General features: G+C 40.5%; 3 protein-coding genes, 1 long non-coding RNA gene and 1 other non-coding gene across 27 annotated transcripts; 2 read left to right on the forward strand and 3 right to left on the reverse strand.

Moving 5' to 3' along the window:
* Window positions 1–16,885: 16,885 nt before the first annotated feature.
* CACNB2 (calcium voltage-gated channel auxiliary subunit beta 2) lies at window positions 16,886–155,773 on the forward strand. Of its 8 annotated transcripts, none has more exons than XM_035129854.3 (14): window positions 16,886–17,200; window positions 25,016–25,108; window positions 105,694–105,813; window positions 130,225–130,347; window positions 133,873–134,009; window positions 135,208–135,284; window positions 139,766–139,899; window positions 143,165–143,245; window positions 143,480–143,538; window positions 145,268–145,377; window positions 150,765–150,916; window positions 151,422–151,517; window positions 152,109–152,294; window positions 153,715–155,773. In XM_035129854.3, exons 1-14 carry the CDS (start codon window positions 17,093–17,095, stop codon window positions 154,192–154,194), a joined length of 1,956 nt encoding a protein of 651 aa, XP_034985745.1. In that variant the 5' UTR covers window positions 16,886–17,092; the 3' UTR covers window positions 154,195–155,773. The 8 variants fall into 8 exon arrangements, with proteins under 8 accessions (XP_034985745.1, XP_088510227.1, XP_034985749.1 ...); XM_088654101.1 differs by lacking the exon at window positions 139,766–139,899 and adding an exon at window positions 140,046–140,065; XM_035129858.3 differs by lacking the exon at window positions 139,766–139,899 and adding an exon at window positions 140,493–140,554 and having other exon boundaries at window positions 153,715–155,519.
* LOC148684264 (uncharacterized) lies at window positions 147,214–150,491 on the reverse strand. The gene is made up of 2 exons (XR_015946388.1): window positions 149,280–150,491; window positions 147,214–147,585 (listed from the first exon to the last, which is right to left on the reverse strand). It is a non-coding gene; the product is annotated as an uncharacterized LOC148684264 (long non-coding RNA).
* A 7,542-nt stretch (window positions 155,774–163,315) lies between the features above and the next one.
* Window positions 163,316–192,853, reverse strand: NSUN6 (NOP2/Sun RNA methyltransferase 6). Of its 16 annotated transcripts, none has more exons than XR_015946387.1 (13): window positions 188,267–188,372; window positions 187,087–187,196; window positions 185,398–185,553; window positions 184,482–184,561; window positions 181,989–182,101; window positions 181,120–181,273; window positions 179,850–179,931; window positions 176,602–176,721; window positions 170,805–170,949; window positions 170,031–170,179; window positions 168,219–168,281; window positions 166,225–166,350; window positions 163,316–163,980 (listed from the first exon to the last, which is right to left on the reverse strand). XR_015946387.1 is itself a non-coding variant. In XM_088654111.1 (13 exons), exons 3-13 carry the CDS (start codon window positions 187,159–187,161, stop codon window positions 163,774–163,776), a joined length of 1,404 nt encoding a protein of 467 aa, XP_088510237.1. In that variant the 5' UTR covers window positions 187,162–187,196; window positions 189,203–189,349; window positions 192,336–192,853; the 3' UTR covers window positions 163,316–163,773. The 16 variants fall into 16 exon arrangements, 15 of the variants coding, with proteins under 15 accessions (XP_088510237.1, XP_060136778.1, XP_088510236.1 ...); XM_088654111.1 differs by lacking the exons at window positions 168,219–168,281; window positions 188,267–188,372 and adding exons at window positions 189,203–189,349; window positions 192,336–192,853 and having other exon boundaries at window positions 181,989–182,098; XM_060280795.2 differs by lacking the exons at window positions 168,219–168,281; window positions 188,267–188,372 and adding exons at window positions 189,203–189,349; window positions 192,336–192,853.
* LOC118092401 (U6 spliceosomal RNA) lies at window positions 165,878–165,984 on the reverse strand. Its single transcript, XR_004693516.1, has one exon. It is a non-coding gene; the product is annotated as a U6 spliceosomal RNA (small nuclear RNA).
* A 438-nt stretch (window positions 192,854–193,291) lies between the features above and the next one.
* Window positions 193,292–204,215, forward strand: ARL5B (ARF like GTPase 5B). The gene is made up of 6 exons (XM_035129868.3): window positions 193,292–193,868; window positions 196,355–196,415; window positions 198,037–198,184; window positions 199,473–199,556; window positions 200,344–200,495; window positions 200,983–204,215. Exons 1-6 carry the CDS (start codon window positions 193,823–193,825, stop codon window positions 201,029–201,031), a joined length of 540 nt encoding a protein of 179 aa, XP_034985759.1. The 5' UTR covers window positions 193,292–193,822; the 3' UTR covers window positions 201,032–204,215.
* The last annotated feature ends 222 nt before the right edge of the window (window positions 204,216–204,437 follow it).

The raw sequence follows: 204,437 nt of genomic DNA on the forward strand, positions 1-204,437 counted from the left end.
CTTTCATATCACATATTCCTAAATTCCACAGTTTATTTACACCTTAATTTCTGATCTAATATGTTACTTTAGCATATTTTTTTAAATACAGTTTAAAATCTTTCCATTCTTCTTCCATCGCTTCCTCTCCCTGGTTGCGGATTCTTCCGGTCATCTCAGCCAGTTCCATAAACTCCATCATCTTCATCTGCCAGTCATCAATCGTTGGTAATGTTTGTAGTTTCCAGTTCTTAGCAATCAAAAGTCTCGCTGCCGTCGTAGCATACATAAAAAACGATACATTCTTCTTTGGAATCTTCTTCCCTACAATGCCCACTAGAAATGCTTCTGGTTTCTTAACAAATGTGTTTTTCAACACTTTCTTGAGTTCATTATAAATCTTATACCAGAAGTCATTCACTAGTGGACATGTCCACCACATGTGGTAAAATGAGCCTACTTCTTTCTTACATCTCCAACATTTGTTATCATGGTTATGGTATATATTTGCTAGTTTTACTGGTGTATGAAGTACTTGAATTCCCAGTTTGAAAAAACTTAACTACCAAAAAACTTAAATGCTTAATTAAGAATGGTACATAAGAAAGGCACTGCTACAGGATACAGCAGGTGTACAAGAAGCTAAGCACAAGCTAAGACATTGATCTAACAAGTGGCATGTCTCCAGAACCTTCCTTTGAAGGATGGAGTGGACACAGCACTTAGTGTGGCAAATGACTGGAGTCCCAAGACTAGGCAAGCAAATGGGCATTTCTCTTTGTGAGCTGGGCTGGGCTTGCAAAGTCTGTTCATAGTGGCACCTCCAGCTTCTAGTCACTTTAATGCAAATCCTGGAAGAGAATTTGAAAAAAGACCTCTCTTTCTCTTGGAAGGGATAGGATTTACTTGGTTAGCTGTTTTCCACTGAGGAGTTTTCCAACAGACCATGGTGTTGAGTGATGAAGTAAAATAGATTCTCAGAGTATAAATGATATGTATGACTAATGACCTAGGGTTAAGAGAGCAAATTGAATACACTTTTCATATAACTTATCCTGATGTAAATGCCCTATCAACTATTTTATTATTCCTTCTCCATTTTATTTTATTTCAAGAATATAAGGAAACCAGTCAAACATATTTTCCCCATGCCAAGAGATGCATACGGCTACCCAGCTGGTCTGGGATAATAGAACTTAATGATTCCAAACTGGATGCCTAAAAAGACAATTTTGAATCCATCAGAACAATGAAAATATGAAGCTTTTTAGCATGCTACACACATATCCATGCTAAACCGATCTCATTTTCTCCTTCATGCGTTCTTAAACTGAAAGGGTTATTTCATAGTGCTGTGTGCATGTTAAACTGTATACTGAACACTCAAGAAGAACAGCAGATCAAACAAATGCAGACAGTTGTAATAAACCAGAACCATTTTATTGTGGTTTTAATAATGATGTTTCAGGCTGATTGCTCAAAAGCTGCCAAGAGCCCTCGAACGATAAAATTGGAAACACCTGATCTTTCTCTCTTGACAAACCTATCTGGCTATGTTCGCAACACCTGAGCTATTTCCAGCACTTGTTGTGGAACATTCAACCACTTTTCTATGCAAAACCCATTTATGATAATGCCTCAGGAGGACATTTTGTTGTGTTTAGTGTCTTAGGCCGTTGTGCTTAGGCCATTCAGATGACCCAAGACATGAAGCTTAAACTCTAGTAAACATATAGCCCAAAATGCTATTTTTAAAGAAAAATCTGCTAACGGAACACTTGTATGTCTTCTTCAAAATGGAATTAGTTAAGACACCTCTAAACTATATGGAAAGCTGAAAATAGAAAGCATATAGTTTATGACACATTGGCTATAGAAAAGTATGAAAGACAAAATATCTCCTTCTAAACAAGCAGACACTGAAAACTGAAATTTGACACAGGTATAATCTATAGCAGGGGTCCCCAGACTTACCCGCCTTTGGGCCGGTGGCCACTGCGCCAATCGCGTGGCACCTCCCCCGACCCGGAAGTGCACCGGAAATGACCTCTTCTGGGTCGGGAGAGGCCCATACGCATGTGCAGAAACGATTTTTGGCGATTTTTTTCAGATCTGGAAGTGCGCCGCCGCGCAGCGTGCCGCAAGAGCGGGCGGCAGCAGCGGGTGGCGGGGCGCCACGGGCCGGATTGGGAGGCCAATTGGGCCGCATCTGGCCCGCGGACCGTAGTCTGGGGACCCCTGATCTATAGCATCCTAATTACTATAAATGTCTAAAAAAATTGGTATTTTTATAACTGACAATCCAAATGTGAGACATCATTATTACTTCATAATATACAGTATTAGCATTCCAGTGAAGTTCAAATCAAGTTACATTTTGTGGTTATATATCCTACTTTACATCAGACAGCCCCCTTTTGAAGACATCCTGTATGAATGTCTGATTGGCCCAAGTCCAGACAAAGAATTCTAAGGAGGGGGATTGGGAGCCATCAACAGTTAGTTCCTGGATAGCACCTGAGTAGACATGCAGGTCACTTGGTCACAATTTCCCCCACTATAGAATGCTGCATTTTGAACAGACTTGTAAGCAATTATTTCTAAGTTGGCTCTATAATGAAAAGTTAGCATATGTAAATTTTATGCAAATCTATGCCCTCTTCTGACCTCTTTGTTTGGTAGTGCATTTCTTCTTTGGGGGCCACCCTACATGCAAGACAGAGTATGTGCTGCTAAGCAAATTTCATTTCCCCCTCATCCTGTTAAAACAGACTTAGAGACACCAGAAGATTAGCCACAGCAGCCTGAACACCCCAAGGATGATCAGGGGAAGAAGGCTGTTCTTGTAGTCAAGCCTAGCCGATTGATGAAATAGAGGGAAAGGTGCACCATATTTTTTAGAAACCACCAACTGACAGCATTGTATTACATGCTTTGGGACACAGCCTTGCTGTGGAGGGAGAAGTTACACTGAACTGTGAGCTAGTGTGTGTGTGTGTGTGTGTGTGTGTGTGTGTGTGTGTGTGTGGACTGTGGGGAGTGTGTGTGTGTTCAGACTAAGAGAACTAAGAAGCTTGTGAGCAGAGAGTTTCTACCATTCCACAACATTAACGAATTGTATTTTAGGAATAGTTGGGATCCCTTTTGAATGTAGTTTTTAATTTAATATCTCCTTAAGCTCCCCCTTACATCTTACAAACATATCCAGGGTCCTTGATCAGGCTGGGATTCAGGGAGGGAAGTTTTTTTAAAATAATAATAATAATAATAATAATAATAATAATAATAATAAATAATAGTAAGGTTTAGAATGCAAACTGCATTTATCAGTTACACTTTAATAGGGGCTAAACTATTCATATTGTCTGTAGGAATTGAAAGGAGTTGGAGAAAATTAGCCATATTGGCTTGAATCATTTTATAATTAGGGTTGCCAGACTCAATAGTGGACAGGACTTCTGTGCCTGTGTCATTTTCCCCTGCGTCATTTCAAACTGCATGGAGTTTGCATGGAGTTGCATGGAGTTTGCATGGAGTTGTCCACAGTAGGCAGGGGATGGGAATGTCTCAACACACACACAGGGAACTGTTGGATCAATCAATCAACCTCTGATGGATGATTTAGAAGGATTCGATCTGGCATCAATTTCACTGCATGTGTGTGCCAGTATCCATACTCAGCAGTTACATCACATGTTGGTAGCAAATATATACAGACACTCACCACTGAGGTGGTCAAGGCATGCTTAGAGTGCAGGACTCTCTCTCTACTTCTCTCACTGTAAGATGCAAGCAAGAGACTTACAACAAGTTACACAGAACTCTTGTTATCAGTATTTCCTGTCACACTGCGCAATATCCAAAGAACAGTTCCCACAGAAAATGTCCTTGCATAGAAAAAGCAACCTTCTGCTTCTTCTTGAAACTTCTTCTCTGTTTTTCTCTGTTTCTGGAACAAATGATTCTCTCACACACAGAGAGAAAATCCAACAGGAACTCCTATTTGTTAAGCTCTCATCTGTGCTTCCGTGGTGACCTGCACTTGCACAATGGCTGTTCGAATGTGGAACAAGTGGTCATGTGAACATACCCTATTTTCTAATCAAACTAAAGCTAGCAAGCAGCAGTATTTGTCAAGGAACTACAGGATTAATATGGATCAACATCATGTCAATGCGGCTTCAAAAATTAGCAGCAGGAGTGCACTGGATGTGGCATAAGTGCTACCATTGGAATTATACCATTGGAAAAAAACACAAGGCAAGAAGCCTTCCTGGATTGATGACCTAAGGAGGCAGTAATGGTAGACACAGATTCTGAAGGGAAATAGAGGAGAACAATTTGATAATCAAGAACTAGTTGCAAAGCTGAGAATCTCTGCTTTAGATCCATATTTTTAGTTTTATACAGAGATGAGAAAGTACCCTAACTCTGGATGGCTAACTCCCTCAAAAAAAATTCCCCTTACTTCCATAGTGTCCATATTGCTAACTGTTGTGATTTGATTGTCATGGCCTTATAAGCAGTTTGTGAACAATTCAATGCACAAATTCCAGTTATCCACATATGGGATTCTCAATCACCAGACAAAAGTTGTATACCAGTAGCCTGCCAGAAGTGAATAAGGTACATTTTTGTGGTATTAGGAAAAATGGTTCTATCACCCCTGATTTGAAAGAGAGGCAAACATCTTTGCATAGATTTTTTTTACCATGTCACCTTTGCATCACTTTGCCCCCTTATCTTATTCGAAGATGTTGGTTTTGCACTCTTTTTGCTGAGTAAGGTAAGTTTCTTTCTTTCTTTCTTTCTTTCTTTCTTTCTTTCTTTCTTTCTTTCTTTCTTTCTTCTTTCTTCTTTCTTCTTTCTTCTTTCTCTTTCTTTCTGCTAGTACTGTATAAGAAATCTGGGGAATTATAATGACAAGTCTTTGGGCTGTCTGCTGTTTTACATTTTCCTACAGTGAAAGTGAATAGCAATTACATTAGCCAATACTCTACAAAGCTTCCAAAACTAAGATTAATTACCAGATGTTCCAGGAAGCTTATCATCACCACCCCTTTCAGGCCCATTGTCCTTGCCTTGAATGTACATGCTTTAGTTGGCCCTTTGACACTTCACACAATATGTTAGACTGTTCCAGGGAGCAGCATGCTGCTCCTTAAATGAATTGGTTTGGTTTCAGTACAAGTCCTTTTCCTCTGTCAGTAATTCATTTGCAAGCTGTACAAGAAAAATGAGGACTCTATATGGCTTCTCTTGATTACACTACAGATTCCCTCACAATCTGAATTTCAGTTGGAAAGAATCACCACAGGAGTTTAATCTTCTTTTGCTCTCAATGGATAGGGATTAGTGTTGACAGAAGCTGTATGTGAGACTCCCTCACTGCATCAAGAGAATAGTTCCTTCTGGAGTCACTGTTGAAACAGGGACTCCAGCTGTCCCTGTTTCAATCTTGGAGAATTTGGAGCACAATTTTTATGGATGTGGCCACAGCAACACAATATAAAAAAAACCTCTTAAACTTCTATTAAATTGGACAGTTGGAACAGCAGAAATGCTCTTAACATGAACGTGTGATGTGATCACAGGATAACATTATTATGATCCTTGGTTCTGCAAATACAGTGGTACCTCTACTTACGAATTTAATGCGTTCTGAATGCACATTTGTAAGTCGAATCCCATAGGAATGCATTGGGAGGAAAAAATTGTAAGTCGAAGCAACCCTATCTAAAAATTCGTAAGTAGAAAAAATCCTATCTAAACCGCATCCAAGATGGCGGACGGAGCTCCATTTGTAAGTAGAAACATTCGTAAGTAGAGTTATTCATAAGTAGAGGTACCACTGTACAATTATTTGCCTATATTTTCATAGATGGTGTAGATTCAATGTTTATTGTCTCTGTGAACTAGCAACCATCTCTACAAATCAGTCTTGCAATCACTACCTGAAGGGACAGTAAGGCACTAACAGCCCTCAACAAGCCTTTGAGTGAACCTTCTTTTCATTCTTGCTTGCAGAGCAATTGTGTGAGGCTTAAAGCTTCCATTTAATTTCAGTCTCACAAATGGAAGCTATCAGAAGCCCATTGGGCTTACTTAGGATGCAATAGCATAGAGATGAGAAGTGCTGTATGAAGGGACTATAAAAGGTAAAGAACCTCTGGATGGTTAACTCCCATTGAATTTGACTATCACCACATCCCCTGCCATTGAATTGTAACATTAAAAAGTTTTGAAGCAAAATTGTACAAGGAAAAATGTTGTTTCAGCTGCTGAGATTGTGTGTAGGGTCATTACACTGGATCTACACATTTCAAATGTAGATTCTCACATGGTCAGCAATTTTGTGACACGTGAAACAGTCCTAAAAGTAGTTCTACACGTTTGTCACTGCTTACTGGTGTGTACTTCCATTCAAGGAATGAAGGGCATTTGCTTAACCTGGCACATCTCTGCACCAAGACAAAACTGCGGTGGGTCCTTATTCAAGATATGTTGTTTGCAGATGACACAGCCTTGACAGCATCACATACCAGGACAGAGTCATAAACAAAGATGTGCTGTTGCGAGCCCACATTCCCAGCATGTTCGCACTCCTCTGTCAGTGTCATCTACACTAGCTTGGTCATGTCCACAGAATAGAAGATGGCAGGATCCCCAAACAGAGTTGACTTCAGGTACCAGGCCCATTGACAGACCAACTCTGCATTACAGAGATGTCTGCAAAGGTGACATGAAGGCTGGCAACATCAACCCCACCCTGTAGGAATCCCTTGCAGTACCTGGAGACAGGCAGTAGGGTCATGCATCCATAGCAGTGACCAGAGAAGGAATGACCACGGGGAGGAGTGCAAAGAGAAGAAACTTCTGCAGCAACACAACTAGATGCCTTCATCTGCCCCAGCTGCAACAAAACATGTCTCTCCTGTGTCAGTCTCTACAGCCACAGCAGGCGCTGTAGCCTTCCAACAGCTTGACTTAACCTCCAAAGGCGCACTCCTCCGCTGTCTCCCAAGACAGAAGGGATACAGCATTTGGAAGAGGCATTTTGCTATTGGAAAGGTACTCTTTGATCCAACACACATAATGCATTTATCAAGGTATTTGTCAGACTGTGGGAGAAACTTTCTAATGTCAACACAGATCTTAGATTACTTTTATTAATCTGTGAACTGTATTGTGGTACTGAAACAAGGGTGGGTGTGGGACTAAGGGGGTACTTGTCAGATGTCCTCAAATCATCTAAAGGTGTGAAACAAGGCTACATATTGCCCCCTACACTTTTTCATTTTTACATAAATGAAAAATGAAAGGTGCCATATTTAACATAGGTCCACTCCCTTGTCCAAACAATCAGGAACAGACGGATAACCTGATGACATGGGGGTGCTATCACTCTCCTGCTTTGGTCTCAATAAACTACTGGAAGCCTTCAGTATGTATTGCTAGCAGCATGTGCTTTCCGTGACTTACTCCAAGATCAAAATTATGGTTCTTGGAAAGCATAGTCCCAGATTCAAATAGAAAATGGAGCAGCAGAATCTAGAGCAAATGTGTTCCTTGAAGTCCTTTTCGCTGAGACACTATGGTGGAAGGGCTGCAAACTTAAGGTGCAGAACTTAAGGCTGCAAACTTAAGGCTGCAAACTTAAGGCTGCAAACTTAAGGTGCAGAAAGCTTGGGAGACCCTAATGAAGTTCTATTGCATGGTAGGTGGAAAGCTGTTTGTACCTGCTTTTAATTTTTTTACTAGTAAATTGGTTCCCCAGATGCTTTATGGTGCAGAGGTTTTGGGTATCAATATGAAAGCCAGTAAAGGACTAGAAATGTTGCAGAATAAATTTCTCAGAGCAGCACTCTCCCTACCTATCAGGACATCAGTGTTAGATGGTTGTATATTTTTATTGTACTGGTATATTTAGTGTCTGTCAATGTTTTGGATGTTGTCATGGTCATTGGCTAGCGCATTAAAAGTTTGATTTGATTACAATACATAAAAAAAATACTGTTTATATATAATAGAAACCTTAATACTTACGCTATTTTATATAACAGTAAGAACTGATTATTGTCTTCTATAGGCAGTAACTGCCTATATTTATTATATATAATGATAATGATAATTTGTTATTTGTACCCTGCCTTGCCCCAGCCACTCTATAAAGAAAAGTTCTTTCTTTTTCTTTTTCTTTTTGTTGTTGTTGTTGTTTAGTCGTGTCCGACTCTTTGTGACCCCATGGACCATAGCACGCCAGGCACTCCTGTCTTCCACTGCCTCCCGCAGCTTGGTCAAACTCATGTTCGTAGCTTTGAGATCACTGTCCAACCATCTCATCCTCTGTCGTCCCCTTCTCCTAGTGCCCTCAATCTTTCCCAACATCAGGGTCTTTTCCAGGGAGTCTTCTCTTCTCATGAGGTGACCAAAGTATTGGAGGCTCAGATCCTGAGATCTGTCCTTCCAGTGAGCACTCAGGGCTGATTTCCTTAAGAATGGATAGGTTTGATCTTCTTGCAGTCCATGGGACTCTCAAGAGTCTCCTCCAGCACCATAATTCAAAAGCATCAATTCTTCGGCAATCAGCCTTCTTTATGGTCCAGCTCTCACTTCCATACATCACTACTGGGAAAACCATAGCTTTAACTATACGGACCTTTGTAGGCAAGGTGATGTCTCTGCTTTTTAAGATGCTGTCTAGGTTTGTCATTGCTTTTCTCCCAAAAAGCAGGCGTCTTTTAATTTCGTGACTGCTGTCACCATCTGCAGTGATTATGGAACCCAAGAAAGTAAAATCTCACACTGCCTCTATTTCTTCTATTTCTTCTATGATTCTATGATTCTATGATTCTTCCCCTTCTATTTGCCAGGAGGTGATGGGACCAGTGGCCATGATCTTAGTTTGTTTGATGCTGAACTTCAGACCATATTTTGCGCTTTCCTCTTTCACCCTCATTAAAAAGTCCTTTAATTCCTCCTCACTTTCTGCCATCAAGGTTCCTTTATTATATACAAGAACAAATATTTATTGTTCTTTTATTTTTGTTTATGTAAAAATTTTAAGAGAAAGCAATTCTTAAGGTAAATATGAGGGAAACTGTTAAAAACAGGTTTCTTAAAATTTGAGGGACTATATTTCAAACCGCTTGTTCTAGATTCAGTTTGTTCTTTCTCTGTAACTAACAGCTATTTATACACAGTTGGTATTTGATAATTATCTCAATGTTGTTCCCTATTTTAGGGAAGCTTTTAATGTTTGATGGATTTCTGTATTTTAATATTTTGTTGGAAGCCACCCAGAGTGGCTGGGGGAACCCGGCCAGATGGGTGGGGTATAAATAATAAATTTTATTATTATTATTATTATTATTATTATTATTATTATTATTATTATTATTTGTTTCCACAGATTAGATATTATGATCACTTTTCACTGTTTACCTTTTTACATTAACATTATTTCATATGGCATAAAGTAGATTTTGGAATGCTGTAAAATGCACAAAGGAAAGATCTTCCTTCCTTCCTACATGTTGTGAATAGGCAAGCAATGTCTTGCACCCTGTGGGGAATAAAAGCTCTATACGGAGAGTGTTACGGAGAGTGTTACTTTGTCCCTGTTGCCATGGTGCCTCTGCTCTCTATTAGCTTCAGATAAGCCCCAAGTTTTAACTTTGCATCTCACAATGAAGTTTTCTGGTTGTCATTATTTGAATCTCTCTCTTCCTGACCCTATTACACATTCAAGTCTCTGGGTAATAAATCATGAAACATAATTTTTTTTAAAAAGGTTCTTTTGATGCTACCTGCCCATTCAGGTTCACAATGTCTAAGCACCATAAACAAAAGCTGAGTTATACTTTTCTATCTATTCAGCTTATGAATAAAAATATTTTATGCTAGTGTAATTTAGCCAGGGTTTTCTAATTAGGTACATCGTCTCCAGGAACATAATACAGTACAATGTTATATGTTTTAAACTATTATGTGCAGTGCTTGCTTTCTTAAAAAAACGTTTAGGGGTACAGTCATACCTCGGTTTAAGTACGCTTCGGTTTGAGTACTTTCAGTTTAAGTACTCCGCGGACCTGTCCGGAACAGATTAATCCACTTTCCATTACTTTCAATGGGAAAGTTCGCTTCAGGTTAAGTATGCTTCAGGTTAAGTACGGACTTCCAGAACCAATTACACTCATACTTTGGGTTAAGTACGCTTCAGGTTGAGTACTCTGCGGACCCGTCTGGAACAGATTAATCCACTTTCCATTACTTTCAATGGGAAAGTTAGCTTCAGGTTAAGTACGCTTCAGGTTAAGTACTCCGTGGACCGTCTGGAATGGATTAATCCACTTACCATTAGTTTCAATGGGAAAGTTCGCTTCAAGTTAAGTACGCTTCAGGTTAAATACAGACTTCCGGAACCAATTGTGTACTTAAACCAAGGTACCACTGTACTCTCATTTTCCCACTCATATTGAAATACTGCCCCTCAATGAGGCCAAACTTAGATTCACAAAATGTTTAGTGGTATGTGTACCCCTGCGTCCCCCCCCCCCCCCGCAGAAAAAAAGCACTGATTTTGTGCACTATGACAAAGATATCAGATAATGAAAATGAATATATCCGTGTCAAAAGGATTATTTCATGTTTCAGAGATAAGCTACTCCTGAACAGAACTTTGCCTCTTCCACACTCAAACCTGAAACAGAAGTATTGTGCTATAGATACGGAAGCGGAAGTTCACAATTAAAGGTGAACCTATATAATTCACACTCTCCAAAACAATACAAGAACTAAAACACAACTATACTTTGAAATTCACACTCTTCTTAATTCTGCAATATGGTTCTCCAGTGAATTGATCTGCACAAATATAGTGGGGTAAATGTCCATAAAAATGCATATATTTGTGCAAATAACATAAAGGTGTATTATTTAAGGGGAAATTGGTTTTGGGAAATGAGTATATTAGACAAAATTGTATACAAATGTATACAGTAAGTGAAATTCTCACTAAGATGCTGATGGATTTCATGAGGGCCTTTTTCTATTTTAAAAAATACAAAATTATGTACAAATGCGGAGAACTGAACTTTAGATTAGAAAAATGAGTAATGGAGAGAAATTGAACTTCACAGTTACCTATAGGAAGTGTGTATACAATGCCTCTTCCCCCTGATATACCCCTTCCAGCTCCCCCTTCCAGAGAAGCGGGACAGTGGTCAGAAGAAGAAGAGGAGTTGGGATTTGATATCCCGCTTTATCACTACCCGAAGGAGTCTCAAAGAGGTTAACATTCTCCTTTCCCTTCCTCCCCCACAACAAACACTCTGTGAGCTGAATGGGACTGAGAGACTTCAGAGAAGTGTGACTAGCCCAAGGTCACCCAGCAGCTGCATGTGGAGGAGCGGAGACGCAAACCAGGTTCACCAGATTACGAGTCTACCACTCTTAACCACTACACCACACTGGCTCAGAAAGGAGCAGGTGGGTAAATTTTAGGAAGGGAAAAGATGAAGGTGAAGCTGATGATCAGGAATGGGAAGGGAAAGATAAGTTAAAATGTACAATTTCTTCACATATAATTCAAGTTAAGTTAACTGTGAATAATTCCTTTATCCTTTCTTCAGCCAAGCATATAATTGAGAGAAAACATGTCAGAAATGCCTTATGTATTTTCAGTCATCACCTGTTTTCTTTGTGTGTTTTAGAAGGCTTTCCCCTGCCCCCAGTCATATGTGCAATTTGTTTTGATGAAAACCTACCCTCCTCTCACTATAGTGCTAACAATTACATTTATCATGACAGACGTCTAACATTTCCTACCTGTCTGGCTCCCTCTTCATAGCAAAATGGTCATCTGACTTGTTCACCATGAGGAACGTGTGCAATTTTCCATGCCAGTATTCAGTTTGCAGAGACATGCTAATTGTAGGTTGTGCTTGTGACAAATGAGTCAGTTTGATAAACTTCAAAGGAGACCTGAGAAGGAAGAACAAGGCATTCAGATTATGAGAATACACAGCAGCACTAACAGGTTTATTTTGCATTTATAAAAGAGCACATCCAAAGCAACAACAAATGCCCCTCTTCCCTTCCTCTTGCTCCCAAACTGGGCACCGCTCAGCTATTATTATAAGCTTAAATCCCACCTATTTGCTTGAACTCATTTCCTGTGTCTTGTAAATGTAACTTGTATCTCTTCCATCCCAATAAAGCTCATTTAAGCATTATCCTCCTTAAGTATCCTCAGGACCACATTATATCATTAGGGAAGGCATTTCAAGTGTACACTTAAACATGTAAAGTATGTTTAGCAAAGAACCACATGCCCCATATTCAGTCTCTGCTATCTCTGGGTAGTGTGCAGAAAGACTCATGTTTGGGAATCTGGAGAGCTGCTTCCTAGCCAAGCTAGACAAAGATGCCATTCACACACGAACAGCTTTAAAAAGTAAGTACAGTAGTGTGACTCTGGGGTCCTAACCGGGATCCTGGCATGAGTCTGGGGAGCCTTAATCCTTTCCTTCCTGCTGCAGTTCCAAATCAGTTTGCAAGGCCCACTGCCTGTGCTTTGCATTGGGAAAAACATTTCCACTGGTGCAAATGAAAGGTGAGAGAGAGGAGACAATCATCCCTACCCCTCCCTATCAGTTCCTGTATCTGCAAGAATCAGGGTTTCCTCGGTCTGCTTGCTGTCCCTCACGAGGAAGCCTTTGGCTTATCGTTACAGCAACTTCCTCTTAGGCTTATAAACCATTGGGAGCCATGTGGAAACCACTCCAGCAGCCACCTCTCCAGTTGCATTGTTCTTGTACTGCTGGTCAGACTACTCATGAGTAATCAACTGGTTTAGCAGCTTCTGAAAGTCTAAGGTAAAGGTAAAGGTGCCCCTGACCCTTATGTCCAGTCACGGACGACTCTGGGGTTGCACGCTCATCTCGCTCTATAGGTCGAGGGAGCCGACGTTTGTCCGCAAACAGCTTCCAGGTCATGTGGCCAGCATGACTAAGCCACTTCTGGTGAACCAGAGCAGCACCCGGAAACGCTGTTTACCTTCCCACTGGAGCGGTACCTATTTATCTACTTGCACTTTGACGTGCTTTTGAACTGCTAGGTGGGCAGGAGCTAGGACCGAGCAACAGGAGCTCACCCCGCCGCAGGGATTCGAACCGCCAACCTTTCTGATTGGCAAGCCCTAGGCTCTGTGGTTTACACCACAGCGCCACCCGCATCCCTTAGTCTAGCTGCCACCAAATGAAGTAAATGACTACAGGGTTTTGTTTATTGTTTTGTTTGTTTGTTTTTGTTTCCCTTTTGAAATAAAGGTAATAAGGCCAGTTTAGGACCACACTGAATGGCTTTGTCCCATGATCTCACCAACCATCTTAAAGATATCTATTAGGGTGATTACTTTTTTACAACCTCATTTCCCTGTATCATAATTTGATGAGCTTTCATTAAAGATTAGATAAAATCTTACTTTCAAAGAGATTTGATTTAAAAAAAAACCTCACGCACAAAATGATTTTAAAAATTTTATTTATCAGTTTTTTGACCATTTTTGAAGTCACTTTAAGGCAGATATAAAACTGAACCCAAGCTTTAGAGTCACATATATACAACATTATATAGGGTCATCACAAGGAAGCTTTTTTTAGCTGCAGTAACAGTAGGGCGATCTTTTGCTACCTCTCCTGTAGGTTCTTTTCCCAGCATGCCCGGCAGGGTCTGCTGGCTGAGTTTTGAGGTCCCAAAAGGGGGCTTTTACCTTGCACAGGTGTGACATTTGTATACCCTATGTTGCTAAGAACACTCCCCATTGTGGAATGTTGTGTTGTGTCCAAATTTGATTATATATATATATATGTGTGTGTGTGTGTGTGTGTGTGTGTGTGTGTGGTGTGTGTGTATAATTGGTAATACAATTTTATGAAATGGTAAAATGGCATACAAAAAAATTAAAAACGGTTTGTGCGTAACCTTTTTTAATATTTCAATGGAATATACCTCATTTTAGTCATTAGTAGGCAAAAGTTCATCCATTTGTGCTACAGGAAATAATTTTTGAGCAAAAAATGAAAAATTCATCACCCTAATATCTATCCAAAAATCATAATATTTTTCCACAATGCCACATGTAAAGAAAGATCCAATCTCCTTGCACTCTCTACAACATTGAGGACTCATTGCACTAAACATACAGCTAAGAGCTTGCAGGGAAAGTGACTTTAAAAAAGGTACTGGCCCTTAGCTAGTAGCTACTGAATGAAAAGGTCATTTTCTGCATATAACCCTCCATGCATCAGCATCTATTGGCATATCCATATCCTGCTTTCCATAGCACCTGTCGTCTCTGCCATTAGCTGTGCCTGAAGAATTCTGGGGGAAACTAAAATAATTTTAATATTCTTACAAAAGCCCAGTGCCCGCCTCTCTCTCCACCAAGCAAAGGCCAGAGAGCATGGGGGCCATTCTCCCTTTGGAGAATAGAGTACACTGCAGAGTGACTGTCATGCTTTAAGAAATAGGATTTACAGTCTGCATGGAGAGAGTCCAAATCTTATGGCATGGCCCAAAGCATTGCAGGCAACCTTCTCTCTTCTCCACAAAGATGGATCTCAACCTCACTTCCTCCTTCTTCCCAAAAGCCCCTTGCCCCCCCCCAGCAGATACACTGGCAACCTTCCAAATCTCCAGTCTCTGGTCACACCTGGGATAAGAAGCTACTTTGTCTTGTTAATGACCCACAATGGCTCTTTTCAGGCCCCTAGTTTGGCCAGGCTACCCAGGAATTCCTTTGCAGCTTATATTCTCCCTTCATATCACAAATCTTACCATTTATTAATTTTAGTGTTTAGGGGACCCCACCCTCCCGTTCTGTAACAATATGATTAAAATAAGATTAAAAATAAGGTTTGTGTGCAGGTTTGCATGCACAGCTGCATAACTTGCCACTAGAGTTGGTGAAAGGAAAAAACAACGAGGCAAATTTTGAGGCTGTTGTTCAGACAAAAAAGTCCAAGGAATTTCAAAGAAACTAACAAGACTTTCATTAACACTGGTACATTTTGTCAGTGAGACTACATTGTTACTCTGAAGATTTGTGTCTGTTTAATTAAAAGCTGTGGTTACACTAACAGCAAAGAAACATAATTTTAACTTGCTAACCACATGATAGACTGTGAAATCCTTAGATATACTTTGAAAAAAGATTAGTTGCATTTTGTTAGATTCTTTGTTTGACTTTGGAGATAAACAGACATATGGGTTTGTGAATGACGAGTGATGATAAAATCCATCTTGGTAGAGCTACTTTGCATTCCTCCCTTCTGACTCTTTCCTTATACAGTTACTTCATACAAGAGTATGTTTAATGTACCAAGAGCCTATTACTGTGAGGTGTTTTTTGTTTTTTTAAAACTCTCTATAAATATATGAATATAAACTACCGTATTTTTCAGTGTATAAGACTAGGTTTTTTCCCTAATAAATTATGTCAAAAATTGGGGGTGTCTTATACACGGATAGTGCCTAGGCCATTTTCTTAAATCTGAGTCTTATACATAGGGGCGTCTTAAAGACAGAAAAATACGGTACTTGAGCAGACAGTGTGGCCGGATTTCACACCCACTGCTTCTGCATTTAAGCACTTCTATCTCATATGTCAGTGAAAGAACCTCTCTACTTTATAGCTGCTGTCACATTCATTCACTAAAAAGCATGCAAAAACAAATCCAAAAGCAGCCAACATGTTATGATAAAAATAGCCGACAGTGCCACAATTTAAATTGCAAAGGGGAAAATACTGCACAAGGGGAATAATAATAAACACAGGGGGAGGGAGATCCTTATGAACAAATGCATTGTTAAAATATACTAAAGGTTGAGTTATCTGTGTCAATAATTTTGAGAAGACTTTCTAAAGTGCAACAGTAAGTCCAGTCTATAGCATGGTAGAACATGCACCTTGTATGCAGGATGAAGTTCAATCTCTAGTAGTTCCACCATGTTAAAAGGATCTCTAACAATAGGGATGAAAAGGTCCTGGTCTTAGGCCCTGGAGAATTGTAGCCAATTGGAGTAAACAACAAGGTTAGGATGGGGAAGCCGTGGCCCTCCAGATGCTGTTGGACTATCAGTCCCAACTAGCATGGCCAGTGGCTAGAAGTGATGGGATAGTCCAACAACATCTGGAAGGACACCAAATATTGTAGTACAGGGATAGATGGACCAAAGGTCTAACTCAGGCGTCCCCAAACTGCGGCCCTCCAGATGTTTTGGACTACAATTCCCATCTGCCCTGACCACTGGTCCTGTTAGCTAGGGATCATAGGAGTTGTAGGCTAAAACATCTGGAGGGCCGCAGTTTGGGGATGCCTGGTCTAACTCAGCATATTTCCTTACCATTTGACAATCTATCCTCACCAACAAATGCTGAACTGCTGCTTTCCCTCCAAAATAGAAGTGGCAGCAAGAATCATGCTTTTAAAGAACTGCACATAATGTTTGGCATGATTCCCAGCATCCCCCCCCATAGCTTTTCCCGCGCTTTTCCCACCGCCCACCTTTCTCGAGGCGGGGGGAAGAACGAGAGGGTGGTCGTTGTCGAGATTTCATCTTCTCTCAGGCGCCTCCTCCTCCTCCCCGTCTCCTCCCCCTTTTGCTCGGCTGTAGTAGCGGTTGCTGCTGCGCTCTGGGCTCTCCAAGGCACCGAGGAGCCGCGCTGGTACTTGAGGGCTGGGCGAGGCGAGCAGCTGCGGCAGCAGGAGCCCAGAGTCTCTTCGTTTTGTTTCTCACCATCTCCCTCAAGTCAGCAACCGACCTAAGCAAGCAAGCCAGGCGGGCGAGGGAGCGAGCGAGCGAGCAGGCAAGCAAGGAAAGGCACTTGAACCGTTTCAAAATGGCCCATCCCTGAGGGAGAAGAAGAAGAAGCAAGAGCCATCCTCGTGCACCAACCTCTGCCGATTCAAAAAGAGAGAAAGAGAGAGAGAGAGAGAGGCGGCGACTACTTGGCGACGGCTTGGCTGAGGCGCTTTGTTGTTGGAAGTGTCGGCGAGTTGTTCCCCCCCCCCACTCACCCACCCACCTTCCCGACCCGCTTTCTCCAATGGTCCAAAGTGACATGTCCAAATCGCCTCCCACTCCAGCAACGGCGGCGCAGGAGATGCAAATGGAGTTGCTGGACAACCCACCGGCTCCAGTCCTGGCTGTGCAGGTAGGCTGCAGTTTTTTTTAGGGGTGGAGGGTGACAGAGAGGGAGGGGCTGCTCGCCTAAAAATTAGGGGGCGTCTTTCTTTCCGTGCGGCCCCCGCCCCCTCCATATGGCCAGGGGGAACCTTTGTGGTGACTCTCCGCTTCCAGATTGTTGCTCTTGGGAGCGAGAGTTTTCGAGGCTTCACTTGACAGTAAAATCCCCTGCTGACGGCCCCCCCCCCAAAAAAAGAATCCTGCTGGCTTCCATCTTTTTTACTTTACAAGGTAAAGCTGCGGTTCTAAGGGAAGAGCAAGGGAAAGGCGAGGAGACTCCGCTGTTGAGCAATCTCAGATTGGGCAGAGGGTGAAATTCTGCCCCGTGGCGTGTCGACTCGGATTTACTTGCCACCGAGTTCAGGAGGACTTGCTCCGGGGTCTGTGAGCACAGAATTGCAAGCTAACGTCCCAGCCCTGTGAGTGGGCTTACTCAGAAGTAGGCTTTATGTGTCCGGTGGGATTTTGTCACATGCCAACGTATTTAGGGTTTGCAACTAAGAAGTAAGCCCCTCTCTGTTTTTTGTAAGATTTATGTCGTAGTGTAACTTCAGAATTTCAATCTGGAACAGTTTCGCTCTTAATTCCTTATTAGCATGCGCCGGTGTGAATGAAAATCTTTACCTACAAGCATGCGCTCAGATGTGGGTGGGGTTGCTGGCTATTTGTGCCCTTAATTATGACTGCAACAGGCTGCTTTTGTCTCCACACGTGAGTCTTCACCACCTGATCACTGTACCATCACAAATAACAGACCCATAATTCGCTGGTCGCCTTCCCCCATCCCACTCACCACACAGTGTACTTTAGTGGCACCTGCTCATGCTTTACTGCCACTCATCAGTTAGCCTGCAGTGATCAAACGTAGAAAAAGCAAGTGTTGTGTGAACCAGGCCAGCGGTGGTTATGTTTTACCTTAAATGGTCTTTAATAGGTGCCTTTAGACCTAACGAAAATCTTGTCTTTGTTCAGAGTCAGAAGCAAGTTCAGAGTTAGAAGCAAGTATTTGTTGTAGGGAAATCAGAGCAATATGAATGGCTCAGCTTTGGAAAGTTGGTGGGATAGGGGAAACTCTGGTCAGGAAAATTCATGTTTTCCCCTTATGGGCACATGGAGAGCTGTGGCCAACGAGGAGTTTTTGAGGCAGGTTCTTGTTGCATCTGTTTTAATAAAACACATAATATGATTTGTTGTATAAATTACTCACAATAAAGATGTTAGAGGACCAGAGTGGAGGAAAAAAATGTGCATGAGTTTATGAGCAGGGCAAAGATTTTAACTCATACAGTACGGAACAAGTACTTCTGTATGTTGTTGGAGTTTTTTTGTTTTGTTTTTAAATACTATGTATCATGGCGTGTGTTAATGTAAGCAAGCCATGATGTTTAATAGCTCTACAGTACTTAAAGCCAGACAAATAGTTTTCATTCTCTGAAAAGTACATGTGTAGGACTGTATTGCCATGATTTCTTTCCTTAGCATCTCAGTTGTTTCAGCAACAATTTTCTACATGCTACTTTTGGTTTTTTAAACCCATATTTCTTTTTCTGGTTTTCAGTGTTACTGACAAGGGAACTATTTTATAGATCTATGTGTGAGCATGTATTTGAAATGTGTTCCTTACTGTAGTTCACACTTCAAATATTATTCCATTTTTTTAGTTAGTTACCTGCATAAATTGCTGCTGAATCTTTTAAACTCACCAGGGATATGGCAACATCTTATTGTGCATGGTGTTTTTAACCTAATTAATTATTTTAATGTTGGTGAATGAACAAAAACAATGATAAATGCATTATTTGACTGGAATATTCAGCCAAAAAGAAGTACTCTAGTGTCTAGAAGGACTCTATTCGTATTGCTAATAAGTATTAAAAGATCATTGGAGTATCCACCAAGCTTGTGTAACTCCATTCATTACTTTTGCTCAAAATCAGACAAACCTTTATAGATTTCATCAGCTAATATCCCCACTACCTGCACAAGTACATTACATGGTGATCATAATTATGCCCCAAATGTATCTTTTTCTCAGGATATATTTCCCATGCTCTGATTTGTTTGCTTTTTCCTCAGGGTTGCAATGACTGGTTCTTTGTAGTGTAAAGTGACCCTGACCTTTTGTGTTAGTATTAAAGATCTGACATCAGAAACATGGGCCACTACAATTGTTTTATTTCATGCTGCTGTTATGCTGGTGTCTGATAAATTCTGCATCATAGACCTTCTTTTGGGGGACATTAATGATGAATAAATGAAACATCTACAGTTGAAAAATATGCTTTCCTTTTCACTGCATTTTCCCTTTTATGGACTTCTTGCAGTCATAACTGTTGACTTTTTACATAGAATAGCATTACAGTTTTTAACAATGAAACAGGTGGGTTGGGAATTAACTGGTTTTGGTCATACGAAACAATAGTGTTTCTCTGTTGAGACAAAAACAAATTATCCTAATAACCTTTTTAAATAAAACAAGCCAATGCTGTTTGAATAAACATGCATTTCACTGGCAGTTAAAAAATTAATGGCAGAGTTTTTTTAAAAAAAAAATCTGAAATATTACTCTCTTAATTAAATTTTTAATTTTAATTGAGTGACACAGCACTGCCTGTGCCTTTTATTTATTTATTTATCAATTTAATTTATTTTTATTTTTGGAAAAAACAGCTTTTTGCAATCGTATGCACAAAGTAGTCTCTAAATACATATTGAAAACCGTAGAAAAATTAAAAGTGAAGAACAAATGAATAAGATTAAAATGCAGTTAGAGTTCATAAACCACCAACTGGGAATGCCTGGCCTGCATAACTTTGCAGACAAAGATTTTGGCTTGAAGAGTCACTTGAACCAGTGGCGATAATAGTGAGATGGGGGTCACGTATCTCCAGTGCAGTATCCTGCTGTCTCTAACCATAATAGCTGTGAGATAAAGTACAGCATGCATTACTCAAATTCAGGATGCAACAAACCTGACATTGAACATCTTGGTTGTTGTCATACATCACAGGCAGGTCCATCATTTGCGGAAGCACCCATAGGGTTAACTACCATTGCTATTGATGGAAAGCATTACATTAGATAGATAGATGATAGATAGATAGATAGATAGATAGATAGATAGATAGATAGATAGATAGCCAATTTGTTATCTCTTCTTGGAGCTGCTGCAGGATCTGGGTCCTTCTGCTCACTTTGCTTTTTTCTCAAGTCCTATTCCATTCTTCCTATGGAATTAGTATGACCTCTCTGGGAAGAAGTGGAATTGGTGATGCCATGCTCCTGCTACACCAGAGATGTAAAGCAGGATCCCTGCATACAGCAATGGACAGCTTGATGGGAGTGGACCACTCACCTCTATTCCATCCAGCAGAGTGGCCGCAGCATATCTGGATGGAGAAAGGAAGAGGCAAAGGAGTAGTAAGGTTGGTACGGTGCAAACATGCCAGGGGAGCCAATCTGATGCTCCTGCCATTGTGCTTGTACCATGCCAGCCTTGCCACCAATATGCCACTCTCCCTCTGTCCTGGTGTGCTGCAGCAGCTCAGCAGGATGGAGTTCAGGTGTACGGCACACCCACACTATGAGGTCTGCTGCTGCCTGTATATACGTTGTTATCCTCAGTATGTCAGAACAAAGATCTTGCAGAATCATTATTGACTTATCTCTGTCCTGCAGCACTTGCATCTTATACAGCTCAACTGGGAAAGCGTCTTTAACAGGAAAGGTTACCAGCCTGAAAGCAGTGTCTCTAGGCAGAGAACAAGTAACAGTTGGTCTGGGTGCTAGAGAGCTGGGCACTTGCTCAGTGTCAGCCACTCCAGAGGCAAAGTCCAGCAGTATCTCTTCAATTCAGGAATTTCACCACATTCCCTCCTCTGGAATGTCAGGAGTCTTAAGAACATAAGAGCAGCCCTGTTGGACTTTCTAGTCAAGCACTCTGTTCTTAGAGTAGCCAACCTGATGCTTATGGGAGCCCACAGGCAGGGCATGAGCTGTTTCCTGCTCGGTCACACTGCCTTTGATACTGGAGGTAACACAGCCATCATGACTTGTTGCCACTGATACTTTTATACTCTATTTAATTAACTGGATATAGCTTATTTGAGGAGAAGGGAATTGCTATCTATAAGCATGCTTTTGTAAACTGCAAGCCTTACTATTATAATGTGCTCCACATAGGATCATGCCTGAAAAGTGTTTGAAACCTTCAGATGTGGCAGAATATGAAGTTCCACCTTCCAGTCAGTATGTACTTAGTTAGCACCATGTGATACTGAATACAGTGGTACCTCGGGTTACAAACGCTTCGGGTTACAAATGCTTCAGGTTACAGACACCTCTAACCTCGAAATAGGACCTCGGGTTAAGAACTTTGCTTCAGGATGAGAACAGAAATCGCACGGCGGCAGCAGCAGGAGGCCATATTAGCTAAAGTGGTACCTCAGGTTAAGAACAATTTCAAGTTAAGAACAGACCTCCAGAACAAATTAAGTTCTTAACCAGAGGTACCACTGTACATACATTTTTATTTTGTGGTTTATGCTTTAACATTGTACACCAACCTAATACTTTATGACATGGAATCATATAAATATGTTTATAAATACATGAACTACACTTCCTACCACTTAATGTCCAGTTAAAGGCAACAAGTAAATCTTAAGTATTTTGAAATTCAAGTGTATACTGAACTGATGTTGCTTTTTGTTGGTTTATCTGGATTTTTTCAGTTATTGTTTGGCAGTTTTCCTTAAGGTTTTTGTTTTTGATTCTGTTTTTTGTTACTTAGTTGCTTTGCTTTGTTTGTTTTTAAAACTGTATATTTAATAGTTGCCTTGGATTGTCTTCTGAAAAATATAAGGCAGGATAGAATGTTTTGAAATGAAAGCATACGTTTTATATAAAAATAATTAACATTTTTTTAAAAAAAACCCAACCATGTTGCCTGTTTAATTAGAATTAATCAATTACGTAGGAACATAGGAAGTTATAGGTGTCAGACTATTAGTCCCATCTAGCTCAGTATTGTTGACACTGACAGGGTTTAGAGCAGCAGTCCTTCCCATTCCTATCCTGAGATGTGAGGTATTCAAGGGGCGTGTTGTATGCAAAGCATATGTTCTTAAACTGAGCTACATATGTTCCCCAAATCCATAAATGGTTTCGGCCCTAGTTTTCACTAAGCACAATATTTTAGTAAATATTATTTAACTAGCATCTAATGAACAGGACCCAACTGCATTTAGAATATTGTTGGCATTTGTCTGTCTCGAGAGGCAATGGAGTGTGCTTCCAGGGTTGAACACAAACTGCTGGAGAATCACAGTGCCTGCTGTGGCTAGGGAGATTGGTAACTCTTAATTCCTGCCTCCCACGTTGTTTTTGCAGTGTCAGCAGCACCAAATTGACCTTTCTGGGGTGTAAGCCTGGGGCAGTGTGTACGGAAATCCTGGACTTCCCAGATGACGATGTCTCTCAAGGCCTCATTGATGTGGTCCAAAGGAAAGCAGAGCACTAGCTTGGCTGCAGGAGTTGCAAGAAGGAAGATAGGGTGCATGTATTGCTATATTCTTAATTTGACCCCGTTTTGTCAAAATTGGGGGGGGGGACATCATTACACTCTGGACAGCCTTTGTAAATGGAGTTAGATCTTTCAGCTTGATTGCCATCATTTTCAAACCTTGGGAATAATAACAAAAAAACTCATCCATAACATTCTCCCAAGGGTTCTTTAGGATATACAAGCTTTCTGCGCATTGGGTTGCTTTGAATGAGTGGGCTGAATTATTAAATGCCCCTGCTAGGGAACAGACTCTTCTGCATATAAACAAGCATGACAGTAAAAAAAGGAAAAGCATGTTTGCCAGGGTGTATCCTGACATACAACCCCTATCTGCAGCTTGAAGCAGCATAGGCTAGGAAAACCTTTTCACTTGATTGTGCTTATTTTATAAATTGGCATTGAATGTCTGTTATTTTTAATTTGACTTAATTTACCTGGTTGGGAAAACATGTATTTTATGGCAGAAGTTTGCAAACTTTTCTCGTTGGTGACACACATTTTAGACATGCATCATTTTGTGACACAGTAATTCAGTTTTACTAGCAAACTGGAGGTTAAACTAACCCCTTTCCAGTTCCAGGAGGAGCGCAAGGGGGTGTTCACATGACACACCTACACACTGCGGCCGACACACTAAAGTGTCATGACGCACAGTTTGGAAAGCTCTGATGTATTGGTTTGTAATAGAATGGCTATAATATGGCTCCTATAACTCCATATTGCAGACTGCTAATGTTGTTCTGCCAGTTCAAGCTTATCCATGCCCTCCTTTTGGATTTACACCTTTTGATCGCCCTTGTTCTCATTATTCTGGCACCATTACCTCTGACAGTGTAATCTCTGATAATCAGTAACATATATTCATAACAATAAAGAATTCCCCCCCCCCCCGGCAGGGAGGGTAGAAATTCATGGCAGAGCTTAATTGTAATAAATTACTAGTGTCTCCTCTTTCATTAGCTGTTTTCCTTATTTAATTTTTTTATACAGCTCCTGGTACTTTAGCAGTTACTTTGTGTTTGTTCCTTAAACTTGCTACTCCTGATGGTCTCTGTGTTTCTAATTTGGAGCTGTTTTCTTTTCATTTCTTAAATAATCTTAGTCTTCTAATTTCCCCCTTATAAGTACATCTTAACATTGCTAAAATTAGATTTCTAAATATGACGGTCTCTGGTTTGAGTAACCTCTTGAACGTTTACATTTTGTCATAGCTTTTTAATTCCTACTTGTTGAGAAATATGCATACCTTCGGAGCCCTGTTTTTCCCCCTGAAGTCTTGTCAGTGCCTTATCTGAGTAGCTAACTTCCTTATGTTTTTATTTCCAGTCCCTCTTGTGTAGCTTTCATATTTTTATACAATCACATTCATTGCCCTGTAAAGATAAATTATGTACAGTATTGCTAGATTTTCACAACTAGGTCATGAAACAGTGAACCACTTGACTCCATTTATGACATTTAATTGAAGGGATACTGCTGTAAAAAGTTGTATTTGAATATTATTAACCAAGCTAAACTGTTTTGGACTAGTAACCTCCTAAAATCAAAGGAGGATATTATTGTATAACAACTTGCCTTATTACTCTTTTACCACTTGTGGAGAAGAACAATTCTTCTCCTTTAACTTTTTTAAAATCATTTTCAGTATGTTTGGTAAGTCAATTTTACTGAGTGTATTAATGTACAGTAGTATGTTAAAAAATTGAGCTAGAGGGAACCAGGAGATCATCATGGCTGAAGCACTGCCCTAAAGCACCATTTCCTGTGATGTTTACCTATTGATTTGATTTTTTTTCTTCAATATTGATATTATATATTATAACTGCTACAACACTACTGCCTGCATGCCGCAGGGAGTGTTCTCTCTAATGCCAGAAGCTGATATCTATTCCCATGTATAATCTTAAGAACTCAATAAACACCCAGTAGCAAACTATCGTGACACATTCTTCTCTGTGATTATTCATTTGTCTTTCTTATATTGTGTTTGAAGAACTGTGAGTGGAAAGAAAATAGCTGTTCAGCACAGTTGGGCAAACACTTGTGTAAGGGGTTCGTTCACTTTGTGCTATAATATGTAGATTCTGGTGCCTGGCTAATTTCTAAAGCTGACATTTGCTAATATAAAAAATAATTAATAATATGTTGAGTATTTGTGTCTACTTGATGTATAGAAATGTACGGTATGCATAAAGTAATAACCTTTTCTTTTAACAGTCTTACAGCAAAGGTGCAAGAAGAAAACACCGATTCAAAGGTTCAGATGGGAGTACATCTTCTGACACTACCTCTAATAGTTTTGTCCGACAGGTATGTTATTTCCTCCACTTTCCCCAATGGTGTATTATTGTGTTGTGTTGATCCATAATCAAAATCAAAGGTGATATGGTGGTAACTGTAGAATATATAATTTCATGTTGATGCATCCTGTGAAGCTTTAAAGTCCATATATATTCACAGTAGATCTTACTACAAGTTGTGGTTTTCTGTTCCTTAGGAGTGTTGGAGAGCAAGGCAAAGCACTGTAATTGAATATGTAGATTCCTGGCTTATATATGCATTTAATTCCTGTTGGATAGAATAGCATAGGCAGCGCCGCCCCGCCCCCGCCATTTACACAGGGGTTACATTCCGAGGTACCGCAGTGCTGGTGAAATCATGTATAATTGAAACCCATTGAAAAAGTCTGCAAACACCCCATTCTGCCCTTTTAGTGTCATTTCAGTGATTTCTTTATAACATTTCATGGCCACTTCCAGGGTCAGCACTATGCGCATATGCACAGTTGCACATATTGAATGCGTGGAAAAGGGGGGGGGGACGACTGCCTGTACTTAACTTAATTTTTCACATTCCCCAATAGTGTTTCTTCTCAATGTTAGTGTGGGATTTTTGTGGTTCTCCCATTTAATGAGTTAGAATGGAACTGAAAGAGCAACTCTTGCAGTCATCAAGGACTTTGTGGATTTCAGGCTCCAGTGGTTTCAGTAATACTGAAACAAAGCAGGTGTGGGTGTCATCAGTCCTTGGATGGGAGATGACTGTACCTTCTGAACATAAATGCAATATATAAAAAGTAATTTGACGATACTTCTGTATCCTTGAACATTTCAAATTAAATACTTTAAATTTGAGGGCCAAACTAGATAGTCTCAGTTATGTATATTTTTGGAATGGAAAATAACTTTCAGTATTGATTAAACAGCAGTAGCAGTTTGTTTTAACATTTTGATGTACGGGTATGAAGGAAGAATTCCTGTATTGAAGGCATAATTATTTTTTTGTACTCTGCTGGATTTAGAGAAGTCCATAACTTTAACTTTCAACTGTTTCGGTAATGAAATTAGATATGGAAACGTGGTTCTTAAGTTTGCAAAATTTCAAAATAGTTTACTTGCAAGTGATTTTTTTTGTCTGACTATAATTTCATGTTAAGCGTTTCAAGTAGATCACAGCTATCTAATTATTAAAAAGACTTATAAAAGTACAGATCAAGTAAACCAAATTGTGCGAGCAAAATCACTTTGATGAAAGGCACATAACTGTTATAAAGCAATTCTATATGCTATTGGTACTTTTATATAAAAAGTTATCCTTGTGAGCCTTGTATTCAGATCTTATTTTATATCCTGATGTTTATTAAAAATAAGCAACCTTATTTAAAAATCACTTTTGTAAATATTAAGCTGTGATAAAGACTACAGGCTACATGGGCTGCTTTAGACCAATATTTCCAGTGTAGCCCCACAGTGTTTAAATACTGGCAGGATGCCTATTACGCTGTGTTCAGTCACAAACAGGGTTATAAATAATGGCAAAGTGAATTTATTATCCATGTGATTTTCTGTAGAGGCCTTTTCTGTCTTTAGCACTGCTTTACACATGATTAATTGTGTACTTGGATATCATTCCCAAGGAGGAAATAGCTTGTATCTTTCATGTCCAATACCATGAGTGACAAAATGTGCCCATCTTTTTCTTTGTGACTCACTCTTCAGAGAGGCCTCATTAGCAGCAGGTTCCCCAAACATGCATTTGTTGACTGCATATACATAATAATGGAAAGCAATGATTATATAGTAGTAAATAGGAGAAAACTGGCAGGTGACACAACCTACAGAAAAATAGGTTCAGACCCCACAGCACATATTCAAAATTTGGTAAGGACTCTTCTTCTTTGGCGATCGCTCGTATCTGAGTAAGATTGTCTTCCATAAACACGGTTTTAACAATGGGTCCGTAAGTGACTGTGGATGCCAATTCTGGATCCATATGTCCTTCCATAGTGGGGAGATTGGTTTTCAGGCGGGAGTTGATCACGGTGTGGATTTGCCAAGCATGCCTTCCTCTTAGCACGTTTCTCCCTTGCGTCCTGAGATCGAGTGTCTTCAAAGCCCATGACACCTTTGGTAAAGGCTGTTCTCCAACTGGAGCGCTCGCAGGCCAGTGTTTCCCAGTTGTCAGTGTTTATACTACTGTACATTTTTTTAGATTTGCCTTGAGACAGTCTTTAAACACTTTTGTTGACCACCAGCATTACGCTTTCCATTTTTAAGTTCGGAATAGTTGCTTTGGAAGACGATCATCAGGCATCCGCACAACATGACCAGTCCAACGAAGTTGATGTTGAAGAATCATTGCTTCAACACTGGTAACCTTTCTTCTTCTAGTACACTGATATTAGTTCGCCTGTCTTCCCAAGTGATGTGTAAAAATTTTCGGAGATACCGTTGATGGAATCTTTTAAGGAGTTGGAGATGGCGTTTATAAGTGGTGCATGTTTCCCAAGCATATAGTAAGGTTGGTAGTACAATAGCTTTGTAAACAAGCATTTTGGTTTCCCTGCGAATGTCCTGGTCCTCAAACACTCTGCACTTCAACCGGGAGAAAGCCGCACTCACAGAGCTCAGGCGATGCTGGATTTCAGCATCAGTGTTGGCCCTTGTGGAAAGGTAACTGCCTAGGTAGGAGAAGTGATCAACATTTTCCAACGTTACACCACTGAGTTGGATTTGTGGCACTGCAGAGGGGTTGTTTTGTACTTGTTGGTGCAGCACCTTGGTTTTTTGGATGTTGAGTGATAGGCCAAGCTTTTCGCAAGCTTCTACAAAGATATTTGGGATGGTTTGGAGGTCATCCTCTGAGCGTGCACACACTACGTTGTCATCAGCATACTGAAGCTCTATGACGGAAGTTACGGTAACCTTACTCTTTGCTTTCAGCCTGCTCAGATTGAAGAGCTTTCCATCTGTTCAATATATGATTTCTACTCTGGTGGGGAGTTTCCTGTTGACAAAGTGTAGGATCATGCCAATGAAAATAATGAATAGAGTTGGGGCAATAACAGGAGGCTATTATACAGGAGGCTATGGAACTGGGTTACCTATCAGATAAGGCAGGACAATTTTTAATACAATCTCATCCCCGTGTACCAGTTTCTTACCTATTACTAAAGGTACACAAACCTGAGAGACCACCTCCTGGTCGTCCAAATTGTTCCAGCACAGGTTCAGTCCTGGAACCTCTATTGAAATTTGTTGACCATTTTTTACAGCCTCACATTAGTAAGTCAGATACATATATTAAGGATACGACATATTTCATTCAAATTATAGAACAATGTCCAGTTATGGAATCAAACATTCTAATCATTTTAGGTGCACAGTCTCTGTATACAGTACATCTATTCCCTTGGATGAGTTAAGGTTAGTTCTGGAGGATATTCTAAATGCTCGAAAGTCTTTGACCCCACCCCCACCTTCTTCCTGATTGAATTAATTGACTTGATTTTTGAAAAGAATTATTTCAGATTTGGCCATGATTTTTCTTGCCAAATTAGAGGTATTTCAATGGGCTCACCATTTCCACCTAGTGTGGAAACTTTATTAATGTATCAGTTTGAAAAACAATGGATCTTGGATCCCAACACTAACCCATATTTCCATGGCATTGAGTTATATAAATGTATAGATCAGGGATAGCCAACTCCCGAGAGACTGTGATCTACTTTCAGATTTAAAATCTGGCAGGGCTCTACCCCCCATTTTGGGGGGTTCCGCTCAAAATTGTTGAGCTTTTTTTAGAGGCTGGAAATGGAAATGCTCCATTTTGAAGGGGTTAACGGGATTTGGCCAAGCTCTTCAGAGGGAGGGGGAAAGCACGGAAGCAACAAATAAACTTAAATCGCTGACAAGATCACCTCCCTTTCAAAACTCAGGTTTCCCTACTGCTATGATAGAGGCCAACGCAGGGAGAGGGGCCGGGGCCGGAAGGGGACAAGCGATCGACCGGGATCTACCAAAGCCTCACAGGGATTGACCAGTAGATCGAGATCGACGTGTTGTACATCCTGGTATAGATGACATATTTATGAACTTTTCCAATGAACCACATTTGGATGCCCTGGACAATTGGCTTAATTCAGTTCATCCCACAATTAAGCTTAGTTTGCAGCATAACAAACAGGCCATCTCCTTTTTAGACATGACCGTATATAGGAGTTTCAATGGGCAATTGAGTGTTACATTTTTTACTAAATTTAAAGATTAAAATTCCCTTTTAAGATATGACTCCTTTCATCTGTGACGCTTAAGAGACAGTCTCCCTTTCAGTCGAATGATTAGACTCAGATAGAACTCAACCTGGGGAATTTTTAAGAGAATCCAGAATATTAGCTAAATTTCAAAATAGAGGATATCCGAACATATCATCAACAATGCAGTCAGGAGAGTGTTCAATATTAATAGGGAGCAACTTTTTCAAAAGCATTTGGAAATTTGATGCATTTGGAAATTGAACATACAGCCGCTTTGACGTATAGCAAGAGACTATGAGTTTGTGGGTAAGAAGGTGAAGGGGCTTGTGGCCCAGAGTTTTTTAAAATCATTGCTTCCTGAAGAGAGGAAAATACTGGTAGTAAGCCACTGGCTGTGCAGGTGTTTTCCTCAGGAAAGGTTTGCCTTCTTGGAGCATGGCCTCTGCTTCTTTGAGGAAGGACTTCCAGCAAGAGATGGGTTGCACCTCGCAGCAGTTGGCAAGAGTGTGTTTGCTAAGAGTCTTGCAAACCTGATCAGAAGAACTTTAAACTAAATCCTAAGGAGGAGGGAGACAGTATTACAGATGACAGGGGAACACCTGGTACTGGGAATAATCACTTCATTGATGCACAGGAAACTGAGTTGTTGCTCGAGAAACCTGCTAAAGGATAGGACGCTACAAGAAGGAAGCAGCTGGACTTGTGGTTTTAGTTTTCTCTGTTTTAATGCTCAGACTCTGTTGAACAAGCAAGACGAATTTGTGCTCTAAATTCAGAATGGCAAATATGACCTAATATGCATTACTGAAACCTGGTGGGATGAGACTCATGACTGGAATGTAGGAATTGAGGGGTATAACCTGTTCAAAAGGAATAGACCATACAGCGAGGAGGAGTAGCATTATGTGTAAAGAATGTGTACACTTGTGAAGAGATACATGCCCTGAAGCATGGAGGGCAGACAGAGAATGTATGTACAGGTAAAAATTGTAGGAGTGGGAAACTACTATTTATAGGAGTGGGTCTGCTATAGACATCTAAGTCAGACAGAAAACCTGAGTGATAATTCCTGAGTGATTACCAAACATTCAAAAAGGAGAGAGCTAGTAGTCATGGGAGACTTCAGTTTTTCTGATATCTGTAGGAACTCAAACTCTGTCAAGAATTAGAAAAAATCATTTCTTTTAAAAAAAATTGTTTCGACTACGTCAGACCAACATGGCTACCTACCTGTAACTCTGTCAAGAATGTAAGGTCCAAAAAATTCATCTGTTGCCTCATTAGAATCATAGAATCATAGAGTTGGAAGAGACCACAAGGGCCATCCAGTCCAACCCCCTGCCGAGCAGGAAACACCATCAAAGCATTATTGACATATGCCTGTCAAGCCTCTGCTTAAAGACCTCCAAAGAAGGAGCCTCCACCACACTCCTTGGTAGCAAATTCCACTGCCGAACAGCTCTTACTGTCAGGATGTTCTTCCTAATGTTTAGGTGGAATCTTCTTTCTTGTAGTTTGAATCCATTGCTCCATTGACAATTTCCATTGACAATTTCATTTCTCAGAAGAAGCAACAAGGCGATCATCTATATTGGACCTGGTCCTAACCAACAGAGGAACCGATCAATGAGACAGTCCCAGCATGTTTGCACTTCTATCTTAGCGATGTCTACACTGGCTTGGTCATGTCCACAGAATGGAAAATGTCAGGATCCCCAAGGACATGCTCTATCCATAGCAGTGACCAGAGAATGAATGGCTTCTGGGAGGAGCACAGAAAGAAGAAACACCATGGTGCATCTGCAGCAGCAAAACTGGATGCCTTCATCTACCCTAGCTGCAATAAAGCATGTCTCTCCTACATCATTCTCTACAGCCACAGCAGGTGCTGTATTCTTCTAAAAGTGTGATCTCACTCTCAAAGGTGCACTCCCCCATTGTCTCTTGAGACAGATTGATGCCAACAGGATTTGGAGCACAGGATATCTTTTATTTCACTCGTTGTCAACAAGGGTGTTGTGTTCACAGTGATCTAAGCATTATCTTTTCCTCTGTTTTCCCCCTCAGCTCACTGTATATGAAAAATAATAATTGAAACTCATATGACAAATTGAACTATTATTTACAAAATAAAAAAAATCCTTCCAGTAGCACCTTAGAGACCAACTAAGTTTGTCATTGGTATGAGCTTTCGTGTGCATGCACACTTCTTCAGATAGAAACAGAAGTCACCAGACCCTTATATATAGTGAGAGGATGGGAAGGGGTATTACTCAGGGGAAGGGGTATTACTCAGAAGGGTGGTGGGAATGGGTGATTGGCTGATAGGTGTGGTAAACCTGTTGATAACTTTTAACGACTGCAATTGGTCTTACAGGAAAAAGCAAAGGGTGAGATAGCTACTTTATCATGTATAATGAGATAAGAATCCAATGTCTCTATTCAGACCAGGTCTCTCCATGGTTTTAAGTTTGGTAATAAGTTGCAATTCAGCAACTTCTCTTTCCAGTCTATTTCTGAAATTCTTTTGTAATAAGACAGCTACTTTGAGATCTTGTATAGAATGTCCTGGGAGATTGAAATGTTCTCCTACTGGTTTCTCTGTCTTATGATTCCTGATGTCAGATTTCTTCACAAGATTTTCTTCAAGAAATAAATGATATCATCATCATACACAAATATTACATTTTTTTCTCCCTGCTGATTTAACTTTTCATCAGCTATAGTGTTTAAAATTTGTGTAGTTATAATGTTGGTTCTTTAAATATATATATCTACCCTGACCTAGAAATGTCATACAGAGTGCTAACCTAGGGGATTGGGTTGTAAGGCCAAATTTAAGGATATCATTAAATTAAGGTTTAGAATTTAATGACTAGCTTTCACTTCTATAACAGAACTTAGAAACACCAGTACCAGCAGATTTTCAACTTGCTTTGCAAAACATATGTTAAATTACCTATAAAATATGGTACTTTTTCCATTTAGAAATCATACACAACAGCCATCTTATTGTAAAAATTATATGAAAATGTTCATCCAGTTTATTCCCTTTCCACCTATTCTTCTCCAGTTCACTATCCCATTCCAAAAAGTTGTAATTTCCCTGCACAGCTATTCTGACAATTTTTAAATCCAAGGAGTGGGATAATTTCTTTTTATCTCCACTGACCATTTCCATTTTCATCTCAGCAGGAAAGCAATTAAGAAAGCAATTCTGAGGTCAGGCTGTTCTCTTGGCAGTAAAAAAAAATGCACAGAAAGTGCTAACATCTTCCAGACATTGCCAAACAATAAAGTTTTATTTTCTTCCATTTATATTCCATCTTTCTTCGATTAAGAAAGTGACCACATAGTTCCCAGGTGGTCACCTACCCAGGCACTGGTCAGGCCTCCACCTGCTTAGCTTCAGCAAGATAATAGGCTAATGTGTCTGAGACAAGCTCATGTACTCTGTGACAAATTATTGCCTCTCTTGCTGTTTAGTCAAGGGGAAATGAATCATATTGCAAAAAAAATGTCTGAAGATAGGAAAGCAACCCCTGAGGAGGAGAAATGTGGCCTACTTGTACATTGGCAACACCATCACTACTTTTACTATCATTTTCAGCACCCATCAGTATAACTAACTGTTGGTGGCGTTGAGGAAGGGGGTTTTATAGTGATGGAAGAATCAAGCCAGGCTAAACAAAGAAGTGATTTGGGGAGGAATTAGCAGCCGGCAGCTCACATTAGCTCAACCCATTAGAGGTTTCACTGCTGCAACTGCCACAAAACCCCCTAGTTATTTGCAATATACCAGGGGTGCCCAAACTTACGTCACCGAGGGCAAGTGCCACCAGCGCTGATTGTGCTGCGGGCCAGAGCGCGTGGGAGCGCACACCCATACGCATGCACACACGTCATTTCCAGCGCACCTCCGGGTCGCCAGAACACTGGAAATAGCTTCTGCGCATGCGCATGGGCCTCCTCTGGTCCGGAAGTGCTCAGGAAATGACGCTTGCGCATGCACACAAGCTATTTCTGATGCTCCAGCGACCCGGAAGTGGGCAGCTGCGCCGCGTCACACCGTTAACAGCGGGGGGCGCTGGGGGCCACATAAAAGAGCCTCGCGGGCCGCATCCGGCCCCCGGGCCTTAGTTTGGGGAAGCCTGCAATATACAGTATGGTCTTCTGCTTTTAATTCCAGTGATACATAGATTGTATCTCTAACCTCATGGGGCTTCATTCATTTCCTGAAATACCTTGAATGTCAACTGTCACAGAGAGATGATCCATTGAATTACCTTTTATATTTTAGAAGGTTCATCAACCATGTTGGGCACAGATATGTACAACTTGCCACTTGTGAATGCCGAAGCACACCCTTTGCATTGGTTGATTCCTGCTGGCTGAAACTACTCTAATTACAAGACTAACGATCAAGTATCCATGTCAGCCTTCACTGAGAACAACTAGAGGACTGTGGGGAAAGTTGTTGTAGAACTAGTTTATTTTTGCTGCATTGTTACTCTCTTGTCAGTTTTCAGTCACAGTTTGGGTTCCATAACAATGATAGACTAAGCAATAGAATTACACATACACGTACACTTACCCTTGATTGTTTTAAAGGTTTTGATCTTTTATTTTCTTATCCACCTAATATGATTATTTTAGGTCTTTCTCAGTTTTCCTTATATTTTAATGTTCTCCTTAGTGGAGTATTAGAACTAAATGTAAAAAGAGGAATACAACAAAAGGCTTTCATTTCACATAGGTGTTAGTACTAGGTTCAGGTGTCTGTTTTCCAGCTCGCTTTGATCCTATCACCTCGACACAAACTTAATACTTGGACACTCACACTTAAATGTTTGTGGGGAAAGTTGGCTGCACTGTTTTATGTGTTCAGAATGGCAGAAGACTTTGTTGAAGAAACCTCCAATGTTGAAGAAAAATGGAATTCAAATGAAACAGAAAATACAGATATGGAAATACATGCTGATATACAGAATACAGATGAAAAACAAAATGCAGATACAGTTCCAAATACTGAGGAACTGCAAAATAAAGATGAACAAGAAAAAGAAGAACCATCAAATACAAATGAAAGTGAGGACGCAAAGGAAACTCTAGTTCCTAAACCTGAAAAAGAGAAGAAGGTAACTGAAATGTAATGTTTATGCATTGCTTTATTATTTTAATAGATTTTTTTATGACTAGGTTGTAATACTTTGAACTTTTGGGAGGAGACCACATTTGAATTACATAGATTGGGGGAAAGGGATATGTTTTCCGGGCAAAAGCTTCATGAAAAGTAAAATATGTAGCAGAGAAAATAGTTTCAAATATATAAGAAGTAATTATGTAAGCTAGAGAGTTTCTTTTAAATATTGAAGCATATAAAACAGTTGGTTTTGCATATTTATAAGGTATACTGTTTAATCAGGAGTAGTTTGGTTGTCAAAGGGATTAATGGAGCCCATCACTGCAAGTTCAAAAAATTACCAGTCTCCCGGTTTAGCTCCTATTGATCTTATTTAAAAGACATAGTGCATACCTGGGAGGCGAATAAAGTTTCTTCCTTTATCATCTTGTCTATTGTTGTGCTTTTTAAGTATATCATTGCACTTTCTTAGTTTCCTTTAATGCAATTTAGTATTTCCAAGAAGGTGAAAATAATGATTTAGTCAGAGTGGCTAGTTTTGGAACATTGTGAATACAAGTTTATATTTAATTGTCATACCTATAATACCTATAATTGCCTATAAGGCAATGAGAGTCAAACATGCTTGATTTGTATTTATTTAATTTTATATAGTGCATTTATATTCCACCTTTTTCTCCAAGGAGCTCAAGGTGGTGTACATGAGTCTCCCCCCTGCATTTAATCCCCATAACAACACTGTGAGGTAGGACAAGCTGATAGGCAGAGACTGCTGGTCTCCCAAGTCTTGGCCTGACTCTTTAAATAAATTATTATATTTGGTTGCCACTAACATTGCCCCCTATTTTGAGAAAAGTAAGGCTCATTTTTGTGGTCATCAAGTCCAGAAGGTTTGTTAAACCGGAGCTGGACAGCAGATAGATTGAACTTGCTATCTACTAGTAGATCTCTGGATGATTTGCAGTGGATCAGCAAGGATTCGTAACTCCCAGTTGTTTGATAATAGCAACAGTAAAAAGCTTTTCTCTTAATTAGGCTGTTGAAATTTTTTAAAAGGTTTGTGGAAATCAGAAATAAACTTTGTATTGCAAATTAATTGCTGGGCTGGGCACATGCTCACAAGTATCCCCTGCTATCTGTGGCACTCTCCTTTGTATTTGGCTCTGGTTGGTGGACCTCGGGGTTCTAGTAAAAAAACGTAAATCAAACAAGCCTGGAGTCTGTCTATGCACGGTTTAAAATTACTGTGAATAAGTGTAAAAACAGTAGCATTATAGTTTCTTAAATATATACATTAGTCTCTCTAAAAGCATCTAAATTTTAGCAAAATCTACTTAGCATTAATGGGGGTATTCAACTAAGTTTTACTCAGCGTATTCCCACTGAAATGAATGGACCTAACTTGGCCATGTTAATTATAGTGGTACCTCTAGTTACAAACTTAATTCATTCTGGAGGTCCGTTCTTAACCTGAAACTGTTCTTAACTAGAGGCATGCTTTCGTTAATGGGTCCTCTTGCTGCTGCTGCGCCGCCAGCACATGATTTCCGTTCTCATCCTGGGGCAAAGTTCTCAACTCGAGGTAACTTCCAGGTTAGCAGAGTTTGTAACCTGAAGCGTTTGTAATCTGAGGCGTTTGTAACTCGAGGTACCACTGTAATTTCATTGGGTCTGCTCTGAGCACAGCTGTTGAATACCACCCAATGTTTTTTGATGCAACGGTATAATGCTTTTGGTACAGATGAATGTAATGGTAAGATTGTGATTTTTTAGGATTATGCAAAAAGAGGACAATATGCTGCTGTGGAGAGCTATAGCAAAAGCACAAAAATAAAATCCATAGGAATTAATAACGATGTACAAAATACAGCAAGACTTCTAAAAGCAACAGTTGAAGATGCAGGTTCAAATAAAATCAAACTTTATTTGCATAGCCGACGGGCCATAGCATGAAGATGCAGGTTTTGTTAGTAACGTCTTTTAACAGTATGATAGGAGCTTATAAAATAAAAATAACATTGATTCTTTGTTTTTTATTAAACACAATCTTTATCACACCTTAATTAACATAAAACTCAACAAATATTACACACATTACATACATTGCTTACTATACATACACTCTTACCTACATATTGGATATCACACCACACACATTTGACTTCCAACTCTTCTCTTATTGCTTTGTTACCAATCTTAACTCAATACGCAAGTCCCAATAATTATTTCACATTTCCTTTTTTTTTATCTAATCATGTTTTTCTATACTTTCCCTTTATTTGCAAGATTTAGTCTAAATCTGCTAGGAGACATGCATTGTCCATATAATTTTTAAGATATTCTTTGAAGATTAACCATTCTTTATCAACTTTTTGAGTGGTATTTCCTCTTATTCTCCCTGTCTATTTGCAATCATTTTGGCTAACCAGTCAGATTTGGTGGGGATTATATTACTTTTCTAATTTTTAGCTATCAGGATTCTTGCCGCTGTGATGGCATACGTAAAGAGTGGTCTACAGCATTGATTCTTTGTAAGCTTTTGCCTTTGTTGTTGTATGAGATCTAATGATATGGTAATAAATCTTCAAAAAGGTAAATTCGGGGAAATAGTAAGGTAGATGTTTTTTAAAAATTTTATTTCTTTAAAAGATATAGATTCTGATTGCAAACGCTTGTAATTTTCATTTAATGGATGATAAATTATTTATAATTTGAGGGAGGGTTATAAATGCTGGTGCTCATTATGCAACTGATTCTAAATGGGCTAGGCTCCCTTTCAAGAGACCTTGGTTTTGTGAGCCAGAATATTTCTTACAGATCTCTGTATTGCCCTTTAATTTATATTAGTACATTTTAAGTTGAGATGAAAATACTTTAGTGGTTCCTCTTGAGAAAAGCATATTCCATCATATTCTCGTTTTTTAGCAAAATCAATTTTAAAAACAGACAATAGTTGTAATGGCTTTTAAATACATTTCTATTGCAGTTTTGAATTAATGGTGTTCCTTTTTTCTTTTTCTGTTGAAAGACATTAAAGAATCATCCATAAAATGCTATCATTAACAGGGCAGAAAGTTCATTCCTTCGTTTTAAAATGCTTCTGCCTTTTTAGGAATATGAAGACATAAACATACAGCACATAATTAAATCTAAGCACTTGCATGATAAGATAGCACATTTGTATGGTAGTTCTTGAACTTTTAAGATAATGTTTGGGTTACGAACATTTCATCTGATATAGAAGAGACTCTGTTTGATGACAGAAAGTAGGAAAATGTTCCAATTTGAAGCTTGTGCTATCTTCTGTTGGGATTCTATCAGATTGCTCTGAAAGTCTGTTAAAATGTTCTGCCATGGACAAATCAGTAGGTTTGGATGGCACTATTTTTATATCGGAAATACTATTTCAATTTTTTATGATTACTATCAAGTCATTAGTTAGAAAAATAATTTTAAATAAAAACAGGTATTAAACTAACATTAATGATGTTAGGACCAAACTGCATGTTATTCAACATATCCATGACTGGATCCCTCAGGTCTTTTTCCCCCCAGCCTAGACAAATTAAGCTATAACTCCGTCTGTAGTGATGTTTCACTGATAGAGTTGGCAGCTTCTGCAACTTCTTTTCGTGGAAAGATAAAATGTGGCCCACCCAGTTCAGCATCCTTTTATCAGTGGGAAGTCCAAAAATAAAGCAAGGATGCCCCAATATGGACATCTAGTGCTCCAAGTCTCTACTCAACGCATATCATGCATGTTCTGTTTGAAGGGCTATTATTCTGCTATGAGGGCAGTAGAGTGGTGTCTCCCAGTGTGGTCTGCAACCAGCATGGCTCAGTGTCCTTCTAATCTGTAAATGGAAAGACTGGTTGCCAGAAATACTGGGGAATGGCATACCCACACTTCTCTCTCTTGTCAGAGCTTCTAGAAAAGTACCTGATGAACCTTCCCTCCTGCCATCAGATTTGTATGGGTTGTACCATCAGTTGTTAAAATAGTACAGTCATACCTCTGTTTAAGTACGCTTCAGTTTGAGTACTTTCAGTTTAAGTACTCCACGGACCTGTCTGGAATGGATTAATCCACTTTCCATTTCTTTCAATGGGAAAGTTTGCTTCAGGTTAAGTACGCTTCAGGTTGAGTATTCCGTGGACCCGCCTGGAACGGATTAATCCACTTTCCATTACTTTCAATGGGAAAGTTTGCTTCAGGTTAAGTACGGACTTCCAGAACCAATTGTGTACTTAAACCGAGGTACCACTGTATTTATATTTATATTTTGTATTGACTGCTATTTTTTAATGCCTTGTTGCTAATGGTTAAGAATAACACCTGATTATGAGAGACCAATCTATGAGCTGTGAGTCAGCAGGCAAGTTCAGATCTGAAAAATTCTAAATATGAAAGAGACTGCAGAGTATTTGCTATGGGGTGGCAACATAAAGAATATAAACTTTGAGGAGTTTTATGCTGTACTTGAAAATAAGAGTACTTTATTCAGCTTATTTGGGTAATTTTTAAGTGAACATGTCTTCCATTAGGCCAAAAATGTAAAGTGGCTGTGATCTGTTTGAGACTACTACTGCCTGAAACATTACTGAATAGATACCGCTTGCATAAGTAAGTACTGAAACATTTATATTCCACAGAGTGGTGTAGATTTCTATCTTCAACAATTTTCCTAGAACAGCAGTTGCTTACAGTTCTGTTATGCCACTACAAAATTGCCCTTGGGAAAGAAAGAGAGAAAAACAAAGGGACAAAAGATCAGTACAGTCTTTGTTTATCTTATTACAGATGATAAGTTAACATTTGGGACCTTTGAATAGAAAACTCCCATGCCACTTAGCAAACTGCCTGTTATATCCCTTGAGTTTAAAAGCCAGTTTTCTTGAGTGTGAGAATTCTAAGGAAAACGAATCATATGGGTGGATATAAATGACTGCCAAACATTATTGTTAATTATTACAATCAGGGTATGTGGGAACCTCCCTCAAATTGTGCCCACTTTGTTGTCAGGTGCAGAACCAAGTGTGACCGGAGGAACAGCTGGCGGCTAGCCTATAAAATAGGTAGTAAATCTGTGGCTGTACAGGGACTGATCTTAGGGGCAAGTTACATATTTTTGTTGGAAGATCAGCAATTTGAGGTTTACGCTCTTTAAAAACTCTCCAGTGATGTCATCTTAACCTGGTGGATTTCTCAGTAAAATCTAGAACTTCATCTTTTGTCACAGCTTTTGTTTGCCACAGTTCTTCAGAGTCCCATGCAGGCACAGGGATGTGCTGTTCAGTGGTGCCTCAACTTACGAAGACGATCCGTTCTGCGGCACTCTTCGGAAGTCGAGGTTTTCGGTTGTCGAAGCGCCCGTTGCGCGCATGCACGAAGCATGATTTTGCGCTTCTGCGCATACGCGGATCGCACGTGCCGCTTCTGCGCAGGTGCAGAATGCGCGCAGCGAAAAGACTTCCGGGGTTGTCGACTTTGTAAGTCGAAACCTTCGGAAGTCGAGGCATTCATATGTCGAGGTACCACTGTGTATCTTTCCCTCTCAAGGCAGATAGTAAGAATTTGTTCAGCTTTGCTGCAATCTCATTTTCCTTCTCTAGTACACCTTCGACTCCCTTGTTATCCAAAGATTCAACCACTTGTCTCTTGCTACTAACATATTTGAAGAATGTATTTTGTTGGGCTTTTGCTTTTCTCAGTGTGCTCCTCAAAATCATTTTTGTGTGTGTCCATTTGCATTTATTTTGTGTTGTTTATTTATTTGGTTTGTGTTCCTTTTTGCTCTACTGTAAGGACAATACTTCCATTTTCTAAAGGAAGACTTACTGTCTCTAACAGCTTCATTTACTCTGCTTATTAACAATGTTGGCATTTTCTTGGCCTTGGTGATCCTTTTCCTGACCTATGGTATACTGTACGTTCTAGCTGAGTTTCCAATATTGTGGTTCTGAACAATTCCTAAGTACTTTTGCAGAAATGTGACCCTTTTGCCTTTTCACTTCCTTGTCACTAATCTTCTCATGTTTATAAAGTTTCGTCTTTTGAAGTCAAATGTAGCTGTTGGCTTTTCTTGCTACTTAAATGTGTATTGAATTTGGCATGACATTAACATTCAGTAACAATACAAAATATAAACCTGTGGAACAAAGGAAGCAAAACATTGTATAATGAGAAGGATGGGAAGTATTTAAGTAAAGTTAAAGCAACAGGAAAAATGTATATTCACTATGATTTATTCACATTGTGATTGTTTATTTTTGCATTTGTGTTTGTAATTGCAATTTTAAATTATAAAGAATCATTTAAAAAAACATTCAGTAACAATAAAAAATTTGTCATTGGCATGAGCTTTCGTGTGCATGCACACTTCTTCAGATACATTCAGATACTTTTGTGCATGCACACGAAAGCTCATACCAATGACAAACTTTTTTTCTGCTGAAAAAGCCCCCCTCGGCTTATACTTGAGTGAGGCAGGTGGTGGCGGAGGGACAAGCGGGTGAAAAAGGAGCCCTTGGCACTTCCGGTTCGTCGCGGCGGTGAGAAGGACGCAGGGACTTTCGCGTGCCGAGGTCCCTGGCTTCTCGGAGGGGGGGGAAGTCCGCAGAGCGAGCGGACTCCCCGTAAAAACATCGGATCGAGATTTCCGATGACTCAGGAGCCCAGTGGCCGCTCCGTTTGGCGGATCCCCCGCTGCCCGAGAGCTCAATAGAGCGATCGTGAGCCGGCGGGGTTGAACCGCGGGAGCCATTTTGGGCCACATCTTGCCTCCGGGAAGCGAAGCTCCGAGTCCTGACCCGGCAAGCGGCGGATTCTTCCGATTTGAAACTAAAGATTCCTAAAGAAGTAAGTGGAACTTTGATTTGGACCTTAAATTTGCTGATTGGAAAATAGGAGAGACTTTAAAGAAACGGAAGCCGGTCTCTTCCTAATGGGAAACTGGGAGGCGTTTGGAAAAAAAAAAATCCTAAGCCGAATAACAAAAGAATTTGAAACTGTGGACCCGAGAGGGAAAAAAGACTTTTTGGAACCATCTCAGCCCCTGAGTCCGGCACCCCTTGAGGTACAGCGGTATTAAAGGGAAGAGCGTTTTGACAGCTGTCAAAAGCTGTCAAACTGTCAAAAGACCGGGTGGATTGATTGCACTGCTGTGAACAGGAAAAATTGTTTGGAATTGTCAAAGAATTATTTAAATTGGAAGTAAGAATGGATTTGGGACTGAGTTAAGAACTAAGAAAAAGAACAGCTAAAATGGAGTCGATCGTCTGAGAAAGGAATTTTCCAGTACCCATTGTTCCCTACACCCTGTTTATCTGCGGTTACGAGAGGTATGAAAACAAAACTTTCTCGAGCCTTCCAGGAGACTGTGCTGAACTACTTGCTGTCATGGGAAGATTTTTACAAGGAACGGCAACATCCCAACTCACCACCAGTTGAAATTGAAGTCCAAGTCCAGGACTTAGAGGTTAATTCAAATTTGGAGATTATTGACTCTGAGACTGTGGGTGATAAGAAACAATTTGAAGAGGACTTGGACTATGACAAATTTGTTTGGGATGAAGCAAAAGATGACCTCCAAAAGGGAGAAAAACAAGCAGAACAAGAAGATGAGAGACAAAGGGACTTAAAGTCTAATGGAATTGAAGATCCTGGAAGGGTTAAAATGTGGAGTGGGGTTTTTGTGGGATGGGAAGGACAGGGGCAGAGGGGGGCAAAGGTCTGGAGATGGATTTGGGAAAGAATGGGTGTGGGGTAAAAACTTTAGTTAAAAGGTATTGTTTTGGTCTCTGAAAGACGGTTTTCGAAATCTTGGCTTGACAATGGAAACGCTGAACCAATTGGGGGAAAAAGACTTGGGGAGAGGAAATGGAATGCAAAAAAGAAAGGGAAAAAAAGTTATGTTTCCTTAAGGGAGTATAAGAATGGTTGGGAAAGAACTTTTAAGTGATTGTAAATTATTGCAGGTTAAGTGAGGTGTTTAGGCAGAAAGCTGCCCACTCTCCTCTTCTTATTCTGAGGCACTCAGTGGCAGGGGGTGCCCAGATGGGTGAGGAGGAAATGGAACCTTGGAAGTGCTGTTACCCTGCAGGTACCTCTTGTGGCAGGAGGGGACCTGTGGGGGGACAGCATGAAAAAGGAGGAGGATTGAGTTAATATTATAAGATTAAGATTTGAAACTGAGTTGGAAAATTCGCCACAAGTAATCAGTTTTTGTTGGAAAACCATGAGGAAGACCACCGAGGGAGTCGCAATTAAGATGTTAAAATAATAAGAACTGGGAAGTTTGAATTCTTCCCAATTTTTTTTCTTCTGTTTTTTCTTTTGTTTTTTCTTTCTTTCTTTCTCTTTTAGGTTTGTTAATATGATTATGAAAGAGTTGGGGGATGCAGATCCCCATAACTCTTCCCTACCTGTTCTCTCAGTGGCAGGGGGGGGATATGGGGGGAGGAGGGAGGGGGGAAGCAGAACTCAATTCATAATTGGACCCCTTTGATTCTTAAAGCACACGGGTCCTACTGGTGGCAGAAGAGGACCGGTGTGTGGAGGGAAAACGAAGGGACAGTGTTATACTGTATGTTTTGTTTTGTAAAATCAATAAAAAATTTCTTTAAAAGAAAAAAGAAAAAGGAGCCCTTTCCACGCTGCACCTCTCCAAACCACGGCTCATATGCCTGCTCTTGCGAGTGGCAAAGGCGGTGGCGGAAGGATGAGCAGCGAGAAAGGGCTCCTTTCTCACCGCTTGTCCGCCGCAGCCTCTGCCGCTCGCAAGAACAGGCATAGGAGCTGATGGCAGCAAAAGCGGCGTCGGAGGAATGAGCAGCCCAAAAGCAGCCCTTTTGGGTTACTCCTTCCTCCACCGCCACATTTGCCGCTGTCGGCAGCAGGGGAGGAGGAACGAGTAGCCCGAAATGGCTACTTTTGGGCTGCTCGTTCCTCCGCCGCCTTTTCCACTGTTGGCGGCAGGGGAGGAGGAACGAGTTGGTCTCGTAAGGTGCTACTGGAAAGATTTTTTTAATTTTGTTTCGACTATGGCAGACCAACACGGCTACCTATGTGTAATAAAAAAAATTGTGTAAGTTTAAATTAAAAGCATGGGCTGGTTTGATATGGCACCCAAACTCATTTGATAGCAAGTGAATCTCTCTCAACAGGGTCTTCTATAGCTGAGATGCCACCACAGAAAGGCCTTTTCTCTGCTTGCCATCAGTCTAACCTGCAAAAGTGGGTACATCCAGACCAGAGAAAGGCATGTGGGAAACATCGTAATAGGTCTGAATTCGAACCTTGGGGATATTGGGTCCCAAGCAGTAACAGCTTAATAGGTTGTTTTTTATAGATATTTTTGCAACACTATTTCAGCGCCTAAGCACCTTGCCTCACTCATCTGGTCTTTTTCAATTTTGATAGATGTTGTCACATGACAGGAGTGCAGTGTAGTTTGTTATATCACAGAAAACAAATAAATGGGCACAAATCTGTCATCAGAAATGAAGCGTGCAGAAAACAGCAGGAGTGTAAAAATCAGGAGAGATTGATTGTGGCAGGAAATTCGCTTACATGTCCTATGAATGTGTTCTTTGACTAGCATGTTTTTTGCTATTAAGGGGAGTGTAGTCTCCACCCTGCCTTAACCAGCTTCCCTTTTCTCTCAGCAGCCACAGCTTCTGACACTTATTTGTGACAGAGAGTATATTTCTTCATTTATTATTGTTTAATATGTGATAGTACTTAATTGCGTTAAGAAATAAGCAATAATGCTGGAGCAAAGCTACAAAACTCTGAGAAGTTTTTATATACAAATAGTTTTAAAATGTGCAGAATCGCCCTTTTTAGTTTCCCTGCCTTTGATCCCATTTGATTACAGATGGTCGGGAAGACAGTTGCTATAGAAACCAGGCCATTTTACTCCAGACTCTTCCTGTTGCTATGGCGTGCTGAGGGCTGTTATGTGAAAAGTGCCACTTATGGTAGCTAGTGTAATAGAGAATATTGATTTCACAATAACTAACAATAGTACAGTGTAAAATGACATCCTAGTTAACCCAATGAACTAAAGATTGCTGGTCTGGGAAAAATTAGTAGAAGTTTGGTTTAGAGTAATTTCATTTGGAATTCTGCCTGTCTCTGACTAATGCTAATTTTTCTATTTACCATTAAATAGGTTTTAGCAGTCAATGCCCTCTGTCCTGCTTAACATTTGCGTGTGGTCATTTCTTTATCCCACCAAAATCATTTATCATTCTAAGGAAACAGGGAGTGTATGGAGGAAGATGCTGACCTAAAAAGGAAATTTCCCAGCCCTCACAGCTTTCAAGATAATAGACCCAGAAGAGCTTTCCAAGGGTTCATTTTAAGTCTGCAGCATGTAGTAATAATTACAGCTGAAGTCTGCTGCCATCTCATGGCAAGAGGTTGAATAAAGATAATTAACTAAATAAATTTCATTTTTGCATGCCAGTTTTGTAAAGGATCAGAAATACTTGTTCTTCAATTTCCTCCTTTTATTGCGAACTTTTCACACTTCTTTGTATTAGCTAACAGATTCACAGGATGTTATACTCATCCCACTTCTCTGAGGGGCAAAACTTACTAAGATTTGGTTTCCTTTGGAAAGAGGTCACAAATGAAGGAACAGCTTTTAAAGCACTCCACCAAACAGCCAAAGCCCACTGCTCCCACATCAGATTCATAAGAAAAGACAGGTGATGTCCTAAGGTGCTCACAGAGTCCAAACCTAGCTCTCCCTGTTTTTTTGTCTCCATACTGAAGTTTCTCTTCATAATAATAAAAACCTCCCAATACAGGGCTGCCTTCAGATGTCTTCTAAAAGTATTGCAATTATTTATCTCCTTGACCTCTGAAGGGAGAGCATTCCACAGGGTGGGCGCCACTACCAAAAAGGCCCTCTGTCTGGTTCCCTGTAACTTCACTTCTCGCAGTGAGGGTACCAGCAGAAGACCCTCGGAGGAGGAACTCAGTGTATGGGCTGAGCGATGGAGGTGGAGACACTCCTTCAGGTATAGTGGGCTGAATAATAATTGTCTCTTCACACACAGTCTCCTAGATAACATTATTTGAGATTAGGGGAAATAGTTATTATCCCTTCAGGTATTTTCTAGTTGTTCATGGTTCCTCCAGATGATCAGTTTATTGGGTTTATTGAAACTGAGCCTAGAAACAGACGTCTTGGCTACCACATCCAGGTGATTCTTTTCTTTTTGTGCTTTGATTTTTCTCATCCTACCACCTTCTGCCTTGTGTAATTCTTGCCTCCAGAAGATGAAGACTTCTGGAGAACTCAAAAGCTTGACATGCCTTTTGTGACTTTCGAGTTGGTTCTAAAAATGATATTACTGTGGATTTTAAAGTTAACTGTGGTTCTGGATATGAAATTATATTGGTGATATTTTATTAGGTTTATAAGTAAGAGACTTCGTTTAGAATTCGCCAAGTGATTTGAATAGTTGAGGATTTCAGTCAGCAGGGAAGCCTAGAATATTTGTTTCTTTGTGTGTGCGCACAATAACAAACTTTTCAGAAATAAGATGTAGAGGCGTGTAAGTTCTGTGGTCAGCTTTGCCATCTAGTGGCCAAAACATAATAATTTCTATCCCATGGCCCATGAGCAAACTGTGACAGTGCTACTGTATACTTTTCTCTTTTAGTGTATGGATCTTGATATATAAATATTCCATATTAACTTTGACAGTAATTAGTAGTGTATGCTTTTTAAGAAGCAAATACTATCTTTATCTTAGCACTGTCTGTTGAAAGAGAGGGTGCAGTATTGGTGGTCTAGTGAACCACTATTTCCCCCAAAATGCTTTAGTTGAAATTATGCTACCTTGTAATATAGGGCAATGGTTCCCAAACACCCCCCCCCAAAAAAAACACCCAGTGAACCACTTGAAAATTGCTGAAAGTCTTGATTTATATTCAGATTAAACTTCTGAATTCCAGCCTTCCATTAACTTCACTACAAATCCTCTGCTCTTCTTTCAAGGATTAGTAATGTATGAAAAAGGAAGTGAAAGGATGGGATCTTTTGTTTTTTCCTCTGTATATTGCCACCGTTAAACAATCTATGACCTTTCAATTGGGGGGGGGCATATTGTTTTGTTTGCTGTTATACTATGTATTTTTTGTGTTTTTATTAGTGGTGTTAAATTCTCAAGAACAATCTTTTGGAGACTATTCTTGAGAATATTCTCGATTAATGAGAATATTAGAGAATTTTCATTTAAAATAGGAAAATATTCATTTTAATGCATTGAAAATCTGCTACATGAGTACGTTCTTTAATAACATGGTATAGTATTTTCAGTGCAACATTAATAAAATAAATGTAAAGTTTAAAATAAATGCTATTTCCAGAAACTAAAACACAAATAATCAGTAATATACATAACATCAGAAATGCAAATTACTATCTGATTAGACAAGTAAGGCAACACACAGCATACTTAAATTATAACTGATAAATTGTCACAAGAAAGAAATTATTTTTTTTTCAAAAATAGGCTTTAAGCAACAAGTCTCAAATGTTTATAATTTTATATTGACTCCTCAAACATCTTAAGAAGATAAGTCACTATCTTCATCTCCACTGATAACAGAGCTTTCAGTTCCACACTGATCATCTGCGAGATCATAGAACAAAGTTGATGGTTGTTTAAAATTCAATGAGCTTGTTAGAAGCTGTGTTTTCTTCTCTTCTAGGTATTTTATTTTATTTTTATTTTTAAAATAATTTTTATTGGTTTTACAAATAAACACAACAATTTAAGCACAACAAATACAAAAATAACAAGAAAAAATAACATTACAAAAATAACAATAAAAACACAAAAATCAAAATACCATAATCCTTTTCCATTAACATTGTAAAGGGGGACTTCCTCGAGTTCCCCCTATCTGTGGTTCATTTCTCATTCATCTTTAGCAATTTCCAATTCATTATTTAAAACTCCTTCCAATTTTAAATCTCTCATACATCAATTTATTTAACATAATTCTCAAACCCGCAGTTTCTATGAACTTCTAAATCTAATCTCAATATACAAATTTAGCATATTTTTTAAAATAAACTTTAAAATCTTTGCACTCTTCATCTGTCGCTTCTTCTCCCCGGTCACATAGTCTCCCGGTCATTTCAGCCAGTTCCATATACTCCATCATTTTCATTTGCCAATCTTCCACTGTTGGTAATTCTTGAGTCTTCCAGTTCTTAGCTAGTAGTACTCTTTCCGCCGTTGTAGGAAACAAAAAGAAATTTACGTCTTTCTTGGGAATCTCTTTTCCAACTATACCTAGTAGAAAGGATTCTGGTTTCTTAATAAATGTGTTTTTCAACACTCTCTTTAGTACATTATAAATCTTCTCCCAGAAATCCCTTACTAGTGGGCAAGTCCACCACATATGATAAAAAGATCCATCCTCTTTCTCTCTTCTAGGTATTTTAAGTTATGAGCTACATATGTAAGCTTCCCTGCTCTGTCTACAGTAAGCCTATTCCTTTTTGCTGAATGAGTAAGTCCGTAAGTACTGAAGCTACGTTCTGTTGTAGCTGTCGTTGGTGGCATATTTAAAATGTCCACAGCCACTCTGCTAAGCTTTGAACCAAAGCATGTTCCCTTCCATCAAACCACTGCACCCACTTTTCCAACCAATTTCAATACATATGACTTGCTTTAAAAAAAATCTTCCTTAGCATGAAATGCTGCCAACTCTGCCCAAATATCTTGTGTATCATTTGGTCCACTTGCTGATATATTGAGATTATTTATTACTTACACTGGCAATATCACAGCTTGACTTATTGTTTACTAGATTTTTAAAATGTGGGTTTTAAAACTGGTTCTTACATTAGAATTTACAGTTTGTGGAGAATATTCTCCGCAGAATTTTCTAGCAGAGAATATTCTCAAGAATATTCTCATTCTCAAGAGTATTCGCCGGAGATTATTCTCACCTCACATCACTAGTTTTTATACTGTAAACCACCTTGTGATCATTAGATGAAAGGTGATATATTGATGGAATGAATGAATGGTTTCTCTCTCTCTCTCTCTCTTTCTTCCACCCTTCCCACTCCCAGTTGCTCAGTGAAAAGCCTGATGCCAAAAGTGTTGGCTCAGTTAAGATTAAAGATATGTACTAACTTTACTCTATGCTGCCTACAGGAGCTTTTCTAAAGGTTCTCAGACAGTAGCCAAAAGAACAGGTAATATCATCTGTGAAGAACCAAAGATGTAAAAAGGGGGAAATGAATTTGATACACTATCAGCAAGTTTTTAAAGTGTTTATTTACGGCAGACACATTTTATCTGTAAGCCACTTTAAGTGTCTGTGAGAAAAGTGGGGCTTAATAAAACACGGAACATATTGTAATTTCCTGCAGTATAAGCAGCGCAGATTCTCAAAGAACTTTATGCTGTGTCTGAACTTTCTGGAACCAAACCAAGAATTACACCCAGTAGGGGGAAGGAGATGAATGAATTAAACATTAGCAGGAAATGAACCCAAGTACTTAGAGGCCATCTTCTTTCTGTTTGAGTTCTTCCATTATTAGTACACTGCTCTTCTCATTCACAATACAGAAGGCCACTAGAGAAGATAACTAGGGTTACTAGGCATTCAAACGTGTGGTGTCCTTAGTGTGCTGGCATTAAGCTATATGAATACATTTCATCAGTTCCAGACAGTCATTTCATCAGCTGATTCAGTGTCTGGCTAGCAATAGTCCTGGGATGAGAATGAGCCAGCTCACATAGCTCACTTTTGTAATACTTTCCCTTTATATTTGGAATTAGCTACTGACATTTTGAGTAACCTTTTAGGGGATTCTGTGATGCTCACCCTTGAAAATATTCAATTTTTGATTTAATTATTCATCTATGCATTATAAAAAGGTAAAGGGACCCCTGACCATTAGGTCCAGTCGTGACCGACTCTGGGGTTGTGGCTTTATTGGCTGAAGGAGCCGGCGTACAGCTTCCAGGTCATGTGGCCAGCATGACAAAGCTGCTTCTGGCGAACCAGAGCAGCACACAGAAACGCCGTTTACCTTCCTGCTGTAGCAGTACCTATTTATCTACTTGCACTTTGATGTGCTTTCAAACTGCTAGGTTGGCAGGAGCTGGGATATGTTAATAATAATTCAGATTTTATAACATTAATGCTAATAAATATATTAAGTTTTGTTGCATGTTTTCAAATACACTTTTATCAACAATGTTTTCCTGACAATTGAGTTGCAGATGTAGTGCTACAGGGTTTTATTCTTTTTCGGGTGAAAGAACTTTGGAGACTTGTATCTTTGTCACTTTTATTTGCTTCTATATATGTATTTTAAATCAAAGCATAGTGAAGGTAAGCACACTCCTACAAGTAGGAAGTGGATCCTGAGAAAGCTGCATAATCAACCCCTCCAAGGCTAACTTCATGTAGAAAATCTCCCCCTCTCTCTGCTTCTAGCTATTTGACATTTTAAAAGTGCTGTTTCTTTCTCATATGCACATCCTTGCAACGTACTTCTGAAAACAACCCCTTCCTGGCCACCTCTGCATTGTCCATTCAAGGGACCAACAGTTATTAAGAAACAGTAACTTTATTTTGTCAAGAGCTCTTGCTACACTTTGAAACTTGTAAACATACTGTACATTGTTCCTCCTGTCAGAAAAAGCTTGAATGCCATGCTGGGATAGCTTAAAGAACAGTTGGACATGTTAAAAATTAAAAGCTCAGCCTCATGGTTAGGTATGTATTCACATTTTTAAAAGGGTTTTTGCCATCACCAACAAATGTTTGCTCAAGCCAAAAATGGTCCCCAGTGAAGATTTTCAGTATTAGCAAGAAAAACACAATGTTTGATTCTTTACCCCTTCTCTACAATTCTCTACATGATGGTAACAGTCTCTTCACAGTCCCAGTTTATTTCTTATCTGTCTCAGAGTAACTCAAGGAACAAAAACTTGGCAGCCCAAAATTGTAATTGGCAGCCCAATCTCCTGCTACAGGGACAGGGAGTTGCCAGGTTGGCCCTGACCAAGGGCCTAGGCCCAGGAGGTCTTGGAGTGGCTAGGAGCCTGCCTGTCCACCTGCCCATGTACACTGCACTCCCCAGGCCACTCCTCCACTGCTCTAGGTGGCTGAGCAGGACATGCAGGCTCCTCTGGGCTTCTCGGCGGAGGAATCCAGTCACTGGCATAGGCCATGACAACAGCCCTGTGGGGGCTCCTCCACAGTCAGGTGAGTGCAAAGCGGAGCTCAGATGGAAGAAAAACAGAGAGAGTAGATGAGATTTGCAGGAGGAAGTAAAGGGGAGGAAGGAGACAGAAGGGAAAACAGCAAACGGAGGGAGGGAGGCAGGGAGGGAGGGAGGCAGGGAGGGAGGGAGGCAGCAAGGAAAACAGATGGACCAACGAATGATGGAGGAAGAGGAAAGGCAGAGCAGACCTGACCCAACCCAACCCAGGAGGAAGTCACTGGCGGAGCACAAAAGGCAATGAAAAGCAAACCTGTTGAGTTTCTGGTCCATGGTCTCCTGGCTTCTGAAGTGCTGATACAGCTCCTTGCCAAGGGCACAAGGGAGCCTAAGTATGCCTCTGCACAGGGATGTTATCAAAACACCCAGTTCCAAAACATCTTCCCCCCAAGTGCACATTTCCCTTCTGTTTCTGTGTCTTGGTGCTGAGTAGAATTCAATGAATATAGTGTTTCTTTCAAGGCAAATTTTGAGGGAAAGAAAATGAGTTCCCATTGAATTGTCTTCTCTGTGGGACATTGTGGAAAGCTCCCCTCTTTCTTCATTTGCTGCTTCTGAACATGTTCTTGGACCAGTCTTAACTCAGGTCTTTGTCCAATCTGTAGATTTAAAGCCCACCACAATGCTTTATCTAAGGCAGGGGTGGATGCATAGCTGCCAAGTTTTCCCTTTTCTCGCGAGGAAGCCTATTCAGCATAATGGAAAATCCCTTAAAAAAAGGGATAACTTGGCAGCTATGGGTGGATGAGCTGTGTCCCTCCAGTTGTACACAACTCTCACCATCCCTGACCATTGTCCATGCAAGCTTCAACTGGTCAGAGTTGAGAGTACAACAACATCTGGAGATCCATAGGTTAGCCACGCCCAACATATTCTGCCTGACCAGCAGAGCTGATCTCCTCAAGCCAGTTGCCAGTGTCCTTTCCATCATCACCCCTGTCATTTACACAGGCTATGATATCAAACTGATTTCCCAGTCTGTTTTGCACCCATAATTTACAGTTTTTGTATTATTCTTATTGGTGGAGCTTGAGGTTTTCAGGGTATACAATTGTGGCGAAGAAACCTCCTCCTTCCTTTACTCTAGGCCAGGTATGGAGAAGATGTGGCTCACCAGATATTGTTGGATCTACGCTTCCATTATACAGGCCAACATCCACCACCCAACAATGCCAGTGATTAGGTGATAGGAGTTGTAGCACAGCAGTATTTGGAGGGCCACAGGTTCCCTGGCTCTGATTGTCACTTGCTTCAACTTTTCCTGAAGTCCTTCCCCTTACTCCTGGCAAAGTCCTGAATGGACAACGGAATCAAGAATCTCTTGATTCTGTCAACTGCTCATTGTTCTCATGCAACTTCCCAATAACCAGAAATTATTCAGTGGTTGCTTGGCAGCTAGGCTTCTGTTCAGCTTTATCCCATATAGCAAACATGCCTCTTGGTTTTTTTTTCTGGAACAGCTTCCAAGCTCTGCTTCAGGATTGCTTTATAAAGTCCTCCTAAAACCTTGCTGTAAAGCCTCCATTTCCTTACAAAGATTCTCCTGTGAGTCTTCTGTTCATGGCTGGGCTGCCGCTTGAGGTGAAACAGGAAGTGCTGCCTCTGCCACTGGCCGAGAAGCGGTACCAATATCCAGAAAGATCTTGCATGCTCCATAAGATCTCATTGGAAATTGATGTTGTTGACAGGGGCAGGGGTAGGTAAGATGCCGATGGGGGTACCACCTCAAGGGCTTCCACCACCCGAGGCAGCTGCTGCACCCTCCCTCAAGGGGAGACCTGGCCTTGCTGCACAGGAGTGCAGTCCATTGAACATTTTAGGTTAGTTACAGCAGTTCAGCTTTTCCTTTACTGAAACACTATCCCACTCCTGACTAAAGCAATAATTTCCCATGAGCATTAAGAAATCATTTGGGCACCTCTGCACTACAGGCCTTAATTTCCTTTGGATGTGGCAGTGCAGGACCGGGGTAGAGTGTGTTTATAAACTTTTTTGGGGGGGGTCTATATATTGGGGTGGCGCTGTGGTTAAATCACTGAGCCTAGGGCTTGCTGATCAGAAGGTCGGCGGTTTGAATCCCTGCGACGGGGTGAGCTCCCGTTGCTTGGTCCCAGCTCCTGCCAACCTAGCAGTTTGAAAGCACGTCAAAGTGCAAGTAGATAAATAGGAACTGCTACAGCGGGAAGGTAAACGGTGTTTCCGTGTGCTGCTCTGGTTCACCAGAAGTGGCTTTGTCATGCTGGCCACATGACCTGGAAGCTATACGCCGGCTCCCTCGGCCAATAATGCGAGATGAGCGCGCAACCCCAGAGTCGGTCACGACTGGACGGTCAGGGGTCCCTTTACCTTTACCTATATATCATAATGAAAGTGAATGCACTCCTATAAGCAGACAGTGGATCCTTAGAAATACTTCTGCTTCCCTCCCTCCCCCAAGTACCGTATGTATCCCCATTTAGCTAACTTCAGCTATACTTCTCACCCTTCTCTGCCTCTGTAAATTCAGAGTTGTCACCCCTTTTGCAGGACATCTGCCTCCCCGAATACAACTTTCTCATAAAAGGGACCACCCTCATTCTCTGATGAAGCTTAGTGTTGCTTTGTCAAAGGTGCTGGCCAATCATTCACAGTGATGCAACTCACAGCAATAAAAATAAATAATTTTAAACATTGCAAAAGGTTACCACCAGAGAAAAATACTTATCTCCAGTACTGCTCTTGGTTGCTTTAAAGGTGCATCAAAACTAGATTTGTGCTTACCTTTTACTGTTATTGTAAGATCTTATGTCAGTGTCAACAGGAAGAAAACACTGTGCAACTGCAGCTTCTAAGCCAGTCAGGTATTGTAGCCAGTAAAAAAAAAACAAAATCTCTGCTTGAAATTCATGTGAAACACGTACTGCAAGACAAAGCTTCTGACAATTTGTGCAGTGGTTCTGTAGTCCAAAGAATCCAGAGAGAATTAAAGTCTAGACTCAGTCATTTTTCAAGCTTGGGGGTGGGGAATAAACAACAGATCAGATATGTCCATTGTGGACCAGAGAAAGCATTGAATCAAGGATGCTCTTGCTAGTTTGTGTATTGGGAAGAAGCCTGTAATAACAGCAGCAGCAGCCACGGCAGCACGAAGAAATCAAACACAAAAAGGGTATTTCACTAGTCACAAAAATAAGATTCTTCTATTTGAGATTATTTTTTAAGTTCAGAACAGGTAATATAAATTCTTCAAGTAGGAAATAATTCATCTCAGTAGAGATGCATAATAGTAGCATAGGGATGAGAACACAGACATTTGGTAATTATATATTCAGCTGAAACAGAAGGGATTGATTTACTTAAAGGAAAAACACACACACACAATTTCATCAGTCGCAAGGGCACTTTTAACAACATTGCTTGGCTGGATGATTTTTCTACCTGTTCTCTTTTTCTGGGGCTGGAGAGTAAAGAGGAATGGACAGTGTCTCAGAGGAAATGACAAGACAGTCTGAAGCTTGGTGAGACCATATACTGAGTGTTTTCTGCTGTCCTCTTCATGCAGTGCTGTGGGTTGGCACACCGGCGTCGAGTACGGGTTTCGTATGTAAGTTTCTGATTGTTCTGGAATGGTGATGATTGTGGAGGTGAACATAGTATATTTGATAGTGCAGTTTACTTTGTGCATATGCTTTATGAGATGTTTGTTGGATGAAAGACTAATGAGCAATGGTTTTCTTGCACAGAGCTTAAGAACAGTTCTAACAGGTATTTTTTAAAAAAAAATGAATGAAAGAAAGAAAGAAAGAAAGAAAGAAAGAAAGAAAGAAAGAAAGAAAGAAAGAGAAAAGCAGTAATTCATAAGGAGCAACACGGAAAAAATACCGGAAGCAACTTGTAGCAAATAACTGACCTTTCTGAGATATTCCATTGACAAAAATGATAGACTTAAAAAAAATACATTTGTATGGCAGTTAGGGGTGTATTTTTTCCAAGTATGTAACAAATATACTAAATTCATTACAAGCCTTAAGTGTCAACTATAGACATGCATAGCAGCTACCACCAGCTGCTTGGTGTGGGAAATTCTTCCCTTTCCCCCCCATTTTATCTCAATGTAAACATCAGCATGGTGGCAAAAGTATGGCATAAATGTTAATCAGTTTCTGGTGTTTTCTAGAGCATAGTATGTAAGTCCTGATTGTTTTTTGATACCTGTATTGGAAAAAGGCTGTTTGAGTGTTAGCTCTTGCTGTGAAATTTAGCAATAAAATTGATATATTAGAAGAAATAGAAGGACTGGATGTTAATTGAAATGTGCTGAAGATGCACTTAGCTGATGTAATAAGTCTCCTAAGTGATGCATTATGCTTTAGCAGTTCTTTTCTGCTTTACTGTGCAGATGTTACAGGAAGCAGAAGGCTTATAGGATGTGGCCAAGCTTATAGAGTTGAATTGCTTAAAGTAGCAATTGGCCTATAATGGTTGGGGAGGGGGTGCATTGTTGTGATGCAGCGTGTTTCTCTGTGACATAAAGTGGATGTGTGTTTCTATTTTGATTTAACGTTGTAGGGCAAACAAAGCCCAATACAGCTAAGAAGGGTTTTCTGTAGCTTCTTTTAATTTTATTTTCACTTCTCATTTTCTTGGTGATGCAACAGTTGACATAATGAATTGCTTTACTAATGGAATAGCACACACTGCAATCCTATAATGCTGGCACTCTGTATTCTTTAGAATGTGAGTAAGCAACAGAAAATATATGATACAGTTGGAACACAAGAGTCATACTACTGGGTAAAAAAAAGTCAATAATTTTGATGTATACAAGGTAAATATTGTGGCATCAATTTTCATTTATTAGTAGCAAATGTAAGGCCCACATACTGTATATTTGTGAACAATCTAAAACGGCACATGCATACTTGAGAATAAGAAATTCATTGCTTTCATAACTATGTGTTCTACTAATTAAGTTTTAGTTTTTTAGCGTTTAATGTTTAACACATAATTGTTAGTTTCTCATGGAAGCTGTTTCTGGAGATCTATCAAGCAAGACATAGGTCAATACTCAGGCAGCTGGCTGAAACTGAGATGCTTATCTCATAGGAAACAGATTTCAGAATTTCACCGAAAGTTGCATTCCACACACTTTTTCAGAGCTAAATAGGATCAGACTTGATGTTGGCAATGGGAAAGTCTAAGGATGAGTTGAGACAGCTGCTCTTATGGGCACTGATAACCACCTGGGTTGCAGTCTTGGAATTTATCTTGGCACTTGCAAAGAGTCATCTATCTCATGAAGCACTATGAAGCTTTCATTTCTGAAGTTCCTACCTGAATCTGAGCTTCATGTTTCTCAGTTGTATATTCATAATAATTGGCCCCTAAGTCAAGATAATTTTTCATATGTTTTGAATTCATTTCATAAATCTTACTCCATTACCTCCGCCCCCCCCCAAAAGAATACTAGAAAAAGAATATACTAGCCAGCTTGTATATTCTCTATAGGCCTGCCATATATCTGGTGAATGAGAAACTGTCACAACTTTCTTTGGGTTGGGATCCTAGGGAACAAGTAGACTCCCGAGCACTCATATTTTGAATGATGAGACCAGGATCAATTAAGGTGAGTCAGTAAGTCCAGCCTTACATAATCTGAGGCAGGACATCTGAGGTGCTGACAGGATGAATCCTGGAGCATTCCTCTGAGTCAGACATTGCCTCAGCAGCATGTTGATGCCTACTGATGCCTTATAAAAGTTAGCTTACCTGATCGTTCAGTCCAGACACTGAGGTCCAGTTCCAAGGACCTTCTGGTGGTTCCCTCATTGCAAGAAGTGAGGTTACAGGGAACTAGGCTGAGGGCCTTCTTGGTAGTGGCATCAACCCTGTGGAATGACCTCCCATGAGATGTCAAAGAGATAAAGAATTGTAGAACTTTCCATAGACATCTGAAGGCAACCCTGTATAGGGAAACTTTTAATGTCTGATGTTTTGTTGTGTTTTATGTATTCTATTGGAAGCCACTCAGAATGGCTGCAGCAGCCCAGTCAGATGGGCAGGGTACAAGTAATAAATAAATATATTATTATTATTATTATTATCTCCTGCTGATTCTTTCCCTTCTCAAGGTATCTGTTTTTAAATGAGTGTTGCCCTGTCCTGGAGCTGGTTGCTCTTATGATAGAGAGGATGAAGGCTTCCAAGGAAGGGTGTTTTGGTGTCAGAGTTGTTGGGCAAGGTCATATCCTCTGGTCTGGAGTGTCTAGGAATTTTGGGGTATGTGGGTGGGTGCTGGATTCCCAGGCCCTGACTCATCTTCCGCCAAGACTCCTCTAAACTGGGCTGATTGTTGCTTAAGTACTTAAAGGAATTGTTTTTCCCCTAGTGTGCAGCCAGAAGCCTTTCAGATTACAACATTTGTTTAGAGGGTGCTCCCCACATAAGTGGGCAGCTGCGTGTAATGAAGAAGGTATCTGTCACATGGAAGATGGAACAAGTTTGTTTTCTCCTGCTCCGGAGGGTAGGACCTTAACCAATGGCTTCAAGTTACAAGAGAGGAGATTCTGACTAAGCATCACGAAGAACTTTTTGACAGGAAGAGCTGTTTGACAGTGGAATGGACATCCTCAAAAGATGGTGGACTCTTCTTCCTTGGAGGTTTTAAAGCAGAAATTGGATGACTATCTGTCATGAATGCTTTTCTTTAGATTCCTACATTGCAGGGGGTTGGACTGAACCTTGGGTTGTCTTCTAACTTTACAATTCTGTTTTTCCCCTGTGTGTCACCTGATGGATGCTCCAGAGATCAGCAAAAAGTTTCTGTTCCAGAGACATGTTGAAAACCAGTCTGAAAGAGATCAACAATTAGTTTCATCCAAGAAAATTTCTAACTAGATTGCCATAACAAGGCAATGTCTTAGGAATGGAATGTTAGAAACAAGGCAGTGATTATTTATTTTACTTTTTTAAAATATTTTTATTAGGATATTCTATTGGAGGCAGTGATTATTTAAATCAGATGGTTGTGTAGCTAACTTTTCAAGAAAAGATTACACTAATGTTTCCTTTAGAACAAGACCCGCTTTCAAAGAGGCATTAATATTCTATTGTCCAGATAGATAGCCCTGACCTGACCTTTTTAAGCAGCCAGGATGGCAAGAGTTGAGTGTGTATGTGGTCTCCTTGCTTCTTCAAATATTCTTTTCCTATCCCCAGGCTAAACAACCTGAAGGGTATTCATAGAAACCTGAGCTTGAGGGTACATGATAGAAGCTCCCAAGTTGATGTACGGGAGTCTGATTGGAATGGATACAAACGTTTTTGTCACCAAAGTGTTTCAGAAATTGGTTGTAACAAGTTTCTGAATACTCCTCTCTCTCTCTCTCTCTCTCCCTCTCTCTGGACTCAGCTGTAAAAGGCCCCTCACTACTGCAAACAACTGCTGGCTCATGCAAAAGTGGTAGAAAAGTTAGGATTCTTTCCTGGTGGACATTGGTACGGTACAGATGTTGAGAATCTCTCAGGATCACCATTCTGGGGAGTAAATGGTGTGCAATAAATATTTATCTTGCCCCGGACACGCAACACCAAGTATATACACTTGACAGAGTACCTGGTGGACAGAAAGTGAGATGGAATCCTGATAGGAATTACCCCCTTTCTATCATATTTTACAAACTACTATAACATTATTTAGAAACCCAGATCAAGTTTAATGTCTGCTTTTTTGGAGGCTTGAAAAAGATATTGGGTTATATATTGAATGAAGGTGAGTCGTATCAGCCTTAATCCAATTTTGGACTGGAGATATTCAAGGAAAATCAAGGGTACTGGCAACTATGAAATTGATGATACGCAATTCTTTCCTCTGACTCAGTGTTAAAACAGTGCTCCATTGTGCCTTGATCATCTGGGTATATGGCACTCCTTGTACTATTACATTAAGATATTGTGCTTGCCAAAATACTACTTTGGTGATTATATTCTTTCTGTGTATTTTGTACTGTTCTTTTTTATTTCTGTGAATTTGATGAGTTGAATTACTTATGTAAACCCAACTAAACTGAATTGTAGAGTGGAATGCACAGCTTTCTGCCTAAGTTTTTATGTCCCATAATAGTCCAGTATCATTGTTCAAGGCTTGGTAATTGATTTGTGTCCTGATTGTTAATGTATAAGGTTGCAGTTAAAGGACATGTGTGCATATTCAAAAACTAGAAGAGAAAGCAAATATAAACTTATTGTCACAATCCATAGACTCTTTAAAAGCCAACCAGTCCTCACTGCCCACTGGACAATATGAATACAAATAGTGATGAGAAATATAACACCTCAAAACAAAGGATTCCTCCCCACCCCACCCTGGAAAGTAAGGCTGCTATTCTGAGCATGTTTACTTGGGAATAAGTCCTATTGGACTTAGTGGAGCTTACTTAAGAGTATACATGCAGAAAATGTAACTGCTGGAAGCGAAAGCTAACAAATATTGAGTTCATTTGGATATTATAAAGAGACTCTAGGGCACTTTTCAAACAAAACCATTATCTTAATTTAATACTTTTTCATATTGATGAAACTGTATAATTTAAGCAGCACTAAGAAAACTGGTATTGCTTTTTACCAGTAGAAGAGTATGAAAGCTGTTCAGAATTCCACTTTGAGAATTCCACATTGGATAAGGAACCCACAATGAATGTATTTGGATAATATAAATATAGTCCAAACTTTTCATAATAGCACACTGAGCAAATGTGTGAATGACAAGTCATAAAATGCAACCAGCAACCATGTATTCTGGCCTGCCCCTGGTGGATTGTCTTGTATGAGTAATGATCTGCTATCTGTATTCAGTTTTGTGGTTCAGAAGTTGTGTAGGCCTGTAACTGTTCCTTTTTTGCTTGACATAAACTCAAATCCTGAGAGAATTTCCCCCCTCAAAAGATTCTGGTTTAAATTCAACATCTTGCCATGATGCAAGTTCCATCTGCACCAGCATAAAAGCTCTCGGGAAAGAACAATCCTCCCTCTCCTTCCCCCTGATCCCCCTTGAGCCAATTTGGGGATGGGGGTTGTGGCGTTTCACCTCTAGGGGACCAGCAAGAGTTAAGTTGCATGGGAGGTGAATAGCCAATAGGAGCTCTCCAGGCAGAAGCAGGGGGATATAAAGAGAAGCAGTCAGTCAGAAGGGGGAAGGAGATAAACAAGAAGGGAGTAGTTGATGAGTGAGGTGGAGAGGATTCGAGACAGAGAGAGGGTTAGAGAAGCTAGTGAGGTGAGCTGTGGTGTTGAATCTGAGAGAGTAATAAGAAAGGAACTTCAGTCAGGGAGGAAAAGGGAGGGAACTTAGTACTAAAGGTTAAGCTTAAGCAAAAGTACCTGAGAAACTGTGAAGAATTTATATGCTTGTAAGATCATCACCTAAATAAACTTAATTGTTTGGTTTACCTTTCCCCTGACTAGAATCCAATACAGTGGTGCCTCGCTAGACGAATGCCCTGTAAAACTAATTTTTCTCTTAACGAATAGGTTTTGCGATCGGAGGTTGCCTCGCAAGACGGCGAGGTTTTCATTAAAACCTCTGATCACAAAACCTACATTGTCTAGCGAAAGGGACATTTGTCTAGCGAAAGGGAAACCAGCTGTAGCAAGGGAACCTGCAGCTGGTTCCCCTTTGTGTTCCGCTGGTCTCTGCCGGTTGCCGCGAACAGTGAGGGACAACCGGCAGAGACCAGCAGAACACTAGCATGGGAAGAAGGCAAAGGTTCCCCCCCGCCGCCGCCACCTGTCCGATCCAGGCGGGAGGCAGCGGCAAGGAGAAGAGCTTCTCCCGGCTGCCGCCTCACCGCGCACAGCCGGCATCAGACGGGGCTTCGGAGACCTTCTCCGAAGCCCTGTCCCATGCCGTTGCCAGTCCCCCGGAGCCCATAGGAAAGCATTGATTAATTTTCAATGCATTCCTATGGGGAACCAGGACTTGCTAGCCGAAAAATTTGTTACACGAATTGACCTGTGGAACAAATTAAATTTGTCTAGCGAGGCACCACTGTATATGTGTACCAGTACACAGACTTACTGGTTGGTGGCAGCAAGGAAGAATATAGGCGAGGGAGGTACTGGGTCAATAGACCATGAAACGTCTGGGGGCCTTTACCGGGTAACCTCGCCACAGGGGTGGAGGGAAGAGATGAGGGGTAAAGCTCCATTGCACAAACTGGTGTCTGCACAGGGCTTCCACTAACAAGGTTTGTTAGGTGAGCCCCTCCTTTCCTCAACATCTTTACTCAGATAACAAGGCTCTACACCTTTGGGATTTTTTAAAATTTGTAAAAGCTTTTGTGTGTACTTTGGCAAATGTAATAAATCAACCTATGTGGCATATATATTTTTTTCCCCTGGAATACTATTTACTGCTGCCAATACACCTTGTGTAAAGTTTCTGTGAGACACCTTTCTGTATAGTTTTATGGAGGTCACCATTCGTTTGAAAGGCTGATTAATTCAACAGAGATTTTGCATGGACCAGAGAGACAGAATGGGGATGTTGTTAATGTGCCACCCACCTTGCTGCACTCATACCAATGACAAACTTAGTTGGTCTCTAAGGTGCTACTGGAAGGAATTTTTATTTTATTTTGTTTGAGCTAAAAGAGTCTCTCATATAGTGTCAGAGACCACCTTCATGATAGTTTTGGGGGACTTCATTATCCTTAATGCATTAATTGACTGGCTCAGGACTTCATGACCTCCATGATAGCCATAGGGCTGTCTCAGTACATTGATGGTCTGAAAAATTTGGCTTGACATAACCCTGACTTGGTCCTTGCTACTAAACAAATTGGCAATATTACCGGTATGTTGCTTGTTGGGGCTTGTGAGTCCATTGTTATGGATAGGATTGCACTCCCCTGGAAAGAGCAGGTTCGTGGCTTGGTTCTTGTATCCAGCATTGTCACTGGAGCTCAGGTGTCCTCAGTGCCTAGGAGTACCAAGTTCTGGCTCTGGCTGGCTCACCAGCTATGGCTCTTTTAGAACATGTAAATTGGCTGCTGTACTCTAGCTCTGCTAATTTCTAGAGTGGTTTACTGCAGTGCAGTTCATGTGGGGCTGCCCTTGAAAACTACTTGGAAACTTCAACTGGCCCCAAATACGGAAGCCAGATTACTGGCTGGGGTTCCATTTAGAATTCATATAACTTCTGCTTATTAAAAAGGAAGGTGCATTGTGTTGTCAGTTCCTTTCTGGGCCCAATTAAGGGTGCTTAGTGTTTAAAGTTTTAAATGACTTAGGTCATTAATGTAACTGACTTGTAGAAAGGAGTCTGTGAAATGAAAAGAAGTAATATGTGCCTTTGTTATCCATGAAAATCTTTCAATAAAAACATTTTTTTTAAAAAAAACCTGCCTCCATTCCTACAGATCCTCTTTGATATTAATTTCAACAGAACTCTTCGGTAGCTCCACCAGCTTCAAAAGTTCAGGGTTTGGTAGCATGGGAGAGCACATTCTCTGTGGAAACCCTCAGCTACAGAATTATCTGATATCTTCCTTACGTAGTTTCTATCATATGCCAGACTTGCCAAATCACATACAGATTGGCCCAGGAACTCTTCTGCTGAGCACAAGTTTGAGCTGTCAGTCAGAGCACAGGTCTCCTGCTGACCTATTCCCTCTCCATCCTGGCATCTTCCTTAAGCTTAGATTTGCTCTTGCAAAGCTGCCTCTTCTTCCTCCCCCAAAGCCCTGGAACTGGAGAGTGCTGGTAAAATCATTCCCCTTGATTACAAGCTGGAGCTGTCAGTCTTCCTCCCTACTCCTGGAGTTTGTTTGTTAATATTTTCTTACATATATAAATGTATATTTTCTTCAATAACACCTTATGTTCTAGAACCCAGGTCAGTAGATACTAAAGTTTGGATTTTCCACCCACCACATCCTGATATTGACAGTTAAATGTAGACATGGTTTTTCACAGATACTTGTCCTCAACTTTTTTAGAATGTCTGAATTGCTGAGTCACGTGAAGTGCTTCAAGGGTCTCAGCTTTGACTTGTGCCCATATTGTAAAAAGCCCACCTTGCCTCATAGGTACCCCAGACCCCTCCCAAGCAATCACCTTGGCTTGTTATTCAGGATTACTATGAATCTTTTGCACACCTGTGTCTTCTTTGTTTTCTAACAATGATCTTATTTTATATATTGCATTTTCTCTGCACAGAGTGAAATCTGCAGGTTTTTATGATCCTGACACATGCATGTACTGTAGTGGTTAGGAACTTTTTTTTTATTTTTGCAAGCCAGTCACTTTTTACGTAACTTTTTTTAAAACCAGTTAGTCAGAAAATTAGCTATCTAATGTAATGTTTTGTCCAGAACCATTAAGATGTGGCGTTCGTTTCTTAGCTGCTCTCTCGCCTAGGTTTTAAACTGTTGAGGTTATAAAGATGCCTGAGAACAAACATCAACAACAATTTTGCAGTTAACTTCCTGTAAACAGAGATTGATAATTGTCTTGCTACCTTCTGAAATGGGGGTGTATCATATGGAAACATATGTGGTTCCAACTGGAGTCAAAATGATCCCAAAAGCAGAAATATCAGATACTGCTCAACGTGGAAACAGCTACAATGCAAAAAGCAAAGAACAACAAACCATGGTTTTTCTGGGCCATAGTGAAAATTCAGATTTGCAAAAGGGTTTGAATGACTGTGGGGTACTATTGACTCATAAAACCATTGGCTGGGGTAATAAACATACCCTAAGGGCAAAATCCAATTCATTTCTGGGACACTTTGTCATGCGTGGGTTTTTTTGTTTCCAGAAGGAAAATCATACCCAAGCTGAAATTTGGAGAAATTGTACAGGTGACAATTTAGGGCAATGTCCTAGAAATAACCCCCTGTAGGTCTGCTTATAAACTGTACAATTAAAAGTGCACAATTAAAAATGCAGCTGTGGTAAATGTCTTCCCCCACAAAATTAGATGAGAGTTAAATTTGACTACTGTCTTTGCCTTTGTTGTGTATCCCATGTTTGTGATTATTTAATTTGTTTTACTACTTACTTTCTGTAGGACATTCTTCCAAATAAACACCAGTGACACTGTGATAGGTATTTCCTTTAAGCATCATACCTAAATTGTACATATGACATACACAGGAATTATACTACACACATTGTTTCATTACATTCTATAGCCATGTTCACTTGCTTCCCATTGAAGTAAATGAGAAACTAGAATTAGTTTCATAGTTTGGCAGCTTTAGAACTGTTTTATGCTGAAATTGTTGTTACTGTGTATTTTATTTGGCTTAGTAATATAATGTTCAGAACCTTTAACTAGAGAGTAATATTTTTCAAAGAATGCATACTAAAGTATATAGTCCTAATCATTTACAAACTAGTAAATAATCACTTCAATCTCCCAGTGTTCTCAGGGAGATAATGTTTTAAAATCGTGTACTCAAAGCCCTTAGAGAATATTAGTGACAAATTGTGAAACATTTAAATTCTGCAGTGTTGATTTTCAATGCTTCCTTGTAAATTTTCAGAAGCTTTGCTGAAGTGTTCCAACTAGAAGACAATTCAGATCTATTTTTGTCTTTCTCTTTAAAAGAAACCACACAAATCTAGCTTACCCATAACTCTGAAAATGGATTGTTCCAAATGCAGTAATGTTGTGAGGTGAAGCATAAATGGTTTTCAAATGGTACTGGCCTGTTTGCTGAGTGAGAAGGCAGAGGTCTTCTTGTATAATCCGATTTCAATCAGCTCACGCTAATCACTACTGATAGTTGCAAAATTTAGCCTAGATCCGCTTTGGTAATCTAGATTGACAAGAGGTAAAAGTAAAGGGACAGAAGGACAGAGATACAAAAGGAAAGAAACAGGGAGTCTGATCTTTCAGTTTTTGTTCTCCCTTCTAGGGCTTCTCTTTAAACAAATGCTGATTGGTTGTTAGGTTACCAGTCTTTTCACAGTGGAGATACATCAACAACAGGTGCACTATGAGGCTGTGAATCAGCAGCAGCCGCAGCCGCCGCTGGGTAGGGAGAATGCGCAGAAGGTAGCAACAGGTATATACAGTGTACCTGCTTCTATACATTATTTATGGAAACACATCTTAATTCTTTTTATATGTCAGTAGATTCCTGGAGTTCAGAAATATTCAAGCATAGCAAATCTTAATCAATGCTACCGGAAACCAAACTCTTCAAGGTCTTCTGAAGGCTACTTGATCTCAGTCTCAGTATTTATTTCTTAATTCTCGGGTAAGCTCTAGCCTCAAAGCTTTTATTAATCGGGTGAAGCATTTTTAGAGCTAAAGGAGGACAACTGCACTTCAATATTGCATGCTTTTGATTTTGATTTTTTGACCAGACCGTCAACTTTTTGTATATACATTTTTCATTTTTTCTTTATTTCTGGCTGGATGAAATACTAAGGAGAAAAATGGCTTTTTTAATTGTTTCCTTGCATAATGCTTGCTGCGCCTATATCGTCTTGGCTAAGGGACTTTATACATTTGGGTAACAGAGAGACTTGGACTACCCCTCCATCAGATTTCACATGCTGGTGGGACTGTTGTTGGCCATCTCAGCACTGCATGTTGCCATGCTAAAGACACCCAAGGGTAAAAATGTGTCCTGGGTAAGTACAAGTAGGTTACCAAAACTGTTCTTCTCAATGCATATTGCTAATTAAGAATTGTAGTAAATAAAGAAATCTGTATAGCATGTTGTTTTCGTTAGCTATTTTGGGACTCAATTCTAGAGTAAGTAATGATGACCTATTTTAAACTCGGTCTCACACTATTATATAATCGTGTCCACACACACGCCTGCTGTCAAAAAATAAAATAAAACACTTTGTGGTATTTCACAAAGACTATGCCATATCATAAATATTTTTATTTGTAGTTGTTTCAGAGCTAATGCATATATCCCCTTTTGTATGACATTTACTCTGTTAGTAATCCAGCAACCCTGGCCTAATATCTGTCATATATTCACAGTAGGGCAGTGGCTATGTCTATCCTTTCCTTCTTAGTGTCTAGTACATATTTTCTTACCTTTGAAGTACCTCTGGCCACTGCTTATTTTTTCCCCCATAATATATTTTATTATATTTTACAAAAAAAAGACACCAACAATAAAGAAAAACATGACAATAAAAACAGAAAAAAGTAAACACATAAACACATAACAAAGAATTACTTGTTTCTAAAATCCTCTCACTCATCCTGGTCACTGCTTAAATGAATTTATTTAGACATAAAATCAGCAGTTGCCTCATGGACCCTTGATTGTTCTTCCTCAGTACTGTATAACATACACTGCTTTAGAAAGAATATTCTCGCTGAGAGAACAGTGCCGCAACAGTTACTGCAAATTGCTGCTATATCTAGGTATTTATTTCATTAAAAGAATGACATGAGTAGCACAAGATGAGAAGGTTCTGCACATGTGCAAGACCACTCAGAGAGAGAGCGCTGGTAGTGATGGAATCTGCTGCTAACAGTAACCACATTCTACACCAGGGAGCTGTACATGTGCAGATCCTTCCTCCCACTGTGCCTACAGTCTTGCAAAGTACATCTCTATAGCAGAGGTTGCAGCATATGAGGGGGAAAGTTGTTTATCTCCCAATGGGGCCTTCATTGGCCTGAAACCTTACCTGTATTCACTTCAGGCTAGGATAGTGTTGTTGCTCTTGCCTGGAAATGTCACACTTCCAGACCTTTTTCAAGGACCCGAGAGGATCTTAAGTAGGTCAGGCTTGCAGTGGTTCCAGATATGGTTCCAGAAAGCAGAACAGGAACCATATTGATTGCTGTTACCTGAAGGCCACTGAACACTAAGCTAATCCACATTCCCTTATTCCCTGTCAGCCAAGGGACATGGCTTGTAAGCAAGGATATACAGTATAATTAATTCAGCACTCCTTCACCTTGATTATGTAGCTGCTGAACAAAAATGAAGAGTGGTAAGGGAAAATCAATGGAAGTTTCAAGTTCTTAAAAAAAGCAGGTAATATTTTTTTATTGTCAAATAACATTTATACTACTAGACAGTACCTCTCCCAGCATCATTATTTTGGCAACATATGGCAGCTAGCACAGGAGAGCATGGATTAGAAGTTCTAAAAATAGTAACTACCAACACTAAATATTTACACTTGGACTCTATGTTCTACTGAAGAGTGCAATAATGACAGTTAGCCGGGACCAAAATCCGAGGATAGGGTTACAGTGGCTGGCACATTTGATGTGCATTTATGTACCATAGCTCCTGTTAACGTTTCTACAAGCATTCCATAACGTTAAGTGCTGAATTGGTAACTAAATTACAAATTAGCTAAGTATGGGAAAGAGAAAGTGTATGGTGGTTCATTGCATGGAGGTGAGATGAAATAGATGGACTGGAACATGTGTTCTGTAGTCCCTGAAAGGGACATTAATCTGTTTATGTAACTGTGTTGATCTCTGTTCCTTATGACATGCATATCTTTCCCATTCACACCCCTCCCCTTCATTATGTCACTACTGTGTTTCGAACACCAGACAGTGGAAATAACAATCCTCTGTTACAGAGGGTGGGGAATTAAAATACTTAAGAATTAGCAAAACGTAATTCTATATAAACATACACATATGCGAACATTATTAAATTTTGGTAAGAACAAAAGTAATCTGAAACCATAGAAATATGATGTTAAAGAATATAGCTTCTGCTCAGTTTGCCTCTATGGTTTGTTTCTTTATTTTAATGGATATTGCGTTTGGAGGATCAGACTTTCAGCCAGGGTTTTCCTACGTTGTGTTACATTGTTTGAGAAGAAGTCTGTGTATAGAATTAAGGCTAGAGTGCAGACATGTTATTTATATAAAATATAGCTATTTCTATAAAATATATAGATGTCAACAGTTAAGTTATAGTATGCTTTTATATCGCATATCATCCTGCATAATCAGTGGGGCAGAAACTGCAGGTATTTACAAGTAAATTAATATTGGATCCATATTTAATCATATTTAGACCAGTTGAACTCTATGCAACATGGCTTAAGTTTCTTTGATTTCAGTGATGAACTCATACCGTGTTTCTCATATTATAAGACACGTCTTATATTTATTTTTTCCTCAAAAAAACACACTATGGCTTATTTTCAAGGGATGTCTTATTTTTTTCCTCCTCCTCCTGCCGCGGCCGGCATTGCTGCTGCTCCTATCACTATGTCTTATTTTCGGGGTATGGCTTATATTCCTTGAATGCTTAAAAATCCTGCTATGGCTTATTTTATGGGGATGCCTTAAAATATGAGAAACAGGGTACTATGACTATTGTCAAATCCAAACCAAAATTGCAGCACAGATGTATTTAGTTGTTTGTACTGAGGTTCAGATAAATATATTGTAGAATTTGAATCTAGCTTATTTCTTTCTTAGTATAATATATTAATGCTAATATTACTCTTCATTGCTTTTGTCTAGAACATCGTCTTTCAGTTTCTCTTAAACTTCTAACTAGACTTGCTTTTTTATAGTCCCCTTGCTCTGTGGTCATTCCTGCATCTATTCTACATTCACTTAATTTTTCCTCTGCTCAATCTCCATTTTTTTGTGCCTTTAAATGGTTTTAAGTCTTTTCAGTGCTGTTTTTAAGAGGGTTATTTATAATAAATTAATTGTGGTTCTTTTGTTGTTTAGGGAGGCTTTTAATGTTTAATGTTTAAGAAATTAGTGTATTTTAATGTTTCTGTTGGAAGCCACCCAGAGTGGCTGGGGAAACCGAGCCAGATGGGCGTGGTATAAATAATAAATAATAAATAATAAATAATAAATAATAAATAATAAATAAATTATTATTATTATTATTATTATTATTATTATTATTATTATTATCTGTTTTCATTTATGCTGTGAGCTGCCTTAGGTCCTGCATTGGGAGAAAGGTGGGATATATATATATAATTCAAGATAAAGATTCGTCATTAGAACCACACAAATTGAACTTGCAATAGTATGCTGTATTATGGAATGCTCTAGCTCAGTGTTCCAACCAGCCACCTCATACTTTTCCCCATCACATGTTCTGTATACTGTGGCCACATAGCATGCTCAGATCTCAGTTTAGGAGCAATAATGTTCCTCCTCAGGTTGTATTTGTGGAGGGAGGGCTTTCTAGATTTTTCTGCTTTTGACTGCAGTCCTGCCAGCACACACCATCCGAATTCATACTAGAGGGAGTGGTATGTTGATAAATGCAGTGTATAAAAGCAAAATCTGTTAACTGAAATACCCAGAGGAAAAAGCAACAACATCATCGTGTGTATTTATTAAAGGTAAAGGGACCCCTGACCATTAGGTCCAGTCGTGACCGACTCTGGGGTTGCGCACTCATCTCGCATTATTGGCCGAGGGAGCCGGCGTATAGCTTCCAGGTCATGTGGCCAGCATGACAAAGCCGCTTCTGGCAAACCAGAGCAGCACATGGAAACGCCATTTACCTTCCCGCTGTAGCAGTTCCTATTTATCTTCTTGCATTTTGATGTGCTTTCGAACTGCTAGGTTGGCAGGAGTTGGGACCAAGCAACGGGAGCTCACCCTGTCACAGGGATTTGAACCGCCGACCTTCTGGTCAGCGAGCCCTAGGCTCAGTGGTTTAACCACAGCGCCACCTGGGTCCTTTATTAACTTATATTAATTATTTGTTCCATAATTTTCTTAACTTGAACAATTCTATTTGCTAAGTAAAATCTATTTGCTAAATAAAATCACACAATCAAGCCAGGCAAAAAGTACATATACAAAGCATAGCTGCAAATTAAAACAGAATATAAATGACAATTATAAAAAAGTTATCATTTCACAGGCTCCAAGGTACACACAGGCTGCACTCACACTCAAACTAAGTGGGAAGTGCGCAAGCCCAAAACTTTCACAGGCATGTCTTTATAGTGCTAAAGTTTTGCAGATATTTGATAGCACTTTGAAGTCCCTCCAACTGGGGATTTAAGACAAAGCATCACCTGACATCATTATGATGTCAAATGATTGACAGGTTTAGCCTGCTAGTTATTGGGGAGAGGTTCCCAAACCCTCTATTAAACCATGGTAGTGTGTCATGCAAATGCAGTGATAGAGTTATCTCCCAGCAAGGGCTTTCACATTAGCTGCGATATTGTGGGGCAGTTCTGCAAGTTTTATTGTATTGGTTGGGGACCAAAATAGATGATACTGTACTTTTGCTTCATATCTATGACGTTAAGTGCATTTTTTAAAAAGGCGTATTGCCAGTTCAGGCCCCCTAGTCCAGATCAGGGTAACTTTAGCCTTTGTCATTTGCTATGCAATGAATACAAAAAGTGTGGAGGTGCAAAGTGGTTCTTTGTGCATAATTTGGATGAGGATGAAGATATTTAATCTTAATGAGTGCTAATGTGTTGGTGATTGTGGTGCCTTATATTATTTTAGTTATGAAAATATTGGTATACTGCCATGTCTCTCATATATGCAGTTTACAGCAAGAAAACATTACACCAAATAATAATAATAATAATATACAGTAACAACTTAAAAGCAGACATCAATTGACCATTGTGGAAGCATATGTTCTTAACTGCCTACATACGGTAGGCCTTGCAGAATAGAAAAGTTTTTAACAGGTGTTTAGAAGCTGGCCTTAGGCATAGATTGATGCAAGAGTGATGCACAAAGCTATTCCTGTCATTAGGAACAGCTGGACAGCTTTCCATTTCTTCAGAGAACTACAGACATTATGGCAGCTTTGTTCCCTGAGTGGTTGGAATGCTCATAAACAACATTACACACCTCAACAACATAATTGTATCAGAATCTTCATCATCTCAAGCACAATGCAATTATACATGCAGTATATAGTTTTAAAACTATGTGAAAGAGTTATAATAAAAGACCAGCATCAAATATCTTACTTGATAATTCTGTCTGATATAACTATGCCTCTGACTACTGTTGTTGAACAGTCTTCTGTCATCAAGTGCAGACAAAAATTATTTTATTCTTGTATTATAAGGCTTGGTTCACACAGTTCCATCTTGAAGTCCTAAATTATAATCCACTAATAGTAAACGGAAATCTATTTATATCTGCTGTGCCACATGCCTATTTTAGTATGGAAACAAGCCATACTTCAAGCATGAAACTTCTGTTTGGTTTTCTACATACCATACCCTTGGGATATAGTAACAGATCAGTGCTTTTCTACTTAGTATCTCAAAACAAAAATAAATAGTGAAGAATATTATGCAAAATGCAAAACATACTAGCCTTTTCTAATGTACAAATTGATTCAGTTCTGAAGTGCCAAATGGACAGAGCCTGTTGGGACAAATGGAGAACTGAACTAGCCATAGCTGCCAAGTCTCCCACTGAAAAATGCAGGATCAGCAGTGGCGCGGCACCGGATGTCACTTCTACGCATGTCTGGACATGCGTAGAAGCAACTTCCAGTGCCGGCACCGCCCGATTTCCAGTGCCCATACATGGGTAGCGTGGCACTGGAAGTCACTTCTACGCATGTCCGGACATGCCTAGAAGCAACTTCCGGTGCCGCTCTGCCCAATTTCCAGTGCCCAGGCATGGGGAAGTCACTTCTACGCATGTCTGGACATGAGTAGAAGCGACTTCTGGTGCCGCGCTACCCATGCCTGGGCACCGGAAATCAGGCGGCACCAGGACCCAAAATGGAGCCTCCCTGGCAGGTAGGAAATCCGGAGGATTTACGGGATTTTTTTCCAATCTGGGCTGCCAGCGGGAAACGGTTTAAAATACAGGGGTATCCCGCGAAAAACGGGAGACTTGGCAGCTATGGAACTAGCTGGTCTTGCAAAAATGTAACAAGACATGAATAGAAACTTTTTTTAAAAAAATACATGAATAGGAACTTTAAAAAAAACTTTAAAAAAACCTTTTGTTTTAAATAAATAAAAATAAATACATTTTTGTTGATGAAAGAATATCCAGGCATTGAGTTACACTAAACTGTAACCTATGATTACTATTCTTCTGTACTGCAAATGCATGTATGGTCATCACAAATTGAAGCCAAGGGCATGCAGATGAAACATCCCCTGCAGAAACATCCTAGGTTACTTCATCGTGCAAATGAAATTGCACTTACAGCACTGAAATAATTAAGCAACAGTGTCAGTTTTCAGTTTCTTTAAATTTAATGGCCAGCAAAACCCCGTGTTACTTATTACTCCTTAAGAAATTATTCAGATATGGCATATGAATATGTCAATGTAATTCATGAAGTAGCTATCTTTTAGCTTTTGACCTTCCCAGTTAGGTCTGTTAAATGTTTTTCCTCTTTGGATTTCTAACACTGTATTTCACAGTTTCTAGTCAGAGAGGATTTAGGGTCCATCCATGCCATATTTTCTTTACTGTTATTGCAATATCTTACTCGTGCACAACATTATGCCATCATCAGCCCATTGTTCTCTGGTAATTCCTGCTCTTTATTCAGGCAACTTTTTCAAAATACATTTTGCAATTATTATTTTTTATTGAACTGTCACTTTGCTACTTTTGATGGCACTGTCAAACAATGTGCTATGCAAACTTTGATTGAGGGAGTAGCCTTAGCCTGCTGGACTGGTCTGGCATCTTTCTGCCCCACCGTCACCTTCTCTTTTGGCAAGGAGGCAGGGCAGGAGGGGTCTTTGGGGGGGGAATTGTTCTCCATTTCCTGGCCTCCACTAATCAGACCAGATGGTCAGCCATTTAATGATACTTTTCAGTCCTCTTGAATTAGCATGATCTTGTTTTTAACAAACAAAAACAAAACACACACACACCCCAAAAAACCCCACAATCAGTTCACAGATTACATCTGTGTTCTCACAGACTGTACTGTAAAAATCAGGGATCCAGTGCTACCATATTGCAAAAACATTGATCCATACTACTATTTAAACAGGATGCCACCAAAACCAAAGTCAATTATCACATTATTGCACCAATATAGTGCACCAATACAGTGAATCATAAAAATTACAGAGCCTATAAAGGAAAGGCTTACAAATACTGATCTCATTTTGATCTCTTTCCTCCTTTAAATAAATAGCATTCTAGATCTCTATTATCACTTTGCCTCTTTCATTCTCTTCCTTCAAAGAAGTACTTCAAGTCTGATAGCCAAATCCTATACATGTCTATTCAGAAGCAAGTCTAAATTATTTCCGTTAGGCTTACCCCTAGGTGATTGGTTGTCATATATAAGAGTGACCTGGAGGACAACCTAAACCCCCAAAATATAGTGGTTGGCAAAGAATAGGCAAGAGGGTGCCACCAAGGTAGGGGAAGGAAAGTAGTGAGACGTTATAGTGGTGGTGTCATAGAAGAGGAATGCACAGGCTTAGGCAGGCATCCCCAAACTGCGGCCATCCAGATGTTTTGGCCTACAACTCCCATTATCCCTAGCTAACAGGACCAGTGGTTGGGGAATATGGGAACTGTAGTCCAAAACATCTGGAGGGCTGAAGTTTGGGGATGCCTGGGCTTAGGGGTAGAGTTAGGAGAAACAGGTGGTGAACAACCCATTCATGTTAAAAGTGAGAAATAGCTTAACAATCCATGACAAAGGGAAAGCAATGTGCCTGGAAAGATTAAATTGCTTCAAAGAGAAACTCGGACAGTCACAGAAATATAGTTGGAGCACACTAAACATTTTGAAAAAGGCGATAGCCCATTGGCAAATGCTACAGTTAAACAACTCACAAAATAAAATAAAAAATTCCTTCAGTAGCACCTTAAAGACCAACTAAGTTTATATTTTGGTATGAGCTTTCGTGTGCATGCACACTTCTTCAGATACGTATCTGAAGAAGTGTGCATGCACACGAAAGCTCATACCAAAATATAAACTTAGTTGGTCTTTAAGGTGCTACTGAAGGAATTTTTTATTTTGCTTCGACTCAGACCAACACGGCTACCTACCTGTAACTCACAAAATATTCTGTGCATTCATTTATAGGGGAGGGAGGGTGTGAGAAGTGTGCTCTGGAACAACCTACCCGACCTAAAAACCACCACCCATGTCTCCTGCACCTCTTACTCCATACATTCATATGTTGCATAACGTAATATTCACTTATGTGTGGATATAGTGACAATTCCATTTAAAGGAAATACTACCACAGCAATGCTCCCATTGTGGACATGGCCTTAGATACTGAGCATCATATCCTTGGACATAGCCTTAGATGCTGAGCATCATAAAACCCAATAATAAGCTCAGCCTATGCTTAAGGTGAAATAGAAGGGGGGAAGACAAAGTTCTAATCAAAGTGTTAAAAATGTCACCTCTGCGTTCTTAAAGAAAGCAAGATAATTGTTGACTAGTGTTGGCAGTGGCGAGATCTCTGATTCAGTCATTTATGTAAAAGGTGCTAAATTATTTTGAAAATGCAGAGTAAATGAAATATGAAATTGCTAATTGGGGTGAATGTTTTCACTGTGTGACAGTAGTTCAGTATGTCTATACAAAGGACTTATTGACACACTTCATGTTGAATATCATATTCTGAAAGCAATACTGCTGCAGATTGATTGCCAGCATTGAAATGTCTGGCAAAGGGAGTCTTTCCAAGATCATTTGTAAAAGCTCATAAGCCCAATGAAGCAATTTGTTTCTCTGTAATGAAGAACAAGTAGGAAAATGCAACCTGTCTAATTAAGATTTCTCCCAGTACAGAAGTGAACAGAGATGCAGCAGGGGCCAAAACCCAGGATTAGGTCATTGTGGATTACAGTCAATCCATTGTGGATTACAGAACTATTTCCCAATACCTTTCTGTTACTGTCCTTACAAAAGGGTGTATGTATGTATGTATGTATGTATGTATGTATGTATTTAATTTGTTACTTGTTTTTCAACCTGTCACCATAGTACCTCATAACATTCATAAATCTAATAGAGCCATTAATAACGTTATATCTTAAGCAAACAAACATCCCCTACACAAAAGAAATCCAGCTGAAACAGGAGCAAACTCACAAGCCTGTCTCCCTTCCCTTCCTTTTTGTCTCTTGTCATGTTTACTTTACTTGTGCTTAACTCCTAACAGCCTCTGTCTCCCAAAAAAAATGCAGTGCTAATTAGGACTCTGCTGAATCTTCACTAGAGTTGAACACATTCTTTCAACAGGATCAAAGGAGCCAACTCCAAGGGGCTGAGGTCCCTTTGCCCTCCCCCAATAAAATATTTTAGGGGACCAGCCCCCCCTCCAAAGTTGGTGGGCATTGCCATTCAAATGGTGTACAGTACATGCATCACATCTTGTGATTGATTATGCAGAGTGGGGCTTCCTCCCCCTCCCCCAGTATTTTATTCAAGTTGGGACCTGTGAACATGACCAGAATGGCCACCAAGCCATTTCTACTGCCTTTACAGCATTGTTTGTAGCTGCTCACATTCATTCTTTCCATGGGCTGTTGCTGCTTTGTTGCCGTATTTTCCTCAGACCCCCTTCCTTGAGTGATACTACATAATCAGAAATTTTGTAGCAAGTGTTATGATCAGTAATGTGTTTCAACAAGATTGGATTATGTGTACCTGTACCTGTAATTGTAGCCACCTGGAAAAGTTAGTCACAACCTTTCCAGCTTGACTGTTATTTTATCCATTCATAAGTTGCCAGTTTATCTTATGAAACAATGCAGAGGTCTGTGGGTGTGGGTGTAAGCCTCATTCATGGTGATATCACTCCAACTGAGTTGGAGTGAGGGCAATGTTTCCTGGGATGCTCACATGTTGAACATAAGAAGTGCCCTGCTAAATCAGGCAAATACTTATCTGGCCCCTCATTCTGTTCTCAACCAGATACCTGTGGGAAGCCTGAAAGCAAGATCTAGAGGCAACTGTGCTTCCCATGCCTGGTGATTCCCTGCAGCTGGAATTCAACAGTAGATTTAGAACATAGCCATTGTGGCCAGTAGCCATTGATAAGCTTACAGTATACCCATGAATTTGTGCTGTCCTCTTGTAAAATCATCCAAGTTTGTGGCAATCACTGCCTTCTGTGGGAGCAAGTTCCATCGTTTAACTGTGCTATGCCAAGTATTTTCTTCTGTCCATCCTTTCGACATTCAGCTTCAGTGGATGTCCTCTTCATTGGAAACAGTGTTATGCCTAGCCGAAAACAATTTCTCTAACCACTTTCTGCATACCATGAATAACTTTAAATACTAACCTTTTCCCATAGAGCAGTTGCCGTAGCCTCTTGGTCATTTTGATTGTATGAAAATTTACATACGTCTACAAAAATAAATCCCAGAACACAACAAACAGTTAAGTGAAATCTAACATATACCAAAATGTTTGATACACAAACTACTTTATTTTAAATGTAGATGTTAGGGACTGGGCAGAGGAGGAATGGTGGAGACCACCTCCCCAGCCTGACCCTTCCAGAGAAGAAGAAGACAGTTCATAATTAGAACAGGGGTTTGAGGGAGGTCACAGCTCTGAGGATGATGAGGGGGGAAGTTGGGAAATAATGGGAGAGGAGGAGGCGGCGGCAGAGCCGGAGCAGCAGCTGGCTGGCATGTTATCACTAGAATGCATTCCAGACCCACCATCCTCCAGAACCTGGGGGGCCTTGGAAGTGGGAGAGATAAGAGCTCAGTGACAGATGGCTCTAAGTGGCAACCGTAAAGGTGCTGTTGATGAATGAGGAAGTGGGAGAAAAGTGGGGTGGAGATTTACTCGTGACAATATCATTATTCAGAGAGGCTGCATTCCCAAGCCTCTCTGTGAATATTGAATAAAAGCAGATGGTAAGGACTTTTCCTTGTCTTGTCCATTCCTGGCAATCTGCTGTGGGGGTTGGTTTGTCGGTCGCCTGACAGTAGAACTACTCACAATCGTACAAGTACAAAATAAACTGACTAGAACTGTATTTTCAATATGTAATAATGGACATACAGTACATCATTGCATTCTTACAAATAGACTGCCATCTGCTCTTACCATCTACATTATTATATAATATTGATATTGCTCTTCTGAGCTATAAATGTCATCATCATGCAGGCAAATAAGAAAAGCCTTTGCCTCGAGCAGCTTACTGTCTAAATAAAGACTGTGCTTTTAAAGTGGATATTTTGACCAAAGTAATTATATAGTCTAGACCTGAAAGTAGACAAGCAAAGGTCATGTAAATAAAGGGGGGGCTTTATCTTTCAATGAAGGGATTCACAATTTATGTAATTCAAATAGTTTTTACTAACCAGTAACAAATATGCAACTCTAATAATTAAATAGGTATTCATATTTCTGATAGAGCAGTTTATATCTAATGCTCCCCCCCCCTCAAAAATAATAACAATACGTGATTACATAATGGATAGATTAACTCTGTATTGGTTTAAACTGATACTGAACAAGTATTATTTCCTAGTGTATTGTGGCCTGTGCTTTTTCTTTGTGGACTCCTGCATAATAACCATGGTTGGTTCTAGGGTGGAGGTACAGCACCTCCATTTGTAATATTGTTGCATTTATGTAGAATAGACATTTCATTTAGAAACTGTAAATAATTTCTCTGTTTCAAACTCATGCCCATGCTTAGAACCTTTCATAGCATTTCCTCCTGAAGAAAAAAATTATTTTTAATTTGGATACCTGTACAAGGCCACTAGTACAAAGTTGATAAGATGAAACACATCAACACTTTGTATTATATTTACTAATATACTCACTGATTTTTGTTTTCTTGTGTTGCGACTTTGTTTCAGCTAAACACTTTGCAACAATTTGCCTCTTCTTGTAAAAGATCCAGGAGAAGGCTAGCTGCTTGGTGGCAAACCCTTTATAGGTTGTGCTTAAACCTTACAAGAATTAGGTCCAAAAAATAGTCTCTAAAGAAGTAAGGAACAGTAGAACTCCAGGAATTACAGAAGTATAGTCAGGACTACCAAAATACAAGAGTAAACAGAAACACCGAAGAGAAAAGTAGTCTGTAACAAATTGGAAGCAGGGATTCTATTAATAACGTTTATATTAATTATTTTATATGCTTCTCTGCTGGCCTTCATAGAGGGGCAGGAAAGTCCAAACAGGATTAATCCAGAAGATTAATCATCTCCTATTATGGCAACTTCTATACTCCTTCCTTGAGCTTTCCCTGAATTTGAGCTGGTCCTGTCATCTAGACCAGGGATTATGGTTTAGAGCAAACTCTGATCGGTATTAAGAGTAAACAACTTCAAACACTGATTTCTGAAGCTAGCTTGTTAAACTAAACAGTTTGTTATAATGCACAATCCCTGGTTCAGATCACATGGCAATCTTGCTTTTTTCATTTTTCCTTAAAAAACTGCCAAAGTCCTCCTCTAGCTATATGGGAGAGGGCGGGTGAGTGCAAGCTTGAAGCTTCACATTTTAGCATAACATGCAAATGTGACCAAAGTGTCTTTCCTTTAACACCCTTCTGGCACTGACTCAAAGGCAATAACCTGTTTTAGGCCGCAGAGTAAGGCAAAATGAATGCATTTGTAACCATAGGCCATCACTGCAAACTCATTCTTATAATGGCAATGTTAAGAGTATGCTTTTTTTTAAAAAAAAAACTTTTTAAGGGTGTCTAAAATTAAATACAAGGATGTCCTGGAACTGATGGATGGACGAGCAGAAAATGAGGGAAATACAAGATGTGGCAACAATTTATTTTTAAAAATCCAGAATAATACAGTGAGAATGTACCCAGAAATCTATGAAGAAATAAAGTTGTTGTATTTCACTTTATAAACAATCAGTGCAATAATTACAATCCATAGCTAATGGTGCATAAATCTATTGTCTTAATCAAAATACACATCTTCTATGGATTTTGGAAAGTGGTCTGTCTGTCTGCTCTTTATAAGTTCACCCACCTCTCGAAATATCGTTGCAAAATTTGGCCCAAGGCTTCTTGAGGTCAGGGCAATGGTTTTCATCAGTGTTGCAATGTTTATCACATTTTGAATCAGTGTGGCAAACTAAAATGACTTTGGTGTGACTTCACCCATTTTTTTGGCATAAGTATGGCCACCTTCTGAGATATCATTGCCAAACTCAACATGAGGGTTCCTGAGGTGGGAGCGGTGGTCTTCATGGATGTTTGGAAGCCAGGCACCATTTTGAGGCAAGATGGAAGAGCGAAACAGGACTTTGCCTCATTTCTCTCGTAGGTTCAGTCACTTCTCAAGATATCAAATAGGCGTGAGGTGTTTGTCAACGTTTAGATGCCAGCTACCACTCTGAAACAGCATAGCAGACTAAAATGTGATATTGACATGACTTCACCCATTTTTTTGCATAACTGATCCAAACTTACAAATTACACTACCCACTTAAAAATCACACACTAAAAATGGTTTCTAATAGTTCCTGAGCAGTGTAAAGCACTCACTGCTGGTACAGACTGATTTTGGCTTGAATTGTTTGTTCTTTATAGTTGTCACAGAACATGCCAGCCAGTTAATTACCTTGTTCGAGCTGGAGTTAACTCTTTATTAACAGAAACATGGTCTTCACTGACTTTGCTGGGTGTCAGCCTAAGGAGTACAGCAGGTCATGCCCTGTGGGTATTACTTTATGAAATCAGTTGCTGAGACTGAAAGTCCCTACCTCCCCACAGCCAACTAAATTCTCTCTTCTTTAAGGATTTTCCCAAGCAATCAGAGGCTGCGCCTACATGAAGCCTGTTGCTGCTCTGCCTCTTTCAGCCCTCTTCTGGTTCTAAGCAGACAGAGGGGTAGGGGAGCTTGTCATAGCAGGACAGGAAGACAACCATGGCTCTTCACCAACCTGACATATCTCTGCCTCTCCCACTCACCTGCTTCATATTCTGTCCCTGATTCTTGACTTATTTATGCCATAGACTCTCCCAGCTCACGAAGCCCTGTAACCCTTTCATCCTCCTCCATCCTCAGAGAGAGAGAAAGGGAAGGAGGGAAGAGAGGGAAGGAAGGATGAGAGAGAGTGAAAGAAAGAGGGAGAAAGAAGGAAGGAAGGAAGGAAGGAAGGAAGGAAGGAAGGAAGGAAGGAAGGAAGGAAGGAAGGAAGGGGGGTGTGTGAAAGGGGGGAGGAAGGATGGAAGGAAGGATGGACGCTGGGAGGAGGGGTGGAAGGGGCTCCCTTCCATCTCTCCTCTCACCTTGCTCGCTGTCACGGAAGCAGCCCGAGAGCCGGTTTCCCGCTGTGCACGGATTTGGCTCTGGTTCTGGCTCTCGCATTCACTCTATAGGACACACTGATTTTTCCCTTCCTTTTGGGGAGGGAAAAAGTGTGTCTTATGGAGCAAAAAATACAGTATTAGCATTGATCCCCCGCCATTTCCAATTTCACCTTCCAGTGTGCCAGTGTAAGGCAAATGCCTTTTATAAGTATTAAGCTCTGGTCTTTAGTTAAATTTATGGCTTCTAAATCATGTATTGCATTCATTGTCTCTTCAGAATTAGTGAAATAATTACATAGCACTATTGCAAGGGAATAATTTCAGTGATTTGGGGTGGAGGTTCTTAATGTTATTTTGGGTCTTGAAAACAAGTGACAAAGTAGCTAAGTAATTATTGCTAACTAACTATTGGGCATACAGAAGCCCCACAAAAAATATCTTTAGAAACGGATAGAATGATTGTGGGTAAAGGAAAGAGCAACAAATGATGTGATACAAAGAAAAAAAACATTATTAAGTCCTCTTAATATTTAATAATATTTAATAAGAAATATTTAATAAGGACTGCATCAAAGCATAAAGTGGTCTAAAAGATGTGCTGTTGTTGCTCAGCTGCTTGTAAATATATCATAAGTGTTCACAGCAGGGGCACGTGATGCTGATGGTGTGCGGTAATGTGTTTCTGATTTTGTGTAGACACATACAAGCTCTATCTGGCAGCATGCAACAGCCAATTAAAAATCTTGCAGTATAGGCTCAGAATCATGTGTGATGAAAAACATGATGAAGTTGTATATAATGAGGTCTCTTGGGTCATGGGCCCTTTTGTTGTCTTCAGTGGAAACTAGTGCTGGTGTTGTATACTCCCACATCTTTTTAAAAACAGAATTTTTAAAATGAAAAAGGGGTGCTCAAAGTAAGAGTAGTTTAAGAACAGGCAAGTAGTTAATACATCCTCACCAGTAATGAGTGTCGTGTCTAGTAAGAAGGGGGAAATACTTTAATATCCTATAAAATCACAAAATATACTCACCATACTATCTGAATTAATTGGTTTGTGACAGATATGCTGGGTAGAATGATAGAATCATAGAATTGGAAGAGACCACAAGGGCCATCCAGTCCAACCCCCTGCCAAGCAGGAAACACCATCAAAGCATTATTGACATATGCCTGTCAAGCCTCTGCTTAAAGACCTCCAAAGAAGGAGACTCCACCACACTCCTTAGTAGCAAATTCCACTGCCGAACAGCTCTTACTGTCAGGAAGTTCTTCCTAATGTTTAGGTGGAATCTTCTTTCTTGTAGTTTGAATCCGTTGCTCCGTGTCCGCTTCTCTGGAGCAGCAGAAAACAACCTTTCTCCCTCCTCTATATGACATCCTTTTATATATTTGAACATGGCTATCATATCACCCCTTAACCTTCTCTTCTCCAGGCTAAACATACCCAGCTCCCTAAGCCGTTCCTCATAAGGCATCGTTTCCAGGCCTTTGACCATTTTGGTTGCCCTCCTCTGGACACGTTCCAGCTTGTCAGTATCCTTCTTGGACTGTGGTGCCCAGAACTGGACACAGTACTCCAGGTTGTTGTGTTGTAGATTATTTGTGGCCAATCAGACCAATTGTTGCTTTTATAAATTGAGCATAACTGATAGTATATAAGTAAAATAAATAAAGCTATAGTGTTAAGTGGTAGGAGACATAGCATATTTGGGGGAAAAAATTAATATAACCCAGCATAACAGCAAAATTGACATTGTTGTTGCTGGCACAATAATCCATGTATAGGAAGCAAAAATCATGGTTTCTCAATAATTCTGACCTTGTTGCATTTAAACCATAGTTAAATTAAACTATGGTTTAAGGAAGAACACGTGGCTTACTAGAGCTAAAACTGTGGGTGCTTCACTCCTCTCCTGTTCCTGCTGCTCTTGGTTTACCACTCGTGGTTTGTTTGAGGGAAACAAACCGCCTGTGATTTTAACTCCATGCTCAAGTGAGCTGTGTGTTCACCTTTAAACCACAGTTTAGTTTAAATGTGATTTAAAGTAGCATGCAAACAAGACCACAGATAACACACCTTTTTCAAAATATTTTTCTTTCATTAGTCCAATAGCATTGCAATAGACTTGACTATCCCCGTCCAGGACCGGCTGTAGTTGGTTGACCAGCCATAGCTTGTAAAGGATACTCCATGTCACAGAAGCAACTTGAGTCTCTGGTTATATCAGAAAATATATTCAGTTTATTAGCCCTCATCCAGCCCATCACTAAACTTAGGAAACTAGTTGAGCACTTCCACAGACTCACCTGATTCAGGAGAAAGAACTGGGACCTGCAAAAGATGCTGCAATGTGAAGTCCTCCTGTTCGTTGACTCAGTAGTAACCTTCTTCATGATACCCCACTCCAGTCCCCTTCCCCCTCAGTTTTCAGTCTCATTCCCTAGTCTGTCAGCATTTTGTGACTACTGAGCAAGACAGGAAGCAGGTCCTCCAGGACTCACAGCCAAGTTGTGCCATGAATAAATTAAGAGGAAAAATATCATCATTTGCATTGTCATAAGTTTTATGTCTAGCTGGAATGTGTCCAGGGTCTTGCCTGCCTGGATGGATGGGTTAGGATGTGCAGAAACTTAGTCTTTTCCGTGGCTGGAATGTATCCTGCATGGTTGGACTGTACAAATTTGCATCCACTGGCCCATCTACGTTGCCTCTGGCCTCAATCATCATTTGCATATGGTCATTGGACTGGAAAAGGTTCTTCGCTCCTGCAGTAGGGCTGGATGATATCAGCTTTTCAACACTGCGGTGTATCACCAGCCAAACATCACAGCCTGGTGATATACCGCGATGTTGAAAAAACAAGCTGCTTTGACCTCAGCCCGCGAGGCTCCAGGTGAAACTACTGCAGCTCTCACTGTGGGAGCTGAGGTGGTTTCACCGCAGTGCATTGCGGAGTGGGACAACACAGCTTGTTTGCATGGCTCAGCTGGGGTGTGGGAGGACTTGCCAGCGGAGCCAGTCCCAGTGCTTTCTCTGCCCTGATACATCACCCAGGCCTACCCTGAGGTAAAGATTGCCTACTTAAAGTGCAGTATGCATACTATAGAATATCTCAGAGATAAACTACCTAGTGGTGGGTACAGAAATCTGCGTGGTCCTAACAGCAGTTTCTTTACATCACCATGCAAAACAGCAAAGTATACTTCGGACAGATTGAACATTTCACTGCTTCATTCTCCCTCTACTATGACTTGCAAGCCTCTCAAATAGTTCTTACCACTTTATTCTAATACAGCTTTCTTGAGGTTTATTGTTTTGTCATTGCAAGCAGCATTGTAAATAGAGTATAGATATAGATACAGATATTAACATGGTAAATTCACACATTTTATGGCATAAAATGAGAAAAATAATCCTAGAGTAACCCTTTTCTAGTCACAGGTAGGTAGCCGTGTTGGTCTGGGTCGAAGTAAAATAAAAAAATTCCTTCAGTAGCACCTTAAAGACCAACTAAGTTTTTATTTTGGTATGAGCTTTCGTGTGCATGCACACTTCTTCAGATACCTGGTATCTGAAGAAGTGTGCATGCACACGAAAGCTCATACCAAAATAAAAACTTAGTTGGTCTTTAAGGTACTACTGAAGGAACCTTTTCTAGTCATTTTGAACAAAACAGCCTTTTATCTTGTTAAGTTTTAAATCAGTTAAATCAGCCTACATAGTGGTTCGGTACAGATGTTTCCTACATGGGCATAGGCAGGGGGGCAGGAGGGGGCAATTGCCCCCCCTAGAAGCAGGGCCGCTGGCCAGCCTGCCCCGCTGCCCGCCCGGTGCCGTCTCCCTTCTCCCTGGCTGGCTGTGGGGCGGGCGGGGGGAAAGCCCCAGAGCCGCGCAAAGCGTTTGGCTGGCTTTCCCTCTGCCCGCCCCACAGCCAGCAAGGGAGAAGAGAGACGTCCCTTCTAGCCGGCTGGCTGTGGGGCGGGCGGAGGGAAAGCCAGCCAAATGCTTTGCGTGGCTCTGGGGCTTTCCCTCCGCCCGCCCCGGCGATCGCAGAGGGGGAGGAGGGGATTGGAGTAGCCTGATTTCGGGCTGATCCTGGCGCCCCGCCCCTGCCGATCGCAGAGGGGGAGGAGGGAGTCGGAGCAGCCCGATTTCGGGCTGATCCTGGCGCCCCCTCGCCCCTGCCGATCGCAGAGGGCGAGGAGGGAGTCGGAGCAGCCCGATTTCGGGCTGATCCTGGCGCCCCCTCGCCCCTGCCGATCGCGGAGGGCGAGGAGGGAGTTGGAGTAGCCCAATTTCGGGCTGATCCTGGCACCCCCCCCCGCCCCTGCCGATCGCAGAGGGGGAGGAGGGAGTCGGAGCAGCCTGATTTCAGGCTGATCCTGGCGCCCCCTCGCCCCTGCCGTTCGAGGAGGGGGTCGGAGCAGCCCGAAATCGTGCTGCTCCGATCCCCTCCTCCCCCTCCGCGATCGCCAGGGCAGGTGGAGGGAAAGCTGGCAAGGGAGAAGGGAGCTTTCCTTGCCCCGCTGTGGCCCCTCCCCCTCCCCTTGGCCCCGCCCCTTGCCCCCCTAATTTTCATCCTGGCTACGCCCCTGGTTTCCTACACAAGTGTTGTGCTCACATGCTCTTTTTCTCTTTCTCTCCTCCTCTCCACATGCTAGAAAAGGAAATCAATATCATCTGTTTTAACCAATCTGTTTTTAAATTAACCATGGTTCTTTGAGACATTTGATGTTAGAGAGCCGTGATTTGTTTAAACTATGGCAAGTGAGAAACAACCAGTATCAATCTGTAGACCTAGATAGTGGCTTGTTCTCAAACCATATTTTAAATAAAGCACTGCTTCTCAAGTTCAGTCATCAGGAAAGTTACTTAGAAGGAAGGATAAAGGCTGGTAGTGATAGAGAAATTATTTGTAAAATGTTCCTAAAATAGAATAAGACAGGCAAAACACACAAATCCAACTTCCTTCTGTTGGATTATATTTGCCACACAAATGCCAATTAAAATAAAATATTCTAGAGCGCTTTTCAAACGTTTGGACTTTTCTTTGTCTACAATTGTACTCAAAGGACAGAAGATTGCTCAGTTCTCATTTAATATTAGGGGCTGCCACCCCTGCTCGCTCTGCTTGCCAATGCTGTCTTCCCCTTGCCCCTTCCTCCGCACCTGACCAAATGCCCCCTTTCCACCTCACCCACCCTGCCACCTATCACCCTCTCCCCACAGCTCACCTCAAGCCCCTCTGCTCTCACCCAAGACCTATATCATTTCAAAGGCTTGCTAAAACCTACGTTTAATAGAAGGAGCACTGCACAAGAGGCTTGGTAACCGCTGTGTGAAGGGCCTCCCCCTGCCCCGTTAAACCTTGCACTTCACAGTTGGTTCCCGCTCAGTAAACAGCTCAGCTGGGCCAGCCTGCTGTTCTTTGTGCTTCAGTTGGCGTGGCCACCTGTTATATAGGCAGACTGAAAACAGCTTTGACGTGATTACTTTTCCATGCTGACTCCATAATTATGTAGTGCCTGTCATCATATTATTCCTGCATCAGGCGGGCACTGCTTTCACACCAGCATCAGCTGGGCCAGGCAGAAGAATCACATCATTTAGCAGTGCAACAATTTCAGCTATGCATAATAGCAGCCACTTTTCTATGTTTTTTTTTTGTATTGTATAGCTATATAACACTTAAACTGCACATGGTGGCATCATACTACTGTCTCCAATTGTATATATTTTCCTCAATCATGTCTAAAGTGAAGTGGAGCACTGTTAGGTGGTACTAAACTCTTCCTCTTATTTGCATCTCTTTTCCCTCAACTAGACTCTAAAATTGGGAGTATAGCTAAGAATAACGCAGCTGTATGAAGGAAAAGTAGATAGAAAGTTGAACTTACATAGTTTCTCTTCATTAAATAAGGCAGGACTAGAGGAAGGATGTCGTTTTGCTAAAGCTTTTTGAGCATGTGTAACATTTCTGTTTTTTCAGGATACAGCTTGGATAATATATATGCTGTAAAAAAAAGGCTAGTGATGTGTGTGTGTGTGTGTGTAAGTGGTTAATATTCAAAACCAAATACTAAGATCGGTTCATAATTCTCACTACACCTTGCCATCAACATTGAATGTGGTGTGAATATGAATAACTCAATATCTGCAGCTAAAATGGAATGGAATTTTTGATGCGATGCACTTTGCTTATAACTACAGTAAGCCTACAATTTACACTTGCTTTACTTAAGTGATTGCAACCTTAGGTGGGTGGAGGACAAACAAACAAACAGAGAGAACTGTCTGAAGTAATCTCAAAACATAGGCAAACAAATAGCACACAGAACTGGTTTTTGACCTAGTTTGGCTTTTGACTCATGAGCCTTTGGCTCACAATCCTTTGGCTAATTCATATAACACAAAACCATAGTTTACCATTATATCAAAAGACATTGCTTCTTAGCGACTTGTGCGAATTTTTCCAAATTCTTCTGGATTTGGGGAGTATGAACTTTTGAAGTTGCTATTATAGACATTGCAACAGGATTCCTAAAATCAGTCTCAGAGATAATATGAAGAAAGTATTTATTAAAATAGAATGGAACAAGTGATTTCAGAAACTGGTTTTATATCCTTGATTCCAACCCTTTGTTTTGCTCCTTTGCATATAAATAACTATGTAACATCTGAACTATGGAAGGAAATGCCTAATTTTCAGTCATTGAAATTTTTTATTATTTGTCTTTTCCCCATTTTTCTCTCTAAGGAGGAGGAAAGAAATGTGGCCATTATATATTTGTAGATATGAATATTTTTAGCCACAGTTTTTAAAATAAAACACATATTGTTTCTGTCTTATCAGAAATTACATCACCGAATCACTGGCCAAGTATTCTTGATTTATGATTGCTCAAAAGCGCTTCTGTGCTTAAATTAAAAGTTGTTTCATTCTAACAAAGCCCAGTCTCTTTTACTAAAATAGATGTTCCCCCTAAAGAGAGTAAATAACACTCTGTTAAGTGATGTTAAAAGTGTTTCTTTGAAAGAGCAGCAGGAACTGAATCAAATCAGTATTTTAGCAATACCTCTTAAGGCAGGCATCCCCAAACTGCGGCCCTCCAGATGTTTTGGCCTATAACTCCCACGATCCCTAGCTAACAGGACCAGTGGTCAGGGATGATGGGAATTATAGTCCAAAACATCTGGAGGGCCGAAGTTTGGGGGTGCCTGTCTTAAGGAATTTTATTTTTTATAATAACTGTCATGTGATAGAAACAACTTCTGAAGAAGTGTGCATGCACACGAAAGCTCATACCAATGACAAACTTAGTTGGTCTCTAAGGTGCTACTGGAAGGAATTTTTTTATTTTGTTTTGACTATGTCAGACCATCATGGCTACCTACCTGTCATGTGATAGTTTATTGTGACCTCTTTACTAGTATATACTAGCCTGACATCTGGTTGGTTGATAGGGGATCAAATACTTATTTCACTCATTATAATACCTAAAGGCAGCCCTGTTTAGGGAAGTTTTTAATCTGTGATATTTGATGTATTTTAATGTTTGTTGGAAGCCGCCCAGAGTGGCAGGGGAAGCCCAGCCAGATGGGCAGAGTATAAATAATAAATTATTATTATTATGCACATCAATCTCTGACTTTTGTCTTCTGAGTTTCTGGGGTTTTTCCTGTTGTTATTCTGTCTCTCACAGTCACATTAAACCTACCATTAAAATTATGGACTGGTCATTTCTTTGTCAGAGGGCAAACAGGCAAATTTAGCAGGGGATCAAATACTTCCCCCCCCTCACACTATATATATAATATGTTGTTGTTGTTTAGTCATTTAGTTGTGTCCGATTCTTCGTGACCCCATGGACCAGAGCACGCCAGGCACTCCTGCCTCCCGCAGTTTGATCAAACTCATGTTTGAACACTGTCCAACCGCATATATTTCAAAGGACATTGACAGCAATTGACCCCAGAGTTTTCCCTCTTGCCATGCTATGTGGTGCTGCTTTGAGTGATTAAAAATGCATAATGTAATAAAAGGAGGAATAGTTTATGAAGGAAACTATTCTTGCACAGTTGCATCAACATGTCATACTCAGTAGGCACTGATGCAGAAATGATCAGAAAGAGAAATGAATTCCTGCAAAGTATATTTTGAGTCAGATTTTGATCTCACTTTTGTGATTGGGTATTTTAGTCACTAGGAAAGGCCTAAGTAATGTAGCAGTGCTCAAAACAAAAGTTAATACTGCACAGGAAGGGAAACAGTCCAGAGACGGATTGAAAAAAAACAGGGGCTTATGTCTGACGGACTGATAAGATGGATAGCATCTATTTTTGGAGTTGAACTTCCCAGTGATAAAGAGAAATGCTGTTCAAAGTATCATGGATAAACGACAGCAACATATTCAACAGGAAAGCCTAGAGATGTGTCACTTCTCCCAGATAAATGTAAGATGGCACTGATGCTGCACAGCCTGCAGAAGCCACAGTAGCAACACTTCAGTAAATACTAAATTGGGCAGAATATTGTTTCATCAGGTAAATAGAGGCGAGGAAAAATATGTATATAAAATAAATCCCATTTTAAGTCACACTACTGAAATTCTTTTACTGAATTATGCTTCCCAGTATTAAATCTGGTTATATATAATCCACACACTTTGTTAAAGTGATCCAAATAAAAGGCTTGTTGAGAGAGAGAGGAAATGAATGCATCAGGTTTGTTAAGAAGAATATGTTTACTCTATTAATATTGCCAACTATAGCTGTGGTGTCTTTCTATTGCTTTTCCCAAAGGCATTGCATTGCAAACTTATGCAAACTTATTTATAGTGCGCCTAGTTGTGTAACTGGTGTTTTTTTGTAGCTTTTGGCTAAGATTCCAATACCAAGACTTCCTGCTAATTCAGCTACAATATGATATTAACAAAAAGTCAACCTGTCAGGTTTTTGAGACAAATTCAAAAGTTTACTAATGTATTACTGATCTTATTGGGGGGGGGGGGAAGTGTGGTAATGGAAAGAGAATAAAATTCATTGGGAATTTTAACAAGCCAAGGGAAGCTGTGTTATGTCAGGTGTGGGGAACTTTTTTTGAACCTCAGGGGCCACATGCCAATAGAGGATGGGAGCAGAGACAGCAGTAGACAAAGCAACAAATGTCAATTTCACCTTTGCACAGAAGGTTACTTTCTGCACACATTCACACATCCCTCAGTATCCTTCATACAGGCAACCAACAGCCATTATCAGAGTTCAGAGACACATTCCAGTCAGGCAAACCACTTAAATTAAGTATGAAATAGGGCTAGTGAGTGGTGTGGACTGAGGAGAGAGAAGACAGCTGAGGAGGGTTGTGCTTCACAGTCCAAAAAGAAATTAAGGGTTCCATCAGAATCCCAGATCTACTGCCTTTAATTTAAGGGAGATACAGTGAGTTCCTTATTTTCTTACCAAGCAAGTCTGGGACCATCCTTGTCCCTAGGATCCCTGGAATACACATTCAAGATTAAGCTGTCCCCTTTCTCCAACCTATTAAGTCCACCTTGAAAGCTCTATAGTTTCTTCCAACTAGCATTTCTTCACCTCAGGTTGGATCCTCCCTCCAGGGAAGTTAAGCAAGGTCTTTAATTTTCTGCTTCTGCCTCTTCAGGGAGACGTGCCACTCTGCCCTTCCAGTCCGATCCTGCCTCAGCTGGGGTAGGTGGGGTCTTTGGAGCTCTATAAACAGTCAAGCCATTACTGGTTATTTCAGAGCAGGGTTCTCCTGCTTGTTTTTTTCTACCTTTTCTTTTTTCTTTTCCTCATCCTGTCATTGAGTTACTGCCTTCTTCCCCTTAGTCTTCCTCATCACTGGAGGACGATTTGCAAACAACGACAAGCAGCGTGAACAGGATTCTTGCTGCTTTTCAAGTACAGCCCTATACTTCGAGCCAATCATTGCAGGGCCAGCTACATGCAATTAGCATGGGACTTTTGAATAACTGACCTATGCCTTTCAACTGTACACTTCTACTTATAGAAGTGGATTAAGATAACACATCTTTGTGGCTGTCTTTCCTTGCTTGTGGAATATTTTTACTGGTGCAGCTTGCCAAATCATAATTTCCTTAACTGCCTACAGCAAGAGGTTTTGTTTTTGTATCAGAGAACAATATTTAAAGACCATTTCAACCGTGGGAAACAAGTACTGAAGCTCTCTATCCCAGCTGTAGAAAGTATATCACTAAGATAGTGAACTTTTAAGAGAAAACTAAGGAACTTCAAGACTATATGAACACAGTGAAGAAGTGTAAAATCCGACAAAGATATGTACCTTTACGACAATGAAGATTTTGAAGGGGTAAGCTTTGAACATATTGTATGTAAGCGGACTGTATAGACATGTAAAATTTATGATTATTTTTGAACCATAAGGGGAAATATGCCATCACTCTGCTTTTTGAGGGAAAGGGGAAATGGGTGTTTGTGAAAAACTGAAAAACATGCAAAATTCACTTTTTGTGCCTCACCTAAACTTAGTTTATAATCTTTTGTATATTTATAAAATTTAGAAGTAGATATGTTTGCTATCCCCCAACAATAATTGCAAATATACCCATTTTATTTATTTTATTTTGAATGTTTATAAACTGCCCTTCAAGACTCCAGCATTCTGTTCTATTAGATATGAAGGTACAATCTGCTATACCCTTAGGTATCTAAGTATGCAGTAGCTTTTCCCAGTTGTGAAAACTAGGAAAAATGAAATAAAATAAAACCATGTCATAATAACGGAAGAGTTTCTTATCCATGCTTTGAGCTGCAACATTATTATGTAGAAGCATAACTCATATTTTCAGGGACAAGTTATAAAATAAATGCCCTAGTAAATTTGGCTGTGCTGTTGAACTTATCAGTAGTACAGTATCATTATACATGCCAAGTATAATATTAGTGGACCAAATTAGCCATCCTGGAATCTTATACTGTATGAGATCCCTTTCCAACACGGTAAATAATATATCTTAATTTTATTTCTTGAATCAGAATTAATGGTACAGCTTCTGATTCCTTTCTTTCAGTTTGAGCTTCACATGCTAGTTTGTTCCTTGATTAAAAATAGACCCATACAAACAGTCATCAGTTTGTTTGTTTTACTACAGAAAATGGAGGAGTCTTCTGTAGTAAGTGTTGTACAAATGCTGCGGCACAGTTGTTGACAGGAGTGCAAAACTCTGAGTGCAGGTATTATAATCTGACAGGGTATCACTCCTAATACCTGCCCTCAGAGTTTTGCACTGGTTGCCAATTTTTTACCAGGACAAGTTCAGGTTGGTGTATAAAACCCGTAATGGCTTGGAACCTGTTTACTTGCAGGATCACAAGTGTATCCACTCGACTACTTTAGTCTGCAGAACTAGCCATTGTTACACATGCCACATTGTACTTGTTACACAGCTGTAATAAATTGGTATTTTAGTGTGGTACCACCTACACTTTGGAATTCCCTGTCTATTGACACCAGACAAGTGCCTTGGCTTGTACTCTTTTTCGCACCTCCTTAAAATATCCAGAAACGTTGGTGTAGATGTGTTTTAATCTTCTTTACTGTTAATATTAGTGAACTTTAAATGTTTTAAATAGTTTAAAACTTTTTATTTTAACATATATTTTCAATTACAGAGATTTTGCTACAGTCAAGCATTATATATATATATATATATATATATATATATATATATATATATATATATATATATATAATAAATACAAGACCTTGCCCCCATGCTACAGGAGAAATATGCTTTGGAGTCTCTCAAAAGTGCAGTTCTGCACCAAATACCTGAGACATGTATTCTGCGTTCTGTACTTTGCAACATATGAAAGTAGTTTCCTTGCATTATGTTTTGAAGTACAGTACATTACTTCTCTAGTATAGAATCACAGAATTGTAGAGTTTGAAGGGAACTCAAGGATCATCTAGTCCAAGCATCCCCAAACTTCGGCCCTCCAGATATTTTGGGCTACAATTCCCATCATCCCTGACCACTGGTCCTGTTAGCTAGGGATCATGGGAGTTGTAGGCCAAAACATCTGGAGGGCCACAGTTTGGGGATGCCTGATCTAGTCTAACTCTCTGCAATGCAGGAATCTCAACTAAAGCATCCATGACAGATGGCCATCCAGCCTCTGCTTAAATATCTTCAAGGAAGGAGAGTCCACTACATTCTCAGGAAGACCTTTCCACTGTCAGAGCTCTTACCGTCAGAAAGTTATTCCTGATGTTTAATTGGAATCTCCTTTCTTATAATTTGAAGCAATATATTATTATATTATATTATTAAGAGAAGGATTCCAATAACCTTGAAAAAAGTAGTTAACTGTTATTGCTTGCCTATGTAATGTGAAGGTGGGATATAAATATTTTAAAACAGTAACATCCACGTGTCATATTTGCTTTGCTTCTTCAGTATAAGAGCTTTGCAGTAGAATGAATTGGATTTAATAAAATTATTTTAAACACAACTTCTTACATGTAAAAATACTGTAATCATCATTCAGATTTTTCAATTTCCTCCCAAATTTCAATCCCCTCCCCTTTTTATGCCCCCTCCAATTTTGGACCCCCCTCCCCCCACCTAGGCTTAAAGATTTTTTGTTTGGTGATGGGATATAAAGTTGAATCTGTTTAAGAACCCATGAGGTCCCAATTGAAGAAAATATTTTCATATTCTTATCCCACACAAGCAATTATTTCTGAGTCACTGCACAACAAAGTACAGCCGGAAGTGTGACAGAGAAATTAGGGGTTATCGCTTAAATTCAAAACGTGCTGTTAATTACAATTACAGGAAAAGATTAATTCTGAATCTCAGTAATGTAGACTAGAAACACAGTGACAGAAATTCAACCTACTCCTTGCAAGTATAGTACAACAATAAAAACAGCAGTTTATTATTAAAATAATCCAGTATGTTTTTAGAAGAAGAAAAAGTTTTGCTGTAGCATTGTGGTCATTAGTACCTAGCTTTGTGGTCATGAGTAGCTTTGTGGTCATTAGGTGATTTGAGGCAAGGGGCAAGCAGGCCTTGGACTAGTTCCTTGATGTTGTGGTGGGCTGGATGAGGGCAAATAAACTGAACTTGAATCCCAGCAAGACAGATCTCTGTTGGTAGTGGTTCCCATGTCTGAGAAATAGAAGTTGTCTGCTATGGATGAACATGGACAGCTGCCTCATGCTGTGTACTGGATGAAAGCCAACAAACTGAAGCTCAATCCAGATAAGGCTGAGGTACTGTTCGGCAGTTCCCTAGACTACATGGCTGCCTGCAGAGAGGTTGCCTGCTCTTGAGGGCGGGTTAACTCCTTCTGAAGGAGCAGATAGGCAGCTGTGGGCTATGTCTGGATCCTTTGTTGTCACTTGAGGCTCAAGTGAGCTCAGTGGCAAGGAGTACCTTCCATCAGAGTACCTTCCAGCTGTGTCCCTATCTGAACTGGAGTAGCCTAACTACTGTTGTCAATGCTCAGGATACCTCTAGATTAGATGATTGCAATGTGTTATACATGGTGCTGCCTCTGAAAATGGTTCGGAAACTTCAGCTGGTGCAGAATTTGGTGGCCAGGTTGCTTACAGAGGCAAGACAGTTTGAGCATATTACACCATCCCCAACAACTGCATTGGCTGACAATTAGTTTCAGTGCACAATTCAAAGTGCTGGTTTTGACCTATAATCCTTAAATGGCTCAGAACTGCAATACCTCAAGGACTGCCTTTATATGCCTCGAGATGAAGTGTAGTGGTGGAAGAAGAAATTAGAGCAGCAATGGCTATATCAAGAAATGGAACAAATATGAAAATATATTGATTCTGACCGCTCACTACTTGAAATTGTGCAAATGCCTAACTTATTAGTGGAAATATTTCATTTTCCTTTGATTCTATGATTCTGAAGGTGATAGTTCCTTTCTAAAGCTACCAATGGTATGTGTTGTTGGGGTAGAGCAGGCATCCCCAAACTCGGCCATCCATGTGTTTTGGGACTACAACTCCCATCATCCCTAGCTAACAGGATCAGTGATCAGGGATGATGGGAGTTGTAGTCCCAAAACATCTGGAGGGCCAAGTTTGGGGTGTCTGGGATAGAGGCACACATACTGTATATATATTAAAGGGGTAAGACACTGTCCTAATTAGAAAACAGATACCTGTAATTCATTGTTGAAATGCTTGCTCTTGACAAAACAGAAACCATGTTTGCAGTATCTATAAATTATTGCCTTTTACCTCTTCTTTCTAATTGTATTGCTGTTTTGTTGTTGTTATGGTTATCCTGAACGCCTACTGTGCTGGTAATGTGGTAGCTGAAGTGAGGGAAATACTTTATCGTTTGTTATATATTTCTGTGGTAAGCTCGTTTATATGCCACTCTTAATTTAGAAGATTCCAGAGCAGTTATTAATCCAGAAACTATAATTAGTATCATGTCTTCACGTATGTTCTTTGTGATTCAGTCCTAATTAAGCATTTCCAAGTTCAATTTATTTCAGTGGTAGAGTGAAGTATATTCAGTGGGACTTAGAATTGCTTAACCTTAATGAGCTCATAGTCTCATGCTAGTAAATACAGAACAGGTTCAATTTAATTTGTTTTTTCCCTTTTATAACATGTTTAGGCTACATTGCAATGTTTTTCTTCCCCCCTCCCCAATTAAATGCTTCACCAGTCCTTCACTGGCAGCTGCTAGGGCAGGTTACAACAATTTAATTTTTTTAATGGTTAAACAGATTGCAATCACTGGAATACGAAAGGCCCTGGAAACATGTATCTCATGTAGCAAAAGCCAGTCCAAAGCCGTGTGCCTTCAGCATTAGCTGCAAGCTGTTTGGTGAAGAAGCCAGACACACCTCTGTGCAGGAGGAATTCCACAACTTAGGGGTTCCTGCAGAGAATGCCCTTTCTCAGGACACCCCTACCCCAACCTTCTGAGGGCAGAGGAAATACCAAGAGGGCCACATCTGCTGATCTTAACACCTGGGAGGGTCTGTAGAGAAAGAGAGAAGATCTTTCAGATATTTGACACTTAAATCATTTATGGCGCTAAACACTACCATGTTTTGCACCTTGAATTGCACACAGAAATGTACTGGTACCCAACGCAGTCCCAGCCAGTAAGGTGACTGCTTCATTTTGGACCAGTCATCATCAAGGCCATTCCCACTTATAGGTAAAGGTAAAGGGCCCCCTGACCATCAGGTCCAGTCGTGACCGACTCTGGGGTTGCGCGCTCATCTCGCATTATTGGCCGAGGGAGCCGGCGTATAGCTTCCAGGTCATGTGGCCAGCATGACAAAGCCGCTTCTGGCAAACCAGAGCAGCACATGGAAATGCTGTTTACCTTCCCGCTGTAGCGGTTCCTATTTATCTACTTGCATTTTGACGTGCTTTCGAACTGCTAGGTTGGCAGGAGCTGGGACCAAGCAACGGGAGCTCACCCCGTCACAGGGATTCGAACCGCCAACCTTCTGATCAGCAAGCCCTAGGCTCAGTGGTTTAAGCCACAGCGCCACCTGGGTCCTCACTTATACCCACTTATACCACATTGCAATAATCCAACCTGGAACTTTCCAGAGAATGGAATTCTTAGTGTTTTTAAGTGTCAGGTATAACATCACCCTGAACACAGCAGAGTTTGCGCAGGTTTTCCGGAAGCTTCTGGCGGTAGTGTAATGACTAGACATCTGGATGCAGAATAACTATATACAGTATTTATTGGACAATCAGTACCCAGAGTTACTATGTACAAACTTCAGAACACAAAAGAAATAAAACAAAATCCTTTCCTCTCTGTCTCTCTCTCACACTACCACCTGTTACAAAAAAAAACCACAGTCTTTTCTTCTCCTCTGTCTTAACATCACACAATCCTTATCTTTTAGGAGTTTCTTATCCAATCAGAGAGTAGTTGCCACGGCTCCTGTTACCATGCTGTGAGAGAGCAGATATTGGCTTTCTGCCCAATGTTAATTGTCTGACTAGAGAAGCTGATCTTTTGCACGTATGCACTTTGCAAAAACCCGAACAGGAATACCATGGGCAAGCCACCTCATTAAAAGAGGCTATAGCTGACCAACCAACCATAGCTAGAAATAGGCAGTCCTGGCCAACAAGGGCTACCTGGGCCTCAAGTCACAATGTTGGCTCCAGGAGTACCCCTAAGTTACAAACCTGTTCCTTCCAGTAGACTGCAACCCTGTCTAAAACAGGCTGTCTTCCCACCTGGACTTGGGAACGTGGAACCCATAACACCTCTGCCTTTTCAGGATTCAACTTCAATTTGTTGACCCACATGCAGCCCATGACTGTTTACAAACAAATGCAGTACGAGAGTGATTGAACTTGTTTGTGCAAGGATGCCTGCGGCTCCTGGATGCTGGTGTCTTCCTGCCTGTGTCACCATGGTTTACACAGCTGGCAGGTTGTGTGTAGTGTGGCAAGACATGATAGGGATGCCTCTCTGTCAGCATGATTTCAGCCAGTAGTTTTATAATGTACAGCAAAACAAACAAAATATTTTGTTTAGTCATAGGAACAAAACAAAAAAAAGTGCTTGTATGAAGCATTACTGATCTTTACAAATTAATCCAGTTGACCTACATTTTTATACAATTTAAAATTGTTCCTTCAGGCTAATAAATGAGCTGCCTCATCTGAAATGTAGCTTTTATTCTAATTGTACAATTCACCTATTACCTGAGGCAGAAATCTTCAAATGTTGGCGCTTCAGAGTTTAGAATGACTTTCCATTGTTCCTCTTGGTGTATACCCAAGGCTACAACTTTAATTCCCTGCTCAAGGATGTAGTTCTGTGAGTATACGTGCATAGCATTCAAAGGTAACATTGTAGCAGTAGTGGATTCATGAACTAGGATACACTGCCCATTCCTGAATATGCTTATGCAAAAGTAAGGTCCAATGTGTTAACTGAACTTACTTTGGATGATAACATGTTCACTGAACGTTGGGTAAGGGGATCAATCACAATGAGAGGCTCAACTCCTGAGTTTCTTGTGCATCACCAAACCCTTCTACAGAGTCTGCGTCCTAATATGAACCATGAAAAAAGTAGAATATAGTATTTATTTAGAGAAGATTTATAGTCTCTGGGGAGGCAGGCAAAACACTATGCAGAACAGGTGAGCCGTTTGCTCCATCTTGGTACCTACTCCGTGTTACAGTGGAACCTCGGTTGTCAAACGTAATCTGTTCTGGAAGACCAGACCAGTCAACTTCCGAAATGTTTGACAACCAAGGCTCTATGGGCAGTCGGAAAATTATGGTGAAAATTGAGAAATGCACCTTAGAAGCCATTCGACTTCCGAGGTGCATTTGAAAATGGAAGCAATTACTTCCAGGTTTTCGGCGTTCGGCTTCCGAAATGTTTGACTTCCGAGACGCTCAAAAACAGAGATTCCACTGTATTGCTATGTTTTTTACCTGCAGAAGCTGACATTCTTTGCCAAGAAAGAGCCACAATTAAGGCGATAATGTAAATCCTTATAAATCTTATAACTCTTGGAATATGCTTATATTAGAAGAGTTATGGTAACCTGATGCTTTAAAGAAACTGATGATTCAGCAAGAAGCCATCCCTAGTGGGATAGAAGGTCAGCTAATAAGTCAATCACAAAGATGCAATTCATAAACTAGAACATAAGTTGTTACATGGTACACGTAACACAGGTTCCCAACATGCATACTAACTCACAATGTAACATTTTACTGAGAATCGAGGCCTAGTTAGCAATACTTATTGCACATGTGTATTAAATTGTTGTTGTTGTTGTTTAGTCATTTAGTCGTGTCCGACTCCTCGTGACCCTATGGACCATAGCACGCCATACACTCCTGTCTTTCACTGCCTCCCACAGTTTGGTCAAACTCATGTTCGTAGCTTCGAGAACACTGTCCATCTCGTCCTCTGTCGTCCCCTTCTCCTAGTGCCCTCCATCTTTCCCAACATCAGGGTCTTTTCCAGGGAGTCTTCTCTTCTCATGAGGTGGCCAAAGTATTGGAGCCTCAGCTTCACGATCTGTCCTTCCAGTGAGCACTCAGGGCTGATTTCCTTAAGAATGGATAGGTTTGATCTTCTTGCAGTCCATGGGACTCTCAAGAGTCTCCTCCAGCACCATAATTCAAAAGCATCAATTCTTCGGCGATCAGCCTTCTTTATGGTCCAGCTCTCACTTCCATACATCACTACTGGAAAAACCATAGCTTTAACTATACGGACCTTTGTCGGCAAGGTGATGTCTCTGTGTATTAAATTAGGATGAGGTAATGATGAATATGTGTACTGAATTAAAATGATGTAATGTTAAATATGATTGGTTAAATCAAAATCCTTTGTCTGAAATGTTATAAATTCCTCTGCCCCACATTGCAGTTTTGCGAAAAGATTCGACTGTAGCCTATTGCTTTGCAATAAACAAAATGGACCCCTAACTCCTCTTGTCTCTGAGTTTTATTGGCCTAACTCAGAAGATAAGCCATTTTTGGCCATACAACATGATGATTGTCAGCTTGTGCCAGCTAAGCCCAGTAGGGGCGGGCAAAGCTCCCCCCCCCTTTGGGGGAGCATTGAGGGGGTAGGACAAGGACAAGGATCACCTTCTTCACATCTTTATTTACCGGTATGTTTTCTTGGACTTGTATGATGGGCCTGGGAGAAGGAGTGAGGAGTCAGCTGGAGGGAATAGGGCATAATGAGATGGCCCTGTCATGTTTTCCTTCATAGTACCAAAGCTATGGTAATGTCTCTGAGAAGAGATCATGGATTTAATTTTAAGAGACAAGGTTACGTTCCTATGCACACCTGTTTGGCAGTAAGCCTTATTAAACTCAGTTGGATTTATTTAAGGATAAATAAGCATAGGATTGTATTGCATGTGTAAGTTTATTGTTGCATTCAGATATTTTAAGCCATTTTTAAGGTAAATGTACTAAAATGAATTAAAATCTATTTAAATTTTAAAATATGTGATATATATTTTAAGCCTCAATTCCCCCCTTTTTCCTACCCTGCGTCAGTAGCTAGTGTACTAGCAGGTAAGAATGCATAATGAAAAGATGAAAGGAATTGCTTTTCTATGAAAAGGCATTATGTACTCCCCCCCGGGACTTTTGAGATTTTACATAGAATTCTTGAGTCTTCCCCAATACAAATCTGGTGAAATCTTGGAAATACCTTGGAGAAATACAAGTCTGAAATCTTAGAAAGACCTGGCTAATACCAAGTGCTTCCTTGCCTGCGCTCTATTTTCCCTTTAGCCAGTCTCTCTCTTATTCACAGGTCTAATTAAAACCTCACAGGCATTTTGTAAAAAGTTACTTCTGAATGGATGGTATGGGTAATATCTTTACTCACTGTTCAGATGTCAAACTCCAGGACATCATTATTAGAGATAGTCACCATAGCATTAGTGAAATAATATTGTAACTCTTATTTAGAGGGCATCCCTAGCCAGTTGTATCTATGTGAAGCCCCAGGAAACATGGGGCTAGTTGAACTGCAAAGGATCTGATAATGACTTCATAACCATAATAATATTTTATATCCCACCCATCTGGCTGGGTTTCCCCAGCCACTCAGAGTGGCTTACAACATATAAAACACAACAAAACGTTAAAAAAACCAAAATATCCTATACAAGCAACAAACCAATAATAATAATAATAATCAGTTTACAGATATACCCAAATTAAAATAACCGCCAACCCCAACTAATCATTTACCCAACACCAACCCAACAAAAATGAAACAGAGGAACCAAAATTATAATGATTAATTAATTCATTTAATTAAAATGAATTAAAAGATGGGGGACCAAAGCACATTGCTGTAAGTATAATAGGGTTGATTTTGGAGAACTTTAAAACCACCCCTTGTACATTCTTGAGGTCATCCAATTTACTCTTTATTTTAAAAACATAGACTACCTTCTCACACATCAATGCCTAAGTTGGTACATTTATGCTGTTCAATGAACCATTGTTATGCAAGTGCTAAAAGCATTCAGCACTCATCCATTCACCTAGGCCAGGCATCCCCAAACTGCGGCCCTCCAGATGTTTTGGCCTACAACTCCCATGATCCCTAGCTAACAGGACCAGTGGTCAGGGATGATGGGAATTGTAGTCCAAAACATCTGGAGGGCCGAAGTTTGGGGGTGCCTGACCTAGGCTAAAGGTAAAGGTAAAGGGACCCCTGACCATTAGGTCCAGTCCTGACTAGCTCTGGGGTTGCTGCGCTCATCTCGCGTTATTGGCCGAGGGAACCGGCATACAACTTCCAGGTCATGTGGCCAGCGTGACAAAGCCGCTTCTGGTGAACAGAGCACCTAGGCTAGTTTATCTGTTAAAACAGGCATCCCCAAGCTCGGCCCTCCAGATGTTTTGGGACTACAACTCCCATCATCCCTAGCTAACAGGACCAGTGGTCAGGGATGATGGGAGTTGTAGTCCCAAAACATCTGGAGGACTGAGTTTGGGGGTATTATCTGTGTTAAAAGTTGAGCATATAGGCTAATATTTGTCTCTGGTTTTAACATTTGGGCTGGTTTTGTTTTGAGACACATCCAAAACGTTGGCTGTAACCCAGATGCATTTTGACAGCCTAGCATGTACAAGGTACTTTGTCTTCATGGGCCCTCAATTTCATTGCTGCATTGACTTCTTGAAAAATGCTCTTCCATTCTTAACCCAAAGAGGTTTATATCAGCATCTGGCATGTAGAAAAGAAGACATTGCCAACTGTCTCCATGTTATCTTAGAACCAGTTACCTTAGTAGGAAAAACTCAGCAAACATCCATTGTGTTTACATTCCTGCTGAGAAGTATTACAGTTTTGATGAATGCTGGTGATCTGTTTTAGATTGTGTTAGCTCTGTTAAGTTCTAGTAGTATGGGGAGATGATGCAGCGGTGCCTGGTATGTAGACTAAATACTGGAAAATATATAAAGCTTTATAATTCCTAAATTCAGTAGTTCGCAAGCCCTTCAAATTTAGATGATTTCCCACAAGACTCCCAAACTCTGTATTCAGAGGGGAAAGGGCACATAGAAACCGTAAATAGGGATTGTGACATATTAGATTTGTTTAAAGAAACCTTCAACAGATAAAATGTTATAATCAGCAGTTTCTAGGGAGGGAGAGAACTGAGGTTACCTAGGGGTAATGACTAGTGTAATTACTGGGACATTGGAACCTGCAATTATAGAATCTTCTTACTGAGAAATGAATAAAAGCCCTGAGAGGTTTCACTTCCCATGATGAATTGTTTGTATACTGTTGTTTGCAACCAAGTATGTTTTGGATATGAATCCCTGCATTTTAATTCTTAAATGGCAGTGTGTCATTAGTTAGTTTTGGAATTATTTTCCATTCTATGTATAGACCAGGAAGTGTATAGTTTGATGATATTACAATTTTCTTTTATATTGGTTATAAGAATTTAAACTTTTAATATTTCCCATTTTAATTTATATTTTCAATGCAAATTGTTATCTGTAAGTAGAATCAGTGGTATTGCACTACACCTCCCCCCTCCTTTTAATGAGTGGACAGCGGAAGGTGGTGGGATAATTTGCTCCAGGGTTTAGGGGAGAAGGGGGCAAATTCGGATGTTTTGAGACTACAATTCCCATCATCCCTGACCACTGGTCCTGCTAGCTAGGGGTCATGGGAGTTGTAGGCCAAAAACATCTGGAGGGCCGAGGTTGAGGAAGCCTGATGTAGACATACATATAATTGCTCTTAGCTATAGACCAGGCATCCCCAAACTTCGGCCCTCCAGATGTTTTGGACTACAATTCCCATCTTCCCCCGACCACTGGTCCTGTTAGCTAGGGATCATGGGAGTTGTAGACTAAAATATCTGGAGGGCCACAGTTTGGAGATCCCTGCTATAGACCATTGGCAGGATTTGTGCCTCATTGCCGATTACATTTGGCTTCCTTAGTTTGTTATTAAGGATTATATTTGATGCTTTAGTGGGATAAATTCTATGGATGTGGGTTGCCTAATTCGGAGTGGGGGGCTGTTCTGGTTTCTTTGTTTTTTTCTAATTTTGGTCATTTTGTGGGGAGCAGACCTTTTGGGGCTGTGTGTTGTTCGAAGAAGCATTTGCTGCTTATGTTTACAGGCTTAAATAAATGCATATAAATAATATAGAATCAAATTAATTGTATAAAGCTTTACTCACAGGAATCTTTGGCATTTGTAACTGATAATGCTGAATCTACATGGAGGAACATATTGCTTTAGTGACAATTAATTGTTTCTTTTTAATTCTTTTATGATTACTTCAATTGAGTTCACTTGGAAATAAATTTTATATCCAGTTTGTTTGATTAGTTGGATTGTTCATCATTATGATATATTGTTTTGTTATGAGATTGCTCATAGTGGCTTACAACCATTAAAACAGCGGTGCAAATGTACTGGACGAGTGAGAATTTCCTAAATTAAACAAGCAGTGGTAGGCTTGATTATTAATGGTCAGAGACCAGAGTTTATTCTCCACACCAATATTTACCAATACAGCCTGATTACCTTTCACATGCACATCCTCTACCCATATAAAGGAACCCGAACTCTGTGATCATCACCTGAGGCCCTTCTTCATGTGCCTCCTCCACAAGAGGTCCGGAGGGCGGGCAACACGAGAATGGACCTTTTCTGCAGCAGCTCCCCATTTGTGGAATGCTTTGCCCAGGAAAGTTTATCTGGTGCCTTCATTATACATCTTTAGGCACCAGGCAATAATGTTTATCTTCAACCAGGTCTTTGGCTGATTAATATTATACAGACTTTTCAATGTGATTGTGTAAGGCGGGGGGATTATTGTTTTGTTTTGTTTTGTTTTAACTATTTATTCTGTACTTTTATCTTGTGAATCTCCCTGAGATCTTCAGATGAAGGGCGGTATATAAAAATTAATATATTTATAATAATAATAAGGGCTGTGGGTGGCGCTGTGGTGTAAACAACTGAGCCTAGGGATTGCCGATCAGAAAGGTTGGCGGTTCAAATCCCCGTGACGGGGTGAGCTCCCGTTGCTTGGTCCCAGCTCCTGCCAACCTAGCTATTCGAAAGCATGTCAAAGTGCAAGTAGATAAATAGGTACCGCTCCGGAGGGAAGGTAAACGGTGTTTCTGTGCGCTGCTCTGGTTTCGCCAGAAGCGGCTTAGTCATGCTGGCCACGTAATCCAGAAAAACTCTGCAGACAAACGTCGGCCAGTAAAGCGAGATGAGCGCCGCAACCCCAGAGTCGTTCAGGGGTCCTTTACCTTTAATAATAATAATAATAATAATAATAATAATAATAATGTGCATGCATGGATGCAATTTATTTGAAAGGGGGAAAATTGGGGAGTAGGCAAAATATGGTAACAGACACATAGCTATCACCCCAGTAATGAAAAATTCAGAAGCAGAGTTGAAGAAGGGGAGTAGGGGTGAAGGTTATGCAGAGCATTTCCTTTTTCCTTTGCTCAGAGCTTCTAGCAGGTGTTTGGAGGTGGGCAGGGACAGCTCCAAAGAGTGGACTGGTTAAGAATTTGCCATAAGCATGAAGATAGCAAAGGGTCTGCTGGTCCAACACTAACAACATTCTCACTATTCATAGAATGCCCAAGTAAGTCAGAAGAAGAAAGGCAAAATTACATGTTTCACGTCTTCAAGGTTAAGGGGTCTCCCTGAAAATGACTTGCTCACCATCTTAAAAAACCTGGAGCCTATGGTGGAAAAAGGTGTTAGAAGTGTTCATTTTTGCCTTCCGAGGGCTTGAAACCCATTGTTGGTTCAGGGTATCATGGGTCAAAAAGCCTGATCCCCATCCCTTGTTGAGGTCTATGCCCCATGTTCTGTCCATTACAGTGGCCACGGTGTTGTATGGGGAATATGTAATAATTGGGGATTCTTCCTCTACCTCACATGACAGCACAATATTAAATACATTTTAATCCTTCCGCATAAGCCCTGCAGTACGTGATAACACACGAAACACTGTTATCACCACTGTACTCTATTGGGGGGGGGGATCCAAATCTTAATCTGGCAAAATAAGTGGTGTTTGTCTATGCAGTATGATTCTAACTCATTAAAAACTCAGGAATGAGCAGTATGTGACATAGCCTAGACATCGAGTGGAAAAAAATATTTTTTTAACGACAGATATTACAAAAAAAATAGGGCACAATAGCAGCTATTTCTGCTTTCAAGAGACCTTGCTGTTTTCCAGCTGTTTACCCTTGAGAAGTAAAATGGTAATTTGACATAGACTAGCAACACAGTGTGATGTGAGCATCTGCGTAAAAGGCTGTGCATACGGAGCATGCCTAGTGATGTGAAAAGCTTCTAGCCCCACCCCCACCACACACCGAGAGCTCTGAAGAGATGAAATGAACTTTGCACTTGCAAATGTTACATTTTGCACAGGATTTGTAAAGATTCTTTTATAAGCACTGTATTCTAAACAGTTTTAGGCAACAAAGGCAGTTAACAAATAACAGCAGCAAAGGCAGGTTTTTGTTTCCTGTATGTGCCGAGGATTGCATCAGAGTAGCATCTCTTACATTATATTTGGTCTGGAAATTCCCCCCACTGAATTAATTAAACATCTTTGCTTTTTGGTGCCATGGGAAAATTAAAAATTTACTTACACTAGAGCAGAGACGTTGAGGGCTTGCAAAACTGAGGAAAGAGCTTGCAAGCAGAGCATGGATAGGAAAAGAACGGTGATTCTGCGGTGTTCAGTGTGCACATGTTTTATGAGAATCAGTGCTGGGCTCTGCAGCTGCGGACAATAACTAAGCTGTCTGGCTAATGAAGGCCACCTGGATCAGGCTTCTGAAAAGAGCCAAAGGAGGACGGCTGAAGAATTCTGATATCTGTGTAAGCTCTAAATTTCAATTCGCTGGCATATTTTGCATTGCAGGTGGGATGGGAGGAAGGCTTTCATTCTGTTTGGATTAGCAGTTTCCATTCTTTTGCTTGCAACAAGGAGGAAAATCTGAGATGTAAGTTGTTTACATCGTTATTCTAGCATTGTGACCAGGGGTTGGACATGTGCTTGACTCCAGACATGTTCTGTCAGCTGCAATTTGATTTGTGGTCATTTCTTTGTTTTTGCTGAAGGGCTGAGATTTGTGCCGTGTTATTTTTTTGTGATGGGGAAAGATAGTGTCAGGTGAGGAGGTGCTCTGCAGTTAAGATAAAATTAATAGTTTAAAGCAGACACTGAGGTGCTTCTCAGGTGTAAGGATTTCTCTTAGCAAGTTCGTATTTTTTTAATCTGAATGCTGCTTTTAGTGAGACTCAAATGGCCTTATTTGTGGCTTGCTTATCTAAAGCTATCCTTGAAACAGCTGCACGTCCTTCAGCTCTGCACTGCACCATTACCGTTACCTCACAGAAACTAGCTCTGCATAGCAAAAGGCATATGCAGATTAGAATGAAGGAGAAACAGCAAGTATAGAGCTGGAGAAAGAATGCTGGTTTTCAGAAGAGCCTCAGGGTTAAAACAATTTACATAGTAATTATTTTTCTCATTGATGCTATTGGGAATCACAGGTTTTTAGAATTTGTGAAATGAGGATTTATATCAAAGTGCTGCAAATAAGAATTCTGAACTTCTAGTCTATATTTTTTAAAGAACACAACACAGTTTTCTTCATTTGTAATATATTCCTTTGGTCCAGGGTTCGGCGGACTCCTACACTAGCCGTCCATCTGATTCAGATGTATCTCTTGAGGAAGACAGAGAGGCAGTGCGGAGAGAGGCAGAGCGACAGGCCCAGACACAGCTGGAAAAGGCAAAGGTAAGATGCTGTTTCACTCTCTTGATTAATGGAAATGTTGTTTCTAGTAGAACCTGTTGTCTTACTATATCATCGTTGACATCTTTTCCTATGCATGATAAAGGCACAGCACAAAGCTCATTTGCCCCTGGTATGTTCTGACTACTATAGACAGTTTTATAGAAAACGAAGCACTTGGATTTTGCATATAAAAAAACAAACTAGTGGAAAGTTGCTTTTCAGTAAATATATAGACATATTCCAGAATCTTGTATAGAACATGGAATCCCAGATCCTCTCCCTGCATATGAATACTAGTCTTTTTCTTTGGTGATTTTGAATTGTGAGTGTATGGGGCCAAAGATGTGTGTGATAATATTCTTGATAAAAGGATGTTGTTTTAAAGAAACTCTTCATCACTCTTTTTATGCTGCTGCTGCTGCTCCTGCTCCTTTGACTTCACTTGTTGCCTCCCATACATGTCTTAGTACAATAATTTTAATGTAATTTTAATTATCTATATCTTTCGTTTCTTTAGAATGTAGTCTTTCACATCTATGTTCTCTAGTCTCTTTTACTCATTCTGTTCTTAGAAAGATTTTTTAAAATATTCTATATACTTGTTCATCCTATTTTTTCTCATTGTCTGATTATATGTGTATATATTCATTTTAAAATGTATATCCCACCTAATTCAGAAATTGTATTGCCGCTTACAACTAAGTTCAACAAAATCCACCCTGTGTTTAAAAACATCTTCCAAATAAACAATTTAAAAGGTCATGTTAAAGCATCATCGAGGTCTTCAGCATTAAAGCCTCTTCTTTATGAAAAGGCTTTGCAATGTTATTCTGAGGGTTTTAAGTTGTGTGTTTTTACTCTTAGTATATTGATGAATGTGCACTGATTCCAGGAACAAGCATTTACCTAATTTTAAAGATTTGGTCCAATCTTTGGGAAGGTTGCCCGATCCATTTTTCATAACTAAGGTATGCTAGATCAGTGGTAGCTTTTTGAGGGTGTTACACTTGATTTCTGGGGGGAAATGCTTATGCTATGACATTCTTAGTCATAGTCATAGTCAACTGCTTGAAGGCTTCAAGCCCTTTGCAATAAGACAAATTTGTGGTACTGGCCTTTGAGGTGCAAGTTTTTAGATGGTCCATTAAGAGCCTTTGAGCTCTGTCTTTTTAGGTTTCCTGCTGAATCTGACATGCTCTCCCAGCTGCCCTGAAGGAATACTGCTGTGTGCTCTCCCAGCTGCCCTGCTTAATTCTGAACCATGGAGACAGAAAGCTGCAAAAGGGTTGCAAAATTTAGATCGGTAACTTTTGCATCTTCTCATGATGGCCACCCTGAGAAGTAACTAATGGGTCTGGGTTGTCAGAGATTGATAGCTGTGAATATATGTGACAGTTTCTTCCTACTCTTACAGACTGCGTTTTTATTATACAAATCAACTACTCTAGGAAAGAGTATGTATTTTACTATCAATAAAATTAAACTTTCAAAGAAAAGAGATAAGAAGAACTTACAGAGAAACAGGAATAGCATTAGTGCACTCACTAATGCTAAGCTGATGCATCTCTTACTGATGAGTAAATCTATGTGAGTGTTGCTATGGGAATTTGGCTTAGCAATGCTGACTTGAATGCATGGACAGCCCTTATGTAATATTCATGACCTCTAGCAAAGCTGCCGTAGGAGTTCACAGAGAAACTGCCAGCAGACCTTGACTTTTTAAAAACTGTATTTCCATGCATCAAAACGGTGTTCTCACTTCGGTAGGCTCAGGAATAATCTCCAGGTCTGACATTGTCTCTGACTGTGAGACAACTTGTAAACAGTGGACGTGGGAGGGCACTGGCAGTGTTAAGCTAGTGTTTCAGTACTGCAAAGATGTTAATGTTTGACATCATTTTTGCATTAATAAGAATGATAACTGAACACTAAATGACAAACAAGACAGGACAATGTATATTGTCTGATACTCATATTTATCAATTCCTTGCCATTTTAAGATATTTACAAGCAGTTATTTATTTTTAATATTGCGGATGAAAATAGTGATCCTGGTTAATGTGATGACACTTCTTTTTGTCCAAAAAAATGTAGAAAATGTTGGCATACATGAATAATGCACAATAGGTTGATGGAAACCAAAGAGCACATAAAAAAGCTTGTGAATACATAATCAATGGTGTCCATTTTACTTTCTAACTTTAAGGGCAAACCTCCCCCAAATGATAGGCAGTGGTGTACATAAATCCATGTAAATAGGAAAGTGTTCCTGTTTTGGAAACTGTTCTTGGCTCTTAAAGTCTGCTTTGCTTCTCTTGTTTCAAGGTTAGTTAACAAGTTCCCCTGAATTGTAAAATCTTTTCAACTCCTATGCAACTGTGGAAATGCTGCCAACATGTGGTTATCTTAAAAAGAGTTTTTAAGTAAACCATTCCCCTTTTGATGCTAAAAATCCACAAATTTATTCCCATATAGCCAGTGCTTTTTTTCTAGAAAAAGAGGTGCTGGAACTCACTATGAACACTTCCCTTGTTCTCTTTGAATGGCAATGGTGCCCATCTGAGAGATGCCGGAACTGAGTTCCGGGAAGTTCTGGCTGGGGAAAAAATGCCCTGCATGCAGCTAATACAGGCATAGGCAAACTTTGCCCTCCAGCTGTTTTGGTACTACAACTCCCACCATCCCTGACCACTGGTCCTGTTAGCTAGGGATGATGGGAGTTGTAGTTTCAAGACATCTGGAGGACCGAGTTTACCTATGCCTGAGCTAATAAATGCATACTTAGATTACGGGCCAAATCTACAAAAGAAGGGTAGTGCTGCCCAATAATAAAAGGTTGGGAAACTCTACTCTCTTCTATACTCTTTAACCTACCAAAACCTTTGAAGGACAACCACAATATGTGGAGAAGACTTAACGCATCTTGTCCTGATCTATACTAATATGTAATGCATAAATCCAAGAGTAAAGTATGTAAACATAATGATAAAAAGCAATATCTTCTTACATTACACGGAGAGTTTCATGTTGATGACCCCAGAGACAAACAAATTCATCTAGAAACGTGTGAAGAAACAATGTTTTATTATTAGCTAATTCTCTACAATTAGCATTGTAATAAGAAACATTTGTAGTTCATTTTCTTTCATTTGCAGAGTAACCTGTTGCAAAAGAGAAGATAACTTCTTAACAGTTGTATAAAAGAGGACATTTAAGCAGGTTTTGCTTGTGGTGGAACTAGGAATGGCATAGAGCAGACATCCCCAAACTGTGGCCCTCCAGATGTTTTGGCCTACAACTCCCATGATCCGTAGCTAAGAGGACCAGTGGTCAGGGATGATGGGGATTGTAGTCCAAAACATCTGGAGAGCTGAAGTTTGGGGGTGCCTGGCATAGATACTCAAAGTGGAGTTCATCAAATGTAAGCATTACTGCTTGAACCATTAAAATGGCTTGAATTCATTGTGGGCAAATCATTTTAAGCTTGCTTCTAGTCAACTTGGGGCTGGCACGGACCTCCATCATTTGCAGCTAGATTGTGAAGCTTGCAAGCACACAGGATCTTGGGCTGCATGGGGCTGGCCTGCCTTTTCAAGGAATTCTTTCCAGCCTGATCATGTGGACTGTCCCTGGCACAGACCTGACTGCTGTTTGAGCCTGGGAGATTCCCTGTTTCATGAGAAAAGGTGGGAATTAGGCTACTTGCTTTTTCAAGCAGCCCAGTTGATTTATGGGCCAAACAAGCCAGTGCTTGCCCATCTCTAGTAGCAAGTTGCACCTGCCCAAAAAACCCCTTTTACCAAACAGATGCTTTCCTCTGCATCTGGAGTATGGTAAATAAATAAAAATGTGGTTTCCAAAAGAGTTTAGAATCCTGGATCATGAGACATTAGTATTACCCAGTATTGGTCAACCTAAGAGCCCATAAGGCCTTGACTAAGTGTTGACTAGGGTTCAGATAGAGTTGAAGTAACCTGGGGTGTGGTGAGGTGAACGGGATCCGGATAATAGGGAAGTGTCAAGTATTACAGGACGTGGGAAGGCTTCCAGTGAGAGCTCCCAAGCAGCTTATGCATTGCTTTGATAATCTGAAACCGAACTGGGGACCTAAACAACAAAGCAGAATTGTCCCTTAGCTGAAAACGGGGGTGGGCAGAGCCCCAGTTTGGAGCCATAAGTGTTGCTGGATAGTTCCCAGGTTTATTCGCATTGTTTTTTGCAAGGAACTTTTGTGATACTGAAGATCTTTGGTTGACGGCTGTAGTGGTGAGTTTGTAGAGTGTGCAAATCTCCAGTTACAGGTGCAGACTCAGGCCCCAAACTTCAGAATTCCCCCCCCCCCCCCGTTCAAGGGGGCCTAATTGGGCGACTAATTTGTAGAGGCTCCTTCTGCTTCGAAGCCATTGTCCAAAGTAAAGGTAAAGGGACCCCTGACCATTAAGTCCAGTTGTGACTGACTCTGGGGTTGCGGCGCTCATCTCGCGTTATTGGCCAAGGGAGCCGGCGTACAGCTTCCAGGTCATGTGGCCAGCATGACAAAGCCGCTTCTGGCAAACCAGAACAGCACCCGGAAACGCCGTTTACCTTCCCAAAGGTAACGGTACCTATTTATCCACTTGCACTTTGACGTGCTTTCGAACTGCTAGGTTGGCAGGAGCTGGGACCGAGCAACGGGAGCTCACCCCGGCGCAGGGATTTGAACCGCCAACCTTCTGTCGGCAAGCCCTAGGTTCTGTGGTTTAACCCACAGCGCCACCCGCCATCTAGGTTTAAGTTGTCTGTAAAATCTCTTATCCCTCATATAGCACATTTTTAACCCTCAAAATGTGTCCTGAAAGAATGTGGGAAGTGGCTTATATCAGTCCAGACCATTGGTCCTTCTAATTCAGTATTATCAGTATTATCTTTCCTCTACCAGGTATCCTCTGGGAGTTGCATCCAATGTAACACTAAGTTAAAAATTACTTAATAGTATACTTGTTTCACTGGTGCAGAACGTTGTTGCACAATAATATTTAAGCAGTTTGCCTGTAACTTTGTTGTACAAAAGATTTCTGTACAATCTGTTGTGAAGCAAGCTTACACTAGTGCAACTGTTGCATTGGATTTCTCTTTTGCGAATCATTTAAACTCACCTGTCTGTTTGCACAACAGCCTTTGCACTAGCAAACAGAGAACATTGGATAGAGTTCCAGATGTTTGGAACTACAGCATGGTCAAACAGCATGGTCAGTTACGATGAAACATGTTGTCCAAAATACCATATTTTTCAGCATATAAGATGCCCCTATGTATGACAACCCCCCCTTTTTTTAACCCCAATTTAAGAAATCAATATTTCTTGAGTTGCTGAGCTTTGTGGGGGGAGGTTTGTTTGTTTCCCCCAAGAGATCGCCCTTGAGTTGTTTGGGAGGTCGCTGCCACCCCACCCCCTGGCTGATCACCACCATGCCCATTCCCCCTCTAAATTCACTATCCGTGTATAGGATGACCCCCCAATTTTTGCCCATATTTTAAAGCAAAAACATTGTCTTATACATAGAAAAATACGGTATCTAGAGGGCATGAGGTTGGAGAAGTCTGTTTTATACTATCAGTGACTTTCCAAGGATTCAATCTTTCCTAGGTGCATTTGGAGATAGGGTCATTATGGTTAATATGTAGTGGAATGGCTTTAAAATTAACACATTACAATTAGCTGTGGAAGATACCAAACCTTTTGGAGAACATCTTATGTTGTCAAATAATTACTTGCAGTGATACTTAGAACAGCAAATTAGGCAAGCAGTGATGCAAAGTATTTTAATACCTCCACTATTGTGAATTGCCAGAGAGAGAGATCAGGTGACTTCATTTTTGAAGCTTAAAAATGAACATAATTGGACCTCTTGCCACCTGCCTACCAAAACTATACACACTATACTTGTGAGAGATTATAAGTTAACAGTCATATTTCTAAACTCAAGTGTTAGTCATTCACCAATCTGCCACTGTGAGGCCTTTACAGAATAGCAGTGATTAGTCTTACCTGTTGTTATTGTGTTTAATCATTAGTGTTTCCAATCTCCGTAGGAAAATAGACCCCCCTCCCCAAAGTGCTATAATACATTAAAGACTAGCTGATTCATTGTTGATTTATCCTTAGAATGTTGGGGTGTGTGTGGAAAAGTACTTCACTGTAAAACTGAATAGACAAAAACAGTTAATATCGAAATAGATTTTCTTAACAATGAAGAAGTCATGCTGCCTTTACCATTGGACATGGAAGAGAATCCTGAATTAGCTGCTTTACTGGAAAGGGACAATTCTTTGTCTTCTTGCAACACTAGGCCCATGTCCTCTCCCACTCACTGATTCTTTCCCCCTCCTAAATATTTTCCCCGAACCCTAATCTGAAGAAGTGTGCATGCACACGAAAGCTCATACCAATGACAAACTTAGTTGGTCTTATTTTAAACTATCTAAGGTGCTACTGGAATGGTGGTTTTTTTTAAAAAAAATTGTTTCCCCTTACCTTTTGAGGTCCCACTTATCATCTGGGTAAGCAGTAGCATAACAGCTTCAGGGAGAGGAGTGAAGGAGATCCTTTTCTCTCTTCCTGCTCCAGTGCCTTGTGTGCTGAGTAGCCCCCAAAGCCCTTTAGAAGTGCAAGGGCTACCGGCATATTTCATCTTACTGGTTCACTACGGTTAAAAATGTGGTGTTAAGTTTTCAAAGGTACTTCGTGCTCTTTCAGTGAATCTACATCATATTTTAAGGACCATGGGGTTATGTAAAAAAAAAATTAAGTGTCAACCATATTGCAGAAGGATCTTGCTCATTTTCATGATCAATAAGATAAAATATACTGTGGCACATTAGAGAATAATTGCAATGTTACATATTCAGAAGCCCAAAATTTTGCCATTTATTTTTGATGTGGTTAAAATTAGAGAGATACAGAATATGTGGCTGTATGCACTAATTCATATTTTGTATTTTCTGTTTAGTGGGAAATTTGAATACTTTGTGCATTTTCTAAATATATTTTAAATGTTCAGAAGTAAAGGAATAAGGACAGTTCTCTGTCAAAGCTATTCAGGCATTTTTGAGGGTCATTAATTCCAGTAGAATGAATTTAACCAAATGCTGAACTCTCATCAAAATGATTGTGCCTTACCTAGTCTGGATTGTGACCTATAAATTTAATGACTTTGAAATTTAATTACATAATCTTTATCATGACTTTTACTATATTAATACCATTTGGAAAATGTAAAATATCAGAAGTAGATAACTTTTACGCTTTTGCTCAGTTTAATAATTTAACTTGAATGTACCTTAGAGAAACTCTCTGTTCCAAAAATACTTTCTACTGCTTCAATATTTAATAACCTTAAAATATCTTCTCTTAAGATTTTGTTGAGTTCATATGCTCAGTTGGGAATTTCAAGGTGGTCTGGCCCTTTAACTATTTGAAATTATATAATTTTTACTCAGAGTAGTGTTTCTTACTGGTTGAAGCATTAGGAGAGCCTGGTAAGGGTAGAAATTAGCTGAGTATACTGTTCACCCTACTAAGGCCATCTGTTCAAAAAGAACACTCTAGTCTGTTCATTAAATATTTACCTACACAATCATATGGGAGTTTTATTTGGGGACAGAGTTAGGCATGACTAGATCTCTCAAACAACAAGTTGCTTCAACCTACTCCACATATCTGACTGGGCTTGGTTTATGTTATGTTATGTTTGCATAGTGTGCAAAACCTGTGGGTGGTTTCCTGTTTTGGCAAAACACTTACCATATTTCTTGTTATTCACAACAGGGAGTGCAGAAAGCAAAAATATAAATAGAAAAAGGTTTGGGGGAATTGTTGTTAGCTTCATTAGTTGTATTTTTCCTTACCCAAAAGTTTGAAGAATGTTGGCAGGATGTAAGGAGAAATTTAAGCTGTCATATAAAAGAAAATGAGTTTGTTGGTTTAACTTGGGTTCCACTGAAAGTTTAGTCATGACTTTGAGACCCATCGCAGTACTTCCATGTTATTTTCTCTGGAAAGGTGATAACAAAGCTTAAACCAAAAGCCACAAACCACCCTGGTTTTCTCAAAAGGGACTTCCCCCACACTGCTGAACAACTGCTATAAGGGCCTGGCACATTCTATGGTATGACCATACTTGGACACTGTGTACAGTTCCAGTTGCCACCTCTAAAAATGGCATTGTAGAACTGAAAAGGGTGCAAGAAATGGCAATCAAAACAGTCGACCGGCCACAACTAATCTCATGACGAAATGTTACAACATTTGGGCCTTTTTAATTTGGAAAAAACACATGCATATAAAATTATGCATGTGTTGGAGAAAGTGGGTAGAGAGACGTTTTTCTTCTTGTCATAGTACATGGGACCCAGAGTCATCCAAATAAGCTGGATTTTGGAAGACTGATGGCAAAAGGAAGTGCTTTTGCACACAGCACATACAGGATACAGTGATGCTACAGGATATAGTGATGGTCACCAACTTGGTTGGCATTAAAAAGAGGGCAGACAAATTCATGGACGACTATCCATGGCTAGTGGTCATGATGGCTGTGTGCTACCTCCAATGTCAGAGTTGCTGGGGAACACAAGTGGGGAGACTACTACTGTGCTCATGTGCTGCTTATGGGCTTCCCGTTGGCATCCGGTCACTGTGCAAGTCCAGGATGCTGGACTGGATGGGCCTTTGATTTGATCCAGAAGGGCTCTTCTTGTATTCAGTGACTTTCATGAAGCAGAATTCTCCTTATTTATTTCATGTTTGCAAGTGACACTGGTTTAAAAGGAAAAACAACAACCCTGAAAGCAAATAATACTAGCAATTTATATTGAAGCTACTTTAATTGACTAGCCTTATTAGCAATGCTAGTGCAGTGTTCCTCCAAGACCTTCCCATTTAATTCTAAAACTATTATACAGGTGAAACTTGGAAAATTAGAATATCATCATCGAAAAGTGCATTTATTTCAGTAATGCAACTTAAAAGGTGGAACCAATACATGAGATAGATGCATGACATGCAAAGCAAGATATGTCAAGCCTTTATTTGTTGTAACTGTAATTATTTGTCATTAGGCGGGTCAATTATAAATGGAATGCAGTTAATGAAATGTAAGAGCGATGCTTATTTTTGTTTATTTTTGTAACTATTTGTTTTATTACTGTGGATGGGACAATTTGAGGAATGGAGGAAAATAATATTGAGATTTATCTGGCAGGAGAAACCACAGAGGATGAAACACAAAGTAATGATAGATAAGAAGGAAAGAGGTGGTTTCGCCTTACCTGACTTAAAAACCTATTTTGAGGCATCCTGCCTGGTATGGCTAAGGGACTGGATAATATTAAAGGACACCAATTTGTTAGACCTGGAAAGATTCAACAACATATATGCGTGGCATTCATACCTGTGGTATAATAAAGTAAAAGTCCACAGAGGATTTTTAACCCATGTAATAAGGAAACCAATATATGAGGTATGGCAAAGGTATAAAAATCTATTAGAGAGAAAAACACCCAGGTGGTTGTCCCCCACAGAAGCATTGACTATTAAAAAGAAGAACATGAACTCTAATTGGATAACATATGGTGAGATGATAAAGGAAACAGACGAAGGTTGGAAACTTAAACCATTTGAGCAATTGCAAGGGAGAGTAACTGGATGGTTAACAGTATCATCAGATAAATGATTTGTTTAGAGAAGATAAAAAGAACAATGCATTTGAGAGTACCAAGTCTAAATTCCAAATTGAATTGGTGGAGGGGAAAAACAAATTGTTGACAAGAATGTACAGTATAACTTCCTTTTGGAATGGAACACCAAAGACGAGGAGATAAAGGAAGTTATGATAAAATGGGCAATTGATTTCGGATACAACATCGAATACGACCTGTGATTTAAATTATGGAATCAATATATGAAGTCTACGGCATGTATGGTACTAAAAGAAAATGTCGTGAAAATGATGTACCATTGGTACCTAACACCAGTCAAATTGGCGAAAATTTATAGATTGAAAAACAAAAAATGCTGGAAATGTAACCAAAAGGATGGAGAATTATATCATATGTGGAGAATTATATCATATGAAAAAGTAAAAACATTTTGGGAGCTAATATTAACCAAAGACTATTCATGTATGCCACCACAGTATTAGCTCAAAGGTGGAAAACAACAGAAATTCCAACAGTTGATGAGTGGCAGGTTACATTGATGGAATACTCAGAGTTGGCAAGGATGACTGGAAGAATAAGGGAGCAAAAAGACCAGAGGTTTCAAAAGGATTGGAGTAAATTTGTGGATTACTTAAAGGAATATTGCAAAAATGTGAAGACACTGATAGGATTAACATAAAAACTACAACATAAATGATAGATATCCCTGTCTATGAACAAAATAAGACTTATTTAAGAGAAAGACGGGGACAAAAGGGAGAAAGTGCATAAAATAAGAGAGGAGATTAGAAAACCAAAAGAGAGGAAAGAAGGAAGTCTTGTTCGGCAGAATACTAGTATGTATTAGAAGATTGTATTACTATGATAACATATGTATGAATTGGTAATTGGAAGTTGTTGTTTATTCTCGTTATTTTTGTTGCATTTTATTGTATATTGGAAAACAATAAAAATTAATATGAAAAAATATAATAAGTTGCATTACTGAAATAAATGCACTTTTCAACGATATTTTGATTTTCCGAGTTTCACCTGTATGTGCTGTCCTTATCTTCAATACTGCTTGCGGTTTGAAAAGAATGCTGCATGTGCATAAGAATTCATAAGCCTCATAACAATGTGACATTTAAACTCTTACTTTTATATTCATGCTACTCCAACATGTTTATACAGTACTTATTTAACAAATTATACAGTACAGACATTTTAACAAGCACCATGATAACAAGTGGAGAGATTACAAAGGATGAATTCATTCTAAAAATGTGTGCTGGCATATGTGAAAACATAGCTTTTAAAAATGTAATTATTTCTCTTTCTTTATAATGCTAATTGGTATGCTCAACATTTTTCGTGTTACATGATAACAGTGATGCTGAAGAGTTTCAGTTAAACACTGAGGTCAAAAAAAACTTGTACACTTTTGTTCAAGGAAATATATATTCTGTATGTATAATTCATTTGTCTATAACACTAACAACAGTATAAATGAACAATGGTACCCATATATTATGATTCTGAGGGGTATTTTATAATACTTGGGAGAAGGAAGATTGCTCTCACCAGTAAAATACATTCTGGCACACTTAGAGTGAACATGTGGGGCCCTTTTTTGCAGCTCAAATGCTTGGTTCATACAGTCATATGCACAACCAATTTGTCTGCACATGAAGCCCCTTTGCTGATCCCTTTGCAGAAGCCGTGCTCAAACCAGTAAGCCTCTAGTTCAGGCATCCCCAAACAGCGGCCCTCCAGATGTTTTGGCCTACAACTCCCATGATCCCTAGCTAACAGGACCAGTGGTCGGGGAAGATGGGAATTGTAGTCCAAAACATCTGGAGTGCCAGAGTTTGGGGATGCCTGCTCTAGTTAACTATAGTTTGTCCAAACCACATTCACTGACAACTTGCTAGGGTATTAAACTGACTTCAAACCATAAAATCAATGGCCCAGATTTTATACGGCGCAGAGGTTTGGGGTACCTCAGAGGTTTCTGGTCTGGAACCCCCACAGAATATGCTTGTGCATATTTTTTAAGAGCCCTTTTAGGCCTACCCAAAGATGCCATAGGCTGGAAACTTGCATGTTGAGCATAGATAGCCAAATAGATAAAAGAATCATCTGCTACTGGTTCAGAGTTCAACAGATGGACAACACTAGGTTACAAAAAAAAAATGCCTGATTGAGCTTGCGAATGGATTACCCTTTAAAAATTTGGTACATCATGCTGCCCAAATATGACCTCTCAGTGACCAAGCTCAAATAACTTTCCCTACATTCTCAGAAAAATGTTTTTAAATGGACCATAAGGGCAGTGCCTACTAAAAATGACTTAAACTCCATGTACCTATCCATATGTGCCCCATTATATTTTAAACTTAGAGAGGCCCATGAACATACATTTTACTTCAATGAATTGACTTTTGTACAACTCTGGAAAGCTTTTACAGTGTTACGATTATTAAATACAATAAACTCTGCTTATAGAGATGGGAGACATAGAGGCATACCAGTAAATGAACGTGTTTGTATTAGGGGATGCCCTGAATTAGAGGACCTTACGCATTATATCTTACATAATGAAGCAAGAGAACAGTTTTTGACACCTATAATGACAAGGTCCCCTAGCCAGAATCCTTCTGACATGATTCTTTATCTCCTCGCAGACATAGATAAGTATGTGACCTGGCATGTAGCACTTTTGCAACTGCCGCCAGGAAAATTAGAAAAAAGTATATAGCTGAGATAGCTATCAACTGTAAAGGAGATGAATTTATTTGACCCCATCTACACCAAGCGGTATCTTTCTCACTAAACTTTGTACATAATTGTCTATTGTATTATTTAATATTACTTTTAATATATTAGTGGCCCTGCGGTGATTTTAGTGTATAAATTTTATTGTCTCATGTTTCAATTTGTATATTAAGGAGTTTCTATAGCTTTGTGCAGATTAGGTCATGTTTTGACAATGTATATGTTTTAAGTTTTTGTATCAAATTAGTATATATTTTATTGAATGGCGTTGTATACATTGCAGCCGCCTTTGGCTATAAGCAATAAACTTGACTGGAATGACTTCAAACCATGGCTTAAGATACTGATTAATTTTGATCCATGTGGCCATAGTTTCCCAGTTTGGATAAAAGAAAAAAAAACATGGTTAATTAGAGATGTATTGTTTAATCATGGCTTGTGGGAAAGAAAAGGAGTGAAGGGGCTCACTAAACAAACAATAGACTGCACATAATACCTTACTACAGGGAACATAATACCTTGCTACAGGGAACCAGGCAGAGGGCCTTTTCGGTAGTGGCGCCCGCCCTGTGGAACGCCCTCCCATCGGAGGTCAAGGAGATAAACAACTACCTGACATTTAGAAAACACCTAAAGGCAGCCCTGTTTAGGGAAGTTTTTAATTTGTGATATTTTAATGTATTTTGCTATTTGTTGGAAGCCGCCCAGAGTGGTGGGGGAAACCCAGCCAGATGGGCGGGGTATAAATAAATAAAATAATAATAACAATAATAATAAGAATAATAATTAATAACTACAGTCATACCTCATGATACGTCCGCTTCATGTTGCATCTTCAGGTTATGGATGCGCTGAACCCGGAAGTCCCAGAACGAGTTACTACTGGGTTTGGCGCATCTGTAACCTGCGTGCATGCGCAGAAGTGCTAAATCGTACTTTGTGCATGTGCAGAAGTGCCGCATTGCGTCATGTGCGTGCACAGGGTGCGGTGCTTCATGTTGCGGCCTTTTCATGTTGTGAACGGGCCACCGGAAAGGATCCCGTTCACAACATGAGGTACCACTGTATGTAGTATGTTGTGTTGCATTGTCTTGCAGGCAAAGAGAAACAAAATAAAAATAAAAAAATCCTTCCAGTAGCACCTTAGAAACCAACTAAGTTTGTAATTGGTATGAGCTTTCGTGTGCATGACTGGAAGGAATTATTTTATTTTGTTTCGACTACGGCAGACCAACACGCCAACCTACCTGTAAGGCAAAGAGAAAGACTGATAAAGGGACTGCAGAAACTAACTGCATTTGTATTCCAAGAGAGTCTGTTGTCTAGAAAAAAAGATTTAGTTAAGATATTTGATTTGATAGCGTTGAGTGTAAAGCAGGCATCCCCAAACTCCGGCCCTCCAGATATTTTGGACTACAATTCCCATCTTCCCCGACCACTGGTCCTGTTACCTAGGGATCATGGGAGTTGTAGGCCAAAACATCTGGAGGGCCGCAGTTTGGGGATGCCTGGTGTAAAGTCTCTGCATAAGCAACAGATTTCAATCTGTTTCCAGCAAAATAGAATAATAGATAATATAGTTTGCAGAGCCTCTCTGTCAGCGCAGTCCTGACCTATATTTGTTTCTTTTCCTAAGGATTTCAGGAGCTTCCATTACTTTAAGCATGAGTGTATCATTCTGCCTGAAAGATGTGAAGGCACATTGGGAGAATAAACCATCCTTTGTTCATTGGCACACCTTAAAATGTTGGTGTTCCAAGTGTTTGGGTTACTTGTGAAGTCAGGTTGGTCCTGAATGCACCACAGCTCCGCAGTGTCCCTTGTTTGTTTGTTTTTTACATTTGGAACTGACAGCTATAAAGATCTCAAACTTCTTTTTATAAAACTCATTAATTCATCATCATGGCTCATCATCAGTTTTATTAAAGCACAACCACTTAGAATAACTTAATTCAAACAATCATGATACCATAGGCAAGCTGAAGAGAACTCCCAATGCTAATTTACTTTCACAAGAATTCAATAAATATGATTTTCAAAACATTTGGCAGTGAGCTCACAGGACATGTTTCTTAACTATTGAATAAAATGTTAAATCTCTGATTTAACATTTGATGAATATGAATATATGCATAGGGACATAGGAAGTTGCCTTATAACAAGCAGAGGCAACCTTGGCTCTCCAAATGTTTTGGAACTACAACTCCCATGATCCCTGACCACTGGCCCTGTTAGCTAGGGATCATGGGAGCTGTAGTTCCAAAACATCTGGAGAGCCAAGGTTGCCTATGCCGGCCTTATAACAAGTCAGTCCATTGACTAGCTCAGTGACTAGCAGCAGCTCTCCAGGGTTCATGCAGGAGTCTCTCTCAGCCCCACCTGGAGATGCTGGGGATTGAACCTGGAATCTTCTACATGCAAAGCAGATGTTCCCTAGTAGGGCTTCTGAATAGTCTCTTACATGTTCAGTTTTAACATAGATACTGTAGTTCTGTTAACACAATTCTGTTTGACTTACGCATCGTATAAATCAGATAGAATTGTATAAGGAGAGGCAAATTTAGCAATGAAGATTGCTAAGGAAGGATTAAAAATCAGGTGAGGTGGCACCACCTGACATCCTAGACAGTTACTGGGTCCCCAGTGCTCCAGCAGAGCCCCCCGGGTTGACGCTTGCCGTGGGCCTCCATATCAGGCAGTTAGGTCTGCAAACCTCTATTTTAATTTCCCCCAGTGCCCCAGAATAATATTACACCAGGCTCTCCCGCTGCTGCTACCTAATAAGCCCATGAGAGGTAGTATTTTGGTCCTCAACCTTGAAACAAGCTCTTACAAATAAAACCTTCAGTAATAGAATACTTTATGTAACTCTAAGGTATAAACACAATTCGGAATACTCTGTGCACTTCTGGCCACACTGTCTCAAAAAGTACACCATAGAGCTGGAAAGAGGAAAGGGAAGGATAGTAAAAATTGATTAATAGATATCAGCCACAATGGTTAAATGACTGCTGCACATTCAAAGGCAACTTCTTAAACACCAATTGTTGAGTGTCAGAGAGTGGGGGACAGCTGTTGCTGTCATACAGTTTTTGTAAGAAATCACAGAAGTATCTGGCTGGCCAGTCAAGGACACGATGCTGGACTGATCTAGCAGGGCTCTCCCATGTTCTTATCTCTCAACAGGAATGCTCTTAGACCATTTGAAGCAGCTTTAGTTTATTTTTAGTTTCTGAATCTAGTATCGACATGGAACTCTGTGCGCTGTTTGAATCGGTCAGAAAAATAAACCTCTGGTTTCCATAAATGCATTGTTCTCACGGACAATCATGTATTAAGTTCCCGTGTTTTGATAACTGGCTACAGATAATACTGTATGCAGTTCTGTAAGTACGAAACGTGGGAGAACTGATCGATCTTTTGCAATTGGGTGCTGGTGGATTAGAACTTTTGGAGCTAAATTAGCGTCTTAGCAATTTATAGTCCAATTAAAGTCCAGTTCTATCCATGTTTATTCATAATTAAATTCCATTAGATTAATGGTGTGCATATTAACTCTGAATATAAGTCCTACAGAGTTCCAAAGGATTTACTCCCATGTATGTACTCAGGATGGGATATTTAATCCCAAGTAACTGTGTTTTGGTTTGCAGCCTTAATTCAGCATTGGTGGTGACTTAGTGGGCAAAATTATAATTAACCAAGTGCTTTAAAAAAGAAGAAGTTCACCCATTAATTATACCTTAATGCCTAAATAATATTGTGCCAAATTGCATTGGTAAGTGTACTTCTGAAATTACCTCAGTATGGGCTGCTATACTCCCTGCAAAGAACATAAACCTGCACACAATGGTTTCTACATTTTCTGCTTTAGTTTCTAAATATGATTCCCCTTTCCCCCCGATTGACTAACTCTAAAACCTTGGCAATGCAGTCCCATATGTGTTGACTGAGATGTGGGACTCACTGCAGCCTCTTCACATATTAATCTCATGAAGGGGGTCTGCATGTAGAAAGGGGCAGCGGGGCCACATGGCTGGGCCTTTGCCTAAGGTCATGTGGCTTCTTCATGTGGCTCATGCATACATTGATCATGGTATCTGAAAAGGGGAAACCTATCCATAGAGACCTCTGCATGTGTAAGCTTCCACAGGAACTGGGACCCTCGTCATGCGGGTTTCCAACTCCCATGGAAGTCTACATAATCTATGCATGTAAACTTCCCCTGCTTAATATCAATGAATGGAACTGGGCCAGGTGGGTTGCAGCAAGAAAGGTCTCATGACCACAGGAACAGGGTCAGCAGTGCAATCCTGCTTTACCTTTCTACACATAGATTCCCTTTGTGTGATTAACACATGAAGGGGACTTACCTTTATTTTCCTGTCCTTCCAAAGAAGCCCAGAGTGGCAAACAACTAGTGATAAAACAATTTAAACAATTTAAAAACAATTCCAATGCAGATGTATATTGGGAAAGATCTCAGTTTAAAAGCTTGTTGGAAAGGGCAGGTCTTCAGTAGGCACCAGAAAGACAGCAGAGATAGTGCTTGTCTAATACAGTGGTACCTCGGTTTATGAACACAATTGGTTCCGGAAGTCTGTTCATAAACTGAAGCGTTCATAAACTGAAGTGAACTTTCCCATTGAAAGTAATGGAAAGTGGATTAATCCGTTCCAGACGGTCCGCGGAGTAACCGTTCATAAACTGAAGCGAACTTTTCCATTGAAAGTAATGGAAAGTGGATTAATCCGTTCCAGACGGGTCCGCGAAGTACTTAAACTGAAGCGTTCATAAACTGAAACATGGGTGTAATTGGTTCCGGAAGTCTGTTCATAAACTGAAGCGTTCATAAACTGAAGCGAACTTTCCCATTAAAAGTAATGGAAAGTGAATTAATCCGTTCCAGATGGGTCCGCGGTGTTCATAAACTGAAAATTCATAAACCGAGGTGTTCATAAACCGAGGTTCCACTGTATGAAAGAGTAAAGGTCAGATTCTTGCATCATGCAGAACAGACCTCCTGATAAGATAACATTTGCAGAAGGCCGTCACTTGCATTGTGCAGTACTTGACTGTGGGTATATAAGGGATGAAACAATCTGTCAGGTATACCAGTCCTAAGTGGTGCAGGGCTTTATGCAATTCTTTCAACAGCAGGGTAACATGTTGGTAATACCCTGCTCCAGTGAACAGTTGAGCTGTTCTCCCTTTTTACTGGTGCTTGCCAATCTAAATAATCTTTCCATATTGCATTGCAAATTTAAGCATGGGGCCTGGGTGCAAGAAAATCTGAAGCAGAAGGAATAAAAGAGCAGGCAATGTTAGGCCAAAACAGAAATCAGTTAGCCATAATTACTGGTAGTCATAGGAGAATGCCATCAGCGTTGACAGCTGCTTTGATTTCACAGTTTTTTTTTATCTTTAATCCTTTAATCTTTTGTTGGGCAGCATGCAAATAATGGCAGCAAGTAAGTTGTAGCCAGGTTGGGGGAACTTTTATTTCTGGCCTGAGACTACCCTGGAAAGGATCAAATTTTTGTGGCTTTGGGGTTTCCGCTAACATCACCCAAGCCTAGGCTCTGGAGTAAATTAAATGTCTTGCAGATACCTCCGTCTCTGTCTAAATGTGTGGCTTTGCAATCAAGCAAAGAGATCTGGTTGCCCCATTTTAAAGAGCTAGAAAAGCTGAAGGAATAATGATCAAACCTACCAGGGGGCCTGGGGCACCTTCAGGGCTTCAAATCCTCCACTCAGCTATAATTTCACAGTGTGTATGTAACCTTGGAGGCCAGTCACTGCCTGTCAGCCTGTGCAGCTAGAAGGGATGCGTGGGGAGAAGAACCGCATACACCACCTTGAGCTTCCTGTAGAACAGACGTGGGGTTTACTTGCAAGTAGAAGGGATGAAAAAAAACAAAACCCCTTTTCCAGAGCAGGGATGAAAACTCTTCCACAAATGGCACTCTTCCCTTGCCCACCCGCCCCACACACAAACGTGCTTGGATTTAGTCATCCAGGTGTTTGCATGTACTTGATGGTATTTACTTGTGAGTAGAAGGCAGGCACCAGAGCAATCCCCACCCCCTCACTGAAGAGATCTCAGCCTCCATCCCTTACCCCACAATAAATAAGGCAAACTTCCCACTTTGCATAGACTGCTCCATAACCAAATCCCCTGTGCAGCTAAGGTGCCTCAGAGCCAACTCTACTTGAGAGCAGAGGGGGAGAAGTAATCTGGGACATGATTGGAAGGCAGAAAGCAGCAGGAACAGGAGGATCAGGACTTAGGCCAGGCTGGAGAGAGAGATGGAGAGAGAGAGATTTCCAGATACAGTAGGCAAGAAGGACAGCTGACGTGAAGAGGGAAAGAGAGAGGAGGAGGCGGGTCCTCCTGCGGCACCCCATACCAATTGTTAAGTCACCCAAGGAGTGCCAAAGCACCCAGGTTGAAAACCTCTGCCCTAGGGCATTCAGAAACCCACCAGAACCCAATAGTCTCTGGGGGTAGACAATCTTCAACCGTCCACCCCATCCCACAATTCAGGGAAGGATTAGAGCTGTAAATCCAGACTGAATTTAGGTTTAGTGGTGTTTACTAGCTTGTAAATGCACTTGAGACTTGAGCTTACAGAATGTTTGCATAGTACTCTGATACTGTTACCACATAAATACTGTATAGCTGTTTTTCTTAAAATATGGACTTTGAAACTCCTTCAATAAAATACAAAGCCTTTTGAAGGCATGCTCAATTGCCATGATCATCAGACACACTGCTTCTGCCATCTACCTTTCAATCAATCAGTCGTTCATACGTGTGCAAAACATCTAGTTGTGTACTGCTGTGCAAAATGCTGGTTTCTGAATACCTCTTCTTAGGATGTAAGATAAGAAGCTTGGCTTTTTTACATGTTGAGTCACTTTTCCAGCTTTATTCATATACATTATTTATAAGCAGAGCTGTGGAAACAACACATCTACAGTGGCGCCTATATTTAGGTTAACACCCTTTTTTGAAAGGCTCTCTGGAGACTGTTTCTTTTGAAAAACTCTACTTTCTTTTTTCCTGTTCTTTTTTATATCTGCTCTTTGATATGAAACACTGAAAATCCCTAGCTGCTATTGCACAAATACCAAGGGAGCTATCAGATAATTTCTAGAAGCATGCGGCATTTTTAGAGAGCTGATTATACATATCACAATATTTCCCTTGCTGTGTTAGATAGGGCAGTCTCACCTTGAATATGAGTGAATGACGCACATAGTAAGAGGGAATAAAATTGGCCATATTAACAGAATTGTTGCGAAGATGTGTGAATTAAGAAAATTATCTTATTATTATTCTGGAACTTTAGAAATGAGACTTCTTAAACCAAACATAATTTTTAAAAGAATACTAATGCAAAACAGCTAACTCTTGGAACTTCCCTTTGGTAGTATTAGTATAGTGTTTTTTATCTGACTAAATCTCTATTGAACCTCCCAAGACCAGGCATCCCCAAACTGCGGCCCTCCAGATGTTTTGGCCCACAACTCCCATGATCCCTAGCTTGTAGTCCAAAATATCTGGAGGGCCGAAGTTTGGGGATGCCTGATCAAGACTGACTACAAGTTGAGGGGGCCCTGAGCAAAGTGTCCTCTGGTGGTCTCCAATTGGTAAGTGCTATAACACTGCCCTGGCACTTTAATTTTCTACAATGCCATGCTGTGATGGGTCATTGTGAAAACTGAGAATGGCAGCTAGACCCAGCTGCCTAGTGTTTAGAGCACCATAGCAGAGTTTGAAAGGGGCAGGCAGCTATTAGTGGTGGGCCTTGCCAGGTTGTTGAGCTGATAACACTGACCCTGAACAGGGGGTTGGACTAGATGGCTTACAAAGCCATCTCACATTTTTTTGATTCCACTATTCTATAATAGTTATCATTTGGTTGTCTTTGAAAAGCTGCTCCCTTAAACACATATAGACCGAGAATTTATCTCATTCTTTGTGCTTTCACCTGATCATGACTTTCTCTTAAGCTGTTTCCCTTTCTTCTGTGAGACGTCAGCTTAACTATGATTGCCATCTGCTGAAATTTACACCCATTTCATAAGCTATAGTGGAGGTACAGTTGCCAATGGAGATACATTGTGTGGGTGCCAAACCAAAGTTAGTCACTGGTATGAAATTTTGCCCAGGTTGTTCAGTTCAAACCATGCCAGAATTTTTTCTGGATGAATCTACCTAAACTTTGTGGGTGTGCTTTATACAAGCTGCAAAAATTGCATCCAACTTGTCAATCAAGCTTTAGTTCGGATCACGGGTGGGAACCTCAGGCCCAGGAGCCAGATGTGGTCCTGCAGTCCTCTTTTATTTGGCCCTCAGAACTGTCCCCAAGGCATAACCCTCTCCCTTGGCAACACTCCTCACTGGCTCCGCTTTGCAACCCAAGTGTTTTTTGCCTGTCTGGAATGTGTGCCTCTTGCTTGTCTGGCTAATGGAGAGAGAAGTGTGTGAGTGTGTGTTGGAACTAGCCTACAGTACAAAGATAAAAATTATTATTTGTTCCTTTGCCTACTTTTGCTTCTGAACATGTTCTCACTGAAATGTGATGCTTGTGTTCAAATGTTCCAGTTTTGATAACATGTTCAGTGTGTTAGTATAAGGCAGGGGTCAGCAAACTTTTTCAGCAGGGGGCCGGTCCACTGTCCCTCAGACCTTGTGGGGGGCCGGACTATATTTTGGAAAAAAAATATGAACGAATTCCTATGCCCCACAAATAACCCAGAGATGCATTTCAAATAAAAGGACACATTCTACTCATGTAAAAACACCAGACAGGCCCCACAAATAATCCAGAGATGCATTTTAAATAAAAGGACACATTCTACTCATGTAAAAACATGCTGATACCCGGACCGTCCGCGGGCCGGATTTAGAAGGCGATTGGGCCGCATCTGGCCCCCGGGCCTTAGTTTGGGGACCCCTGGTATAAGGTAAAGGTAAAGAGACCCCTGACCATTAGGTCCAGTCGTGACCGACTCTGGGGTTGCAGCGCTCATCTCGCGTTATTGGCCGAGGGAGCCGGCATACAGCTTCCAGGTCATGTGGCCAGCATGACAAAGCCTCTTCTGGCAAACCAGAGCAGCACATGGAAATGCCATTTACCTTCCGGTGTAGCAGTACCTACCGTATTTATCTACTTGCACTTTGACGTGCTTTCGAATTGCTAGGTTGGCAGGAGCTGGGACCGAGCAACGTGAGCTCACCCTGTCATGGAGATTCGAACCGCCAACCTTCTGATTGGCAAGCCCTAGGCTCTGTGGTTTAACCCACAGTGCCACCCGCGCCTAGTACCAGCATTTTTTTTTAGTACCAGCATATAAAGCCCTAAATGGCTTTGGACTCAAGTACTCACAATAGCCTCTTTCTATATATATAAAAATGTAGGCATTGCGTGAGCGGAGGTCACAGCCTTTCTCCATAATCGCTGAACTGTAATGTAACAAATTTGGCCACAACGTTCCATGCCCATCAGTGAGAGATCTGGCATAAAAAAAAATCCAAAAAAGCAAACCTTTCATACCAAAAATAATGATTAAACACAAAAAAGTGGTGCCCAAATTAGACGTCACCAGCCGAAGCTCTGAAGACTCCAGCAGCATCCAATAGAAAGGCAGATTACCCACTGCTGCCTCCAAAGCCACGCCACCAGATGACATCACAAAATTACACAGCAACCAACTGAAAACAGGCCTTTTGCAGCAACATTGCCAAGTGGAGGTATGGGCCTGCCTGGAGGGGATGGGGCGAATAGGCTGCAGCATAGAATCAACTGAATATGGGCCTTTTACAGGGCCGTGCCTTTGGGTAGAATAAATGTTATTTCACATAGCACACATGGGTAGGGGAGTCAGGGTTGGGACAGGGCAAAATTTTACAGAACACGCGCATTGGGGGAATGATTGTGTGCAAAATGAACGGGTCACAGGGATAACCTGGGGGCGGGGTTGGACGGAGGGAAATCACAGGGGTAAGCCAGGGGTGTGGGGAAGAGGGGGCATAATAGGTCATAGATCAGGACAGAGTTGGGGGATTCACAGGGATGAGGGAGGGGGATGAGGAGGGAATCACAGGGATATGTCATGGATCGGCACAGGGTAGGGGAAATCACACAAATAATCCACAGCAACACGTGGCAGGGCCAGCTAGTCCATTTATAAAATAAAATACCAGTTTTAGTAATAAAAAAAATCACTTTAGACCTATAGCAAATGTCATTTGTCCCCTGGCAGTCTGTTGTGGAGGGAGAGGATTGTTAAAGAAGTGGCAGAAAGGTGGTAATATGCACATTTTTTACTTTGGCCCCACTCATCACCTGCATGTAGCCCTCAATGGATTACCCCAGGCGACTCTGGTCCTTAACAGAAAAAAATGTTCTCTACTCCTAATGTAAAATAATATATTTCTACCATGAAGGCCACCAACATGAATGGTTTTATAATTGTATTAGTTATATGTCTGCCTACAAGCTTTTGACCCTTGTAGAAATGCTAAGCATGGGATATTACCTGTTGTCAGTTGCTAAGTTACCTTCACTACAGAATCTACTTGTTTGCAAAATAGAGGGGAGAATCACATTTACTATACTATAATGTTCACTGAATTGAAATCACGTCTAATTCATATATTGTATCTTTATACATACTGGTATGTATTCATACTTGTACCCAAGTTTGCATATTTTCTCCTCTATTTCGGATTCAAGTCTTCTGGCCAAAACTGCAAGAGAGAAGGTATTAGGTGACTTGGGGTAACTTTGAGGTTTGCAGGAGTACAATACATCTTTAGTAAAAAAAATTAAAAAAATGACAAGGCAACCCCAAAATGAGGTGTAACCCCCCCCCCCCCAAAGAAAACATCCAGTGAGTATGCCCAGTAAGCTTTGAATGTTCACTGACTGGTGGTGTAAGGGGAAGAAAACCATGGGAAGTAGTTGGAATCCTAAACAACTCCACATTGCAACATTTTGTTTTAGAGCCCCATCACTGATCCCCCCCATCCTGTTGCAGAGAAGCCATTTCTCCCAACAATATGTAGAAATGTTTTCAATAGGCAATCACCACATGAAGATGCTGTCACTTAATGGGCAAGGGTGGATATAAATGAACAAACTTTCAAAATTGGTAGAAACAGACTCCTTGCATTTGTTCTTCTTTATAAGCTTCATAATTAGGTTACAAATAAGACTTGTCTGTTACCACAGATTAGAAATAATAATAATAATAATAATAATATATTATTATTATTATTATTATTTATTATTCATATCCCGCCCATCTGGCTGGGTTTCCCCAACCACTCTGGGTGGCTTCCGACCGAATATTTAAAAAAATACAGCATCAAACATTTAAAACTTCCCTAAACAGGGAAGTTGTCTTCTAAAAGTAAAATAGTTGCTTATTGCCTTGACATCTGCTGGGAGGGCGTTCCACCGGGGGTGTGTGTGTGTGCCACTACCGAGAAGGCCCTCTGTCTGGTTCCCTGTAACCTCACTTCTCGCAATGAGGGAACCGCCAGAAGGCCCTCGGCGCTGGATCTCAGTGTCCGGGCTGAACGATGGGGGTGGAGATGCTGCTTCAGGTATACAGGACCAAGGCCATTTAGATACCAAAGCTGCTTTACTTTCTAATGTCTAGGTAACTGTTAACTATACTTGCTGAGAGAGTTGTCAGTGGGCAAGTCTGGGAAAGTTGTCAAAGGCAATGAGTCTTCTCCCTAACCTTGTGAAGTGCCTCTGCAATAAAAAAAATTGTTACCGGTTATTTGGAAAACTGCCATCTATCCTCAGCATAATATCATCACTTTGATTGCCTCTTATGAAATACTCCCCAGACTTTTCAGTGTTTTCATTGAAGACAAGCACATTTTAATGCCGGGGAAAATATCAACCCTCTTTCTCTCATTTTGCTCTACAGGCAAAACCTGTTGCATTTGCAGTCCGGACAAATGTTAGCTACAGTGCAGCCCATGAGGATGATGTACCAGTCCCAGGCATGGCCATCTCATTTGAAGCGAAAGATTTTCTTCATGTTAAAGAAGTAAGACAGCTTATATTGCAATTATAGCTGTGATTGCAGTATTATAATATAAAGTACTGTATGCTGCTTTATTTACACTGGATGGAATCCAGCAAGAATTTACATATGATGTGTGCCACACTTCCTTTCTAATTTTCGTTTAAAAGTAATGTTTATACATCATGAACAAACATTTGGATTCTCAGATTGCAGCCGCTTTGCCTCATCTCTGCTTCTGCTGCTGCCATACAGCTATGAGCTAAGCCATGGTTTGGCATAGCGTTATGTCCAAACCTGGATTTGTGGTTTGTTTCACTCCAGACAAACCACTCCAGACAAACCATGAACTTTAGCCAAGGGTTTTGTTTTGCTTTTTTTTTGCTACAGTTTGTTGTTTGTCTGGAGATAAAACATAAGCCTAGGTTTGGACATAATGCTAAGCAACTCCATAGTAGCAGCAGCAACAGAGGAGGAGCAGAGTAGACATTATATTCTATTATATTCTTTCATCATTCCTCATTCGCACCAAGCCATGGTTTGTACAAACTGGGTCAGTTTAAATGCTGCAATGCCTTTGCCCTTAGTAATCAGAAGATTCAGTGAATTGCTTTTGTCTCATTTTTTTCTTTTTCAGACTGTAAGCTAAAGTGCTACATAAATGTTTCTGTGACACTTATAGTAGACTTCTAAGTCAATATACCTTTGGTGTCCATGCAGTTTACCTTGATAACAGCATATAAGAGATAATGTCTGCATAAAGTGATTGAAATTGCTAAATTGTATATAGTAAAACATCTGGATACTCTTTTACACTAACCACATTTTTACTCAGGACGGTAATAGCCATTTAAAGCAGATATGTAATATTCTATTAAAAAGTCTTTTGTGGTTTGAAGAAATTTAAAATGTTAGCAAAAGAAAGAGTATTTGGAAAGAGTATTTGTATTTGGCTGTGTAATGATGAACAGGAAGTATAACAAATTTGCATTTTTCCTTAACCTAGTCTGATAGCAAATAAGGAGTAACTCCTTCCTTCCTTCCATTTTAAATGCAAATTGTGTCTGGTATGTACACCAGTCTTTTCTGAAACACAAATAAATCACAAATGGTTGTATCCCTTCTGAAGGACAGTTGTCTGAAGTTATAATGCTATTGTTGAAATATTGCCACTCCTTCCTCTCTCTTAATATATTTTCCTCTCTTTTCTTTTCATTTCTCGCTTTGATTTTTTTTCTCCTCTTTATTATTGTTGTTATTGCTTTTTGTGGATTATAATGTTAGAATGATAACAATTACAGAAAAATGTGGTATTCTTTGTTAATCCTACTCTGATTTGATACATTGAAAATAATGGACATTACTAATTTCAGTCCAATAATTACTTATACAACCCTATATATTACTTCACCCCAAAGGCACACTCTTCCATTGTCACTCGAAACAGGCAGGTGCTACCCAACCGGTCTATATATTTCCATGTAATTCATATCAAACAAACAAAGATTACTACTAATAGTAGTAACAAATCCTAGTATTGGAGTCATATCAAGGAAATAAATTATTATTATTATTATTATTATTATTATTATTATTATTATTATTATTACCCAGCCACTCTGGGCGGCTTCCAACAAAATATTAAAATACAATGGTCTGTTAAACATTAAAAGCTTCCCTAAAAAGCATGATCCTGAGAAAATGTGGCACTATTTCCAACCTTTCTTTTTCTTTCTCCAAACCTTTAATATCTGCCCTTAACAAAAGCTCAGGGGGAAAACATTCATTCAGGAAATGCCCTGTGTTGGGCTGGAATTATTAACTTTGAGATATAAGTGATCCTGTTATTGGTTGTATTTAAACCATAGAACTTGGGGGAGCAGATTTTATTTACAGCTGACTCAATTCCCCCCCCCCAATATCCCTTAATCTAATTTGGATATTGTGATATATTGTTCACAAGAATTATACAATAATTCCAAGACAATGCCAACAGATCTAATTTCGCTGTGTATGGGTTGGAGCCATCTGGATTTATAGGAGTCCTTAAGTAAATCAAAAACCAGATTAGAAGGTTGGGAATGAAAATGGCAATGCAGCCAGTATTTTATAGTGCTAGTCCACACTCAATATTATGTCATGTGTCTACCTGATTCTGCCACACATCGTCTCATACTTTATTGTATCCATACTGGGGTCCGAAAATGTAGCTGGGCCAACACTTCAGCCTGAAAAATCTGAATGGCAGCTGGTATAAATTGGTTACCTTTTTGAAAATAAAAGCGAGCTACTGTTGAGGAGGTACACTTTGCTTGTTTATAGCACTTGTGCGATGATTTGACCAACCTGAGTTGCTCTGGAATAAAATTCCGAGATATCTATTGCTGGATTTCCTGTCCTCTTATTTTCCATTTCTCGTTTCCGTGAATTAGAGAAGAGACCACCCATTTTCTCTTTTAAATTATTTACCCTTGCTTTGTGGAAATTCAGTATAATGTGCTTTCTAAAACATGGGTGCTCCACCTCATGTGTAGTTAATGCATGTCATCTTACCAAATATTTCAGGACTAAGTAAACATGGATTGCTTTGTGGATGGTGACATGATGCTTAATCGTTCAAAACTTGTAGTGCAGTCCTTATCATGCAGCCAAACTTAAGTACACAAGTCTTATTGCACATGCGTGGTTTTCTCCCATCAAAGTTAATGAGACTCAAAAGCACTTAATTTTGTCTGGATAGAGCCCATACTTTCTCCAACACCTAAAAGTCATTCTGTGTTAGCTAGAAATAGCATTGTCAGGGTGAAATACAGTACTTTTCTAAATTTCTGGATACACCAGGAATGAGTCAGATACTACTTTTCCTGCCCATTCCTTCCTTAATCCTGTTGTCTGTCCCTCTTCTCACTCCACACCTGCTGTGTAGCGGATTTAGAATCCTTTTATTAAAGCAATTAGTAGTTGGCTGAGAGAGTAGATGAATAAACAAATCTTGACTGTTTTGTCTTCAACTGTATGAGGGGAATTTTAAGGTACAACATGACTCTTTGGATTACACCCTGCTAATTCTAGCTTCAAGCTTTTACTTCTTTATTTCAGATATACATTTTCCCATTCTGTATCCTTTCATCCACAGTCATGCTCATTTTGATTAAGGGCTAAATCAGGCATCCCCAAACTTCGGCTCTCCAGATGTTTTGGACTTCAATTCCCATCTTCCCCAACCACTGGCCCTGTTAGCTAGGGATCATGGGAGTTGTAGGCCAAAACATCTGGAGGGCCACAGTTTGGGGATGCCTGGGCTAAATTTTGATAAATCTAACAACTCTCAGACCCTCCATCTACATCCACACATGCTTGATGATATTTTATTTATACATCTACTTCCTAGCCTTAAAAACACTATTTAGGTAAATTATATGCAATTACTAGCATGGTCAGTTGCCAGCATGGTAAATGTGATACGTTAGGATGAGGGGAGAATTTTTTGGCAAAAGCAAAAACAAAAACTTCTGACATTTAAATTCATTAATCTATCCTTTTCTCTAGAAATTTAACAACGACTGGTGGATAGGACGATTGGTAAAAGAAGGCTGTGAAATAGGATTCATACCAAGTCCAGTCAAATTAGAAAATATGAGGCTGCAGCATGAACAAAAGGCTAAACAAGGGAAATTTTACTCCAGGTAAATCAATAACAATGACACAGAGACTGTGGTTTTAAATAAAATGACTTCCTTGGTGGTGGGTGTGGGTGTGTAAAAATCCTGTTATTTTTGTTCTCTACTCTTATTTACCAGAGCCATTCTTTAAGTGAAGCTTTAATGCCAGGATTGTACTTTGAAGGGAAAGGCTATGAACATGCTTCCAGTTTACATGCTCCTTCTGTCTCCCATAAAGGATTGATGAGAGGCCTTGGTTTTGTGCAAGGAGATTAAAGAAATACAGGATCTCACTAATTCAATCTCCCTGCACAAAACCAAGGCCTCCTTGCATCACTCTGCAGCTACAAACCTTGGAGTCAAGTATTGTCTGAATTGGCTCTTTTGATTTGAATTTGTTTCCACATATGTAGGAACTAAGACTCCCTGAGCATGGTTCTCTTCCTCAATATTGTCATAAGCTGCTAATTGCTATTTCACTTCTTTCAGAAAGAGAATAACATTTTCACTTTAGTTATAATTGTGAAAGTTGGTATTTTTATTGTTGTCATTTCACAATAATAGCCAGAAGCGGTGAAAAAAGAACTTTTAAATCACTGTAGTCTTTTCCTCCTATAAATTGTTTGACTTAATATATATGTATACTCATTCCTTGATGGTTGACCACAGATGTGTGGTTTTTTAAAAAATTGAAGATACCATCACCACCCATAAAATCCTTACTTTTTTGTGGGTTTTATTTATTTATTTAATCTGTCAGGTTTTTTTGCCATGGCAACTCAGAGCCACCAACAATATTTTAATATGAGATTCAAACTCTATGCAGTCCAAAAATATGGTTTCTGTAGACCCTTACCAAGGTATATCAGGCCCTTTAATATTGAAGTAGTCATTTTAATGTTTAATGTTTAATTGCTTTTTATTATTATTATCATTATTAATATCTGTTGGGAGCTGCCCAGAGTGGCTGGGGAAACCCAGCCAGATGGGTGGGGTATACGTAATAATAATAATAATAATAATAATAATAATAATAATAATAACCTCTGTTATGTAGAGACAGATTAAAGGCATCATGTCATTTGGCCTTCAGGACCAAGCTTTGGATACTGTGGAAATTCCTAACAATTCCACTAATCTTACAGTTTTCACTGAACATCACCTCATTTATACCTTATGAGCATTATATTAGAAAAGTGAATGTTTATTTACTTTACTCTAGTAAATCAGGAGGAAATTCATCATCCAGTTTGGGTGACGTAGTACCTAGTTCCAGAAAGTCTACACCTCCATCATCTGGTAAGTGGGCCATTGCTCTTTTCACACTTATAAATAATAATTAATATAACTATTGTCTTCCTGCACATTACACTTTCCAGTAGAAGTGAGAAATCAACCCTTTTTCATTTTTTTAATTAACAGGTTCAGGGTGCAGATGATTTTAGTAAGACCCATTCATGAAAAAACTGGTAATGAGGTTGTAGAACAGAACTTAAAGAGCATCATTCTGTCTAGTTCATATTTATGTTAGAGTGACAATGTAAGTTGTGGGTCTTTGTTGAAGGCGATAGTCTCTTAGGCCAGTTATTATGTGGGCTATGCCGTATATCTACCAGCAGTTTTGCCAGGCAAGTAAAATGGGTAGAGGCCTATAGCTGAGGCTGTGGCCCTATATGTTTTACTGGAACCCTGCCAGCAGCAGTCATGGTGGCCTGTTGTGGGGAAGGCGATGAATGTTCTTACATAGAGCATTTTGTTCCTACATAGTTAAATGGTGGAATTTGCTACCCAAAGATGTGGTGATGGCTACTAACCTAGAGCCATTTAAAGGGGGATTAGAGAAATTCATGGATAAGGCTATCAGCGGGTGCTCTAAGGATAGCTGTATGTTATCTCCAAGGTAAGAGGCAGCATGCCTCTGAATAACAGTCACCAGAAACAACAGCAAGGACCGGGTTATCATCCTACTTGTGAGCTTCCCATTGAGGCTGCTAGTTTGATCCAGCAGGACTCTTTTTAGATTATTTAACAAATATTTTTAGATCATCTGTAGTATCATGGAAAGAGGATTGGCAACATCGCATTTTGTTAGCCGCTATCTAGACTGTTTATGTGGTAAAACATGTTTTGATATATTAAATAGATTGCTTTTGGTACCTTGCTTCTAAAACCTTCCTTGGTTATCTTTAATGATAATCGTTTTGCCATATGGGCAGTGAGCTTGGTGCTTTCTGTTTGATGGGGAGAAGCGCTGCAGAGCCCAGGGCCAAGAGGAAGGGCCCCTCCAGTAGTCACTGGCTGGGTGGGCCTGGAAACCGCCAGGCTATAGCTTTGGCTTGGCAAGAGAGTGTGTGGATCCAGTTCCTCCAGTGATGGCCTCTCTTGTTGGCGACATGCCAAAGTGACTGGGTGTGTTGTTTCAGTCACAGTATCAACACTTCTAGGAAAATGCAGGCTCCAAGCATCTACTCAGTGCCTTCACCATAATCACTCATCACAGCCACACACACACACCCCAAAAAACCCACACTAGTTGGTCATTCTTCTTAAGTCTTGACATCTCCTTGGTAGGAAGCTTCCCTAACTCAAAAAATGGAAGGGCCCATCAACATCCTTTGCCATAGTTTAAGTTCAGCTGCTGCTGCTGCTGCCATATCCCACCCAGGTTAAACTTCTTTGGGGTTATTGGTTTGGGTGTTTTAGTATGTGATTTGTGTTCTCATTTTGTATTTTTATTTTGTGAACCACCCTGTGATCTTTGTATGAAGAGTGATGTATAAATGCAATTAATAAATAAAAGAGAAAGAAAGATGAAACATTTTCATTGAGATCCATAAAATCTCTTAGAGGAATACTTTTTATATTGCATGACTTTTTAAATTGATAATAACAATATATCCAGATTTTCTTTTTATAAAATTGATTCAGCATGTAAACTAGAAACATGTTTACAGCCTTTCACTTCCCTTTAATCTACAATCCTGGGATCAAATCATCACTTAAATAATGGCTAAGCAATTGATGAGTTCTGTTGCCAATGTTACTAATACTAATAGCAGTAGTAGTAATGAAACACCAGTGATGCATTAGGTAATCCACAATGAGAAGCATCATAGAAGTTTAAGCATAGGGAACTTAAAATATATTGCATATTTGTTGCATATTTTTGCTACACATTTATGCTCCTTTGGGAGTTAAGACAGGGAGATGTTTGCACCGCTTTAATGTTCATCATACAACCCAGCTCCCTGATGTCGTAAAGACCCTTCTTTTAACATTTCTGAATATATTAGCAAAGTTGTTTTGAAGTGTATATACCAAAATTATTACAGTTATTGCAGATATAAAATGATACATAATAATGTGTATTGCTTGGATCGGTGGCCATAAATAAATGGTATTTTGTATCAATAATAATTAGAATTTATAGGAAGGGGGAAGGGAGGGGAGAAGAGGGTAATTAAAATATGTACTTCATGAGCGCAAAACTGCTGCAAACTATGGGTACTGTTCTACCATATGCCTCTTTGTGTGATCAATAATGTCACACCGGATTGCATAAAAATTGTCATGTTTCTTTTGGCTTCTTGCTACAGTACTTTTATTTTTGTGTGTCAGTTTTTCCAATAATGCTGTTTGTCAGATTGGCGCGTAGTTAATAATTGTAATGATTTCTATGTCCTGGTAGTGGTTTTTCTTGCAGCAGTTAATAGATTCATTATGAGTTCTTTGTTTCAAATTTGCAGCATATCATGACTATAAAAGAGAGCCAGTCTTAGGTTCATGGGGACTCTCTGCCTTGTAATCAAATATATTTCTGTACATTTACTTTTCTCAAACTTTTCTGTTTTTGCACACTCCCACCACATGTGCTAGAGGGATGCGAGTGGCGCTGTGGGTTAAACCACAGAGCCTAGCCAGGGCTTGCCGATCAGAAGGTCGGTTCGAAATTTCGCGATGGGGTGAGCTCCCGTTGCTCGGTCTCAGCTCCTGCCAACCTAGCAGTTCGAAAGCATGTCAAAGTGCAAGTAGATAAATAGGTACCATTACAGCGGGAAGGTAAACGGTGTTTCCGTGTGCTGCTCTGGTTCGCCAGAAGCGGCTTTGTCATGCTGGCCACATGACCTGGAAGCTGTACGGTGGCTCCCTCAGCCAGTAACACGAGATGAGTGCCACAACCCCAGAGTCGGTCACGACTGGACCTAATGGTCAGGGGTCCCTTTACCTTTTACCACATGTGCTGATATTTGCCTATAGTGGGACATCTTCTCCAACATGTGGGAGAACTGTTCAGTTTTATATATGCTAGATGGCTACGGGTTAAGGACCAGCCATGCCCAATTTTAAGGGTTCTTTCTCTGGTTGTTGTCAGTATATAATAATAATTTATTATTTATACCCCGCCCATCTGGCTGAGTTTTTCCAGCCACTCTGGGCGGCTCCCAATCGAGTGTTAAAAATTTGTATGGCACTTTTGTCCACAGCCTGTTCTGTGCATCTTTAGTTTCTAAATCCCAATTCAGTTCTCACCACTTCTGAAATTTTGCTGAAACAAAATTGGACCTCCATGATAGATTTATACAGAGATAGTATTAACACTTTTGCTATTACTTTTCCTTCCACTATTATTTTTTCATATGCCATTAATTGTCTTGTGGCTTCCGTTTTAACCTGGGAACTTTTTTAAATGGACCTAAATTGGTAGCCTAATAGACATAATACTTGAACATTTTCCAATTGAATTTGCACCTCATTAATGGTAATTGGTTATCCATCTTTGTAATTTTTTTCCGATTAATATAATTGTTAGAAAGCCCTTTCAATAAGACATTTGTGTGCTCCATAGTGTCGTATAATAGTCTTTTCCTCCTCCTCACCTTCTTCCTGTTTCCTTACGATGTAAAGCTTTATATAATTGGAATGTATACTCAGTTTATTGTTCTGTTTTTACTTAAACAAAGGCAGTTGGCGCCCTCAATAGCTATAGCATTTCCTAGATGACTATAGATAACTTTCATTTAAAAGAATTTTAAAACTTCAGCTATCTAAAACAGGTTTGGTTTTCTGCCTGTTTCACATCAAACACATATTTTTATAGTATTTAAAATTTTCTTTATGTGATACATTAAAAGTTTTCACAAGAGGTGAATGATGATCTGTCAAATCATTATAGGGATTCACAACGTTTCATGAGAGGAACCAACAGGTTCCAACCCCAACAAGAAGCCAACCCCCCTGTGGTTAATTGCCCTTAACCACCACTGGCAATATTACCCACTCATTTGAATTCCATGACCCATCAGTAGGTTTTAATCACCTTTTGGGGGGTGGGGGCGGGGGGTGGAGATACTACAGGCCACAAGATAAGTATGTGTGATATGCATTCTTTTTTGAGGTTAGGTAATCTATGCAACTTGGGCACAACCTAGGTCACACAGTGTTGAGAGCTTGGTTATGGATTCAAAGTTGGTATAAACCTTCAGTCATTCTTGAAAGTGTATATTCCAGTATTATGAAGGATACATTTGTATTGGTAAAGCTGGAAAAAACTTTAAATTGAACAAAAATTAAATGCAATTTATAATTGTATATAATTGTATCTGTATGCCTATATTTAATCCCTGAGTATTGTACATTTTAACCCCCCCCCCTTTTGTTTTTATTCTGTTTGATATTTCTGATGGACGTCTGACCTGGGATACTGTTGCTTACTATTTCTTTTTAACCCTTTTCTCCTCTCCCTGCCATCTGATAATTGTACATTGTTTATCTATATATAGCTATAGACATAGATGCCACTGGTTTAGATGCAGAAGAAATTGATATTCCAGCAAACCATCGCTCCCCCAAACCCAGTGCAAACAGTGTCACATCACCCCACTCCAAAGAGAAAAGAATGCCCTTCTTTAAGAAGGTAACGCCTACTTCCAAGCTGCCATCTGTACACCTGCTCACCTGCACTGCGTCACATTTTGAGTCCTGTTGACTGTCTGCGTCCTTTGACAAGCCAATAACATGCATGCTTTTGTTATTCTTTGTTTCTTTTCCATGCTGCTGTAGCTAAGCAGAAGCAGAAATCGGTAAGTTTACTTGACACTAGTTGTATTTATTCTGCCACTGGCATCATTAGCATTTAAGTGGTGCAATCATTTCAGTACAAAGGAAGAAACTTATCAGACTGCTAGCTGTTCCAGTACAGTAGAAACAGGCAGACCCGGCCCTGTGAGTGACTTAGTCAAATGTTGCTTACGGTACTTTTCCTTTTTGATGGAATAATAGGCTGCCAGGGGAATTTCTTTAAACATCCACAGAAGTAAACAAAAACTGACAAGACCAGATAATGCACCAATCTAGTGCATGCTTATTCTTTGTCATTTTTTCCAGATTTTTACTTGTAATTCAGTCTTATAATTCATTTTTGTTAAATCTAAACAGATACTCATCTTGTTCTTTAAAAAGAACTTGCAATTTTTAATTTAGTCAGTATTTAAACTTCTAATCCACTAGGTGCAAAATCTGCAGATGAGCAAGACCAGTGGAAAACTGCAGGCTTGTTTTGGCGGTCTACTGTGAGTTTTTCCTATTGTCATATATAAATTCTTTCCCATTGTTCTTGCCTTCTCCTCCAGCAGTCAGACTATAGCATCTTGCCTGTTAGATAACAGGACTGGGGACTCCCTTCATAGTCAAAAGGTACTCAATAGGGAGGCTGACAAATGTGGTGTATTGTCATACTCTTTTCATCCCTTGTCTGGGAAGTAAAAGATGCTCCCAAAGACCTGACTAGAATTCGTTATTTAGCAGCCAGTTATGAGCATGTGGAAAGCAAAGCTAGCTATTAATATTTATTTGTTTATTTTTACTGAAGCAATCTCATTTTTAAATAAAAAAATTATATTCACACCTAGCATTATATATACATTATATACGTGTTCTTCTAGAGGCCAATGTTTTGCTAGTGTGGTCTATGGCATGCTCAATGAAACAACAAATTCGCTACCTTCACAACAGTCCAGTTGTCTTCAGAACTGTTCAGTTCTGCTTGAATTAAAAAAAATCCCTTGCTTGCCTTGTTTATCTATGCCAGTTCATATGAAAGCTACATTGTCCACTGCTTTACAGAGTACTAGTACATAAAAACATTGGGCACGTTGGGTGTTTTACTTTTTCTCCCCAGAATGGCAAGATATAAATCCAATAAATTAATTAATATATTTTTAAAATTCATCACCTATGTCATCACATGTATATTTTCTGTTAAATATGATTCAGTTTCCTTCTTTCTACTGGGCCTAAATTTTCCTTAGTAATGAAAGGCTATTTCTAAGAACCATACCTAATAATTCTTTTTTAGTCCTTTCACTTTTATAAAGCAGATTTCTCAAAATCTCAACCAAATTGCCATGTGCAGGAGAAATTCATGTCATGTGTTGACATTTGCTCACCACAATCTGGATAGACACTCTAATTAACTCACTGTAACAGTCAAAGCACAGCCATCAGATGAAGAAAAAAAATATCCCTCCCTAGCTATCTGGAATGAATTTGAAACAGTAATATAGAGGTGAAAGTCTCTTGTTGCACGTTTCAGTCCCATAACATATTGCCACTGACAGCATATTTAATTAGAGCTGGGGAAAGCTAAAGGCTAGCATACAGCTGATTTTAATAAGTACCAGTATTCCATCAAATAAGGTAATATCTGTACCTACCCTAATTTTCAAGGGTTATTAGAGTGAGGCTGGTTTTTGGATAGCCACCATAAAACATAGAGATACATTATAGTGGGATGTTGATTTGGCAATTACAATAGGGTTGTAACATTATTCATGAGGGCTGATACAGTAATGCATGCACCAGGTTATTTATCTTTATAGCAAGAATAATTCCAAAAGTATATATTCATAATTACACAGCAGAGTCAATAGGCTTCGCTTCTAAGCAGGTAGTGGATCTGGCATGCAAAAATTAAATTCACATGCTTTTGATGCCTCGGGCACTGTTATTCATTCTTCTTCCTTTAACAATTATGTGTCAAATTTACATGTAAATAGAAACAAACACTGACACAACTGTGTTCCATGTTTTAGACTGCTGCTTGTGTGGCATTTTGTGCTGTTGCTGTATAAATGTTTGTCTTTGTTTTCTTATGTTTGTATTCTACCTTATTGCTTTTATTATTATTACACTTGGGACATGTTGAATACTGAAATAATGAACGATGACAACATTCTGTGATGTTGACTGATGTATTTATACTATGTAGGCCCTTGAAAAATAGATCTGGCATACCTACTTTTAAGCTTTTTCCAGGTTGGTGGTTTTGAATTTGAAACATTTTGTGCCCTGCAAACAAGCAAAATTGAAACAATGTTTTAAATAAGCCACTTTTGGTGGTTTGGGTAAAGTATTTTTTTATATATAAAAAAACCCTTTTGACCATATTTGCATATAATTGTATGACACGTTTTACACATTGAATGGTCAATTATCCATTCATAACTTTTGCATGATAAATCAAGCAAGTAATTTACAAAACATGCATTACCATTAGCAGGAGTTTTTTTTGGAGAGGGTTGCTGTTTAGAATTCTGCTAATATAACATTCAGCAGTTGCTAAGATAATCGTATTTGTGAATTCATATGCCAGTTGATTTGAAAATAAAAGTGTAAGTTTAAAAGTCCAATAAAAAATATTTCAAATTGCTATCGCCATGGTTTAATGAACCATATTTATATTGAGGGGTGAAGACTGGTGATTCTTAACCTTTTGTTTGCCTCTTGTCTCTACAGCCTCAATTCTATTATTGATTTGTCTAACAGCTTTGACCATACAGTAGTCTTCAGTTACCAGAAGTTGATGGCAATAGGCTTTTATAGATATAGTTCATTTACCACTCTTTAAGAGTGATGGCTATCTTTCAGTTGCATGGAGTGAATATAATTTAAACTGGCTATGCAAATAAGGTTGGATGGAAGCATTTTAAAAACATTCTCCCAAATAAGAATAATCTTTTGATACGTTTGAAGTTGTTGCTGGGAGAGCCCTGGGGGGGAAATGCACCTCAGATTTTCCCCAGTGACACCACTGGAACCTCAGCTAGATAAAAATAAAAATAAAATATTAGAATTAACCTTTATGTAGGAACTAGAAGTTTAGTGCTTTTTCTCTTTATCAGACAGAACACATCCCTCCGTATGATGTAGTGCCTTCTATGCGACCAGTAGTCTTAGTGGGGCCTTCCTTAAAGGGATATGAGGTAAGAAATTTAATTTAATTTGGTATCGTTTTTTTTTCTATGTGAAACTATGAGAGGAAGAGAACCAGTTCAATGTTTTTAAAAGGTATTGCCGACCTTGATGCTGCCAAAGTGTGTGAAATTTTTATTAAGATTCCCCCATGCCTGTTGTTGGCAACATTTTGTTCATTTAAGAGTAAAAATATTAATTCACTAATCTTACATTAAATTGGTTTGTTTTTTCTTTACTTTCAGGTGACAGACATGATGCAAAAAGCATTATTTGATTTTTTAAAACATAGATTTGAAGGGCGGTAAGTATTTAAGAATCTAGACTTAAGTTGCATTATTTAAGACTGATTCCCACCCCCCACCTATATCTGAATGGAATTCAGATTTATTTTTCTTTTAATTGCTTTTACCCTTATTTGAGTTTTCGCAAATTTGTTGACATCCTTCTTGAAATAAGCTACCAGAGATCACAGCTGAGAGACCTCTCCCTGAATTTCATCCATGTAAGCCTTAAGGGCTTGAATATGCATGGATGGATTTTGTTTTCATCCGTCCTCTTATGCTATATCCAACTTGCTTCTCAAGTGTGAACAAGTTTGTCTCCTTTCCTGTTGTCTGCAAATGTTACAAGCAATATTTTCTAAGCTTTATCCAAGCAATATATAGCAAAATATTGTCACCAATGAACCTCATGTGTAATATTTTTTTCTGTTTTTTCTGTTCTATTTTTTCTGTTTGTTATTTGACAGGAATTACCAATCTTCAGAAACTGATATTATTTGGTTAGTTTTGAAATTACCTTTTTTCAAAAACGTTGAAGGAAGCAGATTATGGCTGCAGTCCTATTCCTCCTTACCTAGGAGTTTTGAGTAGGATTGACGTCTTAGTGCATATCAGCTGTTTTTAGCATCCAATTCAGAAACAAGAAAAGCAGAGTGGTACTTGGATACATAACTAAATATGTAAACATATAAATAAAAGCAGATTAGGGGTACAGGAATGGGCAGAGAGTAGTGGTAATTGCAAATTATCACCTCAGTCACTGTTATATTGATGGATCAGATGTTATTCTGTCAGCAACATAAATGTTACAACCCCTGGGTTTTTTAAAAAAATCAACTAGTCTCATGATTGTAATATAGTCTTGTTAGCAAGTATTTTGTTTCTAGTCAGCTAGTTTTAAGCATGTGTTGTGTAGTGAAAAAAGCAATCTAAAGATGATGATCGCTATTTGCTATGACCTGGATTCCACTTTCAACTGGTAAACTGTGTAGGAAACAGTTTCACAAGTCTCAAGTCTCTGTTAAACTATCTTCTGTACATTTCTGGCAGTTTCCCAACCACTGCTTAAAAAAAACAACAACACCCCCACCAAGTGTGGGGACTTTTCGGCTCTCCAGATGTTGCTGAACTCCTAAGCTCATCATCCCTGGACATTGGCCATGCTTGCTAGTGCTGATGGAAGTTGTAGTTCAGGAACTTCTGGAGGGCCAAAGGCTTCCCACATCTTCTCTAGGGTAATGGCAAATCCCTTGTTTTATTGTTGTTCCTTGTCTGTTCATTCTGGGAGCATGTGTTTTTCTAGAAAATATAATTCCCATTGTGAAAGGCAACTTATTTGATAAAGCTATATTGTATAACTGTTTTAAACACAATTTTTAAGGCAAATTTCCTGTACAGAGATTATACCATTGTTACTGTTTCTGCTGTTACAGCATCTAAGTTGTATTTGATGCTTGCTTTGTTTGTGTGTTTTTTTTTAAAAAAAAGTTCCTTGCCTAGGCAGTTGACAGTCAAAACTAACACACACAGAGAGAGATAATTATATCTTTATAATTATATATATTAATTGGGAGCAGATAAGCAAAAATAAAGTCTGAAACCTCAAGATTTTAAGTGCTGTATGAAAACCCCTTTTGCCTCAGAAGGGGTAACAAACCAAAAGGAGGGGCCCTAACTCGGTGTGCTAAAAGTATCCTAGATTTCTCTGCAATGAATCACAACACTACTCTTTTTTCTTGTTTTGTTCAGTATATCAATCACACGGGTCACAGCAGACATCTCGCTTGCCAAACGCTCAGTATTAAACAATCCCAGCAAGCATGCGATAATAGAACGGTCCAATACAAGGTCAAGTTTAGGTAAGTGAATGAAATGATAGTATTAAAAGTCATCACTAACTATAATAATCCAAAACTTGAAAACTTTTCATTTTATAAAAAAAGGGAATTATTCACCATGACTCCACGTACAGTGTCAGGTTTAGGCACTGCCTCCCTTTGGAAGTCAATTTTGGTACATCCATAGATCTTACTGAGGTTACACGTGTACTTTTTGGGTAATTGTGCATCTGAAATTATGTGCCTGTTTCAAAGTAGCAGTACTGACCAGACCTACACGTGCTTAGCTGCAGGAGGTATTTGCATCAAACCATACGCTGGGACCATGGACAGTCTCACAGCTGAAAAGAAACTATTCCAAGTTCATGTCAAGTCATTAGCGATTCAAGCATTTCCTGGGCATAGCATGTTTGTTGTTGTTGAAAAGTTATTTGAATGTACATTTGTGTGAGAAAATCCAGTAGCCATATATGTGTCTGTGTGTACATGCCATCTGTATAAGTTGCTGAACCAATCTATGGCTTTTGCTTCATTTAGTCAGTTTCAAGAATCCAACCCCTTTTTCTTGTTTGTTCCCATGTATGTTACATTTCTAGCTGCTCTTGTTGTAACCTTATCTCATTCTGTATGCTTTGGACAAGAACCTGATTGTCTTGGGTTTTTCCATTCTTTGCTTCATTAATGCCCTCCCTTTCCAGATGTTTTGGGTATGTATATATATATGGTTGCTAATTATTTTTGCTTTTGTCTTTGTGTTCATGACGTATTGCACCTCACAAAACCACTATCTCTTTCTGATAGCTGGTTTTGTAACAGTAAAAACAAGTTATTGTTGTAGTCTGTATGGAATTCTCTATTTTAGAGGATATCAACAATTTTAAATGTCAGAAATCAAGTCACAGTTGGCAGGAAAATACTCAAAAAAACTAAGATTGGATATCTAAATTGTGTACTCAGAATCTGTACTGCACTAGTCTTAAGATAGTAAATGTGCAAGTACAAAAAGAGTTGCACGCAGCTGTTTGTAGAAGCAGTTCTCCTTTGTGTAATATATGCACACATTCTTGCATGTATATTAGAGGAGCTTTGCTTTGAAAATGTTGTCTTAGAAGCTTTGTTTACTTGTTTTGTTGCTATACATGCCAAGCCGATTGTGTTAGAAAAAACAACCTCTAAATGTTTGAAAAACTGCTGTATTTTAACTAATGTGCAGTTGTTGTGTGTTCATCCAACATCCCTTGTTTCTAGCAAAAGATACTGCACACATGAAAACCACATCCATTGTACAGTGGTAGCCCTTAATAGCATTACAATCTATCACTATAAGGAACTAAAGTCTCCATTGCTTGTTAAATGTATCATTTTTGTAGTAAACTATGTTTACCGCATTGTACAAAGAACCCAGTTCTTAGCCTCAGAGGATCAGGAATCTAACAATAGTTCACACACCTAATACAGCCCTGATCAAGAGTTCTCCATTTCAAGGACTAGAACCACTAATTTGCACATATTCGTATGATGAGCCTTCCACCCATCTTAATTCCCCTAATACTGCATCATTCATGGCCAGAACACCAGAAGGTTGGCTTATAATTCACAAAATAATCATAATCAAGAAGAAACCGTTACGAGGATAGGAATCAGCAATGCTGAGAAGACTCCCTGGAAAAGACCCTGATGTTGGGAAAGATTGAGGGCACTAGGAGAAGAGGACGAGATGGTTGGGCAGTGCTCTCGAAGCTACCAACATGAGTCTGACCAAACTGCGGGAGGTAGTGGAAGACAGGAGTGCCTGGCGTGCTCTGGTCCAACGGGTCACAAAGAGTCGGACACGACTAAACAACAACAACAAACAACAACAAGATATTGTTCTTTATTTTTATACCATAAAATATACCTTATACACTATTATTATACCTTTATAACTTTCTCTCTTGGATAAGATAAATAACATTCCAGGCAAACAAAATTTGAATAGAGCCAAAACACCCTTTTGGAATTTTTCAGTTCAAAAATGGGGAAAGTGGGGAGCTGTTTCACCACTGCCTATCCCATGATCTTGTTTATTATTTTCCCCAGCTACATGTGGGTGCCACAAATAAACAAACAATTCTCTATCGTGAGAGTGGAAAGCATTGCACTCCTACTTGGTTTCAGATTTTAGCACTGTGACGAAGCCCCCACCATGGAGTCTTCCGGATTAAAACAAGGCAGGCACCCACCAGCAACCTGTAATAAAATTGTGAAAAGTAAATTGGGGATTTAAAATTTTAAATATATAAAATGACATATTGATAATTCTGCATAATTTCAAGTAACTGGATATAAATATATATCTATAATTAACAGATTTGATTTGATAACTGGTTAAGATAAACAAATCCCAGAGAAGATATAAAGCAACTCCACTTTTCTGTAAAACTATTTTCCCATTGTCTACCTTCCCTAACCCTGATTATGTTAGTTTTATCAAGTGTACTAAGTCCCAGACTTCAAGCACCCAGGCTTCTAATTCAGGAGGGTCTGTTTCACACCCATACCTGACATAATTAATAGTCATAGAGTCATACCTCGGTTTGCGACCGCCACTGTTTGGGACCGCCGCGGACCCGGAAGTGTTTACATCCGGGTTCTACGGCGTGCGGATGTGCAGAAGTGATCAGCTCAGCGCGAGCATGCGCAGAAGCCCTCTATCGGCACTTCTCACATGCGCAGAAGAGCCGCTCTGTTTACAACGTACTCGGGGAGCGACCGCCTCCCCGGAATGAATTGCGGTCGTAAACTGAGGTTATGACTGTATGGGCTGTTGTTAAGAGAAGAATGACTTTTAAATCTTCGTGCAGCACCACATCTTTAGTATAGCTAAATAATAATAATATTAAAGGGTTTCTTGGTCATATATAAACCATAATTTTTCCTTTCCTAATAATACTTTATCCAAATATAACCTCATTATGCCACTTTTTTACATGATTTTTGTGTCAAAAAAACCTCATCCAAAACATGGAAAAATACAGTAAATATTTCTGGACAAATCTGTCTTTGATAGCAGTTCCTTTGCATTTCAAAATGCAGTAAAATGCCATGAGCAAATGCAAATGCATTCAAAATTCCAAGAGCAAGTTTACCTCACACTGCATGCCTGTTTGACCTCACTAAAATTACCAAAATGTATCCACGGCCTTATAGCCCGAGTACAGGACCAGGTTGCTGATAAGGTGGGAACATTTTGGCTTCAGCCGTTAAAGAGAAAACACTGCTTCACACAAATTTCATACATGGCAGCAATTTTTGTGTCTAGCATTTTATCATGTAACACATTATCATGATAAGTAGCAGTGTCATTTTATTGAATTACCGTAATTTGTCCTCAAGACAGTTCAGTATTGGTGTATAATTTTTTTATTGATTAGGCAGTGGCTTTCCCCCCTCTTTTGAACACCGTTAAATAGCTTCCTTTAGGAAGACATTCATTTCATTGACTGGCAGGTTCTCATATTTGAATCTCATTAGTTGTTTGATGTGAAATCTGGTGAAGTTAATAAAGAATAGAAATGTAGAAGTGTACAGAGGCCCTAGTATCCAGAAGTTTTGTCAGATTAGATACTATATTATTATATTATATTGAGTGTGAGTGAGTGAGTGAGAGAGAGAGAGAGAGAGATTCCCATTCATAGGCAATGTGGCTTATATCTAGAGGCAAAGTTCGGATATAAGCCCAATTAAATATGCTGGTGTGAATCCACCAGCATCTAGATGGGATTGGGGCTAAGGCATTTAGTGTGGACCACCTTTGTTCAGAACTTAAAAATCTGTTCCTAGCCTAGATGGATAGATATTTCCTAGTTCTTAAATGTATGTATTTTTCTATTATTGTTCCTGCCCAGGTTGTAAAATGCAAAACAAAAAGGTCATATATATACTTTTGCTGAACTGTGTCGTCCTTTGCCATTAAAACGAGTAGCAATTTATCAGCTTCTTCAGAAAATTAAATATCAATCCACCGCGTGAGATTCTTTGTCTTCCTAAATATCAGAAAAAATGCCACTGTAATTACAAATAGTAAAACTGTAACCCTGCTGAAAGTTCCAAAAGCTAATCCTCGCTTGAAGTTTTAATAAATGTTAACACCTTGCTGCTAAAACATACTTGCCAGCATAGCAACTTCCCAGTTGCAATCTGGAGACCTTTCCTGGCTCTTAAATAGACTTGCACCATGAAAGAGGGAGCAGCTTTTAATCTGAAATAAAGCTGGGTAAAAATGTTTTAAATATAAGGCAACCTCTGGAATGTTGCCATTTTGTGTATACTGGCTCAGTCTCCACTGAGAATACTATGCTTTGACTGAGGCCAAGGGTGGAGGCCTCCTCTTCCTCCCATCCCATAATTACCGTCTTCCAGAAAAAAAGTAGCAACTGACAGCGCTTGACACTGCTTTGAAAAGACTTCACAATAACCAGCTTCTTAAGTCACACACACAAATTCGTATGGAATCACTTTAAAAGAACTGCAGTTATAGGCAAGACTGCTTTTGCTCCATAAGGTCCAGTGTTACACATGAGACAACCACCTTTCTAGTGAATTATTCAGCCCTTCTTGATCATTTCTTTCTGATTTCTAGCAGATCTCTGGACATGTTTTTAACCTTTGTACTTGAGACCTTGTGACTCTCTTGTTCTTGTTACATAAATAGTGAGACAGTTGAGGAAGGGTTGAAAGCACTGCAAATACATTTCATTATTTTTTTAAAAAATTGCAACTATATAAATCACTGACATTCCCAAGGCAGCTAGCAGGTATATTTCATTGACATGCCAAAGACAGATAAGAGAAGTGCCTATTGAAATATTGAAATATTTTTTTAAAAGTTGAAGTACAGCAATCCAGTACAGAAGCAAGACCACAAATATTGATAGAAACAGAGAGAGTACGATTTGGTCACCCATTATTTTGATTACTATCAGTTGAAGATGGTTTACTGGAAGCTACAGTGGGGTAGTGACAGGTGTGGTTTTATTTCTCTCTTTACTTTGACATGCAGTAGTCTTAGGGCAGCAGCAATGGCCCTTACAGAGTATGCTATACGAGTACAAAGCATTCAGTTTGATTAATGTTCATACGCCACTCTTATTCTTGGGTGCCAGGAAAGGTGCTGGATCGGGCTACCCACCTGCATGAAAATGTGAAGAAAGGCCAGTATCCAAAGATATTGGGCAGGAGATGAAAATTCTGAAACATTCTCTAATGTGTATACCCAGAACTCCTGGCTGGTATTAAAATGGCCATAACCTGTTGGCAATTTAGGCTTCTCCAACCTTTTTAGCAAACAGAACCATCATGTTCTATATAAAAAGTGGGTGTGGAAAACGAACACAGCCATAAACAAGAGTCTCTTTGCTTTTCCGCAGCTGAAGTTCAGAGTGAAATTGAACGAATATTTGAATTAGCAAGGACGTTACAGCTGGTAGTACTTGATGCCGATACTATTAATCATCCAGCTCAACTTGGTAAAACTTCTCTGGCTCCCATTATAGTGTATGTAAAGATTACTTCTCCAAAGGTAAATATTTTCCACTGGTAGTTCAGTTTTTGGCCTAACCTTTGCTTCCAGTCCCATGCTGTGGTGTGGAGATACTTGCGTTGCCTGGAAATATTGATGAATTACATCTTTGAAGTTCTGTGTGGTAAAATATATTTAATGAACAGTACATAAGTACAGTTTGCTGCCGTATTTCTGACTAAGCCCAAAGGAAGGGGAGAATACATTATACAATTGACATCTTTGGCTTCACAATATGAAGCAACAAGAGTTCAAGAGGGGTGAAATGGCTGGCTCTGAATGCACAAAAGAAACTAATTTTAAAGAATTTAAAGGGGCAGTGTGGGCTGCTTGCTGGTCCACTATGACTCACCCTGCAGTTGATCAGTGTTTTTTGTGCCCCTACTTTAAAATAATTCTCTCATTGCAGTATCTATGCATGCAATCTGTTTCTTACATGGTTCAAAATTGATTCCATTATATTTTCATTCTTTCATATTTTAACTGTGGTCTTCTTTTCCCACAGGTTTTACAAAGGTTGATAAAATCCCGAGGCAAATCTCAGGCGAAGCACCTTAATGTTCAAATGGTAGCAGCTGATAAACTGGCTCAGTGCCCTCCAGTGAGTTATTCTTAACATAGATGGGTAGAGCTGTGGAACTGTAACTTGTTCCTTTCTCTACTGATTGAAAACAATGTGAAAGTGAATCTGTGTGTTTAATTTTTGCAGCAAGTTCTAGCCATGAGTTTAAACATAGCTTAGCCAGCTGGCTTTGAGGGGATGAATAGTGCATGCAGCACTATGTAGCAGAGTTCCTTATCCAGGTCAAAAGACCATTAAATAACTCCTACATCAATGGTCTCTTCCTCTATGTACCCAAGTATTGGATATTGTATGCTGGGTGTTATATCCTGGTCTTTTAGCTTTCTGTTGTAATAATGGGTTTTCCTTTCTTGCCAAAACCTCTCTTTTGTACTTTCAGTTGCCAACTGAAAACAAAATCTTAACCAGAGTGGTGGAAATAGTGATTCCCCACACTCCGGAGTAGTAAATTTCTGTGTTGTGTGGCAAAGCTTTGGCTGACTTTAAGTGTCACATGAGTTTAATGATTTGAATGTTATGAACATGGTTTTCCATAGTTCTTTGGTTGTGGCGTTAGACGATTTATTAATTTTTTTGGTATTGTTTTGACTGCATTAATCTAATCTCCAGGAAATGTTTGATGTGATTCTGGACGAGAATCAGCTTGAAGATGCTTGCGAGCACCTGGCTGACTATTTGGAAGCTTATTGGAAGTCCACACACCCTGCTAGCAGCCACCCTCCTAATGAGCTTCTCACTCGCACACTGGCAACCGCCACTCTTCCTATCAACCCAGGCCCAAATGTTAATTTGCAGGTAAAGGTACTTTTTGGATGCCGTTTGGTTTTAAGGCTTCCCTCCAAGAGTCCCTGCTGTGCACATGCACTGTGGTGGCTCTTTGTGTTACAAAAATGGGTCTAATTCCCAGTATTAAAAGATTGCAGGTGTTCTCTCAGCTTTCAGATCCGATGCAGGTGAAAGATGAGCTATTCCATTTCAGCCTGAAATAAATAAAATATATGAAAATGGAGACAGGTTGTGCAATTTACAACAGCCAGATTCTGGCTTTATTGAATTAATGACCAAAAGCTGTCTATGTAAGGTTAAGTAGAAGTACTTTTTCTAGGAGTTATGACTGTAGAAAACATCAAAAGAGTTCTGCTCTTGCCTTAACTCTAGTTTTGTAATAAAAAATAAAACTGTAATATTTAGGATAATATCTTAAGTATGAGCATTTCATTAGGAGTAGCTAAATCTTTTGAATTTGCTTTTAAGTGATTTTGTGAGAATTGTAAAAAAAATATGATGCAAGTTAAGATGATTAATCAAAATTGTTCATTTTTCAGTGATTTCAAAACATTGTGCTGATGAAGATTAGGTTTGATTATGCTTGGTAATTTTTATTTCTGTTTTCAGTAATGTGCTAGGAAATTAAACAATAATTTCACTCTGTCTTTTGTTTTTTGTGGCAAAGTTCAACCCTTCTGAAAAGGTAAATTGGCAGTTTAAAAACACATCTTGCCACAACTAGAACGCACTTACAACACAATCCAAACATGTTTACTCAGAAGTAAGTTCTGCTGAATTCAGTGGGGCTTACTCCCTAGTATGCTTGTGTAGGACTTAAAAGCTTAACTGCCTTAAAAAAACAGTACAGCAGTGATATTATTGATGTTATAATACAAGTGCTATCAAGCTTGAACCTCTGAATAATTTTTATTTTAAGGACGGTATCCTGTTTTTAAAATGAAAACTCTTGATTCACCTACATTATGTGGTTTGCTATTGATCTTTTTTGCGATGATGTCTGCTTTCAAAAATCTTTCAGGTTTATCTTGTGCCTGATTCACCCACCTCATTGCCAGATCTGCTCTTTATTTTCCGTGTGGTGTGTCTGTGCTGGGAGGTGGGGCTAATCAAAATGTTCTGAAAAGTTGATATGATCACCAGAGCTCAGGGCCTAACTGAAAATAAAGTGAAACTAACTTTGTTTTCTTTGTGCATGAAGGTTCACTTGTATTATAAAGCAGTATCTCCAGTAAAAGTTCCAATTCTTGTATTCCTAGATTTGACCATAGTTGTTAGCCATAGGTTGACTTCAGACAGCTTACTGTGGAATAGCATTGTGAAAAATATGTCTGCTCAACAGTTTAAGGATCATGACATTAATGGTTTATAATGCGTTTTCTGCTCAGTATTTGCCAGTGTGAAATTACAACTCTGTTGTATTAATCAGGGCTCTCAAGGAGACCAGAGGAATGAACAATCAGCCCCTGAACGAACTGGTTCCCAAGCTGAAGAAGAAGCACGGGCCGAACCAACCAGGAAATCCCAACACCGCTCTTCCACTTCAGGCCATAACCATCGTAGTGGAACTAGTCGTGGCCTGACTAGACAAGAAACTTTTGACTTGGAAACACAAGACAGCAAAGATTCAGCATACGTAGAGCCAAAGGAGGATTATCCTCATGAACACTATGATTCTCATCGAGATCACAGTCACAGGGATGAGTCCCATGGGAGCAGTGATCACAGACACCGAGAATCAAGGCTCCGCTCAAAGGAAAAGGACCGAGAGCAGGACCATAACGAAGGCAACAAGCAGCGTAGCCGTCATAAATCAAGGGACCAGTATTGTGACAGGGATGGGGAAGTGATATCTAAAAAACGCAATGATACAGCAGAATGGAAGCGAGAGGTGTACAGTCACCAATAACGTTTGGCAGTTTTGTGTTTCTTTTGAAGTTGTGTATGACAAAGCCCCCCCCCCTTTTTTAAAAAGAACAAATCTGGGTTTTCATTGCAGAACATGTTGTATCCTGTATGCTGCTTTTTTTAAAAAAAAAATTTGCTGTTGCTATCACAGCAATAGCATGAAATAGAATATTCATTTTAATTAGTGCTATAACACATTGGCATAGTACAACTGCAAAGTCCCTGGTGTTATACCGAGCTTTTCTCCCCCCCCCCCAAAGCCGTTTTTGGTAGCTGCCACTTGAACAATATCTGTTGTCATCAAGGTGTTGTTAGTGTTTTCAGACAAAATACAATTGGTGTTTATTAACTTCCCATGTTTTTCAGCAAGCCAAAATCAGCACATCCAAAACTGAAGCTCTCATCTGTTTGGATTTTTTTTTTTAATCGTTAGGCACCTGATTTGCCATTGATTTGAGAGCCACTTTCTGTTGATTGTACTTCTAGTGGACTACATTTGGAGACAGAATTCAGTTTTGCCTTACACACAGGGGATCATAAAGTCAAAATCTCTTTTCTATGTACTGGTACTGTGTACTGTATAGACAGTTTATAAATGTTATTTCTGCAAACACCTTCTTATATAAGATTGACCACACTGTTTAAAGTCCTAATGCCAAGTCAGCAGATTTGCTTTTGAATTACTGGCAACTGGAACTAGCCTCATTCAGGAAATTTGTTAACAAGGTTCACTCTAGACACACGTTCTTCAGTAGCAGAAAGCTTATATTTAGTGTAAATAGGAATACATTAGGATAAAAGGTTGGATTGTCCTTAAAAACTTAAAATCATTTTTGCACTTTTAAATCTACAGCAAAAATAATGTGACACTATAAATGCTCTAAACAGGACACACTAATTGCAGTGAGCACACAGATAACATTTTTTCTTGTCAACTTGATAGGCCACATTTGACATGGTGCAAAAGTGTGTGTTTGTGTGTAAAACAATTGACAACAGGAGTGGTTGTAAAGGGTACACAGGAGACTATAGGCAACCCATATATTATGAATCAACCATAATTTCCACCTTTAGCTGCTCAGGTATTACGATTTGTACACATATGCAGTACAATGTCAGGAAATCCTTAATTGTACTTTCATGAAAAGGGATTCCCACACTTTCAATATGCTCTCTTATCAAAGGACCGCATGATCTTCCATGCTTAGATTTTAAGCACCACACTGGCCATGGCAGCAAAGAACTCATTTGAGCAGCTAAATATGGCAATTGGGGCTGAATCATAACACATCAGTTGGTCCCGAGAGTGTAATTATTCCAAAAATGAGTAAGGGTTTTCCTTCTGTCTGCAACTCTAAAGGTCCAACATGAGGAAGTTTATGTCTACAGGTAATTGGGAAAGCATCAATCTGCTGGCTCTTTGTCGAGGATCCAGGAAAGTAAAAAACACAGGCAAATGTGACTGAGTGTTTCACTGGAAATGTAAAATCTTTTTGTGTTTTAGAGTATTTGTTTTAGTAAGAAAAGTTTACACTGCTTGTGGAGAGTTATTTTGTTGGAAAATAAATTTTTGTAGCTTCTCCACTTTCCTATATTTCTGTATCCTGGTTAACATGGCCTTCTGACACTTGCCTCTGGATTTTAGCCTCTAGCACAGGGGTGTCAAACTCAAATTCATCGGGGGCCACATCAGCAGTTTGGTCACCCTCAAAGGGCCGGTTGTATCTGTAGGACTATGTGTCCACTCTTTATTATCATAAATTATTGTCACTGCATTCAATTATTACTGTTTTTGTAATAATGTAAGTAATAATAATAATAATAATAATAATAATAATAATAATAATAAATTTTTATTTATACCCTGCCCTCCCCAGTCAAAAACCGGGCTCAGGGCGGCTGACACCAACAGAATTACCATAAAACATAAAAACAATTAAGTAAAATACAGATTAAAATACCGTATTAAAATTTAAAGTGCAGCCTCAAATTCAAGTATTCCATAAGTCCAAGCCATAAGGGAGGAAAAACACAGGGGTCAAGCTGAGTCTAACCCAAAGGCCAGGTGGAACAGCTCTGTCTTGCAGGCCATGCGGAAAGATGACAAATCCCGCAGGGCCCTGGTCTCCTGGGAAAGAGCGTTCCACCAAGTTGGGGCCAGTACTGAAAAGGCCCTGGCTCTAGTAGAGGCCAATCTGGCCATCTTATGGCTCAGGATCTCCAGAATATTGTTGTTTGTGGACCTTAAGGTCCTCCGCGGGGCATACCAGGAGAGGCGGTCCCGTAGGTACAAGGGTCCCAAGCTGCATAGGGTTTTAAAGGTCAAAACTGCGTCGCAGAGGCTCGGGACTCTCCGTGCGGCGCTGCTCCAGCCACCTTTCTACCCCCCCCCCCGGCCCCAGCTGTTTGTCTGCGCTGGGTCCCGCTGGCTGGGGAGCTCGGCGGGCCACATGACGAGGTCTGGCGGGCCGGATTTGGCCCCCGGGCCTTGTGTTTGACACCCGTGCTCTAGCAAGTTCCTAAAAGGCTATTGTAACTTCCTGACAGAAGCAAGCAAGACTCAAAACTGAATTTCAGGTTTGCCCTGTACAGCTACTATACTTTTAATGCGAGCAAGTTAATACAGTGGGAAAAGGGAAGGCGGTAATGGAGACACATTCCAGAATACCCAGTGGGAAAGGCATCCACAACATTCTTGCTGCCATAGTGCCGGTTTCCTGCTGGATGTTCTGAGACTTGTAAGCCTTGTACCAGTTCCTCACATGATAGAGGGTCCTAGGAGCACCCACAGCTGCCACTACCTTCCCCTATTCCAAAGGTGAGTTTCTAGACCTTGGGACCAGGGGAGAAGGCAGATGCAGGTGTATTCCAAGGTTCCTTAAGTGTTCAGTTGGAACTCTTAGGAGTCCTGAAAGGACTTGAGCTTCTCTTAAGTTGTGGAAGGGTCAGAGCTCCTAACAGCTTAAAAGCATCTTAAAAGGAATACTGAAATGTGAATGTTGGTGTATCCTGTGGGGAACTTTTCTCTAGACTCCCATATAACACAAGAAAGGGGGGGAGAAGAGAGCAAACATTAATTTATTCAATAAATTCACCCTAAAACTGTAAAACACAATATAACTAATTGCAATCAGAATTAAAGCCATTCATTCATTCATTCATTCATTCAAGCAATCCATCCCTACCTCACATTGTACCACATAGTTTCGAGACAAGAACTGCAATCCTGCACACATGCAATTGGTAGTAAAGCCCATTGAGCTAAATAGAGTTAGCTTCTGACTAAACATGCATAGAATTGTGCTGTAAACCAATGACAGGAGCTCAGCTCACGCATACCACACTGGCTACTGTTCTCTCCACCTGGCAGTTAGATGAGTGGGAAGGCCCAGCCATTTGCCTGGTGGGCACCATCACCTAGTTGTAGCTCTTGCAGCCTAGACCCTTCTTTTGGGATGCTGATGAAGACACTTGGCGTCAAGCTAAGGACAATGTCTTACAATTGCCTAGTTCACCAAGAGTATCTTCTATGACAGTGGTTCCCAATCGGGGGGTCGGTGTAACCCACCCAGGGGGTCCGTGGCACCATTCACACAACAAAAACTACCAAAGAGATCAAAATTGTCAATAATATGGGGTGCATGGCTTGGCTTTTGAAAAATGGGAGCTGCATTACTTAGCTAATTGGTAACTGCTGCGCTATGAGACTTTAACAGGACTCCAAAGAATGAACTCAGGGTATCAGCAACTCTCTTTCTCTCTCTCTCTCACACACACACATCACAAACCTACTGCAATACTATGGGGTAATTACAATATAATGCTAGACTGTCAATGTCCAGGGTTAGGTGAACAGGAAGCTATTTATTCCAGAGCTCTGTAATTAGGGAGAGTATTCCCTCCCCTCCACCCATGATTCATTGGGGGGGGGCACTTCTCACTATTATATTTCTGCAATATTCTAAAGCCCTACCCCCCACTCCCCTGGCTATAGTCATTACTCTTAATTTTCTGGCTTTTAATGCCGATTCTTTCTCTTTGCAACACTTTGGCAGGATTTCAAATTCTTCAGCATCTGCAACAAGCTTCCATATAAAGCTACAAACAGTTCCAGTTGGAACTGGAAACTCAATGGGTTTGATTCAGATAGTTCATTTGGGCTGCAATTCTATACACTTATATACATGCAAATACAACTGAACTCAATGGTACTTTTGAATAGAAATATACAAGATTGCCATTAGTTTCCATTGAAATTGATAGGTCTTAAAGGTGACAACTAGTTTGTCTCATTGATTTAAATGGGATTTAAGTACAACTAACTTGGTCTAGATTCAATCCAATGTTTATTCATTTCTTCATAGTATGCACTATTAGCAAACTGATGAATTCTAACAAATCTATTGGTGTCAAGGTTGAGTACTATAGCTCATAATCTTTTAATGATTACTATTTGGTACTTAATAACCTGTCCGTTGTGTGTTTTCCTCAATTACTCTTAAGACAAAGAGAAGAGGCTGGCCTTGTACTTCTTGCAAAGTGATGGGTCATTTTTCTGTTACGAAGCTGCTCACTAAGAACCTGGCATTCAGGCAGAATACAACAGGGTTTTAAAATAATTAAATCAATACTAAAACATTCAGATGAGCAAAGTGCTATGAATATACAACATTGCTTTATTTGCAGCATTGTAAAATGGCAAATGCCCTTTGCCCTAATAATCAGGATTCGTGCTGAATACTAAAAACAAACATAAGGAAATGCCTTGCCATAAGAATCTTGGCAAACATAAGGAAATGCCTTGCCATAAGAATCTTGGGGGACCTGCTCCCTGCCTTGCAGGCCTTTTCCACCTGGCAGGGGGTGGCCCTGACTTAATCCAACAACAAAAGTGGAGGCGGCTGAACAGACTTTTGGACTGAGGTTATTGCATGGTGGGTTTTGTTTGCTGCATTAGTGGCTAAATTATTTAAAATGTTTTACATTGTTTTAACTTCTTTTTAACTTGTGTTTTATAAACCTCGGGGGGGGGGGTGTTTGTCTTTGAACTGAAAGCTGTGGGGTGTACTTGGGAAGAGAGCTGGAAAGAGCAGAAGCTCCCCTACAGCCAGGGTAGGGGTAAATATGGTAAGGGGCACTTGGCACAGGCACTTAGTAGAATGCTTCCCCCAGAGTGTCTCACCTGGCACCTTCATTGCATACCGTTAGGTGCCAGGTGAAAACGTTTCTCTGTGACCAGGCCTTTGGCTGTTTAGCACTCCATGGCATTTTAAATGGGGTTTTTTGGGGGGGGGTTGCTTTTGTGTTCTCATTTTGTATTTATATGTTGTAAACCACTTTGTGGTCTTCAGATGAAGGATGGTATACAAATTTAATAGAACAGTAATAATTAATGATAATAATACCAATAATATGTTGACTAGCAATAATGAAGATGCAACAGTACATATAAGAAAGTTTTTGATCTTAAGTCAAGATTATGAAGAATGGGTAAACATTTGTAAGTGAAATTTATATTGTTTTCATTGTTTCATCTCCACTAAAAGTTTGGAAACAGAACAGGTAATGTAATGGTTTTCCAGATACTAAGAGGGCTTTGCTCAGTATGCAGAATTAAACTGCAGTAATGCAGTATGTATGCGAGTTACCACAGAGTCACAGTCAAGTTAAATTCCTACCCTCGGGCTCATATAACTCAATAAATTTCCTTTAAAAAGACAGAAATCTCAACGAATAAAGAGGAAGAAATTTTAGGATTTAAAAAACCCCTTCTACTTGATTGAGTTAATGCACTTACAAATACATTCTTGCCACGACAGATTCTTGCACATTCTGTGCTATGTAAGTAACAAACATGTCATGTTACATAGTAGACACTATATATTAACCTCTACAAACCTCTACAAACTCACTTTCCCCTCGGGATTTCCACTCCAATTCTCATCTTCCGCAGGAAACACTGAGGCTGGGCTCCCTGATTTTTTCAGACAATGACAACTAACAAAGCTTATGTTAAGGAGTAGAGTGCAAACAAGCCAGCATTACTGAAATATATGTGTTGCACAGGCTAGGCCTATTAACATTTAGTCATAAATGCAGGACAGTGTCATTGCCTCCTTTTACTTGCCGACTTGCATTTCACTCATGGTGAAACAGATGCTTCATTCAGTGCCAGGCTGCCTCCACTCATGCCTTCTCTTAATAGCATCTGTCAACCTTGTTCCACCCTCCCATCTACATACAGCCCTGTTGACAGTAAAGTAAGTCATTAATGCACATGAAAACACATATGGTAAGTGGGCCCTCGGTGTGGAAGAAGACAATCACTGCACTCCTACTGCCCTGAATTTCAGTGATGACTCCAACCTGTATCAGATCTGAAAAACTAAATGCAAGGGTGGACAGATGGAGGCTATGTCTTAAAGCCAGCTACACTGTGGAAAACATTTACCGTTTACCTAGCATGCAACTTAAGGCAGACACTTTAACTTGCAAGTATTTTTTGGTCCATAAATATGTAACTTCTTTGTTCTCTTTAAACCAAAGGTTTTTTGATACAAGAATATGTGAACCACACACACTGCTATGTTTCAATACTTGTAAGAAATCCTATGGATTCAAGCGAATGTTTAGCGCTGGAAGCAACAGTGTGTATGTGTGGACACGCTATAGAAATGCACCAGCCTCTGATGCTCAGGCAAACAGGAAACCTCTTGCTGTTTTTGGTTTCTGGAAATTGTAACCTCCTCTACACTGAAGTCAATGACAAGTTCACATTTCATTTCAGAAACAAATTTAGTTAGATCTTCTAGCAGAAAAAGTTAGCTTGTGCAGCAAAAGCCAATTGTGCCCAAGCCCAATTAAGATTGACAAATAGAACTTAAATTCAAGATGATGACAACAACAATGAATTATTATCTATACCCTGCCCATCTGGCTGTGTTTCCCCAGCCACTCTGGGCAGCTCCCAATAGAGTATTAATAATAAAGTGAAAAAAACATCAAACATCAAAAACTTCCCTTAACAGGGCTGCCTTCAGATGTCTTCTAAAAGTCAGATAGCTGTTTATTTCCTTACACTGTTCCACCTGATTTATCTGTTGCTGAGCCTTCCCATTTCAGACAGGATATGCATGATCACATTTGAATCTCCCCTCTCATATACAAAAGACTTCCTGTATCTACATATCAGGACACAAAGTTCCAGGCTACTGTTTTCTGTGTACTGTACATTAAACGGGAGGAGAGCTAGATATTGCAGTCCCACACAGCAGTGCAAAACTCAGTTACGAAGTTTCATTCCGTTGCTTTCAGTGAAACTTGTTTATGGTATAGAAAACTAGCACCAAATTGATTCAGTCAGGCTTTCTAATTGATGGTGATTTTCCTCAGCAAGCTGAAACTCCCCCCCTCCCCTGTGTCATAGTCTTGTTGCTGAGCAAAAACATGCAGAGGTCAGCACAGTGGGAAACCAGCCAACCCAAAGGGTCTCTGAGGTGTACTTGCCTGGAGGCAGAGTAAGCATCCAAAGTCAGGTCCAGTCCTAGGGTCGGGCAAACAGCAATCCACATGGTCAGATAGTCCAGGGGTCAAGGAATCTGATGAGCAGGTGGCCAAGGGTCAAGATGAGCAGGGAGCAGCAAGTTAGGCCCAGGAACTACAAACGTTGTTACCAGCATCTGACTGCTGCTGGAAACTCTGCTTAAGAAGGCCAAAAGCCAGCTGGTTCTCATCAGTGCCTTCTCCTCCTGATCAGCTGCAGGTGGAGCCACTCTGCCTTATTCCCCTTCAGGATGCTGTTCAGCAGGTGAAGCCCATGACACCCTATGATTCCTATGACTGCCCCAATGCTGTTTTTTTCCTAAGCTTAATACCGGTAGCAGCACTGGGCAGGGGGCAATTGCCATCGAAATTGGGGAAGGCAGAGGGAAGGTTTAAAGCTTCCCCTTCTATCCCTGTTGTGTTGCTAAGCTGACTGGGGAACAGCTGAGAGTAGTGTAAAGGGCTGGAATGCAAAAAAAAGTTATTTTAAAAATATGGATCCCTTCTTCCTGTTGCTACTCAGCCGATCAATGGGAGGGTCTGATGTGGGCCATGATTAGTCAATGGACCAACAGAAGGGCAGAGGAGATGGATTGCACTCTTCCAAACAAGAGACATGACTATGCATACTGACCAGAGAATGTGCTTGCTGCCTGGAGAACGTACGAAACAAAGGTCAGATATACCCCCCTCCAAATGACTCTTGGAGATTATACATAATGACCAGAGGACGTACAGGATTCTGTAGATATATGTGCATTTCCCAAGTTCCTCTGGAGATTATGCATATTGCCTGTCAGGGATGAGCCAGCAGTTTCTAGTTCCCCAGAGGGGGACCAGGAGGAGGGAGATGATAGAGGAGGGCTGAAAGGCAAGGCGCTGTCATTTTTTTGGTTCCTGGAAAGGCGAGTGTAGGCTAAGCAGAGATCTGAACTGAGTGACTCTGATGAGTGATTATTACCCGCTAATGACTTGTTGTAGATACTGTAAATAAAGGCATAAGAATGCCAGAAAAGTCTCGTGGTGATTGCTGTGAAGAGAGGAAGCCTGTCAACCCTGACAGTGCCTGTAAAATGTGCACTATTACCTCTTCATTGATGAATTATGTGCACATTCTCCCTGATGCCTGGTGCATGTATACACTGGCCAGTTATGCACATTAACCACTCAACATTGCCCATTCCATATATATTACATCATTCTAAACTGCTTGGTGGCATTTGTTCTAGTAAGCGGTATAAAAATTAATTACTGCTGGAATTGAGTAATGCAATTGAGGATGCAAAGGCTACTTAAAATAAAAATGAGACAATATAAAAAGCAATGGGAATGCTAAGATATTTAGTTGCCACTCCTTCTAGGGCCAAAGATGATGGTGATGCTTGAAGGAATTTTTGGTCTGTTAGCTGATCTTGGAATTCACAAATCTGCATTCTCCGGAAACAGAAAATAATGTTTGAGTGCTGCTAGAAAGTCAAGATACAAGGAAAATAGGATTAGGCCTTGAAGGATATCTGCTTAGAAGACATTGATTAATAATTTAAAGCACCAAGATGTACAATATCACTTAAAGATTAATATTGTTTTGTAGGAAATGCCATTTAATATAAAATTGTTTTTCAAAAACAGCAATTTGAGAGTTCAGACAAGGTTTTACAACATGTGACAGTGTATTTAATTAATGATAAAATACTTTGAAAGCAGATTTTCTACTGTACATAATTGCAGCTTTTTTCTAAAAAAAATAAATCTTTTAGACAAACTGAAAAACAAGCATGTTTCCAGAATCAGTGACCTACTGCTAATATGAAACCAAATGGAGCTTTGCAAATTGAAGCTGCCCCTTCCCTCAGACTTGTTTCTCCAACCTGTGGATCTCTCCCAAAGGAAACAGCTGGCAGATTATGCTGCTGCCATGGCAACTGTGTCGTCAGTCCGTTGGCTTGGCAACATTGCAGCAGCATCAAGGTACAGATCAGAATGCTCCAAATGTTAACAGAAAGGGTGCTTTTTATGTTGACTTCTAAAGCCATGATTTTCACGGTACTTTTATAAATTTTGCAATAAAAAATCCTATGCAGTCCTTATTTGCCATGCTTATCAAATCTTCGTATCTGAATTCTTGCAGTGAATTAAAATCCATTCCCTGCAAAACTGCTTCAGATGGATCAAACCTCTGCAGCCTTTTCAACTGCTCAGGTGACAGCCCAGCTCCCATCATGCCTTCTCCTCCAATATGGGGCTCCTTTTAGAGAGGAAAATAAAACAAATGGGCTTAATTGCTCTGCAGTTCATTATTTATTTACCCGAAAATGAAAGCCAGTATTCACAAGGGTCAGTGCCTCTAAGCCAGGCATCCCCAAACTTTGGCCCTCCAGATGTTTTGGACTACAATTCCATCTTCCCCAACCACTGGTCCTGTTAGCTAGGGATCATGGGAGTTGGAGGCCAAAACATCTGGAGGGCTGCAGTTTGGGGATGCCTGCTCTAAGCCTACCACTGTAGGCACATCTTTGGAGTACTTTTACTGCAATCTAAACTGTCCTGGAGTTTGCCCAAAACCCTGGGTAATATAGAGAGAGAGCTTCCCCTTTAGCTTTGTGTTCAAGGAAGGATGCTTCTTTGTAAAATACTTAAAAGGAATGAATACCCGGGGGGGGGGGGGAGAGAGAGGACTAGCCTATGAGAGTCCTTTTCTGGCTCCAACATGCGGTGCCAATGAGATACACACAAAAATAGCATATTTTTTGCATAATCAGGCAGATAATATATATGACAGATTTAGGGACCTTGTACATGGAAACCCTGATTATGTGTGCTTCCTTTACATGTCTCCTTCCTCAGAGAAATGTAGTAAGACACTTAATGCTGTTAAAGGTTTAACCAAAGAAAGCCTCATACAAAGCAGGTCAGTTCATTCTAGTCTTTACATCTAAAGATGGCATCGAATCACTTTAATACTTTTTAGGCCCTCGAATTTCAAATGTAACATACAACCATAGCAGTGCATCAACATTTTCTGTTGACATGCAATAAGACAAGCATGATTACAAAAAAATACACAAAACCCACTATCAAATTAGAGGCTGTCTCAGCCATTTAATCCTGCAAGATTAAAACCTAATCCCTTTAGCCACTGTTAGTGAAGGTCTGGGAGAAGCGGAGTGCAACTAATTAAACTCCTCAAAGTCACACAATTATCTGATGCCTTCTGAATATACAACTTGCAAGAGCTTTGTGTCATATCTGATGCAGTGTTTTGGTAGGCATGTATTACAAACGTATTAGATACTATAACATTTACATTAGTTAATGATTCCCAAACAGCTGCCAACTCATAAGCACCAGCACAGCCTGCTGAACCCTGCACAGGGAAGGGCAACAGAGTCATGGAAGCTCATCCACACAGATGTTTCCCCAGCCCTCTCTCCCTGCAGGATCAGCAGAGTGCCCAGACTCAGATAAGTCAATGCAGGCGTATTTTGTGTCCATCTGCTCCTCCTCCCTGTGCCCTTTGTAGGGGGAAAACAAACGCTCAGAGACAGAAAAAAGTTGAGCAGGCCACATGGTGCTGCGGGTTCTGGCCTTCCTGGCAACCTCTGCAAGCTCATAGGACCCTGATTCTGTACTTCCACTTCAGCAGGTGTAAAGCACTTGAGGTGCAGCTTGCACTGCAATCAGAGAAGTTACCTCACTGGGAAAAGACTTTCTCTTAACTGTTGGCAGGATCTTAGAAATCACTTTTAGCAAGAGTATTGGGACAGGAATGGGGACAGGCAATGACCATTCTTAAGATGGCATGGAAGGCTAAGGTTTGGGGAGAGGTCTCCAGTCAAGTCTCTGCTTCCCTGTCTGATGAATTGGCAGCTTTGGGAAGCAATGATTGGTTTTGTGTGCATGTCAGGGAGGGTGGGGAAACCTAAAAGTATAAAAGAATCATAGAATTGCGGAGTTGGAAGGGACCACAAGGGTCATCTAGTTCAACTTCCTGCAATGCGGGAATCTTTTGCCCATGACCCTGAGTCGCGTGCTCTCTACCAACTGAGCTATTCTGCGTACAAGAATGCCAAAGCTCTCCCCCCACCCCACCCACTGTGTATATTCCAGGTGGAGTGTGTGCATTTGGGCGCATTGGGGTGTTTCAAAATATGGAATGCTTCATTAATTTCTGTGTCATCCTTTTGCAGGGGGCATGCTAATCTTCTCTGTATCATTCCAATTTCAGTCTATGTGCTGCCGAAGTAGCCACAGCAGAGTGAGCATAGGAAGCTGAGCAGAGCTCAGAGCAGAGCTGTCAAGTTCTCCCTTTTATTAAGGGAAATTCCCTTCTGCTGAATAGGCTTCCTCGTGAGAAAAGGGAAAACTTGACAGCTATGGAGAGTGGCAGCAAGTGGCAGCGTTGTTGTTTTTAACTGTCAGCAAGCATGCAATGTAATATGCTAGTGAGAAAGCTGCAATTTTTTTTTTAAAAAAAACAATGTTTTCTTACCTGTGACTGAAGCTGAAGGCATGGGAAGGTCTCCAGTGCCCAGGCAACTTGCTCCTCATTTTCAGAAAGCGTAATTGTGCAGGTACTGTATACCAGAGTGCCCCCTGGCTTCAGCAGCTGCACTGCCTAAGGAAACAATGCTCTCATTTTTAGGATACCAGCATTTCTCAAGCAAACTTACTTTTACAGAATGCAGAATTACGCAGTCTATAATCATTTTGAAAGGACCAAGAACAACTTCTCATGATGATGTTTCAAGCTGCCTTTGTGTTGTGAGCCTTGTGTGTGTACCAGTGTGGAAGCAAAGATCACCAGTGTTGAAGCAATGATTCTTCAACATCAACTTCGTTGGACTGGTCATGTTGTGCGGATGCCTGATGATCATCTTCCAAAGCAACTACTCTATTCTGAACTTAAAAATGGAAAGCGTAATGCTGGTGGTCAACAAAAGAGGTTTAAAGACTGTCTCAAGGCAAATCTAAAAAAATGTAGTATAAACACTGACAACTGGGAAACACTGGCTTGCGAGCGCTCCAGTTGGAGAAGAGCCTTTACCAAAGGTGTCATGGGCTTTGAAGAAACTCGATCTAAGGACGCAAGGGAGAAACATGCTAAGAGGAAGGCACGCTTGGCAAATCCACACCGTGATCAACTCCTGCCTGGAAACCAATGTCCCCACTGTGGAAGGACATATGGATCCAGAATTGGCTCCATGTGGATCCAGAACAGTCACTTACGGACCCATTGTTAAAACCGTGTTTATGGAAGACAATCTTACTGGGCTACGAGTGATCGCGAAAGAAGAAGAAGTCTGTCCTCCGTTGCATTGCCTCCCCTGTATCCTGCAGACAAATATTACAAGCAACTAGCCTAGAGTGGCAAGTTAACAAGCAAGGGTCAATCCATGTGGCCAGTACACATGGTTGATAAAAATCTAACAATAAGATCTTACACCTTTGATGTTTTCAGTCCTGCAAATACACAATATCTTTTAGAAGATATTATCAGAAGGTAAACAAACACTTCCAAAGTTGCCTCTCCTTTAGGAAAAGCGGAATGCATATACAAAAGCTGGCCTTGTTTAAACAAACATTTGAAGGGTTCTAGGACACGACTGAAACTTCCCTTCTTTTTGGCTCAGCAGACTCCAATACACAAGGGAACACAGCTGAATAAATCATGATTGTTGATGTTCCCAACCTCCATCTGAGCACAGCAGTGATATTAAAGATGTCTTGGGACAAGGCAAATAGGGCACGAAGCCATCTTCCCACTAGATTCGCTTTGTCAATTCGACAGAAATGATTCCTCCTTACTTCTGTCAATAAAAGAGCTTAATATCTGAGATGGGTTTTGGTAGCCAGGGTTACACTTTCTTTTTTTTAAAAAAATATTTTTATTAATTTTCCAATTAAAACCAATTATATCACATTCAATATTTCAAATTATACACATATATATATCAATCAAACCGAATGTTATGCCAAATCATCTAAAGAATTTTTTATTTGGGTTCCCATGCTTCAAGAAATTGGGAATTCCTCGCAACTGTCCACTGCCGTCTTTTTTCTAAAGTTCAAATCGTCCTCCAAGTTCATAATAATCCAGATCTTCCCCTTACAGTCACGTAGATGTTTTCCACTTTCATCCGATTGTTTCCCTACCAGGGTTACACTTTCAGTGGATTTGAAATTTTATCAATGGTGTCACTCTGTTTGATGTTTGGGGGTGGGAGACTATTCTATGCAGGTTTAAGTAATATCATGCCCAAGCCTTCAGATGGGGCAGACTAGCAAGCCAAACAGATAAGTAAACTACCCCCCCCCAGGAATTCTCAAACATCTCTGACTACACTGAAGAAAATATGCACTACCCTTTTTGTTTTAAAAGTGAAAGGGTTAGAAAAGACATCTCTTATCAACTGAATCTTTACCAACAGAGATGAATGCCTGTGCTAAATTTAACTAGATCTATTTATGTTTAAAAGGTATTACCTTCCAGCTTTAGAGCTGATTGGCCTTTCTGCATGGTTTGCCTCCACATCACCATAGGCTCTGCTGCCAGGATAACAACGCGTAGATATTTTTTTAGATAGGGAGCTTGATTTAACCTTGTTACACATCTATTCCAAGGTTCCCATTGGTTTGAGAACAATGGAGCTCAGCGCAACCCCAACCAGCTGAACTTTGCATGTGCCATGAACTGGGTGTGCTCAAGAAAGGATGACCAAGTGCCAACTTCTACAGTGTAGCCATGTGCACTTCCCTTGCCTCCCTTCTACTAATAAGACAAGGCTGTGAGCTAACATGTCTATTATTATTATTATTATTGGCAGAGGGATCATAGCTTGCAGATATGCAGGCATCCCCAACAATTTATTGTAGAACTCTACAGAACTATGAATCACTCCCATCCCCCACCTCCAAGGAAATGGATTGAATTTAAAAGATACATTAAGAAGCTGTCATTTGAAACAACCACACAAACCACAGAATGGGTTTCAACACAAGATTTAAGTACTTGGAAGGGGCTGGGGCTGGCTAGTAAACTGGAGTTCCTTGGAGAAACTTGATGAAGGGAAGCCATGATTGCAGACTAAGATTATGCAATGGATGGAAGCTTTTCTTTTAATCCAGTATATAAAGACAAGGCAGAGGAAGCTTTTGAGGTGCTTCGAATGAGGAGGAAGGCTGTGCAACAAATCACCGTATTGTTGAATACCTGTATTGAAATAACGTCTTGGAAAGTGCCTCAACAAGGCAACATACCGGTGAGCTTGACAGCTTCCCAGGAGGTAGCTCAGATGAACACATACTTTACAGGCACCTTGTCTCTTGCTTTGTTTTCTCTCTCGCTCCTTCCTCCTAACCATAAAGCTTCACCAGTATCTTTCCACTTAGAGCTCAGGTAATTACGCAGAGCCTCCTAAAAATCCAGGAGAACCCCCCCCCCCACGGCTAGACAATCAAAGATCAAGCCCCAAAGTAAACAAAGAACTGGAAAACACTTCTTTCTTCCCTCACACTCACCCCCCACTGGTGAAAAAAGGGGGGTTATTTTATTTTCTGGTGGTGTTTATGTTGGTGGTTCCCCATAAATAGCTTTCCTCCATATTAAAAAAGGGAGAGATTGGTGGGATGAGGGCTTTTGGTGGCGGCCTTCAGGGGGGGGGGGGATGGAGGGGAGAAGATTTAGCTGGCTTCCTTATGCTGAAATGGAAGGTTGGAGTACACTGTGTGAGAATGATGGGGAGGGTGTTTTTCAGTAAGCAGTGCAAGCAACTGCGGGTCTACTCACAAGCAAGCCCTACTGAATGCTTACTCCCAGGAAAGTAGAAGTAAGTTGAGTTGAACTCAGTGGGGCTTATTGCATGCATAGATTCCACTCAAACCTCTGAGTGGGGAAGCAGATGCAACTTGACTAGTAAATCACTTGAACAACTCTTAAATTAGTTGAAAATATATTAAATATATATGGAAGTTATTATATACTGTATATTATATGGAAGTTTATTTAATATTTTTATTAAATCTACTACTTCCTTAGATTTTAAGGCACTCCACCACCGCACCCTCTGCCACTGCGGGGAGGCCCAGCAAGGCCCTCTACTGCTGCAGATATATATCGTGATATATCAAGATATCATCATATTTAGCTAGTGATATATTGTGATGCTGAAACCAGATATCAGTAATGCATGTTAGAATTCTCAATGAAGCACTGCTTAAAAGCAAGAATGTGTTTGAAGTGATGACCCAAGGGTCAGGTTACTTATTCTTTGGTAGTTTCTATGGCAAAATACATACCACTCTAAAGAGCTTGCGCTGCAAGGGCTGGTAAGAAGTCACTTCCTTTAAAGACCAGGAATACACCATATTTGGTCTCTGCCCCATGCCACTACAGGGAGCATCGAGAAGTATTCTGTCAAATGATTCTGGTAAAAATGGAGGTCCTTCTGCAAAGAGGAACATGATCAGTTAAAAAATTATAGCCAATTTATGTTGCATACTTAACTTTGCTATTGTTTGGTGAAATGTCACAAAAGAATTTATTTAAATAGCATGAGCTTGACGTCAGTTTAACACAGCTAAATTGGTATAAACTGCAAATACAGTCATACTGGCCTTGGTTTCAAAGTCTTTATAACTGCTGATAAATCATCATTATGTTTGGATATAGAAAGCAAAATGTCCTTTCCCTCCTACTTTCTGACTGAAAGATCTGAGTCACATTATGTTGCTGCACATGACAGTTTCCTCAAATTTGTACTGCTGATGTTGAGTGAAGACTGAATCTGTGTGCTGAGACCCCCCAAAAAACAAACCTGACCTGCCAACTGCTACCTCACTTTCACTTATGAAAGTTGCCCCAAATTACCAGTCATTTATAAATTATATAGCGCTTTTGTGGTTTAAAGGATCTGTGGATAAAATGGCAAGTCAATATTAACCAACATCCAAATTACACTAAAGCAGTAGTAGCCCTAGTCACAACAGGGTATTAAGGATTACCATAAAAATCCTGATCCTCCTCAGAAAACACAGCTACAACAAGAACACCCAAAAGAAAAATAATATTACCTTGCCCATCCTCTCCTTTGCCAATGGCAAGTGCCTTAGTACCATCATAACAAAATGCTTTAATGCAATTCAACTTCAGTAATGCAGCATTTTGCTTTATCTTTTTCACTTTGTGTGCAATCTTGTCCAGGGCAATTACCTCTCCCTGAAAAACATGTTGGAAATCAAAAGGGTAGGAATTTATTACTTATTTGTTTCATAAACACCTATATACCACTCAATTGGAAAAAAGGGGGGGTGTAAAAATGAAAACGAAAAACCCTCAAAGCAGTTTACAAAAAGTTAAAATCATAGAATCATAGAGTTGGAAGAGACCACAAGGGCCATCCAGTCCAACCCCCTGCCAAGCAGGAAACACCATCAAAGCATTATTGACATATGCCTGTCAAGCCTCTGCTTAAAGACCTCCAAAGAAGGAGACTCCACCACACTCCTTGGTAGCAAATTCCACTGCCGAACAGCTCTTACTGTCAGGAAGTTCTTCCTAATGTTTAGGTGGAATCTTCTTTCTTGTAGTTTGAATCCATTGCTCCGTGTCCGCTTCTCTGGAGCAGCAGAAAACAATCTTTCTCCCTCCTCTATATGACATCCTTTTATATATTTGAACATAGCTATCATATCACCCCTTAACCTTCTCTTTTCCAGGCTAAACATACCCAGCTCCCTAAGCCGTTCCTCATAAGGCATTGTTTCCAGGCCTTTGACCATTTTGGTTGCCCTCTTCTGGACACGTTCCAGCTTGTCTGTATCCTTCTTCAACTATGGTGCCCAGAACTGGACACAGTACTCCAGGTGAGGTCTGACCAGAGCAGAATACAGTGGTACTATTACTTCTTTTGATCTAGATGCTATACTCCTATTGATGCAGCCCAGAATTGCATTGGCTTTTTAGCTGCTGCATCACACTGTTGACTCATGTCAAGTTTGTGGTCTACCAAGACTCCTAGATCCTTTTCACATGTACTGCTCTCAAGCCGGGTGTCTCCCATCCTGTATTTGTGCCTTTCATTTTTTTTTTTTGCCCAAGTGTAATACTTTACATTTCTCCTTGTTAAAATTCATCTTGTTTGCTTTGGCCCAGTTGTCTAATCTGTTAAGGTCATTTTGAAGTGTGATCCTGTCCTCTGGGGTATTAGCCACCGCTCCCAATTTGGTGTCATCTGCAAACTTGCTCAGGATGCCCTCAAGCCCATCATCCAAGTCATTGATAAAGATGTTGAGTAAGACTGGGCCCAAGACAGAACCCTGTGGCACCCCACTAGTCAATACTCTCCAGGATGAGGATGAGCCATTGATGAGCACCCTTTGGGTTCGGTCAGTAAGCCAGTTACAAATCCACTGAACGGTAGCATTGTCTAGCCCGCATATTGCCAGCTTCTTTACAAGAATATCATGGGGCACCTTGTCAAAGGCCTTGCTGAAATCAAGATAGGCTACATCCACAGCGTTCCCTTCATCTACCAGGCTTGTAATTCTGTCAAAAAATGAGATCAGATTAGTCTGACATGACTTATTTTTCAGAAACCCATGCTGACTTTTAGTGATCACAGAGTTTCTTTCTAGGTGCTCACAGACCGTTTGCTTAATGATCTGCTCTAGAATCTTTCCTGGTATTGATGTCAGGCTGACTGGGCAGTAATTGTTTGGGTCCTCTCTTTTCCCCTTTTTGAAAATAGGGACAACATTTGCCCTCCTCCAGTCTGCTGGAACTTCGCCTGTTCTCCAGGAATTCTCAAATATTGCCAGTGGTTCTGAAATCACCTCTGCCAGTTCTTTTAATACTCTTGGATGTAGTTCATCTGGCCCTGGAGACTTGAATACATCTAAACTAGCCAAGTATTCTTGTACTACCTCCTTACTTATTCTGGGCTGTGTTTCCCCTGCTGAATCATCTGCTCCATATTCTTCAGGTCGGGCATTGTTTTCTTTTTTGGAGAAGACTGAGGCAAAGAAGGCATTGAGAAGTTCTGCCCTTCCTCTGTCCCCTGTTTGCATTTCACCATCTTCTCCTCTAAGTGACCCCACTGTTTCCTTGTTCTTCCTTTTGCTACGGACATACCCATAAAAGCCCTTTTTGTTGCTTTTAACCTCTCTAGCAAGCCTGAGTTCATTCTGTGCTTTAGCTTTTCTGACTTTGTCTCTACATGTGCTGGCTATATGTTTGAATTCCTCTCTGGTGATTTCCCCCTTTTCCCATTTTTTGTACATATCCCTTTTAAATCTTAACTCAGTTAAAAGTTCTTTAGATAGCCACCCTGGCTTCTTTAGGTACCTTCCATGTTTCCGTCTCATTAGTATTGCCTGAAGTTGTGCTTTTAATATCTCCCTTTTAACAAACTCCCAACCATCATGAACTCCCTTGCCTTTTAGTATTTCTGTCCATGGAAATTCACCCAGCGTTTCCCTAAGTTTTCTGAAGTCAGCTTTCTTAAAGTCTAGGATTTGAGTCTTAGTATGCTTGGATGCTCCTTTCCGCTGAATAATAAACTCCAGAAGAGCATGATCACTCCCACCTAAAATAGTAACACTGAGAAAAACTTCACAACTATACTTTAAAATATACAAAAGTTAAAATACTATAAAACAGGTTAAAATCATGTCAACTTTCTAAGCATCTGAGTGGGCTTGTCTAAAGAGGAATGTTTTTAGCAGGCACTGAAAAGAGTACAGTGAAAGTGCCTGCTTGATATCAATAGGCAGGGAGTTCCAAGGGGTTCTTACAAAAGCGCAATGGGTGTTATGTGTCACCTGTAGTAATGCCAATTCCACCAACTGAAGCAGTCAGCTGTTGCCCTGCCAACTCCTATCAGCCCCCACTGGCATGGGAGATGGTGTAGTCCAGCAACATCTAGAGGGCCACAGCTTTCTCATTCTTTCTTTCTAACCACTGCTCTGCTTGACCAAGCAGTTACCATTCAATCCGCACATTACACATACAGACTTCTTTGTACGGGAATGGCATATTCCAGGAGAACACTGTATAATGTAGTCAGCTCCAGCCCCTTCCAATTGCTTAAACCTTGCGGTTGTTGCTTTTGTTTTGTTTTTTTTATAACAGCCTCTTAAGGTATCTTTTAAATACAGTAGTACAAACTGCTAACTAAAATGTTTATGGGACATGCTGACTTAGCAAAAATGTGTCCATTAAAACTAAATCAAATTGATGGGAACAAACAACACCACACATAAACACTTTCCAGTACAAAAATGGCTGTTTCTTTAAAACTTCCAGGCTGTACCTCATGAATGTCTTGTACATGCCAGCAATTTCTCCATAATGAAAAACTGAACAGTTTGGTAAGCAAAATATGCTTATGTCAAGGAGGCTGTCACATATCACAAATTGCATGGCTCTTCTTTCCACAACACATGGCTGGCCGTAACAAAGTTTCCCTGCTAAATAATGCAGGTCACAACTGGAAGCACATAATGCTACAGCCCACTTGAACTTCCCAACCTACCTGACATTTTATATACAACCCCTTTTTCTGTTGAAATATGATTAATCTAAATCCATACTACCTTATTCCAAATTTCTCAAAGGGGTGCTTTTTGTTTCATACATACTAAAACTTGCTCAAGCAGTTTCTTGCAAGATAAAATGTCTCATAAATTTTCTATGTACTTAGTACTCTTTGCCCTATGTTTCCTCTAGTCAAAATATAAGCATTTTAGTAGACTACTAGAGCTGAATGGCATGCAAAAATACACTAATTTTAACATATAGCCTTGCAAAAATTCTGCAAAAATGCAATATGGACTTCCATATTTCCTGCTCAGATTCTTAATTTATTGAATACCGAAAAGATGAACACTTCAGTGAGCATGATACAACTATGTCAAGAAGGCTTCTTAGGGACCCCGTCAGAAGCCAAAAGTCAGAACAGAAATTGTAAAAAGGCAGAAAGCAAGCTTTTTGACTGCTGCCACTAGGGGACAGCTCCTCTCCTCGAACCCTGTTTCCTTGCACCTCAAGCTAGCACATCTATTTTATTTCATGGTTTGATGAGCAGGCCCATAGTGAGTGTGCCAGGATGTAGCAATCTTAGAGGATGCGTAACCCCACCCATAACAGGCCATGTCCCACCCATCCGGTTCAGGGAACCACCCACTAACAGCAGCTTTGTCTTGTCTGGATTAAGCTGCAATTTGCTGGCTGTCATCCAATCCACTACAAAGGCGAGACATCAGTCTAGTACAGGCATGTCCAACCGGCCGATTGTGATCTACCAGCCGATCGCTGGGTGTTCTTGGTTGATCCTGGTTGTTTGCGGGATCCTGATGCCCCCCCCCCCCGCCAAAGAAAAAACCTCAACAACTTTGGCTCATCCTCCCCCCAAAAACCTCAACAACTCTGGTCAATCCTCCCCCCCAAAAGCTCAACAACTTAGATGAAGTCTCTGGTCAGTCCAATGGGTAGATCACTTCCAGGTTTATATATATATATATATATATATATATATATATATATATATATAATCGCAGTCTCTTGGAAGTTGGACGTGCCTGGTCTGCAGATGTAAAATGGAAATGGAGGTGTGGACCATTGGTATACCTTCCCTATGTTTGGGCACAAGACTATGAAATATTGGGGCATTTCACTTTGATTGGGTGCACAAAAAGAGCTGCTCTTCATCTGCTGACTGATAAAGTAAGATGCTACCCCAGGTTCTCTGGGCCCAAAAAAAGGAATAACCCGGGGTCTCCTCAGCATGGGTCAACTCCAGCTGTGCTGTCTGTGTATCTCCAAAGTATGTTCTAGTTTGTGGGAAAGTGTAAATTCTGGATATTGAAGAGAATGCTCACCCAGCATTATGCAGTAAATGATGAAACTATGGGAGCCCACCTCCTTAGTCTCTAGGGATGTGTGTAATTTCCAGATAGAGGTGATGACCTTTGTCAATAAGGCTAGATGGGTAAATTCTGCTCAGAGAAACAATATAATCTTCTGAGAAGTTCCTCAGTCCTCTCAGCTGCCCTGAGAAAGTATGGCTAAAGAGCAGCATATACATTTCTTTAAAATGAAATACCAATGAGAAAGTGTGAAAAGGGGTGGCCCAACTGTCAGAAGCAAAGAGATGACTGGTGAGGAGTGAAATTGAAGGAGAATGAAGGAAAGAGGTTTTGTGCTCCCCAAGTTAGGAAAGATGGGTGCCTCTAAGAGATCTAAAGTCCCTTCCTTCCCTTTGCAGCAGAAATTGTCCCTTTATATTAGCTCCTGCCAATTTCCAAAAGGCACAAGCTGTTAGACTACTCCGTTCAATTTAATAACTCAAAAGTCATAGAATATAGCAGATCCTAAAGCACTCATGATTAACTCATTATTTGATCTTATTGAAAATGGTGGGCCATGATGCCATGTTGACGGTTTGGTTACCTAGTACTTTCATTTGAATCACTTTGTTTTTACATCATGTTAAGTACTGAAGTTTAAATGAATTTTAAACCAAGCTTCTGCACTAAAATAGCTCAAATTAATTTGTATCCTATTATTTCTTGCAAGACTTTTCTACTTTAAAAAAAAATCTATCACATGTCCACTGAAATGAAATCTATTTGGTCAAAATATGTTGTGATAGGTTTATCACAACATATTTTGAGAAAGATTTATCTTTGGTTCAGCAATTCTGCTATGCTGCAAAAATCAGCCAGTAAATCGGTAGTGTGTTCAAATATTAATGGTGTGCTACTTTGAGTTATCTGTGGATCTCAGCAAACGGGTGAAACAAGCCATGCTAATGAAGCACAGGTCAAACTTTCCTCACGGAGACAGAAAATGCTCTGTGACTTCACTTACCTCATCACACATTAATGTTGCAAGATGGGTTGTTTTCCCCCCGGGAGCAGCACACATGTCCAAAATTCTCTGTCCTGGCTGAGGATTTAAAACATAGCTCACAACTGAAGAGGGCAAATTCTAGTAATGGATGAGAAAAAAAAAATTATGTTTGCTTCAAGGATGACCAACACAGGAATATCTTACTTAAAACTAATTATATTGTTTGTTTCTTCCACTAAAAGGCAAAATTGTGCATGTGTGAGTTCTAATTCTGTAAGCGGTGTTCAAAACAGGAGAATTTTTCAAAAATTTTGATTTTCGCATGATTTAAGCTAATGCAATTTCTGCATCAGTTTAGGAAAAAACCTCCTGTTTTGCTTATTTTTCAACCAATTGGGCTTATTTTGGTATCAAAATCAAGCTAGTTTTGGTCTCTTTCAAAATAAGGTATAAAAATGTTATTAAGTGCCACAGAAAAGGGTCACCGACCAAAGTGAATGTTAGTCATTTTCTACCTTGGTAGGTTCGATAAGCCACAGTGCGCAAACCACAACTAACACATGCATCATACTTTTTTTGTAGAATGGGCTAACCATGAACTTTCTATGTTTTAAAAATAAGAAGGGTGTATTAGTGGTTATAACATATTTTAAAAATTAAGTTTTATTAATTATTTAATAAAAACAAAATATGTCTTGGAACCCTTGTTCATTTTATTGTGTAAAACACTTCTGCAAAGCTATTTTGTTTTCCATACATGTTATATGGTTAATGATACTGTTTTGATTTAATTTAAATTAGTTTGATGTTATCTCATAGGTACCTACACATGAAAAAATTTTGAACAAAATCTGAGACGTGAGAGCACATAGCACCTGGTGATTGGGCGTGGAATGACCCAGGGAGGCTTGTGGAACATATTTAAAAATCTTCAAATCCAAAATAAAGTGTTTTGATTCTTGTGTTGGGGAAAAATTCTAGCAAACTTGTAAACTTGCACCGTGTTAAGATTTATTTAAAAGTATGTATTATGGCCCATGGGGTCATGAAGAGTCGGACACGACTAAACAACAACAACTTCATTGTATCTCCTAGATAAATTTCAAAAACAGAACTTATTCATACCATGTACTTTTTAAATGCACTTCACTTTACTGCAAATCACTTCTTTCCACACACAACCTACTTGTGTCATCCCTTCGAAAACATCAAGACAATATGCGTTTACCTGGGAGTAAGCCCAAGCAAGTTATACTTCCAAGTAGAAATGCACAGGATTGCACGGCCAATAGATTATATATTACATATTTAAAGACTCGACTGTTATATACACACAGCTATGTCACATATATAAACATAAATAATTACATTAATTCTCCATTAAAACAGAAGAAACTGCTGGTGTCTACGGGCAAAAATACATATTACCTAATAACTTACATGGTGAAAACATTAATCAATAATATTGGCTTAATGGTACACAACATTAACAACACAATGTTCATCAATATATTTTTTCCACACTCTCGGTAATCAGGCAGTATCTGTTCCTCAGCTACATGAGTTTACATGTATATGCTGAAGTGTTCTTGCATTATAAATCAATTGGTGAAGCAGGGAAAACAGGATACACAGAGGGCCGGTACGACATGATTTGATGACACTTTCAGCCTAATTATGTTTGTGTATAATTTGACCAGGAGGTATAAAACTCTGTCTGAGATGGTCATCTGTGATCACTTATTCATATACATTCAACTTCTCACCAAATGCTACAAGTGATGAGCATAGATGTGTCACTTAAATCTTCTAGTTAAGACCAAGTGCAGAAGAAGCAGAAGCAGAGGAGGAGGAGGAAGAGGAGGAGGAGGAGTTTGGATTTGATAGGTCACCCAGCAGCTGCATGTGGAGGAGCGGAGACGTGAACCCAGTTCCCCAGATTACGAGTCTACTGCTCTTAACCACTACACTACACTGGCAAAGCTGCAGCAGAGCAAGCTAACATGTGTTTGCTTACAAGATGGGAGAAAAGTCAACAAACGTTTTGGAGAAGGAGTGAAACACTGATTTATGTTCTATAGTTGAAATAATACTGGAAATGTAGGTGGTGGAAATCTGGAGCCACAAAGTGCAACGATAGATAAAAAAGAAGGTAATTTCTTGTTTCATGACAGGTTAAGTTTGTCTTCAAACAAAGCAAAACGCAAATTCAACCTGGTGGCACCTACACAAACACACACACACACACACACACTGGCCTTTCTTGGGAAATGTAACAAAATCAAACCAAGGTTTCTTATTGCAGAGCTTTCCTTATTGGAAACAATATATAAATAAAGACAATATATAAATAAAGACTTCTGCTTTGGATGCACTTTAGATCAACAAGATGAAACAACATAGATCTGCAGAGTTGTGTGTCAGCTCAGGGACTGGATTCAAGGCTAATGTTCAACTGAATTCCCTTCCAAACTTTGTCACTCTGTTCACAACCTGTGAAATTGGGGGGGGGGGGCTTACCAGAGGCATCAATCATGCTCCACACTGTGGACAGGCGCCATTTTTCTTCAATGCAAATTCAACTTCTTCCCTGGCACATGCAAAAGTGAGGCTAAAACAGAAAGGGTGGGAGCAGGAACCAATGCTTCCTGACACACACACACCCCTTTGGTATCTGCTGGAACCATGGAAGAAAACTGCACCTAGCAGGAGCTGGGACTGTCAACACAATGCTATTAGGACCCATTGGCCGACAGCACAATCACCACCACCTGTATCATATGAGCATGCGCTAGTGGCATAAAAGTGAGGGAAGTACAATTTTTGTAAAACTTTCGTTCTCTCTAAGCCATTTCAAAGCCAAAGCACTTCTCAAAAGAAGTTTTGGATCACTTCTTATTCAGACCCATTGAAGTCCACTATCACCCTATTACATCTAAACTGAACTATAGATGAAGCTGTCCGTATCATTTATTGATATCTTGCCAAAGGCAATCAAAAAACAGAATTAGGTAACATTTCATTTCACAGAAGCACAGTGAAAACAGACACCAGCACAGTCCACGCCTAGCCCTAGCATTTCAGATATAAAATAATTACAGAGCATAAACACATAGGGAAAAATCACTATTTTAATGGAATTTCCCCCAAAATAACTTATTTGCTTAGATGTGAAGCTCAACTGTGTTCAATGGGGCTTAGAATACAAAAGAAAGGGTTGTGACCTCAGAATTCAGAAAGCTATAGTTATTTTTAATATGACTTACCTGTAAAAACAGATAACTCGATAACATTTTGTCAAATGAAGGACTAAGGTAAATTGGTTCTGTCATTTTTATTCCCATCCCTCTGAAAGGCACAATGCACACTGGTAAGGAAAAAAAAATCCTGATCTGAATTTCTAAAACTGTATTATAATAATCTTTTAATAAAAGAGCCGACACTTCAATATAATATTGGCCAGTAATTAAACAGATTCTGATCTGACTTTCATAAACACAACTAAGGGAAAATTGAAAATTTGCAAGATATACTATAAACTCAGCATAAACTTCTAACTTTCTCTCTCTGTAATCGTGGTTTAATGTTTAGTTGCCTCTCTTGTATGTGGACTAGTTGTCATCTGATTTCAAAGTTAACGTGGTGGTTCAGTTCTTAGGATAAAAAGGTAAAGGTGGTCTCAAATTATTGCAGTTATATTTGCAAGATGACACCACTCAGCGGCTTCATGTGGATGTTAAAGAGAACTGTAGAGTTGGAAGGGACCACAAGGGTCACTAGCCCAACCCCCTGCAATGCAGGACTCCGTGACTCTGAGATTAAGTGTCTCATGCTCTACCAACTGAGCAGTAGCTGTGTTCTGTGTTAGAAACTGAGCTCTACTAGGAGTTGTTTCTTCTTGATTCCCAATGTATTTCTTATCAATAAAAAATTCAGTGGCATGAGCAAATTTTTATTCTGAAAGTGTGGCCCAGAGAAAAAAAACTTTGAGAACCACTGCCCTAGAACAGCATTTCTCAACCGCTGTTCTGTGGCACACTAGTGTGCCGCGAGACGCTGGCTGGTGTGCTGCGACGTACGGCGACAAGAAGGGCGATTTGCATTGTCACGTGCCTGGCGGCCGCCAATATACACTGACCCGCCGGAAAGCAGTATTTCTCCTCCTCTTTTCCAAAGCTCAGTGCAAACGACCCGCCGGAAAGCAATATTTGGCAAGTGTTTCTTACAGTCATAATTATAATATAGGGCGGCACAGAGTTAAATTTTTTAACTTTTTTAATGGTGGTGTGCCTCGTGATTTTTTTCACGGAACAAGTGTGCCGTGGCCCAAAAAAGGTTGAGAACCACTGCCCTAGAAGGCGGTGGCTGGGAGATGATACTCAACCCCATGCAGTTTCCAGTGTGGAGTGCACAGGGCTTGATCTTTTTACCCATTCTATGGTACTTTATAATATGATCATGGGACATCCAGAAAGTGTAACACATACATATTATTTAGAAGCAGATTCTCAAACTTTATTACAATTTCTGACTTACTTCAGTGGGCCAGTAGAATTAAAGATTTCATTTCGGCTCAGTTCAGAAATCCCATTTCCAATGAAAACTTTGGTTCCAAGAAATTCTTTGGCCCCTCTTTTACACTTCCCTTCAATATCTGAGTATACTGAAACAGTATCTCCAGCTTTCATGACTAAGGAAAGAAAGGGAGAACATTTCAGATAATATTTTATTTGGCACAAGAACTCACTAGGGACTTCAAATAGGCCACATACTTGAGCCCCGACTATTTACAAGAATCTGTTCAGGTCAAGAGTAGCTCTGGAACAACTTCAGTAATGGCTATTCCGCATGCATACTTGGCAACTTCTTCTGTAACTTTTTAAAGCATCTAATCTACAAGGAAGAATAGTTAATACTCAAGTTACTAAAGCTTAAGGACCAGAGAGTCTGAGGCAGGGAATGAAATAGATGCAGTGGTAAATGACTGGTTTCCTGGTGGGGAGATGGCTTGATTTTGTCCTTTCTTACCAAAACCGTAGGATAGGATAATCTGGTTTGTTAGGAAATGCATTTCTTAACAACTTCTTTAAATACTGATTACATAACTTATAAACTTCCTCAACTGGAACATGACTCTCTTATAGTGCAAATCTGCCAATTTAGGAGTAGCATCTACCCTTTTACAGAATCTTGTTAACAGAAGTTCAGAACAAAGGATGGTAGGGAAAAAAGACAATGGCTGCAACTTGCATTCAATCTTACATTCACAAACTACAGTTCTAAACAATCTAGTCTTGGATATTTGAAGAGATATTAACACTTAAAAAGGGTAGCTTCTATCAACTACTAAGTATTATTTTCCATCAGTCTTACAAGATAAGGAAGCGTTGGAGGGGGGTACATACATTTTGAAGCAGATATGATTCCTGGAGCATAGACGTGTGCTCCTCGAAGCACGGCATTGCCACACTGTGCACCAACAATAACTTCATTGGTCAACTTTTGTACATCCTTTCTGCTGGGGGCGGGGGAAGGAGAGAGTTAAGAAAAACCAATCAGCACAATAATACTTCAAATCTGCTGTTCTCAGCTGCCTTTCTAATACTACCGTGTTTCTCATATTATAAGTCATGTCTTATATTTATTTTTTTCTCAAAAAAACACAACATGGCTTATTTTCAAGGGATGTCTTATTGAGCTGCGGCTCCAGCCAGCTCCCGGGCTTCGCGCGCTGCCTGCTAAGGCTCCTGCTGGCTGCTGGGGCTTACCGATAGTGCGCTTTGAGCTGCGGCTCCAGCCAGCTCCCGGGCTTCGCGCGCTGCGTGCTAAGGCTCCTGCCGGCTGCCGGGGCTTATCAGGAGCGCGCTTTGAGCTGCGGCTCCAGCCAGCTCCCGGGCTTCGCGCGCTGCCCGCTAAGGCTCCTGCTGGCTGCTGGGGCTTACCGATAGTGCGCTTTGAGCTGCGGCTCCAGCCAGCTCCCGGGCTTCGCGCGCTGCGCGCTAAGGCTCCTGCCGGCTGCCGGGGCTTATCAGGAGCGCGCTTTGAGCTGCGGCTCCAGCCAGCTCCCGGGCTTCGCGCGCTGCCCGCTAAGGCTCCTGCCGGCTGCCGGGGCTTTGCTTAGCAGGGTCCCGATCCTTTGTTCTTTGCCCGCCGCGGCTCCTGCCGGCTGCCAGACTTTGCGCGGCTTGAGCTGCGGGTCTAGCAGGGTCCCGGTGCCGCGCGCTGAGGCTCTACCGTAGCCGGGCTTCGCACTGAGGCTCCTGCTGCAGCTCTTGCTGTGCGTGCTGCAGCTCTTGCTGGCTCCCACTCGGACGGAGCTCCACGTGGCAGCGGCATCCGGTTCCGAGGAGGCATCTTCCTTTTCTTCTTACGGTACCGTATTTTGCACAGACCTGCTCCCACCACAACCCGGTACTGCTACGTCTTATTTTCGGGGTATGCCTTATATTTCGCCAGGTCATGAAAATCCTGCCATGCCTTATTTTTTAGGGATGCCTTAAAATATGAGAAACACGGTACTACTGTTCACCTTTTTGGCAAATTGCAGTACCTTTTGGCGAATTGCTGTAGTTAGTTGGTCAAGCTGGATTGCATTGCAAGGAAGGCTGAAATCCTAACTCTACTTTTCAGGAAGACACACCAATGAATTTGATGGGATTTACCTCCGAGCAGACATGGGGCTCACCAAGACTTCCTTTTGCGGCACAGGTCCATGCTTCAAAGCTTTGTGTCCAAGCATTATAACAAAAAACAAACAAACAAACAAAATCAACCTGCTGAATTAGAGCAAACGGCAATAAATGGAGAACCCAAATTGCTGCTTGTTCTGATTCAGTGTTATGGAGTGGGTTTTCCTGGGGAAAGCGACAGTGCTTGGATGTAAGAGTTTTAAAGCATGGACCTGTGCCTAGAGAAGGAGGGGCAACAGGTAAGTGTGGATGAGCCCATGCAGAGCCGTCTTTCCTATTGAGGCTACTGGCGTGTTGCGGGTGCTTTTGCAGGAAAGCCGGCCGTGAGCCTCCCATCGGCGCGGCAGCCAGGGCTCCCTGGACGGCAACGCTGCATAGCCGCTTCAGCCGAGCAGGCAGAGGCGGAGGCGGAGCACAGTTGCTAGCATCCCCGCCCATCAGGCTGCCCCCTCTGACAGCCTGCCATGCCTGGCACTGCCAGGGAGCCCTGGCTGCAGCGCCGATGGGAGGCTCACGGCCGGTTTCCCAACAACAGTGCCCGCAGCCTGAGAAGAGGCGAATGAGAGTGGCGCCACCAGCGGGGTGCTGCGACTTGCACCGGCGATGGCAATGCCGGATTCGCGCTCCGCCACCCTCGCTCGCCTCTTCTCGGACTGCGGGCGCCGTTGCAGGGAAGCTGGGCGCGAGCCTCCCATCGGCACGGCACCCAGGGCTCCCTGGACGGCAGTGCCCCGCAGCCGCTTTGGCCAAGCAGGTGGAGGTGGAGGCGAAGCACAGGTGGCAGTGTCCCCGCCCGTCAGGCCGCCCCCTCCGGCGCCTTGGCACTGCTGGCAGAGCGCGAGCTTGGTGTCGCCGGTGCGAGTCACGGCGCCCTGCTGGCAGCGCCGCCCTTGCCCGCCTCTTCTTGGGCTGCGGGCGCCGTTGCGGGGAAGCCGTCCGCGAGCCTCCCATCGGCGTGGCAGCCAGGGCTTCCTGGACAGTGGGGGGGGGCGCCCGAGGGATCCCTGCACCACGGCGCCCGATAAGGTTAAGACGGCCCTGAGCCCATGGTTAGGCTTCTGCTGCAAAACATTATCTATTTTACAATGACCAATATGCCAGTTCTAAATATTTGCTCTAGCACATATGTTTTCATGCTCCAGATCAGTCTATGAGCCATCAGAAGATGAAATAAACTCCATTAACATTAAAATTCTAAAATACACAGACCTGGGCCCAATAACAGGAATAAGTAAGATGTCAGGAAGTTTTGGGTGCCGAAGAACCGGAACACTAAGACTTGTGTACTGCTACATATGGAAGAAGAAAAAAAGTACATTTCTTTTGGTTAATGAAAAGGACCCGAGTGTTTTATACCCATTTTATTCATTGACATTATTTATTTGTCATTATTTATGTACTAGGTTTCTTACCATCCTTCATCATGATGTTTCAGGGCAAATTAAACAATTTAAAACAGTTTTAAAAAAAATACACTAATATTTTCATTAGACAGAAATGTTTAAGGTCACAGTACATTATGGACTCTCTAATATAGCCATAGTGCTAATGAATCAAGATAGTTACAGCAGTGGTGGACTTTACTTCAGAATTCAAAAATGATTGCCAAATACAGAGCTGTTGTTTTTAGTTACTCTTCCTTATACAGGTATGACCAACCCATCAATTTTATTATTATTATTATTAGTGACTACAGAAAAAGTGTGCTGCCTTGCATGGGCAGCACTTAGAAACTGGCACAGAGTCAAATCAAACACAGAGAAAAAGAAAAACCTGCAGACTGAATATGAAGGAAATCATGTTTGCATTTCCCCCTTTAATTTGCTGCTTCCCTGCATGAAAAGCTCCCTGCTCATTAAAAGCTGGCATGGCAAGAAAAGCTTTAGCATGGGCTCCATACTAATGTGACCCTGCTCTTGCCATGCATAATCTGCCTCTAAATTCCAAACAATCAAACTATGGTACTTACCGTATTTGTAGGAGGACAGGGGGCACTTGGCAGGAAAAAATATTACAGCATTTCATAATGTCCTGCTACACATATCTACTAATGTGAATCTAAGTTGCACCACATTTAGTGAATTAACTGATGGCAAGACAAGTAGTAAGGAGACACAACACAGACCTTGTGGATCTCTTCAGAAAGCAGACCTCTTACATCTTCCACAGATGCCAGGTGGGTGTTCACTCGAACAGTTGTGAAAGCTGGTGGATGGGATAAATTATTTAACAGAGATTCATATTTCCGCTCGGCTTCCACTGCATCCAAAGCAGTTAGGATCTTAAAAAAAGAGAATAAAATACATTAGATCAGCAAAAATAGTGGCTTATACTATAATCCCAGGAGTACAGAATTGTTGATTCAAATTCAAGCCAGTTAAGCCACAGTATATCAGGTTTGGATAGAATCACACTATGGTTTAGATAGGCATGAATAAGTCTAGCCTCTTCCCAGGTGTATACACTGCCCCCCTTACCCTCCCAAAGTGGTAGAAGTTCAGAATTTTCCACTTTTAACTATGGTTACTGTGGTTAACAAGCTCCCGTTGCTCGGTCCCATCTCCTGCCCACCTAGCAGTTCGAAACAACGTCAAAGTGCAAGTAGATAAATAGGTACCGCTCCAGCAGGAAGGTAAACGGCATTTCCGTGTGCTGCTCTGGTTTCACCAGAAGCGGCTTAGTCATGCTGGCCACATGACCCGGAAGCTGTACGCCGGCTCCCTCAATAAGTAAAGCGAGATGAGCGCCGCAACCCCAGAGTCGTCCGCGACTGGACCTAATAGTCAGGGGTCCCTTCACCTTTACCTACTGTGGTTAACATTAAATACAGTTGATTTAACTAAGCAAACTTCAGAAACCATGGTTTGAAGTTTGCTTGTTTAGAACCAACCAGAATTAGTATTAATCACAATTTGTTGGTATGTATGGATGACATGACAATCCGTGGTTAACCAAAAGCAGAAGCAAAAGAAAACTCCTCCCCTCCGTCATGTTGGAAGAGAAAAGGGTATGCAAGCCTAGGAGGACACTTGACTTGTTCATGTACTGGTTAACAAAAATTAAGCATGATACCTCTTACGGGCTGCATTAGGGTAAGATAGCAATCCTAAACATGAGTACTAAGAGAAAAGTAAATCCATGTAGGATTAGCTATAAATTAAAGTACCGGTACACATTCTTAACCAACTGATGAGCAACAGCCTAAATGGGGAAGAATTTAATGGCTGGGAATAAGCAAGCATGATTATCTTCTGCTTTGTTCAAAAAATCTATTTGGTTAAGATTGTTACCCACCACGATCTTCTGTGGATGGGATGAATGATTTTTAAAAAAGCATTTATTGTGAATATATTTTTTGCCAAAAAGATTGACCAAACTTCCCTTTGTGCTGGACTGGGAGGGTAGATTCGGCAAAAGTATACCTCCACTCAGCCCTGACAGTCTCTGCCTGCGGAGTGGCATGGAACATCTCTCCCTTCTGTCCACCAAATGTGAAGGAAAATGTAAGTGCCATCAACAGAATCTCTGCCAGTGGACAGTCCTCAAATGGGGAATTCCAGGGAGGACCTGAGCTGACCTAGGATCCACTGGCAGGGGTCAGGAATCCACCCCAAATCTTTTAACTCGGACATACTAAAATAAGAGAGAAAGCGTGCCTCATTAAATTTTAAAAAATAAAATAAATGACAGGTATCATCTGAGCTGGAACTACCTTAGCTGGAACTAAAAGTATTCCTGACAGCAGCCATCACACACCACATTTGTGTACCTCTTCCAAACATCTCCTTCCTTGTACTTGCTTTACAGTATTTACCTCATCATTTTTAAACGTAGCCCTCAGGTACTCTTCAACCTTTGCCCTCAATGAGATTTTGGGGAAAACAGACATAGTCTTTACTGTCTCCTATTCTTTTTGGAACACATCTGGAGAAAGAAAATCATTTTCACATGAACAATTCAAAACCAAACAAATTCAGATTAAAAAGCTTCATTTATAATCTTTTTTTCTCCTACACTGTCATAGAATATGAAACAAATTTAAGGCAAGACATAAGTTGACCTCGTCACTTCACCAGCTTTAACATTCAGCCAAACATTGCCATTCCCAAAGTGCATGATGGCTTATAGCAGTAATAAGCAGCATTTTGTCTGCTATATGTTCATCTGGTTGTATCATAAATTATGTAATGTGATGATTATGGAAGCAATAATTTAAAATTCTATGAGAATGTGTGGCACTAAATAAGCTAAATGGTCCTGTTCAACAGTTAGTATGCAGGAAGCATGAGGAACAAGGCCAAGATTCCAAGCCCATTTTAAAAAATGGCCTGCCAATAATCTTATCATTGCATCCATCTTTCCCCCTCTTGGACTGGCATGTTAATATTCCAGGCGTGGGCAGTTACGGTACTAATAGCGAACTTCTTCTGCTGTGTCCACGCTTCCATTTACTGTAGCGCACTCGCTGTATTTAAAGTGCTGGATTTTTCACCTGTGTTCACATGACATTACCCAAAACGCCTAGACATCCTGCACTTTGCTGGGAAATACCGCTGCTCGATTTGCTTCACGCAAATTTGAGCCCTTAAATTCGCCTCTAGTCGGTGCTGCGAACACCTCTGCAAAACAGGCGTGGCGACATTATAATCCGATTTGAAACCGGGGGAGGGGGGCTTTGGACTACATGTTAAATGCGGTCCCGTGTCTACTTCGCCTAACACCTCTTTCCACCCGTTTTAAAAGGGGTGTGCGTGTGTCCTCGAGGGAGGCCATTTGCAAAGGGCTCCCCTTTCCCCTCAGGAGCCGAAAAGCACAGCCGGCCTCCGTTGCGGCTGCCTCGGACGGGGCGCCATCTGCTGCCGGGCGCGGAGAGCGACCCCGGCGGGGATTAAACACGGAGACGCGGCTTCCCCTCTTCTCCCGGGGCTGGGGCACCGGGGTCTCCCACCCCGGAGGCCCTCATGGCTTCCGTCCTCCCGCGCCCCTTCGCCTACCCCAGCGCCCGAGCATTGCCGCGCCCAGTCCCTGCCTTCGGCCTCCCTCCTGCCCTCATCCGGGGAGGCGATAGGAAATGCCGCCCCGTCCTAGCCCAGCCCCGCGTCCCTCCCTCCCTCCCTCCCTCTACCTGGGGAGGGGGCCACCCCGAGAGCACGAAACTGCGGTTCTTTCGGGTTCCTCGCGAGTAAGCTCCGTTCAGGCCAATGGAGCTTTCGGGGGAGGATGTGGTTACCAGGCGGGGAGGGGAACGAGGGAGGCAGTAGCCAAAGACTTCTAACTATTGCTGGGCTGGGAGTGCCCCCTCCCGCAAAAAAATAAAAATAAAACCTTCAGTGCCCGCCAAAGAGGGGTGCTTTTCATTTCAACTCCCCACCCCAGCTCACAATTTGCGGGTGTGCGAATCGCATCGAATAAGAGACTGGCCAACTAAGCCGACCACACAGAGACGCCCCTGGAGGCACAAAATAGCAGAAGATTAGAATTCATGTCCGGTTTGAAATGCTCCTATCTTCACATCTCTAGAAGGGAGGCCAGTGGTTATTTAGCTGCCAGGGGCATGCACTCTGCACATGCTCAGAGCCCTTTTGAATGAGCTGTCGCAGCGAAGCCGTAGCTGCCCTTGGCCGCCCCCCACCCCTTATCATTTCCTCCCAGGGTGGTACTTGAGCCTTTGTCACAGGAGGGCTGTGTGCCCCCTGCCAGCGACCTGTCCAGGAAGCTGCATTGTGAGGTGGAGTGGGAAGCCTGCTGATGGCTTGTGAAAGGTTGTACTCGACTTGTGAGCGGTTGTGCTCCACAAATTTGACACGAGTCAACAGTGTGATGCAGCAGCTAAAAAAGCCAATGCAATTCTGGGCTGCATCAATAGGAGTATAGCATCTAGATCAAGGGAAGTAATAGTACCACTGGATTCTGCTCTGGTCAGACCTCACCTGGAGTACTGTGTCCAGTTCTGGGCACCACAGTTCAAGAAGGATACTGACAAGCTGGAGCGTGTCCAGAAGAGGGCAACCAAAATGGTCAAAGGGCTGGAAACGATGCCTTATGAGGAACGGCTTAGGGAGCTGGGTATGTTTAACCTGGAGAAGAGAAGGTTAAGGGGTGATAGCCATGTTCAAATATATAAAAGGATGTCATATAGAGGAGGGAGAAAGGTTGTTTTCTGCTGCTCCAGAGAAGTGAACACGGAGCAATGGATTCAAACTACAAGAAAGAAGATTCCACCTAAACATTAGGAAGAACTTCCTGACAGTAAGTGCTGTTCGGCAGTGGAATTTGCTACCAAGGAGTGTGGTGGAGTCTCCTCCTTTGGAGGTCTTTAAGGAGAGGGGGTTGGACTGGATGGCCCTTGTGGTCTCTTCCAACTCTATGATTCTATGACTTATATCAGCAACAACCATTTTAGTCAACGGTCAGAGCTTACAAGAGTTATGGTCCTGCAACATCTGGAGGGCTACAGATTCCCCAGCCTCTTTCAAATACTGTGAATTGTATGAAGGGTTTCAAGCCCCTCCTGAAAGGGGTGTGTGTGCTGTGGTGTTGCCTTGCATGTTATGTGATGCTGATGCTGGGAGCATGGCAGCACTGTGACCTGGGGTGGGGAGTTGAAAGCACTGTCACTGGTATAATCTCTGGCCAGTGGGCTATGACAGTATATGTAGAGAAAATGTGGATCCGTGCCATTTTTATGGGGGTTTTTTTATAGTGTGTTTTCCAGCTCCACTCACTCCACCTGGGCTGAGCATGTGTTATCAACATAGTTGCAGCATATTTCTGCCTTATCTCCAGACCTAATGAATATACATGGATTCAAAATATTTTACATCAAATAGCAAAGCATTCAAAAAACCAAAATACCCAAGAAGCTCATAATGGCTACTAAACATTTTGCCAAATAGCAGCACTATCCTATGCATGTATACTCAGAAGTAAACTCAACTGAATTCAGTGAGGCTTCATCCCAGGGAAATGGCCCTATGCCACAATCCCATGCACATTTACTTGGGATCTCTTGGGAATTTTGTGGCTGGCAAAATTCTTGCAAGTATCTTAGCAGTCTCCTAACAATATCTGAGGCTATCCTTCCTGAATCCCAAAATGGTTTTCGACCTTCTAGGGGGATAGAGGACATGTTATTCACCGCTCAACAGCTTCAAGAAAAATGCAGAGAGCAAAACCAACTCCTTTATATGGCATTTATTAAACGTGACTAAGGCCTTTGACACTGTAAATCGTAATGCCCTGTGGACTGTCCTCCTGAAAATCAGCTGTCCATCAGAAATTTGTGAAAATCCTTCAGCTCCTCCAATGATATGACAGCAACAATCACAGATAACAATGGCTCTCAAAGTGAATCATTCACACTGGGATCAGGTGTTAAACAGGGTTGTGTTATCACCCCAACTCTATTATTTTCATCACCATAATCCTACACTTTGTTAAAAGGAAACTCTCCACTGCAGTAGAAATCATATCTAACAGATGGAAAGCTCTTTAATCTAAGTACAGTAGGCTGAAAGCAAAGAGTAAAGCTACCATAACTTCCGACATAAGAGATTCAGTATGCTGATGACGTGTGTGCACACTCAGAAGATGACCTCCGAGCCATCCTAAATATCTTCTCAGAAGCTTACGAAAGGTTTGGCCTATCACTCAACATCCAAAACAACCAAAGTACTGCACCAACAAGCCCAAAAAAGCCCTCTGCAGCGCCACAAATCCAGCTCAATTGTGTAATGTTGGAAAGGGTCGATCACTTCTCCTACCTGGGCAGTTATCTTTCCACAAGGGCCGACTGATGCCGAAATCCAGCCCCACCTGAGCTCTGCAAGTCCAGCTTTCTGCAGAGTGTTTGAGGACCGGGACATTCACAGGGAAACCAAAATGCTTGTTTACAAAGCTATTGTACTACCAACCTTACTATATGCTTGTGAAACATGAACCGCTTATAAACGCCATCTCCACCTCCTCAAAAGATTCCATCAACAGTGTCTCCGAAAAATGTTACATATCACTTCGGAAGACAGTCGAACTAATGCCAGTGTACTGGAAGAAGCAAAGAGCACCAGTGTCAAAGCAATGGTTCTGCAACATCAACTTTGTGGGACTTCGTTTGGATGCCTGATTCTCATTTTCCAAAGCAACTACTGTACTCTATTCTGAACTTTAAAATGGAAAGTGTAATGCTGGTGGTCAACAAAAGAGGATTAAAGACTCTCTCAAGGCAAATATTTACAAATGTAGTGTAAACACCAACAACTGGGAATCACTGGTCTGCGAGCACTCCAATTGGAGAACAGCCTTTACCAAAGGTGTTATGGGCTTTGAAGATGCTCAAAGTCAGGATGAAAGGGAGAAACATGTTAAGAGGAAGGCATGTTTGGCAAACCCTCACTGTGATCAACTCCCACCAAGAAACCTACCGGTATGTCCTCACTGTGGAAGCATGTGTGGATCCAGAATTGGCCTCCACAATCACTTGCAGAGGGAGTGTTAAGACCGTGTTCATGGAAGACAATCTAACGCAGCTACGAGTGATCACCAGAGAAGATGAATCCCAGGGTAATGGCCCTATGCCACAATCCCATGCACATTTACTTGGGAGTAAAATCCACTGAACACAGTGGGATTTACTTGCAACTAAATATGCATAAACTTGTGCTATCAACAATATTGATAATCTATATTATCTATATCAACAATATTGATAATCTACATACAGTAGTTATTACACTTGTTATTGCTTCTGTAATCATCCTGATTCTATTAATACTTGGTGAAGAGAGAAATAATCACATTTCCCTTCTACTACCCGGTATAAGCTTTCTGGGGTCATTCTTAAATGAAGTGGTTGGCAAGGAAAAATAGGTTAAAAGGATACTTCCTGAATGCTAAGATTCAAGTTTGAGGCAAGTGCTCTTTGATGAGATTTAAAATCACAAAAGCATGCAGCAAAGTAAAGCGTTGAAACAGACCCATTTAAAATATGCCCTTGTGAGTTCCCTCCAACGTTTCCCTTTTCCCTCATCATAGAAAAAACTACACATTTAGGAATGGTTTACTTACAAACTCTCCAAAGGTCAGGTTCATGTGATTTCCCATAAATCAGTCAGAAAACACAGGCAGTAAAACTTGGCTCAGTTACAGTGGTGAACGTTCCTAAATTATTGGTACAGGAACACAACAATGGCTTGTAAAGAGCCATGCAGCTAAGATGTAGCAACTACCTTAGCCTCTTCACACACTAAGTTTCTCTGGTAGATGGAAGGCAAGGGCATTGATTACCCCCCTCCCAAGATGGGAGGGAGTGACCTAGCTAAGCCTGGCAGGACAGGTTACTCTATGCCATTAACCCCTTCATGTATTAATTAAACTTAACCATGTTGGTTATATGAAGCTGGTTATCCCATAATTCCCGAATTGCAGATTATTGCCTACATGTGTACTTAGAAGCAAGTTGTACTATAAAAGCTCAAATGTCTTCCTCCTCAGGATGCCAATTATTAGAACCTAGCAGACTCTATTAAACCTTATTAAATAGAGGTACGTACTACCCTACTGTGGCTTAAGAATCTTTCGACATGGCTGCCTACACCTTTTCTACAGAATCAAATGTGCTGACTCCAAAATGCTGAGTTGGGCGTGGCGTGGGCAGGGGAGTTTACTTGCACAACTGAGCCCTCGTGGAGACTGAGTAGTTTACAATCCGAACTTGTTTTTACAAAAGAAAAAGAAAATAGCCTTTGACCGCCACTACTGAGTATCTTCGCATTTCTATGGTGTTACTCCTCTAATAATCTGCATCGGAAGTCAGAAGCGAAAATCGACTTTAAGCCACGGCTGCGGGATATTTGTATATTAAAATCTAACTCCGGGTGGAAAAAACCACCTGTCCCTGTCAGGAACCTTCTGAAAGAGGCAAACTATTCACCACGGGCGTGGGAAAAGAACGCCTCCCTCAGCCACTCACGTCCGGAGCGGAGGATGACGTCACTCTAGCGGTCCCGCCCTGCCCCTTCCTCGTCCAAAGGGAAGCGGGCACAAGACCGCAACGATACTAGTCACTTCCGGCGCCTTTTCTGCCAACAGAAAAGGCTCGGCTCTGGCGCCCCTCATATGGCGCTGCTTCGCACATAATGTAAACGGTCCGGGCGGGCGTATCAGCTTTCACCGTTTTTTACCGAAGAGCAATTGAAATCAATGACCACGACTAAAAAAAAAACACCACCCCGTCACACTCTGGGAGGGTGTGCGCATGCGCGGGAAACCGCCACCCTTATCCCAGTTTCGGCCTTTCGTCAGCGGCAGTCGTGGAATGTACGTCCTGCGTACGCGGTGACGTTAGCGCGCTTGCGGAAAGAAGGCTCTCCCGCCGCTGCCGTGGTTGAGAACAGGAGGAGGAGGAGGCGGGGCGGGGCTTAGGCCCCTCCCACTTTATCCGCCGCGTTGGCCACGAGAAGAAAGAACCGACGGAAAGGAGGGAAGACGCTCGTCAGCAGCAGAAGCAGCGGCGGCGGAAGAGGAGGTCGGCGGTTTCTGCTGGCCAAGTCGGGATGGGCTTGATATTTGCCAAGCTGTGGAGCCTTTTCTGTAACCAGGGTGAGTAGAGCGGGGCGGCGGCTGGGGCTGTAGGGGCACCTGCACCTGCTGCGCCGCCGCTCCCGGGGCTGCTGCTTTTGCTGCTCCGTGTGGCATTTTTGCCGGGAGGGTTTCGTCTCGGGGCGGGCGGGAGGGTTTCCTGGGCTTCCCTTTAACGGGGACGCGGGGGGGGGGCGGACGGACGACGACGACTCGGTTGAGGTAGGGCAGCAATACCGCAGAGGAGGGGAGAGGGTCGTGATCGTAAGGAGACCTGGGGGATGTCTCAGTTGTGTCTGTATTGCTTTGCATTGGGTGGGATGGGGGGGGGGTATTTATTTGGCCCTTTCTCCCAAGGAAGGAGGGGGCATCCTTCATGGTTCTCTTCCCCTACCCACCTACCGTATGCTCACAAGAGCCCTTGGAGGTAGCTGAGGCCGAGGAGGAAGTGTATGACTGGCCACTCGGGGTCTTTTTTGCGGGGATCTCCCATGTTACGAAGGTGTACGAAAAAGGCAAGAGTGGCGTTGGGAGAGGGGACCGTTTTTATTTATTTATTTTGACAGGGCGAAGTAACAATAGGGTGAATACAGTAAAATGGGGTAAGTAGTGGCCTTGAGAAAGGAAAGAACTGTGAAAAGTTAACATAGTAAAGTTGGGAAATTAGGGTAGAGGAGGCTACTTGCTGTGAGTAGGAGTATCCTATCTGTCTGTTTGACCAAAGGTGTTTTAATATAAACAGGGCAACAAGGGCTGGTTTTGAGTCAGCGGGAAGGTGAGGTATGATGAATAGGTATGATGAACAACAGGGGTGAATAATGGGGAGGCCAGGAAGTCAATTAGCCTGTGGATTGTAAGATGCTAAGTGCCAGCAGATTTCAACTGGTAGTATACAGAACCTGTGAACAGGAATGCGGAGAAAAGTTAAAGTTGGAGTTTGGGTTTCCCCCCCAAAATGTAGAGAAATTCCGTTGAGTTCCTCAGCCTTGGCTGTTGGTAAAATGCTGTGCAGGAAGTAATAAATTTGTGTTAAAATGTTGCAACGTCTGTAACAATTTAGGAACCAACTTCTTTCATTTTTCTTTTGTGTTGCTTGAGAAAACACCCTGTTTGAATGCATTTGCAGAGAACAGTCATATTGCCAGCTGACCCTTTTTCCTTCTCTCTGTTCAGATTTGCAAGACGTATATGCTTTGCCTGCATAATAAATGCATCTGTGTTCTCCAAGGCATGGTGGTTACTGCTGTTTTTATACAACAGCAATCTGTTTTAATTTTAAAAACTCCAGCAATGCAGCATCTGCCTTGCATTCTTTAAGCTAAAATAGCATGCCAGATATATACATGAAGAAGCCATTCTGATGTCGTTCCTAAGGTGTGGGGGTGGCATGCAAAGCTGCCTTAGTGCATTCCTTTCTTAATGGAGTATCTGTTAACATTTTATGAGGCATAATCAATAACTCCACTACCTTGAAGGTACTGAATAAAGAATTCACACAAACATATATTGTTTTAATTACATGGTGCTGATATTGAACCTCTGAGCTAAAGAAACTAACAGTGGTTTCATGTAACAAGAGCTTGATGCAACAGCTATCATGCAAGACTTGCTCATCCCACGGGTTTGTGCAAAACCTCTTGCCCTGTGGTTGGCCACCAGTGTGGGATGAACTTCATGAGGTTCTTTCTCACTTAAGACCTGCTGCTTGGATTTGACACCACGTAGAAACACTCAACAGCTTCCATATGCAGACCTAATGTGCGCACCACTCTTAAACTACTGCCAAAAACAATACCTGCTTGGCAGTAGTTCATTCTGTAATGGCTTCATTGAAAGACTGGTAAGAATAGCGGAAATGGTGTGGAGAGTGACAGTGGTAGGTTGTCTTAGCAAAGATGCATCTTTGCAAGAGTTGCACTGGGGAAAGAGGGAAGACCACTGAGCTTGATAGCTCACAATCTTATCTTTATCATGGGCTGCTGAGGCTTGGAAAGGTAGACTTCCAGGGAGCTACTCTTCACTCTTTATTTGCCAGCTTTGGCTTGGTTGGTAATGAGCTCATGGGCTTCTAAGTAATTCATACTTGCTTTTCAATGACACCTGTTGACTTTGGAAAACAGCCATAGAGGCATCATTGGCTGTCAAAAGACCACTGTTGTTTTCTATCCTAGATACATTTTCCAGTCTTTGTGGGGAGGAAAATGTTCAACGTGTTTGGAGTAACAAGGATGGGGTGGGGGCTCACATCTAGTCGCAAAACACAGCAAAATTAATCTATGGGGAGCCAGAAAAGGCTTGCGGGGATTGAGTTCTTGAAAATATGGGTAGAGGTTGTCTTACCTAGTTGATATGGGAAATGCTTATTGATAGCTATCCAGGTGGTCATATGAACTACTACACCAAGAAAAATCTAGAAGCATCATTGTATTACACTTTCAGATCATCTATGGTATTTGATAACCTCAACTTTACAGCATCTTACAACTGTTCACTATTATGTATTGTAGAACACAAAGTGATAATTGTGGGCCTTGACAATGCTGGAAAGACCACCATTCTATACCAGTTGTAAGTATTTTAACAAGATAACATTCATTCCTTCAGATATGATACTGTTCATAATTCAACCAACACTTGGAGCAGGGTTTTTAAGCACAAAGAGAACTTGGGACGGCCTGTCTGTCAAAATATTTGAAATTATCCAGCTTCAAAGGTCTAGGAATCCTGTTGTCTTTGAAGCTTGAATTTTTTTTCAGACTTGAGCGGATAAATGGAAGCTTTCCTATGATCTTCCAGTATGTCAGACTCTCTAATTATAAGTCATTCATAAATGCAGAGAGTTCATCAGCCATCAGTCAGCCCAGCTATTACCATTTGTGGAAGGATAAAATCTTGTGGCTGACATATCACCTACTTGGGTTATGGTATAATGTGGGCAATACAATGTTACTTCACTATAGTGCAGTAGCTATTATAACTGTCAGAAGCTGTGGCTATAAAAGTGGCAAACAGGTAGCTGGCTGATATTGCAGGAGGATATAGATAAGCTCTAAAAAGGAGGGAAAAACCAGTTTGGTGGAATCTTGTTAGTTATTATATAGCTTTGCTAATCATGTTACATATAGAATGCTTTGCATTATGTAACTCTAAGCAGGGTGGATAAAAATCAATGATTTTTTAAAAAGAAAGCAAAATTCAGATTTTTTTTAAAAAAAATTAAATCATTTTTTTAAAGGGGATTTTTTTAAAAATTGCTTTTGGAGGAAAAATCTTTCTATTTAAGTTACATTATAGTCCAAAGGCTATTCATCAGGAAATAAGGATTTGTTTAAGTTTTTCATGTGTGCTAAAACTCAAAGTTTTTTTTTAAGTTTAACCACATCAGTTAACAAACATGGATACATATGCTATACTGTAATGTCATTGTTTTGGTTAAATAAATTGCTTAAATTGTTATTAAGGGAATGATTATTGTTCTCCTTCCAATAAAGTACAGCAGAAAAGTTGTCCAAATATAAACAGTTAACTTACTAAACCTCACAATAATTATTGATCTATATATTTATAATAGTATAACCAAATCAGTAATTTTTATATAACTGTAAAAACGACTCTGAAAATTTATTATTCCAAAAATGAAACCTTCATCTGATTGTAAATATTAAGATTATACCAGCAAGAATGAGTTTTTCTGTAAAAAAAAATATTTAAATCAAATCCACCCTGACTCTAAGGGTACATTATAGAATGCAATATATAATTGCTTACCATCTTACTAAAGGGACAGTTAGCTTGCTCTACATGTTTGCGCCCATGGATATACAACCATATTAATAAAAGGCAGGATTGTTAACACAGTGAGCTGGCAGCTCTCTTTGATCACAGATATACCTATTCATCTTGAGAGGCAGCTGTGAGCTCACTGCCTGCCTTCCAGATCATCAGAATCTTTTTGAACAGTTACAAGCACACACATGTGATCATATGGAAGAATTTCATGAAAACCCTAAAAGCTTTTTCTCAAGAGCTTAAATTTAAATAAAAATAAAGAATGAGCATTTTCAGATAAATTCTGATTGAGCTATTTTCTGTACAGTCTTCTTTTAATCAAAAAACAGGAATTGTTTTATGATGGCGTATTTCTGTATGGATGACCTTGATAAACATTCCACTTTTTCACCCCCTTTAGCCTGATGAACGAGGTGGTCCACACTTCTCCCACTATAGGAAGCAATGTTGAAGAAATAGTAGTTAAAAACACCCATTTCCTCATGTGGGATATTGGAGGACAAGAGTCTTTAAGATCGTCCTGGAATACCTATTATTCAAACACAGAGGTATGTTGATGCTGTTCTTGATTTAGGCAACTCAAAAGACCCAGGACTGTGCTGGCAAATGTGCGTGACAATTTTCTGAGGGTTCCATCCACCTTGGCCCACGAGGCTTAAAGCAAGATCCGAGAGAGAGGAAGGGAAGTAGCTGAGGAGAAAGCAGTAGAAAAGTTTTTTTTTGTATTAAGCCTCTGAGAGGCTTTTCAGGCCATGGGAAATGCTCCCCTTTCCTTGGCCCACCATAAGAATGAGCTCTTGGTGTTGATCTCTGGTAAATATGAATGATGGGGTTGAACTGGGAAGCATTCCTGACTCTTTCTAGTGTGCCTGTGTGGAAGCAACAAGGATCCAGACACTGCTTTTGTTGCTATTGCCATCTTGTTTTATTGAGCTCACTTTCCCTGCCCTGCACTGCCTCAGACAGCAGTAGGAAGTTAAAAGAATGCTGTGTACAGGGGACTCCCCACTTACACAGGGGAGCCCGCCCGCATAAGCAAAATATGTGTAAGTAGGGAGTTTGAAAGTTGTTGGGGGTTTTTAGTGGCTCCCCCCCTTTTGTTTGGAAGGGTAGGAGCCAAGCGAGAGTGATCTAAGGGGCAGCAGATACTCCCTCCCCCCCCCTTCGTCCTCAGTCTCACCAGGAAGGGCAGAGAAGCCACACAGCTGAGCCCACTGCAGGGAACGGCTTCCTGCCCATCAGCTGTTGAGCGGGGTGGTGCAGCAGCAGCAGCAGCAGCAGCAGCAGCAGCAGAGAGGGCTCCTGCATGCCATTTTGGGTTCAGTGCCGGAGCCAGTAAGCTTTTTAAGACAGGAACCTTTTTTTGATATCCATATCCACTATGGAAGCAGAAGAGCACCCCCCCAAAAAAAGTATCCACAAGCTCTGGGACCTCAGAGAGGCTGGAAAAGTCGTGCAAGTGAGACCTGCTGCAAAGCGTCTTCCCTGCCTCTCAGGTGATGAGCGTGGTAGCGCAGCAACAGCAGGAGCCCCTGCATGCCATTTTCAAGCCAGTGTTTGAGCCCTGCTCCTTCATAATCTAAAAGAAAAATCCCTCTTCGGGCTCTAGGGAGGGTCTTCTCACAAACCACGAGAACTCTCCAGCTCTCTCTCACCATTTCCAGGTTTGAATCACAACGTTTATTTCCCAATGATCATGCGCAAGTTGAACACATGTGTGCCTATATAGACATTTTGTTGTAACACAAATGTATCCTTTCATTCAGTCCTACCTTACTTGGAAACATGGTGGCTACTTTTAGCTTTTTGTCCACCTTTTTCTCTCTCTCTCCACAGTTTATTATCCTTGTAGTGGACAGCATTGACCGAGAGAGACTATCTATCATAAAAGAAGAACTATACCGAATGTTGGCACATGAGGTACGATATTCTATATCCTGTGTGCATTCTAAGAATACATACAATGGTTGGGACACGAAGCATTGCCCAAAATATTACACAAGTGGAAATTGGCAGAGCCCCAAGGTTTGCTACATCTCATACAGCAGGCACCCCCAAACTGTGGCCCTCCAGATGTTTTGGCCTACAACTCCCATGATCCCTAGCTAACAGGACCAGTGGTCGGGGATGATCTGGAGGGCCGAAGTCTGGGGATGCCTGCCTTACAGTGTGAAATATTTATTGCCCCTCAGGAGCAGGCGGCCCGGGGGGGGGCACTTCCCTTATGTAAATCTAGTGCCTTTTGCTTTTGAAACAGCATATTTGGATCCAAGCTATTCTTTTTAAAAATAGCCACAGAAATGAAGAGCATTAGCTAATCTCCACAATCCTACACATTTTTACTAGGCTTTTGAGTTCAGTGAGACTTCTACCCAGGACATTGGGTACAGGATTGCATCCTAATTGGATTTTTTTTTTAAAAAAAAGTCTAGTACTTGTCTCCATATACATCATAATGAATTCTGATTTGGTTGGCTTTAACCATATTCTAGTGTTGAGACTAGTGATGAGAGTTGATGCTTTGGAAGGGAAAGCGTAGCAGGAACAAATCTACAACCTATGCTTAGGCAATTGGCAGAATTGCAACTAATGCAACCTTAAATATAGTGGAAAATATCTATTTTTGCTTTTTTAAAAAAAATATCAAGGATTATGTAGCTGTTAAGGCCATGGAAACATAAATTTTCTAAATACATGTCATTTACAGGATTTGCGGAAGGCTGCAGTTCTCATCTTTGCAAATAAGCAAGATATGAAAGGCTGTATGTCGGCAGCTGAAATTTCCAAGTACCTCACCCTTAGTTCCATAAAGGATCACCCGTGGCACATTCAATCCTGTTGTGCGCTAACGGGAGAAGGGTAAGTTATCATAGTGGCAAATAAATGCTTGTGTAACAGAAACTGGTAACTCGTCGGAAAGTATTCACGCTCGACAGGAAGCCATGGGTTAGCACAGGAATACCCAATGTGCTGCGCTCCAAAAGTCTGAAAGATAGAATGAGCCCAAGCAAAACCTCAGGCTCATGTGCTCCTTCTACTGATCTCCAAAAACTTCATATCCCTCACAGTATTCCCAGGTAGCTTTCAGAAAGGCCTCCAATTACCAACGTGCATTTGAACACACAATTTGTCGTAGTAATAGAAGTGTGGTTTTTTTTCCCCCAGCAGCACGCTCACGTTTATTTGATTCAAAATATTTTATTTTTTTTAAAAAAATGTTTTGTAAGATGGTTTTAATACTTTGGTAACATAAGCAGAGAAAAGCAAAAATTGGTGACACTTAGCATAGTGATTTTGTACCCTGTATGTTTATTATTAAGACTTGGGTTTTCTTCCCCTTTTTCAGATTGTGCCAAGGCCTGGAATGGATGACTTCCCGAATAGGAGTAAGATAACTTCTTTTCTGGAGTCAAAGTGACACTTTCCTATGGACAAACTCATTTGCGGTACACTTGGCTGCTGAGGCAGCAACAAATTTAACTTAAAACTTCTGAAACCTCCACAAGCAACACTTGAATCAAGTGCAGCTGAACTTAAACTCAAAAGTATTTTTTAACATTTTTAAAATGCACTAATCTTGGATGGATGAACAAGTGGGACTATATGAAAGCTCTCCTATATAAGCTAAATGACTGCCTTGTAACAATTTGCCATTGAAAATGCTCCTTATTCTTGCTGCTTACGGTAATAGCCTCTAACATAGGTCGGTCTCCTTCCTTTCCTGTTTCTATGCTGCAACAATTAGCTTTAAGAATCCTAAGGTTATGGGTACTAAAGTCAACGTGTTTCCAGGTGATCGGGAGTTCAAATATTGATGCACACTACAGGAATTCTCTAACATTGAAAGTTATTTATTTGCTGTTGTTGCCTTTTTGTTTATGTATTGCATTTTATGACTTGGTGAACATACACCTTTTTTAAAAGAAAAACCTTAAATTGACTGCTAAGTGTTTTATATATTCGGTTTACCTGACTTTTTTGTTTGTTTTTGTTTTTAGTAAATCAGTGAATATGCTGCATGTTGGCAAGGGGGACAAATTGATTGCATTGTGTTTTAGCAATGCAGGTTTGAATAGGGGAAAGTGTTCAAATAAGTGGAAGCATGTCTTCTCTAACAACATTGTTTCGTAATAGTGCGTGAAAGCCAAACATTCAGCATTGTATTTGTTATTTTCTGTATTACCTAACCTTCATCCTTAGGTGCCAAGGAGCATTGCAACCATTTAAAATAAAGCAGTAAAACGGCTCACAATCACAAAAATAGGATGGGTCCTACGAAGTATACATCTCAGGGTGTCAAAGGCAGATGAGGAGTTATGTCTTCTGCCCCAAAAATGTATAGTGAAGGAAGGAGGGAATTCCACAACTTGGGGTCTGCCACAGTGGATGTGCTCCCGTAGGCCACTGCACCCCTGTCTTAGGGTGGTTGAAGTACGCCTCTGCCAATCTTAACATACAAGAGGATCTGTAGAGAAGGAGGTGGTCTTTCAGATATCTGGGCCTGAGATCTTTAGGGCTTTAAACACTTAACATGAGCACCCTGAATTGGACCCGGAAACAAACTGGCAAACCAACGTGGTGTTTTTAAGGTCTTGTGTGAAATCTAAATGGAACCTCAGCCAGTAATCTGGCTGCTGCATTTTGGACCAGTTGTTTTCAAGGGCAGCCGCACATAGAGGGCATTGCAAAGATCCAATCTGTAAGTCTCTAGAACATGGAGTGCAGTGGCCAAGTCATTTCTGTGAAAAAGGGACTGTAGATGGCGAGCCAGCTGGAGGTGGGAAAAGGCACCCCTCGCCACTGAGGCCTCCAGTAACGGGTCTCAGTCCAGGAGCACCCCCAGGCTGTGGACCTGCTCCTTCCAAGCAAGTGCAATCCTTTGGAAAAGCCACATTTCTCTGGATATTCCGCTTCTCGTCAGTGAAGTTCTACAATCGGATTCTGAATGATTGTGGCACAGAAACCGTTTATTTGAATTGCGTATGTAAAGTATGCACACACCTTGAAAAATGTGTGTGAGGCCTAGCTACATCTCCATTGGAGAGAATTAGAGCAAAAAGTACGCTTGAAAATAACTACTCTGTTGGCACAAATTGAACAGGCTTTTCGACAAAAAGCATTAACTAATGCATTAAAGTGGTTTGCTTCGTCGTCGTCCCCACACCAAGAAATCACTGTACATTTTTCAGTAACAGTCTTCTGTGGTGTTTTTAAAAACCATTTTGTCTGCCTTCTATAATGTCAGTTGATTCCCCTCTCGGTTGATTTCTGTCTTAAGCCAATGCTGGTGATCTGACACTTAGCATTACATGAAAGCTCTTGTATTCAGTACTTCCCTGAAATGCCAGACAACTTCAGAGGCTGCAGAACAGCTGCCCTTTGTGGCTTAACTTGTGTGTGGAGTGGGGTAGAAATACTGCATTGCAACTGGGGATGAACTGGATTTCCATTGGGTTCATTTTTCTCCCAGTGAAGGTGACATACTTTCGTGCGCACAGTTTTTTTCTCTCCAGGCCGCCCCCCCCCGGGGGGGCAAATGGTGTTCTGTAAGAAAATAACACCTCACACTTTGGAATTGTGGTCTCCCTCAGCAATTCAGTTTGAAAGCAATTGTTGTTTGCCTCTGTTGTTGGAATGTGTAAGGGGTGAACTCGTGTCAGTTTGCCTTCTTTCTGTTCAGCTGTAGCATGCCAAACAATGGTACAGTAGCTTTCATCACTGGGCTTGTCAAAAACAAACAAACACATGCAGTGAGATCTGGGCCTTTTTCTCTTAATGGTGTCAACTCCTTTGACTTGCACTGTCGAATATAGGCACATGTTCCTGTAAAATCAGATGTGCAATATTATATTTGCTGAAAGCCACACGCGGCAAGAGTTAGAGGTATAAGCTAAGCATCAAACCGAAGACCTTGGTTGGGATTAGATTAAGCTGCCTTATATGTGTGATGCTCCTTGTTCCTATAGCCCAGTATTGTTGACTTGGGCAGGGGTCTTTCTCATCACCTGCAACCTATTCCTTGTTTAAGCTGGCAATGCCTTGGGTTGAATTTAGGACCTTCTGCATGCAAAGCATGTATTCTGTTCAGCTATGGTTCCTCCCTGTGTATGTTTTCATATCTACTGAAATATATTTAGAACTTTTTTCTTAGCATCTTAACTAATACATTTCAAATGAAGTCTATTTCTGATCTTAGTCCCTGGTCATAAAAAAATAAAATTCTTCAGGGATGTTTGTGCTAAATTGGAAGAGATTTTTCTTTACTGGTACTACCTGTCTGTTGAGAATACCATGATTTTTCCAGTTTGTCCTGCCTTCTTCATCTTGGCTTTGCTTAAGAGCTGCACAGGAACTGTGAATTTACCATTAGGCAAGGAAGCATTCAGTGTTTAAGCTGTACTTATGATGCCACAGGGTTTGAAAAACATGGCCCTTTTTGTCCAAAATAATGTTTTGTCATTTGATCACTCACATGGAAGTGTGGTTTATCAATCTTGTACACTTTTATAACAAATGATCAGCATGGTATTGCAATGTAATTATTTTGTTGGGGTGAATTAAAGTGCTTGGCTGTGTAAAGCAAGACTTATGTTTTTTACGCTTACAAATACTGCTAGTGCAATATTTACTCTGAAAAGGGCAAGAAGAGAAGTGGGGACTGATTTGCCAGTAAAAGAGCTCTGCCAGGGGGCATATATACAGTAATTTTGCATGCATGTAAACTGGCTCTTTGGACTGGAACCGTTACATCTATTTTTAACTTTGGTGTGTTGCAATTTGAATATTTCAACGGTGAAAAAT

The sequence above is a fragment of the Zootoca vivipara genome, chromosome 11, assembly GCF_965207765.1.
Source record: "Zootoca vivipara chromosome 11, rZooViv2.hap1.1, whole genome shotgun sequence".
Classification (NCBI taxonomy): domain Eukaryota; kingdom Metazoa; phylum Chordata; class Lepidosauria; order Squamata; family Lacertidae; genus Zootoca; species Zootoca vivipara.

What these genes read in the sequence shown, in the direction of transcription:
- ARL5B (XM_035129868.3), top strand. Translation starts at nt 193,823, where the DNA reads ATGGGCTTGATATTTGCCAAGCTGTGGAGCCTTTTCTGTAACCAGG. An exon ending in GAGCCTTTTCTGTAACCAGG is followed by an intron (nt 193,869 to 196,354) that starts GTGAGTAGAGCG and finishes TATGTATTGTAG; the next exon opens with AACACAAAGTGATAATTGTG. An exon ending in CCTATTATTCAAACACAGAG is followed by an intron (nt 198,185 to 199,472) that starts GTATGTTGATGC and finishes CTCTCTCCACAG; the next exon opens with TTTATTATCCTTGTAGTGGA.
- NSUN6 (XM_035129862.3), bottom strand. Translation starts at nt 187,161, where the DNA reads ATGTCTGTTTTCCCCAAAATCTCATTGAGGGCAAAGGTTGAAGAGTAC. An exon ending in CTACGTTTAAAAATGATGAG is followed by an intron (nt 185,554 to 187,086) that starts GTAAATACTGTA and finishes TCTTTTTTTAAG; the next exon opens with ATCCTAACTGCTTTGGATGC. An exon ending in GCCTTCAGCTTCAGTCACAG is followed by an intron (nt 163,981 to 166,224) that starts GTAAGAAAACAT and finishes CCTCTCTAAAAG; the next exon opens with GAGCCCCATATTGGAGGAGA.
- CACNB2 (XM_035129854.3), top strand. Translation starts at nt 17,093, where the DNA reads ATGGTCCAAAGTGACATGTCCAAATCGCCTCCCACTCCAGCAACGGCG. An exon ending in CTCCAGTCCTGGCTGTGCAG is followed by an intron (nt 17,201 to 25,015) that starts GTAGGCTGCAGT and finishes TTCTTTTAACAG; the next exon opens with TCTTACAGCAAAGGTGCAAG. An exon ending in CTTCCTTAAAGGGATATGAG is followed by an intron (nt 143,246 to 143,479) that starts GTAAGAAATTTA and finishes CTTTACTTTCAG; the next exon opens with GTGACAGACATGATGCAAAA.